General features: G+C 37.3%; 5 protein-coding genes, 1 long non-coding RNA gene and 1 pseudogene across 16 annotated transcripts; 4 read left to right on the top strand and 3 right to left on the bottom strand.

The window, feature by feature from the left end:
- Positions 1 to 1,760: 1,760 nt before the first annotated feature.
- LOC111514466 (nucleoside diphosphate kinase homolog 5) lies at positions 1,761 to 8,404 on the bottom strand. Its single transcript, XM_074186771.1, has 4 exons — positions 8,223 to 8,404; positions 7,058 to 7,265; positions 5,462 to 5,771; positions 1,761 to 2,000 (listed from the first exon to the last, which is right to left on the bottom strand). The coding sequence occupies exons 1-4, from the start codon at positions 8,402 to 8,404 to the stop codon at positions 1,798 to 1,800; spliced, it is 903 nt and encodes a 300-aa protein (XP_074042872.1). The 3' UTR covers positions 1,761 to 1,797.
- Positions 8,405 to 14,796: 6,392 nt separating this feature from the next.
- On the top strand, positions 14,797 to 188,096 carry jvl (javelin-like). 8 transcript variants are annotated; one of them, XR_012464064.1, is made up of 9 exons: positions 29,117 to 29,525; positions 139,385 to 139,829; positions 141,183 to 141,551; positions 142,658 to 142,953; positions 147,502 to 147,600; positions 154,524 to 154,878; positions 159,681 to 159,976; positions 183,567 to 185,082; positions 185,165 to 188,096. XR_012464064.1 is itself a non-coding variant. In XM_074169211.1 (8 exons), the coding sequence occupies exons 1-8, from the start codon at positions 14,928 to 14,930 to the stop codon at positions 183,888 to 183,890; spliced, it is 2,217 nt and encodes a 738-aa protein (XP_074025312.1). In that variant the 5' UTR covers positions 14,797 to 14,927; the 3' UTR covers positions 183,891 to 188,096. The 8 variants fall into 8 exon arrangements, 6 of the variants coding, with proteins under 6 accessions (XP_074025312.1, XP_074025311.1, XP_074025314.1 ...); XM_074169211.1 differs by lacking the exon at positions 29,117 to 29,525 and adding an exon at positions 14,797 to 14,960 and having other exon boundaries at positions 183,567 to 188,096; XR_012464066.1 differs by lacking the exon at positions 185,165 to 188,096 and having other exon boundaries at positions 159,681 to 160,103; positions 183,567 to 183,705.
- LOC111514086 (uncharacterized) lies at positions 23,365 to 28,974 on the top strand. Of its 2 annotated transcripts, none has more exons than XM_074169217.1 (3): positions 23,365 to 24,936; positions 27,279 to 27,951; positions 28,826 to 28,974. In XM_074169217.1, the coding sequence occupies exons 1-3, from the start codon at positions 23,482 to 23,484 to the stop codon at positions 28,828 to 28,830; spliced, it is 2,133 nt and encodes a 710-aa protein (XP_074025318.1). In that variant the 5' UTR covers positions 23,365 to 23,481; the 3' UTR covers positions 28,831 to 28,974. The 2 variants fall into 2 exon arrangements, with proteins under 2 accessions (XP_074025318.1, XP_074025317.1); XM_074169216.1 differs by having other exon boundaries at positions 23,366 to 24,936; positions 28,818 to 28,974.
- On the top strand, positions 39,040 to 41,855 carry LOC141479920 (small ribosomal subunit protein uS5 pseudogene; annotated as a pseudogene).
- On the bottom strand, positions 138,594 to 141,250 carry LOC141479922 (uncharacterized). The gene is made up of 2 exons (XR_012464067.1): positions 141,165 to 141,250; positions 138,594 to 141,108 (listed from the first exon to the last, which is right to left on the bottom strand). It is a non-coding gene; the product is annotated as an uncharacterized lncRNA (long non-coding RNA).
- On the bottom strand, positions 188,034 to 197,773 carry LOC111507693 (polycystin-2-like protein 1). 3 transcript variants are annotated; one of them, XM_074169218.1, is made up of 13 exons: positions 197,269 to 197,769; positions 197,053 to 197,163; positions 196,209 to 196,348; positions 195,993 to 196,151; positions 195,608 to 195,732; positions 193,559 to 194,012; positions 190,724 to 190,954; positions 190,554 to 190,643; positions 190,362 to 190,497; positions 190,079 to 190,304; positions 189,886 to 190,004; positions 189,774 to 189,828; positions 188,034 to 188,214 (listed from the first exon to the last, which is right to left on the bottom strand). In XM_074169218.1, exons 1-13 carry the CDS (start codon positions 197,387 to 197,389, stop codon positions 188,097 to 188,099), a joined length of 2,085 nt encoding a protein of 694 aa, XP_074025319.1. In that variant the 5' UTR covers positions 197,390 to 197,769; the 3' UTR covers positions 188,034 to 188,096. The 3 variants fall into 3 exon arrangements, with proteins under 3 accessions (XP_074025319.1, XP_023018809.2, XP_074025320.1); XM_023163041.2 differs by having other exon boundaries at positions 196,026 to 196,151; positions 197,269 to 197,764; XM_074169219.1 differs by lacking the exons at positions 190,554 to 190,643; positions 190,724 to 190,954 and having other exon boundaries at positions 197,269 to 197,773.
- A 930-nt stretch (positions 197,774 to 198,703) lies between these two features.
- On the top strand, positions 198,704 to 211,469 carry Rassf (Ras association family member). Its single transcript, XM_023163042.2, has 8 exons — positions 198,704 to 198,878; positions 199,096 to 199,364; positions 202,210 to 202,445; positions 204,063 to 204,398; positions 206,916 to 207,217; positions 209,357 to 209,605; positions 209,835 to 210,054; positions 210,955 to 211,469. The coding sequence occupies exons 1-8, from the start codon at positions 198,839 to 198,841 to the stop codon at positions 211,013 to 211,015; spliced, it is 1,713 nt and encodes a 570-aa protein (XP_023018810.2). The 5' UTR covers positions 198,704 to 198,838; the 3' UTR covers positions 211,016 to 211,469.
- Positions 211,470 to 212,781: the final 1,312 nt, after the last annotated feature.

Here is a 212,781-nt window from a genome sequence, read left to right as displayed (position 1 = left end):
ATATTGTATTTATCAGAAAACCACTACAGGAATATTCACTTCTTTTTACTAAATCAAATTTAGTTTTCTAGCTTTCTTTGCAGCAAACAAATCAATTACCTCCTCGGTGTCGATGTCAACGGTAGTTTTATCAATTTCCCATGCAAAAAAGAAACACTTTCAATCTCCTTGCTTATATTTTCCTAAATAATATATGCCACACTGTCTATAAACTCATTTTGGATGGTTTTTGAAAAAACGCTACCGTTTGAAAGTGCCAAATTGTGAATCACATTTGCCCCATAACATTAAAAGTTCCTTGTAATTGTCGCGATTAATCGAATCTTCGGTTTCATCGTGTCCACGAAAAGCTAATTCTTGGGAACCCAAATAAATCGTAATATAGTCGTAATCGTAGTAAGTCTTTTTGAACTCGACCGATTTTCCATAACCTGATTATTAAAAGAAATTATGGCCTCTTTTTGAGCTGTATCTAAATCTGTTGCTATATTTCGTTTGCTAAACAGTTTTAATTTACAAGACGAAAATATATGCTCCTTAGATTTAAAATGTCTTTCTGTAGAACGAGGTTTTTTTTAAATCGGAGTATCCTATTTTAGACCACTTTTGGTATTCGGTTTGTATGGAAAATAAAACACAGAGCCAACAAAAAAGTTTTTCTTGTTTAATGGAGCCGGTTAACCAATCGCATTTATCGTACCAACTAATATTAAATCCTCGATTGTGTCGGTTATCTGACGTGTTAATTGAAATCAATTTTGGTTGAGGCCTTCCAGAGTTTTAATAATGTAAAATTTATTATCATAAGCTGAAGAACTAAAATTATTTGTCAGCAACCAATCGACTATATCGTCAGATTTTTCAATTTCGTCCAACTTATTCATAATAAATGGAAAAAAACTTACCGAAAAGTGAAAACCTGAAAACACCTTGGAATTGAAAAAAAAACACTTTAAAAACACATTAAAAATATTACCAAAAAGCACTGCTATAATAGAATACTGCCTGTTTTATACACAAATAACAATTATTATCAAGAAACATAAAATATTTTTCAGTCCCGGTCCGTTACGGCATCCCGTCCGAATAATTAAATAAAAAACAAACGCAGTCGTACACTAACGTAGACCAACTGGAGGCTAGCCTCCTCCAACGCTATAATTTCTGCAACTGAAATCACAAATCGGGACGTATGCCGCTAGTTGGATCGGTCTTGTGAAGTCTGTGTGTTTTGAAGCGTTCGGAGGCTTGGCTCCCTTGCAATGTATGGCATGTATTATTTCAGGTTGATGGTTTATTCGTTCATGGGCGGTGCGTTTGAGTTTTGTTGATGCAGGATACAGTGTGGTACGTACTACGTAGTGAGTGATAGTGTTTTTTCGGGCATATTATGTATTTATATTAAAAATTGATGGTAAAGTAATGATAACCAAGCATTTTTAGAAAAAAATAATCAAAATTATTTGTCATTATCTTTCAATTTATTGCGATGAATAGCCTCAAATTTTGTGGGGAGTCTAAGTCTCCCTTACGTCCTCTGACGAGCCGCCGCTGACACCATGGTATTTTTATGCATCTTACGACATCTAGTTAGAAGACGAACCATAAAAGAGGATTTATTAGTTTCACGTTCACTACTTGTATCAAACTTTCCAGAAAGGTAGGGATACACTTTATCATGCAATCAGCATGAGTTGCTTCAATACGTAAGTTCTAACTTCATTTTGGATTTTTTTGTTAATATAAAAAAACTAGATGAATTAGAAAATAAGCATGTATTTTGTTCGTTTAACATATTCAAAGTGGGCTGACCGCAATTCTTTCCGGAAATTTTGGCTGGTAGGGATTGTTTAGTAGGAGCCATTCTGCCAAGAATAAAATCGGATTTATTGGTTTCATGTGCACTACTTGTATCAAACCTTCCTGAAGGGTAGGACATACCCAGTTTTTCAAGTAATCATTAACTTTCGCCTCGTCTGCTGTAATTGGTTCCAGAATACCTGAAAAAACAAGCCAATTTGAGAACTGACGACAAATCTCTTGTTGGAAAAATGAGGTCAAACTAGATTTTGACTTTCAAGAACAAAATGGTAGATGATGATCTAGCAAGTCATTCTAGGGAACCATGTGTGTTTGTCTACCAGATTGGATAGTTGTTTTACTATCCTCATTAATTTTTTACCCAAGGTTAAGCTGATCGGTCCCAAGTCCCCAAAGCTTCGATAAATTCGTAAGGGCGCACCAGCATTATCACCACTCCCCACACTGTGTGGAAAGTGATCATTGGGTCCAAGAACTATGATCCCTAAACAGATGCAATAAACCAAGGATGACAAGAGCAGTCATGTTCTTGAGATGCGAGATAACCTCGATATTATAATTATTGTCATTCACAACACAACAAAGTTTTTGTTTCGGGGTTGAAATTAGATGATTTTAATGTATTTCCACGTGTTAAAACCGAAAGTGACCATAAAAATTATATATTAGCTCTTGTTTTCAAGATATAGTATCATTATATTATATATATGTATATTGAGTTTTCAACAAATGAAATATTTCATCACCAACAGTTGGTACACATGTTTGTTTACATAACACCCCTCTCATCAGCTGTTCTTAAGTAGTAAACATAACCTATGTGAGTTTGTCAATTGTACGCACGTGGTTGCTATTGAAATTATCGTGTGAAGTTGATTTTTAAATTAATTTAAGTGCTGATCTGAAATGCCTCGAAAGTGTGTGAATTCTGTCGATAGCTTTTGCTATATATGTGGTGAAATAACATTTAAGACAGCCTATGAACATTATTTTGGTGTGAAAGTTGGGGACCAAGATAAATCATGGGCTCCTCATATATGTTGTAATTCTTGTTCCGTCATATTGCGAGAGTGGCTGAAAAATAAAAACCGGGCAATGGCTTTTGCAGTACCTATGGTTTGGCGTGAGCCTACCAATCATACAGACGACTGTTATTTCTGCTTAACTCCTCCCATTAAGCAAGGTTTATCTATGAAGAAAAGAGGAACGGTTAAATACCCTAATCTCCCATCTGCTCTTCGGCCTGTACCACACTCAGACAATTTGCCAGTCCCTTCTCCACCCCAAAACTATGAAATTTTAGAAGAAGGTGATGAAGACTGTTTAGAAGGAGCAACCCATCCTTCTACATCCTATGACCCTGATTTTGAGGTAAGCGATAGGTCTAGTGATCCGCACAGAATTAGTCAAGCAGAGTTGAGTGACCTTATAAGAGATCTTCGCTTGTCTAAGGAAAAGACTGAGCTGTTAGGGTCAAGACTACAACAGTGGAATCTTCTAAAACACGATGTGAAAATATCTCAGTACAGACAGCGTCAAAAAGATTTGCTTCCTTTTTTTGAGAAAAAAGAAAACCTCGTAGTTTGTTCTGATGTTAATGGTTTGATGGACTGCTTGAATTTGGATCACACTCCATCTGAATGGAGACTGTTTATAGACTCTTCAAAACTAAGCTTAAAAGCTGTACTTCTGCATAATGGAAATCAGCTACCCTCTATTCCTATAGGTCATGCAGTTCACATGAAGGAAACGTATATTAATATGAAAACAATCAATCAAATATGAACAACACAAGTGGCACATCTGTGGTGATCTGAAAGTCATTGCTATACTCCTAGGAATGCAATTAGGGTTCACCAAGTACTGTTGTTTTTTGTGTCTGTGGGACAGTCGGGATAGAAAATCTCACTATAAAAAATGAACTGGCCTACACGAGACCTAAACCCTAATGAGAAAAATGTAGTTTACGAGCCTCTTGTAGATCCTAAGGATGTTCTCCTTCCCCCATTACATATAAAGTTGGGACTAATGAAAAACTTTGTGAAGGCCATGGACCAGGAAGGACAAGCTTTTAAGTACTTGAGAGCAAAGTTTCCCAGGTTGAGTGATGCTAAAGTCAAGGAAGGCATCTTTATTGGGCCTCAAATCCGTGAAATCGTAAATGATCCTGCTTTTGACAGGTAACAAAAGAGATGATGACTTCACAGCATTGGTTAAACCAATGCTGTGAAGTTGCACCAACTTGGATGCAACATGTCCTTAAAAATTAATTTTCTTCACTCTCATCTTAATTTCTTCCCACAAAACTGTGGAGCTGTGAGTGACGAACATAGAGAAAGATTCCATCAAGACATTGCCTTAATGGAACAGAGATATCAGGGCCGTTGGAAGCAATGCTTACAGACTACTGCTGGTCTGTGTGTAGGGATGCTCCAGAAGTGTTTTATAAAAGACAAGCTAAACGACAGCGATCTTACAATGAATCGGATGGACTTAATTATTTGTCAAAACACTAAGAATAATGTTTTTTTTTATTAATTTTGTACTTAAAATATTCTAAAAGAAACATAACAATATTGTTTTATGTACTTTCATTTTTCACGTATAGTATAACTACTCTTTAAGATTAAGTACTGTGTATCTCAAAAACCAGAGCTAATAAAAATTTTTCATTGTTATTTTCGTTTTTATCACCCCAAAATTAGTAGAAAGTGACTAATTTAGTGTAGGAAACATTCAAAAAATATTTTTTTGTTGTGTTGTGATCTTTATTATTGACATCATCATATATGACTCACGAAAATACCCCCGAAACATTTAGAAACGAATTGGATGCATTTGTGAAAAAACTCTCTTTTTACCTGAAGATAAAAGTAATTGGTGTTATTTCAGTTGTAAAAAATGGGCCACAAAGCTGTGGATCAAATGTTTTCCTTTGGCAGACATAATTGGACAGCTAATCGTCTTCACCCCAAGGTGAGTACACTCGTCTCTTGTATGTACACCCAGATAGTACCTAAGGAATGCTTTCATTCAGTTGATGTACGTCTCATGCTTCTAGTACGCATGTACTCTCCTACTATCTTCTAGACATAACAAAGATCATTTCTCCTGAGATATAAAGTTCATGAATCTATATAAAATGATTGGATGGCCTTGTGCTCCCTATTTTCGAGGGTTACATCAGCTAGATCCAAGTATATTTCTAAACGAAACTAGTAGGGACTATTATGAGTTGCTGAAATGGAAGGTACTGAAAGAATCACCCTTCTGTAGGATATCTGGTCTGAATTCGATTAGATGTTAAGGTGAAGCTAGTTCCCCAGAAAGGACAGCAGCTAGATCCACGTATATTTCTGAACGAAATAGGGGCAATAATGAGTTGCAGAAACGAAAGGAATTCAGACACAACTCTTATTAAGGTGATCTGGTCTGAATTCGATCAGATGTTCGAGTGGAGCCAGTTCTCCAGAATGTAACAAGAAATCAATTTGCCAGGCGAAGCATCGCCTATGAAGATTACCTAAGTTGATGAAACCAACTTATACATCACGTTTAGCTCTTTGGAAAGTGGTTTTCCATCTCAGTTTACTTCCCCCTCTATCTCTGTAAGCTGTCACCTTTGTCAGCAGGTACTTACTCCTTGGATAAAAATATCTGTTCTCCCATTTGGCGTCTGCAATGGTTTCCGATGCATGAATTACGTCTGGAATATCCGGTTGGATTCCAAATCGTGTACGGACGCTGTACGGATAAAACCACTCTTCGCGAAGCTGTCCATATGGTCCTATCATGGTTTTCCATTTTTCCACGGCGTTCTTCCCCGCAAGTGATAAAACCAACAGAGGGGAGATGCTCAACGAAACTACCAAGTGGGGAAAAGAGGGACTGCCGTAGTGTTTGGAGTAGATGTCGGAGACTTGTTCTGGACTCAGGTGTAACAATCTTTGCTAAAATGAAAATAATGAGTGTATAAAGGGGGATCCCACAAATTGAATATGAAATTGAAAAAATCATCGATGTTGATGCAGTTTGATTGAAAAAAAGTAGCATTAGAAATTAAATGGCATTGCATTTGAAAAACTTTATTAATTCAGGGCCGTAACAGTATGCTCCCTCCAATACCGAGGAATCTGAACAATTGTTTAGAATTTCTTCAAAATAGTTTATTCTTATGACAATGAGAGCAATTGATAAATGATGATTGAAAGACAGTATTAGAAGTACACGAATATTTCTTCTTTGAATATGGAATTGTGTAACATGATAAATTGCATACTATTTTGTTCCATTCTATTCCATCTCATCCCACTCCGTCCCGTCCCGTCCCGTCCCGTCCCGTCCCGTCCCGTCCCGTCCCGTCCCGTCCCGTCCCGTCCCGTCCCGTCCCGTCCCGTCCCGTCCCGTCCCGTCCCGTCCCGTCCCGTCCCGTCCCGTCCCGTCCCGTCCCGTCCCGTCCCGTCCCGTTCCGTCCCGTCCCGTCCGTCCCGTCCCGTCCCTTCCCGTCCCGTCCCGTCCCATCCCATCCCATCCTTCCTATCCTATTAGATTTGATTTTATTTCATCTGATACGTGAAGCTCATGTTTATACATAATATTTGTTTTTGACATTTTCAAAAATTTTAGACTGATTATTGTAAAGTTCAAAATTGTATTTCATTTTATTCACAATTTGTGATTCAATATTTTTAACTTGTGACTAGTTTTTTTTCCAGTATATTTTAATTGACTTGCAACAAACATTCAAGTGTAAAGTTGTCAAATGAATATATCTATCTATATCTATCTACCTATCCTATCCTATCCTATCCTATCCTATCCTATCCTATCCTATCCTATCCTATCCTATCCTATCCTATCCTATCCTATCCTATCCTATCCTATCCTATCCTATCCTATCCTATCCTATCCTATCCTATCCTATCCTGTCCTATCCTATCCTATCCTATCCTATGCTATCCTATCCTATCCTATCCTATCCTATCCTATCCTATCCTATCCTATCCTATCCTATCCTATCCTATCCTATCCTATCCTATCCTATCCTATCCCGTCCCGTCCCGTCCCGTCCCGTCCCGTCCCGTCCCGTCCCGTCCCGTCCCGTCCCGTCCCGTCCCGTCCCCTCCCATCCCATCCCATCCCATCCCATCCCATCCCAACCTATCCTATCCTATCCTATCCTATCTTATGCTTTCCTATCCTATCCTATGCTTTTCTTTTCTATGCCTATACTCACGTTGAGGATTTTCAAACCCGCCTCATTAATGGCTCTCAGAACAACATCTTTGTACTGCAAACCGTCAGGCTTTATGATGGCTAAGGTTCTCTGCAGCTCGGGTTCGTGACAGGATATTGAAGAAGCTGTGGAAGTGCCTGCGTAATCATCAACAGGGGGGAAGCAAAGCCCCCTTGTAGGTGTACGAAATGCTGGTAGTAAAGATCCCCTTCATATTCGGTATGATCGGGAGTGGTAGCAGGTGACAGATAGTGTACAGTGTCTCCGAAAGGACTTTGCTGGAAGAAAAAACAAAAAATGATGACTGACGAAATTATTTGAAGGTGATTGACAATGTTTCATGATGAATTTCACTAGTTCGGACTTCCATTGTCTACTATATAAAATGATTTGAAATCCCTGAAACAACTTAAATAATATCAATCAAAATTATTATGTTCAACCAGTTCGAAAAGTGGTTGAAATGTAGATACTTCAAAGCACTGAATATGGAGATTTTGGTTAGTAGTATTTATGAAATTATAAAACAACAAAAATTAATTGCCGCTCTGGGGCGACTTCATTGATTCCAGTGGCGCATTTGCTTTTTCAGTTGCAGGAAAACCAGGAAAAACCTACAGCACCACATCAACTGAAGATCTTGATCTGCCAATGTCCTCTCTTTCATAAAATAAAATGTAGGGTGTCTCAAGATTTAGTGAAACGACCATCGTCAATCTTAAACCAGTCCGTTTCGTCTTTGAATACATAACTTTTTTAAATATTTTCACATGTTTCTCTACATAATGATTAGGTTGAAGAAATACTGCTAGTAGGCCAATGCAGATAATTTTTCAAGAAGAAAAGCATAAAAATATTCAATGTACTGTGTTATATTGAAGAATATATGAAGACATTTTTCAAAAAGTCATGCAAAACTGTATTTTTTATATAAATACTATGCATGTCGTTCGAACAGTTCTGTATATACTTTTGAAAATTTTTTATTTTGAATATTAAAAATCAAAAATTTGAAAAGAATAATCATCTGAATCGGAGATCTTGAAGATTACCTGTTTAACGTATTCCTTGACGCGACTACAAATTTCATGTGGGATAAAAATAATTCAGCAATAATTCAACAGGATCTGCAGACAATTTTCAAAAACATGCACCGACATTTCACGTATGAAATTTGGCCAAATTTTCCAGTCGACTCACCTTTGGGGTCGTAAAATCATTCGAAGATGGAATCGTACTGCTGGCACTTTTTGAATCCAGGATTATCTCAGTATTAACTTTTGGGACATTAGAAACTTCCACCAAGCTGATACTATCGTTGGTAGTGGTTAGAGTATCCATATTCATAGTGTATAAATATGTATAAGGAAGTGAAAATTGAAAAATTTCATTCTATACTGTCACAAATCTGACATAATGACAGATCCACATAGGATAAACAGGACCAAAGAACAAAGTGAAGATACAAGTGAAAGACATTCTGGTGTGATGGCAAAGTGATTTGGAGGAATAAATTCAACTTATTTCAAAGGTTTTCCCATGTACTTTCTCAGTATATCCTATGCTTCTCATTGGTCCAATTTCTGATCTGATCCCTCAGCATGAATTTTGTTTGGTACCCCCAGAAAGGGTTCAGGAAACATGTAGAACCTTGATGATCTATGTTCATTGTATTAGTAATTTTTTCATTGCTCGGAACTCCTGAGTGTCCAATGACCTAGTATAGGCAACAATCTCATGAAAACATATACCCAAAAAGCAGCAAAACCTTTTTATCGATACCCGTATCATAGAGGAGTGCAAGAAGCTAGAATAACTTCATTGCCTGGGAGTCCCAAGTGTCCAAGTACCTAGTGAAGAGAACAATCTCATGAAACTGATACAAAATGGAGTTACAACAATTGAACCAAATCAACATAAAAAGATACATACTAACATACGTGCATACATAAAAATACCTATTACACATAGGCATTCTTTACATGTCTTCTTCTAGATCCATTGGACTGCCAAAATTTTCTCCTTGAAAATGATAGGTGCTATCCAAGTAAGCCAAACAAGTCCAACTTGTTTCAACTCAATTTTTACTACATCTGACAAGCAAAACAATAATTTAAAATCTGACTAATATTTCTTCAAAGCGTTTCAACTGTTGAACTGTTCCCTTTTCAAGAGGCCTTTTGAAATTGAGGAATTGATCCAGAGAGAGAGTTCGTATTGAAGTTGACAGTTCTTTAGAAAATTCTACACGTTTCTGGAATATACCTGAATCATATATATTTTGATCTTTGATAGATGTATCCGGTCATTATACAATATTGAATTAACGAAAATTGCGACAGAGCTAAATTTTGGTGAAGACCTTTATCTTACCATGAAAAATAAAAATTTGAAAGTCCCAATCTGTCCCATGACAGTTATTCGGGGTCAAAGGTCAAAATTTCAGGTTTTTTGAGTTTTTCTCGAAAACTGTAAGTTTTATTAAAAAATACTCCAGAAAAAAGTTGTAGATCTCAAAATTCTCTACAAAAATAGTCTCTGTGATTTTTTCTGTATCACCGTTCCTGAGATATCGCAATTGTAAAAGTCACGTTCTATGTAATATGCAAACATTAGCCACGTGTATACACATTCAGGTACTAAAGCAAGTAAAAATGCCTGTTTGTGTCTCTTTTATGTATATACTATATATTATATTCAAAAATATACATTTAAAGGACCGTCGTCCCTTCGAAAATCCCCTCTACCCGTATGGCCTTGAATATAACATCTGGCTACCTATTCTATTGTCCATGTGGCGTCGTTCATGTGCCTGCTTATTTTAGTGTTAAACGTTCAGTTCGAATGAATATACGTATTTATTACAAGCGTCTACTATAAGAGTTTTTAGTGATTAATATTTGAAAAGAATGTCGCAATTTTGCTATAAATAATACTCTGGAACCAATTAAACCTTTGCTCCCCCCTGCTCCTGAAAAACTCTTTAACACAATTTTTTGAAATTGCAAGAAAGGTTGAAGTGCCAAATGCGGCTGTAAAAAAGTAAGGTTACAGTGTTCACCTGCGTGTACCAATTGCCAAGGTCACTCTTGTTCAAATGTTGAGTTGAGTACAACAGAGGATGATACATGTGATGCTGATACATCATTATTTTAACAATTCATGAACATCCGGCAGGAAGAGGAAGAAGGCGAAGAAGAAATCGCAGGAGACATGATTGTTGAAGTTAACTATGACGAGTATGAATCAGACTAGAGTATCAAAAGAAATCAAACTGACAATTACACTCCATAAACATTATCAACCCGAATAATCTTCATGCAGTTAAATAAGTATTGTGACTAAAAATTACGTGATAACGATTCGTGGAATAAGCCTACTGGGGAGACCACGTTAAAAAAAACGCGCCGAGTCACTACCTCACAGGTTACATAGAACGTGACTTTTACTATTGCTATATCTCAGGAACGGTGATACTTACAGAAAAAAATCATGAGGATCATTTTTGTAGATAATTTTAAGATCTACAACTTTGGTCTTGAGTATTTTTCGATGAAACTTACGGTTTTCGAGAAAAACTCAAAAAACCTGAAATTTTGACTTTTAACCCCGAATAACTTTGAAGCGCTCATGGGACAGATTGGGACTTTCTAATTTTTATTTTTTATGGTAAAATAAAGGTCTTGACCAAAATTCAGCTCTGTCGCAATTTTCGTTATTTCATTACTGTTTTCAGGTCTAAATTGACCGGACATCGAAAAAAATGGATCGAAGATCATAAATGGTGATGAATCATGATTATATAGTTACGAAATCGAAACCAAAGTCCAATCGTCCCCATGGGAGAACCCAGGCGAGCCAAGACCAAAAAAGGCATGCCGAGCTCGATGAATTGTCAAGGTTTACTTATTGTTTACTTCGGTTACCGTGGCGTAGTGCATGTTTTTGCCACATGGTCGTATGGTCAATAGGGAGTATTATCTTGACGTTTTTTTGCCAGAAACAACACCGTAATCATACCTCAGCCTCCGTGTTCACCAGATTTGCCCCCTTGTGAATTTTTTCTTTTCCAAAGATTGGAGATATCAATGAAGGGACGGCGTTTCGCGACGATTGAGGAGATGAAAACTGGATAGCTAAGAGAGATCAAGGAAAAATCAAAGAGTGCATATTAGAACTGCTTGAAGGATTGTAAAACGCTGGCACAAGTGTATTATACCTGAGGGGGACTACTTCGAAGGAGACAAAATAGAAATTGATGAATTATAAATATTTTTTTTTATGAAAAATTAAAATTCACCTTGTTTTCGGAGCAGAGTGTATATAAATGGCAAAGCAAGAAAATTCAAACACTACTTTACAAAAATGCTTCTTCAGATTGATTTCGTATCGACAATCATCAAATAATTCAAGAAATCCGAGATTTATTCGAATCCCACAAATAGCAATCCTGTTGTTTTGGAAATTCACCGCGGATTTTATGAATATGATTTCTCCTATAAAAAGGTAAAAATGCTCGTTCCGTACCAGCTACTGTTTCGGTTGGTTGGTCTGGCGGATCTCTAAATGATTATGGGTGCGCTCCAGAGGCAGAATATACACCATAGACGGCGGCGTAGGGGCTTTCCAATATATGTCCGACACATGTCTAACTTTCCAGAGTGTAAGGGAGAACAAATTTCTAATGAGACAGAATGCTCAAATATTTTTTGGGGAAACTTCTCAAGATTCATTATGGAAAAAGCATATTTCTTGAATTTTTCATCCAGTTGTTATAATCCTTTTGTACCCGTGAAAGAATCCAATAGATAATCTAGCAGCCGCAGGCATAAAATCTGCAGACCACGGTCAAAAAACCCAGAAAATAGCTTTTACACTGTTACCTTCCGCCGTGAAAATTTACATTCTCAAATCATCGATTATCTAAATTAATTCGGAAGTCTTTTTATCCACAAACATGGATTTCGAAAAAATTCCTCGAGAGGAATTGCATCTGCTACTTCAGTTCAGCATACTCATGGAAATCTTCATGAAAGTACTTGACCAAGTTGGTAAGAGCATTGAGGGATTATAGCGATGGAGAACCAAGAAAAAGTTGATATCGGTTCAGTCGTAGTTTTTGATTTGTCTCAACTTCGACATCATTTTTCACTGTCTTTGAAACTAGGAAATACTAGGAAATATATCAACATAATGATTTTTTGACGTTGTTACTGTACCACATCATATTCACTGACTCATCAATATGTTTTCAATAAAACTATGAATATGTAATGAAGGACTTTAGTGATAATAACTGTGGAAGAAGTTAGCATTTCCACCTTTTCTCGAAACTCCAGATTTGAAAGGATTGAGAATTATCGTTAATTTTGAAAAGTTAATAGCAGTCTCAGTACATGCTTGGTACAAGTTTTTCATGATTGTATACTGTACAGGATCTCGAGGGTTCTGGATCAAATTTTAAACCACGCGTACCTAGTGGTTTTACATTACCTATATCTCAGAAAATATCGACAGTAAAAAACTTACAAGGTACCTACTTGAAACCAAAAAAACTGAATTTAGATCGTCGCGATCAGAGAAAAATTTCAATGAAAAATTAAAAATTTTATGAGACCTTTACTCGTGTTTCAGAGATTACTCACATCAATTGGTTCAAAGAAAGAAATCTGTACGTAGAGATCCCAAAAATCCCTCTTTTACTACAATGTGAATATTGTGATTAAGGTTTCATAATGTATTTCATCAGCTCGGACTTTCATTGTCATTGTACATTATGTACCGGTAATGGTTAATAAAATTATTATTATTATTATTTTTTCACCGTAGTGTGCGCTGGTCAGGCCCTATCCCCCGATGCCCCGATACATTCGGGAGGGGGCGCCAGCATTATCAACCAATGACCACATTACACCAAGGACCACATCATTTCACCAAGGACTCCAATAATCAAAACAACCATCTTGACAGAGTGATCTGGATAAAGTCTGCGGAGTTCGAAGAGAAAATCTCATTTTATCCGTTTTTCCTCCTCTTTTCTGACGATATTCGTCTCGCCAGTAGCTGTAAACTCCACGACAAATATCGTTTTGCTCTGGTGGTCGAGAAGGACCCCATCAGGCTTATTAGCTTGCATGAGCCTGAGGGTGGGGAACGAATAGTTCCAATAAATTCGGCACTTCTCGTTCCCCACAACGGATTCAATATCCCCCGGAGCGTAGGGAAACACCGGTGTCTCGTCAATACCGTAAGAGTGCCGTAGATGGTAATATAGCACTCTTAGGGCCGCGTTATGTCGATGGATATAGGCCGAGACCGCATATGCTGGACATGCTGATAGCAAGTGCATTAGCGTCTCGGGCGCCTCGCGGCAGGCCCTGCACCTTGTGTCAGGAACCTCTATACCCATCACGCGACTGCGGTAGACTAAGGTGTTGAAGACACCATCCTGGCAAGCCATGATGAACCCCTCAGTTTCCGACTTCAACCCACTCGACCTGAGAAAAGCGAAGGCCAGGCGCTTAGATGAGCCAAGGCCTCCAATGTTATTGAAGGAGACCCCATGCATTGGCTTATCCTTGTGTTTCCGCAGAAGTAAGTTGATCTCTGCGGCTTTTATCTGAGCTTTTTGCTGAACAGGTTCTAACTTGGTGACAGAGTTGTGGTCACCTCGTTCAGTGTCGAAAACTATACCGAGTTCATCAGCTGCTTGGGCAGCTGCCCTAAAGAGAAATGCTCCAATTCCTACTCTCTCATGGTCAAGGACCATGCAGAGAAGGGGATGCAAACTCCTGACGACTTTACAGGCTGTATCCAGCACCATTCTGTCATGTAGACACTCCAAACTCAAAAGTCCACGGCCTCCCTGTTGTCGGGGGAAGTACAACCGTGGAACGTACGATTTGGGATGCAAACTCCTATAGAGATTAGAGATGCATCATTATTCGGGTCTTCACGTCCGAGTCCACTTCTCTACTCCAAACGAGTAGAGTAAGATTGGAACGGCAAGCATATTTGTTGCAGCAACTTTGTTCTTCCCCGACAGTTCCGATGACCAACCACCTTCAAACAAGGTTTCATAAGTTGTAAAATTTGAACATAATTATTGAACATAATTGTTTGTCTAAATTTTATAGTGGCCGTTTGTACCAAGTTTACATTCTTACAAAAATATAACGCTTGATTTTTCTTAGCAACAAATTTGACTTGGTTACTATCAGCCAATGTAAAGATTTCCATTGAATCCATGGGATCTTCCGAAAGTTGATAACGGTCATCTTGTGATGGATGAATTTGTATATGAAGACTGAACTCTAAACCAAAATCAGTGAGAAAACCCTAAAAATATAATTCATTTGATGCTCATACTGTCTGTATGAGCATAATAACTGTTAGTTTCGATAGGAAATCGTTACTTTTTGGGAGAAAATAACTTTAACTTTTATTCAACTCGAAGACTTTCATTTTACAACAACAACATTTCATTTTTTGGCTTTAGAAGTATCGAACTCAATAGAGTCAAAAAAAAGTACCGAAGGAAACTCTCGGAGCCCAGAAAATATTCCAGGCCGAGAAAACTCCGCACCTGTAATGTAAAAAAACCTGTATGTCTGGAACATCTGCGATTATTATTTCCTGAAGTCGTGTGAAAATTCGAGACCCTTCTCTTACTTGAAACTACCTCCACCACTGGTGCAATTCCACCACTTGTTCGCAGGTTGTAACAAACCCAATGTTATTATCATCATGAATTTGGTGCGCGAGTAACTATTCTGCCGTGTTGTTTTTGTTTTTGCGAAAAAAACCGAGTGTTGTGTCTTGTTTTTTAATGATTCATTTTGGTGTGTGATTGAAAGGATTTTCACATCTCATGGGGGATCCTCCAAAGAAGAACAAGGAGAAGGTGAGCTTTAGAAAAATACAGAAAGTAATGAACAGAAATTCATTTGTCGAAGAAAGTTTTTGTTAAAACAACTGATTATGTATATTTGTTAATAAGCATGTCACAAAAGATACCTATACTCTTGTTCGAAATATGACCCACAGTATGTGCAATCACTGAACCGCATTAGAAAAACAAGTTCTATAGGAAACCATGAAAGTAATTCACTATCATATCATATTTTCATTTTATAACATTTTTTAAACCATCAGGACAGCTCTAATGATCGTAAATTGAATACTGAAACTGAAATACATAAATATCAATCCCCCAAAAGTATTCAATTTTTGTAATACTCGCAAATTCATTTTTGAAAAGATAGAATATTTGGCTTTCTACTTCTCCATTCCCAAATGTGGAAATCTCCCAAAGAAAGAAAGAAATCAATTCATAAAGGTGTGTAAATTATGCAAACAAGTAACTTTCAGACACAAACCAGAAGAAAAAGTCCTCTATAAAAAACTACTTTCAAATAAACATTGATTTATACAAAAACACTTTTTCCTATCCAGTTTCTACTTCTAACATCCGTTATGGATACCCAATATAGTATATTATTATGAAAGAGGTAGAATTTTTCTTACATGGAACACTGTCATCCTCAATGGCGAACATCCGATGTTTCGGAATGAGTTACATGCCTTATTGCTTCTTCAGCATCAATCTGGATAGCATTACAAGATTAAGCACTCAATTTATTCACGAATGAGTTGGAATTACTCATGTCATCAAGTACAGTACGCAATGACGTTCACTGGACGATTGCTCGCTTTCCCAAATGGAGCAAGAAATATCTTCCAAATAACTATAGACCAGTAGCTTCGCTATCAGTGATATCAAGTATCATAGAGAATGCCATAATTCACCATATCCTTAAACATTTGGAAGGCTTAGACATCTTGAGCGATCGTCAATATGGCTTTCGGAAACAAAGATCAACAGGCGACCTTCTATCATATGTCTAGCTGATACGCTAGATATTTCTAAGGGCTTTGATCGTATGTAGCATGAGGGTTTGGTGGCCAAACTTCGATGCTATGGCTTGTCAGATCATGTTTGTGTATGGCTCTCCAGCTTCCTGAAAGAATGCTTCCTGCAAGTGGCCGCCGAAGGACATCTCTCGAATACTTTCACCATTAACGCTGGTGTTCCCCAGGGTTCCATATTGTCTTCAACTCTCTTCTTATTGTATATCAACGACTTATTGAAAAAAAACAAGAATTCAATATTCAGGGTGTTCCTTAAACACATGCTAATATTCAAGGAGGTAATTCTCAGACCCATTTTAAGGAAAAAACGTCCTATGGACGTATGTCCTAAACGCCTTAACTTTTGAGATACAGGGTGGCAAAGTTTTCAAAAATAATCAGTTTATTAATAATAACTGAGATAATTTTGTAGACATCTTTGGCATATTTGGTACATATATTCCATGCCTCAAGGCGCATTTTGTGATGTACAATTTTCTTAATTTTCTCTGCCAGTGGCGTACATACGAGTTTTGAAATGTATATTTTTGGCGAAAAAAATACTACGCCACTGCTTTATCTTGAATTGAAAATTATTTTTAAAATCTCCATACATTTTTGAGCACATTTGATTTGCTGGGTTTTCTTTGTCCGACGCATGGTTTTCGCTCAAAAAATTAAAAATCGCTTTACTTAAGGATAAATTCCTTAAAAATCTGATGACGTGTAGCAGAATTCATTTACTGCACCTCTTGGAAATATGGAGTTTGTCGATATGTGATTTCTTTTAAAGATTAAAAGCAGAAAAAACAGCGTACCCACCACAGCAATATAAAACGAATTCTCTGTATGTACAAACGTCAGTAGCTAATATTGATGTTGGTTTAAAGTAAGGTGTTGGTGTTAAAAACTGTCACAGCGCGTTTTGATTGATTTTGAAGTGTTATTGAAGTTATTTTGGTAGTCCGCTGTTTTTCTGAATATCAGTAAATATGGTAAATTATACGAATGCGGAAATGGCGCAAATGCATTATGTATACATATGGCCTTGCCGATGGTAATGCAACAGAAGCCAGGTGCATTTATCAGGAAAGATATCCTAATCGTGCCTTACCAGATAGCCGAACCTTTTCAAATATTCATCGTCGACTTGGGGAAACTGGTAGTTTCAAGAAAGGGACTCCGGAAGGTAGACCTCGTGTAGTAAGAACTCCTGAAATTGAGGAAGCGGTGCTGCAAGAAATTGAGGAACATCCTGAGACGAGTACGAGGAAGATCGCTAGAACTCTGGATATTTGTCATCAAATTGTTTGGCGTATTTTGGTTGATTTTTTGTTATACCCATACCATATTTCAAGAGTGCAGGCATTACTCCCTAGAGATTTTCCACAGCGTGTGAACTTCAGTCAGTGGTATCTACAAAGTATTGCACTAAATCCGCAGTTTGAGACACAAATTTTGTTCACAGAAGAAGCAAATTTTTCTCGGAATGCCATTCAAAATTTCCATAACAATCATGTGTGGGCTGAAGAAAATCCCCATGCAATAACCGAAACCCATTTCCAACACCAATTTTCGATTAATGTATGGGCAGGAATTATAGGTGATCATCTAATAGGCCCATTTTTTCTACCAGGACGCCTTGATGGTCGTTCTTATTTACACTTTCTCGAAGAAGACCTGGGTTATTGGAAGATGTGCCACTTGCGTTAAGGAATCGAATATGGTACATGCACAATGGCGCCCCTGCTCATTTCAGTGTAATTGTCCGAAACCATTTAAATATAGTTTATCCTAATCGTTGGATAGGTCGCGGAGGACCTCAGCAATGGCCAGCAAGATCCCCCGATCTCAACAGTTTAGATTTTTTTATGGGGTCACCTTAAAACTCTTGTGTATAAAACTCCCGTTAATACTTTATTTTAAGAGAGCGAAGCGAGAGATTTAAGAGAGCGAATAGTTGCCTCGTGTGAAACTATACGAAATACGCCGGGAATATTTGAACGGGTGCGTAATTCCATGCGTAGAAGGGCGGAAGCATGCATACTAAGTGCAGGTGGCCACTTCCAACAATTTTTATAATCAGTTTTGGTATTATTACTAAATAACAAATTTGTGCTATTCGTTTAGACTTACTGTCACAAAATAAAATAAAACTCATTTTTGTGAAAAATTAATTTTTTTGCAGATTATGTTTTCAAATATTATTAGTGAATTGGTAATGCGTTATGAAGTAATTTTCAGATTCTCATTCATTTTAGAATAGATCTAATTTCTTAATTTGCTTTCTGTCGATTTTTATTTTTTTGAGTGAAAATCATGCGTCGGACAAAGAAATACCAGGAGATCAAATTTTCTCAAAAATAAATAAGGATTTCAAAAATGATTTTATTTTGAAAAGAAAGCATTGGCGTAGTACTTTTTCCCCAAAAATATTCAATGCGAAACCCGTAAGGATGCCACTGTTTGAAAAAATACAAATTTGTGTACATCAGAAAATGCGCCTTGAGGCATGGAACACATGTACCAAATATGCCAAAGATGTCTACAAAATTATCTCAGTTATTATTAAAAAACTGGTTATTTTTGAAAACTTTGCCACCCTGTATCTCAAAAGTTAACGCGTTTAGGACATACGTCCATAGGAAGTTTTTTTCTTAAAATGGGTCTAAGAATTACCTCCTTAAATATTAGCATGTGTTTAAGGAACACCCTGTATTGCTTTGCGGACGACAGCACCCCTGTCTCGAAATTCCATTTGGCTGTGGACGTACATCTTCAGTGGTAGCAGGAGGTTGCATATCTTAATGAGGATCTAGAGGTGATTTCAAATTGGAGAGAAAGTAACCAGGTTCGATTTGAAGCCACGAAAACCTCCAAAAAGATAAAGGTCTCCGGGCCGGATATAATGTCAGGACTAACGATTCCCATTTTTGCTTCGATAAGCTTGTTGGAGGTTAAAAAGGACACCAGTACATCTTGGCACAATCATGTCGCTGGCATTGCAAAGGCTGCTTCTCGAAAGCTTGGAACATTGTTCAGAAACATAATACTGTACACATCTCAGCAACTTTTGACGCTTTATAGAGCTCAGATAAGACCTTCCTTGGAGTATTGTTCTCAGCCACCAAGCATACCCTGAAGCTGCTGGATCCCATCCAAAAAAAAGCCATCAGCCTGATTGGAGGTACGAATATGACTTGCAACCTTGATAGTCTGGAACATCGAAGAAAGGTTGGAGATTTGTCTCTCTTGTGTAATATCAAGAAACTCTTTGAATGATATTTTTGTGTGAAGAAATGACTGTATTTTTTTGTTGTTCGGGTTTCAATCTTCCACCTTCTAACTTGATATCTGTAATGAAAATTGGGAGTTTCTTTTCACCATGGAAAATATGGATGGTGTCTTTCAGTATTTTTTAGAAATTTTCCTGTACTATTTTGATAAACATTTCCCTAAAGTTAAACAATATAAACATCACCGTACGAAGCAGCCTGCAAATGGGATATTGACGATATTAAGAGGTCCAGCATACGATTAAAGTACATGTTTGTGCTTAAAAGCCAACATTATTATCCTTGACCGGATTCACTCAAATAAAACTGTATTTTGAAATTTTTACTTGTCGAAAAATCAGGAAGTTAACTTGTGGTTCTTGCCTGAAATTTCATATTGGCCAAACGGCGGGAACCTTCTCCCAAAGAATAAAAGAACATATGAGTTGTTTTTTGAATGTGAGCCCAATTCCACAATTGCAAACATTTTTTGATAGAGAGTCAATCTTTTGGAATGCTCGGAAAATAATAGATTCAAGAATTCTGAACAATGTCTGAGTTACCAAATGAAATTGAATTCTTCATCTCTTCTGAATCTGTTTTTTGATGTGGAAATTGATAATCAATTCATTAAATGTATATTCAATGAGTTTGTTGAAAAACGAATTTTAAATAGTTTTTAGCTAAACTGTTATCATTTAAATTGTTATTATATAAAACACGAATGATTAATTAGTTTATTACATGATGATTTAATATAGTATCAAGTATCGGCCAAATTTATCACATATTTTGACCGGAGTATCCATTGGTCTAGATTTATCAATATTTCATTTTATGGAAGGTAACAACCCTAAAAACATCAAGAAACTTTTTTGGTAGGTTAGGTTAGGTCAAAAGTGAGTGGGTCTATTCGACCGTCCATCGCAACCCGCAAGGGTTTATTGTGGCTCACACCTATTCACACTCGACCAAATATATCCAGCTTTTTAACGAAGCGGGGCCTGCCCCAGCGGGGCAGGAACAAAGAATATGCTCTGTTGTTTCATCGTTAATGAGGTAGTCGGATAGTCAAGGTGCAAGATTTCCACCTTGATACCCGCGACAACCTTTCCATATGAGGGTTTTTGCCATTTTTTAAGGTTCAGTTTTTGGATCAGCAGTTGGTGAGTTGAGAAGCTCACGATCCTGATCTAAATCTACAGGGAGGTCAGTTGAAGTCGTAAGCTCGACATTCATCTCCTCTGTAGACTCAGCGTCGTAAGAATTTTTGAGATTACTCTGTCCATAAAAGTCCCACGAGTAGCTAGGGAAAGAAGGTCAATCACGGCAGAGCCCCGCATTACCGTGACAAGGCGATGCTACGACGAGAGGGCGCCTGCTATCTCGAAGGTTCCAACGATGGTTGGAATGGCATTCCAACTTTTTTGGTAACTCCAATGTGACAAAACTAAAAGAAAAAGTCAAAAAGAAATCGAAAAAGAACTTTTCCTCCACAAAAATTATATTTGCATCTCATATGCAGAGTTTCATTATTAAATGTTTTTATTATATATAATTCTTAAACACACTAAACTTATATTGTAAAGAAACTGCTATATTCGTGCCTTTTTTGGAGACAAAAAAGTAGTATTCCACACACATCGGAAGTTAAAATCGCAACCAGAGTTTTCCAAACCATCCACTATTTCGAAATTACTTCATACTGAAACACGGTGGTGCTCCCGCTGTCTGCGTCTGCACATCCATGCTCACGGTTGCAACCTTGAGCTCTTCCAGAATGTGCGGATGCACCTTCACGTCGGTCTGCGCAGCAGCGTCAAAGTAACTCGCCCTCACCGTATTCGTCAATCTTCTACGCAGAATAGCGCAGCAGATGTCTCCCACTCCATCGTCGTCGGCGAGTGACATTTTCCTGGCCACATCCGCCATCTTCTCCGGGTCCGCAGTCGTGAACTGGAGTTTTTTTTTCCTCACGAGGTCCACCACGCGGATGCTGTCCTCCTTGATGTCCGTGTAGGGGGTAAACCGTAGGAGGGAGAAGAATCTCGAGGTCTCTTCGTTCGGTTTTATGCTTATCACTGATTGTAGCTTTCTGTCGGATGTTATTCTTGAAAACTCGTCGATACTGTCGAACACATGGGGGTACACTCTGATCACCGTTTGGGTTTCAGCATCTACTTTCGTTGGGGTGTTATCGGTCATTAGTTTATCAATAAGTAAGTTTTCGTCGTTCGCAAGTCATGTCAGTAGATGTCATTTTGACTGTTAGCGATTTTCAGAGACATTGACATTATGGAAACGGTTTGCATTGTGATAACACAACAAAATCAGTTGTCGTTTTGGCTTCCAAATTTTTTTATATCAATAAGGATAGCCATTGGTGATCGAACTTGCGCTTGTTTAACACTCTTTGACAATGAGTGACATCTAGTTTTATGATACGAACATCAGAATCAAGGAAAACATTGATTATTGCTACAAAAAACCATAGTCAGAAATATTCGTCGTGGCATGTATTTATTGTGATAGAAATGTAAATGACAACTCTTTATAATCTCGAGTAAATCCAAAATATATTGTTTACTAGATGTTATTTTGACGGTTAGCGTTTTTCAGAGACATTGACGGCATGGAAAAGGTTTGAGTTGTGATAAAACAGCAAAATCAGTTGTCATTATGGCTTCCAGAAAAAGTTTTTAAATCAATTCACAGAAAAATAAGGATAGCCATTGGTGACAGAGCTTGCGTTTGTGTAACACTGTTTGATAGTGAGCGACATCTAGTTTTATAAGTGGAACATCGGAATCAAGGAAAACATTAATTATTGCCATAAGTCATAACTATTCGTCGTAAAATGTATCTATTGTGATAGAAATGTAAAAGACAACTCTTTATAATGTCGAGTAAATCCAAAGTATATCGTTTACTAGATGTTATTTTGACAGTTAGCATTTTTCAGAGACATTCACGGTATGGAAAAGGGTTGTGTTGTGATAAAACAGCAAAATCGGCTGTCATTATGGCTTCCAAAAAAGTTTTTAAATCAATTCACACAAAAATAAGGTTAGCCATTAGTGATAGAGCTTGCGTTTGTTTGACACTGTTTGACAGTGAGCGACATCTAGTTTTATAAGTGGAACATCGGAATCAAGGAAAACATTAATTAATGCCATAAGTCATAAGTATTCGTCGTAACATGTATCTATTGTGATAGAAAATGTAAAAGACAACTCTTCAGTTGAGGAGTCGAGTAAATCCAAAATATATTGTTTCAGTGAAATAGTGTGATAATGATGTGTTCAGAACTATCTCTAAGATCATATTCAGAATCATATTCAGAATCAATGAATCAGTACAATTTCATAATAGAAGGTACTAAATTCTCAGAAATATCATAGCATCAAAACGCTTTGTTGTTAAGGTTGTGATTCTATATATTTCATCATAATTTTTCCATATCTGTTTACTATCATTTGTATGCCCCACTACAAGTCTCAGATTAGTATATGTATATAAACTGACTTTGTACCTGCAAACACAACACTATCCACTCACATTGTTGGACTTACCAGAATTATTCCCACTTCGTAAGTGGAGGATTCCAACGAAGAACTTGGTAGGCAAATTCTCTATTTCACACAAATATTCAATGATTTGAATCTGAAAACTACTTCGACAATGATCCTTCCACTCAGGAGATTCAGAGAGAATTTTTGTTAAACTAACAAACTGGATATTTCGTATAAATTTCAATACGAAATGTTACTCTGACAATTATTAATTTCTCTAGAGGTTTGCACCACTACCCTACGCCAATGGGGTGCCAAGTGGGTATCTATTGATTGACTGACTCGCTTATATAAACGTACAGCCGAAGCTAATGAACCCAGAATCCTGAAATATGCAGGTAGGTTCTTTGTATAACGTAAATAAGCATCAAGGAAGGGAATCAGAAATGTCCACCCCCAAGGGGGAAAATAGGGGTTTAAGTTTGTATTTATAAGTATTCGGCAATATCGTTATTGTCAACTACTCGTTAGTCTGTTTCATTTTTTAACCCTAGTTATCATCTTCTATCTAGCATTGTCTCAAGCAACACAAAAATGTCAGTTGTTGGTCGATGTGTCAACAAAACTGTCCAATACAGAAAATATATGACATTTGCGTCAATTTCCTCGTCATAAAAAATATAAAAATCTTCAGTAGTCCAAACAGGCATTTAGAGAAAGTTCCAAAATGGATAATAACAATGAAGAAGAAAACCACAAAACTGATTCAGAAGAAACCGATGGTTCCGCAAACCGAATCCCCAGCAAAGCAAACATTTTCTCCAAACAAGAACTCGAAGAGCTGGAAGCCCAAATAATCAAATATGAGAAACCTGATTCCAAAAGACCGAGAACCTCGAACAAACTTCCTGGACACGCAGGACCAAGCTATGAAAAAGACAATGTTGGAGACGACGTCAATAAGAAAAGCGAGCAGGACATCCTCTGTGAATGCCATCCAAACGTAACTGGAGCAGCAATTCCCCAGATGATATCATTCGAAAGCATAGCAAGTACCTCTAAACGAGTTTCTGATGTGAAAGTTGAAGTAGAAGAAGAGGATTCCGCTAATGATGTGATCAAATCGCACGCTTCAACAAATTTGATACCTTCTTTTGATGTTGTAGCAAGCATGTCACGGGAGTCTTTAGGTGGAAGCTCGGGAAGTAACAACATAGTCAAAAGTAGTATGGAGGAGGATAGTGTTGATGCTGAAAATATAGACAAACTGCATAAGGACCATGCTACTAAGTGTAAAGTGTCGCAGAATGTGAAAAATCAGTTGAATAAGAAACCTTCCAAAAGGCCCAGCTTGATACCCAAATTCTCCAGGGCCAACAGCAGTACAAAACCAGTTAGGGATTGTGGAAAAATAGATCTACTGGTTACTACTGACAAAAGCAACCAACCGAATCCATCAAAAAAATCTATTGACTTTGCTGGGAAGAAAAGGGTTATTTCTGAAGATACCAAACCCACGTCAGCTGGACCAAGTAAAATATCTTCCAGGATGATGGGTTTACAAGAGAGGTTGAAGGCAACAACATCCATGCTACGTAGAAAGTTTGAAGATGACAAGAAGAAGGAGAGCAAATCGGTAAAGAGGATCTCTGATGAAATTTTAGCAAGACAAGGATTGATGACAAGCACTAGTGTCTCAGAAAGGAGTGTTACAAACATACTGGATGATTTGCTGAGTAATATATCTCAGATGAAACAAGCGGCCTCGCGTATTGAAACTAACAGCCCTCAGAAAACGCAGAAGGAGTACGTGGAGAAGTTATTTATGAAAATATCGGAAATACAGAAAATCGCTGACAAACTTTCTGAGCTGGATAGAAATCCTGCCGTACCAGAAAATCCCCAAAGTGGCAATAAGCTTCCCGAAATGGACCAAAGTTCTGTGGTACAGGAAAGCGTTAAAATGGACGAACCAAAACTATCGCAGAAAGCGACTAAAAAGAGTCCCAAAAAAGAAAATAAAATATATATCAAGTTCATGCAAACGAAGGATAGAAGTAAAGAAACAAAAAGGAATGTGGAGGATACACAAATAGATAATACTGAAGGAGTCCAAACTGATTTGGCGTTAGGATCGAAACTAACCTCGGAATCTTTGAATTCACAAATAGAAGAGACTAAGGTAAGGAAAGTCAAGCTGGAGTATTAGATGATATCATTATTGAGTTTATCATTGATCAGTGACTACAACATGGAGGAGGGAGGAATGTTTTTAGTCATAAAGAGGTTTTCATGTGACCTTAATGAGTAGTTCCTTATGATCGTCAGAACAAACTCAATTTTCTGTTAGTGACGGACGGCTTCAGAGATAGTATTCGGATTTTTTTTATGTATCTTATCTGTCTGACTGTATGTACGCCTGTCTTGTTTGTGTTGACAATTGTTTTGGGCTCTAGTTACAACTAGTTGCCTTGCGGTGAAAGCTGCAGAGAAATCAAGAGGACAAATCTCATTTGGGCTCGATGTCGAATCTTAGCAGAATCGAAAAATGGGAAAAACAATTTTTTTAAATTAAATGAAGTTTTATATCCTAGAGTGAGGAAGGGAGCTCGAAAAATATATAGAAAATACAGAAACCGATTAATAAACTTTCCTGAAAATGATATACAGAAATCCAATACGAAATTCTGCCTGTTTTGTGTTAAGTGAAGCAAAAGTTTTTTCGAGACAACAATTTTTGAATTCGAACACAAACCAAATTTACATATATTTACTCATAATTATCAAACCAGGAAAAAAACCTAATCCTTACAGGGAAGCACTTGCACAAACCATGCACGCACGATATACATAGTCGTAGGCTAACATATTTTTTTGGATTAAATTCTATTTTATTATCGCCCTTCGAGGATTACCTTGTCATTGGCGGTAAATTTCTCAAACCCCAGTTAATGCAATGTTGCCATCGTTTTTATTGATTTGTGACACGTTGCTTGCCTTGATGAAACAGCACTTTTTTTCGAATAGGGCCGTTTTCTGCGATTTCGTCCTTCAAACGGTTCAATAACGCGGACAGCTGTGAAATTAGTTCACGTGACTTTTGAAGGTTAAGGTTATCTGAAAATCAGAAGAATTCAATACTGATGGCGCCATCTGTGTGTTAGCCTACGAACTGATATATATGTGTGTGTGTGTGTGTGTGTGTGTGTATGTAGGGGGGGGGGTTTATCTTCATAACGTGACAAAATATGTCACTTTAAATGTACTTAGTGTTTAGTATTTACTTGAAATATACAGTTCCTGACTTTGTGGATACTGATTTATTTAGCTGAATAGTGATAGCTATATGTAATCTGTACCCTGACATGTAATTGTCAAAATGTTTTTAAATCTTCACTAACTTCAGAGATGTTAGCCCGTACTGGGAAATTCCGGACTCCAGATCCCCGGTATCCAAACAGACTAAAGGTCTAATTACATGGATGATGAGTATAACATAATCTTCATATTTCAATAATTATAAATCATGAGAGTCAGTTGTGTACCTTCTCAAAAACTTTGAGGTTGATTAGCAATAAACTATAATATACTCTGTTTTGAATAAGGTTATGTAATAAAATCGATAAAAATAATATATGTAAATTAGCTTATGGATAGAAAATCATATTCATGAACAGATGAAAATACTAAATACAATAAATTGTATTCCGTATCAAACATATATATTCAAGAAATAATCTTATAATGCTCTACGAAATACTCCCTAAGTTAGAGTTCAATCTAAATCTACAAGCTACAGGGTTACTTTATGCTACTGAACTACCATTATTCATAGAATACAGGGTAGGCCATCGAAAACTTGACATGGAGGTTTTGGGTACTAATCTTGCAAATCCTAAAAAACGCTCAGACAGGTCGATTTTTATTGGGAGGGGGACAGAGTCGCACATCGTTTGAAAGATCTTGGAATTCTCTATACAACGGTGTACATTTTTTTTTAATTTGGACGAACCATATTAAATTCAGAGTTGACGTTACTTACTTTATGCTCATGTTAGCATATGCTCAAAATAGGCACCTCCAGCTTCCATGCAATAATAGAGATTCTGCTGGAAACGTTTTCGAACAGGATAATTTCTGGACTTATTTGGCGACATTAATTTGTGATTCGTTGCTGTAAATCTTCGAGTGATGCAGGAGGAGTACAGTAAATTCTGCTTTTCAAGTGACCCCACAGAAAGAAATGTAACGGCGAAAGGTCTGGTGATCGTGGGTGCCGTTAGATAGTGCCCCGACTCCCAATCCAGTGATCCGGAAAAGTCTGATCTAAATACTGCCGAACAGGCAGAGCATAGTGCGGAGGAACCCCATCTTATTGAAATATTAACAGATCCTCCCGATAATTGTAAGATTAGTACCCAAAACCTCCATGTCAGTTGTCGATGGCCCACCGTGTATATTCATATCGATATTCATCGGTTCACTCGCGGCTCTTTCCACCATTAACAATTCAATAATTTCCAGACCCAAAAAGAAATCCCTCTGAAGGAATCAGACTCCATGGACGGAGTCTTCATACCATCCTGCGAACCCCCAATGAACACCGAGGAAGAAGAAGAGACGAACGGTCTCGACATAACGATCACCTTTCCAGAGTTCACCAGCACTTTGTCTAATCGTCCCGACTCCCATCTCTCAGTACGTCTCTCCGACATCTCCGCCGAAGCTCTAAGACAGCTGAAGAGGTGCCCCAAGGACTTCACCCTGCGCATGGACTTCGTGCAAGGCAAGGTCCTCTTCCAATCAGGAAAGTCTGCTGTGAACAACTTCTCCATCGGCCCGGATTTGAAGTTCATCGAGAACGTGGTGGATAACAAAAAGTCGGACATCATCAGCATTAAACCTTCTACAGAGTGTTCTTTCGCGTCGCAGCTAATTTCCGTAGAGAACGTCAACAAGGAGCTGGGCTCGGGAAGGTCCTTGAGGGCTATCGATTCTGAGATATTCAGTGTTGTTAATATGCCTTTCATATATCGAAATCCTTCCTCTGTTACGAAATCTTGCGTGACATTCAAGAACGATGGAATATTTTCCATGGCCATTTTGGCTGGGCAATTCGTGCGAAGCATGCCGCAGATTCCACGTTTGACGAATATTTTCGATGATGGGTTCATAGAAAACGTAAATAAGGCTGCTGGTAGGTAATATTAGTGATCTAAAGTTCTGGAGCTCACCTCACAAGCAACACCTAAAATCGTGACTTTTGGGGGCTAAACAGCAAATAACATAACCTCAAATAATGATTTGGTATAGAATGAGAAGTTTTCCTTATATCATAACTGTTTCTTTGAAACATTTGAAGTTAGTTTGTACACGGAACTCTGATGAAGTGTAGAATTTTAAATTTCAGTATACCTACCATCAAGACAACTGCTCTTTCTCCGACAAAATTATATCTGTAACACAAACTTATCTGCTATTTTTGACTTTCAACTTCCCTATCATTGAACAAAAAGTGGGTGAAAATTCCAAAGGAAAGAAGATAGAAAATAAATACTTTCATATGACCATTGAATTACAAGAAATTCAATTTTTCCATTCAGTTTGTATCCCAAACATTCGAAATTTGAAACAGATATTCATAGGAACGCTTCACAATGTAATGTGTTGATATGAAATTTTACTGACGTGGAACACTGTGTAAATTTCAATTTAAAAGGGAATATTTTTAGAAGATATTAGTTTTTTTTCGGATGGAGAAGGTAAAAGTAAAAACGCTTCTTCACAATAAGCTTTCCATTTCCCGAACAAGGGAGTTGAAGCCACAGTTAGGTGAATATTCACTATGAAAGATTGCTAAACGGAAAAATTGGCTTTGGTTAAATCCATTTTGTATGATACCTGAATTCAGATGATCTCATTCCTTAGGGTTATGAGGGTTTTCTTGCTTTTAGTGCAAATTGAAATTTAACGATCCATATGTACCTTAGTCTTGGATGTTTCAACATGACATCCTTACATTTATTAGCAATTTCAAACTCAACTGAATGAAATTATTGATAGCTTTTCAGATTGAAGAGCGGAAACGAAAAAATCGACTCAATCAGAAAAAGAGGATTGCACCAAGCACTAATTCGTGATTCAAAATCCGTGGCAGTTGTTTCACACCAGTACTATATGTAAATGTAGAAAGTTATAAAATAAACAGTTTTGTACAACAGTTGTATAAAGTTATTCTTCAATATATGTTGCAACTAAATACGGACCTGTATCCAGGCAATTATTCATTTTCACAGAGTCCTGTAATACATAACGTTGGATCTTTCTCTCGCGTTTCAACTACTCTCTCAAAGATGTCACAACAATCACAAGATCAAATTTGGGTTTGCAACTTTACAGTTCCTGTTCTGTCACCTGTCACTGTCAGTTTTGTTGTGAGTGATTATTACGGCTAGATCAACTCATATTGTTTATATTTTTCTCGCAATTTCTGAATAATAAAACAATAATTAGCAACTCGTATCAATGCGATATTACGGCCATCGTTGTGTGAGGTAATGGTAGGCACGGAACTCCATTCTAAAATACTGTTCGCTGACCTTGTGACCCGAGACCCAAAAAGATGATTGCAGTGAATTCTTGTGATTTACAAACTGGAAATATGCAAGTCTCACGTTGTTTTGCAAACGCGTAAAGAAATGTGGGATTATTTAAGTTATCAAAATGACCGACAGGAATTACTACAGTGAGGAAGATCCTTTTTCATACAGGGTGAGACTCCAGTGACTGCATGTCATGTTTCATAGTACCTATCTATTGTGTGCGTTTTTGTTCAGCCAAATTGTAGAGATTGATTTTACTCTCATTTAAAACCCTCCACTTGTAGCACTACTTAACTACCCTTCATTTATAGGAATCTGATTACAGTAGAAATATGGTGGATTTATGCAACTAGTCAGACAGACTAGACAGATTTTTTTAAACAGACAGTCTTTAGTCGTGAGTCACAAGAAATTGTAAGCAGTTGATCATCAATTTTCAGTGGCAACATTTTCAATAGTAAGTATTAACTGAGAAACATGAATTCCTAACTTTGAACTTGTGACGTTCGACTCGGAACTGGTGCATGAATCCCTTATTTGCCTTGTATCTTATTATGAGTTGTATAACAGTACCTACTTTCATATAAGAACTGTTGCTTTTGAAAGTAAAACTGCTTGTCAGCATGATAAATTGATATTTTTTCTTGATGTCTTGAAATCATTAGAAAACAAACCACACTTTTGCATTGGTTTTAAATATCTGCTCAACTTGAGGGTGTTTATATTTTATCTTTCGGGTTTTCTATCAATCTGTTTAAGTTCTACTGATAAAAAGAGATGCCAGTTCGTATATCTTAATTGTATTGAATAATTAACTGTGATTGAAGTGATGTAATGTATTTGTATACACAGGGAATGTATACCTATATCTACCATATATTTTGATGTAATATTAATTTTATGATGTGTCAATAAGAATTTGGTTCTTTTGACAATGAAGTATACAATCATTGATTGATTAAATGATGTTCCATGTTCCATTTCTCTGCTTTCATTCAATATCAAGGTACTTGTATCTATCATGAAATAGTACAAACTGAGTTTAGTATTAGTTCTAATGCAAATGCTAACCTGTCTTTTCTTTTAGGTATTGTCCAGCTTCCCACTATCCTATACTACCTAACACCATTCAAGTCCTAAAGATATCAACAGTTTTTGTCTCCAATACTTACCTGGATCCAAGAACTTTCCCACACAAATCTCCATTGTATATAAAATATATTTACCTTTCAGGAATAAGCATTGCAATCTATGAGTGTGAAGTCATCCACATCCACAAAATACACTGAGAAAAAATTATTGAATTCTCGTTTTTATATTTACAGATATTTTAAAAACTATCTTTTGTTATGGTACGCTTATTGACTAGCTTACTAAAAAAAAGAACTGTCCTTGGTTTTCAGACCATTTGAAGGGTGAAAAATGGAGTGTGTTATTTTCCCGGGTCAATTCATTAAACACCATCTCTAAAGAAATCGCATCTGAAATTTTATCCCGTCATGAGGTTATTAACAGTGACCTTGTACATTCTAAATAAACTATAGCAAGTGGAAAATAATCTGGATAGATTTTCATCTAGGAATGCAGATATCCTTGCAAAAGTCTTGCGGTTTTTTTGGATGTGAAATATCTATAGCCGCACGTAAAAACGATTGTTGACGTGGCGACGCATGCCGTGGCAACAGGTCGCCATACGCAAGTGGCTGTCAGTGAGTCAGTCGGTGAATCAGTCAGTCAGTGAGTCAGTCAGTCGGTGAGTCAATGAATGAGTCAGTTGGTCAGTCACTGAGTCAGCCGGTCAGCTCGACAGTAAGTCGGTGAGTAAAGTCAGTGAGTCAGCCGTCAGTCAATCGGTGACTCATTGAGTCAGTGTGTGAGTTAGTCAGTCGGTGAGTAAGCCAGTCAGTGCGTAGGGTCAGTGAGTCCGTCATCAGTCAGTGAGTCAGTCATTCGGTCGTCAGTCTTTGAAACAGTCAGATGGTCAGTGAGTCAACGGTCAGTCAGTGAGTCAGTCAGTCGGCGTGACTTGTGTTACGTTGGCAAAAGTGCACTGAATCAAATGGCGCTTCTTTCGATTGAATTGAATGAGTATTCCCTGAGATATAACAGTTTAAAGTAGACGCGTAAAAACTGACAAAACTTTTGAAACAGCCTATAGCATGGTAAAACAAATTGTCGCTATTGTTCCACTATTACGAACTTGTAATTGGTTGTAAGTTCTTTAAATGTTATACAATGATTTCTACGGAATTTCCTCGTTGAACACACTATTTAGGTATAAATTATATCGTAGAAGGTAGAATTTAATCCCTTTCATTTTTCGAGTATCCGTTTTGCGTGTCGGAAAATATGAAGAGACTGGTACCGTTTTCCACACATTCGATATCGTGATTATAAGCATAACGTCGGTTTGGAAAGTTTAGTTTGAACGTAGCAGTAGTTTGACTGACATGCATATAAGTTTGAAAGCATTCTCAGTGATATGTTCAATCAGGGACGCATTGAAGTAGATCACAGGAATAAACGGATAGTATTAGTAAAGATTCAGTTGAAAGTTGGTTAGCTGTAATTGCAGTTCGATGCTCATCGGATAGTTTTGCGCCTAATAACTTATCGAACACTCAAAGTCTTTTTTTAAATCAAAAAACAATTTATTAAGTACAACAATGATTATTAGACAAAGGTACGTCTTTACAGTAAGAAAGTTTGATCATGAATGCCGGCTAGTTCCCTGGAATCTTCCCAAGTCGGCTCATCTCCCGGTGTACGCTTTCGTAGACTCAGCGTGTCCCCCGTGCTGGGCATCGATGTAATTCGCGTAGTTAACATATCTTCCAAAACAGCAAGCTACTTTCAATTTTTTAAAGGTTTACTTCTTTTGGCGCCTTAGGGAACAATGACGACAGTGAGTTTTTACGATGCGTGCGCACTCCGGCACGAAAAATCGACATCCTGAAGTTAGTTTCTTCTTCTTTAATTTATATGACTGTGGCTTCTCGGTCGAGCGCATTTGGCCAGCCTCCACCTGTCGACAGTGAACAGAAGCTCCGTTCAGGGGGCGCAGCTGTCTTGCTCGAATCAATGTTGCCACTCTAAGTTTTCTCATTCACTTCTTCTTTTATAAAAACACTAAATTTTGTTACTACGGGGCCGCCAGGCCTCCTAATATGACTCACAAATAACACATCTATATCGCACTGACGACGTCGATGAATCAGTTGACATCCAGCCTGGTTACTGGCGTAGGGGGCCGTTAGTCTTCTCAAAAAGTAGCGATTCACAACACGTGTTCTGTATCAGTCCGAATAAAATACATATGAACATTAATAAATATATATTTTTTTAAATAATATATTGTGGTAGCTGATATTTATTAACAATGTATTGATTTGAAGATAATCTATCGTGATTATTATAAGTGATGAAGTGATTATAAGTGATAAAAGTGGTTTTTACGTATTACTTTGAGTACGTTTGTAGAATTTGAGGTTAGTGACGGTATCTAGTATTTATTTTCTATTATTATTGTTTTTTCTACACACGTAGGATTACGGGATCATTTTTAGAAATATATTTTGAAATATTTTTATCTTGTTACGCCAAAGAAGTATAACTTCTTACGTGCGAACATAAGAACACACACATACATTTTTTTAACTTATTAAGAATCTACAGAATTCTTTCATATCGTTATTGAAGCAAATTCTATCATATCGTTATTTAGGCAAATTCACACTATTAATACAAGACAGCGGAATTACTTACAAGGACTTACAAGGACTAACCATTTATATAGGTCACCCACTGTGACTGGGCAAAGATTGTTCGATAAACTTCCGGCCGAAATTAAATCACATGTAACATTGAAATCATTGAAAAAATGTCTTAGGAAGCACCTGTTAAAAGGTGGATTTTACTTCTTGGAAGAGTTTTAGTTTCAGTTCTATTCTTTTAGTCAATTGGTCACTGTTTTTTGTTGAGAAATTCTATACATGTTTCTACATGTCACTAAGAAACGGAGTATTATTTTTTCTACTGTAGTTTGCGCTGGACAGCGCAACGACCACTCCTCACACCATTGGGTGAGTGATCATTGGACCCGGAAATCATGTGGCACGAGTGGGCGCAGAGAGCCAAGAATGACAGCTTTCTGCATCTGTCCGGCTAAGATTTCTGCCTTAGTGCGGCAAGCGGGTCTGTTTTTGAGATTCGAGAGTAGAGAGGAGACCATTCCACCAAGGACATTCAATAATCAGAACAACCATCTTGACAGAGTGATCTGGATAGAGTCTGCGGAGTTCGAAGAGAAAATTTCGATATTTTAACCGTTTTTCCTCCTCTTTTCGGACGATAGTTGTCTCGCCAGGAGCTGAAAACTCTACAAGTATTCTAGCAGGCCAGGATGTTGGTGTACGGTGTTGGTTGGTATCTTGGTATCCATACTATTTAGTTTTTATGCCATTTGAATTGACTTCGTGTATACTATACCTCAAGTTGAGGTATGTTTTAACGAATGTATCAGATCTGATCACTTTTCTGAAGTGCTAACATTATGTATTCGTTTTGACAGTACTTTACATGAAGATGTATCTTAGAAAGTTTGTCGGCCGTTTCAAAGAAAACGCAGCTCATATTTGAATTGGGAAACAAAAAAGGAATGAAAATACAGTATAACATTGTTGAGATTGGTGCACGACACTAGACTTTTAAATGCCTGAACAAACCTGGAAACAACTAATAGTGGTATCAGAAATATGGACAGTGACTTTCCAAATATCCCGGTGTTTACCTTTACTCATACTGTTTGCTGTCATGGTATTGCTAAATAACAAAGTTTTTCTTACAGAATGGAAATTTATCAATACAATTGTGGGTTCTTGTGGTATTATCAATCACATTTCATAAATAAAGAATTAGTATAAGAATTCTCTTCAGTTTTGGTTTATTGTCTGACCACTACCGATACCAGTACCAGTGCCGGTATTCACTACCATTCTGCGAAGTGAAGAAATAATATAAGATGAACAAAGAGTTTGTAAGTAAGAAATATGTACATCGTCACTGAACAGTGTCAGAAATTGTATAATCAATAAACTCACGTCTCACTGTTTCCTTATTAGGCGAGTTATTTCTGTCTATCTAAATTAATATTACATTCCCAGCGGCTAATATTCGTACTTGCAAACGTTTGAAGTTACTGCTCATAGATGCCAATCACGTGATGCGTTACAAAAATACATAACCTGATTACCTCGTTTAATACTGTAATAAGTTGAAGAAGTTGTGGCATTAAGTTAAATTTTTTTGGGGCTTCGGTTTATCAGAAGACAGAACCCAAGAGATACACAACATTATTTTTTCACCATGTCAATGGAAAACTCAACAACCTGCATGTCAATCGACAGGAAAGCGTCTTTTACAAAAGGACGTTGTTGTTGTAGACAACCAAGAATCTAATGAGGAAAACAGGCGTTTGACAAAATGATTTAGGCTTTCGCGGCCTAGGTTTTTAGTGTCACTATTTTATTTGGGTTTGAAGGTCGTCAATTCTTGGAATTTCTTTCTGACGTTTCGCCGGCGCGAGTGGCTTACTTCTTCAGAGGTTCATACATCTTGAGGTTATCTCCGATGACTGAGTATTACGACTGCGTAAAGTGTATTTACGGTGATTCAGGTAGTTTGGTGTGCTGACGTCTGTACCTGGATTAGGTGAATTGTTAATAAGATTCGTTGACTTGTCATGTTATTCTCGTCTTTCGTCGACCTGAGGCTTTGTTGTATCTTCTTGGTGAGTTTGAAAACCGCTTTTATGTTGTTTCCTCAGCAGTTTTGCAATTCTGTCTGTGACTCTAGGAATATATGATAGATACGCACGTGCAACCATCTGAGCCTCCTCTCCGTTTTGAACTGTGGAACCTTTCAGTTTCCTGGCCTTGTTGATCTCAGGTACACTGTATCCATTCGATCTCAAGGTCGCTTGAAGATGGTCCAGTTCTTCCTCTTGATGCTCTGGTTCCCAAATTCTTCAAGCCTGTTCGGTTAGAGTCCTCTCCTCTCTTCTAACTGGGATGGTGGTTTGATAGTTTGGGCAGGTACCCATCCGTGTGAGTAGGTTTTCAGTACACTTTGTGGGTTAGCCTTAACACCACATCGTTTGATGAGTACACCTGGGAACGCTATCTACTTCCTGTTCAGTCTCCATGGTGAACTCGATGCTGGGGTGTTGAGCGTCCAAGTGGTCTAGGAAAAGGTTTAGAGCACCCCTTCCATGATTTCAGATGACGAAGGCGTTATCCACGTCATCCATGGATTTAACTCAGAGGTGTTGATTGTTCTATCTTCCAAACGTTCCATGAAGAAGATGGCTGTCACTGGGATAAGTGAATTTCCCATCGCCACGTCATCTACTTGCTCATAGAAGTTTCCCTCTTCTATATTGAGGCTATCGTATGTTCCAAGGTGCAAGGTTCCTACCTCAATGACCTCAGCAACGTTTCCATATAAAGACATCTGCGAGTCAGCTATACATTTTGTTAACATGATCATGACTTGGAGAACTGAGAAGCACCTGCTCTTGCTCTGATATTTTGGGAAGGACAGTAGAGAAGCGTTAACAAGAGTGATAACCTGGATGATTACTTGTAAGGTACGGTCATGGTGGACTTGGAAGAAAAATGATCTGGGTAGTCATAAAATTGAGGCCTTATTTAGTAAACCTTCACGCCAGACATAGACTGAGACCTTGGAAATGTCAGAAATAGCAACCCATGGGTCGCCGGAGATTTTCAGGGATTGTTTATTCCGTTGAACTCAGTTTCTGAAATGTTGAAGAATTATAGGTACCCTCAAGATACGTACAGTGGACCTGGGATGGGGACATATTGAAATACAAGTGGGCACATTTTGGCTCTTCAAGCTGAGTCGCTTGTGAACCATTTCACATTTGCCGATTGGGATGGTCAATGTGGGCCTGGTTTCATCGCAGTGCTTTGTTGAACACCTCCCCACTGTACGTTGATTTTTCTCGACAAAAAAGAATCGCTACCATTATAAAACAAATACAAACTGTTGTAACTGCATACAAAGCTTGCCCTAATAGTGCGTTGACGGACTGGTGGCTAGCTTCGAGCTGAGTAAAGAATAGGAGTAGTAGTTTTCAGGCTCATGATCAGGCTCACAGCGGTAATCTAGGTAACCACTGTGCATCGATACCTCAGTTGCAGTAAGAGGATTATGAGGATGACGGAAAGTGTGTAAGCAACCATCCAGGCTAACAGTTACCTTAGCAACTAAAGGTAACATGTTGATTCCTCTGATGACTCAGAGATACAATGGTTTTGACTTCGGTAATGGAACTCAATGCTCCATTCCTGATTGGCGTTAACCAATGTAGTGGAACAGTGGAACATTTAAGTTCATTGTTGGATAGTATTGACGACTATATATAAGCTCGTCTTCGTTTCCGTATCGAACAGATAGTTCTGATTACTGGCCCCCGATGGGGTTTGTTGTGCGTCCCTAACATTACTTCGCTGCTAGACTTGACATTCCAGGAGAAGGATAAATCCGATGTCACTCAACAGTAACAACCGGTCTTTTGTCTTGAGTGCGGTGAACTTGACATTTGGAAGACCAACCGATACCTGTGACCAAGTGCAGGACAGTTGAAATTGCTCTCCTGGGATAGAAGTATTTCGTTACGTGCCATCTTTAACGTGCTAAGTTGGCTCAAGGCCCCCTATTCGTTAACTCCGAAGCAATTTGCCGCAGTGTCTCCTCCATCAGTAAAAATAAGTATAGATGGTCATCAGTAAAGGATGTCAAGGAAGAAGAGGTAACATTTTCACGATAGAACGTCTCATCAAAACTAAAAATGGACCCGTTACGCTGACACTGGATATTATTAGTCTGACGTGAATTCGCGATGGGTATTGAGAGCCAGACCCCACCACACTCCCGCATACTCCAAATTATCCTCCGGCAGGTGACTGTCGTTCACCTCGCGACCTCGAAGGGCTTTTTGTGTCTGCCACCGCCCTGCCCTGCCCTATACGGCCCAACCTTTATCGACTGATGAAGGATAAAATAATAAAGGATGTATAGTCTTCGTGCCATCACCGAAATTGCCGCAGTTTTCACGTATTCGACGCGAGTTTTACCAGAACTTTCGTTCTCTCGTGCCTCCCGTCGAATCGTTGGCAAACACGCCAGAGATAAATTCATATTAAAAATGCGATGAATCATGATTGCGACAAGGTCGTCAGAATCGTTCGTTGTAATTTGCGTTCGTTTATTTCCTTTTGTATGGAAGGAGTAATGGTTCGGGGTGTGTGTCCAACTATTCCTCTTTATCTTCTACGAAGAACCTGTTTGTTATAGCAGCAGTTTATCCACTTTCAGAGGTAAACAATTCGGTGTACCGCAGGGCTATGTTTTAGAACACCTGCTATTTATGTCTATGGCTTAGGTCAGTGTGTATCTCTATACGAAAGTATTTCATTCACCACCCTTATATCACAAACATTATGAATATTTGAAGGTCCTTGCTTCAGATTTCGAAGATGAAGCTTACACATCATAGACTAAAGCTAAACACCGAAAAGCCACAGAAATTGCTAGTTGCCATAAATATTTCAATACAAGTGGAAAGAGGGAGTCCTTTTGGTCATGTTATGCGGCTGAGCTCAAAGCTCTAAGTATCTCATTTCAATATTGACAACTGAGGTAGATGATAATAAAGAGTGACACTCTGAAACTCTGAAAACCGTATAGTCCACACCATCTGAAATCCAACATCATAACACCAGATGTTGAATTCATTGAAGTACCATTTGAATAACTCTCTGAACCATTGATTGTATTATATTATTCCTAGTGAATTGAAAAAGTCAACCATTTTCTGTTCTGTTCAAGTTCGAAAAAATCAGCAGTGGCAGAACATGTGCTAGCAATAACAGGCCACATATGTGTGTATGTCCTGTCGCTCACATTTTGTCATAATATGGTATCCCCATTCAAACATGTTCATTCTTGAAAAATATTTTTGTCAGATTATTGATTGCGCCTATTTTCCCTCAAACTGCGATCTATTTAACCGGAACTAGGTCACCTAGGTCGTTATGACCCAATTCGCGGTCGTATTGATTTTGTCCACGACGCCAGACAATTGTAATCAGTTCATAATAAATTGGAATAAATCACAACACCAGACATACTTTACATCTTTGGTGTCTGATCCATCATAGGCGCAACATTTTTGAGTATATATGAAGTACACACATAAATACGTTTTCAATATTTTTCAATTCCTTGTGCTGGAATCGATAGATCGGATTCGGTTCTAGAGCAGAAAGTGCTATATTTTTAAACGGTTTTATTTAGCTTGCCCTGTTTTGTGGGTCACCCCTAATAAAGGGTTGGAACGGTACCACGTAATATTCTTACCAGTTCTGGTCTGACCATGCATCTCAGTATAGTGGTGCTAATAATTATTTTTGTTAGTTGAGAACGCTATTTTTCAAAAAATAATAAGTCAGGGTACCAATGGAAGCAGAATTGAACGCCAATCAAAATGATGTGCCACTTGACCCCCCTTTCCATTTAAAATTCTGAGGGTATCTACCCCTTCTAGGGGGTTTAACCGGGGTACTACAACTAGTCCTTAAAAGTGCCCTCCTTGCAATTTGACACCCTGTATATTCTTCAGCGACATTGGTAGATTTTCAACCACCGTGTCTGTTAAAATTTTGATGTTTTCACCATCATCAGCAAATCACGTCGTTGAAGTTGGACAAATGCTATGGCCTTTATAGCTGAATAGTATGCAATAGTGTACTCCAGATCACTAAGCCTAAGGATTAAGTAGGGAATGGGAAAAAATACCAGCGTGGTCCAAACAGAACTGGTTGGTATCTCAATCGCTACAAAAGAAAAAACCGGGAAAGGAATTTCTGGAAAAAACGTGGGTCACATGTAGCCTAAATGCTGTGGGCTTACACTCACCCTCTCTACTACAATTTTTTTGTTCTTTCATGTCCAACCTCAGAAAGCGGTTAAAGCCTTCCAAATCCATTTTTTTAGATATCAGTTGTTAAGTTCCGCCCTGCGTTATATGTCACAAAACTCAATGAATATGAAGTTACAAATCTTTAAAAAAAGTGTCTAGATACTTTTCTCGTTCATGCGGAAATAATCAAAAGATCTGATTAGATATTTTCCAAACTGTCAATGAACTTATGAAGTTGTCTATCTTATAAGTAAGACTTCTGCTAATCAATGGATCAAAAATTTGCTTTATCCGCCCCAAAACAACAGCACATTCCAATAGGTTCGTTCGACAACAGTGCTGGAGGAAGTATTAAACAATGGCGGACGCAGCTCCAGCCGGTGGCCGTGGCGGTTTCCGTGATGGATTCGGTAGTGGTGGTAGAGGACGTGACCGAGGGGGCCCCAGAAGTCGTAGCCGTGGGCGCGGTAGAGGCCGTGGTCGCGGAAAGAAAGACCAGAAGGAATGGGTGCCTTTAACTAAGCTAGGACGGTTGGTAAAAGATGATAAGGTCCGCTCTTTGGGGAAGATCTACCTGTTTCCTTTGCCAATCAAGGAGTATGAAATCATCGATTTCTTCATTGGATCAGAACTGAATGATGAGGGTTTGAAGATCATGTCTGTGTAGAAACAGATTCGTGTTGGTCAACGTACTCGTTTCAAGGCTTTCATAGCTATCGGTGATAGCAAAGGCCACATTGGTTTGGGAGTGAAGTGCAGCAAAGAAGCTGCTACTGCTATCTGTGGAGCCATCATCTTAGCCAAGCTGAGTCCGTAGAGGTTACTTGGGTAACGAAATCGGTCAACCTCACACAGTGCCTTGCAAAGTCACCGGAAAATGCGGGTCTGTAACTGTACGTCCCATTCCAGCTCCCCGTGCTACTGGTATTGTTCCTGCCCCTGTTCCCAAGAAACTACTGCAGATGACATGTATTGAAGACTGCTTTACATCAGTCAAGGGATCCACTGGTACGCTGGATAATTTCGCCAAGGCAACTTATGCAGCAATTGCCGAGACTTATGCATACTTAATGCCAGATTTGTGGAAGGAGATGCCTCTTACCAAGACACCCTACCAGGAGTTTGCGGATTACCTTTACCAAAATTACCGCAATGAATCTGCTGCAGCACGCACTGAAACCGCTTGGATCGTGTATTTAACAGCAATGTTGTAATAAACATATTTCTTTTGAAGCTGGTGTTTAGCAACTTGGAACAGCAGCAGAAGAATTTCAACTATGAGACATGGACTGAAAAGTCACGGGCCTAAGGAAGAAAAGGCTTTTTTTTTGTTCAAAGTTGGCTTTATTCATTAAGGTAATGTGCGTCAGTTTCAGCAATAACCTTTTCGTTCGAGCGAAATTTCCTACCGGTGAGCATTTTTTTGAAGTCTGCGAATAGCCAGTAGTCGCTGGGAGTAAAATTTGGCGATTCTGGTATGTGCGGGAGTAATTTGAAGCCCATTTCATGTAATTTTGCCATCATTTTCATTGATTTGTAACATTGTGCAGTGTCTTGATGAAGCAGCATTTTCTTCATCTTCTTCAATTTTTTTTAAGGATAAAACACAAGCACTACAGGAAAATCCTTAAGGCGCTATCAGATCGGTGCCTGTACGAAAGTAGCGATTCTACGTGTTGAAAACTAGTTGGATTTTAGAGTGAAAAATGTAAAAATACAGGTGGCGCCATCTGGAATGAAGTAGCGTAATTATTATTCTTCTGTAGCGCCATATGATGTAAAATAGCGAAATTAGTATTTGATTGTAGGGCCATCTGATGTAAAATAGCGGAATTGGGTGTAGGTTATGTTGGGTTAGGTTAGGTTTTGGGTTAGACAGAGACTAGGGAGAAGGAGGGTAGGTTAGACGCGGTTAGGTTGGTGACTTGGGTTAGGCTATTTGGGGTGGACTTGGAGGTTGGGTTGACTTGGGTTACCTCAGTTAGCGTTGACGAAGTTAGGTTGAATGAGGTTGGGTTGACTTGGGCTACACGATTTGGGTTGGACGAGGTTGGGTTAGGCTAGTCCAAAAAGTCGTTTTTATTGGAAAAAATATGTGGGTTGGTCTTTAAAAATGCGCTTATTTAGGATTTCGACGAGAAATTAACATAAAAAACACTTTCCATTATATTGACAGTGCATAATTTGCGTTTCGGGTTTTTTTCAATAGCAAGAATTCTAATAAAATTGGAATTTCCATTCAACAAAAACGTCGGTTTTTATCATAAAAAAGTGACTGTGTGGTGTCTTTTTTTCGCAATTTCGGCTATCAAACGCTCCACTGTTGATGATATTTCTCTTCACAAGATAGTCGATGAATATTAAACTACCCACATCCCAAATTACCGAGGCTATAACCTTTCCAGCCGATTGTTGTGGTTTCGGACGATTTGAACGAGGTTCACCAGTTGCTCTTCAGTAGATCACCAACACCGATTTTGTGACACCAGCCAATGAGAGCCTAGCAATTTGTCACATGATCAGTTTGTTCGGTTGGTTACGCTATCGGTGCGGTTGGGTTGGGTTAGGTTAGCTTAGGTTAGGTTAGGTTCGGTTAGACTCAACCCAACCGCACCGATAGCGTAACCAATCGAACAAACTGGTCATGTGACAAATTGCTACGCTCTTATTGGCTGCAGAATCGATGGTGGTGATCTACTCTCTTCACTCAGATGTCGATCGTTTTGAGTCCGGAGTGAAGTGATAGATCCATGGTTCAACAATTATCACATATCGATGCAAAAATTCCGGTTTTTTATGTTTAAACATGACCAAACACTGCTCAAAATCATCAAGACGTCCTTGTTTTTGGTCAACAGTGAGCTCGCGCGCCACCCAATTTGAATAGAGCTTTCTTATAGTCAAATTATCATGAAACCCAACACGTTCTTTTGATACCTTTACAACGCCAGGTATCTCACGTAACTTTACCTTCCGATCATTCAAAACGATTTTGTGGATTTTTTCAATGTTTCATGGTGTTAGTGCCATATTTGGGCTTCCACTGCGTTCTGCATCATCTACTACCACGGTTGAAGTCAGCAAAGCAACTTTTAATTGTTCATTCTAATGGAGCGGAGTCGTTATAACACTTTTCAAGGCATTGCTTCGCTTTAACGGTATTTTTTTCGAACAAGAAGCAGTGTAAAATTAAAATACGAAATTGTTTTTCTTTCCTTCAAGATATCACCATTTTATAATGCAATGAAAACACTGTCGTTAAAATTTTAAGTTCAAGTGCCCTTGATCCGATTATAAACTTCAATCGACAGCCCAAAATAAATACAGGATAGGTCGCAATCACGTCTTACTTTGGAACAAGACCATTCTCAAACTGATGCAGGTTCTCCGGGAGGTGCCGTAGCCCTTGAATAAATCATGCAAGTCCGAGATCGCAATTAAACGCATTACATTGCTAATAAATTCGCGTTGCACGCCATAAATATCGAGGTTACCGATGAGTTTTTTTTGGTTTCACGTATATGGTGAGGTTTAAAATATCGTTATTTATGAGGCAAATACACGACGGGAATGGAAATTTTGCAAGTCAATAGTCAACATAGTTGCGCCTTGTTTTGTTTTCAGGACACTCAATATTTGGTGAGTAATTAACTATTGAAAAGTACTGGTAATATAAAGTTCGTCCAATTTTTCATGTAGTTGTGTTTCGTCCGCGCGATTCATCCGCGCGTCGCGGTCTTGCGATTTGGTCGCGCGACATGGTGTTGCTAACACAACTGATTACTTGGCAGTCCACAACCAACAGCGTTGTCAACCAAAATCAAAGAAACACCGGAGGCACCACATTTCCCCAACAAATCAATTCGTTTTATGCGGATATATGTATTTTATATTATATAACTTGTATGTAAGGATACTCGCTCATATTTTGAACGGAACGTATGGTCGTAAGCTTCCTATAATCTCGAGTGAAAGTTATTTACAGAAAATGACAAAGGTAACGAACTATACGGGAAAAATACTGAGATAATTATTAGGAAAGTTTAACGAGCAAGTTGCGATAACAACAATTGAAATTGTAGCACAATTCATATTACGAAACGGGCGATATTGTAGAATCGATGTTTGTAAGATAGCGATTGCGATGGAATCCGTATTGAATTTCCGCAATACAAAGTACCTATCGTGAAATCAATGATGCTTGTAATTTGGTTGTCATGAGATTATCTGTACTTGGTTCTTTCGAGATTTGATTGCAATTTGGATGCGATTTTCGATAATTCGATTTAATTCACTTCGTTTATTGCCATTTTTGTCATTCAAAATATGTTGAGATTCGTCAATACAAAAATAGAAAATTACTGACAGCTATTAACTCGTTAGATATAAAAAAATGTGGAGGTCCTGATGATATACCTGTTTCCATTGTTAAGCATTGCAAGAACAACCTTGTCGGCGGCGACAGACACAATGTTGAGAATTATAGGCTGATCAGTAAATTATGTGTATTTGGCAAAAATAATATATAATAACATCCTTGATACGGTCAAGGACATCATAATCAGTGAACAGCATGGCTTCTCCCCCCATAGGTCGATAGAAACGAATTAAATAGGATTTCCGATGTTTTGTTAAACTCGATGATACACAGGTTCAGATTGATGTTGTATACACCGACTTCAGTAAGGCCTTTGATAAGATTAGTCACAAAACTTTATTAAAGAGATTTGCTGAAGTCGGTGTGGATGACTTTTTATTGAGATGGATATGATGGATCCATGCTTCATCCATGGTTATGAAACGACGCAAGAATTCTCTTTGTTGCTGTGAATTCATCGCTTGATACTCAATTGAAACATTTTCAAGACACTGTTTTTGCTCGAGTGTGGGCAAAAATGAGCATTCATTACCGCATTATGGATTTTCTTCACCGTTTCTGGAGTTGTCACCTCATTTGGTCGACCACAGCGATACTCGTTTTCGCAGCTCGTACTGCCTCATTTAAACTCTGCTACCCAATATTTTACTGTTGTAAACTAAGGTTCAGGCTCGCCCAGAGTAAAATCCAGTGCGTCATTTATAGTGGTTGGACTGAAATCTTTCAAATAGATATATAGTACCACATAAAGATGACTAATTTTCTCCATTTTCACAAATTCACCTGAAACGTTCGTTATTGATAGCTGCCAAACTCAGAGTAACAAAAGACAATAGAGAGGCCTTTTCCATCCTTACATTGAAGGCAGCATAACTTTGTTGCTTCAAATGTAAACAATCTCTCCATAACCTCTCATTACCCGCCACCCCCCCTCGCCCAAAAGTTATACAGAAAAGGATAGTACGATACCCGTTTCAAAACACATGTATTGTATTGGCATGGCAACTCTTTACCTTATTATTACTCTGAGCTGCCAAACGAATACTAAACAACACAGCGTCTTCAAATTTGAAACATACCCTTTATAGATTGTGTACGTTTTAAACAACTACCGCCATCTCTAGGTCAGGACGAGTACTTCTAGAACCACCCTTGTATAACAAATAATTGTCAGTCAGTTTTCACATTAAGGAACATTCATGTTTCCCCTCGGAAACGTTTGACTGAAATGTTTACTGTGAAAACAGAAATTAGTAATAATTGTGCTTCAATTAGAGCGCAATTAAGAGCAAAGTCAAGGTTAAATTGTGTTGCGCAACGAAATAATTTTACTCGTTTTATGAGTAATTGCCTTACAGTAGGACTTCGAGTGGTCTAGGACAAGCAAAAAATGTTCGTAGCAGAACAGGAAGTAAAACGTTACATGTAGTTGTAACAGCAAAACTTGTGGAAATCACCGCAAAACCGTAATTACATTAACGAGAGTAGGCAGAGATATGAATTGTTTTAATTGCTGAAAAAGTAGTAACAAAATGGATTTACGTGTTGAGTCAGTCATCAACTTTCTCTGTCTTCCTATCAGCCATATATACAGGGCTTTCTAATGAAAACTTACCCGCCCCTGTCAGTCAGAAACGGACATGTACTCGAAAATTCCAAAGAACACGTCAATTTTGATTTCTATGGGGACTAATTCTGATATGGAAATCAAGCAACTACTCCGCTCTATTTTTTTCAATGGCATGGGGGGGGGCTCGAGTGATACATCATTTGAGCGGTTTTTTGTCCCTCTATTACTTCTGTAATTTTTTTCTAAATTGGTTTATTCGTTATTGAGAAATGAAGTGTTGAACGTTTTATTCGCTGTCGCTCATTTTATTGAGGAAATCAACAAAAGTAATATCAAAGGCAACGCAATCAACGGATGAAGTGTTCAAAATGACCTCTAGTTTCATACAATAATACAGTCTACTTTCGAAAGCGTTCCTTATATTTTTGAAGATGTCCGGAGTCAGAAATCGGCATTCCGGAACAATTCTCTGTCGCAGGTCTTCTAGATTTGTAGAATGTATTTAATTCGTCGTAAACGTTTTGAAATAGACGACACTGTTAGTTTTTTCTCCACTGGTAGTTTTTGTTGAATCTAGTTTTCGCAGAACCAAAAGTAGATAGAAAACATGAAGTATCCCGTCCTGTCAGAAATGACGGTGTTGAAGCTACAGTTTTGGGACGTGTACAAATGGATAATCAACAATCTATCAGACAAGTAGCTAGAGTGTCTGGTTTATCAGCTATAGTCTATCCATTCCCAATTGGAACGGCAATAAAAATAAAAGTACAGTCATGAACATTTCTTGCCCGTGGCCCCTAGACTCCCAGATAGTGAACGTGCTATCAAATGTAGTTGAGGAATAAAGGCTCAGCTAGCTGGACTGGCTGAATACTAACTTTTTGTCCGTTTCACAATATTTCTTCATCAGTGCCCTGTGTTTGAGGGGTTAGGTGAGGTAGCGAGTGGTTTTGCAAACCGGTTTTTGAAAACTTTTTCTAGAGATCAATTACCCTAACACCAAACTGATATTTTTGCATTCGACGCGCGTTTCGCTAAGAAGGTTAGCATCTTCAGGAGAAGCAAATTGATACTGAATCTAAAGACAAGGGTTAGCTGTTTATATACCTGAAGTTTTTTGGTCGCGTTTTGCGACGATGGAGGAGATCACCGAATCGCTAAGACAGCTCAAGGACGTACCGAAAAATTAAAGTTGACCTTATATTTTGAACAGACCTCGTATAACATTCAAAGAAAATTCTAAGGTTTCTAGTTTGGAGTTATTCTTATAATTTTCCATAATATCGGCACTCTATTTCGATTTACATAATGTCACTTATGAATCTCGTATGCAGTGATATCCATCATCAATCAGTAGAACCATTATTCAAACGTATGACATGAATCTATCGATTCTGGCAGTCCACGTCAAAGAAATGGTGATAAACCGTTTTACGATCATAAATGTACGACTATAATTTCGTCTTTCTCTTGCACTAAATCATCTCGCTGGATTGCATATCGACCTAATTGCGTACTCAACTATTCAATTTAACAAAATCTGAAAAGTTTCCGTATGATTTGTTAGCCAGGAAGACCGCAGTAACACGCTTTCGCTTTTGAACGATTATCGATGCGAATGTCTTCGATATGCGATCAACAAACGAAATATACAGAGTAGTCCAAGTCTGTGTCCACGTAGCTTTACGATACTAACAGTAATTTTTCAAAAACGCTTCGACAGTCGATTTTGTATTGGAGTGAACGAAGTCCGTTATGATTCGCCGTGCTCCAGTGGAACCTGAAGTACCTATAGTCTAATCAACAATTTCAAAAACCTGAAAAATAGGTATAAAGGTCCTAAAAATATTCAATTCGATTCGAAATCATCTCTAGAAAAATGTTTTCGAAGGATTTTGGTGCAAGTAAAAAATTGCAATTGCTATTAACAAAATAAGATTTAAAAAAAAGTATTTAGTTTTTCGTTAATAACTCAAAAACTATTATTATTTAAGAAATTTTGAAAAAAGCTCGTTAAAGAGGGGAAAATTTCCGATAAAAAGTCCCGACTCCCGAAACTCTATCTCCATTATTTATAATTTTAATTTGACGTTGAAAATGGGGTTCCGCGCGGCTGTTACGGCATAAGCCCGCTGCCGCTAAAGAGAGTTTATATTTATTAATTTGTTAATTATGATTTTTTTGTAACTATTGCTAAATGAAATATCTGAAAATTGTTAATACATTTTTTTTAATTGATATTTAGCTATGTCTGTTTTCACATTGAACAATGGCAGTTATTAACATAGGATATGAATTTTTTACGTAATTTGTTTATAAAATTGTTTTAAACGAATAGAGAAATTCAATATTTTTGAAAGTTTTTTTTGCTATTTTGTCTAGAGATTTAAAAAAAAATCCTAATTTTAATTTTCGATTGTTTAAATAATTAGTTACGAAATAATTTTGCTTTTAAAAATCATAATTTACACTTTTCAATAGTTTTCAATAGGCAAAAAACATGTTTCTATTTATTATTCAATTGTTTATTAGTTTAACAATTTGTTATAAACAAATATTGACCAACGTTATATTTTTTTCTGCCGCAGAAAAAACTTATAAAAACAGCTATATATAAAAAAGTACCATACATTTTTTTAAATTTATTATAATACTTTCTAATATCATTTATAGCTGTTTTTATAATTTTTTTCTGCTTCAGAAAAAAATATAACGTTGGTCAATATTTGTTCATAACAAATTGTTAAACTAATGAACAATTAAATACTAAATAAATTTTTTTTGACAAACTATTGAAAAGTGTAAATTATGATTTTTAAAAGCAAAATTATTTCGTAACTAATTATTTAAACAATCGAAATATAAAAAATATCGATTTTAAACAATTAAAAATTAAAATTGGGAAATTTTTTAAAAAATCTCTAGACAACAAAATAGCAAAAAAAATGTTTCAAAAATATTGAATTTCTCTATTTGTTTAAAACGATTTGATAAACAAATTACGTAGAAAATTCATGTCCTATGTTAATAACTGCCATTGTTCAATGTGAAAACAGACTTAGCTAAATATCATGCGAAAATAAAATTTTCATCAACAATTTTTAGATAATTTATTTTGCAATAGTTATAAAAAATCATAATTAACAAATTAATAAATTTTTATTGCAGGATCGTATGAAGTTTATATGTCAAAAGGGCTCCAGGAAGTTTAAAATTTATTGGCCAATTATTTATACCTTTTATCCCATTATTTATGCCAACGGAGATTGGAAAAAATCTGTTAGTTAACAACTGAATAACTTTTTGAAAAACGGTGACGAAACTTTTTTTTCTACGGGACTCGATTCATTCAAGTGTTAAGAAGATACTAGATTTTTTTCAAATTTTTAAAATGACATTTTATGTTATAAAAAAATTTTTTTTTTAATAAACTCTCTTTAGCGACAGCGCGCGCATGCCGTAACAGCTGCGCGGAATCATATTTTCAACGTCAAATTAAAATTATAAATAATGGAGATAGAGTTTCGGAAGTTAAGACTTTTTTATCGGAAATTTCCTCCTCTTCAACGAGCTGTTTTCAAAATTGCTTAAATGTCAATATTTTTTGAGTTATTAACGAAAAACTAAATACCATTTTTTTGAAATCTTATTTTGCTAATAACAATAGCAATTTTTTACGTGCACCAAAATCCTTCGAAAATATTTTTCTACAGATGATTCCGAATCGAATGAGCTATCGCTCATATTTTTAGGACCTTTATCTCTATTTTTCATGTTTTTGAACTTGTTGATTAGACTACTGTTTCTGCTTTAGGATACGTATAAGTTAGGCGGAAAACTTCCTAGATTAACCCCAAGATGGCGCTTATAGTATTGAATTCATATGACTTTTAGTTAACCCCAACCTTCAAAAGACATGTATACAGATTTCACAGCTATCGGATTATTAGTTTGTGAGATGAACATTTTGAGTGAAGCAACTTTTATCAGTTTGAAGGATAAAAAGAAATTCCTTATGTTGGTGAAACATTGCTTTTTGGCGGGGGGAAAATACTGTTAGAGCCAAGGCTTGCCTTGATGAAAATTATTCGGATTCTGCACTAGGAAAATCAACTGTTGAGAAGAGGTTGGCTGAGTTTATACGAGGTGATGAGAGCACCGAGAACGATGCAAGATGGCGCTTCTAGGGTCAAAATATTTCGTAGGTAAAATGCTCCCCAATCTGATCTCCGGGTGGAAGCGGATTCAAGGGCATCATCCTGCAGAAGTTATTCAAAAACCACTATTTATGACGGTCAGCAGGGTCTTCCTTACTTCAGTCCACAGGCCACAGTCCAAGAGACCCACACTAACAACTTCAAAATCGATTTCTGCAACATCAGAGGACTCAACTCAAATATAAACTCAGTGTACCAACATCTCTCAGTGTACCAAAGTCAGTGGACGCCCCAAACAGTCTGTTTTCGACGAAAACATTAAAAAGGTCCACAAAATAATTTTGGATAACCTCAAAGTGAGGTTTTACTTTTTGTTATAACATTAGTGTTATATTGCACTTTCACATGTAATAAAAGTCACATGTATGTCTTCATAACTGCATGTAAACCCACCTTTAGAAATCGACATTTCAGAAGAAGGAAATAATTATTTTTCTAAAGACTTGTTTGTCGACATATTTCGTTCCACTGCTGTGACTTGACGTTATGAAATGTTCGAAGATTATGCTTTGTGTGAACGTGGTGTGACGATGAATATATGAGAGCTGTTTTATCACTAACGTAGTGATTCCTGGTTGAACTTGTTACAAAAATTCTTACAAAACTAGCGGGGTAGACACTCTATTAGGTTCAGTGAAAAATTCGCTAAAACATTATGGGAGATAGTTGAAACTTGACTCCCAAAAACAAATCATTCGTCATCTAATTAGCTAATACATTGCTGTATTAAATTATTTCCCAAAAACTAGCATGAGCATAAGTAATCACTGACATCACGCCACACAAAGCACAATCTATGGGATGGACAGAAAACTCTAACAGAAATGATAAATGATGAGGTTACCCGGTTACATTTATTGGAAATATTTTGATCAACTTTTATGACCCTGATGACCATTGATAACGTTCTGTAGTTCAAATTCCTAAGAAATGTTCTATACATCGAATTCATAGGTTGTTGAATGCCTGTCCCACATTTTTCCAAAGTTTTCTTTCGACTGTCGCTTGTGTAGGACTTCTTGAAGGGTGTGTTATTCATCACCTGTACTTAATAACAGTTCAGTTTGTAATACCAAAGAAGAAATGTAAGCAGATGCTTGCCCCAATAGCTTGTGATTCTTGAGAAATGTTCTTCACATCAAATTCAGAGATTGTTCAATGTCTGCACCATATTTTTCTAAATTCTTCCTTGACTATCACATATGTAGGTATGTTATTCATTTTATGTTACATCTTTTATAGGAATCACCTTGAAGATATTTGTATCACCTGTACTTGATAACAGTTCAGATAACGTGTTTGAAGTTTCGTACTCCAAATTCTTGAGGGATGTTCTTTTCATCAAATTCACAGGTTGTTCAATGTCTGCCCCATATTTTTCCAAAGCCTTTCTCGACTATAGCATGTGTAGGAATTCTAGGAGATATTTGTATCAACCATAATGACACTTTAGTTTTTATACAAAAGAAGAAATGTAAGCCGATACTTATAAGACTAGCTAGTTTTTCTTCTTGTCATACATCAGTGTTCAAGTTTTTGTTCCATAGTAGACTACAAAATCCCAATAGGCCTATGTATATAAAATATTACATAAAGACTAATTTGCCAATAACGAATCTATAGCGTCAAAACTGTATATTATTTCTAGAGGATATTTCCTTGATGAAGCCATAGTCGATTGAAATTGTACAAAACGGTTCCACCAATATGACTGAAGAATGATGCCTCAACTAGATTTTTTGCTTGGAACTGGCTGCCTTAACACTCTATAACTTCATAGTGGTCTGCCACTGAATAACACTTATACAGGATGCTATTAAATACTGAAAGGTGACCTTACCTTCTTAAAACTTATTTCTAAACTGGCATATTTCGTAAATTCGCCGATCTTGGTTCTGCTACCTAGTTGGATTAATGAACTGACAGGTAATTACATCATATCATAATTAAATGAGTTGATACATGTACGGTAAAATCCAAAATGTATGGTATTGCACTGAATGATTCATTCGAAGGTATTTGGTTGTTGACTACTTATACAAAGTTAGACAAAAAGTTTTTCTTAAATGGACAGTGTTGGTTTGCCCAAGAAATAAAAATTACAAAGTTCTTTATGTATTCATAAAAACTTCAGTGGATTGAAATATGGAAATATCGCGGGTAATCCAGGAACTACGACAGGAAATAAACGCCTTTTCTAGGTTTATCTGTTGGGTGATGTTGAGCTAGGTGTATCCTATCCAACAGTTTATACTTTTGAGAGATATAGTAGACAATCTATGCAAGTTTACCCTTATTGTTCCACTCCATAATGCTACTTCAAAGTTGGTATGTATGGCGCCCCTCGTTGGGCGCCAAAAGACGGCTAAAATATACATAAAGAAAAAAGTATGAATGATAATGAACAGAACAAAACAATGCTGAGGGCACCACCAGTTCATTTTCACAGATTCGAACTGGGGAACCTCCAGTTCTTTTGGTTGTATCGAGTCTTGTTTTGCAACAATGGTGTAATTGATAAAAAATTGTCAAGTTATCAATACTGTTGTATGCAGCTGGGATTTTATATATGAGCTAAAACTTACATGGATAGTCGACCAAACATGGTACAGATCGAAAAATGTCGAAAAACTAGGTTAGAAATCGAGCAACATGAAAAAATACTTCTGATTTTTATAGAGCATGAAAATAACGATAACGCACGAGCATGTCCCGTTATCAGAGATGAAACGTATTTGAATACTAATTAGAAATAGCTCGAATACACGGTAATCACGATTATCATTCCATCAAGTGTAAGGCTGGTTCATGTTCAATCACCTGCTTGTTACAATAGCATTACGGATGAGCCAATTCTGCATGTGTCGGATGGATTTTTGATGCGTAACTAGGTTAGATCTGACGATAACACTAGATTATAACGCTGGAAAACTGTTTACTATATTTGGACAACTGCTTATGAGTTATGAGCCAAAACAACAACCATTCCAAGAGTATAAACACGAAAATGTCAAAGTTTGTTTACTTACCTGTGTATAGTCTTATATGCTGTAATACCAAAGGATCTCCGCAGAAAAAGATCATTCGGCTTGCTAAAAAAAACTGATAAAGAGTTGACTTCATAGCCTGAGAGAAAATATGCAACGATCAATTGATAGGAAAAACTTGAAGTGAGATACACTATGCTTTGCCTACTTGTTCATATGCAAACTTGTATATATACTGTACACCAACATAATTATATGTATATGCTTTCTTGTTTATAACATCTATGTTATGTTTTTCTGTTATCTATACTTATCTATCTTCTTGTAATATATATGTATTTATTGTATATTCTATAAACTTAAACTGCTCAAGAACTTGAAATATTTTCGCCTATGCACAAGGGAAACCTTCTTTTGGGCGCTTCGCATTTATTTACCATCATTCACTGTTAGCAATCGTTGTATTCAAACTATACTTGTATATTTGGTGAATAAATTGTATTGTATTGTATAACTGGTACTTCTCTCTCTCTCTCTCTCTCTCTCTCGAGGACACACGGCAATAAAATGAAGCAATTATCCAAGAAATGTCATAATTAATAGCGTACATATATCAGTTGATTATTAAAAATTTAAAAAGCTAGTGAGAGTACTTTGCCGAGCGCGATATTCGTTATTAAAATAAAGAAAGTGTGCAATTACTTCACACACCATGCGCATTATCATTAGGTAACTCGCCGAGTAGTATTATTGGCATTGTTCAACGAAAAATGCAGAATGGAATCGCCGGAAAAGCTGCAGAGAAAGACATCACGGATCTAGTGTCGCTTCTCACGTTTGTGAAAAACGTGTCTGCTCAAGATGTGTACATCCAAAGACGATTGTGAATTAAAGAGAAGAAGAATCGGGCATAACCTCAAAAAATTTTGTTTATTTTTGAATTTTATCCTCCACCAAGATAATACTGGTTTATAATACACAAATTTAGGTAAATACTTGCGTCAAAGTGTTCTTCACAAAAGTAGAGCTGAGTAATGGGCAATATTTCCGTAGAATCTTGCCTTGCAATTCGTGTTGTTCGGAGATATTCTTGTTGTATTAGTACACTAAGAGGAGTAATACTATTCAGTTTACGAGCGAGGTAGGTTGAGTTCCTTCATCCAATTGATTTAAACATTCGTGGCATCTCGATGGAATTAAGTTTATATCCTCTCTGATGATTGCGATTTTTACGTTGGTGCTTGATTAGTGAGAGGGCAAAAAGTTGCCTTATGTCCATTATTTCAGCGTTACTATATAGTCCATCGCTTGAAATGGAGAGCTTGTTCCCTGTTTTACCTTCCAATTCCTTTTTGGTCTAATGCTCGTGTTCTTAGACCTATAATCTACTAGATTTAGGATTGCTTTGGTGAAATTGTCTGTTGGCCGAAGGCTTTACAGAAAACGGTCCAAGCGAAGCTCTTTGGCTTACAGAGACAGACTTGTCTGGCCATCAATAGTCCCATCAGTACCACACCGTCAGCGGCCATAGAGATCCTTCAAGATCTACCTCCTCTCCACATTTTTCTGGAGAGAGAGGTTAGATGGACTACATATAGACTTGTGCACATTGCCAATTGCACAAATCAATTTAATGCAGAGTGCAACAGACTGTTGATTGACATTGAAAGTCACAGAATTCTAGAAATGACCTCTGAGTTTATGCCACAACTGTCAACTACGAACTGTCTTTTAAAGTACTGTTCACGAGTAGAGAGGACTAGATTCTCCGGGAGAAGGGAATATCAAGACTAGATAGTTGTTGGTTTACAGATGGATCAAAAACACCTTCCGGTTCTGGTGCAGGTGTTTTCAGTCGCAGACCAAGGACAGAGTTATCTAGCTGCCTAGGAACTTATGCGACTGTATTTCAAGCGGAAATTTACGCTATTGAATTGTGTGCGGAAAGATTGGATAAATCCAACCTCATACACAAGTCAATAAAAATATTCTCGGACAGTCAAGTGGAAGCTCTTGGCTTCTACCGAGCAACTTCTAAATTGGTAGCAAATTGCCAAAAACGACTCTCCTCGATAGGAAGACTTAACAGATTGTCTCTGGTCTGGATTCCTGGCCATACTGGCCTGGAAGGCAATGAAGCTACTGATTCCCTTGCAAAGGAGGGTGCTGCAAGTAGCTTCATAGCAACAGAGCCTGTCATAGGCTTTGCTAAACAAAATTGAACACCTGGATGACAAGAAGATTCATGGACTTCTGGCAGAATCTTCCAGGATTGGCTCAATCGAATACTTTTATTCACCCTTCGAAGGGTGTCAATCAGGGTTCCGGCTAAACCACAGCTGCACAACAGCTCTTTCGAAAGTTGTTGATGTTCTGTCGACAATAATAAACTTTGTCTTCTAGTATTGCTGGACTATTCTAAAGCATTTGATCGTATTAACCACTCTCTACTTCTGGCAATACTGAAGTACCTGGGTTTTGCCTCTAGCGTGGTCACTCTGCTTGGGAATTATCTGCTGAACCGTTCTCAGTGTGTCATACTCAATAACAAAAAATCGAATACCATTAAAATAAATAACGGGATCCCTCAGGGATCGATTTTAGGTCTACTTCCCTTTGTTTTATATACTTCTCAGTTCTCACACTGCCTTCTTCACACTTCCATGCATTGTTATGCCGACGAAACACAGTTGTATTTACAATTCGATGAAAATTCACTCAATATTGCGCTAGAACAAATTAATCATGATCTGCACTCTCTGATAACTGAATCAAGTAAATATTGTCACTCTGTAAACTCATCTTAATCTTGTGTCATGCTCTTCGGTAGGCCAAATGCAAAGAATCGTTGCCGCGAGTTGATTAACATTTCCATCGATGGGGTTCAATTACCAAAAAGTGACGTCACGAAAAATTTAGACCTTCATCTCGATAATTCTCTGCGTTTCACTGCACATGTTTCTCAGATTCTTAGGAAGGGTTATATGAATCTAAAATTAGTATACTCGAGTAAAAATCTTTTCAGCAAAAAAAAAAATATTACTCTGCGACGCAGTGGTACTATCTCATGCAGATACGTTTATGGTCCAGGACTCTTGAAATCTGACAGACAGAGACTTCAAAAATTGCAGAATTCGTGCATAAGACTCGTCACAGGCGTAAGGAGACGTGAGCATGTGTCTCAATACTTGGAACAACTCGAGTGGCTGAACATGGATGCTAGGCGCATACTACATTCCATAAGGTCATATCCACTGGGAAACCTGCCTACTTTTTTACGAAACTGTCCTTTAGAACCGATATACATAATCTAAATTTGAGATTTAAACATCTTTTGACTGCACCTAAACATAAAACTTCTCTTTTTCGAGGATCTTTATCATATAACATTGCACGCTTATATAATCGGCTACCCATTGAATTGAAATCCCTGCCACCACTTAGTTTCAATAAAAATCTGAAGAGATTTATGCTACAATCCGGTTCTCTTCTTTTATAGCATTAATCAGTTGAATATCATCATCATCAAATTTATCATTATGTTTGTGACATGATTTTTCACATACAGTATGAGCTATTTTTAATGGAAACACCCCCCTAAAATTTGAAGTTGTAAATCGATTTCTATAATTTTTTTTTAAAATGTCAAGTACTAAAAGGTCTACCTTGGGACACATTTTTGAAATGTTTATTAAAGTTTCAGGGCATACTACGACATTTTTTCTCAGTCGAAAATCGGGATTTTTTATTAGCGATTTTTTTATTGAAAAAATCACTACGCCACTGGATTCAGAGTGGCTCTAATTAGGTGTGACCAAAATTTCATGAAAAAATATTCATAACTAACAAAGTTATGACAACTCAAAAATTCGAAAACTCACACAGCTAACAGTCACAATATATAATTTTTTTTATGATTTCAACAATAAAGTACCGCCAGATGAAAAAAAAAACAAATAGCGTAAATATTTTTAATGAAAATAACTGAATTACATTCACACAATTCAACTGACAATGAAGCAAAAAATTTTAATAAACGTAACTAATAACTAATTATTGAAATGTTTCGATTCAGTGCAACAATTAATTCTAACGTTTGTTTGAAGGTGATTGACAATGTTTTGTGATGAATTTTACTAGTTCGGACTTCCATTGTCTATTATATAAAATGATTTGAAATCCCTGAAACAAGTAAAAAAGAATAATTAAAAAAAGAATAGTTGAAAATAACAATTATATTGAGCAACAATAAACCTGAAATGAAATGATAGTAAAATAACCTACAAGTAAAAATATAATAATTGAATAAATAAAAATTGAAGGAATGCAAAAAGAAAATAATAAAAATAAAAAAGTGTAGAGATTCCAAGTCACGTTAGTTCACGACGTTTCGATTGTTGGTATCTACAATCGTCTTCGGGTGATGACTGTCAGTCATCACCCGAAGACGATTGTAGATACCAACAATCGAAACGTCGTGAACTAACGTGACTTGGAATCTCTACACTTTTTTATTTTTATTATTTTCTTTTTGCATTCCTTCAATTTTTATTTATTCAATTATTATATTTTTACTTGTAGGTTATTTTACTATCATTTCATTTCAGGTTTATTGTTGCTCAATATAATTGTTATTTTCAACTATTCTTTTTTTAATTATTCTTTTTTACTTGTTTCAGGGATTTCAAATCATTTTATATAATAGATAATGGAAGTCCGAACTAGTGAAATTAATTCTAACTCATATTCTAGTAGCCTCTACTAATCCACCACGTATTTCGATACATGTGCCGTAGCGCTTACGAATGTTTCTGATTACGTTCCTTTGTTCTTGAGGGCTAATATCTGCACATACCTGTCGAATTTTTGCTCAAAGTTCATTTCTATCTCTTGGGCGGGTTTAGTAAACCTTTTGTGTGAGAAGTACCCAGAGAAAAAAGTCCAAAACTGTGAGGTTTCGAGATCTGGGTGGCCACTCTATAAACGGACTACCACGGCCTATCCATCGTTTTGGAAAATGTTCGTTAAGCCATTGCATCACAGCTCTGGCATAATGAACTGAACACCCATCTAACTGGACAATTAAATTTGATCGTTCATTGATTGGCAGCTCGTGAATAGCATCCCAAAACTCTGTGTTTAAAAATTCTAGAAACATCTGCGCCTTAATGTTTTACTCAAAAAAGAAAGGACCAATAATTCGTTCGTTCAATATCCTACACCAGCCGTTGATATTTTGGGAATACTGGCTTTTACAGTTTATTACCCAGTTAGGATTATCCGCTGCCCAATAACGACAATTCTGTGATGACACTACTCCATTTGTAGTGAAAGTGGCTTCGTCGGTACTGCACCAGTTTCATTGAATATTTTATTTATTTTATTTACCGTACCGCAGCTAATACGATGGCGATATGGATGTCTCTCATTAAATACTCTACAAACATCTTTAGCACATCTCCCGAAAGGCGTACAATTTCAATTTTCTCTCTTAATCTCAATCTTGCAGCCATGACACAAAATAATTCGAAGAACTGTGAGGTGAATATTGTTGACAATAGTACACTTAAATCTTTCACAAGTGTCAAACTGTAATATCATTTCCATGGCAACTAAGATTTAAATTGAAATATTAGGTCTTAGTTTTAGTTAATTTGCGTGAAAACTTGAATGTAATTCCGTTATTTTCATTGAAAATATTTACGCTATTTGTTTTTTTTTTTCATCTGGCGGCACTTTATTGTTGAAATCATAAAAAAATTCTCATGGCTATATCTGTTGATATAGGGTGTTTTTTTGTGACTGTCAGCTGTGTGAGTTTTCGAATTTTTGAGTTGTCATAACTTTGTTATTAATGAATATTTTTCATGAAATTTTGGTCACACCTGTTTAGAGGCACTCTGAATCCAGTGGCAATCAAAAAATCGCTAATAAAAAATCTCGATTTTCGACTAAGAAAAAATATCGTAGTATGCCCTGAAACTTTAATAAACATTTCAAATTTTGTCCCAAGGTAGACCTTTCAGTACTTGACAGTTCAAAAAAAAAATTAAAATCGGTTTACAACTTCAAATTTTAGGGGGGTGTTTTCAATAAAAATGGGTCACACTGTATAAAACATCAAATTATCATTTATTCGTTTTTTGCCTCTCTTTTCTATTTTTCTTTCTTCTTCTTCAACTTCTCTCCCTTCTTTTCTTTTTTTCTTCTATTTTTCATTAAGTTCGATTGCGAATAATGTGTATTAATATAATTTATCTCTTACTGGTTGGATGGAAGAGCAATTTCTGCTTTGATTTATCGTGTGCAGACGTTGAATTCTGCCATTCGTTAGGTTGGATTAGTATCTCTTGTACTGAGTAACCTTTCAATAAAAGCATTTATTATTATTATTATACCAAACAGTTGTTGGACTACAAATAGGGATGAACTACGATATCTAACAGGCCTTCTTACAGGTCACTGTCGTTTGAATGATCATATGCAGAGGCTCGGACTGTCAGAAGACAGTGTGTGTCGCCTCTGAAAAATAATGAAACAGCAGAGCACATACTTTGTGCCTGTCCCGCTGGGTTTTTTAGAGTTCGGCAGGGCCGTACTCGTACCATCTGACCTGAAAGACCACTCACCATACAAACTAATAGGCCTCGTTAAGAAGCTAGGTTTATTCGGTCGAGTGTGAATAGGTGTAAGCCACAATAAATCCGTGCGGGTTGCGGTGGAGGGTCGAATAGACCTACTCACTTTGGACCTAACCTAACCTAACCTATCTTCATGTTAATATTGAAAACTTTTCAAGGTATAAGTTTGACGAAACTAAATCGAAAGATTTTGTGTTTCATATTAACAATTCCATCTACAAAATCAATTCCAAGATCCTTAATGTAACATGATATTACGTCAACATCATCAGTTGCTCATTTTCATAAAGCTGGAGGAAACAATTTCGTTTTATTATCTTCACAATTTAGAAACTGTTCGTTTCCAATCTTTGGAGACTTGAATTATTGTCTTCGAGTTTGCCTCTCTCAGTAGGCATTAAAAGACAACCTACGCGCAGTCTTCGATATCATCTGTGTCATCTGTGATTTTTCAATCGTCTGGTATATACCCACAACACCACCATTTCGATTGTGAAACGCTTCATTGAACGTGTTACATTGTTCGTAGGTATTTGTTTTTTCTTTGAAAGCAAATTACATGTAGGATTTACGGCGAATTATCGATAATAATTATTGTATTCATCGATTGCAATTGGACGGAACGTGAGGAAACATACTGTTTTGCTCGTATATGTCAACTGGATGTTGCGAAACACTGGATGATGGCATAAGGAAGGAATTTTCAAGCCGAGAAGGTGGCTCTACAGTTGAATCCCATTTCCAGATACGCATCCTTGCTAGGTGCAAAAGCTAAAACATAGGACATATGCAAAATAACCCTTTTACATATCAACACGTTGATGACAAACACTCAGTACTTTGCTATCCTAGTAGAGCCTTGATCTGATAAAATCTTCAAAACGAATCGTACATTTTTTTGATAATCTGTATCGATTTGCATTTATATATTTTCAGTACATATCGTCTCCCAAAATGTAAAAATGGTGTTGTTTCGGCAGGCAACTACTTCCCCAGCTAATACCAAGCATCAGATTGGATTATATGTTTGTAGGTGATTTACTCCATTGATTCCATCGTGGTCCTGCACAGGAAATTCCTTGAGACGCTCTTAAATCGGAAAAATGTCACGAAGTTTATTCCACTCGAGCGCAGAGTAATGAAAGAGCGCTTAAACAGTAAAGTTCGAGGTGTTCTGAGTTGAACCTCATAACAACGAGCAGCCACAGTCCGTCGTGTATTGCGTTATTCCAAATATGGGTGATATACTTCAGCCTGTTGATCTTTGTTTCTGAAAACCGTATTGATGATCGCTCAAGAATCATTTGTAATTTGTAATTATTGCACCAACTGCAATTAGTGGTGGAACTTTCTTCAATTTCATGGTGTTGATTTCATGCGTAGAAATTCACATAATTATAAATCTAGATGATATTACGTTTATAAACTGTATTTTCCATTTACTCAAAGTACAACCCAGATGCAAATATAAATCACTCGTTATGGCAATACCTCTTCAAAGCTTAACAAGAACTGTTATTAATAGTTACATCGTTAACAAACTAATCCTTTACTGCTGCTGTAGTAATTTTAATCTGTGGAATTGCAAACTAACTCTTCCAACTCTTTGAATATTTAGGTAGGCTAAAAATGTATGTTTATGTATAATGTTTACGCTTTCCATCTATAAAACGAAAATCAGCGTATAATTTTCTTAATTATTCGTCTTGTTACCAGTGTGGTTGAAAATAATTGTTCCTACTGTACAATTGCTAAAAACGAAACATTGTCTGTACCCATAGTTCATCGTGAACATTTTTCAATAATTGAATTCTTTTGTTTTGCGTTTAACTACTGTTGATGAACTCATATAGATCATCAAATATATAAAAAATAAAAGGGAAGCAAGTTACTATGATCTCAATACAAATTATTGAAAATTCTACAATAGGAACTTTCCAAACTCTTCTACTTCATAGACGTGTTCCGCCGTTTTTGAAAATTTCAGTAGTCAGCACAAAGGTGGCGATTTAGTCATACCTTACAGAGCATAGTCATATGGTGAGGACAAATGAAACGTCTCATAAATTAAATATTAGCTCAGGTGTACCGTTTTTAAAAGTTTCAGTAGTCAGTACAAAAGTGGCGATTTAGTCATACCTTACAGAGCATAGTCATATGGTGAGGACAAATGAAACGTCTCATAAATTAAATATTGGCTCAGGTGTACCGGTTTTGAAAATTTCAGTAGTCAGTACAAAGGTGGCGATTTAGTCATACCTTACAGAGCATAGCCATATGGTGAGGACAAATGAAACGTCTCATAAATTAAATATTGGCTCAGGTGTACCGTTCTTAAAAGTTTCAATAGTCAGTACAAAGGTGGTGATTTAGTCATACTTTACAGAGCATAGCCATATGGCGAGGACAAATGAAACGTCTCATAAATTGAATATTGGCTCAGGTGTACCGTTTTTGAAAATTTCAGTAGTCAGTACAAAGGTGGCGATTTAGTCATACCTTACAGAGCATAGTCAAATGGTGAGGACAAATAAAACGTCTCATAAATTAAATATTGGCTCAGGTGTACCGTTTTTGAAAATTTCAGTATTCAGTATAAAGGTGGCGATTTAGTCATACCTTACAGAGCATAGTCATATGGTGAGGACAAATGAAACGTCTCATAAATTAAATATTGGCTCAGGTGTACCATTTTTTAAAATTTCAAAGGTGGTGATTTAGTCATACCTTACAGAGCATAGTCATATGGTGAGGGACAAATGAAACGTTTCATAAATTAAATATTGGCTCAGGTGTACTGCAGGGTTCGGTTTTGGGGCCAGTCCTCTTTCTTGTGTATGTAAATGGCTTGTCAAATATCTGGGAAACTTACATTTCTTACGATACCACAATAGCATGGCATAGTGAATCGTCGAATAGCATGCAGACGAAAATACCTAGAGATGTTATGATTATTAAGTACTGGAGTGATTTAAACCTTTCAGTATTCAATGTCAGTTGAACGAATATGATTTCTTTCAAATGCATACTGGATGATCTACTGTTGCAGAATGAAATCATCGGTAATACAGAATGTTCAAAGTTTCTGGGGCTTTTCATCGACAAAGTATTGAAACTTGAGAATCACACTGAACATTTGGAAAACAAGTTACATTTGGGGTGCTATGCAATGGGATTCATTTCTAGGGAACTTGAATTCAACTACTACAGTGCATGAACGATTGGACGATAGCCTATGAAAGGAAAATACCGACAGACATCGTTTATCTTGACTTTGCCTAGGCTTTCGACAGGGTTCCAGTGAGGAGGCTAATGCACAAACTTTACACACACGGTATTCGAGGCCAACTAAACCTATGGATTGAAAATTACATGACAGATAGAACTTTCACGGTCAAAGTGGGTCACTCTTTCTCTTCGCACAGACAAGTCACAAGTGGAGTTCCCCAGGGATCTGTTCTTGGCCCGCTCCTCTTCGTTGTTTATGCAAGTGATCGATGATACCAAACTGCATGGAAATGCCTTAGTCGAACATCATTCCCTTCAAGAAGACCTCAACTCGATTAGTCAGTGGTGCGAGGATTAGCTTATACCTCTTAACGTCGACAAATGCGTCGTACTTCATCAAGGAAAGAACAACCCACTCTATACGTAAACAATAAGCGGTCAATCATTACGTAGTGTCCTCACATGTAGACTTGGGAGTGACTATTAATACCGACAAACGCAAACTCGCGAACACACTCATTCACCTCATCTGCAAAACGTTCCTCCAACTATTATATTCAAGTTCCATACAACTCTACAAAACCTACGTTCGTCGGGTACATAGGACTTTGTCCTCGGCCTTTATTTATATGTAATACTAATAATAATAATATTAAACTCGTATCTTTGGAGATTGGAGACCAATCTTCCGTTTTTTGTTTACTCAAAATAACTCACTGTACTGCTCTATCCCATTCTGATCTGAATTTTTTAATTCCTCATGTCCAGAGTCTTAAAAAATTTGAGTTCTTGAAAGATTAAGACGAGAAAAGGTATTTTTTCTCCATCACATGTCTACGTCTAAGTGTGATAGATCCAATCGAGAAAGAACGTACGGAATTGGCTCACATTCATGATCAAGTTTTGTTATACTATCAGCGTGAAGCAACAAAACTAATAAAGAATTTGTGCACTTCGAAATCAAAAGTAGAGTCTGTCTGATTGATATTGTGGTAAACCCAAAGACTCTTGTGATTATTATTAATGGTGTGATTTTCAACGGGGCAGAGAATAATAGCTCCGTAATGATAGTCCTCCAGCTTCAGTAACGTATTTACACTTTCTCCAAGAAGATAATGCATGTACTTTTATCGTAATGTGCGAGGGTATTTGATATCAAATCGATTGTATTGCTAATTACTTCACTTGGGTATGATTATCGAAGTGGAAAGCTAGGTAAGCTGCAGTTTCAAATTGAAAGTTGCGGTTGAGTTATATGAAAAATAACGCAGGATAGGAAAGCTGGTGTGATGTTTTCGTGTTTCAATATTCTTGGAGAGTTTTTACAAATCCGCAACTGTTTATATGAACTATATTTCCAGTTTCCTCGAAGTAACCTTCACATTTACGTTTAAAGGAAGGAAAGTCACTATAATTATTATAACAGATCTATTCTACAACGCGATTTTTGCTTTATTTTTACCACTTGAGTGGTTTTTGTCAACAACGAAATGTCCCATTGGCAGACGGAAAGATCAAAAGGTTTCGGGGTTTTGTCTGTGTTTTTGCTAACAGAGTTTGCTATGTGGAAACGGTTGGCAACAACAAGCAACTTTTCAGTTCACTATTTTGTTTTGCTGTATGATTTCTCATGACATTATTACTCTATTCAATATGTTAATCAGTGGTGGGTAGATATAAACTTCGATGCCTCTAGTCCTCCATTCGCTTCTATGTCATCATTTATCAAACCTGCCATAATTGTATCTCTTCCAGTATCTTGGGCTAGTTTTAGTCTGTTTGGAAGAATTAGAGTTTCGAGGTCGTTTTGGGGACTGAAACAAGTTTTTTGTTTCTGTTTTTGAAAACGACACTAGTCACATGCGAATCCGTTTGGTGAAAATCCTCCTCAAAATACAAATCTTTGGAGAAAATACAACACTCTGCTGAATATTAGTATGAGGGGAAACACAATCAAATTATTGACGTCATATATCACAGATCGTAAACAGATAGTTAGAATAAAATATATGAAAAGCAGCGAAAGGACAAGTGAATGTGGCGTCCCACAAGGAATGGTTTTGGGACCGATACTATTCTGTTTATACGTGAACGGATTATTCTCAGCAGGGTCCTGTGGGAAAATAACTAGTTTCGCAGATGACACAGCTATGTATACTCCGGAGAAACATGGCTAGATGTCAAAAGTCGGGTAGAAAATGAACTAGAACTAATAAAAGATTGAACAACAGACCCTGTTGTTGCAGAATTAATAGCGCCTATCGTGAGCAACATATATTCATGTCCAGCAAAAACCTACCCAGCCTTTAATTTTTTTCATCGGTTTCATGCACTGGGGGATACATTCCTCTAGATGTACTGTTAATTCGCCTAGAAACCCGGAAGATTTATGCACACGACCTTTTGTGATTTTCCCAACTGTTCGGTCGTTCGCTAGCTTCATTAAAATAATTAATTTTCATACTTGTTAACAGCGTTCCTACATAGTAAACCCATTATAAATCACCATACTTCCTAAAGAAATTATTACGTAACTACAGTCATCTATTTCCTCAATAACTTGCATGACACGATGTTCTGTTTTTCTTTTCAACCTGATTTCCTCGTTACCGTTCGAAAAAAGCCATCGTAATCGATTGGAAAGGGTCTCGGTACTGCTCGCTCTCTGATGATATGGATTTGACTGCAATTGGTATACTTATCTTCATGGTGGAAACGGGGCTTTTCAATAGGAAGCGGCGCTAGGTGAAAGAGAAAGAGAGAAACTGCACTTTTGTAAAATTAATTTTGCAATTGTTCAATAATATGAATAATTGTCGCGTCTCTATTTTTTTCATGAAAAAATGTTAAGGTAAATTAACACAGCCAACCTAGTGACATTCTTAGTGGAGGTTAGAATTCAAAATAAACAGCGAATAGATGGGCTCAGGTCAAATAATTAAGAACACTATTGCGCAACTGAAACCGTGGCCAGCAAATTCGCCAGACATGAATCCCATTGAGCACTTGTGGGATTTCGTTAAACGAGCATTCTCAAACATAATAAATGCAGCCAATTTGCACTAGCTACATAATCAAATTAAATGTACTTTGTAATACATTTCATGGCTTTATCGTAGAGAAATCGGCATGGATGTTTTTGTCCATTTTACGAGGATTTCTCAACTTTCGAACGACGCACTTTTTCAAAGTGGAGTACTTTATTTAATTTTCAAGTATATCATATTCACCGAAGTGGATCAAAATTGAGGAGAAATCGCGTTAATTCAGATTTCAAGTAATGTTAATACTTGTTGTTTTTATGTTAATTTCTTCAAACGTTGTGATATACATACAAACTACTTTGTAAAGAATTGAGAGGTTTGAAAGCTGGATTCTCTCTTTAGAGTGAAGTATCTCGCTTTTCCTTCAATAACAATTATTTCGTAGAATATAAAAACTGACTAATTCAAATGCTATTGAACGAAATATATTGCTAAGATACTATTTTCTCGAATGATTTACCGCGAATAATCCACATTTCACGTTATTAACAAATTTAATGCTAATTTTTGTTCATGAATCAAAATTAAAAGTTCACATTAAAATTGAATACCTAGAGTTTATAAATCAAACTGTAATTTCTAGAATTAAAAGTGGATGGAACCGAGAAGGATTCCTTTGTACTGGTCCTGGAACTATTACGTTTTGTTTTAGAAAATTGTTCAGGATAATGAATCGATGAATCGATCAGCTCTATTGTTTATTATATAAAACTTTACAGTTTTATAACAATGTAAGTTCGCCTAAAATAGCTAGTTCAAGTCATTTAAACAAAGGTTCTATGAAAAGCTATACAATAGCTTCTTCAGGCGTATCATTAGCTTCTTCTGGTGTGTTCATAGCTTCTTCAGGCGTATCAATAGCTTCTTCGAGCATGCTCATAACTATACAATAGCTCTGCCAGGCGTGTTATTAGCTTCTGCCAGTGTTATCATAGCTTCTTCAGATAGTTTATAGCTATACAATAGCTTCATCACTCGTGTTTTCAGGTATGCTATCAACTTCAGAAGCTTTTTCAAGCGTGTTATTAGCTTTGTCAGGTGGGTTCATAGCTCCTTCAGGTATTGTATAGCTATACAAGTTTCCTGAGATGTATTAATAGCTTTTCTGAGCATGTTCAGGCGTATTATCAGCTTCTTCAGATATTTTATAGCTATAATATAGCTTCTTCAGACTTATCAATAGCTTCTTCGAGCACGTGTTTCTTAGCTTCTTCAGGTATTGTATGGCTATACAATAGCTTCTTCGGACGTATTAACACCTTTAGGTGTGTTAATGGCTACTTCAGATATTGTACAGCTTCACAATAGCTTCTTCAGGCGTTTTAATAGCCTCTTTGAACATGTTCATACCTATACAATAGCTTATTCAGGGGTGTTATTAACTTTTCTGGGGTATTCATAGCTTCTTCAGGTATTGTACAGCTATACAATAACTTCTTCAGGCGTATCACTAGCTTCTTCAAGCGTATCAATAGTGCCTTCAGGCGTATCAATAGCTTCTTCAGGTGTATCGATAGCTTCTTCAGGCATGTTCTTAACTATACAACAACAACAACAGGTGTGTTCATAGCTTCTCCAGGTATTGTATAGCTATAATAGCTCCTTCAAGCATGGTCATAATTATAAAATGGCTTATTCAGGAGTGTTAATAGTGTCTTCGAGCATGTTCATGACTATACAATAGTTTTTTCAGGCATGTTGTTAGTTTCTTTAGGTGTGTTCCTAGCTTTCTTATATATTGTATAGTTATATAATAGCTTCTTTGAGCGTATTAATAGCTTATTCAAGTTTTACTTGAATATGATTTTGATTTATATGATGGGAAGAGCATTTAAGTGCGTCAAAAGAAGCCAAGTCACCCAAATATAAAAGCTCTAAGTTAGCGGAATACATATAGAAAAACAATACTTTTCTGATATGAAAAAGTGTTTTCAATAGATTTTTCATTACTGTTTAACAAATTTGTAGCCATATTTCCAATGAATCTCACCTTCAACTTGTGTAACTGATAACTCACCATTTAAATATTGTTTGTTTTACAGGTAAGTTATGTCAAGTGACGATTAACCGAAGAACATTGGTAAGAAATTTCATTCTATGTTTATCCAACTGAAATTATGCCCTCATGGCCAGACATGGTTCTCAAAATTTGGAAAAAAATTCAGGAAAATCCATGGTCATATAAGACGGTGTTCACTATGAAACCGGAAGCTTGGACATGACCAAACTAACAATTGTTCTGTTAGTTCATTGTTCGAATCGAGTCATTAGTATTTCGTTTATGTGCAGGTTCCGTTCGATATTATTTGTGTATCCGCCCAGACAAAAACCACTCGCTGAGAACGAAGATTGACTCATTGTATTTTGAGCCCAATTGGAACTTAATATGAACACTCGGTTCAATTTTGCACACACCTCTTATTACACATGATGTCACCAAAAGAAGTCAATTCTCAAAAAAGTATATTTAGATTTCATTGAAACCTAATAGAAGCTAAGACATAAGGGCAAAAACTTATTGAGGAGGTAGGTTCTCTTCAGGAGGATATAGTGTTCTTCTCAGCAAGTTTTTCTCGTTCAAATTTGGTTTGAATAATGTATTAGTTTCCCCATCGCTAATGTTTTCTTACTAACGACCAGGTTCGATCGTCAAGCTGTAAAATTTAATTTTTGATAACCACGGTTACTTAAATTAACTCCTCATCGAGGACAGCTGCTACTAAAATTTCCACCTCAAGAAAATCAAACATCTGTAATCACAATCTGGATGTATTGACGCGAAGATGTTCAAATAACAACGCCATTCACGTCCCTCTTTCAGTATTCCAGTAAACATCCAATAAATCTTCTATGGAAACTTTCGTGGTGACCTGCAGGTGTCCAATTCTTCACGAAACCGAAAACCATAAATCCGAAAAGGTGAAACCGCTAAGTCTTAGAAATCCAGTGAAATCAGTTGCACTCGTATTCATTTGTAATCAAACCGACGAGTTTTATAACCTCTTGACTCTATGCGTACGCAATACTCATGTTAATGTTGTTCGTTTCTGTCCACATATCCATAAATATATGTATCTGAGCCGTTAGCGACGCCTAGAGAGAATTTTATTACTTTCCCGCAAGTACGTGGTTTGCACGAAAAGTAAAAGTGACCTTGCCGATGAATATTTCATCTCGGATTATTTTTTATTCCCAAACTTGAAAAAATGGTTCAGTGGTCTAAGATTTCCCAACGATGAAGAAGTGATGTTTGCAGTTAATGGTAATTTCACAATCGCTGGGAAAAGCGACGACCTTATGGAATCCCGAGTATACAAATTTCATTCTTAGGAAATTAATCGACTTGTGTTACGTTGGCAGAGCTGATGCAACCATTCCCAAACACTTCCTCTGTGAATTACTCTGCTTATGTCCCATTTTTCATTGGCAATCATGGCGAATTAATGAACACTTCAATAAGCTTCCTTTTAGTTGCTCCCATAATGAATGTTATAATTCCGTGAGTTTTGCAAGGCGTATGAGAACCTGATTGATAACGGCTTTCTATCAATTAGTTACTCAGTCGAAGGTTTATTATTATCTAACGATCCATCTACGGAAGATATGGATCCATCCATTCCGCTTCGCGATACATATTTTCACCGATTTACCTGCGATATTACGACACAACGTGAGAAAATTCTGAATAAGGTAGTTGATATTAACTTTCAAATAAATCATGCGCGACATAGAAAAGACCACCCGTCAGGTAGAATAGTTTACTGATTTCCAATGTACTTACTTCCAGCACAACGTTATTTTCCGAGTTTTCTGTAATAGTTTTTGAAAAGTAAAAGGTGAGATAACACATTTTCATCGCGAAAAACTACCAGCTCAGTGATGTTTAAGGCTTGACTTGTAATCTAATCGATGTCAAAATCGCTTCATACTAATAATACATATCTTTATTCTTGTCATATTCTGACCAACAAATTCACCTGATTCAGAAGTTTATCGAGCTCAAAACCTCCCGAAATCTTCAAAAGCAAATTAAACTTCCCTGAAGAGGTGCAATACCTTGGTACTATCCTCGACAGGAAGCTAACATGGAACTTTCCCCTACAGAGTAGAGCAAAAAGAGCATATGTGGCTTGTGAGCAATGTCGGAGGATAGTGGGACGCGCATGGGGTCTTTCACCCCTTGTGGTCACCTGGATCTACACTGCAATAATTAGACCTGTGTTAACGTACGGAGCCATTGCATGGGGACCGAAAGTTCTAAAAGCAACGGCCATCCAAAAATTATATCAAATACAGCGACTGGCTTGTTGAAACATCACAGGAGCCATGAGAACAATACCAACCGCACAATGGAATTAATTACGGGTCTGACCTCTCTGGACCTGTACGTTAACGGGGTTGCGTTAATGGCTATGGTACCATTGCGCACGGCTGGTCCCCCCCATGCCCCCTCCCCCCTCAGCTATTTAGCGAGGGGGGAGAGGCTCTCCGAGCGGTCCTCAACTTGCTGATGGGCACTTCAGCAAGATAGACATCTGGCCTCTTTTGGTCGAAAGTCAGCCTTCAGGTGCTTTTACTTTCTTATCGAATCGTTGCTTTATCTGACTATTCCTAACTGAATTTAAGCATGGGGGCCCCCAAAAACTAACCGGCGGCTTTGTGTTAATGCATCGAGCGTTTCTCAGTGGATCCAAGAAAAATTTTTAGAGTCGCGATCGCGGTCGAAGTGTTCTTCGCTGAACCTACCTGGAAGAGAGTGTATCTGGTTAGTGCTATACTTACCTAAGTCGCCTGACGGCGACTAACGGGGGCGGTCTGTTATTCTGTTTAGTCGGCCTGGGATGTTTGTCCCTTTCTCGGAATCTTGGGTCATCCATATTTAACGCATCGTATAGATCGCGGAACGCTGGATTTGAGTGCGATCTGATTCTATCGAACGTGCTTTCTGCTTGTTCTCTCATATACACGTCCACATATTGCGTGTCCAGGTCTAAGTCTCTGTATATAAATCTATTGGGTATATAATAAGTGCGTTTACAGCCGCCCTTACGCTCGCATTCATAAACGATTGGATCTTCTTCCTGTATGTCTGCGCACACTGGCCCCAGGCAGTGCATGCATACAGTATTATTGGCATTAGAATCGTTCTGATCATTAGTAACTTGACATTCAATGCCATATTACTACTTCTTCCTATGATCGGCGCCAGGCGTCGTCTGGCCCGTCTAGCCATTCCTATTCTCTGCTGTACGTGGGCCTGGAATGTTAGTTTCTTGTCTAGGATGACCCCAAGGTATGTCGCTTTGTTTGTCCACGGAATCTCTTGTCCGTTGAAGATGACGTTGCCTTCCGGTGGTACGAACCTGCGAGTGAACAGTATCGCCTGACTCTTGTCAGGGTTGATACTGATCTTCCACAGGTTAACCCACTCCTCCAATCTGTCTACCTGTTGTTGAAGGTATCTCGTAACGTGTGCTTGACTCGTAGATCTCGCCAGCAGGGCGAGTGGTGGTGTGGCGAAAGGACTGCACCTTGCGGGACTCCTGCCTCCAGTAGTCGAACTGTTGATAATTCGTCTCCTACTTTGCAGAGGCATCGCCTGTCAGTTAGAAAAGACTGAATTAATCTTACCATTGGTTTTGAGTATCCAAAATCGCTCATCTTGGCCAGTAGCCCGTCATGCCAAACTCTGTCAAACGCCTTGGAGACGTCTAAGAAGACAGCGCCGGTGTTGTATCCTTTGCCAAGGTTGAAGCCTTCTGTCGCAAAGTCCAGCACGGCTGGTGTAAACCTCGAAGTAGGAATGGGTCAATTGAGGCTGAGCCTTTGGCAAGAACCGCTTACTGCGCAACCTCTGCTGCAGGCAACCAGTGATGCAGTTTAACCAGGTTTGTGTTTAATAAACCCTACAAAATACAAATAAAATAGAACACAGAGTCAGATGCTACCAATGAAATACGCATATATACAGACGGGTAAAAAATCAACGGAGGTTCAGGATGTGGAGTGTACTCCAGATCACTAAGCCGAAGGATTAAGTGGGGAATAGGAAAAAATACCAGCGTGGTTCAAACAGAACTGGCTGGTGTCTCAATCGCCACAATATAAATAACCAGGAAAGGCATTTCTGGTAAAAACATAACAATCTGCATTGACAGCAGACAAGCCCCATTAGCCTTGAACAGACAACGTGTTACCTCAGGGCTAGCACTAGAGTGCCACCAAGATTTAGCCAAAGCCTCGGTAGATAATAACATTATACTGAGGTGGGTTAAAGGGCACGACACGAGTGAAGGTAATCGCATTGCCGACCCTTTAGCCAAGGAAGCGGCTGGACTAAGGATTTTAAGACCCAGTGGCACCTACGCCCTGATGACTTCGTTACACCTTTGTTCAATCCCTAAAGAGATGGGATGGAATCAAAGGATGCAATTTTGCCAGGATCATCCTTGGCGACCCTGGGAAACTGGCGCTAAAGAAATATCTGGCGATGACCAGGAAAAATCTACGCTTAACAGTAGGATTCCTGACTGACCACTGCCAAATAAGGAAACACCTCCATAATATGGGGCTAATGGACACACCTCTATGCAGGATGTGTTAACAGGAAGATGAGACTGTCAGGCATGTCCTATGCGAGTGCCCGGAGTTATAGTCAATAAGAGAGTGTGTGTTCGGCGAGTCTTGGCGTACACCTGCCGATACGAAAGAAATGCCTTCCAGTGACCTGTCCACCTTCCTGAAAAGGACAGGGTGGACTATGACCTAGGAGGACAACTCCCCGGGAGGATGTACAATGGGTCACATGTGGCCTAAGTGCTGTGGACTCACACTCACCCTCCCTACTGTTTTAGTCACAGGCAATGTAAAGTGTTGCCTTGTAACATCACTTCAATTCCAGTGAGTAGCAGTTGTTTCTCAGTTGAACTGTTCTAAAATTTTCTCACCCGAAAACATAAAAAATGAGTTACTCAAATAAACGTGTTGAAATTTCCCTGACTAAGACTCGATCATCTCCTGATGATGCTAACTTGGTTAGCGAAACGCGCGTCGGGAAACAGCATTTTCGTTCTGGTGAGAGAGAAGTGTTTTCAATAGATATAGTGACTTGCTGATAAATAGGCAAGCTCCTTTTCAATCCTCATTCAGGAACAATAATAGGTTTCGGTAATGTTATCTGAGATGATGGCGAAACGTCAACTTTTGGAAAACTTTGACCGGATGAAAGTAATGTAAGTTGACTACGGAAGATATGCGCATTCACCAACTATGGTAGGGAGTTACCAGAATGGTAGCCGAATCATATCTTTAACTCCGTCTTTCGTGGTGCGAAAAGGATGAAATTTGATGATTGTGATAAACTCAACTCGAATATAATCTTTCGAAAAACTATCACACACCAAGGATATCTTATGGGGCGTTCCACAAAGATCAGTACTGGGCCCGATTCTTTTCCTTATTTATGTAAATGACTTGGTTACTATCTCAATTCAAGGAATTTTTACCATCTTTGCGGATGACACCAGGCTCCTTTGGCATGGAAAAAATACTTCTAATATGAAAGAAACTATCTCTAGTGGTTTAGAAGTTGTGAAAAAATGGTGTGACGCAAACTACTTGTGCTTTAATATTAAAAAAATAAACCTACTCATCTTCAGCTGTAATATTAACAATTTATACTTGAATGGACAAATTTTTGAGAATAAGAAGCAATAAAAATTCCTGGGAATCTTCATGGATGACAACAACATATTTCAGCTTTGAGTAAAAAATTGGCATCAGGATGTTATGCACTTCGAATAGTTCCAAATGAACTGAGTTCATCCACAACAAAAATGGTATATCATTCCCTGATGAGTCCCACCTGAGATATGGTGTTGCCTTCTGGGGATTTAGCAGTCAACAACTTTTTCATTCAGTGTTTGTTTTGCAAAAGCGAGCGGTTAGATACTTATGCAAGGTGGGAGTGCGTGAGTCATGCAGACCATTCTTTTTGAGAGAAAAAATTCTCACTGTTGCTTGTATTTTCATACTTGAAACTGTTTGCCTGATTCACAAAAAACATAATAGGGTTGCAACTCCGGAACATACAAATTACATAACCTGGCAAGTAACTGAAAATAAAATATATCTTCCTGTTAGAAATTATAGGATAAATTATATATCTGGCAACGATGCCAACACACCCCTCGCGCATAGAGAGATAACAGTTTTAAGAGCTTTTGGGTAGATAGTCAAGTGTGACGATGGTAACACGTTAGAATAGAAGACAAACAGTGCATACATTGCACATTGTGTAATATTTGGAAATATAGTTTGTTGAAAGTACTTGGGCTTTCATTAATACTAGTGAATAATTATATACAGTCCACATTGGTAACGGGTTAAAACCCTAACACTTCCTGTTTCAAAAACAAGCCAGACAAAGTATTCTTTAATTTATGAAAGTAAAAAGCTGTATAATCACATATTTCACGAAATTATGAAGGAAAAAAGCTATAAAAAGTTCAGACATTTTTTAAAGATGCCCTTGCAACTAAAGCGTACTACATCTTGATGAATACTATAATGGAACTTTGCTGTGATTTAATATAGGTGTTTTTTTGTTGTTTATATTGACACCTATACTTTAAATTATATTTTATACTGGGATATATGCTATTTTATTACATACCGCGAATCTGAAATGATTTCAATAATCAATTGTCTTATTTATAATATGTTATTGAATTGTGATCTTGTTATGCTGTTCTTTCAATTTTTTTACTTGAGCATGGCAAATTTGAAAAAAGCATTCAGTAGAAGAGGTCAATGCAGTCATTTTGTATAACCTACTATCCAAATTTCATCAGTATCATTTGAATAATTTTCATTAAAAGAAACAGATAGCTTCTGTACTGCGAAACTGTTCTGCTAAACCCGTTCTTCCAATGTCACAAGACATGAAAGACATCGATTCTTACAATGTCGCAAAACCCGTATACAGTTAAAACAGATTAATATTCGAGAAATGTAATCTGTTTTTGACCATATTTTCAATCGATTCAATTCGCTAGACACAACGGCATTCAGATGTAGATTCAAAATCTCGTGTGTCATCATATTTCTCGGCCTGTTTTACGTTTCCTTTTAAGGAAGAGATTGCAATCTGCTAGGTAGGTGATAGAGGTGTATCTTATTGTACTTGAAAGAATGAATAATGGTACTTGTTGCGATCCGTAGTACGTACAGTGTGTTCGAAAGATACGTTAATGGCGAGGAATTCCTGCGAATCGAAGGAGGGATTATTTAAAGTTGTCGAGACATATCAGGGATACTTGGTAAATTGATTATCCAGGTTGACAAAATTTTAAACTGTTTCTTTCTGTTTCATCCAGAAAAGAGCCACCGCCTGACTGGAGACGTGAACATCACATATAAACTTGATAGCCTGGAACATCGAAGAAAGGTTGGAGATTTGTCTCCTTTGCAGTTTCTGAAATTTTTAATTTTTCATTGGCACCTTGTCGAGCAGACAGATTCCAGCTCTTAATTGGCTGAGATGCCAAAAGCACACTATCTGAAGAAACTGATAACTATTTACCTACAAGAGTTTTCGGCTTAGGTGGAACTCTCTAGTAACAGATATGCTTGCGTCGCTCTGTGGTGTCTTTTGTACAACATCAATAGCAGTCACGAGAACTTTTTCAAATTTATCTCCTCTCCACACATTTTTGAGAGAGAGGCTAGATGGACAACATACAAAATGGTGCATATTTCCAGTTACCAAAAAAAGCTTATGCAGGTTTTACTGATTCACATCGACAGTCACAGCTTCCTAGAAGTGACCTCCTGCTAACTTTGGTACATAAGATGCTGCTAAGTAGTAGTTCAGTTGCTAAACGATAGTATAGCAGCAACTTTGGTAGTGCCGGCATATTTTTTACAATTCAAGATATGAATTCTGTTTTTACAGTATAAACAATCATGAAAGCAACAAATCATTAAAAGTTGTTGAAAGAGGACATGAACCTGAGAGCTTTCGTCTCCCGAGACGTGGCGGCTCCCGCTCTCCTTTCTTTACGTCACTCTCAAATCGTCAGATTACTGGAATATACACTTTTTAGCAGGTAATTAACTCACCCTACCTTATTCTGACGCTCTCAAGAATTTCTGATACTAATCTGAACCTTTATCTCTCACAGGCGGCCTTCTATATGGGGCTCATATTTGGTGGAGGTACTTAATCGGGTACAAGGTATCCCCCTGTATATTAATCTGCCGCGCTTTAGTAAATCCCGAAATTACCGCTTGGGCTCCCTTATTATTAGACTCGTTGCATTTTGGCACAAGAGAAGTGAAGCTTCTCGTGGGAAAGACGCCTTACAATCGTGATAATGAGATCTGAGTAACAACAAACCATGGTTCAACGAAAATGGTGAGCAAGTTATTCCTTTAAAAAATATCGCACAATGATGATGCCACCTTAGTCAATGAAACATGTGTCGAGAAGAGTACTTCAGTTCTGGCAGTGATACAAATATATATTCCAGTCAGAAGTTAGAATTCTATCTTTCAATTGATAGAAAAATGTATACCTCAACTACAATTATCTATCAATTAAGTTCTTCACGCTTGACAAGAACGTAGTTATTAAAAACAAATCGGGACAAACTCGCTTGTCAACAATTGTGAATATCGATGTTATCACGACCTGAAACTAGGAAAAGTGAAATAGAAATGCCACAACATCGACGATCGGAATATTAATGAAACGCGGTGATTTCGATTGTTTTGTCAACCAGTGAAAGTTGAGAGAAATATTAGTTTTGTGATTAGTTCTTGGTCGACTTATTCGTTGATGAATTCAGCAGTTGTCGATGAAGATGATAAAGAAGTGGACTTTGAAATACTACAGCTTCCACATTGCACACTAAACAATTGATTATTTTGACTTTTTTGGACAGTCAGTGATATCCATCATCTCAAAGAGCTACTGAAGCCCTCCAAAATCAAGTTTATGATACATGAACTTCCATCAGAATAAAAAAACCTCAAAGACGAATATTGAAAAAAAATTAAAGGCAAACTGGAACCAAGTTTCTTTAATGAAACGGTTAATGGTTAATGTTTCAAATAGGACAATGTTGTTGTAGAAAATCGAGTTGAACCAAACACCATCAATTGACTCTTAATATAGCGAAAGTGAAGATAATGATCGTAACAGTTTTCCATCTCTGCAGATTTCTTGCTGGAATTTTTTCACCTGGTTTTCGAACATTCATAGCTAATTGAGGCAGATTGTTTACACGTATAATGAACGGTGTGATAGAAATTGCACCAATTTGTGCACATATCACAGAGGAAAGTACGACCGTAATTAACATTGTAGGTAGATGATGATAGCAATTTTCCGTTTTCATTAATTAACTTGTCATCGGAATTTATTGTTGAGCCTTGATTGGAAATCAAACGGAAAATAGTTGGAAAAATGGAAGAAGTAAAATTAGAAATTGTTTTTGCCGATCGGTGATAGGCGTCACATTCAATGTAAAGTTGCCATCATAAGAACGGGCGGGCAGTTATTATTTATTGCATGCGGCATTTCTGATAATTCTTGCTAATTGTAAACCGACAGTTGTTGTTTTTAGTAAAGGAGATTTCCGTCTGTGTGTTTTTATGTGTTTCAATTTCATGGTACTTGTTTCCGGAATTACCTATTCATGGGAACAAAGTAATTTTCAAACTATAAGAATAATAATTATTTATTCTCCGGAAGGACAATAAAAGTTTTGCATAAGAGTCGTCGTTTATCTAAATAAAAACAGTACAAACAGTACATGATGACGTTCAGTTACCTGTATATAACATGATGCTCCAAAAACTCTGCAATACTATTCGATAGCCTTTGATTTATTTTCGAAACCTTTTTTTATATTCCACTATGATTTAGTTAAGTGTATAACCGAACAACTAACCCTTGTTCAATAAACGGTATGCAAAATATGCCTGTTATTACAATGAACCATTTATCGCTGGCTCAAAAATCCCTACTTGGAAACCAAAAAACAGTATGTAGGAGTATGAAACCTAAACCTATATAATCAAGACCTAGCCGAAATTGGAAACAACTTTCTATTGAAAGTAATAGAAATTATGAAATGACAACAACAAAAATCAATTGACGCTCCGGGGCCGTTTGATTAAGTCCAGTGGCGCATTTGCCTTTTGTAGCTGTAGTGAAACCCGGAAAAACCTGCAGCACCATATCATCTGAAGATATTGATCTACCAATGTCCTCTCTTTCATAGAATAAAATGAGGGTGTCGCCAGAGGTTCCAATAAGTTCAAGATTTAGTGACACGAATATCGTCAAACTTAAACCAGTCCGTTTTGTCTTTCATCAAGGCGTAAGAATGACCAAACTCAAAGCCAGAACAACAGTGAAGACTGACTGCATAAAGATTATAATAGTGATCTGCTAGATTTTTGAACCTTCGTAAGAGTTTGGTGCTTCCCTCAGAGGTTAGTCATGTTTGAAACAACTGAAAAGGGCAAAATAATAAAATATGTATCCTACGTTCGGTAGTTTGGCGAAGGCGATGGGTAAAAATTTCATACTTTTTCTATACAAATATACTACGTAGTATTCAGCTTTTATTAATATTACAATTTTTATTTGTTTGGTTGTTGCTTATACGTTATTTCTTTGTAATTTCAGTATTTTATTTGATAAAATTGTTATTTTCGGGTAATCTTATTAATTTTTTAATTGTTTTTTCTGGGTTTTCAAATAAATTTATATTATATTAGACAATGGAAGTCCGAACTAATGAAATACACCACGAAACATTGTCATCCACCTTCAAACAAACGTCTAAACGTGCTTGTTAGTGATAAAATAATACTAAAATAATACGATATGAGGTGATGTGAATTGGCCATCAAAATCAAGAGATTTGACCCCGTTAGACGTTTTCTTGTGGGGTTTTATTGAGTAGCAGGCTTATGCGAATGAGCCAAAAACCACAGCGGCCCTCAAAGTCAACATAACCCATGCCATCGGTCAAATTCAGCCTGATTTTACTCAATTTTCATATCCTATACATCGTTTGTTGTCGATTTGGTTTATATCCATTGAAGTAAATAAGATCTTTCAAACCATTTATTTCTTCATAAGTGTTATCATTTGTATATGCTATATCTTTTCACTAATTGCGGTGTTGTTAATTGTCAAATTGTACATTTACAGGACATTTAACATTTTTTAATCAATTACCTTATATAACGTACATATAATTTCTGTGTAGTAACATGAATAAAGTATGCAGGTATCTTTTATGATCTTATCTTACTTCAGTTAATCATAAAATTGCATTTATATAATCAATTCAACAGAGTTATCTGTAGAGTTACATACTTATTTCGCTTTTACCTCTTATATATTAACAAAAGTCTACTGCATAGTCATATACTTAAAATAAGTTTCTTGTAAAATCGACGCCTCCAGTCTAGATCGCATCAAAAAAATTGCATAGGAAACGATTTGCCTGCAGTCTAAAATGCGGCTAATTAATTTAACTAATTGGAGAGAAAACATGTAATCGACGTTTCACAATGAGAGGATCGAGTTGCCTGAACAATTAATGTAACGCTGCATTCAATTATTTATGAAGAATTGTTTCGCCGAATAGCTGATTCTTTATCTAAGACAATGGAATGTAAGAACGGATGTTGCTCCTGATTTGTTTGGTATGCGCAGGGTACGTTTGAATGGATGATTTTATTAGTTAAATCATCGTCCTGCGAATGAAAAAAACCTTGTCTGGAGGATTCCAGAGACACGATTCGAATTTATTTTTCCTGCTAGGCGGTGTCTGTTCCAAGTTGATATTGTATTTTTACATTACAGTAGTGGAGGTTAAAAGTGATGAGGAAAGAAGACGTAGTGCTTGAGAGACTTAAAGAAATGACAAACTTTATGGGCCATAAATGTAGTTTTTTGTTGCCTCAGGAAAACTGACAAGAGAGCTGTAAGTAGTTCTCATTGCCTGGGTTATAAAAACACAGATACATGACAAAGCTCAGAATTACTATCCAAGAGTGGGTGTGGAGGCAATATGAGTTCATGAAAACAGAGACAATTTCAATAAAAAAGGAAGAGAGAATTGAAAAATTGAATGGCTGAAAAATAACAATTATATTTCATATTTTTTTTCGATTTTTGGTTGGCATTTAGCTCCAATGAAACTGAAAATTTGGTTGAATCAACATCAAAGTCATGGTTGAGCGGTAATACACTTGGCACATAGCTTCCTCCAGTTGTCTAGTGCCCTTGGCAATGTATATCTTCAAAATTAGACGTTAGATCTTCAGGCTTTACCAAGCAAATAGAGATAAAGTAAGCTTGATGGCTGCGGCAAATCACAAGGAAAGAAATGAACGTCCTGTCGGAAAAATAAGTTACTTCTTCTTTTTCCAGATCAAAACCTGTGGGAACTTGGCTAACTAAGATATTACTGGACTAAAGGGTCGGGACTAAGTCAAGCGTAAAAATTCACTAGCCTAAAACCGCAAAAGCTGTAAAGCTCTACAGCTTTTGCAGTCGAGCAAAAAAAGATTAGGAGATTGGTAACAGGATTTGGTCCACTGAGGTGTCAACTCCCTGTAATGGGAAGATGGGACGAAACTATAGAATATTTGCTCCAGAATAATGAGAATTCAGGTTTCCAGAACTGTTTAGTATTTCGTTGCTCTGTAAGTTATCCGCAACAGAAGAATGCCGTTTCACCTATTATAATCTAGAAGTATGTAAATGATGATATTAAAACTGCAAATAGGAGGCATTTTAGTCTTTGAAAGGTTCAACTTCTATAATGTTACACCTTGAAAATTGATTGATTTTTTTCAGAGTTCCAATATTCCATTGCCCGAATAGAATAGAGCGCAATAAAAAAGTATCTTGGTGTTTAGTGCAATCCAGAAATTTACTGATCCCCAAATGCTTGAATTTTTTGACAGTATAACGCTGTAACGTGATTTCAAGGAATTTTCAGCCGGAAAATTTATTAATATCTTTAGAAGTTTGAACAGTTTATTGTCCGTTTAAAGTAGGGTTATGTGCAACAAAATTGTATGACAATTGCTTCACAAGTATTAAAAATTCTGGTCTCCAAAAGGCTCAAGTACCTTAGATGGATAACGTTGATATCAGGTATTGTCAAGAAATTATTGTTACTCAGAAAACTGATTATCCTCTTCAGGAGTTTCATTATTCCTTTGCCTGAACGAAAGGGTACCTTGTTGCTCCATCAATCTATAAATCTACAAGTAAAAATATTAAAACTGTTGAGCATGCTCAATCCCTAAAGAGATGGGATGAAATAAAACAATGCAATCTTGCCAGGATCACAGAACACAAATTTGTTATATCAATTATACAGGTAGAATCTCCGAGAATATTAAAAATTATTTCTCAAAATTTAATCTACAAACAACCTACACATCCAACGGAAATTTAGGAAACATATTATTCAATGCCAAACCTGAATTAGACAAAGTGAAGAGATCTGGTATGTATCGACTAGAATGTGGTGAATGTCCCAACATATATACAGGCCAAACTGGTAGAAATTTTGATACAAGGTACCATGAACATTTCGGATAAAAAATCAAAAATGTACGAACATCTTCAAAACTCGAAACATAAAATGAAGATAATTTAAAGATCCTTCACACATGCGAATGTTCTGGTCTCCAAAAAGATATCAAGAAATGACCACCCTTGAAACTGAATAATAAGCATTGCATTTCTCGAATAGATAAGGATTATGTGGATCAAAAGGAAATATTGCTACCTGTTACAATCCACAAATTTAATTCTGAATGTCTCCTCTAGAAATGAACCCGGAAATTCTGCAGAAAAGCAATATCGTTGATGTATGAACCATCTATGCAAATTGCGACATTCATTCTCCCCACTGCATATAGCCGTTTACGGAATTGCTGTCATAAATATGTCATTATCCTCTCCATTCCGCTAAAAGGATTTCCTCAATAATTGTTGATTACCCCTTTTTCTCCAGAGTGATTTCTTAATGGAATAATCACCTCTTGGTACATCAAGAGTGCTCGAGCCGTAAATCTCTTCGGATGTTTCTTAACGGCTTGCGTTAGACGCGCAATCGTGTTTTTTGCGTTTTGTTTTTGCTCTGTTAATGAAATTACTTTTTTCACGGTGTAGTGGCAATGTTTTTGCGTAATTGAAGATAACTGTGAGCTATGGAGATTAATTGGGAAAGTTGTAATGGGTTTATAGATAGAGAGATAGGGAATTCCAGAATGAATTTCACTAGTTCGGACTTCCATTGTCTACTACATAAAATGATTTGAAATCCCTGAAACAACTAAAAAAGAAGAATTGAAAATGAATAGCTGAAAATAACAATTATATTGACCAAAATAAACCTGAAATGAAATAGTAGTGAAATAAAATACAAGTAAAAATAGAACAATTGAGTAATTAAAAAAAAAAAAAAAATAAAGAAATGAAAAAAGAAATGAAAATAAAAAGTGGAGAGATTTCAAGTCACGTTAGTTCACGACGTTTCGATTGTTCGTATCTACAATCGTCTTCGGGTGATGATTGGACTGATTCCTCCGAGAGATGACTATTTATAGGTCGTTCGAGTACTTTCACTTATCCCCGCTTTTCATTTTCGTCTTCACTGGTTCCGTGGGAGATGACCGTTTTGGCGGGAGTTGGCCATTTTTCGCTTGATGATAGGTTTCCATATGTTGCGTATTTCTACGCTGGCTTGGCTGAATACGTTGTTGGACAACATATATGCGGCCTCCTTGAATTTTCTCCTAAACCAATGTTCCTCTCTGTGCAAGATCTCAGCTTGGGACCACTCGATGTTGTGTTGATGGATCCAAACATGGTCTGCTATTCCTGATTTGCTGGTTTCCCCTCGCTGTGTGTGTTTCTTGTGCTCGGCAATGCGAACATTCAATGGCCTCTTAGTTTCACCAATATAGGATTTCCCGCACTCACAGGGTATCCGGTAAATGCAATTCTTGGAATCGCAGTCCGCGTTTGGTGGCCTGGTTTTCGTGAGGCTGCTACGGATAGTGTTACCGGATCTAAAACAGGTTCTGATGTTGTACTTGGAACCAATTCTTCTTATCCTCTCCGATAATCCTCTGATGTAGGGAAGGGCAAGCACTGGTTGTGACGGATTTTCTTCCTTGCGAGGCTCCTGCTGTCTTCCAGCCAAAGTCTTTTCTACCATCGCTTTGGAGTAGCCATTCCGTTGAAGATCATTTTTGATGATGTCTAGTTCCTTCTCGAGATCTTCCTTCGTATTACACAGCCCAAAAGCACGCTCTAATAGAGTCTTGATGATTCCTCTTTTAGTCGATTGATGTTGGTTGGATTCGTGGTTCAGATACTGTCCCGTATGAGTGGGTATTCGGTATAGATGTTTCCCACTTAGTGTCGGTCCTCTTCACCAAAACGTCTAAGAATGGCAATTCGTTTTGGATTTTCTTCTCCATGAAAGTGATGGAAGGTCTCACGCTGTTGATGTGTTTCAGGAAGGCGTCTAGTTCAGTATTCCCATGGTTCCATATTATGAAGGTGTCGTCAACATATCTCAACCAGACTCGAGGTTTCTTGTGGGCTTCTTCAATGGCCAGAGTTTCAAACCACTCCATATATATGTTGGCTATGACTGGTGAAAGTGGACATCCCATTGGCAGTCCCTCATCTTGTGTCAAGAATTCGTCCTTCAGTTGGAAATAACAGTTTCGTACACAGCATCCTAGTAATTCCATGATTACTAGGACTAGGACAGAATATTCTTTCAAACACAAATTAGAAACTTTTTTTGACACTATTGAAAAAATCTTCAGTTCAAGCTTCAAGCATTAACTCCAGACAAGATGAATCTATTCACAAATCAAAGACTTGATGGAATATAACTTGCGACAAAGATAAGAAATGTATTAGTTTCAACGGTTGGAATGACAAATTCGTAGGCTAACAGGTTTTTATTTAATTTTATTTTTTTTAAATTTATTCAATACACTATTTTACAGGATGAACCCAATTACAGAATAGGGAGTAATAGTAGCATTTACAAATATGTACTTACTTACATAATATAATTTGTGAATTTACATAAAAAAAAACAGAACTGTCAGTTAGCTGAGAAATGTCTTTTGATTTGTATAATCTGGCAGTTAAATATATCTAGGACATGACTAACAGAATTAGAGGTATCGCACATTGTATAAATTGAAAATTTTTTCATTATATTTGTACGCGGAGTGTTGAGATGAAATGTGCCACTATTCCTAGATGACCGTCTAGGAACCCAAAAATTCAACATATGTAACAGTTGAAAGCAGGTGATGATATTGTTCATGACCTTGAATAAAAAAGAAATGAATAATATTTACGTCTTACCTCGAGACTACAAAAATTGTGAGTCATAAGCAATTCATAATAGGATATTCCTACAGTAGGTACGTGCCTTCAATTTTAAAAGACATATATTTTAGGAAGCGCCCCTGTAGGGCTTCTAGTTGATTTATATGAACCTGATAGTAGGGACTCCACACGACAGATGCATATTCCAGCTTAGATCGAACAACAGTGAAATAGTAATTTCAATATTGAAGCTTTTTCGAAGTCTTTTGTATTTCTAACTAAAAATCCATACATGCGATAAGCTGCGGTTAGAGTAGTGTCAATATGTTTATTGAAAGAGAGGGATGAATCAAAAGTAAAACCTAGATCAGTGAGTGTGTCAGGACGCTCCAGAACTTGATTGTTTATGACGTAGTTGTGTAAATTCAGGTTGGTTTTCAGTGAGTAAGACATTATATTACATTTGGAAATGTTGAGAGATAGATTATTCTTTCGACACCATGTAGCGGTGATGCGGAAGCAATTTGAAGCCCAATTCATGCAATTTTGTCACAGCAATTTCATTTTCTTCAAATGAGGACATTTTTCCTCGATTTCGTTCAAAAAATCATATTTTACTGGCATTATTGTTTGAAGTTACAGTTTTTAAATAAAATAGGTTATCATATTTCATTTTAAAATAACACAGTTCAAATTCCTCACGCACATCACAATTTAGAATAAACGAGTATGTTGCATCCACAAACAGAAAATGTTTTTGATGCATATGAGATGCCTACTTTTTAACAAAAATTGTTGGTACCATATTGTTTAACAATTTATACTTCGAGGACATATGCTCAAATGATTTTTTTTAAATGGATGAAGTAACCTTGAACAATAATTAGCATGTTTTCGAAAAACACCCTGTTCAGAAAGTTAAAAAGATATTTCATATATTCTAATGATGTCTCGAGTGCCAGAGCACCCCACTCGCTTCAATGAAAGTTGAACATTTCCAACCCTTCGGAAATCTGAGTATCTATTTACCTTTGAGTCGAGTTGAAACCAAATCCCAAACACGTCTGAAAACCCCTGTTTCCTGTCTTAATTAAACACGTGAATGCTGCACTGTTCCTCGTTTCCGTTCTTAGTTTTGATTGAAACTAAGCGCTTCTCAAGATTTATTGCCCGCCGCCCTTTCGGTTCGCTGCAGTGAAGATGGGCGAAAGACGTTTCGACTCAGGACTGCTGATTACCGTCGTTTGTCATCGTGAGTCCGCTTTCGAAATGTTTCATATCCGTTCATTGTTTTTTTATGGCTCTTTCATTAGGGTCGTTTATTTGGAAATTTTGGATACGAGGGCCGTTCAAAAATTAGTTTGGTTACGAGGACTGTACAAAAAGTAATAATAAGAGTTTTCTTGGGTGAAATTTGTTTTGAAGAGTGATAACACTGCACATCACTATGTGAGCTACTCTTTCACTCATGAGTTGACGTTTGTAACGATGTGGCAGTGTATGTGCTACGCATTCGCCTAGTGTATTCAGAATGGTTAAGAAATAGGGAAATATTGTAACTTTGTGTTGTAAATTCAAATAAAATCGGGAGAAATCTAAAGAACACGTATACTTTATTTTCAGACAGATGATCTTCAGCAAGTGATAAAAAGCATTCGAGGGTTTTTTGCCAAAAAATATTTTCTGAAGCATCATTATATCTCAAAACAAACGAAATGACAATTATATTTTTTCCAAAATATGTGATTTATCCATTTGTTTGAAAAATTGTTGAAAATATTGCTGTATTTTTCCCAGTTCCTTCCGAATAGGGTGAATTTTGATTTTAGTTGATTCATTTGTAACTTGTGTGCTTCTGTCGTCATATATGATATTCAATATGAGTGTTTTTTTGCTGGAATTTTTTTGGGCAACACTGTTTTTGACAGATCACGCGTGAATCGTGTTTTGTGTCATTGTCAAAGTTGTTCAGTTTGGTCTATAATTTAACCATGAATCGACTTATGAATGAACAACGCTTGCAAATTATTCAATTTCATTATCAAAATTCATGTTCGGTGAAGAAAGTGCATCGTGCACTTCTTCCAATTCATGGGCAGTTTCGTCGGCCTATTTAGGAAGCTATTCGGAAGCTTGTGACTAAATTTCGAACCCAGTTTACATTATCGGACCTTAAACCACCAACACGCATACGTGGAGTAAGGACCGAAGAAAATATTGCGGCTCTATTCGTCAGTGTTCGTGATAACCGTGAAATGTCGATTCGTCGCCGTTCGCAGAAATTGGGCATCTGTTACTCCATTGTGTGGCAAATTTTGGGAAAGGATTTGAGTGTTAAATGTTATAAGATATAGCTGGTGCAAGAATTGAAGCCACACGACCTCCCACAACGTCTAACATTTGGTAAATGGGCGCTGGCAAAGTTGGAGGAAGATCCACATTTTTATCGAAAAATTGTGTTGAGCGACCAGGCTCAACACCAGGCACCAACACCAGGCTGGTTGAATGGATACTTCAACAAGCAAAATTGCCGCATCTGGAGTAAAGACCAGCCACAATAATTGCAATAGCTGCCGATGCATTCCGAAAAAGTCACTGTTTGGTGTGAATTATGGGTCGGTGTAATCATCGGGCCGTACTTCTTCAAAGACGACAATGGTTGGAACGTTACTGTGCTACTGTGTGATGATTTACGACTTTTTGTTGACCAAAATGGAAGAATTGGACATGCCTGACATGTGGTTTCAACAAGGCGGTGCCACATGCCACACGGCACGTGAAACAATGGCCCAATTAAGTGCCGCCTTCGGTGAACAGTTTATCTCACGTTTGGGGCCCGACAATTGGCCGCCTAGATCGTGTGATTTACTGCCTTTGGATCATTTCTTGCGGGGTCATGTTAAGGTTAATGTCTACAGGGATAAACCAGCTCTGTAAGCCAATATTGAAACATTTATTCGTGAAATACCGGTCGATATGTGTGCCAAGATTGGTCCTTGCACATGGGCCGTCTAAAGCGGAGCCGCGGACAACATTTACATTGAATAATCTTCAAACATTGAATTATATTGATCGTTCTATCGATTCCAATAATGATTTCATCAATTTTTTCAAATTTTTTATGTTGTTTTGAAAATCAAATCCTATACGTCTTAAAAAATCACCCGTTAGCGTAGGAATGGAGAAGAAAATAAATCTGTATATAATCTACATATAAATCAATCCTACAGTTTTTCAAACGGCTTTCCTTTTTACATGTGTAAATAACGAAAAGAAGAGGACCAAGAATCGACCCTTGAGGTACCCTACATTCAACAAGCTCTTTTGACGAATGCACTGTAGATAAGTGTTTAACATCATCATTATTACTAAATATAAAGGGAATTCTTTCATAACCAGGCTTTTTGGAGTGGACAACTGGATCGCCCAGCATCATCTTTCGATGATGATGACGCTGTGATAAACAAATCGGAATAACTGCACCTGGAATAAAGAATTTCTTTTCTAGGGTTTGCTGTGTTTCGTGTTGTTTATTTTGAACATCTAACTTAGTTCTAATATTTTCGATAGACGTATCTGGATGATGAACTTCCCCAATGGCAACCATTAGGTTCTGATAAAGATATATTGAAATTTCAAAACCAAAATGGACAAAGAAATCTCAACTATAAAAGGTAAAGTAATTTCAACAATTACATAACAATCGAAATGATTACATCAGCTCGCTATAGATTTCTCTTGGCCAAAAAATCTATTGAGACAGCGTGTTTACATCGATTACGTTCTCGTTTCAATTGTTTTCACTGAAACAAAGGACGACAAATCGAACAGCGATAATTACTGTCTGTGCCTAAATAACTACCTGCGTTTACTGTTGAACATAAGGAAAGGCAAGCAGGTATCTCGTATAAACAAACCACCGTCTTTACTGGAAATTAGCCTACTTATACTTCCAGCCAAATAGCAGTAATGAATCAGTTCATTGTTATCTATCATCTGAATCACCTATGAAAGGCAGATGGATTAAAAATACATAATTTCAGCGATACTCGACTCACTAATTAACGCAATTGGGCCGGATTGCCTGCCTTCTTGCGAGCTACAAGTGGAACGAAATGAACCATAGGCGTCGGTGTTGTTTTTTCAGAAGGGATTCTTGAAAACTTACACTCACTCATTCTTGTTTTTCCTTCTTACCATGAACAGATCCATGTAAGTATTGACCGGTTAACTTGCCCATTATCTGTTGCATAGATTTCTTTTCATCGATATCTGGGAAATTCACAACGCGCGTTTCGTCAACTAAGTCATTTAATGATGAGCAGTGTAACATCAACTGTTGCAGATTTCCGATGACTACAAGAAGTCATCTGGCATAATGGAAATCTGCAGAAAATTTGAGGAGGAAACTTGGGGAGACAGGGGTCAAGTGGAATTTATTAGCTCATTTGATAAACGTATCAATTGAATCAGGAGTCATTCCGGAATATTTAAAAATCGGTGTTGTTACCCCTATCTAGTTGACAATTACAGACCCATTACGGTGCTGTCAGTCATCATCAAAATTGTTGAGATATGTATCCACAGTAAAATGCTTTCCTTTCTGGATAAATATAAAATTAATACTGATCATCAAAATGGTTTCCTGCTAGGTAGATCGACGGAGAGTGCGGCTGTCCAATTTCATATATTCCTTCGATCTATCAAAGGCTTTTGATTCAATAAATACAAATGTTACAGTATCTAAATTAGAGAGAATTGGATTCCATGGTAATTTCTTGTCATGGCTGTCCTCATATTTGAAACATAGAAAAATATTAGTGAATATCGCAGGATGTAAATCTCCTCTGAAAGAAATGGAACTAGGTGATCCCCAGGGTTCCATATTGGGGCCGTTGATTTTCCTGTGCTATATAAATGACATGACACGTCACGTAAGTTCCAACAATATCATTCTATATGCGGATGACACGACAATAGCTACGGAGGCCAACTCTCTCGAAGAACTGGAGGATAAACTCCAAATTTTGACTGAAGAATTCACGTACTAGTGTCGTAGGATTTCTTCAATTATCAGCTGCGAAAAAACGGTATGTGTTCAATTTTCCAATAGAGTGACGGCCTATGAGCCACTGAACACCTCTCCCAATATTGAGTTTTCAGAACATACAAAGTTTTTGGGAGTATATCTCGATGAAGACATGAGAAAACATACCCAGGCGTCGGTTTTCCCAAAAAAGATAAATGTTTCCGAACTGGATATAATTATGCCAGGTCAGACAATTCCGCTATCTGCTTCGATAAGTTTGTTGGGGTTTAAAATGGACACCAATATGTCTTGGCGCAATCATGTCGCTGGAATTGCAAAGGCTGCTTCTCAAAAGTTTGGAACACTGTTCCGAACCAGAAAACTGTACACTCCTCAGCAACTTTTGATGCTTCACAACTAAAGATCAGACATACAGGATTCCATCCAGAAAAGAGCCATCCGCCTGATTGGAGACGCGAAAATCCCGTGCAACCTTGATAGCCTGGAACATCTAAGAGAAGTTGGAGATTTGTCTCTCTTCTATAGATACTTTCGCGGGAGGTGTTCAAGTAAATTGGCACATTTGATTCCACCAGGAAGCGGTACATATCAGAAATGCGCGACGGACTGTGGCTGCTCATGGTTTTGAGGTTCAACTCAGTACACCTCGAACTTCACTCTATAAGGACTCTTTCATTTGGAGAACGGCGTTTATGTGAAACAAACTTCATGAGAACGTTTTTCCAAATCCTGTTTGGCGAATTCCTAACAATTCAAGAAACTTCAACAGTTTGGAAGGAAAGTTGTCTCTTCTCTGCAGATACTTTTGAGGAAAGTGTTCAACTGACTGTCTCTCTCCCACGATTTCTGTTAGAATTATGAGGCAAACTACAGTTGCCTCTGGCTTAGACGGTCGAATTGATACATCTCGAACTACACTTTTTTCACACACTTTATCATCTGGAGAACAGCTTCCTTGTGGAATTTTAGTTCTATAATCATTGATTGAATTATTATTTCATTTCTTGGAAAGAATTTGGCAACCAAACCATTACATGAAACTTCAACATACAGGATATTTTTGTCTAGATCATGGACCTTGAGCATGTTTTTCCACACAAGAACAACCCGTTGAATTTGGCCAGTATAGATTTGTACTATTTTGAAACAAGACAGTGAAATTTTGAGGCATCATTAATCTAATGAGGACGTAGATCAGTTCACTAGATGATACCAGAACCTGAAAGCGTAGTGTAACAGCCAAGTCATAAAACAACTTTTCTACTCTTTCGAATAACTCTGAGTTGTTCAAAGAAGTCAATGACACTTTTGTATATGACAGCATTTGTAAAATTAATTCCAATGCAATGGGCTGTGATGGGCTGAATGTTAAACTTATCAAACTTTGTTGTCCTCTAATTGTGCCATATATTACACACATCATAAATTTCTGCCTTTCAAGGGGTGTTGTCCCTACTGTTTGGAAAAGAGCAGTGGTTCAAGTTCTACCCAAGAAACAAAATCCTTCAGAATACAAGGATCTTAGAGGAATAAGTATCCTACCCATGCTTTCCAAGATTCTAGAAAGATCCATTGAAGTACAGATAAGACAGCATTTAGCCGACCACTCACTATTGCCTGTTGTTCAATCTGGCTTTCGTAAAGGCTACAGCTGTACGACAGCCTTACTTAATATAGTCGATGATATCATTGCCTCAATGGATAAAGGTCTGTGTGCAATATTGGTACTGCTGGATTTCAGCAGAGCATTTGACACTATCAACTTTAAATTACTGCTTAATATTTTGCACTATATAGGTTTTTCAGAATCGGCTGTTGGCCTTATACAAAATTATTTAGACAATCGTAAACAGTGTGTAAAAATTGAATCAAATCAGTCAGAATATATGACATTGAACTCGGGGGTGCCTCAGGGTTCAATCCTGGGCCCTTTACTTTTTTCTGTGTATACCATCAATTTAATAAAATCTTTAGAACAATGTAAGATTCATGTCTATGCTGATGATACACAGATTTATCACACTTTTCCTCCGCAGTTAGCAGATGATGCTTCTGAAATAATTAATAGGGAACTGGCGACGTTCATTAATTTTGCTTCTGAACATTGTGTACTAATAAATTGCGCTAAATCTAAAGTAATGTTATTTGGTTCTATGTATAATCGGGCTAGATTTCAGTTTCCTATTAATATAGAAATTAATAATGAATTGATCCCTGTTGTTGAAGAAGCTAAAAACCTAGGCATTATCATAGAGGCAGACCTAAGATTCGAAAAACATGTTAATCAATTGATTCGACGGGCATATGGTTCACTAAAACTAATTTATGGAAACAGGCATTTAATTCCTCGAAAAATCAAAATGAAACTGTGCGAAACATTAGTTTTATCACATTTTAATTTCGCTGACTCTGTCTATGGTCCGAACTTAACAACTATTTACAAAAATAAAATTCAAAAAGTGCAGAATTCCTGTTTGAGGCTAATATACGGCGTGAGGAAAAATCAGAGAATATCACATAAATTAATTGAGATTGGATGGTTGAATATGGAAAATAGAAGAGTTCATCATGCGGTCACTTTATATTACAAAATTATTCTATTTAAAACTCCTTCATATTTGTACAACAAAATATCTTTCAGGACAGACATACATAATTTAAATCTACGATTTAAAGGGTTATTATCCCCACCTAAATTCAAAACTGAAATGTTCAGACGATCTTTCACCTACCAAATTTATAATTTATATAATTTCGTTCCTGAAAGTTTGAAGAACCTCAGTATTACTTGCTTCAGATCAGAATATAAAAATAATTTATTCAAAACACAAGTCTAGATACCCCTCTGCCCCGCTGCCAAACCAACAAACATAACGATTTTCGTCACTTATCACTCATTTCTCTCATTGTCTATTTGTCAATTACATATGAATTCTTCGACGCACTGTATTAGGGTTAAGTGGAAGAACATTTTCGTAGTAAAACTATCGTTTGTCTGCAGAAAATGAACTTCGCCCTTTATTTTCAGAAATGTTTTAATTTTTTTTTTGCATACAATGTTAAAATCTATATGTATATTATTTGAAAATAATAAAGACCTTTATTATTATTATTAATATATTTTCCATATGGAATCGATAGGTATCCCAAACAATGAATATTGAAGTTAACGAGGCTGTTGAAGACAGAGCTATACCACCTAGCAGTGCCACTTATGAGATCTAAGGTAGGTCAAGATAGATCTGTCTGGTCATGGATGCACTTTTTGGACTGCGGTTTCATCTACCGTGGACCGCAGAGTTTATAGTTTGCAGGAAAAGAAATGCTCTATTATATGCTCTTCCACCGCCAGGAATCATTGTGTTATCGTCACACCTGAAACCCTAGAATCTATAGCCTTCTTGTTGTTGGAAGACAATGTCGAGTTTGCCTTTGTGGTTCCGTCTTAAGGTGAGCAACCTATGTTCTGAATATCCCTAATATAGTTCGAGGAAATTGGATAATATTCGTTTGTAATTGTCATTCTTTGCTGAAGATCAAGTTTTCCTCGAAGGATCTGGTAAATGATTTTTGGTGCAACTTTACTTTGGCTGAACATTTTATGATTGTACTGAAATCTGAACCTTGGAATTACCGATTCGATTTGTTCTGATTCCCAAGCGTTTTTGCACACGCCACCTATGATATGAAGTGGATTTAATTCGTTTAACGGGAGCAACGAATGACAGTTGCAAGATGCGACCAACTCGTCTACCTAAAATTAGAACCGAAAGTTACATTTCCGCGGTTCAGAGATGAGATTTGTTCTCGACATTCACCAGGTGTCAAGTCGTTTCTGAAACGTCTTTTGATGCTGCAGTGATGTTAATATGATGTTTGTTCATCGTATGCAACTTCACGATCCAAAATCTTTATGGAGAGTTTTCCTGTTACTTTAATTTTTCACTTGGTTGAAGAAAAAATTGTGTCCTTTATCTCTCACTGATGATGGTCATCCATATTCATATGTATTTAACTGTGTACCTTCTTTCCATTCGACCCTAGCATACCAGTACGAATTATATTTTCACTAATAGTCGGTCGTTGATTTGCTTTTCAAATTTCCATAACTCAGAAGCTACCATCGCCAAACTACTCGTGGTTTTAGACAATTGCGAGATTCTTTGAACTTTCACGTTCTATTAATGACCTACTTCGTAGTTTTTCATTTCAAAATTCTAATAAGTACTGTGTTGCAATTCTTGTCACTCTACAAAACTTTCTTTCCTTGGAAATAATATGTTATACTGAACTCAGAAATAGTTGTAGAAAGTTATTTCTTTGGAGTAAGTTAATTCCTGCACCTTGCACATAGTTATAAACTCCTTCTGAAAATTATACTAACGCTAGAAACTGCGATTACTTTATGAAGCCCCAATTTAGACTTAACAGATGTCGGAATAACTCCCTTGATCTGAATATTACTGGATGTTTTTCGCAACACGAAACTATTATTTTTAACACCTCGACAAGTTTTGAGTTGGAACATTGCCTCTATCCCACCCCAGGTCTATCTGAACCACAACTTTTTCTTGAAAGGTTTCAAGTGGAGATCTTTCAGTAGATGATTGTAGTGACCCAGATTAATGGACTTGTGATACACTGTTCGGGACCTTTGGTGACCAGTGTGAAGGCAGCCATAGGTTTCAGCCACGAATTGGGGGAATTTACCATTATCGGAGAGAAGGGCGCCAAGCCACCATTGGTCGTTAAAATTCATTGCTAGCCATGAAAAGTTGTCTTTTATAACAATAATTTCATGGCCAGCCATGGTAATTTTCACATGAAACAATAGTTTTCGACGTTTTCAATAATACCTTTACTTATAGTCCTCGATTTTGTCGCGCAAAAGAACATTCCATGTACTCCTTCCATCATTTTGATTGAAAAATTCATATCTTTTGAAAAGTTTGTGCTGCTGGGGTTATTTTCAAATAAAACGAAAGTATTCGGCGTATTCTATAATACCTATTTGATCCTAGATTTTGTCGCGGAAAAATACACCCCCTGCAACCCCTTCAATCATTTTGATGAAAAAAATCATATCTTTTGAAAAGAATGTGATGCTGGGTTTATTTTCTCATAAAATGAAAGTATTCGGTGTATTCTATAATAGCTATTTGATCCTAGATTTTGTCGCGGAAAAATACACCCCCTGCAACCCTTTCAACCATTTTGATAAAAAAAATCATATCTTTTGAAAATAATGTGATGCTGGGTTTATTTTCTCATAAAATGAAAGTATTCGCCGTATTCTATAACACCTATTTGATCCTAGATTTTGTCGCGAAAAAATACACCCCCTGCAACCCCTTCAATCATTTTGATGAAAAAAATCACATCTTTTGGAAAGAATGTGCTGCTGGGGTTATTTTCTCATAAAACGAAAGTATTCGGTGTATTCTATAATACCTATTTGATCCTAGATTTAGATCCTAGAAAATTACCATGGCTGGCCATGGTAAAAATTATTGTTATAAAAGCCAACTTTCCATGGCTAGCAATGAATTTTCACGACCAATGGTGGCTTGTCGCACTCCTTTCCGATAATGGTAAATTCCCCCAGCCGTGGCTGAAACCCATGGCTGCCTTCGCACTGGTCCTTTGGTGTAGTAATGAATATTGCTGAAGTTCCATCACAAGTCTCTTAATCTGGATCTCTCCAATCATATTCTGAAAGATCTTCACTTGAAACCTTTCAAAAAAAGTTGTGGTTCAGATAGGCCTGCTGTCCGTCAGCAGGAACTCGTTTCAGAGCATTGTTTTCCCATTTGTTAGCCCAGGATCGATTTGAGGGAATTAGATCGTGAAGTGTAGTTTATGAACTTTTTCATGTGTGTAGTAGTCTTACTTTTAGAAGCTTTGCTCTTTTGTAGACATCGTCTAGAGTGTCGCGTAGTTTTGTTTCCCAATTGGAGGTCCTCGTGAAAGTTGCGCCCAAGTTGACCACCGAGTCTTTGAGCGGGAGGTTCTCTTGTGGAAGTCCGAGGTCCAAGCTGTTACTGGTACGTTTTGGGCGGGTTGTGGTGTCAGGGTGCCTGAAGAGGATGGTTTGTGCTTTGGTAAGGTTGATTTCATTACGCCATTTGCTGCACCAGAGAGCAAACTGGTTTATCATGGTTTGTTTGGTTTGCGGGAGGAGTATAGAATCCTATCGTGTACGTATTGGAGTATTACCTGGGTGGTGGGTTCGTCGTGTATTATTTAGAAAAAGGGCGCAGCTAGGGCAGAGCCTTGAGGAACTCTAGCTTTGGTAGATTTATGTATATTTTTTTCTATTCAACGAACATATGTACAATTTTTCAACTTGATTTGTTCTACCGTTAACCTACACCAAACAATTTCATTGTAAATGATGTCAAACAGATATCTATCTACTCATAATTATATATGACATAAAAGGATGATCTTCTTCTTCTTCAGGTGTTATTGGTCTGACAGTTATTATTATTAAGTACTCGAAGAGTATTACCGGACGATTTAGAATTTACCGGCCGTCAAACAAGACCCAACCGGTTGAAAGACTGGCAAGCCTAATGATCCAACTTATGGTCGGTATTGATGTGGTAGTATGACCTTTACGTCTAGTTATGTTTAATCAACTAATAATAGTCATGAAATACTCGGGAACTTCCTTGTAATAAAAATAGGTGGCTTATACTTTGGGTTGCTCGCTGAATCACGACCGCTTCGATCGTGGTGTCATGACCGGGGAATGACGAAGTGTAATCGCTGGTGTAAATCATAGAGTACTGTGGATGTTCAAAATTGTTGATGTTCTAAATTATTCTTGGTTGACTTGGACGCATAATACGCAGACAAATTGAAAAAAATGCGCTTTCAATAACGTGGAAAATCACCATTATTTGTGGTTGTTTGTTTACACTGGCAGATTTGAAATCCTAATGTAGAATAACAGAAAAACTAATCTGAGTTGAAAATGTTTAACTTGAGAAAAGCTTAGGTTATTACTTGAATATTATGTATATACTACAGAACAGGGAACACAATACAATTACAATAAGATAAAAACGTTACATATAGAATTAGCTTGAGTAAAAAGACCTAATCTCAGAGATGGAACAGTAAAAAATGTCGAGCTGACAACTTACAGAATTGCATTTGACACACATGTTCTGCAGAGGTAAACGTTTTCGAATATTCGTACGTGGTGTTGGCAGATAAAAAGGATTAACCACTCTAGAGGTTGGTCTAGGTACATTAAAATTCAGTTTTTGCAGAATATGTGGGTCAATAATTAAATTATTAATCAGTTTAAACAGAAAAATTGTGAAGTGACAATCACGACGGCAACTCAAGCTATTCATACCATGTCTAGCTAACAATGCATCACGGGGAAATCCAATTGGTGGATAGATATTGTCTGATCTATAGTAGAGAAGTTTTAGGAAACGACGTTGTACTGATTCAGCTTTCTCTGTATACAACTGATGAGATGGATTCCAGATTATGGATGCATTTTCTAATTTTGATCCGACGAAAGCATAGTATAAGGTTTTCGATGTAGATGGATCCGCGAAATCTCTGGAAATTCGTGCAATAAATCCATACGTTCTATTTGCAGCAGACAGAATGGCTTCAGTGTGTGATATGAAGGAAAGTTTTGTGTCGGGGGTAACACCTAGATCGGTGAATGTGAGAGGCCGTTGAAGTGGAATATCGTTATTTAAATATTGATATAAAAAGGGACGATTTGTTAGTGTGTACGTCATTACATTACATTTACTCGTCTTTTAAAGTAAGATTATTGCGAAAACACCATTGCTCAACACGTTTCAGATTCAGGGAGAGTGGAACACAATTGTCGATGCCATTGATCTCACAATTTAATTTCAGGTCATCCGCGTATATCAAACAGTTGATGTCAATGACCTCAACTATGTCGTTTATGAAGGCGTTAAAGAAACGTGGGCCTAGGTTGCTTTCTTGTGGAACACCCGAGGTAGCTGCATATTCCACGGACTTGAAGCCTTTGAATATAACATACTGACGCCTGTCAGTGAAGTATGATATAAAAAGTTGGATGAGGGTTGAATTATGTATGGAAAGGTTAATAAAAAAATGTTCAATTGATCATTTCGTGTTGTTACTTTTGTAGGATTAAATAATGATACTGATAATGTACATACACAAAATTAGTTTAATCCACGTTTCACAAAATAAAAGAATATTACGTGCTTGCTGGACAGACTAATAGTCTGTCCGACGAGAGAGGAGGCGCCTGCCTTTCGATAATGTATGCGTGAGAGAAGGGGAACGAAGGTTCTGGTGAATTGGTTGAAGGGTGAACACCATTTGTTTTTATAAACAGTTATGTTTTTTTCTAACGACCTCACACACTCACTTTAGATGATCTTTGCGATGACTTCGTCAGCTGTATATTGCACTTCATAGTCAGTATTCTCTTCTTCAAATTATGACAAAAACATCTTGCATCTTTTCTGAAATTGAAAACTAGAATCTTTTCATGGTGGGATCCTGAGTTTCCACCAAACAAGTAAAGCCAGCACCTTATTAGCATGAAGATTGTCACAATAAAAATTTCAAACAGTTCACTGAAGGAATGACTCTCAGTGAACCACCCACCCTGTCTATAATAATAATAACATGCTTTATTGTCCGAACAAACTTTTTAAAATAAAAATCTCAAACGCTGTCAAAATTGTATGTAGTTCGAACAAGGGTTTGCAAGAGTATTTTTTAAGCACTAGAGGAGAATCCTCAAGGTGCTCTTAGAGCGGTGCCTGTGCTTAAGTAGCGATTCACATTGGATTTGAATCGCTAGTTAAAATTATAATCAAAATTTCCGTTATTTGTTTGCATTTCTAACCCAAGAGAAAAACAAAGATTAATATTTCCAATAACGACACCTTCTGGAGTAAAATTAAGGCCGACAGAAAAATTCGACACGCAATGGCGAACGAAACAATTAAATCTCGACATTCGAAACAAAGCAAGTTTTGAATTCAACATCCCACCTAATATACGGTTACTTTACAAGAAAATTATGTAACTGCCGGCAACATAACAAATAGCAATAATTATTCTTCAAAATTGGTTTCGTGTAGTTAACAACATGTCGCTGTACACCTAATATCTGTTTAATTTGATTTCCTCCTACAGGCCCCAAGTTTGGGTCGAAGGTAACGATGACTAGGATGAGCTTGTCAGAGGATTACAATAAATAACAAATTCCATTTGAAGAATATCACGATAGGGGCATATGTGGGCTTTGTTTCGAATTAACACGTCGAAGAACTAACTTATGTAATTCTCAGGCTAACCATCAAAAGTACAAGCCCTTCAAGAAGATGAACGAAGCAAAAAATGTGTTTCTCAAGGATACATTTCAACCCCATATTCATTTGATTAAATATACTTTCCAATTCCTGAAGTTTCTGCCTTAAAAAAAAAGGTATTTCTCAAGGATCCATTTTAGCTCCATATTATTTTGATTATATATGCTTTCCAATTCCTGAAGTTCCTGCCTTCTTCTTCTTCTTCTGCTTAATTTTGGTCCCTGCTTCCAGATGACGCTATTATGGCCAGTACTTTTTTTATTATAGTAAAAACTATAATAAAAACTTCGTCCGGGGAGTGCAGAAGCCTTGCTTTACGCAATACTGCACCCCATTTTTCTTCTTCCCAAATTATTAATATTTGATAGGCACGTCTTTCTGCGGCGAACATATACATACCTATAAAATTAACGTCTTCTTCATTAAAAGATTATCCGTTACAATCCTACTCCCACGTGGACATCCGGTCCACCCCGGCCTCGAACCGGCGTGAATGGGAGCACTATTTATTCATAAACATTTAAACGATGTTTATTAACACTATTTTTAATTAACGCATGCACGTTATAAAATGGCGGACATTCACAACATGAACTAGGTTCCATCCCCAACAACGGCGCCCGCGTACCTTCTTTGTGGACGGTCGCTGACGCTGACGGCGAACAAATCTATTTAGAATTTGATGAAAACCCGGTTCTGACTTCATTTGAAGTCTAGATGCAATGCCAAAAGTCGAGACTCTTGCAAATCCTTGTTTGAACCACATACAATTTTATTTTAGAAACAATCTATTTGGACAATAATGCATATTATTATTATTATTATATTGGTTCACTGAGGGTCATTCCTTCAGTGAACTGTTTGAAATTTTCATTGTGACAATCTTCATGCTAGTCCTTCTTGTTTGGTGGTTAACCTTACAACATCAACACCTTGTATACAGTGCATTTCTTTAATGCCCCCCCCCCCTAATTTTTTCAACGGGTCAACTCAAAAAATTTAGGATAATGAAATCATTGCATAAATACCTTATTTCAAAGTGAAATTGACAGATCCAATATTGAAGCAGGTTCAGTTTCGTACACCTTTTACTTCAAATAGCCTCATAAAAAAAGTCCAAAGGTGTCAAATCTGGCGAGCGGGCTGGCCATTCTATAGGACCTCGACGGCCAATCCAACAACCGGGTAAAGTAGTATCTAAATAGTATACGGGACAGTATCTGAACCACGAATCCAACCACCATCAATCGACTAAGAGAAGAATCATCAAGACTCTAGTAGACCGTGCTTTTGAACTCTGTAATACGAAAGAAGGTCTCGAGAAGGAACTAGATATCATCAAAAATGATCTTCAACGGAATGGCTACTCCAAAGCGATGCTAGAAAAGACTTTGGCTAGAAGACAGCAGGAGCCTCGCAAGGAAGAGAAGCCGTCACAACCAGTGCTTCCACTTCCCTACATCAGAGGATTATCGGAGAGGATATGCAGAATTGGTTCCAAGTACAACATCAGAACCTACTTCAGATCCGGTAACACTATCCGTAGCAGCCTCACGAAAACCAGGCCACCAAACGCGGACTGCGATTCCAAGAATTGCATTTACCGGATACCCTGTGAGTGCGGAAAATCCTATATTGGTGAAACTAAGAGGCCATTGAATGTTCGCATTGCCGAGCACAAGAAACACACACAGCGAGGGGAAACCAGCAAATCAGGAATAGCAGACCATGTTTGGACCCATCAACACAACATCGAGTGGTCCCAAGCTGAGATCTTGCACAGAGAGGAACATTGGTTTAGGAGAAAATTCAAGGAAGCCGCATACATGTTGTCCAACAACGTATTCAGCCAGGCCAGCGTAGAAATACGCAACATATGGAAACCCATCATCAAACGAAAAATGGCCAACTCCCGCCAAAACGGTCATCTCCCACGGAACCAGTGAAGCGGAAAATGGAAAGCGGGGATAAATAGTCATCTCTCGGAGGAATCAGTCCAGTCATCACCCGAAGACGATTGTAGATACTAACAATCGAAACGTCGTCAACTAACGTGACTTGGAATCTCTCCATTTTTCATTTTAATTTTCCTTTTATCATTTCTTTATTTTTATTTATTCAATTGCTCTATTTTTGCTTGTATTTTATTTCACTATTATTTCATTTCAGGTTAATTTTGGTTAATATAATTGTTATTTTCAGCTATTCATTTTCAATTCTTCTTTTTTAGTTGTTTCAGGGATTTCAAATCACTTTATATAGTAGACAATGGAAGTCCGAACTACTGAAATTCAAAGTATTAAATGTTCCGCCATTTTGTAGTAGGTGAAGATATTGACTTCGTATTCTAGGATTGTGGAATAGTCGTCAGGAGCTTCAAAATGGGACCACAAGACCCCCTTTTCCATTTAATTTTTCCCCAGATGACGCCCAGTCGCCATTTTGAAAGTTTCATCTGTCAATTTCACTTCAAAATGAAGTATTCGTGTATTGATTTCATTATCCCAAATATCAATTTTTAGAGTTGGTTCAAAAAATAAAAGGAGGGGAGGAGCATTAAAGAAATGCACTGTTTAACGAACATTGTATTTTCGACAATGTAGAATCTAGGAATTGTAGTAGATTCATTCGTTAGACCTCACATTCCCAAAAATGTGTTACAGACTACTCTTTCTTCACCACTTTCTAGTAAACAGGACATCTTTGGTGATTCCTCGTCGTTCCATATAATTTCCATACCAGCATAAAAGCATGACTCTCAATAAGCTGGGGGACTTTCAATATTGTGCAACTTCATCACAATTCAGAGGACTGACCTTGTTCAAGGTCACGTATTTGTCTACCGCACGGTCACTCTTTACGAAATATATTTAAATATATCCTTTAATCTATCAGACAGTAACTCCGGCTTTTTTTTCCTCTAAACCAAATTGGAAATGATATCTTACACTCGCAATCCTAGATGAGATAACTTACGAAATCGATCGACCTTCGCAACTATATACGTGATCGCACGTCAAAAAAGAAACCCATTATTATTGTTACACATTCATTCGTATCCCATTATTCACCAATTTCCGCTGCAAATTAAAAGAGAATTGGTAACAGATGGCTAGATCGAGTGTGGATTGCCTGATATTTATATTCGTTTCAGAGAGAAATTGTTGGAAAATGAGATAGCTCCGATTGATCTGGAGGTGAAAGAAATAATTCCACAACACTTCTGCAGTTGGATCCATAAAAGAATACGCATGCGATATCAATTTGTGAATCCGATAGATTCGACAAACTAACGAAAATGTAACGATTTGGCCACTGCACCGAACAATCTAACCTTTCAATGAATTGTAAAAACGCCATGTTTCGACTTTGGGTCTTTTTTAATTTTTAGTTTTACAGATTTCTTCAGTGGTTCTTATATGTGTGTATTACTTGTTCTACGTTGGGAAAGCTAGTTAAAAATAATAAGGATAAAACATCCAAATTCGAGAAATCAGGAGTATATAAATTGAAGTGTGGAACGTGCCCCAAGGTATATATTGGTCAAACTGGCAGGACATTTAGGAATCGAATCCAGGAACATCGCTATGTACATCTCTACGAGATGTAGAGGTAATTTCTTACAGGTAGTCTCAATTGTGGTTACCTGTAGTATATAAATATGAATGTAAGGATAATTTGATGTATTATCACTTGAAAAAGCTAATGTTTAGCGAAACATGTGATATATTTTTTCAATAAAGTTTGTGGAGATCAAATCGTTTAGGTGTAGTTTGTGAAATGACAGTTCTGTTTTTATTAATATAGATTCACAAATTATATTATGTAAGTACATATTTGTAAATGCCCTATTCTGTAATTGGGTTCATCCTGTAGAATAGTGTATGAAATAAATAAATAAATAAATAAAATAATGTTATTTGTATTTGGTACTAAAGAGCCAATAAAGCAATACGGCGAAACATCTGGGTGTCTACCAGTGAGGATGACAGTGTTCCATCTAAGTGAAATTTCACTTCTTCCATTGATTATATTGTGTAGGAATCCTGTCTATGATATCTGATTCGATTCCATTACGAATACCTGGAATACAAACGGAATAGAAAAAATGAATAAACAGTTCTAAGCTGATATGTCAACCTCCAGTTTTTCATAGGAAATTGGCGAGCTAAAGAGATAATCCTAACTATGTTAGCGATTACAGAAACTATATTTTCAAGAATGAATATTGTTCAATAGTATAATATTGAAATGGCTTCATTTCTTTCAAGAATAGTATCTGTAGAATGATCTGATTCGCGTTTTACATTTCACAATTGAAAATTCAACGAAAAAGTCATTAATGTTTGGAATATTATTCAATACTGTTTCGTATACAGTATTTTAACTTAAATTAATTAACCTCTCATTACACAGAGTTTTTTTCTTTTATTTTTCGAAACTCTGGATATAAATTATCAAAAACTGCAATTTTTATAACTGTATGGCGAAAAATAGTAGCTGTCGTGTAATATTTCATCGACATTGGCGTAGGCCACAGAACACTGGATTCTCATTATGCTGACATCGATATCTCCACAAAATCGTTGCGAAATACTTGGTATGCTGAATTAGCAACGAGCTGTATGTCTGCATTGTTATCAACAGATGCAAATATATACGGGAGAAGATTACAGTGACTCATCAAAATGGTCTATCCAGGAAAAACTAAGAATATTCTAACCGTTCGATCCAACTTGTTTGCGAAATATACAAGTCGATAAGCTCAGGTTTATTTGGATTGTTGCCGGTATCGGTTTTTATCTCATCATCGTCAACGGTTTTGATATTATCTAAATGAGTTTGTTTATTTATTCAGAATTTTGGTCAATATTTTCTGGCATGACAAATTATTCAGTTAGTTTTCGTTCGGGCATTTAAGACGCTGGAACTTAGTTCCAATATTTCTATTGAGAACTGTGTTATTAGTTATTTAACAGTGTTCATATCATAGTGATCCAGGTTTCTCAGTATTGTCGTTTGAAGATTCTGATATCATCAATTGGAAGAACTGTCGAATGTTTTCATTATTTTGAGTGAGTAAGAGTTTAATTTCATACACATGGTGAAAGTTCGCAAAATATTGATAACTGATGAGATTTACGTAACTAAATAAATGAAAAAAGCCTGAAAACTTCTATAATATCGGGGGGCTATGAAAATTATGTGATATTTTGTTAAATCCACTCATAACTTCCATAGCCATCCCTGTACACTTCAAATAAGAAGGGGGTCCAAATCTGAAATATTTTTGTAGTAAACCGAATTATTTACTTTATAAGTCAAAACAAACTCTGAAATTGAGGTTAACTTATTCCTTTTTTTAAATTTAACTACGAAGTTATTTATAAATACAAACGGACAAGGTTCCGGCTATTATAGTCTATTTCTTCGAGTAAATAAAAAAAATACTCATTGGTTCATAATAAAATAAATACTAAACTAATTATTGAACATGCTTGTAATGTTTTCCACAAACAAATCTGTAAATTATTCATAGTTGGTGAAGATATAGAATTGCATAAAAATGAAAGTGTTATTTCCAAATTTTTATGGCATTGTCACCCAATTTATTTATATGGCGATGAAAATGTCGGTACAGAATCATGAAACCTCGACAAAATCAACAGTGAAATTGGTTGGTTGGAAATTTTCTTCCTACACTCATTAAGGACCGTGAGAAGATGATAATAGCACTAAATTGTGATAGATTTGGACGATACTTCATGAAAATCCATAGCGTGTCTATATAGAAGCTGTTGTATAGTGAAACACGTGTTGCGTTTGTGTAACTTATAGAGTCATGCCCGAAGACGCTATTGTATAGCGAAATATGTTTTGCGTTTTTGTAAAACTATTTACACTAAAGCGTTTTATGAAACTGGTTACGCTAAATAGTTTTACAGAAACACATTTCGTGTTTCGCTATACAATAGCTACTTTGGACGTGTCCGTAGAAGTTACAAAAAGGCAACACGTGTTCCAGTATACAATAGCTCCTATAGACACGCCCGAAAAAGCTATTGTGTAACGAAACACGTATAGCGTTTACACTTGACAGTGAGGAAACTTTGCGTTTAGTGTTTATACTAAACATACTCACAAAATCACAACACGTGTTTCGCTATACACTAGCTTCTTCAGGCGTATAGATACAGGCGTAAAGATGATAGCTTATATAAAGATACGCCAGAAAAAGCTATTCTATAGCGAAATAATTGTTGGGTTTTTGTAAAACTTTATACTAAACAGTTTTACAAAAACACAGCACGTGTTTCGCTACACAATAGCTTCTTCAGGCGTATATATAGAAGTTACAAAATCGCAACACGTGTTTCACTATACAACAGCTACTATAGACATGCCCGAAGATGCTTTTGTATAGCGAAACTCGTTTTGCGTTTTTGTAAAACTATTTATACTAAAGCGTTTTGTGAAACTGTTTACGCTACACAGTTTTACAAAAACATATTTCGTGTTTCGCTATACAATAGCTTCTTCGGGCGTGTCCGTAGAAGTAACAAAAAGGCAACACGTGTTCCACTATACAATAGCTCCTATAGACACTCCCGAAAAAGCTATTGTATCGCTTAACACGTGTTGTGTTTACACTTGACAGTTTGACAGCTTGAAAGTTTGTCTTACGTGAAACTGTTTATACTAAACATGTTCACAAAATCGCAACACCTGTTTCGCTATTCAATAGCTTCCTCAGGCGTATAGACACAGGCATATAGATACTAGCTTCTATAGACACGCTTGAAGAAGCTATTGTATAGCGAAACACGTGTTGCGTTGTTGTGAAACAGTTTAGTGAATATATCACAATTGAATGTCACTTAAATAGGTTAAAGGTTGTTCCATCGGTTTATATTTACTTATTCATAGAGAGAACATCCTAGTATTTCATTGACAACTGTGAAGTTTTGCACTTATATATTCATTTATTGTGCTAATATCAATTAATGGAATAAGAATCTACTCAAAATTTTTATAGAGAAAATTGGAGGCATGAGTTTTTCTGCTAACTGTAGAGAACTAATTTAGTTGTGATGTAATGTGAAATCGAATATAGAATAAAGAAAATAACATTGGTCTGATTTCTACTGAGTTTTTCATTTGTTACGACCGGTTTTGGTTTGTTAAACCATTCTCAAGTGGTTAAATCAAATAAAAAACTAGTAGAAATCAGACAAAAGTTATTTTTTATCCTATATTCAGTGTGAATTATTACAAAATAAATAAGTCATCAATCGCACAAGTTATTGTAAAATCCTTTCAAAACCAATTTTGATTACCACTGTACATTCCTCGACGTTCTATAGTGCTCGCTGATACTTTCCATGTGCGCTTCTCCGCTATATCGCATGACTATCATATCCCACATACCACAATACAATGTCCTTAAATAGATTCAGTTTCACGAACGTCTTCTGTAATGAGGGTTGACGTGCGTTCAGAGTATATTCAAATAAATATATATCCATTGTCTGTCTCATTCAAATTCAAACCATGTGTTCCACTGTCTAAATAACTAATTACCGCCCATTTCCTGAATATTTTCTCGTGTTTGTATACAATCTCTCCGAGTTGGATAATAACAGTAATGTCCTATCTTTGGGGTCGGGTCATGATGAAATAAACAACATTTCATTGAGATACGTGATTCATCCTCATCTTACAAATTTGTTTATTTTTAATAATTACAGGCAAGTTAGGGGAAGAGATGAATTAAATTATTCAAACCAAATTGACCAAATGGAGAAACAAAACATCTGTTCCTGAAGTCATCACTATTAAAATTGAAGTTTTTCTCAGGTTGTACATCCTGCCAGTCAGTACTTCCAATTCTCAACTGACCTCTTGTAAAATCAGGTGTTTCTCAAGGATCTGAGCTCGTTACCATTATTCTGTATCCTATTTCAACCAGAAACGTCTGCTTCAATCAGGAACGTCTGTTTGTGCTCGTGAAAAGGGCGGTTTAGCAAGGCGCAAGACAGGACGTAAACTGTCCTTTGCCTCTTTCAAGTCTACGCACCCTGAGACATGACGGGATGTAAACATGACGTGAAGTTTATTTTCATTTTCTAGAGTTTCTTATAAAGAGGCACACACCAAGGCGGGCAACGAACAGGCACATGCCAGGACGGGAACAAGACGGGCCAGGCCATTGCCGTGATGTCTTCCGCTTTAAGGCTACGTCCCATCATGTTTCCGCCATGTGCTTAGACTTTTTGCACACTACGGCAGAACGAAATGCCGCGTCCTGTTCTCCAACTCCTTCCCCTCCTTCCTGCTCGGTTCCTCTTCTTGTTTCCCTCCCTTATTCATTAGCTCGATTCTAGTATTGTTTACGATGGCTACCCTGTCGGATTGTGACACTCCATCCAGTGAGAATCTCATTACAATTGCAAGAAACGACGCATATATATCTCGTGGTGTATTTGTAGAGCAATAAATCCAGATCAAGAATGCGCCATGAGGAGGAAAGGGGCAGGGGTGGGACGGCGGTCTGGAACAGGCACAGGAAGTTTTTGCATTTGAGTAGAGACGGCGCTACATGTGCCTGGTCCGTCCTCGCATGTACCTGCCATAGTGCGCAACCCCCATAAGAAACTATGACTTCACGCCATGTTCCCGTCTCGGCATGTTCCCATCCTGTATCGCCCTGTCCCAGCATGCGCCTTGCATTAGTCGATATGACAGTGGGTTTTGGCCTGATGAAAATCCACACACAGACAATTAAGTTCATACAGACCATCCTGAGAAGCTAAACGTTAAAATTGATATTCATGGTAACTCATTTTTCTGCCAGCAAATCCTACAAAAAAGCTGCATCTGCATATGTTACAAATCTATCTCTGTATCTGTATCTATAGAGTAGGGAGGATGAGTGTAGACCCCCATCGCTTAGGCCACATGTGACCCATTGTACATCCTCCCGAGGAGTTATCCTCCTAGGTCATCGTCCATCCTGTCCTTTCCAGGAAGATGGACAGGTCACTAAGAGACATCTCCTTCATATTGGCAGGTGTAGGCCAAGACTCGCCGAACACACACTCTCTTTGCACCTTGAGGTGTCTCACGGTGGCCTCCACGAAGGTTCTGAGAGGTGCAGCGACATTACTGTCGTTGCGCGGCTTCGTCAACTTTCTTGGGGCTCCCTCCGTGGAGGTGCACAAGTGAGGGAGCTTTCCTGTAGGGGTAGCCGGTTCCTTGCCTTTATTCAAGGCTGAGCTCTTGGCGCCCGACACAGGAAGTGCCCTTGCTGTTGGAGGTGGAGTGGGGAAGAAGGGGTGCATTTATAGTTACTGCCATTCCTGCCTCCTTTCCTCTCTTTCTCTTTTTGGCCTCGGCGCCGCAAATGCGCTTACGCCTTGCCGTTGTATTACATCACGAGGTGATCTGCTATGTCGTCTCATTCCAAGCGATAGATTGGGGTGGACATTTCTGTTCATCCCCAGCCACCGCCTTAGATTGAGGTGAACACTTCTGTCCAGCGTCGGGATTGGTTTTTGTTTTTGTTTCAGTCATGTTTGATACCACGAGTAGCAAGGAAAGAGTTGGTCACCTCTGGCAGAGCCCCGCATTACCAGAGGTAGGCTGATTATAACGAGGTTTCGCCCAGTTTCCCAAGGGGATCGTTCGTAGCCGCTTATCACCCTTACACCTTAGCTTCGGTAGGCTGGTCCACGGTGGCATGTTTCGCAAAGGCTTTTGTAGAGTTTCAGTTCCCCTCCCCCTACTCATTTCTGCCAGTGACCAGGAGTTGGCTACCTGGACAGGGCCTTCAGTCCCCTGGCCGTTCCTCTATCCACCACCTGGGGACGCGCCCGATAGGTAGCCCACCCACGGGCATTTAAATCTATTTTCAAACGTAGTAAAGGTTACAATGAGAATGAGTTAACATTTTAACACGCTGGAGAATTTCCAAGCATTTCCTGATAGATATATCGATTGAAGAGGATAACGTTGATGAACACTTTCATTAAAACCTATCAATATCTTACGAAAGCACATAAGGGCCCAATATTTTCGTGATTTTTTTGTGAATCACGACTTCAAACTCGATATTTCTAATTTAGACTCGAAATTTTGCCTTCGATTTCGAAAATTTTACTTTAAACTGTAAATAACGAGATTAAGGTCCTAATTTTGAGTTTGAAGTCCAAATTTCGAGATTAAAGTTTTAATTTCCAAGAAACAAATAACCCAACTATATGACCCTTCTGCTTCTCCGTAATAACTTATATCGTTCATAGTGGATACATTTGATATCGTTCGATTCGTAAGGGTTACTTATCACCCCATCGAAGGGGGGGCATTGCAAATCTAACACCGGAGACTTGGACAAATTCAGAACTAGAGATTCCTCAAAGATCGTCCACAGAAAGTAGTGGATTTTGAGGAAATTAAAAGGGGCCTTAAACTCATTCCAACTAAGACGCCGGGAGAAGATCAAGTTATGCTGCAGAAAGGACTGGAACTTGAAAAATGGTGTGCTCAAAGTAAGTTCAGCTCTGGGATATACACCAAAAACATTACAGATTAGGCCCACCTTCATTGCAAAAGCTGGGAAAATCTGATAAGAATCGGCATGTATTTTGCATTGAAGACATTAGAAAAACTAGTTGATATGCTCATCAGGTACAGCACTAGTTACCACAGTATTGCATCGAGATTAATATATCTACAGATCAAGTATGTCGACGAAAACGGCATAATGCCGGGTCACGACAAAAGCTGCCGGTGCTGGTGGATGAACCGTCACCAAAACAAAGGACCTAGGACCTCTTGAACTTCGTGGCTAAGTGATTAATCTGTCGTGGGAGGCCAAATATCTGGGAGTGGTACAAGATCTCAGGCTGACCTGGAACCAGCATCTTTTGCTGGCAAGACACATCTACGGAAAGATATACGGGCCTTAACCAGACATGATGTGTTGGCTCTACAGGTAGTTAAAAGTTCAAAAAGATGGCCTTAACCAGACATGATGTGTTTGCTCTACTGGTAGTTAAAAGTTTAAAAAGATGGGCTAATTCATATTTGAAAACTCTACGGGTTACATGGCAAAACAGTAATTTTGAAGCACTAATAGGAACGAAAATCAGACATGTTCTTGGACCACATGACATCGACATACATGTTCGACACAAAATTCGCAGTTGAAGTTTCCCATTCTGAAATGTATGCAATTTTGCAATGCGCAAGAGACCTCAACGAAATTAGCGGATCAATATTTTCACAGACTTCACTTGGGGCATTGACGAAACCAAAAGTGACATCGAAAATGGTCTGGAAATGCTGTGAAGAACTCTGGTGGACAGAAATAGATCACCTATAAACTGGGTGCCAGGACACTTGGGCATCGCAGGAAGCGAAAAAGCTGATGAGTATGTCAGACACCTATCATCAACTCCATATATAGTCCCCGAACCATCTGAGGGAGTACCAAAGAAGAAACAATTCCGGATCACACACTCGGAAACACACGGAAGCCTTTATAAAGACACTGTCTGAGAAGAGACATAAGAACTGCTTTAACAAGGCACCATAACAAGGACCATAACAGGACACTGTCCATTGAGAGGACACCTGAACAAATCAAATACATCAACAACAGGCAGTGCAACAAAGGGGCATCTTGTTATATTTCATGCGAATGTGAGACACTAGATCACAAGAGGCAAACCAACCAGAACAGTAATGACTACATTTCAGTAAGAAACCTGTACAAACTAGTATAGGAAATGGGTTTCATGCAAAAGACGGAGGAAACGCAATATATCCATGGGAATGCAGTGTTTTCCGGAAACTTGGGAGAAATAGACGGCTCCGAAGTAGTAAAACCAAATTGGTGAAATCGTTGCAATCTTTGGAACAAAACTGGTGTAAACACAGAGCCTTGAAGAACCCCTCATTCGATGGATCCACTCACAGTTCTTCATTCTAGTTAGTAGCACATACTTTTCCACCGATTTAATTTCTTGTACCCTCATTAGGAGTTTCAGCTGAGACATGCGGGAGGCAAATTACGATACGAGCCGAACCGTTATGGCGATCGGTAATTAATCGACCGCTGGCGACGCGGTTGCATAACCTCGGCGTTGGTGTGTTCCTGGCAAAAGACAATCGGCTTCGCTAATGTTCCGGCGATCAAGTGGGCGATAACGATTACAATGTAACCGGTTGTCAATTCAGCAATAATTATATTCCGTATATGTGGGTAAGTTTTAAGGACGACTGCCTCGTATCGAAATAGGAAAAAAACATTTGGAATATCAAATAGAAGCATCCTTCGTTTCGCGGTCTCTTGAATATATTTTGGATAGAATATATTTTGGATCATTATAGATGGTTTTTTCGGAGGTGACGGGCATTCTGTGGGTGAAGTTATATGAGAGAAACAAGCAACATTTACGGGGATGTTTTAATAATTTTTTTGTTTATATTAATGAAAATATTGAACATCTATTCTTCTACAAAATACCTCTTCATTCATGCAACTCTTGATACCAAGACCAAATACAGACCAACAAAATTGTAATTTTGTTCGGAACTGTACGCCACTGGTCGATCTGGTACTTGCTGTCGCAGGTCACTATCAAATAAAATACCCCAGTGCACCAATTGTTGCTCCAAGTGTACTTCTTGGTGTCTTGGAAAAAAGTTCTAGTCATTGGTGAGCCTTCTGGCAATAAGTCGTGAATTCTAGGTTAGGTTGGGTCACTTTTATCTTTATTTCTCTAGATGTTCATTTGCCTCAAGCAGTTTGTTTGAAGTTGGATCATACCTACACAATAAAGTCACAAAAAGCACAAAACTCTTCTCCGTTAGAGTTGGTAAACCATTCCTTGAAGCTTGTTGGTACTATTGTTACTTGATCTGCAAAATATCGAGTCAGTTGGAAGATGCATTCTGACGTATGTTCTTGATAGCTTTTTCATGCCAGTCATTAATAATTTGGACCATTCCATCATATCCAGAGAAGTAGTGGTTTGTTAGTTTTTTTTAATCGATTTTTGTAACCACTGTAACAACAAATTAAGCAATCTATTACAATAGTACCTGAAAGAAAAAAGTTGAAAATGAAATCTAATGAATAAAACGTCGCATTTCAAATTGATTTATATCAAATCATAAAGAATATGAAACAGTATTGAAAGTGCCTCTCCCTTTCTTTATGTCATTCAAAATGTGACGGTAGAGCAAAAAAACGAAATTCAACAATTGTCAGTTTTTGGTGAATATTTCAAAATCAACCACTCATATTCTCAAATTGACAAGAGGTTATTCTACTTCCTCATAATAGGATCAGGGGTATATAAGCTGACTTGTGGCTTTTGCCCAAAACTGTATATTGGCCAAACTGGGAGAACATTTTCCCAAAGAATTTAAGAGCATAGAAGTAGTTTTCTAAATAGAAAGACCAATTCCACATTTGCAAACCACCTTTTAGCAGAAGGACATGAGTTCAATCATGAATACGATGTGTTACATTCAAAAGAGAAGAGTTTGAAACTCAATCTTCTAGAATGTTTTGAAATCAATAAATTCAGGTTTTTCACTAAATTATCTATTAGAATTGAATAACTCGCCGTTACTAAATATTTTGTCACTTTTGTTCAACTTGAGCGACCTTGTAGGTGTTACCTTTTCCGAGACAGCAATAATTAGATCAGCCAAAAAAAAACGGCCTGTATAGTTGTGGTCGAGACAATGTTATGACTCTTGCTCATGATCAATTATGAAACGAAAGTGTTCATTACGAAGTTTTTCTTTGTTATTGAATACACACAACATCCGGTACTGATTTTGAGCGGAAAAACTAGGAAGTGACACGACGTTCTTAACGAGAATAGGCATAATGTATATGTGTGTAAGTTGTAGAGAAAGTAATACCAATTTTCGACACGCAACTTGAGAGTGCAACTCAAGCCAGAGGGATAACTTTGCATTCATCCCAGTAGTATATGATTAGCATTTTTTGATCGATATCTACGAAATGCAAGATTCTAATTTAATATAAGTGAAGTACTCGCAGGAAGTCAGCTATTGACGTTCTTTCGCGCTCCATTTGCACTTACTGCACATTTATTATCATATTCTGCCAGTGACTTCTTCAGCTTATAACGAATAAAAACACTGTTCACGATATGCATATGAATAATCTCAAATCGTCGTTGAACAGAAGTTCATTACTACAATCAGAATTGTTGGTCCTTCGAGCCGGACTCTGTAAACTCTTTCAACCGGCATCGCTGGCGATATAGCTATTCATCCCACACGGTCGGTTCCCCACTATGGAGCCTATACAGCACCAAAACATAAGGATATATGGCGCTCTCTAACAAATAGTCACCACTGACAGATCAGTAAAGGATAATATAATGGATAATACCTACATTTTGAAAATGAAGCGAAAAAATTCATTCATTTCTCCACGTTGTGGAATTGGCCGCGGTGGTAGTGCGCCCGACTCATGATCGGAAGACCGTGGGTTCGATTCCTGCCTCGACCAGATATTTTTCTCGAGAGAATTTAACAGGTTGAAGCTGGGATGATTCTGCAACCGTGCTAGGAATCACACGTTAAAAGGTAAGACCTCGTTAGTCCTCAGCTCGCACAAGTTTATCAACTTCTGAGAGTTCGTATGGGGGCAACAGATTTTTTTTGATTCTGCAATTTCTGTAAATGAAAAACAGTATGCATGTTGAATCAAAATGAAACATTTTCAAAAAAATGTTACTAGTAAATAGAAAGGAATTGCGAGAGAAAAAAAAGAATTGATTTAAGCATGCCAAAGAAAGGATTGAATAACATCGAATCCGTTTCATACCTTACAGTAGAAACGAACATGATTGAGAAGGATAATAACCTACTTTGTTCATAGATAGGCTTTGTTTCTTCCCAATGCGTCAAAATATATGTGATATGACGACTAAAAGTTATTTGGTCCTTCGAGCCGGACTTTCAACCGGCACCGCTGGCTATCTAGCTATCCATCCGACGTGGTCGGTTCCCCACTGAAGAGCCTATACAAACCTGCAATTTCTATAAAATAAAAACAGTATGCGTATTCAATTGAAACGAAACATTTTGAAAACAACTTTTACTAATAAACAGAAAGGAATTATGGTAGGAACGACGACGAGAAAAAATTGTTTTGAGATTTGAAAGAAATGAATTCCACTCAAATCGCAGTAAAAGTCGCATGTTTCAAAAGAAGAATCACTCTCTGTGTCTGTCAATACGATTTGTTTCTCCCCCAATACGTCAAAGTATATGTAATATGGAGACTTAAAATTTTCTGGTCCTTCGAGCCGGACTTTGTAAACTCCTTCGACTGACACCGCTGGTGATCTAGCTATCTATCTGACGTGGTCGGTTCCCCACTGAAGACCCTATATATCTCAAAAAAATTAAGATGTATGGCGCTCTCCAATAAAAAATCACCATTGATATATTAGTAAAGGATAATTCAATTGATTGATTTGAAAATTATGCGGAAAAAATTCATTCATTATTCTACTTTTGGATCCTGCAATTTCTATAAATAAAAAACAGTATGTGTATTAAATTAAAACGAAACATTTTGAAAACAACTTCTACTAATAAATAGAAAGGTATTTTGGTAGAAACGACGACGAATGCCAAAGAAAGAAACGAATTCCACTCAGAGTACATGTGAACTGGCCACTTTAAATTTTTTGGTCCTTCGAGCCGGACTTTGTAAACTCCTTCGACCGGCACCGCTGGCGATCTAACTATCCATCCGACGCGGTCGGTTCCCCACTGGCGAGTCATACGGTGGTGCCCGGAGAGATCGCTCTACGGCTCGACGAGCACGCGTACCGTCGATTTTCGTCGACTCCTGCGATCAGTATCCGTTCGACTCTAGGCGAGTTCGCGCGCGTTGTGTTTTGTTTATGTCGAAAAAGACAGGCCAACAACCTTCGGCGAATCTGAAAAATCATCGTGTGTGACTGTTTGGTGGTTTTTTCGTTTTTCTCACGGGACTCTTTGACTTTTATTTGGTCGCGTTCGAATGTGGTGGATGCTGCCGTTGTTATTCTTAGCGGTATTTTCAGTTTTGACTGTGTTGGTATGATGGTGTGCTGCTTTTGTTTCTCTTGGATTAAGCCGTCGGATAACTGAAACAACCGGTGTGTGGATGTGGAATGAAGTAAGTAGGGTTCTTACCCAGGGTGGAAGTTTGGTTCTGCCTAATCTCTTGGGATGTTCAGAATTCGTTTCTCCACAGGGATATTCCGCAGGAAGAGTTTAAGTACTTCAAAAGCGGTGCCTGTGCGAAAGTAGCGATTCACGTTTGATTTTAATCGCAGGAATAATGTTTCAGAAAGTTGATTCTACATGAACGCAGTTTTCCAAATGGAGAGTTCTTAAACAGTGAAGTTTGAGGTGTACTAAGTTGAACCTCAAAACGATGAGCAGCAACAGTCCGTCGCGTTTTTCTGATATGTACCGCTCAAATGTGCCAAGCCACTTGAACACCTCCCGTGAAAGTAAAAAAGAGAGACAAATGTCCAACCTTTCTTCGATGTTCCAGGTTATCAAAGTTGCATGTGATGTTCGTATCTCCAATCAGGTGGATGGAATCCAGCAGCTTAGGAGCGGAGCTGCACACATGAGAACAACACTTCAAAGAAGGTCTTATCTGAGCTTAATGAAGCATCAAAAGTTGCTGAAGTTTGTACAGTTTTCTAGTTCGAAACAGTGTTCCAAGCTTTTGAGAAGCAGCCTTTGCAATTCCAGCGTCATGATTGTAACAAGGCATGTTAAATAGAAGAATAAAGCGTAATTGTCTGACCGGACAAAATGTCTCCGGTTCGGAGACATTTGTGACTTTTTTAGTCAGTCTGATAATATGAGTGTATGTCATGGAGCCCCGCAAGGTTCAATTCTCGCCCCGTTACTCTGTATTATCTACACATCTGACTTCTCCAAGGTTCTTAACTTATTCAACATTTATACATATGCAGACGACACTAACTTGTACTATTCTGATAAAGTAAATCAGCATATTGCAGATTTCGCAGCAACACAGTCTAAACCTCAATCCCAGTGAATCATCTTTAATAGTTTTTGGAAAAACCAAAGATCGTGGATGGGCCATAGATAATATCGATTTGTTTATTGATGAACATTCTGTGGAATTGACTGACAAAATAAAATGTTTAGGACTTCATATAGACTACAACCTCAGATTTGTTCATCAAGTCAATACTCTCATTCAAAGGTCGTACGGTACTCTGAAACATCTATATTCAAACAGACACTATCTTGGTAGGTCTCTCAAAATTACCCTTTCAGAAGTACTGATTCTATCTATGTTTAATTATTGCCGTGTCATCTATGGCCCTTGTATCGACTCCATAACTTCTGCAAGAATTCAGAAGTACAGAACGCCTGCATTAGACTTATAGTCAGCTATATGACCCTTTCAATCAATCAATTGAATTGGTTAAAAATGCAAAACAGAAGAGAATTGCATTAGTCAACACTGATCCAAACATGAACATTTGTATTTCATTTTACTATTGCCATTTATTTGTCGTAATGTTTCTTTTTTTTCAAACGTGGTTGAGTGAAAGAAAGCGCTTTCATAAACTCCGCCACGTAAAATAAAGACCATTTATTATTATCATTATTCATCTTCTTAAAGAAAACCGATACCTGGTTTTTGATGCATTGAATTGAACATTATTACTTCCACCCCAATTCGAAATCACCTCTAAATCTTCCTTCCACTAATAAACACAAGAAATAACAGTATCAAATCGAGAAAAATTGAATGGCCTTCAAAACAGGGAATGACTTTATGCGTTTCACTGGAACAGTTTACAAAACCGCACCGAGTATTTCATTATACAGTAGCTTTTTTAGGCGTGCTTCTACATTACCACACGAATAATGATAATAATTAACACTAATAATTTCAATAATCTTTGAGAAAACAATGTTCATTGACAAGTGGAATGAAAATCCACAGAAAAATCACACGAATCCTCAGTCAATAATAGTAAATCAATACATAAGCATAGAAACATATTGAAAAAGGGGTGTGTGAATAGTTGAATTGTTTGGTCGTAGTATGAACTTTACATAAAAACATATATCCATGAACTCAGTAGTTGAATACTAAAGGAAACCTCGTCTATAATAAGCCAACGTCTTACTATACTGATCAATTTTATATTATGCACTGGTATCTTTCCAGATATCTTTAAGTCTTCTAAAGTAGTGCCCCTTTTTAAAAAAGATGGTGAAAAAGCCATCGATAACTAGAGACCAATAAGTATTATTTCAACATTCAGTAAAGTGGTTGAAATTATAATTAAGATTCAGCTCTATGCCTACTTTGACATTAATACATTTTTCAGCAACTCACAATATGGTTTCAGAAAGTCGCGCTCAACAATAGATGCAGTGTTCGACGTCGTGTCTGGCGTGATTGAGGAACTTGAGCACTGCGTTGATGCTTTGTGACCTAACGAAATGTCTGAACTTGTTCACACGGCGAAGCTATTGCTAGGGCAGTTGGTGACGAAAAATGGCCGAGTCCTCATCTTCCGTTGTGTCCCGTGATGAATTGAGAGTAATTTGTGATGGTCTTTGTCGGGAATTTATCGCCGAGGCTTGCGAAGTTCTCGAAGAAGAGTTGAATAAGAAGAGAGAGTGGTCAAGGAAATGACTATAGAAAAGAGACAATCACGGAGCTTCATAGCAATTGATATAGGAGTTACGAATGAAGGATCCATCGGAATATGATGATGATGAGGCCGGAGAGATTTGACGAACTATTGCGGCTTTTTGAAAGTGAAAGTGAAAGACTCAATAATGAGGATAGCACTGCCTCGTAAGTTAAAATTAGAAGTGGCACTATCGTATTCTGCTACAGAAAATAGTTACAGAGGTCTACAGCATTTTTGCGAGAAAACGTCTCTACTGACAAAAGCAAACTGGCCCAAAACGAGATATCTACTGCCCTACCACGTTAACACGGCGCCAATATATAAGTTTAAAAATGTTGAAACGACGAAACTGCAGCAACGTTAGTTACAAATAAAAGTGGTAAAAAACATAGAAGTTTTCATTTCTCTTCGATATTTGATAGATATAACTTCCACAAGATGGCCGTTATCAAATGTCAAAGTTTGGAAGTCCCTGTACGTGTTGAGGACTGGATCCTCCGGGAGAAAAAAATATTAGGAGCAGATAGTTCTGCTCAAAATTATTTCCAGATTGACAAAAAGTTCTATTCATGCAATGAAGGACTAATGATGGGGGACCCTTTGAGTCCATTGCTGGCGGAAATTTTCATGGATAACATAGAGTATGAAATCCATATTAATCACTCACCCTTACCAGCATAAAGTTGCTGCATTCAATAGTATGCTTCACAGATTATTGAATATTCCACTGTCTGATAGCGAGTTCCAGAAAGAGCTGAATTTGATTAAACAAATCGCGGTTAATAACGGCTATAAAGTAGATATTATAAACGCCATTCTTTCCAACTTCAAAAGCAAGCCATGGACTTGGTCTACCCATATTCAAGATGCGATAACGTTATATTTGGGTGGACCAACCAGGAATATTGCCCGTTTTTTGAAGAAAGAAGTCGTAAACGTAGCTTACAGAACGAATAATAATGTAAGTAAATTTATTAAAAACAATAAAGACAAAACTCCGTTGTTGGATAGATCAGGAATATATAAGCTGATTTGTGGCTCTTGTCCAAAACTTTTTATTGGCCAAACAGGTAGAACATTTTCCCAAAGAATTCAAGAGCATAGAAATAGTTTTGTAAATAGAAAGACCAATTCCACACTTGCAAACCACCTTTTAGCACAAGGACATGAGTTCAATCATGAATACGATGTGTTACATTTAGAAGAGAAGAGTTTGGAACTCAATCTTCTAGAATGTTTAGAAATCAAGAGATTCCGGAATTCGGGTAATTCACTGAATGATCAATTAAAATTAAATAACTCTCCGTTGCTCCGTTTTCAAATGTGGAAAATGAAACATAAGCTCTGGTAAAATCAGGTACCTGAAATACAGGTACTTCAAATTGTAGAATAAGGTCCCTATATATAGCATTGAATGTGTAGAATTAGTTATTAAGACACGCCCGAGGAAGCCATTGCTTCCTCGGGCGTGTTGCTTTGCGAAACACGTATTGCATATTTGTAAAACTGTCTAGTGAAAATCACACAGAGTGTTTTTAGAATACGTTTATACAGTGATATTTTCAAGAGGCTTTGCCTCCTTCTGTATTTACAATCTCCAGCCAAAAAATCAATACGCTATATTTCAAAGTATACCAAGCATCACCATCAAAATTTCAAACAGCTTTTGAATATTCGAAAGAGTCAATCTATTTTTTTTCTAAGCCTCGGAACTGATTCTCTTTCGTTCAAAAATTCGAATACTCAAAAACATTGAGTGTCATAACTTCTCAGCTCGACATGAATTCATCTGTGGCCTAGTGAAACATAAAGAAACGCACTCATCTAGTCGAGAAGCACTAAATTGAATTTTCATTGTGGCCCATTAACACCGACCCATTCAGACTGCGTTGCATTCAATTCGGGCTTTCAATTAATATTAATTTATGATAATTGTCGGGTTTCAATAGTGTCTTTCACTCAGGCTCGAGCAGGACTACCGACCGAACGACGTGACATACAACATAAACCGACTATTACTATTTATTTTTGTTGGAGAGAAGATAAGATAAACGCTCGGAGAAACGTAGCCATGTCGATCGATTTCTTGGTTTAGATTCGAGTTCTTTCTAAGGAGTTTGTAATTTTGTAGCAAAGTTCAACACGTTTTGTGTTGCTATCATGTTTTTTTACTTATATCTCAGCAGATACGACAGGTACAGTGTATACAAAGTCAATTCGCATGGCATGAAAACTAAATAGTTATCGAACGTTGGCAGTTTCTTTGTATGGCATGAGCGGCGTGGCATTATCTTTATCCAATCATTATTTGTATGTGAGAGGTTTTATACACTGTGCCCGTAAAGTATGGAACAAATTCATTTTTAGCTAAACAGGTCATTTTAAGAAATAATCCTGAAACTCGTCAATTTTTGATGTTAATTTACCGTATTTTAAAATAATAATCTAATATACAGGGTGAATTACGTTCGAGTAATGACGTCACCGTCATTTTTTTTAAATAGAACAACCCCATTTTGTCTCAATTTTTGGATTACTCTAGCTGAGCTGATTCCAAAAATGTATCACATGTTGATTCCCATTGGTACAGGGTGGACAAAAATACAGTAGTTGTGTGTGTGCTAATAAAGTAACGCGTAACATTCTTTATTAGGTAAATTAACAATATTATCAAAAATACTTATTGTCTAGCTGCAATTGGTTTAAATGTAACACCCCGTAATTTGCTACATGTTTAGAGTAATAAAAATGAGCTGTTTCCAAACATGTTTGGTACTTGTGGTCTAGCAGACAGAATATGAAAGAAATTATTTCTTATCTACATTTATGAAAAACATAGTCGTCTAGTTTTTTGTGAAATATCATTATTTGTTTAGTAATTTATTGATGTTCAGTGACAGTTTAGTACTACAATATTTTTGGTATTCGTGAATATTCGAATGATTGCTTAGATTTAATTGGAAGTAGAAATGGAGTTAAGTGTAAAACAAAGAATTGAAATACTTATGATGATTGGGTATGGAGACAGATCGCGAACTCGGGTGGAAGTGTGCAATTTGTTTAAGAAAGACCTATAACGCGTTCAACAGTCAGTAAGCTGAAAACGAAATTTCGAGAAACTGGTACGGTTGCAAATGTTCGCAAATCAGGTCGTCCCCCTGCAAATGCTGATACAGCATTAGATGTTTTAATGAGTTTTGAAGAAGATGCGCACACTTCTGTTCGTAAAGTTAGTCGCGAAATCGGTGTTGGCAAAACAACGGTACACAAACTATTGAAGCTTGAAAAATGACATCCTTATAAAATCAAACTTGTGCAAGAATTAAACGAAGATGATCCCTATAGACGACTCCAATTTTGCGAAGAAATGATGGATAAATGTCACCGAGACCCTCTCTTGATACAAAACATTATTTTTTCTGATGAGTCCACTTTCACGTTAAATGATGAGGTTAACCGTCAGAATTGTAGATACTGGGCAAAAAAAAAACCCCACTGGATGCGTGAGCATCATACACAATACCCTTAAAAGGTAAATGTATGGGCTGGAATTGTACGAAATCGAATCATTGGACCCTACTCTATCGAAGGTAATTGAAACGGTGCAAAGTACCTTGAGTTTTTAAGGGAGTATCTCGTACCTATTTTACGTAATTTATTTCCCAGCAGACGTAATCCTGGAGGTTTTGATGAAAGTTTATGGTTTCAACAGGATGGTGCAACTCCACATTATGCTGTAGATGTTAGAAGGTACGTAGATGAAATTTTTGCGAACAGGTGGATTGGTAGACGTGGACCCACTGAATGGCCAGCGAGGTCACCAGATTTAAATCCTTTGGATTATTTTCTGTGGGGCCATCTGAAGAATGTTATTTATAAAACGAAACCAGCAAATATTGAAGATGTACAAGTGAAAATTCGAACAGAAATAAACAATATTACGCAAGAAACCATACACAAGGTTCAACAAGAATTTGTACACCGTTTGGGTTACTGTCAAATACAGCAAGGGCTGCAGTTCGAACATTTAATATAAAGTCATGTATTCCAGCATATTCTGTCCGCTAGACAATAAGTATTTTTGATAATATTGTTAATTTACCCAATAAAGAATGTTACGCGTTACTTTATTAGCACACACACAACTGGTGTATTTTTGTCCACCCTGTACCAATTGGAATCAACATGTGATACATTTTTGGAATCAGCTCAGCTAGAGTAATCCGAAAATTGAGACACCCTCTATATTAGATTATTATTTTAAAATACGGTAAATTAACATCAAAAATCGACGTGTTTCAGGATTATTTCTTAAAATGACCTGTTTAGATAAAAATGAATTTGTTCCATACTTTACGGACACAGTGTATGGTATTAACTGAAGGCCCAGGATGTGGAATGTACTCCAGATCACTAAGCCTAAGGATCAAGTGGGGAATGAGACAAAATAACAGCGTGGTTCAAACAGAACTGGCTGGTATCTCAATCGCCACAAAAGAAATAACCAGGAAAGGAATTTCTGGCAAAAACATAACAATCTGCATTAATAGCAGACTATCCCTAGTAGCCTTGAACATACAACGTGTTACCTCAGGGCTAGTAATAGACTGCCACCAAAACTTAACCAAAGCCTCGGTAGATAATATCATTATCCTGGGGTGGGTTGAAGGGCACGACAGGAGCAAAGATAATCGCATCGCAGACTCTTTAGCCAAGGAAGCGGCTGGACTAAGAATTTTAGGACCCAGTGGCACCTACTATCTGATGACTTCGACAATTGCGGAACCAGCCAAGCATCACACCCATGTTCAATCCCTAAAGAGATTGGATGGAATCAAAGGATGTAATCCTGCCAAAATCACCCTGGGCGACCCTGGAAACCTGGCGCCAAAAAAGTATATGGCGAGGACCAGAAAAAATCTACGCTTAACAGTAGGATTTCTGACTGGCCACTGTCAACTAAGGAAACACCTCCATATTATGAGGCTAGTGGACACACCTCTATGCAGGATGTGTGAACAGGAAGATGAAACTATCAGGCATGTCCTATTCAAGTGTCCGGAGTTATCGTCAATAAGATAGTGTGTGATCGGCGAATCTTGGCCTACACCTGCCGATATAAAGGAGATGTCTCAAAGTGACCTGTCCACCTTCCTGGAAAGGACAGGATGGACGATGACCTAGGAGGACAACTCCTCGGGAAGATGTACAATGGGTCAGATGAGGATAGAGTAGCAGAGTGACTTCTACTTCAGACAGGCGTGCCCTCGCGTTCCCGCCGAGAGGAGACGGTGGGGAACGCCCCTCCCGATGTTAGCGGGTTGAACGATCACCCAGAAACATAGACTCTATTAAAAACCACTAGGTAGTGTGCCTCCTGCCGACACCATTACATGGTTTTCATAATCAGATCGTTCAAATGAAAACATAGCAGTCGATGTGTTTGTTACTAGATTCTCCTGGATACTCCATTAAGCGCTTCTTATCTTCAAATCTAAATAAAACAAAGTGAAAGATATCATAGAAATTGTTCATTCATTTAAAAGACCCATTGATGACAGTTTGTGTGGAATATAACATCGTTCAAATGTCCGCCACGGCTTCTCTGGATGGAGCTCATTCGAAACGTCGAATTTTTCTTGACTCTGACGCATAAATCAGGCTGAGTTTGACCGATGGCATGGGACCCCAACCACAGGACCGCTGTGGTTGGGGCTCATTCGCATACATCTGCCGTTTAAGAAAACCAGCTCACCAGAGGCCAGCTCCTCCTTGTGAAATGACCATGCCCTCAAATTGCTCGTGCAGAGCATTGTTGCATGAGCTGTCTGGCACATAGTGCCTTCCTGTTGGAACCACATGTCGTTGGTGTACAGATCATCCAATTCAGGCCAAAAAAAAGTTGGTAACTATCGACCTGTAGTGCTTTCCGTTGATAGTGATGACCATGTCAACGTTGTTCTCAAAGTAATACGGACCGATGACGCCGCCAGCCCAAAATCCACACCAAACAGTGACTTTCTCGGGATGCATTGGACACTTTTGGATCTCATGTGGATTTGTTTATTTACGTACTCATCCATCCAGAAATGTGCCTCATTGCCGAGGATGATTTTTTTATGAGAATTAGGGTCAGTTGCCAATTGCTCCAAGCCCATTCAGCAAACACACATCATTGTCTATGGTCGTTTACCTTCAGTTCCTGGGTCAGTTGAATTTTGTATGGGCGCAGGCACAAGTCACGACGCATTTTTTTATTTATACTCAAATATTTACTTAGCAGGCTGTGAACAATGTGTTTGAATTGGTGGTGTCCACAGAACTGTAGCCTTTGGTGTTCCTCAAGGCACTGTACTGGGACCACTTATTTTCACCATATAAACCACATTTTCTTATCATTTGCCACAGTTTTCATATTGGAAACGGTTCGCAAACAAAATATTCACGAGCGTTTGGGTCGTTTTCTACTTGCATTGGCATGCGTTTGGGTATTCAATCTAAAATATTTGTTGAAACTAATAACCATGTTTATTTATCTATAGTCAAACAATTTTGTTATAATATTTTAGCATTTTAGAATATTCACATGATATTTCTTCAAGTCTGAATGCATTTCTCTCTGTCTATCAGGGATGGTTATAGTTTTTTCGTTGAGCAGATCAAATTTATTTTCCCTCTTCCCAAGGTCAATCTTTGCTATTAGGTTTGCCATCGGTGCTCTATGTTCCCGGTGTTCTAAACTTTTCGATAGAGCTGTCGGTTGCCAGATTGCAAGACTAGGGTTGCCAAATCCCGAGACATAAAAGGCAACCTATCGTATGCCGTAGAACCGTAGCATATCGTTGCCAGCAAAGTTCTTCATTTGTTGGAACATCTCATCGAGCAAGTCTTCTGTGAGAAATAGCCGGTGTAATAATTTAACCTTGTGGAACATCATTGATGAAGGCGAATATCGAATAATGAAAATAGAGTTAGATTCAAGCGGAACATCATTCTGAAAAAAGAAACTATTGGCGCGAGATTGAAGTCTCTAGATGTTGTGACCGTTCAAGGTTACTGATTTCATTTCTAATGATCTAATAATTATTCTCCGATTTTATTGATTTGCCGGCTAATGAACACGTTCACGGCGACCTTGAATTCAAGTAACTGTGTTTACAAAATCAACTCTGAGAAGTCATATGCATTTGTGAACGTCAAACATTAGCACAGGTTGCATAAGTGACCTAGCCGTGTCAAGAAGTGGTAGATATTTCTTAATTTGCAGTACCGTATGTGGCCAGTACTGGTAAACTTTCTGTAATTTCCTATTCAATGCAAAAATATTGCGTTTCTTTGTTGTTGTGTGTTTTAATACAATTCTTTCTTTATTCTGATGGAGGTTCTACCTTTTAATTTGAATTTAAAGCACCAAATTTTTGAGGTGATCAACAATTTCAGTAAAAAGAAGTATGAGTGGTATTTTCTTCACTATTCTATGTAGAGTGTTGATGAAACTGACAATATATTCAAAAGAAATTCATTCGAAAAAATTTCATTATAGCACGCTTTTAGTAGCTTCACTTTTTTCAACGATATTTCAATCATCTTCGCATCATACAGAATTTATAATTATAAAATTTGTATTAATACCCCCAATGCGTCGCCTATCAATACTATATTTAACGCAATATAATAAACAGCGTCGGCCGCCTCTTTTGAAGTTGTTTGTCGTAAGTTACTATTTCAATGGCTCCCTAGCAGTGTCCTCAAGGGGGATAGCGGGTAGAAATATCTCAGTGACTTTGTGGATAAATTACAGTGCCACTTGCTTGAGACGTCTATGTTGCTTTCTTTGATGTACCGACATGAAATTCTTTTACTGTCATACATTAGTTATGTAAAGTTACTAAAAGCAATACCAGATCCAATGATTACTGTTCAAATCTGTCGAAATGGAATACGTTTTGTTTCGGCGATTTCTTTAGTCATAAAGAGCCGATGTAACTAGATACTGGATACATACAAACACTGGAAGTGGGTCAAAAGTACAAAATCTTGCCGAATAAAAAAGTATCGAGGAGTATTCGGTTTCTGGCGCAAATCTCTCGCATTAATCGATCGGAAATATGAAAGTATCGACCTCGTCTGCGGCCTACAAGTTCAATCGATGTTGCGTGGGCACACGTACGACTCCGTATGCTGCAAACGAGCTAATAATAAATATTGCACCTAGAACAATGCGTGACGAATTGACGCAACGCATAATGGTGGCACCTTGAGTAGAATGACTGAAAATCGTGATTTTCTGAATTTCGAAATATCAGTACCTGTTGAGATAACGTTGGTATTCTTTACATAGTTTGTCATTACGTACTCGTATCTACTTGAGTATACAATGTGCATCATATGATCAGAAAGATCTTAATACTTCAGAAACTGTTTGGAATATTATCTTGTTCATATGCTCACATCAACATCATCATTGTGCATTGCTTCATTCAGTGGCCTCCGATGTCTCCAGAACTCACTCTTCTTGACTTTTCAGTAGATGAACGAAATTTAGCGATTCTTCGTTAATTAACCTAACCTAACCTAACCGAACCTAACCTAACAATCTGTTTTCCAGAATGTTTATCCAATATGAAGAGTACTTGTCTCATTGAATCGCTCAAAAGCTAACGTTGCAATAACTCATGCTCCTATTTTGTCTGGTATTACGGCCAGAATGTTACTTCAAGAGATCTGGAGGAATATTGGTAAACAACGTTTTTCAGTGGGTTTTTCTTTGGGCAAAGTTATAATTATGCTATCGTGATGACTAATGAAGTTTAGTTATCATCTGGTGTATTTTTTGATGGTCTTTTTTCCGATCTTACTTTGCAATAAATATCAACGGAGAAACCCATATAAACATAATCAATGTTAGTTTGGAAAATGTGCTTCCACTTGTGACCCATTTTAGAATCTTTCACTTCCTACTTGTAGTGGAAAAAATGTGTCGTTTGGACTATACTATAATTCTAAAATAGTAGGAACTAAATTCTCAAAAATTACTGACGTTTTTGCCCTAATCTGTAAATGACGGTCAATGATGCATATAGTTACCGAATGACTTCAATCAGGCACTATGGGGTAGCAATCTAGAAGAGAAATAATACCTCTTCCCTCCTGAGAATGATAATCAGCTAAAACGAGATAAAAAATTTAATGAAAGGAACTTGAAAAAACATGTAAGTCCTCTGGGGTTTGCAATGGAGCCCAACCGCTGGAACCTTTACACTTTTGTGTCATTTTTAGAGTTGATGTTTCAGCTAGGGTTAACAGAGAATCACCGATATTGAAATTGTTGCAGACCAAAGAACATTTTCCAAAAACCAACTCGAATATCAGTGTCAAACGACACCCCTGAAGTCAGTCCATTGTAAAGCCAAGATTATACATAAACCACCGAACAGGATTCATTTTTTTCTCTGTAGGTTTCACTGCAAGGCAACTAATTGAAACCATAGTCCAAAAACGTACCATTCTTGATCCAACGCGAGACAGCGCTATTTTAACCTGCTTCAGGAGATCCATCATTGGTTCTGGAGTGAACCTTGTATTCATTGTTGATCACAGCGGTGATTTTGTAGAAAAGCGCTCAAGCAAACGAATTTGGATATTTTCATGGAAAACTATAGGCGAACTCCAGGCAGCTGAATCACCTGGGCATAGTAATGGTTGAAAATATGACTATATGAAGTCCAGCTAACAAGTCTAACAAGGGTCGTGATTGAGGTCCTGATGTATCAGAAAGACTTATACCATGAATAGGAGACACGAGCTCAGTTGAATATTCAACCTTGTTTCATCAATATCCATATGGTGGAAAGAGTCTCACACATACAGATACGGATTCTGACAAAGATAGATCAGAAGATGGTTGGTTTGGTTTTTGACAAAATGGCATATCTCACGTGTAGTTTCTATCAGTCGAGGTCAAACTTCTCTGAGCAACTAGATAGCGTGGCGATGGGAAGTCTACTTCATGGGGCGTTTCGAAGGGAAAACAATCGACACCTTTGAATTAAAGCCGACCTTGTGGATACGTTACGTGGATGACACCTTCATCGTCTGGAAAGTTAGAAGGGACGCTTTAAACCTTTTTCTTGACCACTTGAACTCTAGACTCCAACATCAAGTTTACTATGGAGACTGGACTGGACAGCGGATAGCTTTCCTAGATGTAGTCATCGAATGGTGTGGTGCTAGACTAACCCACAAACTGTACCGAGAATCCACGCATGCGGATAGGTACCTGCACGCACTTACCAAGCAACCATCCTAGTCAAAAAAGAGTAGCACTCAGAGGAACCCAGAGCACTCGCAGTGAACCTGAGATCAATGATGGTTTGTTAAGATGGCGAGTAATGTCGAAGAGAAGAGTATTTTGAAAAGAAAACACGACTACGAGGAAAATGAAGATCGAGTCTAGATTAGTACTAGTGTTGCTGTTGATGTCGCGCTTGTGGTTTACTTTGAAAATCGTTTCTACAAACGGCACTGCACTTGTTTATCGGACGGAAAACGGAAGTCGACCAGGAGGTGCATTACGAGTGCTTTGATGGCTCGCGTTATACTTTTCCCCGGTAATTCCGCACAATTCAGAGGCACCGTTCCAGAACGGTTTCAGACGGTGCCACCGGTGTTACGGTCCACCGTTATGGGTAAAAGAGAGTTCTTGTTACCTGTGCAACATACACGATGCGATTAGTGTGTTTTGTAAGTTGTTGCATTTGTTTCAGTTGATACCAATATCAGAACTAGACTAATAAATTTGAAAAGGGGATGTCTTTGGGAGGTATTAGTTCAAAAAAAGATTTCAAATGAGTTGTCATTTAGAACATTCCTTACAAACATGCAGTCATTCTTATGTGGAGTCATACTATCTTTCAATGATCTGTCATTCTGACCTATATATTTAGCACTGCAACTGGACCTAATTGAATAATTTTGGTTGAATTTTAAAGAAACTGCATCTTAAACGTTTGATAAAAGTATTAATAGCCATGCTGCTGAAAAGTCTTGAAAACTTGATTGTGATTTCAGTAATTTAGGGTAAAGGATTCAATATATTATTAATTGTTTGCATTTCATTATTATTCATTGTTTATGATTCATCATTATCAGTATTAGTAATTTGAAAATTTATGGAAACTGTCCCATTAGGAATATGAATAAACTTAATAGAAGACGTGTTAAATGATATCTTGTTCAACAATGTGCTGCGATATGAATTTTATAAAACAAGTTTATGAAGATTGTTTAGGTTTTTTTTGATGAAAAAAAGAGTCGGATATTGAAAGAAAACTGGACGGACAGCAGAAAGGAGGTGTCCTCTTCGAAAACATGTTATTTCTTTATTTCGATTTATTACTATGTCCATGTTTATCTCGAGTATGGTGTCAACATACTGTATTTATACTGTTTCAACTCATAATTTTAACATGTAATACTGGCCCTTGCTTTTGTTTTTGTTGAAAAATTTGATCATTTAATTGTTTGTTGATTTGTACAAACATTTGAACTATTTTTTAAATTTCTTTTTCCGAAATGCGGTATTTATGTGTGTATTTATTCTAATTTCCCCCAAAAAGTTGGTTTTTCTAAATAAATTATCATCATATTGGAATAACAGTTCTGTTCACAAGGACATTTACTGGATTTATGTCACTATTACTATCATCAAAGACTTTTGCTATTGAATTCCGCAAGGCTCATTTTCAGTACTTTGCGAATATCGTATTTTGTGTCATTAAAAAGCAGTAAATCTGAATGTATATGATTTTCCAGAGAAGAAATACCAATAACGGGGTCTCTATAACTTTTTTTATATAATAATAAAAATCATTCGTGCCTTTATACGGCAGGAACAAGCAATGATTCACTCATAATTTTTATATCTATTGTCGTAAAGGGTATTTCCACTCTGTATGTGAATGCATATAAAATTTGTATGCTTCATATTCTGATTCATTTGCTTGTGTCACCTCAATTATTGATACATGACTTTGTGGAGATATAAAATATTTACACCCGTTGTTAAACCGTATTTGCTCAACAATAATGATAAATCATCAAAAACGGTTCATTTCTAATAATTCTTCAAAAATGAATGATTTTTCTTTTCGCATTTTTCAATTATCTGCTGATATTCTTTCCAAAACGTATACTGATGAAAACTAACTTGTCTTTGCACTCAAACTTGCGGAATTTTAAAATTAAAAATTAGTTTGATGTATCATCCTGTAGACATGTTCCAACTAATCTATTTGTATAATGAAGGGTTGCTTGTGAAAGTTCATATGTGCTTTATTTATATTTCCATTTTATTATCCATCATCTTGCATCCAACCAAATATCTTTCTCTATATTCCTTTCTCCGATCACTGCAGCTTTTTCTGGTTTTTCTTATTCAACATCCACGTTTCACTTTCCTTAGACTCCACTCCGATTTCTCTTCTTCTGGAGATCATTTCTGTATACATAATTTCATTCAGTGACCTCATAGATTTTATTCCTTTATCCATTCTTCTTGCTATCTATTCGTACTCTTTAGCCTTTTTAACCAGATATGCTAATTTGAAAACCGGTGAGTAAACTAAATCGATTTGATCTCACCGGTTTTCAAATTAGCACATCCGCATTGTGAATTGTAAATTCAGGTACTCAGTCAAGCCCAGTACCTCTATTATTACCTACAGGGGTGCTATTAAAGAGCTAATTAAATAAACCATGTTACTTTAATGTATAAGTTTGAAAATGTCCTCATAGGACGAAACTACGGTAACGTTAGTTACAAATAAAAGTGGTAAAAGCCAGAAAATTTCAATTCTCTTTTCCTACCACGTGTGTCTGGATTATCATAAAAAAATCTTATCTTCCAGGGATGTACCGACAACTTTAAGCAAAATAATATGGGAAAATGGGATTTTTTTATAAATTTCTTGTACTTTAATAATTCCAACTAACCAGGCCACTGTTTTGTTCAATTGTTCTTTAACTTTTTAACAGTTTCATCAAGTTTTTACACGCATTTCCGAATCAAAGACCAGCTTGATCATAATTTCTTCTGGTCTCGGGGGTCAGATTTTCCATAAAATAAAACTTGTACCTGACTATCAACTCAAGACCTATTTCAGTCGTGATAGTGCGAGAATATAAGCTTTTTACCGTAGCTTTGCAGCTAAAAACGGTTTCACTTTCATTATCTAGAAACTTGTCACCGGCGGTTTTGGTTTTGCCGGCCATTCATGTCACTCTCTCGTCTCATAAAAATACCGATATTAACCTACTTCGCTGAGAAAAAACCAAACAGTTGTAATTTCATCGCTGATATTCTGTGGAAATTGATATTTTACGGTTAATGGATATATTTATGTCACGGTTCCACAGCTCAAATGTCACTTTAGATCTCTGTCGGATGCATAAAAAGTTGTAACTATATCAAGTACTTAAAGTTAGTTTATTAGCCCGAACGAATGAGATTCGAATTTGCTATTCAATTCCTTGTGGTGTCTTTTTTGTAAAAATATCACAAAGAAATACATGCCAGCATATGTTCGTTGATCCAGGAATGAATTTTCGAATTCTTAAAAACATATCCTTACAAATATGCTGGAACAAGTGAAATAAACTAACTTTACAGCGTTGTCTGTTTCCGTCGACAAACAAAATATTGCCATTACTGTCAAATCAGTTGTGCTCAGTTTTAAAAAGATGTACATTTCGCAAACTGTGCTGTTATTGTGAATTAAACTTGGGTACAATTTGGTCTCTATCGCAACCCGCAAGGGTTTATTGTGGCTTACATCCGTTCTACCGAACTCTAAAAACCTAATTCGGTCCCCAGATAAATTAAAAATCAGTAAGGTCATTCCAGTTTTTAAAAATGGTGACAAGAACATAATTGAAAATCATCAACCCATCTCTATTGTACCGATATTTGGTAAACTTTTTGAAATGTTAATCAAAAACAGATTATATTTCTATTTTGAAAATAACAATCTCTTGAATCCTGATCAGTATGGGTTCCGTAAGTCTTGCTCTACTGTACAAGTAGTTGTTCGTGTAGTGAGAAACAGTGTTGACGGCTTTGAGAATGGTCAGCATAGCGCTGTAACTCTGTGTGACTTGAGTAAGGCATTCGACTGTGTCTCTAACCACTTACTATTTCATAAAATGAATGAATATGGGGTTAGAGGTGTGGCTCTCTTCCAAATATATGTTTTTGTTGAGGCAATTGAGAGAATTTGTTTCTATTGACACTCTTCTTGCTGTCTACTATGCCTTTTTCCAGTCGCTTATTAGCTACGGGGCACGTATTTGGGGTAATTCTACTTCTGCTGGAAAGATATTTGTAACACAGAAAAAGCTATAAGGATAATTTCTAAAGCGGAATATCGGGACACATGTCGTCCATTGGGAATCATGACTCTTTCGTCGATTTTCATTTTTCAGTCACTGCTGGATGTACATACAATTATGGGCACTCTTTTAACTAACTCCCACTTTCATAACTATGAAACACGTGGTGCTAATCTTATACGACCTGCTAAATTCAATCTACAGAAATCTTCTAAGAATTCCTTAGATGTTAATCTATAAAATATCTTGCCAACTACAGTCAAGAACTTAGCACAGACACGTTTTAAAAAGGGCATAAAAAAAGTGTCTCATTGATGAAGGCATTTATAGTATAGATATGAATATATGGCGGCTTCCATGCTAATCTTTTAAGCAACGAGAAAAAACAACATAGAAAGAAAACGCGATAAGTTACTCGAAGGTTTTTGTTGCAGACAAGTCACATGTGGCCTTGAAAACAATTCTAATTTCTTGAACACCACCCTTATTTACCAGATCTGACACCATAAAGTAATGCATGGTGAAAACATGTCTAATGTTGCCATTTCACCATAGTTATCACCAAGCTAGGAGGTACCATTTTGCCTCTATATGATAAGTAAATCATCCGTTATCTCACACAGAAGATAAGAAACATGTTCCTGATTGTATGGCGAAGAGCTTGCTTACAATGAAGATGCCCTGGAATTCCTGATTAATGTTCTTCGACGTCTTACTATCCAAAAGCTCATATACAAAATTAGCCCCACTTGAATCAGTCGTAACACAGATCCGTCAGCATAAAAACTGTTAACTCGGGATTCGATGTAGTCGAGGAAGGCCGTTTTGCCTGGTCCTGATTGGTAAAGGTTCTACCGGTGAGAAAGTTATCAAAGTGCTTGAAAAGATAGTAGTCGGTTGGCAAGAGGTTTGGAGAGTATGGTGGATGCAGCAGAACTTCGAAGCTCATTTTGGACGGTGATTTGTGAAACGTGCTGACAGGCGTTGTCATGTAGCAGGATCGGACCTCTTCTGTTGATCTGTGCCGGCTACTGCTGGCCTGGTTAATTTTTCGAGTTGCTTGCACCCGAAATTTGAATTCATAAAGAAGAATTGGTCTAGAATCGCTTACAATTATATAGTAAAAAGCTGAAAAGTGGTCAAAAATGGAAATTTTGAAAAAATGAGCAGCGTCAATGTATAGAGTAGAAAGTTATGTATCGATCAGGCACTAGAATGGATATTTATTGAGGTATGGAGCTACAGGAACAAACAATTTTTTTTTTCTGATTGATTCGACCATTACTTGATGAAGATCTTTAGCAATTTCATAAACTACAACTCACAAGTTTGTGGAGATCAAATCGTGAGTTGAAGTTTATGAAACCCAATATTTTTTTTCAATATAGTCGAGCAAAGGTAGATTTTGCACCAATACGCCAAATATAACGTGGCACCCGATTTTTACCTGTAACAAAGTTCCAGTTCAACTCATCAAGAAATTCATCATTCATCATCGGGATTGTGGCAGGACATTCGGTTATTTGGTCTCTCCAACCAAGGTCAGTGCATAATTATTGTTAAATTGCTGTGAAAAATAAAATCCAGCGTGGCTTCGCTCCGTCCTTGAGAAAAGGATTATTATATACGAGGTTACAGCAAAAAAACTAATTACCTTCTGCACAATCCGTGTCAGATAAAGCGATGGGAATTCAACTTGAAAGTTTCGACCCTAGCCAAGAACGGTCTTCGAACGTTCATGTCTCGAAACCGGATAGTGATTAATGCTATTCTAATAATTTTAATTAATAATTCTCCACTGAATTCGGGTTAGGCGGAAAAGAAACCAGCTCGCAAGTGTTACACATGGCCCACAAATTTCGTTATACAATTAAATGATAATAATAAGAAACCGTCGAGTGTGGATAATAAGTACTGCGGATGCAATATCGTAGAACTGGGTTGAATGGTTGAACAATGGTGCGGGTAATTATGCTATAGATGTAATCCTTGATTAATAGACAATGGAAGATTGAGCATCGTTAAGATGAGCAGGTAATTAGGAAGGAGGATTTTTTATATCGAGATAGGGGATAAGTGGATTATTTTTCAATTGTATTCTTTACATTCATTCGTCGTATTGCAAAAACTAGGCCTGTACAGGCCTGGAAATTTAGTCAGACTCAAAATTAGATACTACCTTTGTAAATAACTCTATTCAGAAATGGAATATCTGTGATGATAAAAGGTATTCGGAGCAAAGGCCCTTGAAACCTACAGATAAAGCAGATCAGCAAATTTGGCTCGAACCAAATGGATGAAGGATCTACAAACTATGAGTTGGCAGTAGACCTAGACAGGATGCTATTGACTCAAAGTGCAAGGAATATTGTCCGACATTTATTCAGAAATTGAACTGGAATTTGGCTACGGACCTAGACGAAATATTATTGTCTCAACGTGCAAGAAATATTGTCTCACAGTTATCCAGAAATATAACAAGAATTTGACAACAGACATAGATGGGATGCTATTGTCTCGAAGTACAACGAATAGTTTTCCACAGTTAGCTAGAACTAAAACAGGAACTAGGCAGCAGACCTAAACAGGATGATATTGTCTCAACATGCAAGAAATATTGTCCCACGGTTAGCCAGAAATATAACAAGAACTTTGCAGCAGACCTAGACGGGATGCTATTATCCCAAAGCACAAAGAATATTTTTCCGCAGGTAGCTAGAAATAAAACAGGAACTAGGTAGCAGACCTAGACAGGATAATATCGTCTCAACATGCAAGAAATATTGTCCCACAGTTAGCCAGAAATATAATAAGAACTTGGCAGCAGTCTTAGAGGAGATGCTATTATCTCAAAGCACAAGGAATATTTTTCCACAGGTAGCTAGAAATAAAACAGGAAGTAGGCAGCAGACCTAGACAGGATAATATTGTCTCGACATGCAAGAAATATTGTCCCACAGTTAGCCAGAAATATAATAAGAACTTTGCAGCAGACCTAGACGGGATGCTATTATCTCAAAGTACAAGAAATATTTTTCCACAGTTAGCTAGAAATAAAACAGGAATTAGCCAGAAATGAAACCGAAATTTCTCAGCAGATCTAAACAGGATGCATTTGTCTCAACATGCAAGGAATATTGTCCAACTGTTATCCAGAAATGAAACAGGAATTTGGCAAAGGGCCTAGACAATGTTATTGTCCCAACCTGCAAGGAATTTCGTCCCACTGTTATCCAGAAATGAAACAGGAATTTGGTAGCGAAAACTATTGGTGCCAAGTAATATTATCCCATAGTTATCCAGAAATAAAATTGAAATTTGACTGCAGACCTAGACAGGGTGCTATTGTCTCAATTTGCGAGGAACATTGTTCCACAGTTAGCTAGAAATGAAACAGGGATTTGACAGACGACCTAGACAGTATGATATTCTTTCAAAATAGAACAGTAATGTTCCTTGGTGAAAAAAAGTTATGGAACGAAGGCAGAAACTCAACTCTTTCTGCTTTGAGAACAACAGGAGCACTTCAACCGTTACCTCATCGCATTTTATGTCTACCGCCGTAGTAGACGAAACTTCAGACATAAAAACCTGCAGACCACGGCCAAAAAACCCGGACTTGGTTAAAATTGTTCGTGTGTGTGCCACAGTGTCGGTCAAACTCAAATAATAATAATAATAATAATAATAATGGTCTTTATTGGGTGAAATACAATATAACATCCAAAAGGCGAAGTTCAAAACTGCAGTGTAGAACACTACAGGTTTGTTCTACAATCAGTTATATTGAGAAAAGTAACCAAAAGGAAAAGTTAACTATATGTTTCAACATCATCAACTGCACTGAACCTCTCAGAACGTAATGTAAAATAGAAAAGATATCTGTAGTGTTCTGTAGTTTTCACTTCTGTAGACAAGTTCTTACAATTCAATTGAGAAGTTCAAACTGTCAATTGAAATTGTATGTATGTAGCCTGCTTTATAATATCTCAGGGTTGCTCATAGAGGAGTATATACTTTGATAAAAAGGGATTTTTTTTTAATTTTATTATCAAAACCCAGGGAACAAGCCTCTAAATCATTTTTGTTCTGTGCAAGTGTTGATAATAGCTTTTTTTTTCTCCCCGTTTGTTGTTTAAAGAGATTCCAACTATTGGCACTCTGAAATCAATTATATCCTGTAACCAAACAAGTGGCCATGTTTATTTTTAGCTATCCTACCGTAATGTGTAAAAATTCATGAGATTGCCAGCCTTGAACGCAGCAAATTGGCTTAATAAAATTTCAAGAACCGGTAGTTAGGAACGTTGGGTAATTGCTCATAGATCGTCAACCTTTGCGACTAATTTTAGCTAAAAACAGACATTGCGCCGATGAAAACTGTGGGCGGAATGTTACAACCGCTTTAAGTGTATACAAAATAACATCCTCGTGCTAGTTTTGGACGTGTGTTATCGTTAGGATGGCAGATGTCTTCTTGTCTTCTTCAAATTCGTCCAGTTGACAGTTTGATATTGACCTGATATAGCGGAGTAGATAAAAAATACACTGATGCCACACGTAATTGAAGTATAAAAAAGCCATTTGCTTGTAAGTGATTCATCAGATAGCCAAGATTCTCAAAACCTGTAACCGTTGAACCACATTTGAGCGCCCATGTACCTTGAGCTTGGCAAGTGTTATATTATTTCCCGTGGGCTTGAAAATAAGATGTATGTCACTTTCTCCAAGTATGTCTCTGGTTCCAAGTAAGAAGAATATGGTAAACTTTGCTAATAATTGGTTCATCAGATAGCCGAGATTCTCTAAACCTGTAACTCTTGAACCACACTTGAGCACCCATGTACATTGAGCTTGGCAAGTGTTATATTATTTCGCGCGGACTTACAAATAAGCTGTATGTCACTTTTTCCAAGTAGGTCTCTGGTTCCAAGTAGGAAGAATATGGTTAACTTTGCTAATAATTGGTTCATCAGATAGCCAAGATTCTCTAAACCTGTAACCGTTGAACCACACTTGAGCGTTCATGTACCTTGAGCTTGGCAAGTGTTATATTATTTCCCGTGGGCTTGAAAATAAGATGTATGTCACTTTTTCCAAGTAGGTCTCTGGTTCCAAGTAGGAAGAATATGGTTAACTTTGCTAATAATTGCTTCATCAGATAGGCAAGATTCTCTAAACCTGTAACCGTTGAACCACACTTGAGCGTCCATGTACCTTGAGCTTGACAAGTGTTATATTATAAATAAGTAGTATGTCACTTTCCCAAGTAGATATCTGGTTCCAAGTAGGTATCTGGTTCCAAGTAGGAAAAATATGGTCAACTTTGCTAATAATTGGTTCATAGACTAGCTAAGATTCTCCAAACCTGTAACCGTTGAAGCACATTTGAGCGCCCATATACCTTGAGCTTGGCAAGTGTTATATTATTTCCCGTGGGCTTGAGAATAAGCTGTATGTCACTTTTTCCAAGTAGGTCTCTGGTTCCAAGTAGGAAGAATATGGGTAACTTAGCAAATAATTGGTTCATCAGATAGCTAAGATTCTCTAAACCTGTAACCCTTGAACCATACTTGAGCACCCATGTACCTTGAGCTTGGCAAGTGTTATATTATTTCGCGCGAACTTACAAATAAGCTGTATGTCACTTTTTCCAAGTAAGTATCTGGTTCCAAGTAGGAAGAATATGGTCAACTTTGCTAATAATTGGTTCATAGAATAGCTAAGATTCTCCAAACCTGTAACCCTTGAAGCACATTTGAGCGCCCATGTACTTTGAGCTTGGCAAGTGTTATATTATTTCCCGTGGGCTTGAAAATAAGATGTATGTCACTTTTTTCAAGTAGGTCTCTGGTTCCAAGTGGGAAGAATATGGTTAACTTTGCTAAAAATTGGTTCATCAGATAGCCAAGATTCTTTAAACCTGTAACCCTTGAATCATACTTGAGTGCCCATGTACCTTGAGCTTGGCAAGTGTTATATTATTTCCCGTGGGCTTGAAAATAAGCTGTATGTCACTTTTTCCAAGTAGGTCTCTGGTTCCAAATAGGAAGAATATGGTTAACTTCGCAAATTATTGGTTCATCAGATAGCTAAGATTCTTTAAACCTGTAACCCTTGAACCATACTTGAGCGCCCATGTACCTTGAGCTTAGCAAGTGTTATATTATTTCCCGTGGGCTTGAAAATAAGATATATGTCACTTTTTCCAAGTAGGTCTCTGGTTCCAAGTAGGAAGAATATGGTCAACTTTGCTTATAATTGGTCCATCAGAGAGCCTGTAATGCTTGAACCACACTTGAGCGCCCATGTACCTTGAGCTTGGCAAGTGTTTTATTATTCCCAGTGGGTTCAAAAATAAACTGTATGCACATAGATAGATTATTGATTATATGAAAGACAATAGAATTTAGAAACGCTTCTGCTATTAGGTTAGGTTACAAACAATTTTTTACTTCAGAAGTGTCTACCAATGAACAAATTTCATTCTTTTTTCATATTATAATTTACAATTTTTGTTTTGGACTTTCATTCTATCCACATGATGGTGGAGTTCAACGACCTTGCACTGCCTCGACTTCTCACAAATAATACCGTCATGTTTCAACCATTTGACACAAAACAATAATAAATTATTTGTATAAACCTTCTTCTTTTATTATTCCGTGAAAATCTGAAAATCCGTTTGTAAATTTGAGTTTTTCTCTGTTGTAATGGGATTTCTGTTTGAAAATGTATCAATTATAATATCTCTATCAACAAATTATACATATACCTATTGAATATCTCTGATCTATGTTAATTTCTGGCTAGTCAATTCGAAATATCGCAGTTCATACGTCAGCTCCTCGATAATTATTTGCTAAATTATAGTGATCTGGTGTTTTCATCAGAATTTGCATAGTAATTAACGGTAACATTGCATCTGAAAAAATTGCGACGCCAACTCAATCAAGTTTACGCTTTTACCCGAAGTTACCACACCTACCTATTCGATTTCGTCTTTTTTATGTTTTCTTCACTGGATAATCACCTTTTTCATATGATCGTTTTAGACTTGCACAACGCTGAAACTACTAAAATGGAAAATGCTCGAATCCAAATGGGGTAATTATACATCAAAATCCGACATAGGCACGTGGGCGATTCGAAATTGGATGGGCAGCAGTGTTGTAGTTATACAAATAATTCTACAGGTGTTTGAGGTTAATATTTCTTTATTCGTTAGATTATTTAATTACCAAAAGAAAATAAAAAACCGAAACGAGTAGTAGTAAAATCAAGGAGATGTAACATACTTCATTTGTCGAATTCACTGTTTAATTTGATAGTATGATTATGACACTAATATTATGATTATTCCAGTCACTAGACCTAATTGCTCCTCGTCCTACGAACTCGTGATTTGATCATAGTGATTGCTCTCAAATTATTGCTAAATAACAAAGTTTTCATCGAAAAATGGAAATGTATCGATAACGTTTTTGTGGTCTTGTGGTATTAATTTCGATAATCTAGTTCGATCTCCTGTATTGAGAGGTACGCCACTGTGAAACTCCCACAACAATATTGAGGATGACAAGAAGTGTAAAGGCAGCTGTTGAGATATCGCTTTTACTATTTTTTTCCATAATGTTTCTTAGACAAACGCCAACGGAAATGATTCTTGATGAATCGTTGGTATCAGGCCAATGACTTTATGAGTGCGACCATGGGTGTACAGGGTGGACTGAGTTTAAACAAAATTAGCATTTCTTTTGGTTTTTCAAAAGTCCGTTCTAATTCTTCTGTTCTAATATCTTCAATAACTTAATATTTAAATAATTGTAATTGTAATGTTCCAATCCAGTTTCCATGACGACAACCCTCAGAAGTCGAATAATGTATGTCAAAGGGACATACAAATAATGTCAAAGGGACTTGTCAAACGTACATTCTAATGAAGCATACTTGTTTTTCAATCCTTTCTAATCCTTTTCATTTTTTACAGGACGGTGACCCAGTGGAACCGGGCATGGACTGCCTGCAGCTACGCCAACCAGCAGGGCCCTTCCACTACCTCATCAGCGAGCAAGCCAAGTCGCTGGTGGCCCTCCAAGAGCTCCAGCATGAGGTGGGAGCTCTACTCGAGTTCCGCGACCTCGTCATGGAGACGTTCCCTAACCTGCGCACCAAGCTGGCGGCTTCGACGCCAGCCACGATGACGTCGCACCACCACCATCACCACCACCCTAACTCAAATATACCCGTTTCGATACGACCAGGCGATTGGACGCCCGGCATCAGAGTGCGGAAGAAGATAGGCAGTAAAGACGAGGGGAGGAGCAAGAAGGGAGATATAGCGGTGCAGGACTCTGGATTCAGTACGGAGACGTCGAGCAAGGAGACGCACAGCGCGAGCTCAACGGTGCCACCTCCGTCGTCTACCGCTACCGGTGAGTCCAAAGGACCAGAAATGTACCAAATCTGGTGGACGCATCTCCATTACATCTGCGGGATATCAAGATTTGTTGTTGTTTATGAGTCGCTTTACATCGGATCTGAATTCCTGCAGGGCATTGTCGTATTTATTTGTTTACTATTCGAGAGCTCCGACTTACCCAAGTCTCCAAAACTCTGCATTCTAATGAGTCTAATCATAATCCTTCACTATTTCTTAAAATTTGTTGGGTGTTTGTCATATTCTTTTTGATAATCTGGATTGTTCCTGAGTTACTCATCCTTGTTATCCAGTAAAACATTACGAGCTGCCTATGTCTGTTCTTGTGGCATTTCAGCTGAAGTCTTCGTTATGAAGCTATTGTTCATCTGTTCTCAAAATTGACAATGATAACGAGGTAGACCTGTATTATGACCCGATTCTCATATGTGGAGCAATTTCTCAGTTATTTTTCCCAAGATCACTTTATAATTGTTTTCCTCTGTTCTCAAGTGTATTTTTCCAGAAGTCAATTTTTATTAACACATTTCATCATATTCCATAGATTTTGGTACCCTCACAACTGGATCAGAGCCAATACCCAGCGTTGATGATTTGTGTCGGACACACTCATCAATTTTTCGTTACTTGCGATTCATCAGTGTTTAGGCAACATATATAGGGTCAATATATTCCCATCCAACAGTTTCTTCAGTTCTTTACGGCATTTCTAGACTAGCCTTGATGTAGCTCCTGGATTCATCACTGCTTCCTGGCTGTCTGAAAGAATGTTAATTCTGGATGTGAAGGGGCTAAATTCAAAGGTGTTGTGTTGTGGTTTCCATTACTCTCTCCATTCCCAAACAAGCAAGTCTTTGTATGTTTGTTAATAGCGTCAGTTCGTTTCATCTTTGACCACCAAGCCAAAGAAGCATCCGTTATAATGGGTTTGTACATCATGCTCTTCTACGTTTTTCCATAATTACGTCGGGCCAGCATCAGTGCTGCTTAGGTCCGCCTTTATCGCCGCCTTTGTATAAATATTGATGCCAAGCCAGCCTAAGGTATATGGTCACTTCAAAAAGTTCAACTTTCCTCGACAATTGTATCTCTTCATCTTGGAGAGATGACCTGTAGAGGACCTAGATACTCCATCTTGGCCCTTTTGGTGCTAAGCTCTTCTATTTTTGAAGCAATTGCTCCTTCTTAAACGTTCATCCATCTACTTACTCCAATTTCTGTTTTTGCCGTTTCAACTGTACTTCTTCATCTTCCGTTCTTTTTACCATAAGCTTCTAAAAATAACAAGACATCTGCAACAACTATCACTTTCCACCTGTTTATGTATTACTTTCTTTTTGTTCTCCAGGCGCTGCGGACACGGACGAAGTCGAAGACGAACTCTGGAACCTTTTGGACATCATCCACCGCAAAGGCAGTCGACTCAAACACGAGGCCGAGGCGCTCCAAGGCACCATCCGCCAACAGGGCGAGAGAGACGGTGCTTTTCACAAAGAAAATGATGGAACGTTCCAGCGTGCTCTCTTCCACTCTTCTCCGGATGACGCCAGGCAGCTGCGCCAAGAGCGCGACCAACTTTTGGACAGGCTGGCCGAGATGGAGGCGGAAGTTTTGGCGGGGAGAGTGCACACCTCCAGGCTGCAAGAGGACTTGGAGTCGCTGCTCAGCGCCAAGCAGGATCTGGAGGAGCAGCTGAAAGCGGTTGTGACGCAAAGAGGTAAGGATTCAGTTTTTTATTGGATTTTTTTGTTGCGTTCTTTGGGTAGTCTTGCAATGGATGTTGAAAAATTGTTCTTGGTTGTAAAAATTCAATTCTTATTGAAAGACCAATTGCTTTCCTACCAATAGTTTCATTGAGTTTTGCTAAGATTTATCCAAGCTAGGTGAAAACGAAGGTTTTTTATCGTATTTTATGGGGATAGGTGTGGAAAATGCAGACTTCCAGTTCACCCCAGTAAGTTATTGATAAGTTATTTTAGAGGGTTTGAGGTAGACGTTTCGGAGACCTTCTTCATTTGTTCGTCAGGATTTTGAATTAGCTATGTCGCAGTTTTCTCGCAAACTGCTTCTTTTTTAAATTTCTTTGACAAATGTCAAAGAGATTATGAAATGTGTCATGTGTCAAAGTTGATTGACTAACTGAACATTTGGATGTAGTACAAGGTGTTCTGTGATATCAGTTTGTTGCCATCATGCCACTTCCTACATCTCATTTTGAGATGGGGCGCTAATTACGATCTTCATCTTAGGAACTGTTGGATACGCAGTTCTCACCAGATATAAGAATGTATGCTGACTCTTTGAGTTTGTGCATTGGGCTATGGCGATAATTTTATTTTTATTCTCAGAATTTGTATCCTGTTGAATGTCTATTTTTGTGCCTTGGCGTCACACTAATATACTTTCCACCACAAGAACAAGATATGTTATAAATGTAAGCCTTTTTTTCTTTCTGTGTTGTCAAGTTCTGTATATGTGAGTTGATATCCTGATGGTTTTTTTGTTTTGTATGAAGGTTTGACATCAACAATTCATATGGTGTTTGTAGTTGTTGGGCTGGTGTTGCTGTTCATGGATCCAATTGTTGAATATATATTTTCTATTCAATACAGTTTCCATTCTAATTTTTGTTTTCGAAGATATATGGAGATGGACAGTATGACAATGCTATCCGTGCCAATTTTTTGAGATCAACTTATCGAAATTATTATACTTTTTTTATGAGTAAGCTGGATTTATTCTCTCGAGAATCGGTTATATTTTTTTCACATCTATAGCATCTATCTTTTGTCATTCTTTGACATTCCACCTCTTTCTTTTCAGGTGAAGTGAATTCCAGGATCCACGACTTGCACCTCCAGTTCGTGACCAAAAGCGGCTCTACGGACAGTGAGAAAATAAACAGATTTTCGGTCGGGGAGAGAAGAGACTCGTCGTCTTCTTCCTCCAGTCAAATAACTAACCGGAAAAGTGTCGTTAGTGAACTCGACAGTGTCTTAGGCGATAAGTTGCCAAAAGTTTCGACCGTAGCGGACAGTAAGAAGATATCCGCGATACTGAAAGAGCACGATCCTCTGGTGTTGCAGAAACATCTGCTGTCGTCTACTGTGCAGAATCAGGTGAGATATTATGGAATGATACATTTTTTTTTGTAACTGTTGAAAAAAACCGTTGAATATGTGACCGTTTCTTTGGGTGAGTAGTATCCTATATTTTTCAAACTGCTCTTCTGCAATACAGATCCATTTCGCCTCTCCTCGACCGTTGTTTTCCACAACGTATTTATTCAAGTAGTATTGGAATGATGTTCCATATTTTGCAAGCAAGACAAGCTGTAGGTGGATAGACTGCATGCTTAGGGGAAGACTGGTATATACAACCATTATGGGGGAAACAGTCGTGGCATGGGTAGCAAGGGGCTGTCCTCAGGGGGGTTGTATCCTCTCTGTTATGGAACCTCGTAATGGACGAGCTACTATGTCTCTTGGACCATAATGGGTATAAAGCACTGAGCTATGCAGACGACTTAGTCATCTTAGTCCAGGGTAAATACAATAATGTAGTGAAGGGATACATGCAACAAGGCCTGAACATTATAACAAGATGGACCGAAGAAGAAGGCCTCAACATAAGCCCATCCAAATCGACCATAGTAGCATTCATCAAGAGGGCTAAAACGGAGGGTCTTTAAAACTTCGAGGTGAAGAAATACAAGTGTTGAAAGAGGTTAAATATCTAGGAGTAATTCTAGATTCCAAACTGACATGGAACCAACACCTCTACAGGATAAAGAGGAAAGCGGAGGTAGCACTGATGCTCGCCAGACGCCCCCAAACATGGGGGCTAAAACCAGACATGATATATTAGCTATACACGATGGTGGTTAAACCCATGTTAACGTACGCATCTCTGGTCTGGGGGCCAAAGATGAAGCAGTCGACCGCTATCAACAAACTAGGCAAGGTGCAAAGACTTGCATGTTTGAGAATGATGGGAGCAATGAGAACTATTGCAAAAAATCTAAGTGCATCGCTGAAATTATTAGTTAAATTTGTTAAATTTGTTGATCCAATCGCAAATAAATTAGTATCGTTAGATTTGTCAAAAAATCCTTTTTTCGGAAAGTGCTTGTCAAAAAATGGTCGCCATTTGAAAAATAATAGTTAGACACGAAAATGTTATTTTGTAAACTTGTCTCATTCATATTCAACACACTAGTCACTTAAAACTCCGCTATTGCAATTTTCTGATATCACCTGAGGTCCATAGATTAGTTTACGTCCGATCATGGCCACCTAGATGCAATTTTAAAAGTGACTCTGAAAAAATCAAGTAGGCTGAAAAACTTCCGGAAATGTCAGTTTCTGATCCAGAATTGTCTCAGAAATCCAAAAATGTTACAATATACAGGGTGTTCCATTTAAAAATTCAGAACCGGAGCCATTTCCGCTGAAACCGGAAGTGACCGGAAAGTGAAAAATATGTGAAAACTCTCCTCTCCACATACCATTTATCTGTACCAAATCTCGTTTTGATACACCTAATAGTCTAGAAGTTATGACTTGTCTAATAGATTCGTTGACACCCGGTATAGGTCCCGAACCAGCTCTGGGGGTACCAAAATCATTGGGACATGGACCAATAAGAAGCACACAGAGTACTGGACAAAAGTACCTGGCAACAAACACAGTAGAACCTTCATTAGGGAACCGTCCGAGAAAAGAACCGAAGAACTACTTTAATATAGATCCCCTCACCCTACTTATTTCTGCCACTGACCAGGAGTTCGGCAACCCCGTCCGTAAGGCCACTTTGGCTTCCCGGACAGGGCATCCAGTCCCCTAGCTGTTCCCCCACCCGCCACGTGGGGACGCCCCCGATAAGTAGCCCAACCCACGGAGAAGACCTTATACTTGTTGATCCAATTGGTACATATTTCAATTGACATTTGCTGGTAACAAACAATAACTAATAAATAATCAGTAGATATAATGACTTTTCCCAGATTTTGACTCAAGTTTTGTACTCAAGAGGCTTTGCATCCTTCTGTGTGTTTATAATCTCTAGCGAAGAAATCCCTGTTGGAAAACCCTATGCTAGTGTTTTCAATAAATAGAAAACTTTGTCCGAGATCTTGCCAAAACTTTGGGCGTGGTTTATATACTTAGCTTCATTGTTTTCTTCAAAGCTGACTCATAATCCCGCCGACTAGAGAACAAGTGACATGGAAAGCCATACTTCCGACTCGCGTTTGTACACGTGCATTTATCATCCATACAAGAATTTCATTGGTTTCTTTAGTCGGCAGTTCTGTTTGTCGATACTCGCACGTGGATTAAAATACGAGTCTTGTTTTAATTGATCGAAGTCGTACAGATGCTAATTAGATCTATTCGTCACGAATTACAGGAATTTTTATGTGTTCATTAGTCATTTTTTATTCATTCTCAACAGTATGTACATCGACCTCTGATGATTTTTTTTATAATTTCAAACAAGAATATTTGTGGCTAGAAAAATCGGAGCGTGAAAATTACAGGGAGTTTCCCAATAACATATTTGAGGTTGATTTTGGTTGCATTTTGAGAAAAAACTTCATATAAACATATGTCGTGAAGGTATCAATATCTGAATTATTGAGTACCAATGTTAAAAAAATACTTTTCATTTTTAAATATGCTGGTGATAGTATTTCTTTGCTTCAAAAGATATATTCTGCTAGTGTCCATGTGAGCATTGCATCAGAGTCGGAAATATTTTTTTTTCAAATATGAAACATCGAAAAGTATACGCCATGATTTTTCTATAATCAATACATTAGAGAATTCTCATGAGAGGTCTGGATCCTGCGAGAGAAGGAAATGTTAAGAGCAGATAGTTGGTTCACAGATGAATCAAAAACACCTTCCGGTTCTGGTGTAGGTGTTTTCAGTCGCAGACCTAGGACAGAGATATCAACCTGCCTAGGAACCTGTGCCACTGTGGTTCAAGCGGAAATTTACGCTATTGAATTGTTTGCCGGGAGATTGGAAAAATCCAACCTCGTATACAAGTTAATAAAAATATTCTTGGACAGTCAAGCGCCGTTGGATGCTCTTGGCTCCTACCGAGCAAATTGCCAAAAACGACACCCCTCGATAGGAAGACTTAACAGATTAGTATATATGCTAGGCCGGTTGTGGCTCCTTTCTTATGGAGATTTGCATGGGAAATGGCTAAGGTTCATCGTTGCATTTTTGGTTCCTTTCGAAGTCACGCGTATGGTTGAGAATCGAGCAGCGTTATTGTGGGTGAGAAATAACGATTCAAGCGAAACTTATACATAGTACGCCAAACCAAGTCATACTGCGCAACACCAAACTATACCGCGCTCTCATTGGCTGGTCTCACAGAATCGGCTTGGTTCGACGTACTGTGTATCAGTTTCGCTCGAATCGTTGTCTTCCAAACCAAATTTTTTAATTAAATAATCAAAAAATTCTCATTTTTGTCGTTTCTGATGATTCGTTTTTATTTAGTCTGACATTACTTGGCGTCAAACTGCAATCGTGGGGAATCCCCGGTCAGAGACCTCGGGACTTCTCATTACTAGAAAGCCAATCAAAGAATCGTATGCAGACGCGGTCTCGCTTCATGTTCCTATATTACAGTATCTACAGTATTTGATGTGAGGACAAATAATAGTGTTAATATAGTTTCATATATAACATGTGTTTAATTAGTTGAAATTTGAATTGTGTCGTAAAGAAAAATCATAGTGCGTATGTTTATTTTATTTATCAAGAAGTATTTATTATACTTTTTGAAATTTTGATATCAAAATTTTTTATAGATTTCCTTACAAAACATTATATGACTAAAAATTATGTCTATTATGCATTCAATTATGGTTAACAATACATCCACTTGATTGATCTAGATGAAAATTCGATATTTGTTTGTACTTTACTTTAACTTGATGCTGCAACCAGAACAGTTTGCAAAGGACTAACTGCGCGGCGTATTTGAGCTCATTTTAAAGGTCTCAATGAGTAATTAACCTCAGTGTCAGTGACCCAAAAATAATGTTTTTTCATTACTTTTGAGTCGTTTTTTTAACTCTTAATATTGTTGTTTGATGTTCCAAAATAGTACGTGAGTAAAAATTTTGGTAAAGATCTCGTAATGATTAAAAAAATGTTTAACTTCAAGTATTTTTTCAAATTTTATAAACCCTTCTTGCACCACCAGAGGGTCTCGCGAAATGAACCTTGCTCACATTAAATTTAGCTCTTGCACCGCCACTGCATACTTTAATGCCTTTTCTTAAAGTGAATATCTTTTTTGAAATCCTCACTCCTTTTTGAGCAAATCTGATACGCCACTGGTTTTTCTTCAGATAACATTTTTTTGTAATCTTCGTTCCTCTAGGAGCAAGTCTGATTTTTTAAATTTTCTCTTTGATGACGCATCGTACCCGCATAAAAAAATTGAATCAATTTACCTACGTGCATCACAAAAAATAAAAAATTTTAGGATTATGGTTATTACCAGAAACACAAATATAGTGATTGTTAGATTTTTGGTCATTATTATTTCGAACAGTTCGTGAATAACAATTGCTCTTTAGGAATAATGTTACAGTACCACAATCGAATGAAGTATGAAACTCTATCCTTTTGTTTCAGGTTTTTCAAGAACAGCTCGATTCTGCTATCAGTTTGGAAGTCGAACTCAGGGACAAGCTCGACAAGTTTAAGGAGGAAAATGAGGATTTGCGATTTCAGGTACGTCAATAATCCTTGATATTTTGTAAATGTGTGTCTCGTTGAATAATCATCATACTTGACAATAACAATTAGTCAACTCAAATTGACAACGGCAAAATCAACAGTTTTGAAGCTTATGTCGCTTATGTCGCAAAAGACATTTTTTTATTTTACGTTCTTGAATTAAATCATCTTTGAAGTCTCAACATTGCTTTCAGCGAAGTTCCTGGTGAACATTTTTCACCGCCACGTTATTTACTGAAGGGGAACATAAAACCTATAAACACGTAACAAACCTATAAACAAGTACGTTATTTACTATAAAAAAGCTATTGTGTTAGGTAAACATGTGATAGTTTTTAAAAATAAAGTTTGTGGAGATAAAATCATAAGATGTAGTTCATGAAACTATAAACACGAGCTATTTTTTCCATTAATGTAAAAGAACATTCCAACTGATAAATGTAACAATGAATATTTCAATTCGTGGCTGTGATACCTTCTGGCACTCATCAATTGTTTCCTCGAGTTTGATGTTCAAATTATCATACCTAGATGTCGCCCACTCCGAATTCTTCCACCTATTTGAGGACGCGACTCGAGAGTGCCTCGAAAATTGAAATTATCGTGCGGCTTTTTCAATCATCACCCGAAATTAACAAGTGATTCACTGGCATTCCACTTGCTTTATATGTGATAATGCCCGAAGGCAGTTATTCTCCGGCCCGTATATCGAGCCGCAATCTAACCGAAAGAAAAACGTGACATGCTCAATGCGGAAATCGTAATTTAGCATCGTTTTCGTTTCGAGATGAAGTGTTTACATGTAGCCTGTCGCCTGAAGGTATCAAAGGTTGACGTAAATGTAGGCAAGATAACTTAAGCTCGGGAAACTATAATACTTTATACTGTTCGAAAAAGTCTGTGGTAAATCTGACTATTCTGGCGAAAATTTCCACAGAGGGAACGTAATAAGTTTTTCCTTTTCAACTTCTGAAAGGGAGTCAGGAGGGCAAATACTTCTTTATGAGATAGGCAGTGGAGTGACATCAATCTTCGAAGAGAGCCATCAACTTTTTTTTTGAAGAAAGAGAGGTCTCCTCATCCTCAATTCGAATGGTATTTCAATCCTCTATAAACGACCTTTACTGTTTTGAATTTGGATTACCGGTTGCAGAGTTACTGGTGTATGGAATTGAGACTAGGAAAAATGATGAGTCGTAACTTTGCAACCAGAAGAGAATTGAATCAGCTCCAAAGTTATTTTTCATAGTTAACAAGGGCGTCGCCAGCTTATGACTAAGGGGGAGCAATGGGGCAATATTATGGTGGATAAAAAATATGAACGCGTGGTACAGTCGAAAGCATGAAGTGTTACATTTTAAAAGTCCTTGCCTCGATGACGATTGTAATAAGAACGGTTCTTATATCAATGTATAAAACTTCACAAGCCCTTGACAGCACAATAACTGAATCAAACTTTTAAACACAGTAATAATTATTTATTTCAACAAAACTTTCAACCACTTTAGCAAAACTTCCAACAACTTTAGCAAAACGTACTTCGAGGGAGGTGATAATTGAATCCAAGTATGGTATTACTAAAGACCTCTTCCAGTATTCTGAAGGGCTTTCTGCTGGATGATTGCTTCTATGGCGTTGTTTCCCCGTAATACGCAGCATTGATGTAATATCTTCCTCCAGTCCGACTTTCTCCGCAACAGTAGTAGCTTCCTTTATAATTTTATCTGTCACTTTTTCCGGATTTTCACGGTAGTTTTTGATCAAAATTAAAATCCTTCTAACGTGTTCCAAGGCTTTGACCACGTCCAAAGCTACAGATTGGAGTACGTTGACAACGGGTTCCATAAAGCCGAGTATTTGGCTACCAACGTAATCCCGAGAATGAAAGAAATTCTGGAAGTAGCCGCATGCAGTTGGAAGATAATGTTTGTAAGGCTTCCAGAATTATTGGGAAGATTTTCTTTAAAAACTCTGATGGTTTTGTGTTTCTCACTCCATCTTTTCTCACAAAGTCTGGAAATATTAGGTATCAACTTCCTCCTCAAAACTGATTCCCAAAAAAAGTTTAAAGTGTCTTTGGTAGTTCCCATAACATTTCTAATTTCAGGAAGTGAATTTAGATCATTGATAACTAGATTCAGTTTGTGGGACGAGCAATGAAAGTAAAAAGGTTTAGTATACTTTTCCGTCTTTTCCTGACATCGTTTAACAACCATCAAAACCAAAACCAACGCATTTATTTATATTCAGATCTTCTTTTGTCAAAAACTCATCTATGCTATGTGCAATCGATTTCGCATCCAAATCTTTTAGCTCAATGAATCCGACAAACATTTCTTGGACTTCCTGTGTTTCTTCATCAAAATATAGCATCCCAATCGATAGTTGTTCAGTGCCAGAAATATCAGCTGTTTCGTCTGCTAGCACACTATATGCTGCTGCTTCTTTCACTTTTTTCATAATATCAGCCTTAATAACGCTTCCACAAATACCAATAATTTCATTTTGAATATCCACTGAACGGTACTTGCATTATTTTTCCCTTGCTCAACGCAAGGGAAAAAGAATGTTATGCGACGCCCTTAGGTAAGGAAATCAATTGCTCGCACTTTGGTCGCTTTGCGGATAGCTAAATTATTTTCTCAGACGTTCTCAGAGAATATTAGTCAATGATTCGTACTCATCCAAACTTGATATTCTTTCAGGTGTCCCGCAGGGGTCTATACTGGGCCCATTACTTTTCATTATATATACTGCAGATATTTTAAATGGAATAGAACTTTGTAAAGTTCAAGCTTTTGCAGATGATACACAGCTTCATCTCAGTTTTCATACTGAAAATTTCGAGACTGCAGAAAAAATCATGAACAATGAATTGAATAAAATCAAGACATTATCAGAAGAACACAACTTGAAACTCAACTCTAAAAAATCCAAAGTATTATATTTCGGTAGTAAAAGTAATATGAACTTCTTGAAGAATAGTTTTAATCTTCAAATTGATAATACTCCACTGGAAATCTGTGACTCAGCCAGAAATCTTGGTTTAGTATTAGATACAGACATGCGTTTCTGTCAGCACATAAAAAATCTTATTGGAAAATCTTTCGCATCCCTGAAACTTATTTACCATAATCGTCATATTCTTAGCTTCAAAATGAAGCGAACGTTGTGTGAATCACTTGTCCTGAGTCACTTTAACTATTGTGATTTTCTTTATGGACCATGTCTAACAAAAGTCGATAAGGATAGAATACAAAAAGTGCAAAATAGCTGCGCAAGACTGATTTATGGTATTGGAAAATATGAACATATTTCACATAAATTCGTAGAATTCAACTGGCTCAATATGTACAATAGAAGGCAGCTTCACATGGGTGCCTTTACCCACAAACTTTTAAATGATCCTAACCCACCTGCATTGATCAATAAATTCATTCCTCGATTCCTCGATTTCCAAAGGTGTTTTATCTTCAATGCCATCCAAATGTACTCTGCCTGATGAATTCAAATTATTCAATATAAATAAGTTCAAATATAAATTGAAGCATTTTTTACTTGATAAGCAGTAAGCATATTTATACGACCAGGCATATTAGTTACTTCAACTACTTCATTCACAGCTCATACTCCATTTCAATTTATCATGATTTTATAGCTAGCTATGTATGCACCCATAATTTAATTTACAAGTTATAATTTATATCTTATTTTAATTCATGTTAGTCTGATAATTTACATCTTGCCAGACAATTTGTTAGAATATATATATATATATATATATATATATATATATATATATATATATATATATATATATTTTTTTTTTTCTTTTCTTGGGCTGTGTCCCTCTGTTGGTTGAGTAGAATAGCTTTGAGCTAGACTTCGCCAACAGTCTATGAATGACCCAATTATGACCTAGAATGACAATAAAAGGCGTTTATTATTATTATTATTATTATCTCTAGGGGGGGCAACTGCTCCCATGCTCCCCTTTGGCGGCGCCCTTGATAGTTAACACAATGTTTGTAATGTTTGAGAAAAATAAATCGTATTTAGAATGAAATAAAACAAAAGTATTCGATAATACAGCGCATTTCTGTTTGTATTTCGATAAAGTATTTTTGTGACTATATAGTATCCTAGTAGACTATGTAGTTATCCTAGTATCAGTGGGTATTGTTCAAAGAGGGTGAACTCTCATGGCTCTCATAACTGTGTCAAAGCTATTTTTCGAGTTTTTAGCCTTTCTCTGCAAGTTTTTATGCCTGGCATTTCGTCTACCACTGTGGTAGACATTATCAGTGTTGAAATTTATCTTCGGTTTTACATCATCACCAATTGGATCAAATGACCTTGTTAATGTACAATCAAGGACAGGTAGCCATATTTTATTAATGTTTGTTGCATTTTCCTCTTTATGGCTACTGCTGATTTGTCGGTTTGTCCGAGTCGAAAATTTTTCTTGTGTTCTGAGAGACGGACACTACACACTGACCCGCAGCTACAATGTATACAGTACATCCTCTATGTTGAAAATGTGGCAGACCAGATCTACAGAGGAAAAAACAGAAGGCAGTATTTGGGACAGGAAGGGTGTTCAATGTAAGCTATTCCACGAGTTTTTTGCCCGTGGTCTACTACTGCGTCTACTACTGCGGTATACCTCATCAAAGGCAACTGTTCAGCTCAACATTCATACGCCAAACAAGTACGAAACCGAAGTTTTCAAAATAATCGATTCTGATCAGTTATCCAAGGAACTTTCTACCATCGTTTGGACACAACTGTTTAACGCATGTGATGACGTTGATATTCTCTGGGAAAAATTCTACTCGACCGTAACTGCCTCTGCTGACAAGAACTCCCACAACAAAATATGCCGGAAAAATCCCCTCAAACCATGGATCAATGCCTAAATAATGTTACTCATACATCATAAAAAAAGACTCTGGAAAAGATACAAAAGATCATAAGCCACAGAAGATTACCAAGCTCATCGAAATTTCTCAAAACACTTGGTTCAACGATACGATCTTCACGTCGCGAGTTCGAAGAATCTATTGCAGAATCTGAAAACAATAAAAAACTGTACAAACGATCTAACCTGAACACCAAAGTGAAGTCTTACAGCCTTTATTTATATGTAATAATAATAATAATAAGTAACCGTCAAAGTGCTGGAGTTTTGCTCAACTCAGAAACTACGATGTTGGAATTTGTCTCCGGTTTTATATCATCATTGAAGAAGGCTCAGGATGTGGAGTTTACTCCAGATCACTAAGCCTACCGATTAAGTGGGGAATGGGAAAAATGCCAGCGTGGTTCAAACAGAACTGGCTGGTATCTCAATAGCCACAAAAGAAATATCCAGGAAAAGAATTTCTGGCAAGAATAACAATTTGCACTGATATTAGACAAGCCCTATTAGTCACAGACGGCTATAACTAGAGTACCACCAAGATTTAGCCAAAGCCTCGGTAGATAATATCATTATCCTGAGGTGGGTTAAAGGGCACGACAGGAGTAAAGGTAATCGCATTGCCGACTCTTTAGCCAAGGAAGCGGCTGGACTAAGAATTTTGGGACCCAGTGACACCAACGGCCTGATGACTTCGAAAATTGCGGAAGGTTCATTGGCGGTAGATTCGGATACATTTCATTGAACTTTCTACATGTTCTGCTGATAATTTTGTCACACTGTCCAAAAATAATAAACAAATTCATAAGAACTTCGTTTGAATAGTTTTGTTCCATCGTTTTGAAGGTATTTGCAACTTCTGAAGTGACGAAAATGTCGATATTATTAGGAGAATGTCACAACGCTACTGTCAAATAGTAATCATGGCCTGCTTACCAAATACCGAATGGAAATACCATTCTGAAGGGACATTTTCACAAATAAATGTTCATAAGTCCGAAATTTGACTAGTTAGGTATAGGTATGATATACATAGAAAGAAAGCAAATTTCAGCAGCTTTCCGAATTTTCAATAATATACAGGGTGTTCCATTTGAAATAATCGAATTTCAGCAACTTTTTCAAGCAAACGAAAAAACTGTATTTTTTTACCACCCTGTATTGAAGTAACGGAGATTAGGCTGACGTGTGGGAAGTGTCCAAGTATCACCTAACTCCAAACCAAATTTCGATATCATAGTACTTCTTAACTAAAAGATATCGGCATTTTTAGAAGTCATGATTTTCGAAGAAAAAAATTGAAATTAATTTTTATTTCGAAAACGGTAACAGATAGGTATAGGGAAATATCAAGAAAATTTGTCGGGCACTTGTTGGAGATTCCAAAAATAATATTATATACAGAGTGTTCCATTTGAAAAATCAAAGTTGCTACTGCTTTCTAATAGAAGCGGCAACACCGCATTGTCGAAAATATTTTAGTTGGCTAGAGAATGTCCGAATATGCCCTCCATTAAAATTTCAAAGTGATCCGTTGTCTGGTTCACCAGAAACATCTAATGTGCCATCCACCGTGAATCAGCCTGTATAAAGGCTAGTGGACACACCTCTATGCAGAATGTGTGAACAGGAAGATTGAACTGTCAGGCATGTCCTATGCGAGTGTCCGGAGTTATTGTGAATAAGAGAGTGTGTGTCTGGTGATTATTTGCCTACACCTGCCGATATAAAGGGGATGTCTCCCAGTGACCTGTCCACCTTTCTGGAAAGGACAGGATGGACGATGACCTAGGAGGACAACTCCTCTGAAGGATGTACAACGGTTCACATGTGGCCCAAGTGCTGTGGGCCTACACTCACCATCCCTACTCTACAGATACATATCACCATTGAAGGGCGTGCCTTCGTTTGGCCGTTTCGCAACTCTCTATTCATCTTCAGCGTGAATGCAAGTTTCCTCTTTCGAATCAACCTATTCATACCCAATTTGTTCCAGCTCCAAGACAAAAGCATCGAACTGGAAGGCACCAGAGCGAGAGTCCGCTTGCTCGAAGACCTCCAAAAACCTCTGAACAAGAGCAGCTCCCCCGACATCATCCCCGTGACGTTGGATACGACGCCGCCCGGTCGACCACCTTCGAGGACGGAAATCTCCACGGCCAGCATGAAGGCCATGAGTCCGCTGACGTTGAGCAGCTTGAAGGCCGTCGCCTTGAACATGGATCTCTCGAGCAGTACTGAGTCTGCGCACGATCAGTCGGCAGAGAAGGAGAGGAGGGATAGCGCTGGGAAGTCGAGGAGGCCCAGCAAGATCCCGTTGAAAAATCACACGGCGCCTAAACCTCCACAAGGTGAGATTTATTGGGGTTGGTTTAGTTGTTATTGGAGGAGTTATTTTGTTTTTTTTCTGTTCAATTTATAACTGTCATTTCTGATGGGAATCGAGAAGACTTGTGCTCCATCTGAGCTCGTGAAAACCCGGAAAATGTTTCTTGTTGATGGTAACATACAAACCTAAAAAGAAAAAAGTTTCGAATTATATGGAGTTTTTCAATAAGGGCGGGTAGATGTTGAAATTGAATAAAACAAGCTGTGTGTAAGGTATTAACAAAATTATTTTTTTATTTGAAAGGCGCATGTATGCCATTAAGTGTGGAATATGACATCATTCAAATGCCCGCTTCGGCTTCTTACGGTGGCACGGATCCAAGTGGTCCAATTTTCAATGACTCTTCCGTATAGATCCGACTGAATTCACCTTTAGGGCATCGGTCGATTGTGGTTTATTTGCATAGACCTGCGACTTCAAGAAACCCCACAGGAAAATGTCTACACATCACCCCTGCGAGAGATAACCTTACCCTCAAATCGTTCATGCAAAATGTCAATCGTGGCGTTTGCTGTGTGGCACGTAGCGCCGTCCTACTGGAACCACATGTCGTCTAGGTCCATATGGTTCAATTTGGGCCATAAGAAATTAGTTATCATCGTTTTGTAGCGCTCGCTGTTGATGGTGACCGCCTCACTAACGTCGTTTTTAAAAAAGTACGGACCAATCACGCCGCCCGCCCAAAATCCACACCAAACGGTAACTTTTAGAGGATGCATTATCACCTGGTGAACCTCGCGTGAGTTGGTGTCGGCCCATATACGGCAATTTTGCTTGTTAACACAGCCATTCATCCAAAAATGCGCCTCGTCACTAAAGATGGTTTTTCGGACAAAATTGGGGTCCTCTTCCAAACGATTCGAAGCCCAGTCAGCGAACAAACGCGTTGTCTATGGTCATGAACTTTGAGCTCCGGGGTCAGTTGGATCTTGTACGGGTGTAGGCCCAAGTCTCGAAGCAAAATCCGCCAAGTTGAAGTCTGCGAAAGGCCGAGTTCTTGTGCACGGCGAGGAATAGACTGCCTCGGGTTCTGCTGTACACTTTGACGGACCGCGGCGATGTTCTCGGCCGATCTTGCGTTCCTTGAACGTACGGGTGTTGGCTGATTGTTTATTGAACCGGTCGTCTCAAATTTGGCAACCAAACGTTGAAGAGTCGGTGGAGGGCCACCACGGCTACTGTAAAATTGGCGCAAGCGCGCAACGTTTGCGTTAACGAACACTCATTTTGATAATGAAGTTTCATCATTTGAAAGTGCTGTTCAATTGTGTAACTTGCCATGATGATTTGGCATAAACAACTGAGTAATAAACAAAAGATTTGACAGATGTCACCAAAACAAAATGGCCGCCACGGTGCTCCAAAATCTACCCGCGCCAATTGAAAAACCCTTTATATTTTTTGAAGTAAGGTGAATTCAGAACTACATATGTTGTTCATAATCTCTAATTTACTTATAGCTATTGCTCATTATCAACTTTGTATACTTTTATTAGAACAAACAAAATAGCATAAGTGAAAAATGTTTTTTGCAATACACGTAATGCAACTTCTTTCGTTGACTCACATTTTTATTTGTCTCTAGTGAAGAGAGAGGGTTGAACATTTTTTTTTAAGTTTTTTCAGGAATCTAAGACAAAGTGCCATTTCTACTTTGTACTTTTCAAGAACATTGGTTGATTAGAGATACATTCAAATTCTAATATTCCCTCAAGTATCAGTCAAAATCTCTCATTTCTACCAGAGTCAAACTGAGTAACAGAAAAGTACTAAATTATGATCTAAAGCAAATGAACTTTAAACATTCAAGCCAGTCTCGATATACCTACACAGTAGGTTTAATGGACCGACGCCTATCAGAAAACAACTACTCCCCTGGTTAATACCAGGTGAGTGGTAGTTGGATTATATCCGACAGGCGTCAGTGCAGGAATCTTCACAGAAAATATCCTGCATATGCAATTGGCAATACAACTGAAAGAGTCGACCCTCAATTTTGGAACGGGCACACTTGCAGACCGGTTTCGGGCTCATTAGCCACTCGTCAGTGCAAGATAGTGACCATCATCGACCTAAACTCAATGATATTCCAGAATTGAAAATCGGAATTCTTTCAGAGTATTTCATTCCTCTTCCGAAGTTGGAGCGAACATCACAAAATGTCACTCCATCTAGTGGACGAGGTACTGACCAACTGCATATCTGTACTGGAATATCATTGACTTTAGGTCGATGATGGTCACTATCTTGCACTGACGAGTGGCTAATGAGCCCGAAACCGGTCTGCAAGTGTGCCCGTTCCAAAATCGAGGGTCGACTCTTTCAGTTGTATTGCCAATTGCATATGCAGGAAATTTTCTGTGAAGATTTCCTGCACTGACGCCTGTCGGATATAATCCAATGCCCTCCGTGGTATTAGCCAGGCGACTGATAGGCGTCAGTCCATTAAACCTACTGTGTAGGTATATCGAGACTGGCTTGAACGTTTAAAGTTCATTTGCTTCAGATTTGTTTACTGCCAATCTTCAAGCATAGCCCACTAACTAATAAGAAAGTACTAAACTCTAGATTATGTTTATTCAGCCCAAAAATATATTTCTGAAGATGTATATGCACCATTGAGTGCGTAACTTGGCATATTTTTTTGTTTCCCCCTAGTATTTTATTTAATGAGAGTGTCATCAATAAATTCATTAGAGAGCGTCATTCACACCCATACCATAAAATATATCATATCACAATGTTTGCAAAATCATGATACACGTATTCTTGCTTTCACAAAAGGCTAAGTTTTTTCAGTAGATAGTGTAGTATTGACAACTCCAGTGGATCCTTGCTCGAACTTCACACATCATTAGATTCGTCATAGCTCCATTGTGAAGTTTGAAACTTTCACAGCCAGAAGTCCTGAAGGAACTGTGGTTATCAGGACTAGGTAGCCCTGGTCCAATAAAGATATATCTCTACGAAACCATGGCTTCTAAACCCAGCTAACCACATTCCTCCTTCATCCTAAATATCGCATTGATACAGTTATTCTTCAAATAACTACATTGTGTTGTTCTCACCAGTAACCTGTTTTAAGTGCTGTATCTTTCATATAATTTTGTTATTGTTGACCTTATAATTTCGGGATTTATATGTATTCCGTTTTAGTTGCAAAGAACCTTATATTCTTCTGCTTTGCTAACAAACTTCCAGTGACTGATGTATCTAAAACTGAAACTCAAACTGAGAGCCAATGCAATATTTGCAAATCCTGAGTACTTAGTACTCCAGAAGGAACTTTGCAACCAAGAACCTTTGCTTTTGTGAAATATTGATATATTCGATGTAATGGTAGTAGCCAGGACATTGGTTGACGTGGGTGTTTTGCTCCCTTCACCGGTGGTTCAAGACGCGAAGCCGGACGATTGTTTTTCACTTTCTATCGTCCAACTCGGAACTATGTGTACAAGTCTTGTTGTTTTTGGAACTTAGAAGTTCTATCCACATCCTATGTCTTCATGTTCTCATCATACTTTTTTCTTCACATGGTTTACCAAAACTCCACAGATTAGTTTCTGAAAAGTCGAAGAGATGCTGGTTCTCCCCCCTCTGCGAAAAACCAACTTCTAAGAGCGACCTAAAACGTGATTAACTGATATCTCTCTGTCTCCCTTTTGGAGGTTTTGAACTCCCAGTCAGTTTACATTTACAAGTATGACATAAGACCTGTTGCTGCTGCTTGGTTGTCTACTGAATCACAGTCTCTTTCTGAGCATTTCTGAAAACATGTCTCCATCGTGTATTTTTTTAAAGATGGAGAGGGTTATTCCAAGGTATTTTTAGTTTTGATCCTATTTTTTGTACCTTTATAAGATAGGTTTTGACTAAATTTGTATTTCATCATTCATTTAGTGGCGTATAATCCAGTTCCTTATAATAATCTTCATCTTATTATGTTAAGTGTATGCGCTTTCTTGCTGAAGCTGAAGCTATTTTTCGTTTTTTTGTCATGATCTACCAGTTTCACATCTGATGTTCCATCTACAACTACGATAGACATCAGCATTGGCACTTGGCTAGTTGTTGGTTCATTCAATTGGTGGTAGGCGTGACTTTATTTCCATTGGTTGGGTTTATTAGCCTTGTATTGTGGAGTGTTGGCAGCCAGACTTAATTTTGATATTCTCTTCCTCTCTGTTTTCTTCAGAATTCCTATATTCTCTCTATATAACGTTGGATAGCAGCTCTGGTTTCTGTCTCAGTTCTATTTGAACGCGATAACTGAGTGCTTTTTCTGAGTGCATGTTTGATTACCGTTGATTTGTCCGCATTCCGAGACGGCACATTCTTTTGTGCTCAGAGAGCTGGGTTCTGATACTTCCTGGTCATAGTCCAGACCGATTCAAGCTTCAAGGGATCTAGTATGCCACCGGTGTCGCTGAAGGCCCTCTGGGATCCTCAGCTGACCTAGACTCTCGCTGATGATTTTCTTTGCCTTGAAGTTGTGTTTCTTCAGCATTCTCCCAATAGTATATCCGTGGCATTTTCAACATAAGGTAGGGGGTCTATCTATCTTCAACCTTAGCTTTATATTTCCTGTGTCATATTGCCTGCCCGAATTCCCTTTGGTCTTGCCTGCCCAAATTCCCTTTGGTACTTCCTACCCTAAGTCTTTGGAGCTACGACGAACATAACCAACTTCGAGAATCAGCACTACATTACTTGCTATTTCTGGATCCACTAGAGTTGTCAGTTACAATAGAGCGGTATCCTTAGGTAAACACAGCCCGGCACCAGGCACACGTAACCGTAGCAGCGTCTCACCAGGTAGACCGCACTCTGCACAATCGTGGAGGAACAAGAGCGAGGGCAACAGCCTGAGCGGCTCCAAAAGCAACACCTCCCTGTCCAAGTCGAGGAACAGCTCGCTGGTCTCCGCCAAGGACTCCCTCTCCAGCAAGCTGCGCAACAGCGACTCTCTGATGAAGCTAGCGCCTCCAGTACCTCGTGGGGGAACGCTGAAGAAGACCAGCACGCCGATTAAGAAGGAGAGTTCCTCCGTCAGCGAAAAGGTACGCTCGAAAACCACTTCAAGCATTATATGGAGTTTCTTCCGGCGCGACAACCAGTTGTAGGAGGCGGCTGATGATTTTTTATTTAGTTGCTCTCGCGCAGCGCCCCTTTAGGGAAATTTGTGCAGTAAGTGACGCTTGTTTTTTATTATTTGCTTCGGAGGCTTTTGTAGTGGGTTTGGCCGGAGCTTGAGTAGAGCTTGGAGTAGAAAGTGAGTAGTTAGAAGTAGAAGTAGTGGTGTTTGTGCAGCTTTGGAGCTTGGGGGGTACTGAGGGGTCTTTTAGGGATTTTGGGTATGTTGGGAGTAAATGTCACCTTCACCTACCGTATCATTTGATCATTTTATAGTAATTTATCTTAGACCGGTATGTTTTTTGAGTCGAAAGACCCGAATATTATGACCGTTTTACTTTTGTAAATGAAATAAAAAGTCAGCTCCGGCAGCTGTTGGTCTGGTGAGTATAAGGCTGTAGGTAAGGAGTAAAATATTTGAGAATGAAACGAAGTAGAAAAATATTGAGCACCACCTGTTCAATGTTCCACCACACTATCACAATGGTTCAGTGTGATATTACTCGATTTTGTGGATCTAGGCAACAAAACTACTGTTCAATTTTGAGCAGCCTGCAAAAAAACTGGATAAAAAGTGCACTTCTCTAATGAATATATTATGTACAGATATTCGGTTGTTCTTAGGATCGAAATTCAGTGCATTATTCACCTAAATATGATTTGTACAAAAATATCTGCGGTAATAGTTTAAGACATTCATTAGAGAATTTTACCATTGACTTTAAACCTTGCGTTCACTCAATACTGTGTAACGGCATTCACAACATATGAATTATGCATGTAATTAAATTCGACGCCAAATTGAAAAAACAACCTGTTAGGTGGTAAAACGAAAGTTGTTGCCTGAATCGGGCAGCAGACCCAGTCTTTGACTGGGTCGGCATCCAGAAAAATTGTCTTGGCCAAAGAATTCGTCTTACGAAACCTACAATTTAAGAAAAAACTATTCCGCAGCAAATTCAGCTCAATCGTTGATCACCATTTCGAGGTTGTATTAATACTACCTGAAAAAAATTTGATTAGCTCGAAAGGCTAACATCCATCTACAGGGAAGCTCTCTGTTTTAGATGATTACGAACCATTGGAAAATCTGACACATCTTCACCCTTAGTATTTACTTCCGTGAAGATATCAAATAGGGTTAAAAAATGAATTATTCTTCAGCACTGTAAAATACTAAAAGTAGCAATTTGGGATGCTACAAATATCTGTTAACACTTGTTTTTTTTTCAAATATTTTTTACGTTATTAAGTTTTCCAGAACTTTGACTAGACCATTGGTTTAGTGTATTTATTCGCTAATTAGTTGCGGAGAAAAATATTTTTTCGCCCCTTTTTTTTAACAAAATACATGTTGTCTCGCTAACTTGATATCAAGTTAGCGATACCACTTTTTTATTATAAAGTTTTCCAGAACTTTGACTAGACCATTGGTTTAGTATATTTATTCGCTAATTAGTTGCGGAGAAAACTATTTTCTCGCCCCTTTTTTTAAAAAAAATACGGAATATCAAGTTAGCGATACGAATTTTTTATTAACTTCTCTAGAACTTTGACTTGACCATTGGTTTAGTATATTTATTCGCTAATTAGTTGTGGACAAAAATATTTTTTCGCCCCTTTTATTTAAAAAATACATGGTGTCTCGCTAACTTGATACTCCGATGACATTGACATTTTTCGTCAGATGTCGGACTTTATATGTCAGACCTTTTGTAGGGCAAAAAATCAACCTTCATCCATGTTTTTATTAATTCATTACTCTCTCAAAATATTCGTGGATGTAAATTGTTTCTCATTAACATATATTATATTACATATTGTCAACAAGTTACACATGTCCAATTTATTTTGTCAGGCATTAAATCATCCCTGTTTTCATCCATTTTCAACAAAAATTGATAACTCCTTCCAAACATTCGTGGATAGAATAAAAAATAAATTCACAAATGTTTTTTGGAATGGATGAAAACAGGGATGGAGGTTGATTTTTTGCCCGACAAAGTAATTTGACTTACGGAATTTGTTTAGTAAGTAATATAATATATGTTAATGAGAAAAAAACTCATATCCACGAAAGTTTTGAGAGAGTTACGAAATAATGAGTGTGGGTTCATGTTCTGCCCTACAAAAAGTCTGACATATGAGCTTTGATCAACTACATAGTTTACATAGAATTCTCCAGATGAAGTTTTCATCCACGAATCTAAATTCTTCACTTTTTAGAAATTTTGGATATGCAATATTTTAAATTAGCGAGGCAACATGTATTTTTTTTTTAAAAAGGGGCGAAAAAATATTTTTCTCCGCAACTAATTAGCGAATAAATATACTAAACAATGGTCTAGTCAAAGTGCTGGAAAACTTTATAATAAAAAAGTGGTATCGCTAACTTGATATCAAGTTAGCGAGACAACATGTATTTTTTTTAAAAAAGGGGCGAAAAACAATTTTTCTCCGCAACTAATTAGCGAATAAATATGCTAAAACAATGATCTAGTCAAAGTTCTGGAAAACTTTATAATAAAAAAGTGGTATCGCTAACTTGATATCAAGTTAGCGAGACAACATGTATTTTGTTAAAAAAAGGGGCGAAAAAATATTTTTCTCCGCAACTAATTAGCGAATAAATACACTAAACCAATGGTCTAGTCAAAGTTCTGGAAAACTTAATAACGTAAAAAATATTTGAAAAAAAAACAAGTGTTAACAGATATTTGTAGCATCCCAAATTGCTACTTTTAGTATTTTACAGTGCTGAAGAATAATTCATTTTTTAACCCTATTTGATATCTTCACCTCGTTGAGGCAATCCCTTGACAACAAGGAGATTGCGGTTGCTGTATTTCTTGATATTGAAGGAGCATTTGACAATGCACTTCCCAAATCTATAGAATTGTCTCTGGCTAGAAAGGGTATAGAATCGACCATGTTTACTATGCCATGCTAGTAAACAGAACTGCAACTACGACTCTTCAAGGCGAGGCTATCAGGTTCAGGGTCACCAGGGGCTGCCCTCAAGGTGGTGTACTATCTCCCCTTCTGTGGTCGCTCCTGGTGGATAGTCTGCTTGATGCCCTCGACAGAAGAAAAGTTGATCTGCAAGCTTATGCAGATGACCTTGTCATCCTGCAAGGTCCACGTCGAAAAGGGTAGCTTGTAATATCCTCCAAAGCGCGTTGGACATTGTTCACAGTTGGTGCCTGAGGGAGCAGATGTCTGTCAACCTCAGCAAAACTGTGTTGATCCTCTTCACCAAGAGAAGGAAATTGGATTATCTAACGCCACTTTCCCTCAATGGTGTGGTCATTTCATTTGGAACGGAGGTGAAATATCTTGGCATTGTCCTTGATAAAAGACTCACCTGGAACGCTCACTTGGAAAAAGTTTTACACAAAACCAGACTGTCTCTATGGACATGTCGAAGGATTTGTGGTAAAACTTGGGGTTTAGGTCCCAAACAAATCCATTGGATTTATGTGATGATTGTCAGACCAATGATCACTTATGGTGCAATTGCTTGGTGGCCGAAGGCTTTACAGAAAACGACCCAAGTGAAGCTCTCTGGCTTACAGAGACAGGCTTGTCTGGCTATCAGTGGTTCCATCAGTACCACACCGTCAGCGGCCATGGAGATCCTTCTAGATCTACCTCCCCTCCACATTTTGCTGGAAAGAGAGGACTGGATCCTGCGGGAGAAGGAAATATTGAGAGCAGATAGTTGTTGGTTCACAGATGGATCAAAAACACCTTCCGGTTCTGGTGCAAGTGTTTTCAGTCGCAGACCCAGGACAGAGTTATCTACCTGCCTAGAAACATATGTGACTGTATTTCAAGCGGAAATTTACGCTATTGAATTGTGTGTGGATAAATCCAACCTCACTCACAAGTCAATAAAAATATTCTCGGACAGTCAAGCGGCGTTGAAAGCTCATGGCTTTCACTGAGCAACGTCTAAATTGGTAGCAAACTGCCAAAACAGACTCTCCTCGATAGGAAGACTAAACAGATTGTCTCTGGTCTGGATTCCTGGCTATACTGGCCAGGAAGGCAATGAAGCTGCCGACTCTCTTGCAAAGGAGGGTTCTGCAAGTGGCTTCATTGGACCAGAACCTGTCATTGGCATCACTTTGGGCTTTGCCAAACAAACATTTAACACCTGGATGGCAAGAAGAGTTATGGACTTCTGGCAGAATCTTCCTGGATTGGCTCACTCCAAGGCATTTATTCACCCTTCGAAGCTTGATTCCAAACAGTTGTTGGACTACAGTAGGGATGAAAAATGTAATTCCCAATAACCAAAGTTTAGTCTGTACTTTGTGTGGTACTGTATGCATGACAACTTTTCACATATTTTAAAATAATCCATACGCAACATTTTCGCATTAGGAATTCAGTATACCTAAGTTTTTTCCGTCTGCCTATAAAAAATTCTGCTAGTTCTGAATCATTGATTGTGATTATAATTATGTTCCAAGTGTTGCATCAAATGACATCGAAACACTGACTATGCAAATACCAGTTGTAGTTGAATGTTTTTTTTACAACAAAATACTGGACTTGACAAGCGGAAAAGACAGCATGTATCACATCTGTTACAAGTAGAGAGAGTTGAGAGTTGTTTGTCCTGGGCTTATTATGAATAATTTTTTCCTTTGTGAAAGTCTAATTTCTCTACAATTGAACATAAGAAAAGATGTAAAGTACGCTTTATCAGCGACATACGTTTTTTGAAATCATGAAGTTTCAAATCAATTCGATTAAAAGTGTATTATTTATTTTTCCATTATAGGAGTGAAACCTCAAGACTTCTTTCAAAAAAATGCAATCATATTCATTCAACTTTTATTGATTGGTCACTGTCAAATGGATTTTGTAACTTTGGCTGACGGATATCAGAAAGAGAAGATACTGAAAATATGTAGATTTTTTGTTGGTGAGAACAATATTTTGATTTGAATTGAAGGGGTTATATTTTCAGGAGTGATTGATTTTTGGGAAAGAAAGTTTTTGGCTTTCTACTACTCCATCTCGATACAAAAAAGATGAGGGAATCTTCCAAAGAAAGGAAGGAGGTCATCAATTTGAAAAAAAGTAACTCTATACATGGATGTGTAGATCATGCAAAGAAGTAACTTTCAGACACAAACTGAAGGAAAGTCCTCCTGAAACAGCTACTTTCATATGAACATTGAATTACACGAAAGAAAAAAATTCTTTCGAAACAAATATTTCAATATGAAAACTGAATTATACAGAAGATACTTCTCTTAACTCAGTTTGTATTTCAAACATTCGTTGTGGAACAAAATCAGATATCATTCACATGAGTTCTACTTTAAATGAATGGTAACAAATTGCACTTACATGGAACACTGTCATCCTCACTGGTATACATCAATGTTTCGCCGTAAGACACTTGCCCCAAGGCTCTTCAGTACCAAATTGGATAAAATTATAGAAAACATAACATTATACAAAAAAGATTCCCTCATCTTTTTTGTATCGAGATGGAGAAGTAGAAGGCCAAAAACTTTCTTTCCCAATGTCTTTGAATATTGAACAAGCAGACGATTATACAATCAACCCGTTTTTTGTCGGGAATGTGCGTTTGCTAGCGACCGGATGCAAACGAGGGAATTCGTATGCAAATAATGCACAATACAGATTTGTTCGACCTCATATCCTAGTGGAAATTGTATTACCAGACAGACGTTTTCCACCTGGTACCAAAATCGACAACGAGGTGAATTGGATAAACGCTATAATTCGCATGAAATCGATAGATTTCTCTTGTACTGATCGAAAGTTGCTACATCAATTCTTTCGGATGGATTTCCATTAGAAGAATAGTTACAGAAACGCAATTTTAAATGTCTTTTTTTGAAGTGGGTCATCATTTTTCAAGCCGGCCAATGACACTTTTACTTTGATTCGAAAAGAAAGTCTGATTATTGTTCCCTCCAATGCATCTAAACAAAGTAACAACAAATCAGTGGTCGGGTACTATTTTTCTCAAAGTGACAAGCAAAATCATGTTTCAATTTTCTACATTGTCATCATTATCAAGAATAATAGAATGATTTTTCACGTTTGAAGAGAGAGAATGGTATGTTTTATCAATAGACAAAGATTACTATTTTGTGCATTCAGGATAAATTAACTTCATGATCTCACAATTCGAAAATTATTCTTTGAAACGAATTATTTTTCAGAGACACATAACCTTTTTTTTTCACGAGGTGCCAATTAGTGGATTTTATTTTTGGTAACGAAACCAGGCGTTAAGGGAAGAAATCAACGTTTCAGATTTGCTCAGAAAAAAATAAAGATTTCGAAAACAATTGTTACTGGGAAAGCAGTGATATATCACTTTTCTCTTTGAAATGCAAATTCCGCGCGGACGCCACTGGCAAGTGGCAAGCATAATAAACTATGTTGTACATCCAAAAATACTTTTTAGATATAAAGAATGTACGTAGTAAATTTTACAATAATATCTAGAGACATCCTAAAGTTACCAAACGACTTACTTCTTCATAAATCACGCTGCCACTGTTAGTATATGCCCAAAAAAACTGATTAGTTATTACCTGATTTTTGTGAAAAGCTGTTAATTATCATTCCTATGCGGTTGCAGAATGAAAGCTGTTCGCCAGATGACTCCTTTGACAACAGTATTCAAATTAAAGGGAAAGTTTAATTGCTGATATTCATTTTATCGTTGATGACAGCGTCTATTTTTATCAAAATGTCACGCGATTCTTGTTTGCTGAATGTCTCAAAAGTCTGCTTTTTGTTTTAGGTCAAAGCTTGACAAATAAAATTAATACTGAGTATCGAAACTTTAGAATAACGGAGCGATTAAATAGTCCAAAATTGAACCGTTCTTAAGGTGGATCATCCAGTTTTCAATTGGATGAAAAATGTAGGAGAATCTCCATAATATTTCATCTTGAATGGTTCAAAATAATATTAAACACTTTTTCTTGGGTACTTGAAAAAACAACGAAACCTATATTGAAGGATATTATAGGAACAGATACAGCTAGTGGTGGTAATAATGATTTGGCATATTATTCTGAAGGAAAGCAGATTGGAACCAATAAATTATATTACTATAGTCTATTTCAAAAGAGTGTAGAGTAATAAAATCTCATTAAGTATTCAAAAGCGCTACAGGGTGATCCGTCAATAAATTCTGTCACTTCCCTAGTCCGCATTGCAAAATTATGTCGTTTCATAAAGAGCAGGTAGGTATCACCCTGTTTTAAGGGATTTGTCCATTGTTATCGACGGATAAATACTGAGCCAGAGGCGCGCTAGTGGGATAATTGCCAAAAGAATATGCATTCATAAAAATTATATTAAAGGAAATAAAAATTTAATACAGCAGAACAGTGTTATTAAAAAAATATAAAATGTAACAATAAAATATATACGAACCGAAATCGGGAAATACTCACAAACACACACGAACGAACTTTACGTATTGAAACACTTGTGGGGACTTTAAATCAATTTATTCACAAAAACGACAAGAACTTTACTGGATACGTTATTACAATTTGACACTTGAACAATACTAAAACTGTGAACTTCCCTTAACGTTTAACAACACTCTATTTATACCCTAATTGAATGTTCTAGAGATTACTAGGTACAATTTTCGAGAACCTTCCGAGAAAATAATTATTCAGACTACCCTTAATTCTAAACCCTAACCTAAGCAAAAGTGTCACTGTCACTGATACACTGGTCTCTGTCCAGATTGCTTATCCCGCTACAGTATATTTACAATTCAATTAAATTATTCTACATCAGTATAGTCTTCATCCGAAGAACTGTCATCATCCCCTGGTGTTATAATTATATGCTGGATTGCTTTTTGCCAGTTTTCTGATGTGATTTCCATAATGGCCTGATCAAACAATACCTTGACATCTTTCATTTTAAATGTGGTATTGTGCCTTGCAACATATCCTTTAACTTGTGCCCATATAAGTTCTATAGGATTTAATTCGCAATGATATGGCGGTAGGCGCAGCACAGTTACTTTATACTTTTCTGCTACATCTTCTACGGCATATTTCATGAAGCGAGATTTATGTTGTTTTACTATGGCTAGTAGTTCCTTCTTTACTGAATTCGTCTCAAACTGAATACCTTTATTTGACAGCCAGTTAATAATTTCTTGCTTTCTCCAAGCTGAAGTTGGTATCTTCTCTAAGCGCCTTGAATGGTAGCTTGCATTATCCATAACCACGACCGAATCAGCTGAAAGAAATTTTAACATTTCCCCGAAGTAGTCTTCGAAGACATCCGAATTCATGTCCTCATGATAATCTCCCGTCCGGCACGACTCAAAGCTTAACAAACCTTCTTTTAAAAATCCGTCTTCGCTTCCAATGTGAGCAATTATAAGCCTCTTCCCTTTTCCCGAAGGCACTTTAATACCCGTCGAAAGGCCTTCTACGAAAGCTTGGCGAGAACTTGTTATATTTTTATCTTGCCACATTTTTTTGACTATATAACCTTCGTTTATCCACGTCTCATCAAGATAAAAAATTTTCTTTTGCTCTCTGCGGTACTGCTTTATAGTTGTCAAATATTTTCGTCTCCAGCAAACAATTTCATCACTTTCCAGTAATAGTGCCTTTCGATTGTGCTTTTCCCAGGCAAAATTCATACTTTTTAAAGTTTTCCATAAAAGTTTTCTGGATATCAAAGGAATATCGTTATCTTGGCTTATCTCGATAAATATTTTTTCAAGAGTGGGTATTTCCTTTTTAAAATAAAACGAATGAACTTTTCTTCGAATGTCACATTTGGTGTCTTCATCTAAGATTTTTATTGGTCTTCCTGATTTTCTCTTGCATGGACTTACCTGGCCTGATATCTTTCTTTCTCGCAATAATTTAAAAATCGTGGACTATCCAATTCCAGTCATTCGGGCACATCGCTCAACACTTTCTTGCACAGACAAACTAGGGTGATCGTGTTTTATGCAATCATATACATTTAAAATTATAACTTTTTCGCAAACAGATAGCGGAGAATTTTTTACACTTCTTTTCTTTGGAGTAAATGTCCCCATTTTATAACTTTTTCACTATTTCTATATCACAATATCACTGTACGTTTAATTGGTGTAGTAACAATTACTATTATAACTCGAATGTTTAAGACACCATTACAATATATTTAAACCCTTTTTCTTAATTACCTGGGTTTAATAGGTATTGCATGATTGGTGGGCAGGGTCAAAAAGGGATTATTATAATGACATGGCACCTCGGAACTAAGTGTTAACCCTTTTTTGAGAAATCATGCTCAAGTATATGAACCCAAATTGCATATTAAATAAGTTTACAAGAACCACTAAAATTAATCTTAATCTTTTTTTAAGAAATTTTACTTACCTAAATACATGTAGGTACTTAGTTTTAGACCAAATTACTTCCCAAAAATGGCCTTTTATTATTATCTATGTCTGTAATTTTTAATTTACTTTAATTATTAAGTTTAATAATCCTAAGATTTGCCTACGCCCATGGACGACAACGAAATTCAGGCAAATTTTATGACACTTCATGATTTATTACTCTACACTCTTTTGAAATAGACTATAGGTAATATCCAAATAATTTCGAATGCAGGCGATGTCATAATGATGCACTGTAGAAATATCAGTGTAATGGAAGCAATTCACGAACTATGAACTAAAACAAGGAAATATAGCCTGTACAATGTCTGTTCAAAAATAAAGTGAATTTTAATTTCCTCAGTCGTCGCAAAATGGTGTCCTTTCATAGGTCTCTTCAATTTTTGGAACAGGAAAAAGTCACAGGGCAGCAAGTCTGGTGAATATGATGGCTGAGGCATGATTACGAAAAAGCATCACAATATTGTGATGCAAAAGCCATTGATTTTTTTTTCCACAACAGAACTTCAAGATAATACTCTTTATTGACCGTACAAGAAGTGTGGCAAGAACTCCTGATGCACTACGCCACGGTAATCGAAGAAAACCGTGACCAAAACGTTGACATTTTATCGAACTTGACGTGCTTTTTTGGTCTTGGCTCTCCTGGACTCCCCATGGGGAAGATTGGACTTTGGTTTCCATGCCATAACCATATTCTCATGATTCGTCACCAGTTATGATCCGTTTAAGCAAATCTGGATCGCCATTGACGTCCTTCAACAATATCTGAGCGATGCTTATGCGACGGTTTTTTTTTGTCAAAATGCAATAAAAAACAGGCAGAAAACTTGAGAATGAATGTATGAGAGCAATTATGAGGCTTGATATGACCGTGTTAGGAATCGCATGTTAAAAGGTAAGACCTCGTTAATCCTTAGCTCGCACAAGTATCGACTTTTGAGGGTTGTCGTGCGTAGGGATGTGACAGCTGGTTAACGGAAAAACAGATTTTAGACAGATATCGTCTCACAAGGAAAAAGAGCCGGAAAATAAATGAAAAAGGGCTGAAATAATAATAACAATCCAAGGAAGAAGTCGAAAAAGACCAAGAACAAATAGTGGGGTGACAGAGAAGGGTTAAAAGCACTTGGAATGAAACAGCGGAAGAAGAAATTCAGAAATAGGAAAATATGGAAACAAGTAAAACAGTCAAAGCGGACAATAAATGGTAATCAAGATATAGGAGGAGATGATGGTGATGATGATAATATTCTGATATTGCCACCCAGTAATTTTGACATATTTTCAAAGAATTAATTTCTAAATCATTTATTTCTTCCATCTCTTCTTGTTCTTGTTTGAAGTCTTATTCATTATCTCGTGCGGAGGCAATCAATGTGTATATGGAAAACAGGGATGTCCCTAGAAAGCATACCATTCCTTCTCTTCCTTATCACTGCTTGTTCAAAAGTTTCGCCGATGAGCTAGTCGTCATCAGGAGCAAGCACTTACGGAGTCCGGCTATTAAATAACGAGACTGGTTACGAAAAAGGGATTTATTATAAAAATTATTCTACATTCGAATGCTCCCCTTCAATATACTCCCCTCCCCTCGCCATTCTCCTTTCCATACGTTTTTTTCATTGATCAAAGCAGTGCTGGAAGTCTTCTTCGGTGAAGGCCTTTAGGAGCTCTGCCATTTTTTGCTTCAACGCTTTCATTGATTCAAATCGGGTACCTTTCAAAGCATATTTTATCTTCGGAAACAAAAAAAGTCGCACGGTACCAAATCTGGCGAGTACGGAGCGTGTTCGTGTCCTGGAGTGCGTTTATCGGCCAAATATCGCTTAACAAATAACACGTTATGGGCAGGTGCAAAATTCCGGAGTTGTTCTTCCACAACCCGGGCCGTTTCTTACAAACTCTTTCTCGCAGTGTCGCCAAAACTGACAAATAGTACGTCTGGTTGACAGTCTGACCCTATGGAACCTATTCAGTCATCACGATACCGTTAATGCCGAAAATAAAAACGATCAGAGAAAAAATCTACAAAACAGAATTTTGTAATGAAAATCTAATTATATAATTATTGTAACGACTATCTATTGCCGGCAACGACAATAGGTATAGGTAAGAACACTTGAAAAGTTGCGAAAGAAGCGATATAGCGTCTGTTTTATACGTTATGTTGAGTTTTGCTTGGTTTTTTTATACATGCAAACACCGTAAAATTCCTTTATGGTTGCCTCGCTAGTTTCGGTCTGGTTGACAAGCTATCCGAAGTTTTCTATCAGTTTACGAAACAGTTTTGATCATAGGCGTAGGTGTGGGGATGGAAAGATGTTGTTTTCCTATAAGGAAAACAAAGAAATGGTCAAGAGAAGGTATATTTCATGAGACATCACTTCATGGATGAACTATCAATTCAGTCTACAACTGAAGGAGGTCCTGATGTGGTCTATTTGCTCTCCTACGTTGAATGCTAGTGAGGGTCATGAGACTGGGTTTTCTCCAATACGTACAAGTTGGATTGGACGGAAGAATAATCATTCTTTGGTCAGTAATATGGAAGCTGAATGAAATATCTTCTGAATATATCACCACTAAATTTTCACCGTTTCCACAAAAATTTGAGGTATTTATTAGTGATGTAGACAAAATAATCCCATTGAAGGATCGCAGAAAGCCTTAATATAGCACCTGGGCTGACGAGTCTAGGCCTAAACAGGAAAACGCGTTATTTTAATCAACGCAATCATTCTAGCGCCACTCTATACCACTTTTTTAGAACGATTTATACTTTGCCTCAAATGACAGCAACTATAACTGCACCCTTCTTCTTCCCCACTCCAACAGTAAGGGCACTTTCTACGGCGGGCGCCTTGAATGAAGGCAAGGAATCGGCTGCCCCTGCAGGAAAGCTCCCTCACTTGTGCATCTCCACGGAGAGAACCCCAAAAAGGTTGAAGAAGCTGCCCAACGACAGTAATGTGGCTGCACCTTCCAGAACCTTCGCGGAGGTCACCGTGAGGCACCTCAAGGTTGCCAAAGGGAGTGTGTGTTTGGCGAGCCTTGGCCTAAGCCAGCCAATATAAAGGAGATGTCTCCTAGTGACCTGTCCACCTTCCTGGAAAGGACAGGATGGACGATGACCTAGGAGGACAACTCCTCGGGAGGAAGTCCAATGGGTCACATGTGGGCTAAGTACTGTGGGACTACTCCCACCCTCCCTACTCGCAGATACATATACTTTGCCTCAAAATAGGCCTCTGTTTCAGCAATAACCTTTCCATTCGAACGATATTTCTTACCGGTGAGCACAAGTCGCTGGGAGCCAAGTCTGGCGAGTATGCAGCAATTTCTTTTTCTTCAAATGGAGTCGTTTTCCCGCAATTTCGGTCTTCATCCAATAACGCTATATAATAATCAATGTTGATGGTATTTCCCTTCTCAAGATAATCGATGAATTTAACACCACGCACATCTCAAAATACCGAGGCCATAACCTTTACAGCCCATTTTTTGTGCTTTCGTGCACTTTGAACGACGCAAAAATCTCGGTTTGTTGTGTTTAAATATGGCCAAACACTGCTCAGAATTGTAATAACTGTAATAACCGGGGTCGGTCACTTGGTTTTTCGGTATTAATACTTTTCCAACAGAGTAAGCGTTAAATTTAATTTATGGTTGGTGATCTGTGGCGGCATCATGAATAGTTATGTTTCGTTCAAAGTAGACCAAACAAACGTATCCTGTTGATAAGTTATAATACTGGGAACGCAAAAATGCAAGCTATGATTTAGCATTCCAGCTTCGTGGACGGAAACTTCGACCATATCTGAATAGGTGGGTCAGAAAATGTATTTCAATTAAAAACTGACCAATGAATTCGATGAAAAGAAGACATAGGTCCAGAGTAGGAAGGGCAATGGAAAAATTCGGGAATATCAAGCAGAGATCAGACCAATCAGATAACGGTACAAGGGAGGAGTGTTACGAACAGTTTTTCGGACTTGGAATACTAGGGAGTCGGTTAATTGGGACAGTGGCGATCGGCTACTTGGCGGAGTTGCGGAAGAGGGATATTGCGAAAGGGGATTTTGCGATAGAGCAGTTGCGAAAAGATTCCTTTGCGATCGAGAGAAAATTGGGGAGAATCGCGAAAGGTAGTTGCGGAAGAGGGTCGCGACAAGGGACTTTACGAAAAGGGATTGTGCGATAGTGGAATTACGGTAAATCGCGGCCAGTGAGTTAGTTGTGGTGTTGCGTTTGGTAGAACTTACAACGGATGTTTATTTCACACAAATACCGTACCAGAGAGGGAGAACAGAACCCAGTATAGTATCGTGAGTCAATTTGGATTTTTACTAACCCCCATGTCGGGTTAGAGAGAGAGAGATAATGTCATTTTGACTTTGTAATAATTGTCTTATCGTTGTTGCGTTTTGGGGACGATATAAAAAGGGCAATAAATTACGCTACACTCTTTTTTTTTGGTTTGGTTAGATCAAGTCCCGCGCCACTTCAGGGTAGTTGAAAAGCCTTTAGCCTTAAGTATTTGTCCTGCCTCGTTCCAGAGTAGAACTTAGAAGGAAAAGCATCTGAAAAAGGTACACGGTGTAGTTAGGTTTCAAAAAGACCGCCCCTCGTGTGTTCGGCACAAACCGTATAGCTTTTTTCGGACCTGCCTTGGTATTCAAAATTTGATGCGGAGAAATCTGCATCTAGTTACAGCCGCTGCCAAATTCATTTCAGAAAATAAATGAATCAGACATGAGCATTTACTACGACGGTCGGTATATTCAATAATGGTATATATGTAAAACAATATATGAACACAAATACAAATACATTACAGAATTATCAAGATGTTCTTATTTTTGGTCAACAATGAGCTCGCTTAATAATAACTGAAGAAGCGCCATCTCTATGTTAGGTCAGAGACTTTTGAGCACATGTTGTAAGTCAGAAAAAAATTAGGAACAATTTCAACTCTTATATTCGTCCAGTCCTTTTTTCTCCGTCTATGCTTCTCGGCTGTGTATTGCACGAACATTGCACAGTTAGAGAGAAATTATTTTTAGAAATCTCGTTATATCGCCTTACCGATTAAATTGTAACCTAATTGTTTGCTGGATCTCTATTGGGAATGAAGAAGTTATTGAAATGATGGTTGAATTGATTGTATAGCATTAACGTCTCAGGAAATTGCAATTAGTCGATAGTGGTATCGGTATAAAGAAAAATACAATTGATCGTAACAATACATCAATAAGGTAGTGATTTCATTCTGTACAGGTTTATAATTCTCTTTTTCGTGTGAAAGTAACGGAAAATCTAAAAGACCAGATGAATAATAATTCACCTTTTTGATATGATTTTAAAAAGAAGAGAGAGGTGGATTTGTAGCGTATTATTGTTAGATTTTCACTAAATGATTTTACAAAAACGGACACGTTGTGTCGCCATACAATGGCTTCTTCGGGAGTGTCTTTACTAACTAATTCTACGTATTCAATGCTTAATATACCTTGTTCTACAATTTGAAGTACCTACATTTCAAGTACCTGATTTTTACCTAAGTTTGTAACGAATTAAATCACCTCAAGTTATGTCCCAGTTTCTACATTTGAAAAAACATTTAGTAACGGGGAATTATTCAATTCTAATTGATCATTCAGTAAATTACTCGAATTCCTGAATCTATTGATTTCTAAACATTCTAGATCAAGTCAAGTATCAAGTCCTTCTGCTAAATGGTGGTGGTTCGCAAATATGGAATTGGCCTTTCTATTTGCAAAACAACTTCTATTATCTTCAATTCTTTGGGAAAATTTTCTTCCTGTTTGGCCAATATACAGAAAACGATCGTTTTGGTTGCGAGCTTTTTGGCCTTAGCAATATGTTTTGAACTGTCAAAATCCGCATGAGAGCTGACGTCCAGTTCTTCCGTCATCTCACGCATCGTGGTGGGTCAGTCTCCACCAGGATCCCTAAATCCTCATCCTAGATTATTGTAGGTCGACCCGTTGGGGAATCATTTTCGAGAAACGAAATTTCGCAAACCAACAGTGTACTCATTATCACGATCAATGCCATATGCCTGTTCGGGCTGTTTCTAGCTGAAAATCGCCCAACGGCATCTATTATCGAGCAATCTGACTAATAATTCACCTATCACCAGTCCCGACATGTTCAAATGAAAATCAATGGTTCGTCTACTTCCTGATTATGTATTCCAAAATTTTTTTTCAGTACAAATCGTAGCCTCATAAAGCTTTTAGGTTGTCTTTTTTTATGCTACCGTGATACAAATAAAAGTTATACTTTGATTGCATGATCGTTTTAAAGATTATCATGAAATTGAGTAACTTATTGCTTCATACTGAAATTAAACCATTTATTCCGTGATGGTTCGGTGCTGTCCAAAATGAGCGAGGTGAAAGCTTCAGTTGTTAATATTTTAGCTGACTAGATACTGGTAATGAAAAAGTGCCGCTCACTTATTGGATGTTAGGTAAAATCCAAAGTAGTTCATTTCTGGGTTAATAATTATATCGGTTACATAAAACTGGCCAATTCAGAGTCTATCAACATCGGCATCGCATAATCATTGATTCAATAGTGATCTTTCAGTATCATCCATAGATTGGATCAGCTATTTCTGTACATTGAACATCAATAATAAAGATTACATAGTCTAGATGAAATTGTTGAAAACGTTAAAAACACCTAAAACATATTCCTGAAATTAAATTAGGGTCGCTCCGTGAGTTGCAGTCATTTCAATTTTTTTTGTATCCCTTCAATACTTATTAACTCTGCATTTTGAAGGTCTTTCACTTTCAGAAGCCGTAAATTGTTCTCTATATGCCATTTTTTTCTCTTCTAGCTCACCTGTATTTCTGACAGCGGCCAGTCAGAAATCCTACTGTTAAGCGTAGATTTTTCCTGGTCATCGCCAGATATTTCTTCGGCGCCAGCTTCCCAGGGTCGCCCAGAGTGATCCTGACAAGATTGCATCCTTTGATTCCATCTCATCTCTTTAGGGAGTGAGTATGGTTGTAACATTTGGCTAGTTCCGCAATTGCCGAAGTCATGAGGCCGTAGGTGCCACTGGGTCCTAAAATTCTTAGTCCAACCGCTTCCTTGGCTAAAGAGTCGGCAATGCGATTACTTTCTCTCCTGTCGTGCCCTTTAATCCACCTCAGGATAATGTTATTATCTACCGAGGCTTTGGCTAAATCTTGGTGGCACTCTAGTACTAGCCCTGAGGATGCACGTTGTCTGTTCAAGGCTAATAGGGCTTATCTACTATCAAAGCAGATTGTTATGTTTTTGCCAGAAATTCCTTTCCTGGTTATTTCTTTTGTGGCGATTGAGATACCAGCCAATTCTGTTTGGACCACGCTGGTATTTCTTCCCATTTCCCACTCATTCCTTAGGCTTAGTGATCTGGAGTACACTCCACATCCTGAGCCTTCTTTGGTTTTTGAGCCGTCTATATGCATTTGTAGCATCTGACTCTTGTTGTAATTCTTGTCTTCGTTTTTCCATTTCAATTGCATTTCTCTTTCTCTCCAAACTTGCAATACTATGTTTGGATTTGTTCGTTGGTCTAGTTGTGGTAGAACGTATCTCCGTATAGATTTAGTCGATTTCTTGGAGACCTTGTCACTTTCTATCACAACTTGACTAGGATAGGGTATTTCAATTTGAAGACTGAGCTGTTAGTATTTCTTCAGATGCGCTTCTGAGGGGATTGATTACTGCTGTTGTTACACCAAATCTGAGCGGAACACCGAATTCCTGAGGCCAAATATAATCCGTTAATAGGTTTCTTTTCAAACCAGCGGTGCGCTTTGGATTAATTTTCGTTCTTCCTCCATTTCGCGGTCACGTCGGGGTCACCAATGTTATTTCGTGTCAAACTTTCGTGCCTTAAAATATCCAATTTTTTGTCAAGACAATTATTCTATTGACAATGTCAAATTTACATAAAACTCTCTTCTTTTTCAACGACGTCATAACAACAATAAGTCAACGGTAATGAGATCAAGAAAATAAATAACTAACTAAAAACAATCGAGAGGCATTGAAAAAATGGAAATCTGAATTTATAACCTTGATATTCTAATGTCGCCTTGTATATATGCTTTTTTCGCTTCTTACGGTGCCCATCCAACTGAAAATTCAATTTCGAAAAAATATGTACAGCTTGCAGGTAGGTTGTATTCATATGTTAATACTGAATGTGATTTCCAAAGGCATTTCTAGAGGTTTCCACAAACATTGATTTAGAACTAACATACAAAGATAACCTGCTGCATTGGCGTTGCATTTGAATGAATTTATGTAACATTAATGCTGGGATGTGAGGTTTGAATCGGCTAAATAGAGAAGAGGAATATTCGGGGTGTAGTCAGGTATGTTAAATTTTGGAAATATAATCCTTTTCATTTGGGAAAACTGTTGAGACACTAACAACGAGGTTTGTCTGAAAGGCTCACTTGGGTATTTTCAAGGGATTTATGGTACTAACAGAGTAATGGGTGAAATAATGGATGGGAATCTTGTGGAAAAATTTTCGATATTCAGGCAGTAAAATTGATTTGATTTGAGAGTTGACATTTTGTCCGTATATCGATACATACAGCTCAGAATATTTCAGAAAATAATCTCAGATGAATGTTCTTTTATTTCAACTCAAACTTTGTTATTTTTTATCATTACCAATCGAGTAAACAGCAATACGAGAGTGGCCGAAACACAAATATTTTGGAAAAAAAATTATTTATCGGGCTTAAAACCTCCCGAAATCTTCAAAAGCAAACTAAACTTCTCTGAAGAGGTGAAATACCTTGGTACTATCCTCGACAGGAAGCTAACATGGAACTCTCACCTAGAGAGTAGAGCAAAAAGAGCATACGTGGCTTATGAGCAATGTCGGAGGACAGTGGGACGCGCATGGGGTCTTTCACCCCGTGTGGTTACCTGGATCTACACTGCAATAATAAGACCTATGTTAACGTACGGAGCCATTGCATAGGCATCGAAAGTTCTATAAGCAACGGCCATCCACAAATTATGTCTAATACAGCGATTGGCTCGTTTAAACAACACAGGAGCCATGAGAACAACACCAACCGCGGCAATGGAATTATTTACTGGTCTGACCCCTCTGGATCTGTACGTTAAGGTTACTTTAATGACCAAGTTACGATTGCGTACAGCTGGTATATACCTCGAAGTAGGAATGGGTCAATTGAGGCTGAGTCTATGGCAAGAAGAGCTTACTGCGCAACCTCTGCTGCAGGCAACCAGGGATGCAATTGAACCCAGGTTTGTGTTTAATAAACCCTACAAAATACAAATAAAACATAACACAGAGTTACATGCTACAAATGCAATATAGACGGCTCAAAAACCAAAGAAGGTTCAGGATGTAGAGTGTACTATAGATCACTAAGCCTAAGGATTAAGTGGGGAATGGGAAAAATTAACAGCGTGGTTCAAACAGAACTGGCTGGTATCTCAATCGCCACAAAAGAAATAACCGGGAAAGGAATTTCTGGCAAAAACATAACAATCTGTTCCGATAGCAGACTAGCCCTATTAGCCTTGAACAGACAACGTGTAACCTTAGGGCTAGTACTAAAGTGCCATCAAGATTTAGCCAAAGCCTCGGTAGATAATAACATTATCCTGAGGTGGATTGAAGGGCATTGCCGACTCTTTAGCCAAGGAAGCGGCTGGACTAAGAATTTCAGGACTCAGTGGCACCTACGGCCTGATGACTTCGAAAATTGCGGAACTAGCCAAACGTCAGACTCATGCCTAATCCCTTAAGAGGTGGGATGAAATCAAAGGATGCAATTTTGCCAGATCACCCTTGGCAACGATTACCTGGGAGGACAACTCCTTGGGAGGTTGTACAATGGATCACATGTGGCCTAAGTACTGTAGGCCTACACTCACCCAGCAACATCCAATAAGTTCAATTCCGTTTTTATAATAAGAACTGTCTTGCTCCTCAAAATAACCATCATCTGTCGATATTACGTCTGCATCGTTGGAAAATCTTTGACCACTGAGCCATTTTTTTAAGTTTGGAGACAGAAAACAACCAGAGGCGGCTAATTATGGCGAATAGGGTGCATTCAAACTTCAATTTGTTAATTTTGGTCATTGTGATAATGGATTTGTGAGCTGATGCATTTGTCTTGATGAAACATGATTTTTTTTGTCCAAATACGGCTGGTTTTCCTTGATTTCTTCACTCAAACGTTGCAATAAGTTCTCATAATACTCGCCGTTGATAGTTTTGCCTTTTTAAAGATAGTCAATAGAAATTATCCCACGCACATTCCAAAAACCCGATGCCATGACCTTGCCTGTCCCTTGGAGCCAGTTCTCCCTGTTGAGTCCACTCTCTTGATTGTTCTTTTGTCTCGGCTGTAAAGTGATGGATCCATGTTTCTTCCATGGTTATGAAACGAAGCAAGATTTCTGCTTTGTTTCTGTCAACATCTTCACGACGTTGTTTTTGCCGAGTGTGAGCAAACGCGACACCCATCTTGCATACAGCTTTCTCATGTCCAAATTTCCAGATAGCATACGAAGTACCGCACTTTTTGAAACGCCAACTAAGTCTGCTAGCTCGCGCACTTTAAGTAGACGGTCATTCAGTACCACTTTGTAGATTTCCTTCACAGTTTCTGGAGTAGTCACCTCATTTGGTCGACCATTGCGATGCTTGTCGTTGCAGTTCGTACGGCCTCGTTTAATCTCTGCTACCCAATACTTTATTGTTGTAAACGAAGGAGCAGACTCACCGAGACTACAATACAGGTCAGCTTTTATATTGGCTATTGAAGGCTGCCAAACAAATACTAAACAACGCAGCGTCTTCAAATATAGGCTGTATAGATGCAGTGTTGTTTCTCAGACAACTACCGCCATCTCTAGGTGAAGTGGGATACTTGTGGGACACCCTCGTAGATACAATCACTTGTCATATGAACTCGTGGTTTTGTCCTGCTGTTTGCTCTCATGGTATTGTTAAATAACAAAGTTTTGTTTGAAATAGTGAGTTCATCGATACAATTACGGTCTTATACAAAGGTATGATAAAGTTTAAACTTACTCTGTGTAAACTATGTGCATTAATGGTGTTCTGTTTACTATTCATGATTGTTTGGTCGACTTTCTATTGTCCCTGTGTATTTTCGATTGATTGGAGGGGGTTTCAAGACGACTATCACTAGGAATTTAGACGTGACCCCTTCGTAGATTTCTTTGTAACGCTACTGAACTCGTTCTCGCATGTTGCATGTGCATCTTTAAGCAATAGACCAGATTTGCCGCTGTTCATTTTATTTTGCAATAAACAACTAACCGTATTACTAATCATCTAATGATATTACGTAGAGATCTCGAAAGTTCTGCCTCATACTCAGTTTTTACAATTATTGTATTTCGCCAACCGTGTAGTATTTCATCGTTTGTGATGACTCACCAGAGGTAATCGAGTATACAAATGACGCAAAAATGTTCAACATCTGTGCCCGCAGTACTCGGTTTGAACTTCTACAATAAACTCGTAAAAAGGAAAGTTAATCTTCAACGAGTTAAGCACATGCTGTTCCAAATTATTTCAACTTCGTTATCTCGAACTAATTGACTGCAACTGCGAGTTTTACGGAGTTTGGAGCCGATGGAAGACTTCGTAATTGATTTGTTGTGGCTTTTGTTGTCGAGAGCTCCTCTGGAAAAAGCTATCTCGCAAAAGCCAGATAGAAGATGTTGCTCGAGTAATTGAAGATTATATACAGGGTGCTTCAGAAAAACATGCAAATATTCAGGTTTATATACTGAATATCAGTGCTTCAACTGCTTCAACACAGCAGGAATCGGGTATCAATCGAAGGTCTGCTCATTGAACATGATAAATTGACAAATATGATAGATAACATGTGCGAACTAAAACGAGGAATGAAATTGATGGAATAGATGTTGAAAATAATGGAGAAAAACGCATTGGACCCATGAGGCTTTAGTATTTTACAAGACTTGGAATAAAAACAGGTGTCAGATGCCTGCAAAGTACCAAAAAACTGGCGTGCTGTCATCTCTAAGTATTCCTTATTTCAAAACCCATCCTATCTCATGAGCTTGACTAAAAGTATTTTTTTGTAGAGGTAATTCAGAATTTTTCTCTATGTATCTTCCTGAGAATTTGCACCTTCCACACTATAAAAAAACATCAGAATTTGGAAGTAGCTTACATTTTTACTTGATTTGACCTTGAATTTGAATGACTTTCCCCTAACGCTGGCGCCACTCGTGGTTATCTTATGGACCATCAGAAAAACCCCAACTACAACCATTATTTATCGATAATACTATAATAGACGCCAGTACTGGTAGATTATCGATAATAATAGTAACGTGTCTACCTCCTGATGAACAATAATAATAAAAGCGATCCTTGGAAAGCGTTAGTCGGAAAATGAAAGGCCTCCTCTATAAAAATTAGAACCAAGGAAAATAATGATCCATTTGTTCATCATATACCGCCAAGGGTACGTTTTTAGCAGGTCTAAAAATTCGGCATTTTCAATTTTGTTTCATGAAGAAATAATTTTTTTGTATTTCCAAGCATTTTTTTTAAATCAAAATGTTTTACAATGCGTGACATACTATCATGTCAAAGTACAGGGAATTGGGCAATCCAAATTCATTGTATCACCTTCAAAGTAGGTCTCTTCCGAAATAATACAGTTACGCCCCAATTGTCAAAAAAAAAAATTTTTAGCATTTTTTTGGGATCCATCTCAGTACTCCCTGCGAATTCTCTTTTGTGCCATCTATTGACTGAAAACGGCTTTGGAAAAATAAAAAACGGCCGAGGCTATCTCAGGTGAATATGGTTGCTATTCGATAAGATTTGTTGGGTTTTTGGCCAGAAATTCGTTCACATGAGTTTTCTTTTCACATATCTGGTATTTTTCAACGACTTTGCTCTTTCAAATGCCGTATATTGTCTCACCTTCTGGCGGGAATTCCGAGTCGACATTGTGGTAATCGAAAATAATTTTGTATCGACTCTTGCGAGCTTTTATTGGTTTCAGCTCAGTTTGAAGCCGTCATTCCGAAGCTTGTTGACTGGTTCGCCTATCAAATTCGTAAACCCATGTCTCATCATCAGTTACAATGCTTTCTATGAATGTGAGGTTGGAATTGACATTAACAGGACTTCGGCGATCTTTGCGTCAAGTGGCAACGCATTTCATGTCTAAGAAATTGTTGAAAATGGTACGAACTGGATCGTGAGACGTAGAAATTTCAGCTGCGGTTGCGATCTGTCTCAGACTTAAACGACTATTTTCAGTCACCATTTTCTTTACTTTAGCGGCGTTGAGTTCAGTTGAGAATCTCGACAGCGCATTCTACCATTCAGAAGCATGTGTTTTTGATAAAATCGATTCATCGTAATTCTTATGCAACCTTTTCAGTGCTTCGTTACACGAAATTCCATTTGCAATACAAAATGTACGGCAAATTCTTTGTTCGATAATTGTTTCCATTGTTTGCGGTTAAACAATTGAACCAACTAAAGACAGATGGCGGTCAAAGTTCGCGTGAATATAGAGGGAAGTTGTGCCAACCTAGCTACAAAAATATATTCGACAATCTCTCCACGCGGGCTTTTTGAACGATCGATTCCCTGGTACTTCCTTGATAAAATTAAGCGTGTTCCCTATTCATCTGGGTTTAAGGAACGCCCACACTGATTATTCATGATATATGACCATATCATATCATTTATTGAGTTACCTCCTCATATGAACATTTATATAGAATAATTATTGAGAAAGAAAGGTTTTGACTTCCTACTTTACTCTTTTCTTTGGAAGATTCCTCCACATTTTTTGTACAAAGATGCAGAAGTAAAAAGCCAAAACCCTTCTTTCCCAACATTTGGCTATTACTCCATTTTCAGATATAACCAAGTCTTCCATTTTGCATTTTCTCAAGTTTGTATCCATGATGTACCCTCCCAACTTATCCACACTTGAATATTTCAGATATCAAACTCAAACTCAGCAAGAGAAAGATCTCAGTCTCCATGGATTCTCTCTTCATTTAACAGCGATCGGGAGGCTGCCTATCCGGATTCCTTGGACAAAAACGATTCCATCCAGCAATCCATCACTGATAATTCCGGCAGCCATCGCTTCCAAACGGCCAATACCTTTTTGTGGACTGCAGGAAATGCCCGGGACAACATCGAATTTTACGACAGCATAGACACCAACATGGCTTCCAGCTTGTTTCACGTCAATGGGGAAGACTTGGCCGAGTGCGACTCCCTGGAGAGACACCTGTCGGATTTTTCCGACAAGAAGTAGTTTTCTTCTTCTCTGGAGTTGCTGTTGGCTTGGTTGTGTTTCGCTTTGGGGTGTTTTGTTGTTGGTTTCAGCGTTTTGATAGAAATGTGAGGTTAATTTGTGCAAGGCAAATATTGTTATTCACTCCCTAGAGGATTTAGTACATATTTCAGCTTGTCTCGGCGTTTAAGCGTAACTGGGTTAGTTTTTGTACATTTTTAAGGTGTCTTGCAGGTCTATTTATAATATAGAAATGTATGAAGAAGTAAATAGGGTGGCAGCATTGCGTAGAGCAAGACCGCTGCGCCCCCAACGAAGCTCCTCTTAATTAATAACTTAAGGAGTTTGTCCAAATGGCCACTAGAAAGAAAGGAAGAGAGAGAGAGAAAGAAATTGTCACCTTCACCATAAAAAACAAGGTTTATGCACTTTATTTAAAAAAAGGAGAAATTACTGCATGTTAGGAAGAGTTTTACTGACTTGCTATCGTGTTAACAGTATACTAGAGCCGAATATTTGAAATGAATGTCATGGAGTCGATCAATACAAAGAAAATTCGTGATAACAATTTTAATCAACACTAACATGCCATATTTTTCACAAATCACGTGAAAAACACATGTCGTGTTCATGAGTTTACAAAACGGTAACACGTGTTTCACAAAACATGTGTTACAGCTTTGTGAACTGTTGAGTCATAATCTAACAATGAAGTTCCACCTGAAACAGATACTAATGTTGGTTTACTGAAAAAAATGTTTCTTTGACTTGGAGAATAATGTATGTTCTGGTAAAATAAATTGTTGACAACCGAAATTTTTGGTTCTCTTTCGCTATCTTCAAAATGTCACTATTCACCATTAACAGAGCACGGATCAACAACTGTTCATGAATTCCCTAGAAATTGACAACTTTCCAACAATGAGTATAATTTCTATAATAATGAAACAGCGAAATGCTGCAGTAGGTTTAAAATTAGTTCAAACTGTAGCTAGGGTTTTGAGTTTAACGTCTCATGAGCATTTTTGCATTGGAATAAAAAATTATGTCTTATTCAGAGAAAAGGGTTTCATAGATGGCTAACATGGTTGTCATACTTCCCTACTGTCACCTGTCAATCTCCATGGTTGCCACAGAAAACATCGCTAGTAAAACGAGGTACTCCTAGAATTATAAAACATTGGCAGATAATACTTTTTCCATCATAAGATTAGTATGTTTTGTTTTTGAATCACATTCCTGTTCCGTAATATTTACGCAATGTAAAGAAAACCATTATTTGTTATTATTTGTAGCGTATAAACTGAAGTTTCAGTGCAGCATTGGCATAAATCAAAAGAACTACACCACACACTTATGAAATTAACGCCGGTGACCAGGCCAAGACAGGAAAATGAAATCATGCCAAAAAGTAAGTCAAAAAATTCGAATTTGTGGCTCGTTTGTGACATTTCTATTGTTTTTCAAATATTCTGAATACTAATAATCTTTACTTAGATAATGTAATTAACGAAAATAAATTCGTAGGGACCATTCATGAATCGTGTCATGAAAGTTTACTGTTACTGAGGAATAAATATCTATGTGTGATAAATATATGTGTCATCTCTATATCTAACCTGGAACCAACAACATTCACTCAAAGCAGAATTTGTTTGTGTAAAGTAATTGATGTGTTAATAAGAGGAAGGTAAAAATTCTACATTCATCAAATCAATTCATCAACCTAGGAACAAATTCCGTATGTTAAGGTTAATGAACTGCATTTGATCCCAAATCAGTGTGGCAATTGATATTAGTCATAGGTCAACATGATACGCAAGTTTAAACAATACTGAGTAATCAATGTCATTATTAAAACCAGCAGATATATTTCGTTTAAAATTTCATATTTGTGAATGTTGACTAAAATGTATATAACTACAGGTATTGAAGTTTGTAATATAAATTTTGGTCAATTGCAGTTCCACAATTATAAAATGTTTTTCTTACAAAATCATCTATTCCAAATTTTTAACTCCGTCCTTTTTTTTTATGAATGTACTGAACTTTTAGAGATTTCAAACAGGAACTTATAGAGATCTTGCAATCATTCACAATATTGTTGATGAAAATAGTAAAGGGGGTAATTTTTCATTGAATTAATCGACATTGAATTTAATGGATGTACATGGCGTTTTTCCAGCTGGTCCCTCTATTACTATCCTGGGAACGGTAAGACCTACAAGATCGGTTAAATTGAATGAAAGTCTCCTACTTTGGGAAACTAGAATAATCTCTTTTCAGATCGAGGAAATGAGTGGTTGTTTCTGAAATATTCGACAAAAACTATGTGCTTCGTATTTTGGCTGTACTGCCTTCATTTTGAATGATATAAGAGAAAGAAAGGGGAACTTTCAATACTGTTTCATATTTTTAATAATCTGATATAAACAAATTTGCAGTGCCAAGTTTCATTCATTAGATTTCATCATCAACTTTTTAAATACGGATATATATATATATATATATATATATATATATATATATATATATATATATATATATATATATATATTGGAGTACGTCTCATTTGTTATTATAGTGGCTACAAAAGTCAATGAAAACAATATAAGTTCGTGTTTTCGAACTGATGATGAAATCTAATGAACGAAACATCGCATTGCAAATTGGTTTATATCAGATTATAAGACATATGAAACAGTATATAAAGTTCCCCTGCCTTTTTTATATCATTCAAAATTATAGAGATGGTAGAGCCAAAAAACCAAATTGAACAATTCTAGTTTCCAGCGAATATTTCAAAATCAACCACAGATATTCCCGATCTGAGGAGAGATTATTCGAGTTCCCAAAATAGAAAACTTTTTTCCAATTCAACAAACCTTGTAGATATTACCATTTACAAGATTGCAACAGTTTAAAAACGGACTGTATAATTTGAGACTGTACCTTGCCGTTATAAAACATTCCGTTTTACAATTTTTTGAATGTTTTAGTGTAATATTCACGACAACTTCAAGAAGCAACTTTTGCAGTTTCGCAAATTTTCTACTTCTTCAATGAATGGTGCTTTTAGATAATATACTGATATTTAAAATCTCTGTCACCGATGCATTTCAAAGCATTTCGATAATTAATTGAATGATATCCAGTTAGATCTAAATGTAAGATATTGTATTTTTTCAACTAGCCTGTGTATATTTAGGAAATTTGTTTTAAGAATTTTTTTAGGAAATTATTTATTCTGTATATGTTTTCTAGCTAGCCTTTGTATAATTTTTCAAATTGTTTTCGCTGTGTAGAACTGTGATAAGTAATATGCAGGAGAATGTGGCAATCCCATCTGAAATATATACAGGGTGATATTTTTGCAGTGTTAGTTCGAGAAATGCTTGAACATATTTTTAAATACTCCGTCAAATGTTGAACTGCACAATAGTTTTGAAAACTGAAGAAATATAAGTGTGGGAGCCACGTGAAAAATCGCCCTGTATATCGAAAGCATCCCTTGTGAGGTTTTTAATGTTCTTCAGAGTAAATTCAAGTTTATTCTGAAGAACATTTCTGAAAAACAATATATCTTATTGAATAATCTAGCTTAATGTTACAGTAATATGGTTGAACAATAAGATATTTAAATGCAACGATAGTATTGTATATTTATTAAAGTAAATATTAGATGTATACTTCGTATAAGACTGTTTCAATGTACGGTTATATCTACTAACAGTCTAAGGCCACATCATTTGTGATATATATTGAAATGCTCATCACATGTACAGCTCATTTTGTTTATGAAGTTGTAAGTTTCAGAACTGATATTAGTAATTTTTTCAAGCGACAAATTTCGCTAAGAGATGGTAGAGAAAGAGAATAGTTTTAGAATTTTTCCCGAGTCCTGACGAGACGAGATATTTTAGCTCAGGCATGTACAGTGTAACAAAAAAAAAGAGATATTTTGGAATAAAATAATAGTTCTGAAAAATCACTTCTGTAGTCATAAATATTCAATCATTGATATTATAGGCATACAAAGTTAAACTCGGATTTATAAAATATGTTGTTTCTATTTGTATTGTTTGTTTTGGTTTGTTTTTTATTTCATCTTGACTGATTTCATACTATTTTATAAATCTGTTGTAGGTCTAATGAAACATCCTGTATATATTATCTGTTTGTATTACAAAAAGTCACTTATAAGTAAATAAATACAGTTACATTTTATCATTCGTTTCTCACTTTTCGAACGTTACTCATCTGATCCAGTTTGAGGAGCAGTATTTTGACCTGTTCCACTAACTTACCAATTGTTCTGTCAATTTGCTCCAACCTCTCTTGTTGACTGAAAAAGTGGAAATAGAAATTTTCATCTTTGCAATGCAATTAGTCCCACAAAAAGTGCCCAATAAACAACCAGTTGGTTAGTGAGCTTCACTTAGTTGGGTGCAGGATCGATCCCTGCTCTGAGACTAGCTGGTTGAATTGTACAGCATTCTATAAGCAAGTTCACAGATGCTGACCTAGCGTTAACGTCTTACTCCTTCTGAAAATCGCACTCTAAATATTGAAAACCCGTTAATTGTTAATTAAATCGCACAATTCTCAATTTTTGATGATTGTTGGTTAAAGGAGGCGGTACCTGGCTACCAAATCAATTTTGAACCCGCTCAATTCAGATGAATCTGAATATAATGACAACTACTTACAAGCAGGGAACATCGAATGAATAAAATCACAAACCACTTGAACTTAAATAAAGCAACTGCTTGATAAACAATCAACCAAAAAGCAACAGCAAAAAAACATATTCTTGCGGTTCCATTCGTAAGGTAATGAAGTTTATGAGGCTGTATCTCATTTGCTATCTAAACAACAATTTCTTGGAAGAGTTCCCTATCTGTTAGAATCCTAATGACGATTTTTCGCGATGAATATTTGTTTTTCTGTCAACCAACTGTTGCTTCCTTACGAAAAAATAATAATAATCGCCCAGACCTGTGGAAAACAAAATGAATGACTTTGGTACCGCGATAATTCAACCTGTTCACGTTTATTTGCTTGCTCGTGAATTTTTGGTTGAAAACAATACTGTAATGATGCCATAGCCTCCATGTTTTCCAGACATAGCTCCGTATGACTTTTTCCTACTCCCAGAGACAACTGTTGAGAGACTTTAAAGAGACTGTTGGTTTACAAGCATACGTAACATTAAAAGCACATCACTCAAAAATTTGAAAGCTATCCCAAATAGGGGGTGTTTCTAGGTTCAGAAAAAGCGCAGGCATGAGTACATTATGTCTTCTGGTGACTATTTTGAAAACGGCAATATTAATATAGACGAATAAATAATTAGAAAACAGAACGGAAATTCATGTTATATTCTGAACGTACCTCGTATAATAACTATCAAACAAGGTCAAGTTTCATGAACATAGACCAAGATGTATAAGAAGAAATCATCTTTTTCTACGGGTGCTATACAATGTGTCACTTCTCTCATCGCTTTCATACGTTCAAAACGAAAGATTTCTCACGCAGTGAGAAATATCCGTCATTACAGTGAGAAATAATTTCTCACTGTTATCACGATAACCCAAGTCAGTCATGAATAACGATCGATGAAAATGTTGATAAAGTGAAGAAAATTGTTATGGAGAGTCGTCGAATTACTATTAAAGAAGTTGCTGAGGATCTCGGCATATTGGTTTGCTACCTGAGGGGGAAGGGAACGAAATAGAAATTGATAGATAAATAAATACTTTTTAAGAAAACTGAAAATTCACCTCATTTTTTCACCAGACCTCGTATATGTTATACCTCGTATATTGAAAAGTCAGCACTTGAAAAAACATTGAACAACGAATTTGTTGAATAAATAAGCTGCTCGCTGTATTTACTTACGCAACAAAATCACTGACTCGAACGAAGGAAGACTCATATTTCACATCTTCACCCTCTGAAAAATAAATGAAATGATACAAATTTGAGAAATGAACGGGAAAATTTTGCCCACTCAAAATATCCTCCAGTTCGTTCATCAACTTGTCTATGTCTGCGACCCCAATTTCAGCAAGAGGATCAACGTTATATCTTGCGAAAAACATCTCGATCTCCAGGTCACTGAAGCCGCATCTGCAAAAAATGTTTCATAAACAGAGGTACAATATGAAGAAGTATGTGAAACTGTCGATTGTCTAAATCATTACTTTTTCAAGACCTCACGAATTTGTCTCAGTGTTGCATTTATCTCGCTCTTGGTTTCAGATTTTTCAGAGACGCACTTGGAGCCTAATCTTCTCAGTAGGTTTCTTATTTGCTGAGACAGATACTCCGTCATTTGCATTTCATCCGGTGCTAGAGCTATTTCGGTTTTCACGTCGGAGTATGTGTCGTTGATTATAGCGAGGAACATGTTCAACAACACGAAAAATACTAGAAAATCATTGTATTTATTAGTCAGTTCACGTATATTTATTTGGAATATTTCACCTAGAAAGATGTATGACAGGAAATAAATTGGAGCCAAAATGCGATTTGCAGCCTCAATTTCTTGATAGTCGAAATCTCCAAGAATGGTTCGCAACAAAGTGAACATCGCTACGCCAAAGCTGCTGAAATTTTCAACCTAGAATGACGGTTCAGAGTTGTTTCAACGATCTCAAATATAACCGATCTCATTACCTCGCTTCCAAAAATCAAATAACCAAGTTCGGCGAATGCAAAAAATATTATGAAAAACATTATGGAAAATCCCAAAATGTCCATCGCACACTGAAAACCACGAAAGTCGTTGAGTGAACAACCAGAACTCAATAATCCTGAATCCGAGGAAAGAATTTCTGTTAACCTACGTTCTTCAATGTGTTATTGAGCTGTCCCATGGTTCTATTGAAATTGAGGTATTTGAAAATCTTCACATAGATGAGGAACAGATCAACAGCAATCAAATTGTTGTACATCAGATGCATCCAAGCAATGTATTCTAGATTACCATACTTGTCTCCGTTGTCCATGATGTCGTATAATTCTTGCTTGATCATCAACATTTTCATTATTGAAAAAGCACCAGATACCAAAGTCAACTGAAAAATAATATTTGTTCACCGAAGAAAACTTGGTTTTGTAACCATTCAGTTGCTCCTTCGTTTGAAGGATCATGTAGGGTACCGCAAGGATCAAAACTGGGAGCTGTTTTGTTTCTCATACACAGGGTGTTCCTTAAACACATGCTAATATTTAAGGAGGTAATTCTTAGACCCATTTTAAGGAAAAAACGTCCTATGGACGTATATCCTAAACGCCTTAACTTTTGAGATACAGGGTGGCAAAGTTTTCAAAAATAATCAGTTTTTTAATAATAACTGAGATAATTTTGTAGACATCTTTGGCATATTTGGTACATATGTTCCATGCCTCAAGGCGCATTTTCTGATGTACAATTTTCTTAATTTTCTCTGCCAGTGGCGTACGTACGAAACAAATACCTAAAAGGTATTTGTTTGTTGTCAGATGCACTGTTCTCAATTAAAATTACGTCATAACGTAGCACCGCTTAATAATTTTTGAAAACATAAATTTAGTTATCCTGGAATAAATGACGTGTAGCAGAATTTATTTACTGCACCTCTTGGAAATATGGAGTTTGTCGATATGTGATTTCTTTTAAAGATTAAAAGCAGAAAAAACAGCGTACCCACCATAGCAATAAAAAACGAATTCTCTGTATGTACAAACGTCAGTAGCTAATATTGATGTTGGTTTAAAGTAAGGTGTTGGTGTTAAAAACTGTCACAGCGCGTTCTGATTGATTTTGAAGTGTTATTGAAGTTATTTTGGTAGTCTGCTGTTTTTCTGAATATCAGTAAATATGGTAAATTATACGAATGCGGAAATGGCGCAAATGCATTACGTATATGGCCTTGCCGATGGTAATGCAACAGAAGCCAGGCGCATTTATCAGGAAAGATATCCTAATCGTACCTTACCAGATAGCCGAACCTTTTCAAATATTCATCGTCGACTTGGGGAAACTGGTAGTTTCAAGAAAGGGGGACCTCGTGTAGTAAGAACTCCTGAAATTGAGGAAGCGGTGCTGCAAGAAATTGAGGAACATCCTGAGACGAGTACGAGGAAGATCGCTAGAACTCTGGATATTTGTCATCAAATTGTTTGGCGTATTTTGGTTGATTTTTTGTTATACCCATACCATATTTCAAGAGTGCAGGTATTACTCCCTAGAGATTTTCCACAGCGTGTGAACTTCAGTCAGTGGTATCTACAAAGTATTGCACTAAATCCGCAGTTTGAGACACAAATTTTGTTCACAGACGAAGCAAATTTTTCTCGGAATGCCATTCAAAATTTCCATAACATTGTGGGCTGAAGAAAATCCCCATGCAATAACCGAAACCCATTTCCAACACCAATTTTCGGTTAATGTATGGGCAGGAATTATAGGTGATCATCTAATAGACCCATTTTTTCTACCAGGACGCCTTGATGGTCGTTCTTATTCACACTTTCTCGAAGAAGACTTACCTAGGTTATTGGAAGATGTGCCACTTGCGTTAAGGAATCGAATACGGTACATGCACAATGGCGCCCCTGCTCATTTCAGTGTAATTGTCCGAAACCATTTAAATACAGTTTATCCTAATCGTTGGATATGTCGCGGAGGACCTCAGCAATGGCCAGCAAGATCCCCCGATCTCAACAGTTTAGATTTTTTTTTATGGGGTCACCTTAAAACTCTTGTGTATAAAACTCCCGTTAATACTTTATAAGATTTAAGAGAGCGAATAGTTGCCTCGTGTGAAACTATACGAAATACGCCGGGAATATTTGAACGGGTGCGTAATTCCATGCGTAGAAGGGTGGAAGCATGCATACTAAGTGCAGGTGGCCACTTAGTATGCATGCCAACAATTTTTATAATCAGTTTTGGTATTATTACTAATTAACAAATTTGTGCTATTCGTTTAGACTTACTGTCACAAAATAAAATAAAACTCGTTTTTGTGAAAAATTTGTTTTTTTGCAGATTATGTTTTCAAATATTATTAGGGAATTGGTAATGCGTTATGAAGCAATTTTCAGATTCTCATTCATTTTAGAATTGATCTAATTTCTTAATTTACTTTCTGTCGATTTTTATTTTTTTGAGTGAAAATCATGCGTCGGACAAAGAAATACCAGGAGATCAAATTTTCTCAAAAATAAATGAGGATTTTAAAAATGATTTTATTTTGAAAAGAAAGCATTGGCGTAGTACTTTTTCCCCAAAAATATTCAATGCGAAACCCGTAGGGATGCCACTGTTTGAAAAAATACAAATTTGTGTACATCAGAAAATGCGCCTTGAGGCATGGAACATATGTACCAAATATGCCAAAGATGTCTACAAAATTATCTCAGTTATTATTAAAAAACTGATTATTTTTGAAAACTTTGCCACCCTGTATCTCAAAAGTTAAGGCGTTTAGGACATACGTCCATAGGAAGTTTTTTTCTTGAAATGGGTCTAAGATTCACCTCCTCAAATATCAGCATGTGTTTAAGGAACATCCTGTATTTGAATTTTTTGGTTGCGCTAAATGTATTCGACCAATTACGAATGTTGATGACCCCACTTCAATTTATGGTGAAACTAGTGTACACGCTCGATTTTTTGAAAAATAAGTACTCACTGTTATAATAAAAACGTCCACGTAATTCCAGAATCTCGCAAGATACTTCAGCCTAAAGTATAATATCTCACGGATCTCTTCGAATATGTAGAAGACTATGAACAAATAACAAGCGCATTCGCAAGCCATTACGAACCAATCGTAGTTCGAGCGGATCCTCAAGAGGCCAAAACTTCGGAAATCGGCAGTGGTCATAATACCCCCTGTTGTCGGGAATTCAAAAGCCATTTTGCAGACGGCGAAAAGATTCAGGTTCGCGTTGTAAAGGGCGAAATCGATGAAAATGGCTCTCGTCCCTCCTCGAATCCACAAATTGTCTTTCAGTTCTGCAAATAGTTCCGCTGTTTTGTTTCTGGTCATCGCAAAGTCCGCGTAGTAGCCGCCTCCACCGTAAGTCGTAATTTTGCCCCAGTATGAAAGACTTTTGGTTTCTTTTTGGGGGCTGTAGACCCAACTGAAAATTTTATAAATGGTGGGTCAATGAAAATGAGTTGATTTTTATTGTGGAGATCAAGTTTTTCAAGCATATTTCCCACGTAGATTCCTTTCTCAGGATGTAAACCAACTCTCAAATTTTGAATATGACATGGTAGTCAAGTGATTCACCGACTGGCTGACTCACTACTGACTGATTCACGGACTGACTGACCCACTTCTGACTGACTTAGTAACTGACTCACTGAATGACTCTGTGATTGACTCACTCACTAACACATCGACTGACTGACTCAGTGACTAGACGACTGACTGAATCATTATTGACTCACTGACTGACTGACTAGCACACTGTTTAACTCACTGACTGACTCATTGACTGACCGACTACTGACTGATTCACTGACTGACTGACTTATTGACTGACTGACTCACTTCTGACAGACTCAGTAACCGACTCACTCACTAAAGGATCGAATGACTGACCCACTGACTAGACGACTGACTCGATCATTATTGCCTTACTGACTGACTGACTCACCGACTGACTAACTCACTGTTTGACTCACTGATTGACTCACCGTTCGAGCGACCAACTGATTGACTCCCTGAATGATTCAAAGACTGAATGTCGCAATGATTGACTGTCTCACTGACGGACAGACCAACTGACTCACTGACTGACCGACTTTCTACTGGCCAACTGACTCACTGTTTCACTGAGGGAATCATCGATGAACTTACTCACCGACTGACTTACACACTGACTGAATGACTCATCGATTGAATGACTTACTGACTGGCTCACTGACTGACCGACAATCTGACTCACCAATGAACTGACTCACCGACTGACTGACTGACTCATCAACTGAATGATTATCCGACGGCATGTCTCAATGATTGACTGTCTGACTGACGGACATACCAACTGACTCACCGACTGACCAACTAACAACTGACAGACTGACTCAGTGACTCACTGACTGACTCACAGACTGTTTCACTAAGTGATTCTTCAATTAACTTACTCACCGACTGACCTACACACCGACTGAATGACTCACTGACTGGCTCGCTGACTGACCGACGATCTGACTCGTCAACTGACAGACTCACCAACTGACTGACTCACAACTGACTGACTCGCTGACTGGCTCACTGATTGACCGACATAGTAAATCAACAACTGACTGATTCACTGACAGACATTACTGAATGACTCACAGACTGTTTCATCGACTAAATCATGGACTTACTAACTGAATCACCGACTAACTCACTCATCGACTGACTGATTCACCTCCTAAGTGACTCATCCGATTGAATGACTCACTCACTGAGTGACTGGCTGAATGACTTACTAATGGACGGACGGACAGACAGACAGACTCATCGACTGACTGACTCACCGACAGACTGACTCATCAACTAACTCACTGACTGACTGACTCACCGAGCGACTGACTCACTGACTGGTGAAAGAATCACACAGTTGCTTGTGCGTGGCGATCCGTCGCCACGACATGCGTCGCCTAACCATCAATCGGTTTTACGTGCGGCTATACATGTCTCACATGAAAAATATGTATTCTGAAATAATATTAAACTCACGCTGTCTTCTTTCCTAGTCCAAAAGTTTCTTTGTCCACTGCATCATCTGAGTACATATCGTAGCAGTTCAAAAATAGTCGACGAAAATATTCATGTACAACACACGAATCATTTCGAACTCTAACCTTGAATTAGGAAAAACTATGTTCATATCGAAAAGTACAAATCTCATTTTGAAAGAAACGAAAATTGGGTTTGAGATCTTTAGCACTGTCTTTTTTCTCAACGTTTACCGGCGTTTAACGGTGTTGGAATAGAAACCCAGTAATATTCATATAATTAAAGATGTGAGTACTTCTGAAGATGCCAAACACTCGTGGAGGTGAAACGTTGAGAAATACTTGAACGCACAAAGATCAATAATAATACGAGTAGAATTTGTTACGATTTTTCGCCGTAACCACAAAGAGACATTCACTTGTCTTATCCTTGGAACACCCAAAACTCTGTTTTCCTGTAATATGTGCATAGCGTTCTCGTCAGCTTGTTCTGTACTGTAAGTAGCTTCCCAGTAAAAACTATCCATCATGTGTCCTTCTGCGTACTGCAAATAAATAAACGCATTTTGAAAAGCTATTGGATGACTATTGATTTCACTCACAATCCAAAAATCTGCGGCTGTGGTTATTTCCAGGAAAGTTATCTCGGCATCATTCACGGTGTCGAATTGACGTTCTACAAACTGTTGTGTTAATCCCTTGGTCAAGTAGAAGGCTTTCCTATGGTGGATTCCAGTCACATCTATACAAATGTCAAAGCAGAATTTGGTATTAACGCCAACTAACAATACTGGGATTACGTGCAAGTAGCCCAAGTTACAATTATAATCACTTGATATGTTTAAAAAAAGGTATCCTGATTGCTTGACAATGGGCTTGTTTCATGCTATTGAAAATGATACTGGTTTACTTATAGACTGATCGAGTTAGGAGTATATTATACTTATCAAGTCTAATCTGTTCCAATACCTCTTTATATGGAGAATGTTTTCATGAATTTAAACGTTAACGGGTTCATATACACTTCCATTATTAATATTTCTGTGTTATCAACATGAAAATGTCTACTGCCGGAGATGTTTCAAAAATAACGTTTTTAACGCATTTTGTGTTATTTGGATACCATGTATAATTAATTCTCACTTCCAATGCATTTCTTACACTTTCTAAAGTAGTATTGAATCAAGCACATTCGGAGTACTGATAAACACGTTGATATAATTATGAATCAACAACAATTATTGAGTTCTCATAAAAACTGTGAATGTAACTTTGACTCGCTTGTACATTTTCATTTTTATGAATCTTAGCGCCAAAAAATATTATCATTATCATTATCCAACAGACTGGTTATTTTAATAAACATTTTTTACCAACTTAATCACTGCTAGGAGGTACCTACTTCTGAGAAAAGTTCAAATGTTTGAAAGGAATTGACTAACTTACATATCGTCATCAATATCACAAAAATTGAATAAATGAAGAATTCATTGAACGTGGTTCTCAAAACTTCCTCTCTTCCTTCCTCTTCAGCCATATCTCTAGTGATCCATCTGGCTGGAAAGAAAATAAACATCGAATCAATTTTTACATCCCCCAGACGAAAATATAGCCTTTTCTTTGATTTTGGCGCATATCTTGCATTTATATATGGAAACATACGTCTCTTTTTCTTCTTGGGCGGATCACCCTCGGAGACCAAAACATTTTTTTCACTGTGTTTTGCTTCGTTTTCTTGATTCTTTCTGTCTTTAATACTAGTGTTAGTCTCAGTTCTTTCCATTCTCTTCGAATTGAAGAATGACAGTACTTTGATAAACTATGAAAGTTATCAGTCAACTGCAACTAGATAGTTTTTTTGTTTTTATTTTTTGATATTTTGCTGAGATTTTTACAAATTCGTTTTACCAACTCTTCATATAAAACGTCACAAAAGTAAAATTGGTCTCTTCGTAAGGGTCTTTGTGCTAATCTAAATAGTAAGTACCGCTGATGTTGCAAAAATAAACATTTGTCACTTAACCCTTTCAAAAATTTGTCAATTGACTTCTCAAATGATTATTCTTGCAAACGATTATTATTAATTGAATATATAAGCTATCTCTTTCTGTCGTAGTTTCACATCAGCTTGTGACCTGTAATAATGGTCTTTGGAGGAATTCACCATTGAAGTTTATTTACAATAGATAAGTATACACATGTTGATAATTGGTGGAAGAATCGAAATCTGCCGCTCTTTCGTTCAGATCTGAACAAAAATCTTTCACTCATATAATATTGAAGTACCTTGGTACCAAAGTACTAACTTCCAACTTGACATTATCAAGCAGTGTCACTTGAGGTGCTCTCGAACCTCTGTGAGTGGAAGGCTGAAATTCATAGGATCTCTTCATTATTTCTTTATTGAGAGTTCCGTTTGCAAAATGCTACAAGTGATCATAACAGGAATAATTCAATGAATCTGGGTCCGTTAGAGTGTCAATAGTCATTTAATATGCTCAAACCAGCGTTGCCACGCCTACGATATTACTTTTTTTATAAGAAATATCATTATCGAATCAGTATAGACAAAGTTTGAAATGTCTATTTCTCTTCTAAAATTTTCAGAACTTGTTTAGATATCTAGATTGAAACAAACCTAAGTTAAAATAAACACTCAGAATAATAAAAGCTTATATTTTTATGTTATACAACTGAGTCACACATTTTGTTTGTTATGGAAGTTACGTTTTGGGTTTTTATTTCTTCATATTCATACAAAAACATTCAATTAATTTCATGATAAACTCTTTGAAAACACGTGTAGATCATGCCTGGATAACACTGTTATATTTCCAATAATTCACAACCCTTTCTCTGAATTCACTGCGTCCATTATTGTTGAAAACTATATAAAAATCCCATCAACAGTTTTTGAGTTTATTGTGTTCATACAAAAAGACAGATAGAACAAGGATACTTACTATAGTGAGACTAGAAATGTGAGCCTTCCAACTGAGAGGGATTGAAACAGAATATATAAGTTTCTATCATATACATTTATATCAGAATGATTTGGCAATGCTGCCTGTGCCTAGTCCAGAATGTTGTCAAATGTCAAAGTGACATCCTATGACAACAATGATATTATCTGACGTGCACGTATAATTAGGAAATAAGTGTTTAATTTATGATAATTATGGTTTATTTTCATGTTTGTTGTTAGTAAATATTTCTTATTCCACGTTTTATCATGTGGAAATGTCACAAGTGTCACAAACCGGTGTATTTCGGTGAGTTTTCATCCACATTTTCTTTGTTTAAACAGATATTTGACTGGTTCATACATCAAATTGGGTATCTTTTACCTGAAGGAATTGCGGCACTCTAAAGTAAAAATGTGGTGCACGAGCCTCCAATTTACATTGTACAATTTCTTGAGGAAACATCAAAAGACAAAGTACTTATTTAGTGTATGAACCTGTCATTACTTGACAATCCCTTTCCTAGCTGAAAGAAAACAATCCTTGGGTTACAACTGGCACCCCGAATGCCTGAGGTGCGAGGAGTGCGGAAAGAGATTGAACCCCGGACAGCATGCCGAACATAAAGGTGTCCCCTACTGTCATGTGCCTTGCTACGGGGCCTTATTTGGCCCCCAACTATTCGGACATGGGACACGCGTTGAATCTCACAAGAGCTTTGGGGCACAGAAAGAGTTCCCGAAGTTGAATAATGGTGCCGTTTTGCCTAGGTCTCACTTGGAATCGAAAATAAAGGTAATCGTTGAAAGTATCGATAAATTCATTGAGTAATAATGTGGTAGTTTTACATTGATACACATTTCTGCTTAGAGTTATAGTTTATATTGTTTTCTCTTTATGTCTCTCTTTATGTCGTTTCTTTATATTCAGAATTCTGGAGTTTATTTTTACTTGGAAAAAACCTGACTATGTACCTGAGCAGATAGTTCTCACTAGTGGTTACGTGGGGTATATAAAAGTTAAAGCGAAAAATTAGGTTTCAGTACCTATGTAATTAACTACGGAAAAGCTGCTGTGTTAGAGAAACATGTCGTGATGTTTTTGTAAATCAAATTTGTGAAGATCAAATCGTTTGCGGTGTAGTTTGTGAAGTTACTATGAATCTTCATAAAGTAACGGCCAAAGAAAGGTCATTCCTATCTCAATAAGATATCAATCTGTGACCTTCGATATACAAACACAAAAGGTAATTGTGATAATTATAAAACTATGATTTTTTTGTCTCACTTGTCATGTTTCAAACTGCCGGGCATATGAAGAGTATCTAATATTGCTACTATTTGCTTCTCAATTAGTCATGATCTTGCAACAGTATTTCTAAAATGACCTTGGCAGATTCCCTCAAACAGGTCATTCACCTCTCCAGTCAAACTATGTCCTCCTTTTGAAAACTCTGCTTCATTCTCCTTTATGATATAGTCAATAAGTGTTTGAGGTTGGATATGTTTTCAAATAGAGAAGAACAAAGAGGCTTTGAATGGAGGTGACTGTCTATTTATAGCACTTGTAAATACAGTAGACTCATTATCCATACTTGATGTCTGGAAATGATTTTGTGAGCATTCCACATACATAAAATATTCAGTGTTGGTTGAATACAGGGTGGCTCTATACAGGGGGCGGTCTGAAAGTTTCTGACCTAAGAAATATTCAAGACTTTTTTCAGATTGTTTTTTATTTTTCAACATAGTCTTCTTGTAACTCTACACACTTTTCTCAGCGATACTCCCATCTCTTTAACCCGTCCAAATCGTAATCGGCGTTTTTCTCTGTAAAATAATTGTTCGCGAAAGTTTTTGCTTCTTCATCTGACGAAAATCTCTGTCCTCCGAGAGCAATTTTAAGATGAGGGAACAAAAAGAAGTCGCTTGGGGCTAGATCTGGCGAGTGAGGTGGATGGTCAAGCAGTTCAAACCGTAATTCGTGGATTTTCCCCACGAAAACCGCTGAGATGAAATGTGGCCGTTTTTCCGCAAGTTCTGCCTTCAGCTTGTTAAGTAGTGGTTTTTCCATTTTGAAGAGAATCAATTAAAATAACTCCATGACTATCCCAAAAACAGTCGCCATCACATTCCCAGCCGAAAAAACAGTTTTTCCTCTTTTAGACGCGGTATTTTCGTTACAGTCCACTGTTGGGACTGTATTTTGATTTCGGGCGTTTTAATGGTGAAGCCAAGTTTCATCTACAGTAATCAATCGGCCCCAACACTTGGATTTATTAGCTAACATTGAATGTAGTGGATGCCTGTCTACTTGATGTATGTGGGTTTTCCTCAAACTCGAGCATCACATCTAATTTGAGTTCATCACTCATTGCATTGATAACTGCTTTTTTTATCAGCTTATTCTGAGATATGGACGCTAAGTCAAGAAATTTCTCATGAAATAGGGGAGTTACTTCCTGTTGTGTTCGGGTTTTATCTCCGTAACTAATCATTTGTAAAACTGTTATTTTATGCATTTCCGGTAATCTAACCATTTGTCAGACTTGAAGTTAACGAACTATAAACATAAATTAAAATACTAGTTTACAAGGCGTTTTAAACTAACGTTGCCACGGAAATTATTTACAGTTTTTTAAAGGATACCATCTGAAAAGAACATTGCCATGGTTTTTGCTTACTTTCTTATTATCAGTACCTAAACATGAAATAAGTTTTGAGTGAGTTTAAAAAATTTGGATTGTACCTGTCATTCAACGCAGGTTGAAGATAAGGGCATTTTTCCGTTTAAGTATGTCAAATTATAATTTAAATTTGACGTGTTTCGGGATATTGTTAAAATATGTACCGTAAGCGAACCAATGAATTTATTTCATTTGGCTTTTACACACTGTATGTTTTTTTCTGAAGGTTTCTCAGATAAAATAGTTGAAAAAATATGAATTTGTTTCCATTGCCTTTCGAAATGGGGGAATATCGTTTGATAGTTTTACTTTTTTTAGTTTAGTTGATAGTTACAAAAGGAAAAGTTGTGAATTAAAATCTCAATTTTATATTATCCTTGATAATAATTAGAATTCTCACAATAAATTTCATTTAAAACGCGTTTCATTATACTGTAGCTTCATCAGTTACTGGTACAACAAACTATTCCACAATATCTTTTTATAACAGCAGCTAATGACAAAACTTATTAGATAAATGGTTTAACAATAAGCTTTGCTTATTGTTAAATCATTTGAAAATGGAATTTTTAACAGGTGATGATCGACTGTATTGCTAAACATGCGCCAAACTAACTGGCTGTTATAAAGTAACAAGTATAGCTGAGGCACCAGTCAATCTAATAATAACACTGATGATCTTCAAACAACACTCAACCTCTGACGGAAGCATGAAACTCTTTGGAAGGTTCGAAATAGATGAACATTTAAACCTAGCAGACAACTATTATATTTTAATAATCCAAAAATAGGTAGATTTTCAATAAAAATTAGGCACAATATCATATTACTTCGACAAAACAGGTAAAATACAGGCATTTTATGTCAAATCTCAAATAAGTGAATAATTCTGGCATATAGATTCAGAAAGCACACATTTGACTAATAACAATAAATTTTCATAATTATTTTCAGGTATATAATCAGTTTTACGAAGGCAAAAGCGGAGAGATCCGTTGCAGAGAAGTTAACGGAAGATTTATACTCGAAGGCTCTCTACGAATCCACTGGGGTGTACACGGAGTGATCCATTTGAAAGAGAACGACGATCAGAGAACCGTCGTAACCGTAAGAAAGAGAAACTCTTATCGTTCATCCAGTCCGGAGTATGACACGGACGAAGACGTACAGAACATATCTCGCGATACAAGGTAGGTGGTATTGATTTTCATTGAATTTTATCTCTAACATGGTGTCATGTGTTTGTCTCTTGTTGGATATTCAAAAAGTATTGCAAGATAAATTGTAATGGAGCCTAATATATTTGCATTTATCAGATAAATGTCAAATGACTTGCTGAAAATTGAAAATGTGGTACATTAAATTGAATTACATAAATAATTTCATGTAATGTACCTCAAGGATGCAGCCTTGGGCCCACTCTATTTCTCATTTACTTAAATTTGATGGAAAACCGAATTTTAATGAGTAATTGAAATTATTTGCTTATTACTTTTCAAAAATTAAAAGTGTCAACCTACATGTCATTTCATCTTACTTGAGTTGACTTTGAATTTCGAAAAATCCAGTTCAATGTATATATTGTATATACTGTGAAAATAACTTCTAACGAACTAGGACTAATGGCAGCTAAAACTGTCTATTATTCATTAGTAGAGTCACATCTAAGATATGGGATCCCTTTCTGGGGGGTAAGTAATCAAACTCTACTCAATTCGATTTTTATTCTGCAGAAAAGGTCATTAAGATTTCTCTGTAGAGCCAGGCGGCGAGATTCTTGTAGGCCTTTGTTTGTCGCAAACAAAATTTTATCACTGAATGCTCTACTCATTTTAGAAACAGTTTGTTTAGTGCATAATCATAGAACAGAACTCCCCCAAGTGTCTCTCATTACGCCAGACCCTAAATTTAAGTCTTCCCATACCTAACTCTACTTCAACTAAAAATTCTATATTGTATGATGGCTCAAGATGTATAATCATCTTCCTAACTACCTGAAATGCGTAGTAAACTGTACTGACTTTTGAAAATCAACCAAGGATTTTCTTATCGAGAGGCCCTATTAAAGTTTGCAAGAATTTTATGACGATACCTTTTAATCATATTTTATACATATATTTGTGTTTTCATACATTATTTTGGCATTTTAAAAATTATTTTTGTGTTTGTATGTGTATATGTGTGTGTATGTATATAATATATGTTTATATATTCGTGAAGGTATGTTTATTTGTTTATATTGTATATAACCAATGTTTTTCAAAAAATGTGACATTCAAAATTTTTACTTTTCATTTTTATGGTAGGACTCTAGATTTTTTTTATTAATCTACTAGCTTATACTCTGACTTCATGTACTTAACTATGTTTTTTTTTTCTCAAAAAAGCAATGTTCACCAAAGCTTTGTCAATAAGTGTTTCTCTTTGGACAATAAAGCATATTTATTATTATTATTCAAGAGACCTTATGTCACAACTGCACTTTTCCCTAACAGTAGTAGTATTACATACTACTAATTATTGGACTTTCATATGAGCTGAGAGCTTGCTTATTGAAATATCTAAAAACTATTTATATCGATTTTATTCATTCAGAAGTTTAATATTTCATTTTTGTTTGCCGCCAGATGGACTTTGAAACCATTGAACACGTTGAAAACATTGAAATTTGATATACGGGGTCTGTTCAAAAAATAAGTTGCAAAGTTCAAATTTTGCAAGCTGGGTACATTCGATTAGTATTTTTTTTTGTTGAATTCCGGGTATGATTTATCTTGCACTTCAACCTTCTTTCATCTCCCCACTAGTTGCAATGACATATCCTCGTATTCGGACGACATCACTACGGAAACGAAGTCCGACACCGGCATCGAAAGCGGGACAGAATCTGTCGAGTCCAGCATAACGGAGAGCTCCTCTCTATCTCCGCAGAATATCGTTCCGAAAAGCGTCACTTTACCGTCCAAATTGGATATCAAAAACATGGAGTGGGACGAACTGGACGAGTTGTTGCAGGTAGAAAGAAAAATCGATGTGTCTGAGAGTATATATCAGACTATGCCGGTTACGTTGCCTTCGCAGGTTAGTGTGGAAAGCGCCAGCGGATCCAGCCAGAGCAATAGTAGCAGTACCAAGACTGAAAGGTAGGAATCACTTGTTTCAAGACAACATTGATTTATTCATTCGGTTGATTCCCGGGTTCATTTACAACTGTTTTGACAGCAATTTTTCACTCATCATACCAAAGTCATTATGAAATTTTAAAGTAACGTCAGTTTGGCCCCTAAAAGTTATGCTTTCTAGGTTAGGTTAACCTAACCTATCCTAACCTAACGATTGTAAAGGATTTCTTAATATACAATGGAATAAAGATGTAGAATAAAACTCCCATGCACCTGAAGAGCCATTCTTTGACTATTTTAAGGAAAGAAATAAGCAACATTCTAATTGATAAAGCCTATTATGACTTGGACACAGTATTTCTGTATACAGTAGTTTCACTCAGCGTCTGTCCCTTTGATGTCGTGTCCAGGAGTTTCATTTTTTATAATGATGACGTATTTGACACTAATGACATTTCTCCCTACTACAATCTCAACCAAAGCGTGTATACACTACTCAACATAACAACTATTCATATAAACTGCTCAAAAAAAAAACAGTCTATGAAAACCATGTTGGGCACCTGAGAAAATTGTACAAATGATAATTTTGCATTTGTATACACACAGGGACTCGTTATTCCTCCTAGAGAGCTCTTGCACAGTACCATGGTTCATGAATAACAAAACTCGTTCTTCATCTTGTCTTTTTTCTTGTTGAAATTAAAGTATATTTTGTCACATCCGATCCCATGAATTTTTAAAATCTACTTGAAACATAGTTCATCATTGTCGAAATGATCTGGGTTACTTGAATATTACACAAATGCAAAATTATCATTTGTACAATTTTCTTAGGTGCCCAACATGGTTTTCATCGACTGTATTTTTTTGAGCAGTTTATATGAATATTTGTTATGTTGAGCAGTGTTTAAACGCTTTGATTGCGTGCCTGTCTTGAACTCGTCGTTTGCGCAGACCTGAGACTGCAACTCCTGGGTCTGCGTGTAGAAAATTCAAACCAAAAATCACCCGAAGTGGGATTACTGTATATAGTATACTGTGACTTGGATCTATTTCACAATGACCACTCATTCTATGAATTATAGGATTTACTTATAGTATCTTCCTATAATATCTAATATATATAAATTGCGTGTCACGTTGTTCGTCCGCGATGGACTCCTAAACTACTTGACCGATTTTAATCAAATTTGCACACTGTTTGCAGTTTGATCCAACTTGAAAGATAGGATAGCTCACATCTTAATTTATAGTCACAATATTATTTTATTGCAAATTATTTGTCTATTATTTCACATTCACAATTATCTGTTAACTCCAAATGATTTTAACAGATGGCGATATCTGATGGCGCTGCTATGTTAAACCTACAAACGTGCCATACAAGCTACAATTCAATAGCATAACCACCACGTGTTGTTGAGGGTAAAGTCTAAGCTAAATTTAATTCGTAGTAATCGAAATACCGTGAAATTCAATTGTTTTTACAACGGTAAAATAGAACTGCAACCAAATACGCAATGCATTAAATTGCCAGACAATTTCTGCACTGTTCTTCAGGAAAAGAATGAATTGATTCGGAGTATTTTTCCGGGTATACAGAATAAATACTTGAATCATAACTGGCTCAGTCATCGGGCGATTTTGGGAGCCAAAAATGTTGATGTTGACGAAATTATCTTCCAGATACAACAGTTATTACCAGGCGATCTGATGTCTTTTAAATCAATCGATACTGTTATTGATGAAAATGAAAGTGTAAATTTTCCAATTGAATTTCTAAATTCAGTAGGTATACCTGGAATGCCACCACGTAATCTTTGATTAAAGATTGGTTCCCCTATAATTCTACGTAATTTGAATCCACCTCAGTTATGCAACGGTACGCCTTTGGTCGTCAAAAAGATCATCGGAAATATTCTTGTGCACCGATTAGTGCTACATTAAATTGAAATTAAAAGTACTTATATTCAAAATAATAAATATTATTGTTACAGATTTAAGACTACCTGCCCTACCTACCTCATTCATAAGTTTAAGTGTCACATGTTATTTATTAACAACTTTGTAATATACTAATGTGTTACAAAATTAAATAAAAATAATAATACATTTTAATCAATCGTGTTCAAAGTCCTTCCCTTTCAAATCCCAATCTAGTGGATTTTTATACCAGCTTTAACGTTTCCGTCTTCGTTCGTAAATAATAATTTCATCGTACTAACGGGTTACGGTTGTAGAAAATATGTCATGGAGGTCGCCATTTTTTTTTACAAATGGCATCTATGTAATGAAAACATGGTGGTCCCTGTGACTGATGTTCTCCTACCGTTCCTCTTAAATAGTTTACTACAATGTAATATAACAAAAACCTTAGCCACAGCAACGCGTGGCCGGGTCTGCTAGTGTTACGTTGGCAAAACTGCAGTGATTCAAATGACACTTATTTTGATTGATAGAATGAGTATCAACTGAGAATGAACTGAGACTCATAAAATATTTTCCATGAATATCTACAAGCCGTTACTTTTCCAGCATATCCGAGCCGACAAAAAACATCACAATGACTGACGACTCTAGTCAAACCTTAAGGGCTTCCATCGCTAATGGCACCAGCGAAGACAAGCTTCCGTTACTGTCTTCCTCAACGAGCAAAGATGACGACTGGACGTTGCAGAGCAATCACCTGAACAGGTCGATGTCTGGCCCTGATTGCTTGGGCCGTCTGAGAGATCCTCATTCTCCCGAGTTTGATAGGATAAGCGTGACAAGTAACGACGTGTCCTCTATATCGGAGCAGCCTGAGGACGAAGTTGTGTTGCGGAGGCCTAACAAAGGTTTGTGAGTAGGGAAAGTTGAAATGCAAAATATGTATTATTTATCCAAATTCACTCTACCGTCAATCCAACCACCAAAACGTTTTTTGAACGCATTTTTTTCTTGGTTCGACTGCAGTACTCGCGAATTATGTTTAATGTAATCTATCCACTGAAAACAGTTGCTACAGGAGTGTGGGAAAATCGACCGGAGCGATATCAGGTGAGTAGGGGGGCTGTTAGATGAGGTTTGTTGAGTTTTTGGCCAGTAAGTCATTCACAAAGATAGCCTTATGAGATGGTGCGTTATAGTGGTGCGAAATTCATGAGTTTCTTCCACATTACTGGTCTTTCTCGCTGAGTTTGCTTCCTCAAACCCGCATAACGCTCAGATACTCTTTATTTACTGTCTCACCTTCTGATAAGAATTCTGAGTACACAAAACCGCGGTCATCGAAAAAAACTGCTAACACCACCTTCACCTTTGATCGACTTTGACTAGCTTTTTTCGGTTCCTTCCGAAGCTTGTTGACTGATTTGCATATGTGGGTTGACTGGTTTATGAATGTGGGGTCGGAGTTGCTGGAGCGGCATGCATGAAAAATCGTTCAAAATGGTGAGAACTAAGAGCTTTCAGTTGCTATCTCTGTGAGACTTAAACGACGATTTTTGGTCAACATTTTCTTTGCTTTAGCGATATTAGGTTTGCTTGAGGATAGTGATGGCAGGCCCAGAGCGAGGCAAATCTTCCACAACGTCTCGACCGCTTTTAAATGCACCGTACCACTCATTCGCACATTTTTTTGATAAAGTCGAATCACCGAAAGTTTCGTGCAACATTTCCAGGGCTTCGGCACACGAAATTCTATTTGCAGTGTAAAATTTAAGACAATTTCCTTGCTCGGTATTTTTATCCATTGTAAAAATTGCAAAACGCGTTTGAGGTTAACAATCAAATTAATTACCGTAAATAAACTAAATGACAGATGACGCTAAAATTCAGCGTCATTTGTGCCAATTGAGCTACAAAAAATTTGCGGGCTATTTTGATTTGAAATTTTAAAATTTTGGAAGGCAGTTGTAAGTTCCTTTCGTAGTATATGCCGATTTTGAATTAATTCTGAAGCCTATACTTACAAATGAACCGGATGCCACACGTTCCTTCACAAATAAATCATTTATTCACGAGCCTTACCCATTCCCATACTATGGCGCTCAAATTCCGCGTGGCTATAAAGGACAGTTCTACCAATTTAGCTACAAAAAAAATTCGCCGACTATTTTGATTTGAAATTTTAAAATTTTGGAAGGCAGATGAAAGTTCCCTTCGTAGTGTATGCCGATTTTGAAAATCAATTTTGAAGCCTATACATACAAATGAACCGGATCCCACACGTTCCTCTACAAATAAATCATTTATTCACGAGCCTTACTCATTCCCATACCATGGCGCTCAAATTCCGCGTAGCTATAAAGGGCAGTTCTACCAATTTAGCTAAAAAAAATTCGCGGACTATTTTGATTTGAAATTTTAAAATTTTGGTAGGCAGTTGAAAGTTCCCTTCGTTGTATATGCCGATTTTGAATCAATTCTGAAGCCTAAACTTGCAAATGAACCGGATCCCACGCCTTCCTTCACAAATAAATCATTTATTTACGAGCCTTACTCATTCCCATACCATGGCGCTCAAATTCCGCGTAGCTATAAAGGGCAGTTCTACCAATTTAGCTAAAAAAAATTCGCGGACTATTTTGATTTGAAATTTTAAAATTTTGGAAGGCAGTTGAAAGTTTCCTTCGTGGTATATGCCGATTTTGAAAATCAATTCTGAAGCCTATACATACAAATACACCGTATCCCACACGTTCCTTCACAAATAAATAATTTATTAACGAGTCCTACTCATTCCCATACCAAATTCGTTGTTCTTTCAATGATTCAGCATCCAAATTTCTTCTATATCATGGGGTGGATGCTGCCAAAGTATTTGTAGCTAGACTGGAGTCTGACCTAAGCGCTATCTAGTATACATATTTGAAAAGGAAAAGACTAGGTCCAATTCCACAGGATTATTTCACCAAACCTATGCCTCATTCCTTTGATACTGATGGCATTTCGAAGGCTGTTCAATCTAAGCGGCTTATCATTTTATCATAAAGGTTCCACTGCAATCAAGAGGAGGTCCGGCAAGAGGTTGTCGCGCAGCAAAGTCAAAAGGAGGTGCTCCATCAACGGTCATTTCTACGACAGAGAGACTAGTTTTTTCACACCGCCGCACGGCAGTCAGATGAGCGTTTGGGTGAGCTCCCTAGTCAGCACGAACGAAGTTATCAACCTGATGCTGGAGAAATACAAAGTCGAGAGCGAACCGCACAATTTCGCATTGTTTTTCGTTAGGGATAATGGAGGTAAGAATTTTCACCACTAAGAGGTATACAGAATATGCAATGGATCTTTACATATGCGTCACCTATTGGTGCATCAGAAATAAGTTGGCAAAGTGATGAAGTCGAAAGCCCGAACAAACTAACCGCAAAATTTGAACATTCACGTTGTTTTTTGCCCCAACTGTATGATGACGCATGTAACGATTCATTGCCCCAAGAGTATTGGCTCGATAGACATTTTCAATTACAGAGCAACGGAGGTTGAAGGAGGATGAGTACCCTCTGCTGACTCGTGTCTTATTGGGGCCACACGAGGATGTCGTGAAGTTATACATAATGGACGGCCACAACACTCCCGAAGTCAGTAGCGAGGTGGCGCAATTTTTGAACCTATCTCTGGCCGAATGTCGGGCTATTCTAGGACAATATTATTCGCAGGAGGAGAGGGAAGTAGCTAGGATTAAAGAAAAGTAAGTTTTTGTTATCGGAGTTGATTTTCATTCGTTGTTTGAGTATATCGAACTCAAACGCAACTAACTACTCAGTTGAATGTTGAATTTTATGAATTTGGTTATGGTTGAAGTACAAACAAAATTTTTGACATATAGAGAGACATTGGACAGCAAGTGCAGTCAACACTATAAAAAGATGCATTATTTTCTTTTCAAGTTTAATACGGCCTTCAATTGTGATAATTTTTGATTTTGTACTGCCTTTGATTGCAAATAAAAAGTGGAAAGAGTTTTTTAATTGTTCCAGTGATAATCCTTTTGCAATAGCTCCAAAAATGGAAATGGTTCAGGTTTTCAATCAGACTTTAATGTGGGTTGTTATGGTGAATCGAAATTAGCAAAAATGAACTTGTTATTAGGGTTATTCTAAGAGCTTTGCCCGTTTCATGAATCTACTTTAAACTGGTTTATCACATTATTGTTACTTTTCTCCGTGGGCTTGAAAATAATTGACTACAATGTACAATTAAACTCAACTTTATTTCACTGCTTCACTGACGATACAACACAAACACTTCAACTAAAACTTCAGACTATTACTCAGATGTCTATACCCTCATTAGATGGCTTCGTACCGCACTGTCAACTAGACTTGCTCCATCTGCCTATTGATAGTGTTTATATACCGTAATGGAAGTCTCTGGAAATCGATGGGAATCTTCTTGAAGAGACGCGACATCCAGAATCATTAAGAAGCGTACCTCGAGTTGAGCCAAGTTGGCCAAGTCACAGAGTTATTTTGTTTCAGAGAATAAATTACCACATTATCAATGTTCAATATTTGAATATTTTCTGATCATCCGAAGTTAGTAAATGCTCAGGCTTGTGAGTAAACGCTGTTTAATTTTTTCATTTCAGATATGAGGAGATGAGGAGAAGAATATCATACATGTTGAAGCGTGTCGAAGCTGCATCATGATAATCTGCAATAATTTTTTTAATTTGTTGAGTAGTTTTTATTTCTATTTAACATCACCAGAATCTGTTTAAGAAAGTTCATTTACTTACTCAACTTTTAATTGATTTTAATTGAAACGTACTTTTTGTCTTTTTATACTCTGTTATTTTTTATAAATTTTTTAAACGTTTGTGCTATACGTTGTTTTCAATCTCGTATGAGATACGAGGCAGTTCAATTTTACCGCGTTCATTCCTCAGATTTCAAACAGTATAATGATTTTTGAAAGTAATTAACATTGGCAATTGAATTGAATTGCTCTGGGAAGTGGACGTGGTCAATTTTATTGTACTAATGGAATTTTAGTACACTGAATTATGTCTGTTCTAGTTGTTTTAGAATTTGATTATTAAAGACTGTAATTTTTACTGATTGTGAGGGAACCTAAAAAACACAATAAAATACTAGAAGGCAAGTGAGTTTTATTTTTGGAATATTCTATAATTGACCTTGGTTAATTTTTCATCTTCCTCACATAAATTCTTCAATCCAATAATTTCAACAATATCCATGTTCAACGAGCTTTTAAAATGTTGTATCCTTGACAAATATGTCCTTGAACTTGAAAAAAAATGTTCAGTAACTTGTTTATCCAGATTTCGACTATTGAATAGCTATGCTGTAATGATAGTGCACCTACCGTTTTCATAATGAAATGTCTGTAAAATTCTGATGAATGAAAACAATTATTATAAGTTTTGAAATCAAGCTAAGTTCTCCTATTGGTTAGGTTAGGGCGGCAAAGAAATCTGGGTACATGATACCATTCAAATGTTTGTGAGGTTAGAACTTTGATATGTGGTCATTAATGCTGATGAATTCAACAATGAAACTATCGAATATATTTTGGGAATAATTTTGGGGGAGGGGGTAGATTTCAGGAGGAGGGGGATTTTTACATGAAAATATGCACTTGTACATACTACAATTTGAAATATATTGAAGATTTGAATGAAATTTTCATTGATGCTTACGGTTTGTTTGCATATATTTGAAAATAGCATAAAACTGATAAATACTGGTACAATTTCGAAAAAACAGTGTTGGATAGAGAATTCAAAGACCTATCGTTTGACCCATTTGAAAAAAATGTTGATTGTGCTCTTCAAACAGCTAGTGATATCCGAATAATATTGTTTTTTTTTAAAGTACTGAAATGACGCATTTTCACTTGAACTTTATTTTTGTCCCGTTCGAAAGTCAAGAGGAAGCTGAGACTTTTCACGTCCACACATGTCCCTCAAAATATTTATTTAGTCATCAATTTCTATCTTTTCACCAGCGTTTTTTCAGTTCTAGAAGCAGTTCTTGTATGCCCTTGAGCTCTCAGCAATTCGGTTTTCATATCGTCAATAGTCGCAAAACTTCGTCCTTTCTTGGGTATTTCCAAAAGTTTGAACAGGAAAAAATCGCAGGGATCAAATCTGGTCAATACGGTGGCTAAGGCATGATTATAGTGTATAGCCAAAAACTTATGAACAACCAATGACGATGACGAGCGAGCAGGTACATTGTCGTGATGCAATTGCCATGAGTTGTTCTTTCACGACATTTAAAGTGTTTTTGAGCTCTTAATTCCATTTTTCACACAAAATTTGATGCAAATTTTTCATATTTGAATTTCTATTGTCCAAAGAATGAATGGAAAAAGTCATTAATACCATATAGGTATTAATGTAATAATGTCTTTAAATGTTTTTTGAATTTAGTAAAGTTCAGAGAACGTA

The sequence above is a fragment of the Leptinotarsa decemlineata genome, unplaced genomic scaffold (genome assembly GCF_025532065.1).
Source record: "Leptinotarsa decemlineata unplaced genomic scaffold, Ldec_3_MD MMD2_P_RNA_scaffold_5, whole genome shotgun sequence".
NCBI lineage: Eukaryota > Metazoa > Arthropoda > Insecta > Coleoptera > Chrysomelidae > Leptinotarsa > Leptinotarsa decemlineata.
The sequence above is the reverse complement of the archived record's forward strand: the minus strand, read 5'-3'. Positions and strand labels throughout refer to the sequence as shown.

Excerpts from the sequence above, each read along its gene's own strand:
- LOC111514086 (XM_074169216.1), top strand. The coding sequence starts at position 23,482 with ATGGATAATAACAATGAAGAAGAAAACCACAAAACTGATTCAGAAGAA. Across the intron at positions 24,937-27,278 it reads CACAAATAGAAGAGACTAAG|ACCCAAAAAGAAATCCCTCT; the intron begins GTAAGGAAAGTC and ends AATAATTTCCAG. Across the intron at positions 27,952-28,817 it reads AAACGTAAATAAGGCTGCTG|CTTTTCAGATTGAAGAGCGG; the intron begins GTAGGTAATATT and ends AATTATTGATAG.
- LOC111514466 (XM_074186771.1), bottom strand. The coding sequence starts at position 8,404 with ATGAATATGGATACTCTAACCACTACCAACGATAGTATCAGCTTGGTG. Across the intron at positions 7,266-8,222 it reads AATTTGGCCAAATTTCATAC|GGGATCTTTACTACCAGCAT; the intron begins GTGAAATGTCGG and ends CCGAATATGAAG. Across the intron at positions 2,001-5,461 it reads CAGATATTTTTATCCAAGGA|GTATTCTGGAACCAATTACA; the intron begins GTAAGTACCTGC and ends TTGTTTTTTCAG.
- Rassf (XM_023163042.2), top strand. The coding sequence starts at position 198,839 with ATGTGGAAATGTCACAAGTGTCACAAACCGGTGTATTTCG. Across the intron at positions 207,218-209,356 it reads GTTGCGGAGGCCTAACAAAG|GTTCCACTGCAATCAAGAGG; the intron begins GTTTGTGAGTAG and ends TTTATCATAAAG. Across the intron at positions 210,055-210,954 it reads GTAGCTAGGATTAAAGAAAA|ATATGAGGAGATGAGGAGAA; the intron begins GTAAGTTTTTGT and ends TTTTCATTTCAG.
- jvl (XM_074169210.1), top strand. The coding sequence starts at position 29,478 with ATGACCGACAGGAATTACTACAGTGAGGAAGATCCTTTTTCATACAGG. Across the intron at positions 142,954-147,501 it reads CGTCTACTGTGCAGAATCAG|GTTTTTCAAGAACAGCTCGA; the intron begins GTGAGATATTAT and ends CTTTTGTTTCAG. Across the intron at positions 147,601-154,523 it reads ATGAGGATTTGCGATTTCAG|CTCCAAGACAAAAGCATCGA; the intron begins GTACGTCAATAA and ends AATTTGTTCCAG.
- LOC111507693 (XM_074169218.1), bottom strand. The coding sequence starts at position 197,389 with ATGGAAAGAACTGAGACTAACACTAGTATTAAAGACAGAAAGAATCAA. Across the intron at positions 195,733-195,992 it reads TGTGGTTACGGCGAAAAATC|GTTAGAGTTCGAAATGATTC; the intron begins GTAACAAATTCT and ends TCCTAATTCAAG. Across the intron at positions 190,005-190,078 it reads ATTCGTGAGGTCTTGAAAAA|ATGCGGCTTCAGTGACCTGG; the intron begins GTAATGATTTAG and ends CATTTTTTGCAG.